The 288,358-nt window shown below is 41.7% G+C and overlaps 8 protein-coding genes across 10 annotated transcripts in view; 3 read left to right on the top strand and 5 right to left on the bottom strand.

Annotated features, from left to right (window-relative positions):
- LOC139644889 (protein FAM13C-like) overlaps positions 1-16,811 on the top strand; it is a 23,437-nt gene extending 6,626 nt beyond the window's left edge. The window contains exons 7-21 of the mRNA XM_071520421.1: positions 4,815-5,033; positions 5,497-5,620; positions 6,170-6,261; positions 7,543-7,600; positions 8,318-8,401; positions 9,976-10,195; positions 11,246-11,501; positions 11,940-12,081; positions 12,595-12,676; positions 13,010-13,245; positions 13,978-14,061; positions 14,271-14,375; positions 15,488-15,699; positions 16,079-16,180; positions 16,674-16,811. Coding sequence (XP_071376522.1) covers positions 4,815-5,033; positions 5,497-5,620; positions 6,170-6,261; positions 7,543-7,600; positions 8,318-8,401; positions 9,976-10,195; positions 11,246-11,501; positions 11,940-12,081; positions 12,595-12,676; positions 13,010-13,245; positions 13,978-14,061; positions 14,271-14,375; positions 15,488-15,699; positions 16,079-16,180; positions 16,674-16,800 — 2,143 coding nt within the window. The 3' untranslated portion in view covers positions 16,801-16,811. The remainder of the gene's footprint in view (positions 1-4,814; positions 5,034-5,496; positions 5,621-6,169; positions 6,262-7,542; positions 7,601-8,317; positions 8,402-9,975; positions 10,196-11,245; positions 11,502-11,939; positions 12,082-12,594; positions 12,677-13,009; positions 13,246-13,977; positions 14,062-14,270; positions 14,376-15,487; positions 15,700-16,078; positions 16,181-16,673) is intronic.
- Positions 16,812-18,639: 1,828 nt separating this feature from the next.
- Positions 18,640-35,202, bottom strand: LOC139644883 (phytanoyl-CoA hydroxylase-interacting protein-like). The gene is made up of 5 exons (XM_071520414.1): positions 34,817-35,202; positions 24,867-25,063; positions 23,182-23,356; positions 21,726-21,843; positions 18,640-19,183 (listed from the first exon to the last, which is right to left on the bottom strand). The coding sequence occupies exons 1-5, from the start codon at positions 34,920-34,922 to the stop codon at positions 18,640-18,642; spliced, it is 1,140 nt and encodes a 379-aa protein (XP_071376515.1). The 5' UTR covers positions 34,923-35,202.
- Positions 35,203-41,624: 6,422 nt separating this feature from the next.
- On the bottom strand, positions 41,625-99,683 carry LOC139644890 (protein bicaudal C homolog 1-like). Its single transcript, XM_071520422.1, has 21 exons — positions 99,491-99,683; positions 81,286-81,332; positions 74,019-74,088; positions 69,295-69,374; positions 67,753-67,911; positions 66,277-66,330; positions 61,611-61,793; positions 59,161-59,412; positions 57,277-57,408; positions 55,266-55,470; positions 53,016-53,177; positions 52,304-52,491; positions 51,688-51,829; positions 49,753-49,906; positions 49,064-49,223; positions 48,930-48,969; positions 48,432-48,586; positions 47,968-48,130; positions 46,993-47,156; positions 46,448-46,547; positions 41,625-44,819 (listed from the first exon to the last, which is right to left on the bottom strand). The coding sequence occupies exons 1-21, from the start codon at positions 99,681-99,683 to the stop codon at positions 44,692-44,694; spliced, it is 2,931 nt and encodes a 976-aa protein (XP_071376523.1). The 3' UTR covers positions 41,625-44,691.
- A 3,486-nt stretch (positions 99,684-103,169) lies between these two features.
- LOC139644875 (ubiquitin-conjugating enzyme E2 D4-like) lies at positions 103,170-106,218 on the bottom strand. The gene is made up of 7 exons (XM_071520404.1): positions 106,063-106,218; positions 105,462-105,525; positions 105,221-105,252; positions 104,757-104,834; positions 104,491-104,596; positions 103,633-103,726; positions 103,170-103,534 (listed from the first exon to the last, which is right to left on the bottom strand). Exons 1-7 carry the CDS (start codon positions 106,084-106,086, stop codon positions 103,489-103,491), a joined length of 444 nt encoding a protein of 147 aa, XP_071376505.1. The 5' UTR covers positions 106,087-106,218; the 3' UTR covers positions 103,170-103,488.
- A 5,148-nt stretch (positions 106,219-111,366) lies between these two features.
- On the top strand, positions 111,367-160,278 carry rgs7a (regulator of G protein signaling 7a). Its single transcript, XM_071520446.1, has 16 exons — positions 111,367-111,444; positions 139,599-139,695; positions 143,791-143,841; positions 150,635-150,741; positions 151,702-151,753; positions 152,884-152,948; positions 153,270-153,346; positions 153,591-153,672; positions 154,880-154,954; positions 155,153-155,251; positions 155,632-155,693; positions 156,292-156,402; positions 156,621-156,746; positions 158,273-158,459; positions 158,862-158,951; positions 160,258-160,278. The coding sequence occupies exons 1-16, from the start codon at positions 111,367-111,369 to the stop codon at positions 160,276-160,278; spliced, it is 1,380 nt and encodes a 459-aa protein (XP_071376547.1).
- A 2,311-nt stretch (positions 160,279-162,589) lies between these two features.
- On the top strand, positions 162,590-169,947 carry LOC139644911 (gremlin-2-like). Its single transcript, XM_071520447.1, has 2 exons — positions 162,590-162,909; positions 168,368-169,947. The coding sequence occupies exon 2, from the start codon at positions 168,369-168,371 to the stop codon at positions 168,945-168,947; it is 579 nt and encodes a 192-aa protein (XP_071376548.1). The 5' UTR covers positions 162,590-162,909; position 168,368; the 3' UTR covers positions 168,948-169,947.
- Positions 169,948-170,142: 195 nt separating this feature from the next.
- fmn2a (formin 2a) lies at positions 170,143-210,782 on the bottom strand. The gene is made up of 17 exons (XM_071520407.1): positions 208,658-210,782; positions 205,695-205,867; positions 200,204-200,356; positions 197,535-198,403; positions 196,215-196,356; positions 190,274-190,361; positions 186,310-186,371; positions 182,359-182,450; positions 182,090-182,219; positions 181,782-181,928; positions 180,583-180,642; positions 179,761-179,881; positions 177,263-177,355; positions 173,675-173,726; positions 172,611-172,760; positions 171,330-171,411; positions 170,143-171,062 (listed from the first exon to the last, which is right to left on the bottom strand). The coding sequence occupies exons 1-17, from the start codon at positions 210,780-210,782 to the stop codon at positions 171,036-171,038; spliced, it is 4,566 nt and encodes a 1,521-aa protein (XP_071376508.1). The 3' UTR covers positions 170,143-171,035.
- A 4,016-nt stretch (positions 210,783-214,798) lies between these two features.
- chrm3a (cholinergic receptor, muscarinic 3a) lies at positions 214,799-287,790 on the bottom strand. Of its 3 annotated transcripts, none has more exons than XM_071520409.1 (4): positions 287,632-287,790; positions 263,966-264,080; positions 216,636-216,773; positions 214,799-216,587 (listed from the first exon to the last, which is right to left on the bottom strand). In XM_071520409.1, the coding sequence occupies exons 3-4, from the start codon at positions 216,752-216,754 to the stop codon at positions 214,799-214,801; spliced, it is 1,908 nt and encodes a 635-aa protein (XP_071376510.1). In that variant the 5' UTR covers positions 216,755-216,773; positions 263,966-264,080; positions 287,632-287,790. The 3 variants fall into 3 exon arrangements, 2 of the variants coding, with proteins under 2 accessions (XP_071376510.1, XP_071376509.1); XR_011695217.1 differs by lacking the exons at positions 214,799-216,587; positions 216,636-216,773 and adding exons at positions 261,135-261,213; positions 261,802-261,924; XM_071520408.1 differs by having other exon boundaries at positions 214,799-216,773.
- Between the last annotated feature and the right edge of the window lie 568 nt (positions 287,791-288,358).

Here is a 288,358-nt window from a genome sequence, read left to right as displayed (position 1 = left end):
TCTCAGACAGGCAGTCCCTGTGTCCCACTTCTTCTCTGGAACCCACAGCTTTTGATTACTGTTATGAACACGCCATTAGAGACGCTTTCAGGGGGAAGGAAAAGGTAATCAAAGGACATTACTGCCGTTTATGACATGGGTCCTCTGTCGAGGTTGCCACTATAGATGTCAACTCTTCAAGCTGTTGTTTGGATATTTGGTAAAAAAATTGCATTGATGTGTCACTTTATCTGAAGTTTATCTGAAGTTTAGCCTTAAACATCTCAAAAAATCCATTTGATGAAAAAGCTCATTAATACTAACAGAACAGGGTTTCACTGCCTAGCTGAAGAAAAAAAAATGCTCAGATGTTGGATAATGTTTGTCATTATTAACATCTGAGGAAGAAGTGTTGAGAGTTTCTTCCTCTGATTCAGATTCTGGATTACGGCACAGTGTTATTGTCCTTCAAACATCTTAGAAGCTAATGGTTCAAACAGGTTTAGTGAATTTACTTGTTAAAGGAAGGAGCAGCAGAGCGAGCAGCGGAACGACTTTCTTTCTGCTGTCTGCCTTTCTCACTTTAAAGGCAGATAGCAACACATGTTTGGCTACTGAGCAACAACTCTCTTGAGAACCCGTGACACCGACTGTCTGTAGTCTACAGTACAAAGTGCTGTTGTTTCTATGGCTGACTCTCCCTCCGATGTAATGTCGATTAAAAATAGCCTCACACTGTCGCTGCTGGAGCAGGAAAGTGGAACAATGGCAAATTGGTCCCCCAGACACAATCTGCATATTAACGGCCATCTGCTTGTGAGGAACTTTTCCCACTCAAAACTTGGAGGCTCTCGCCCACCAGCTAGTGCAAAAAAAATGCTATTTTTAAATTGCGAATGTGGGTTGCCAAGAGCTTGGGATGCAGACATTGAAGTTCATTTATATATCCGCTATTTTTATCCCTCTAGACAGCATGTGACTCTGCATTCACGTGCACTTGCTGATTAATACTGTAGCTGTCACCGGCGTATGTGTGTGGTTGAGTGTATCTTTGTGTGTGTCTGTGTGTGGGGGTTCTGTTTGAAGATTTACAGAGAAAGAGGGAGATGAAACCACTTTTCCTTTATCTTCATTTTTCTTTGTCTTTGTTGCTGACAGCACTTTAGCCTAAATTACAAGGTAAAACACATTATGATTCAGTGGACTCCCACTGTAGCCCTAGAATAAAATTGAGGTTGACTATTTACTCTTATATGCCAGCACAGCCATAAGGTATCTTATTGGTAAACTAAAGACAAGCACATAAAGATACCTAACCGGTTCATACCCCTTCCCTACGCCATTTTAATCTGGACCAACTTTCTCTTCAACTCTTTTCACTCCATTTTAAGCAGACATGCTTTGTTTTGGTTTTGCTTACTGTGTGATGAAAAAGATCCTCTGTCAACAGTTGCATTTAGATTAATGATGTAACTAGAAAACCAATGAGGTGTTCCCAATAAAAACCTTAGGTGGTACAAGAGCATGTGGACTAAGGGCGAAATTAGATATTAAGGGCTTGGGAATATCCAGAGTCAGCTGCATGGGAGCCAGATCTCCGACTGGCCAGATAGTAATCTGACCACAGGCACGTGTTACGTTGGGGAGAAGTCATCACTAGATGTAGTCTATGGGTCAAACAGGTGGCATGGAATATGTAATGTGTTTGTTTGTATCGGCCTGGTTTGATTAGTGTGTGAGGGGTCTTTCCCAGCTGGCAAGGGACATGGTTGGTGGGCGTCCAGGTCTCTGCATAGCACACACCCGACATGCACAACACTCAGTCTACCTGCCTGTCTGCCGTTTGTCTGTCTCTGTCCATCAGTCTCTCTCCTCCCTGTCTGTCTGTCATCAATCTGTGTCTGTCTGTCAGTGCACCTGCCACCTATTTGTTTCTGCCTCTGTCCATCATTATGCCTTTTTAATTTCCCTTTTCTTGTTTTTTCAAAATTTCATACTCCCAAAAGGGAAATTTTGTTTGCAGACATTGTTAACAATAAAAACACGTTGAAACTAAATAAAAACATTAAAATGTATACCATGAAATCACAATAAAACACATAACCACTCATCCACAGCATACACCACATGGACCAACATCAGTCAATATCTCGATACAGTACAATAAAAAGTTGTTAATCAGTGCAAAATATGAAGTTCTTATGCAGGCATAAAATGCTACATCATTTCATGTGCAGCTAGCTGTATTTCTAGGCCTAATCTAATTGCCTGATATTTTACAAGAGGTATTCTGCTTTTCCGCCTTGCTTATCAGGAGGCATTAGCATAAGCCCTGGTTCCTAACTTAACTAAATGATGGGATCCAAAAATATGTTGTTAGCCTATATTTATTGACTCCCCACATGACAACAGCAGCAACATATTTTAATGAGCCATGGGACCCAGGACAAGAAACTAGATTTCTCTTTCTGCTCCTTTGCTGAAAATGTTTGAGAACCCCCTGACTTAGACTTATTGCAATGTATGCGGTATAAAAACAACAAGGGACCCACTTCTGGTTCATCTCTTCTGCACACTTGGATCTGTTGTTTTTTCCATTTCAACCATGTCTGGCATTTGCATGCTGTTCTGTCTGGTTATGTCTGGACCTCTAGGCTTCCTGCTAACATCAAAGTCCATCTTGTTTCTAGTCTAATTATGCCTCCAGATGAAGGGTTTGATTCCAAAACATGATGTATCTGTTTTCTGTCTGTTACCTGATATTCAGTGCGTTAATATTTAAAAAGTTAATAGTTAATATTTCAAAAATGCAGATCCTATCTTAAAACCAGTATGCTGAGTCTTCAGTCGGCTAATCGTGTCAATGATATTTCATAATGAGTGTCACTTTCATACCAGTAATCAATTTTGGCAGTTTGGTGAATATCCCATCTAATTTTAGAGTGAAACTCCTCATGTATTCCTACAATCATGTGTTTGTAGATGAAGTCTGAATATGTAGGTCAAATCATTGTTAGTTTAATTGTGAATGAGTCATATGATGGAGTTTGTTGGTTGGTGTAGGATGATCCTCCCCATGTGGCTAAGGGTATTTCTAATTAATATTGAACCTCTCAGCAATGAGTCTGCATCTGCATGTATGTGTGTGTGTGTGTGTGCGCATGCATGCATGTGTTTATGCATCTGTGTGTGTGTGTGTGTGTGTTTTCTTGTCTCAGCCTCTCTGACCTACTTCCACCTGCATCGCAGTGGCAGAACTGCCATTGGCTGACCCTGAACTGCTGTATGTGCTCAGGGATGAGTTTTGCGTGTGTGTGCATGTCGAGATGTGTGTTGGTGCGTGTGTGTGCATTGTGCATGTGTAGATGCGTGTGTGTGTGTGTGTGTGTGCATGCAGGCGTGTGTGTGTGTGTGTGTGTGTGTGTGTGTGTGTGTGTGTGTGTGTGTAATTGAGAGTGGCAGGGGGTGGGTGTGCTCTCTGCCTCGGGGTGTCACTCACGTTGACCATCAAGTATCACCCGCTGTGCTCCCTCTTCTTTATGCCTTCGCCTCTCTCCGTCCTTCCAAGGCAGCAAGCTGCTCGCCATCAAATGTGATCCGAATGCTAGACTGCTGTGAGTTCAGGAGTTTTAGCAAAGGATGTTTTCATGTCTACTCTGCTTCAGCATCCACGACAGCAACCATGGAACTACGATCCTCCACAAGTGAGTGAGCTAATGCAGGGGGGTCTTAAACTTTTTGAGCCTAAGACCCAAATGAGAATTTTGTTGCTTCGGACCAGGTGTCAATAAAGCATAATGCAACTCTTAGCATGTTGGGATCCAACAGCAAATAGATCCATGATTTAGGAACCAGTGGCTAATGTTTTATAAATCTTATATTTTGATGATTGCGTGTGACTGATAAGTTTGAAATGTAACATAGGCGTTTACAGTGATGTATTATTATACTACATTATACTTTTCTGGTTGCTCACCCAAGATTTTGTTTTGGTTATTTTTTGCCACTTTTGACCGCACCAACTTGAGATGAAGCATCTCTGAGGAAAGTCAACTTGAAGCAGAAAAGTAATTCATGCTCACAGCTCTGCATGGCTCATTCGGTGACTATTAGCCTAAACAGCTATTGTTAGTGTCTTGTTGCTGCTGCTGTGCTGACCCATCGAGTGAAGGTTACAGCTCTGGAGTCATACACCGCTTTAAGCGAATGCATGACCGATGGGTTGTTTTTGGTCTCTGTCGTGGCAAATCAGTTGTGTTTGTTTTTGCTGGGAGCGGGTCATTAGGGCTACATGAGATGAAGCAGCGCTGATTCATGACCTGCTGGATGTTTGTTTTCTGAACAATCTGCTGCAGAAGACAGAACCCAGTCCGTCTGGTTGTTTGTTTTTCTCAGTGACTGATTATTGGACAGTATCAAAAATTCATGTTTTTGTGAAATGCAGGGTGACACACTTAAACTGGTCACTGAAAGATTCCCATACAAGGTGTCGTTCTAGATACTGTGTGCATTGTATCCCTGCAAGCAAAACATGGACCTTTCTCATTTGATTCTAATCTTTGATAGAAGTATCTTTTCCACATCATTCCTTTAATTTTCTTATGATGTGGTCGTAATTTATTCTCTACTTTTCACAAGTCAGTCTAATCTCAGTATCCCTTGGAATACAGAAGATCCATGTTTTCATCTCTCCCTTTCACTGTCTCTATCTTTTCTCTCTCTCTCTCTCTCTCTCTCTCTCTCTCTCTCTCTCTCTCTCTCTCTCTCTCTCTCTCTCTCTCTCTCTCTCTCTCATGTTCTCTTTTTTTTGTCTCTCTCTCCATGTCTCTCTATAGTCCTGACACGCTGGAGCGGGGTTGTGAGAGCAGCTCTGACGTCAGCACCAGCACCCAGCAGCTGATTCTAGACCAGCTGGAGGAGGGAGGTGAAAGTACAGAGACAGACCGTGTGCTCCCCTGCCCCACTGACCGAGGACCAGCGCGACATCAGCGCCAGGACGGACCATCTCAAAACATCCAGGGGGAGCTACCGGAGATGGAGCGTACCATAGGAGGGTGAGCGTCTCTTCTCTTTTTTTCTCGATCTCTCCTTCACTCGCAGATGCTGCCAGGCCGTATATTCGCCTCAAACGATTGGGTAAGGTCATGTCTCCAACATCTCTCTTCTCTATCTCTGTTTCTCTGTCTCCTCCTCTCCCACTTTCTCTCTCAGAGGGGAAACTACATGACAGACACAGTATTGCTCATGCCACCTTTCCCTACCAATATGGTGCTTTACCATGTACACAGCTCATTGGCTGTGGCTGTCGTTTGATTATAATCACCTGTTAATTTATTACAGTCACCTGTTATTTTCCCACCAAGATACTATGAATACTATGAATACACATACAATACAAAATGTGAAACAGTTGCCCTCTCCCATCTGCAAAAGTTGAATGTACATTGAATTTCAATCATAATTTATTTGAAATCTTTTGATTCCTTAGCAGTCTAAGGAGTGTTTCTTTGTGCACAGGACTTGGCCTCGCTACAAGACGCTACCGTTCACCTCAGTGTCAAAGGAGGAGGAGGAGGAACACATAGAGGAGGTAGAGGATAGGAGGGTGTCTCCCACATCCATTGAAGATGACTGCTCAATGGTGTGCATTTTTTTTTCTAACTCTCCTATCCTCCCTCTCTGTCTGTCTCTCTCTTGTGTTTATATTGTCTTTCTTTCTTTCTTTCTTTCTTTCTTTCACTTTCTCTCTCTAGCTGGCTGGCTGGCTGGCTGTCTCTCTCTCTCTCTCTCTCTCTCTCTCTCTCTCTCTCTCTCTCTCTCTCGCTCCCTCTCTCTCTGTATTCCTCCTTTCTTCAGTCCATCAAACTGATGTGTCTCCAGCTGAGCCGAGGTGTGAGCAGTCGCTGTGTCTTTAGCTGTGAATATTATTCAGTGATAAATGTTCCCACAGTCTTTCACATTTATTTCTAGATACATAGAAACACTGCTAGTTTTAATGAATAATATGCAGACAGCAGGGAGTTGTTCTCCTGTATGTCTTATGCAATACATACAGGATATTATTCATTCTGTGAGAGTGTGTACTGGTACGTGCATTAGCTAAGACAACGTGTTGGTATGATTTAATGTTTACAATGGCGAATCTTCAGTCATCAGAGTTATATTGTATGTATACTGAATTGTTTTTCAGGGTTCCACAGATCCAGAACAGGTCTCATGTATCTCTGACAGCTGCACAGTGGAAGAGTCACAGAGCCAAACCCAAACTCAGCACACAGAGAGGTGAGAGGAAATAAACGAAACTAGACTAAAGGAAAGCTTTTGGTTGAATACTAAAGAAGAAGACATTTTATTATTGTCTTTCTCTCCTCTGTTTTTATTTCTGTTATTTTTATAGGGTTCCCATGGGCCTTGAAGATCCTTGAAAGTTTGTGGATTTGAGAAAAATAAAATAGGCCATTGAAAGTGCTTGAAAATTAATGCATGGCCTTGAAAGTACTTGATTTTTTTTAATACCTCTCTCCATCCCAACATGAACACCTGAGATAAATCCTTATGATGGATATTTGATGATGTAGCCGCAGTTTTCACTTTAAAAGTGAATGATTTGACCATGATTTCTTGACTTAAAAAAGGATACAAAATGAGGCCTCTATGATGTCTAATTTTGACGTTATGTTGATGTTATGTCTTACCACAAAACATGGCAATTTTGAGTCCTTGCATTTCACCAAACAAGACCTTGAAAGCCATTGGAAAGTCCTTGATCCATCCATCCAAAGTCCATATATGTATTTGTCAGATTCCATTTAAATAACATAAAGTCCAACTGAAGTAAAATGGCTAATTTCAGAGTTTCCTGATATCAGCTATTCGAAATCTGTCTGACATTAAAATACAATCTCAAATCTCTGCACCAATGAGAAATGGGGACCTCCCTGTAATGCCTGTGATGTTTTGGAGCATTTGGAGAACATCAGAGTCCTTTGGCTGCTACAGTTGTTTTTCCTCTCTCCCAACCCACTGCTGCTTGGTTCTGCTCAGTTCAGCTCATCTCTCAGCGCTGCAGTCAGTCAGAGAAGTAGGTTAGCAGAGCAGTGTGCTGCCTACAGTCATGGTGTTGATATGATTCCAGTCCAAATAACACTGACTGGCCACGGGGGCTAACGTGGAGCGTGCTAGCTAGCTGCAGCGGGTCGACCTAGCATGGTGGCACACCGCCTCTGTGTTTGTACCACTTCCACAGAGCCACAGGACAGGACATTCCCTTTATGCCTCATTGATTTCAGACATGAATAACCTTAATGGCAGTGTTGGATGACTGTCTGGCAGCAAAGCTACACAGAGCAGCACAGTACTGCCTTTGACCAGGTTTTATACAGTATTGATTATGGATACAGACACACCACAATATGTATTAGAGGCACATGGATAGTGATGTTAACAGGGGGGAAAACAATGTTGTTGTTACCAGAATTTGCAGCCAATGCTGCAGTTTTTTTTATAGTATTTGCCTATTTGTGCATTTTCTCTTTATTAAATTGACAGAATTTTGTTTTTCAGCCTGCTGTGCTGTATGCAGAATGAGAACGGAGACAAAACTACAGTGTCTGAGTGGAAGGTAACCAGACTTGTCTGACGCCTCGCCTCGGTAGCCTTTGGCTGACATCTCCAAATCATTTCCATAAGCCCCCATTTAAATCTGGTCAGTGAGGATCATGTTGTGCTAGCCTAGTCTGAAAGTTAATAGCCTTGGGCTTGCAGGCTAGTAAAATGTAATGCACTAATGCACCCAATTAGGATCACTATAAAACCAACACTGAGAAAGCCAAGGTAAAGCTCAGAGTAAAGTTCAGAGCAAAAGATGTAAAGTTTAAAATTGGTATTAATGCATTTATTTTGCTAATGAAACAGATGCTCATTAATTAAGACACCAGGACTGACATATACACGGGTTATCACGCTGGTTAACTCTGAAAAAAGTTATCTGTATTCTATTTAGCAGTAGCTGGCAAAAAGAAACTCAGATTGCCATTTTTAGCTATGAGTATCATACAAGCCCTGATGATGAAAATTATGAGGGTAATTGCTTCCCAATCTGGGGGCAATGATTTAATTTTAGATATGGGTCAACTTTGTAACAAATTGTATTGGTGAAGGAATTAGATGAAAAAATAAATGGATCTGGTGAGAGAGGAAGATAAAGACAAGTCATTTCTTTATTTCTCTTTCTGTATGTGTGGATGTCACCTACACATGTGTGCGTGCCCATGCCGGTGCGTGTAAGTGGGTATGGGGAGTGAGACTTCACCAGTGTGTGTGCTGTCTGTTCCTTTAGGGGAGAAAAGGAGGAGGAGGAGGAGGAGGTAGAGATTCTCCTGACAGACACAAAGATTACAGAGGCAGGAGCAACGGCTTTGACGTAAGTCCCTGTTCTTTTAGATATACTAATTAACACCTTTTTTAGGATGAGGGTATCTATGACAACAGCAGCACTGATACCTACAATGTGTGTGTCTGTGTGCACGCATGTGTGTTCGTGTGTGTGTGTATGTGCACACCTGTGTGTGTGTGCTCGGTGTGAGCTTGCCTGTGGGTGTTTTGTTTCAGTAATATAAGCCTCCCCCCACCCCCCCACCCTTTCCCTCCTTCCACCCCCTCTGTGTGACGCACAAAGCAGTCTTTTTTTATGAATGAACGGCTGAGGAGGGCGAGCAAGGAGGAGCCCAAGCCTCAGATGCTGCTGCTGCTGATGATGATGATGATGAAGATGATGTCAAGAATGATGTCAAAATACTTGAATGAACCCAAGATTGGCCAAAACCAAACTCCTCCTCTTTTCCCAACCTCCGCACTCAGCCCCAAATCCTACTTACGCAGCTAAACTACCAATCATTTATTTTTCGCTTTGCATAACAGCATTAATATTCACTGCATATACACCCACTTATACATACACACACACACACACACACAAGAAACGTGTGCAGAGGGAAAACAGCTTCATGACTCCCCGCGGCTGCACCAAATAGACTCCTCAGCGCGGTCTGACAACGTTGCCGTGGAAACGCCTCGTCATATAGCTCCCTCCTCCCACGCATACACCCACACACCCACACACACACACCGACGTGAGCGGTATTCCCGCCGTCTCCCTTCTTCCGCGAGTGATGAATAATCCATGTGGAGGCAGTTCGGCGGCTGAAGTGCCGGGAATGCCGCTGAGAGGGAAAACCATGTGGATTTAAGGATTCTCTTTGGGGGGGGCGAGCTACGCACGCAGACACACACACACACACACACACACATACGGATCAGGGGCTCTAAGAATGGGTACAACGGCTGACAGCGATAACGCTCGTGGAATCACAGGGTGCTGCACATCAGGGATCCCACGCCGGATGCTGACATGCTAGGAATCTGACTCACTGACTGGTTGACAGGGAAGAGTTGAGCCGAGCCAAGTCCATTTTTGCATTACCGGTATATGGACTGCTCCACCTCACATAACCCCCTTCCCCTCTGCTCACAAAGCCGTTTTGTAACTGCTTTTGTAACAGATTGGGAGCCTTGCAAGATCAAAGATTTGCCTGTCTTCTCTGAGAACTGGGTTCCTCTCAGAGTGCTTCACCACCCTCCCAGCCTCTCCATCCCCTCTGTTCCAGCAAAGGCAACGGCAGCCTGGTTACAGAGCCGCATTCTGCCTTTTGACTCTTACCTTCCTGAAGAGGACCAGGCAACCACAACTCACCTCATCCTACAACCCTCCGCCGAACCTAAGGACCATCAGGCTCCAGCCCCTGAATATTCTTTCATAGGAGATTCAGATGCTTTTACAGCTGTTGGGACTGTCACTGGACCGGTCGAGACTCCTGAAAAGCTTGTGATACGCTGAAGAGTCCACAGCCTTCTCCCCAAACCGCGACACCACTTTCTGACTTCTCCCATCCCCTTCCGATCTGCATCCCTGAAGCCATGTTCTGCTTCTGTTTCCAGAGCCCCTCCCTCAAGCTACAAGCCCTGGAGGCTGAACTGGGACCCCCACCATCACCACCACCACCGCCAGTAGACCCCCAGGCCCAACAACACCCGCCTGCCCATCAACAGCTCCTTTCTGCTGGGGAGCTTAGCCTGCATCTGCCCCACACCCCACTCCTCCACTCTCCACCATCACCACCAGCTTATGGTCAGCAGACGGTCAACTCATCGCAGCCTGGTAAGGAAATGACAGTGAAGTGGTGACCCATGGTGTCTTTCTGAAATGCTAATGTTTAACTTTTGCCTCTACACTGTTGGGCAGGTAATGATGTCAAACCAGAAAGTCGCAATCTTTATTCACCTGATCCATTTCCAATAATTAAATGATTCTACTTGTAGCATAACTTCATTTTGGTGATGCTTTTATCCAAAGCATGTCACAGTACTGACTATTTTCAGCATGGGTGGTCCCAGTGGTAATCAAACCCATGGCAGTTTAAGTGACATGCTTTACTCACAGAGCTGTGCTTTATTCATAATACCTAATTCGTCATTCGCTCTTCCTTCATAATGTTTCCCTAGATGCTCTAATCCATTTGGCGCATGCCGTTGTTAAATAACACTCGCTGGCTCTCAATTAATCTTGACCGCACTATGAGCTTCATCATTTCCCAGACTGGGGTGTGTCTTTTCTTGGCAAGTTGAGTAACAATGCTCTAAGCTACTGTAGCATCACTGTACAGAGCTCTGCACTCAGTTACTGCCTGTGACATGGTAAATCAGAACAACTAGTTTTGACAACTAGATACTAACATATCTTTTAACTATATATTAGTCCTGCTTCCCCTCTTTCCCAGCTGAAGAATACTGCTAGAAACCCATATTATTCTACCACAGAGATTATTGGTAAAAAGTGAAGCCATTGTTTACTGTATCTGTCACTGACAGAAAAAAAATCAGTTCCTTGCAGGAAAGATTTTTAGTAAGAGTGGCTTGAATTATGTTAATCAGTTTCAAAGAGTTCTTTTTCATTCTCCTTCTCTTCACCCATCCCTCTTTTTCTCCCTCCCTTACTCCTTGTTTTGTTCCTGCCTCTCCCCCTCTCCCCCCCTCTTTTCCTCTCTCTCTCCCACTCTCCGTCTGTCCCATCTTTCCTCTGCCTCTGACTAAATATAATAAATCCTACCTTTTGAGTATGAGAGACTAAAACAAAAAAAAGTATTATTTAGACTATTATCCATTACAGAGTAAATTGTGTCGTCTCCCCTCCCCCGCTTCCTTCCATTAGAGTCCAGTCCTGTCCAGCAGACCAGCCCCACTCTTTCTGAGGAAGGTTTTGGAGATGAGACCCCGCCCAGCCCGTCAGGCTCCACACCGGGCCTCACCTTCACCCCAGGACCCGACACCAGCCCCCTCCTGCATCATATTGCGACGAGCGACTGCCCCGTTCCGTCGCCCCGCTGCCCCAGCCTCAGCCACAGCCTGCGCTACCACTTAGACCCCGATGCCGCCCCCTCCCCACCATGCTCACAGCACATCAGGATGTAAGGCAACAGAAGGGGGGGTAGTCTGTGTTTGTGTGTGTGTGTGGTTCCCCAAACATGCAGTACTCCAAAGTTTCTTCACTAAATTTATTCATGAATAGTTGCCTACAGATGTAGCCATGGTGATAGTCTCAAATTTGATGTGTCTGCTGCGCTGCTGGTGACTCAAAAGAGATGTTTGGAAAATATTACAGTGCTAATGCAGGACAGATGGAGGGTGGGGGATTTCTACAATGACTACCATGTTAGATGTTACAATAGTTACAAGTTACACTGTTACAATAGTTACAAGCATGTTACGCATATGTGTCCTTATCATTTCATGGATCCATATAAACCATGTCAAGAGTGCAAGTGGATAGACATGAACTTTTTTCTCTCTCTCTCTCTCCCCCCCCCCAACACACACACACACACACACACACACACACACACCAGGGCTCGCTGCAGTGTGAATTCAGAGCCAGAGGAGGGAGCCAGAGAGTCTGTATCAATCTCCATGCTCAACAGACACATCCACACCCTGAGGAAGAGGATCAGGCGCTTTGAGGAGCGCTTTGAGCATGAGAGGCACTACAAGGTGAGGGAGAAACTCACACCAATGTCTGGTTGGTCTGCAGTGGCTGCATTTACACTGGTGTGACAAAATATGTTTGATTTTTAACCTAATATGGTGTGCATGTGCATGTTTGTCTGGGTGTGAGAGTCAGTAATGTTCTAAAGTTAAGTTTTAAACTGATGTTGGTGATGCTGGCCAGAGACATTATCCTGGAGCAAAACACTCCATCTCCTGGGCCTTTAGGGACATTACACTTGGTTACACAGTGCATCCACAGTCCATTGGTAGTTTGGCCAATTACAGCACAGAGGAGTATTGGTTTGGTCCATACTGATGCTACGTGCAGTTGCATTTCCCATTTAATTTTGTGTAGCATCCCATTTGTCCAATTATTTTGAATGTGTTCAGTTTGTGTGTACAGTATAACAGTGTGCCTATTGGATTAATGACAGATACGGTAGAAAGTATTAGAATGAACAGTTTCACAGACCTGTTCTGTCACTGATGTGAGCTGTTTGTTGTTGTTGTTGATAGCCGGCCCACAACGATAAAACAGCCCATCCTGAGATGGCCAGACTGATGAAGGAGCTCAGCAAGAGCCGCAAGCAGCTTAAAGGTCAGACACACACACACACACACACACACACACACAAACAGACACACCCAGGCACAAATCAACACTTTGAATTTTAGCTTTGCTTTTTGATATTGAATTCATGATTGCAACAGTAGCAACGTTTCATAATTCATTGTCGAATAAACTACAACAACAGCTTTGTTTTATGGTCAATGAGAACAATTTTGCAATTTTAAATATGAAAAACGTATTTTGTGTATTACCAGAGAACCAAAGTACACATTTGAGATTCACCTGGTTCTTGGATTAATCTCACACTATATTAAAATCACATGAAAAATCAGTTATTATTCTTTGAACTTTCTCTTCCAGAGCTGAAGCTGAGCCAGTCTGCAGAGAGGGGGCTAAGAGAGCACAAAGGCTGCAACCCCCCAGCCGAACCCTGCAGGACCAGCAGAGACCAGCAGGGGGCTCCACTGACTGGGACGGACCTGCAGCATCTTAACAACAGCAGCAACGCTAAGCCCAACCTGGAGGAAACTGTCCACACTCTAACCAGCAGACTGCGGGACAGACGGCGAGAGCTGGGCCTGCCTGACAACATCAAGGTGGATATTGTTGAAGTGCCTGCCTAAGTCCTGCATTCATCCTCCATTAGTGCCGTTTACACTACAACAGTAACCATTAAAGTCCGCCTACTCTCCATCCAGCATGCATTAGTACTACAGGATTTGAGACTTCTGTGACGGCAATATCTGTAATATAAACCATGGCATGTTGGCAACAGGGCAACCTGGTAGTTAGAGAGACTTTTCACTGACCCAAAGGTCACTGGCTCATTGTCTTCAACAGCCTCCTGCTACATTAGGGGTGTATACAAAGAAAACCAATTCCTACTTTCACTGTATGTAATATGTTTATAATGTATACAATATGCCTATCATGTGAGAAGAGCATAGTACAGTTAAAGGCAAGTAGTAAACAAAGCTGAGTGGCGGGTGACTTCTCAAGAGGTTAGAGAAGTGGGCTTTTGATTGGTGGGTTGCCAGTTTGATTTCCTGGACTGGAACAGAGAATCTGGGTCCAGAAAGCAAATGAGCAACACTCTCAGTGGGCAACTGTAGAGGGTTGTGGTTGTACTGGGCAACTTCCAGTAAATGTGTGATGTGTGAAGCAGGGTGTCGCTGAAAAACATGCTCAGTCAACTTTCCTTGGATAAATGAAGTAGAGCAGATCCTAGTAAACACAGAAATACAGAGCAGTTGACAGTATCATAAAGTATGAATTTGAAGGCCAGACTAATTTCCTGTTAATGACGTCCAGCATGCTTATGTGTCCAGGAGATGTCCCAGACCCAGATGGCTATGGAGAAGACCAGCCTGCAGAAGTGTTTGCTCTACTTTGAGAGTCTGCATGGACGACCGGTAAGACCAGCCTGCATGATTTATCTGCCTGTTTGTGATTTCTTACTTTGGCTCCACTTGAGTGGTTTTGTTTTGTCGTCCTTTTTTTTATCTGTTTAGTTTCTAGTCTGTTGAATCAGCATGCTCATAGGATTAACAAAGTGTTCTGTGTGTGTGTGTGTGCGTGTGTGTGCGTGTGTGTGTGTGTGTGTGTGCGTGCGTGTCTTCAGTGTACCAGACAGGAACGAACTCTGATGAAGCCTCTCTACGATCGTTACCGTCTGCTCAAACAGCTACTGCTTGCCTCTGCTGCCGCCGCAGTCATCACCACCATTGTGAGTAAACACACAAGGCTTTCAAGGCAGCAACACTCTAATGCTGAATTTTCACCAAGAGTCTGTTTTTCAGGTTATTATCTGTACCTGCTAGTTGTTACCCAGAAATGTCTTGTCTGGAGTTAGTGTAATAGAGAAGTGAGGCTGCGACTGAAAGGTCACAAGCCTGACAAAATCCAAGCAGAGGAATGATAAATACTCTCCTAGAAAGGAACTTAATATTTATTTGCTCCGAAGGAACTGTTTAGTGGACAACAGTACAATGTGTATTTGCCACCAGCCAGCTGTGAACCGGTGAGCCAGCTGCGTTTCACACAAGGGGGCAACACTGTCCTTGGCTTTTGAAGCCAGTGTGGAAATCTATTGCCCCCTACTGACTGGATGTAGAACGACCTGAAAACTCCACCCACCCCAATGGGACTAGGGCCAATCTTCTGTGTAGAAATATTAAGTCAATAAATTGTTTTCTACAAGAAGTTATGGTTGCAATAGTTAATTCATTTTTCTTCTAATGTCTCCCCTTATGGTGTTTTCTGTAAACAACTGTGCCATTAGAAAGATGCATGAATGTCAGTGCATGTAACACAGTGTGTCTGCATGAAGATGTTCTTGGTTAGCAGCGTCAGACACTTTATGACCTTATAAGACAATATGGGCTGGCTTTTCCTGCAGTTGTGGGCTTCAACCTGCTCCACTGTTTACTCTAAAAATACAACATGTCAACATCCAGACATCACACTTCCCAAGTTTCAAAGAGGCCAGTAGAAAGTCAACAGATCAACCCAGGTTTATTTATATAGATCTTCATAACAATCATGCCTCAAGGGCCAGAGAGGGAGCTTCCTTTTTCATTACTTTCTACAGTTTCTAGTTTCATAAAGATAGCCACAAGCTCCAACGCAATTAAAAGTTAATAATTGTTTTTAATAGAATATTGCCTCTAGGTTGTGAAAAGTTTTGCACAGCTTTCAGCTGCTACTCCTCCAGATAAATATAAATGATATAGAGCCTTCTGCTCTGAAGTAGTTCACTTCATCATTTTTGTCAGATGTTTACTATGACAGATCAGTCAGCTTTCTGTGTGTGTGTGTGTGTGTGTGTGTGTGTAGGAGGAAGAGGAGGGTTCTGATGAGGAGTGTCCCAAACAGCGCAGCCCCAGGCAGCAGCCACACACAGTCAAGCCTCCCAGGTGTTTGTCCTCAGATGAGTCGCTGTGTCTCCCTCTCCAAGAAATGTCTGACTCGCCCCTGGTGTCCCCACTGGAGGAGGTCAAAGGTCTCCAGCCCCAGGTCGTCACCATGGCAACACTACATGAAGCTTCCAGGTACAGTGTGTATGCAGCAGCAACAGTACTACACTATGAGTCTCATTCAGCCACTGACTTTGAGTATTAAAGACTGAATTCACATTGGGGAGAAAAAAAATTGCTGTTTTTTTTTTTTAGCTTTGTATCCATGATTGTGTCTTCATTTAAAAAAAAAAACGACCTGATATTTGGGACCATCACATGTCCCAAATATTTTTTGTTATACCAGTCTGCGTATTAAGATCCCCCGCACCCGTTTTTTGTTTTGTTTTTCAGCTGATGAAGCCATGATCTGGCATTTTAACCTCTTTGTAACCATAGCTTAACATTAAAAGACATATTACAAATCTAAGAAATTTCTGCACACTTTCTTGCTCGGTTTGGGCCGATCCTACAGACCAGAATTACTGGATCACCTCAGGATGACACGACTAGAGAAGCGAAGGCTCCATCAAGCACTCCGAGAGTTTGAGGAGCACTTCTACACTCAGACTGGCAGGTAAAGATTACATACTTACACATGCCACACACTCACACACACACACATACAGCACATCCAAACATATTTGGTTTTTGCATTTTATTTCATCTTTTAATAAACTTGGAACATTTGGTTTTCAACAATGCCTTGTGAAAAACAAAGAAAAAACATCGACAAAAAAAGAAAGAATCCCATCGTAATGGTACGACAGCGTAATGCACACTCAGTTAACGTTAATACAGCACAAAGAGAGAGAAGTAGTCAGGAAAGAGAGAGACAAAGAGATAGAGACAACTGCTCTGAACTGTACACATCTTTTTGTACTGTACATGTTAGTTCTCCAAAGTAAATACAATAAGTTTTTGATTACAATACTCACTGTACAAAGCTATCTGAGTAAGGCAACACAGGGACTATCAACCAGTTATGGAAGCTGCTGCAGTTTGTCTGGAAACGCTAAAAAAGTTTTGCCTTTTGTTTGCATCTTCTTTCCTCCGTTTCTTTTTAAAAGGACTTGTCAGAAGGAGGACCGTGGACCGATGGCGGAGGAGTACTGCCAGTATAAGAACCTCAAAGCCAAGCTCCGTCTACTGGAAGCCCTGCTCAGTAAACAACAGGACTCAACCAAGACCGGTTGAGTTACTCACAGTGGGACTTTTACCTCCTAACCCAATAGGACTTAATCATTTCTGAAAGATCAGGTTGAGAAGCCGGTGGTTCTGGTCGTGTTTCATGCCACGCTCATTATGTCGATGCACTTTAAATGAGGAAAACGCCGATGGAATTACTGGACAACTGCAGATTTTCATAGTCCCTAAAACACATCCCTTATCATTCATGATGCATTATAACAGCTTGTCATAAACCTGATGTAGCAAGTGTACGATATGTAGCACTAGTTCATGTCAAGGGGTAAAGAGCTATAACAAAGATATCTCTAATAACCGAGTTGATGTTAGTTACATGTTAGCAATTTCTAAGATTATGTATATTATGGCACTTTATTTGTTTCTGCTTTTTTTTCCCTTGCCAAAATACTGCTTTTGGACAACATGGTCCATAGTTAATGTGGAAACACTGCATTTAAAAAAAAGTGCTATCTTGGCAAGAAGGACGTCGTCTTAAATGCAATCAATCAGACAATCCTGTAGACTGTGCATGTCAGGGTTTTTATTCCTACATTGTGCTATGATATGCAATAGGAAATTCATAGTTGATCTCAATTGTGACAATTTAAGTTACATGTTTACCTTGGAAAAAACGTTGTGAACGTTGGCATAGTAGTGCAAGTTATTTCTGCTGTCAAATTTGTGTTTATCCCCCCGATTTTGCTTGTACAATGTTAATTCCCCCTAAATGCCATTGTTGACAATGATCAGAGCTTTAGACATTGTGCACTTCTGGTTTATATATTTTTATATATATATATCAATAAAAATAAATATTTTTTCACATTTACTCTGCTAAACACAGTTTATGGTTCTACTTTCTTTCTTTCCATCAACTAGAATAAATTAAAAGAGACTGTTGCAGAAAGGTAGCTATGGTAGAGGTACTGACAGTTTTCAAACTCATGCTGCACAGAACTGCATCATGCTTTTTTAAAGGTTACCGAGCAGTTCAAACGTGGTCATCAAGTAGTTAGTGAGCACACATTTTAGAGGCTGTTGCATTAGTAGTGTTATGACTCCACAGCGGTTTTATGTCTGTTTTTTAAAACCTTTGGTATAAAGAAAGATGACTGTTGATGCTGCAGCCCTAGGAAATTGTAGTACCAGTCCTTGCCATTAGTAGGAGGTAAAAAGAAACTTGAATTGGTCTGCTCTCCGGAACGACAACGGAACAATTCCAGAAAGACAGTAAAATGAACAGGTAACAGGAACACAAACGCTTGTCCACCAACAGCATATCAATCAAAACAGGTCAAAGGTCATTGATAAAATATGGGACAAGTTATAAAAAAAACAACAGAATAGGAAATTGAAGAGAAGCGGTGAACACATGCAACGGGGGGGACAGGAGTCCATGTTTGGTTAGTACAGTTAAAGGGTTCAGTCAGTAAGCCAGTGGTGACTTGCAGAGTGGATGGGTGGAGGTTGTTGGGGTCCCAGTTTTAGATTTCTCTGTTGATGGTCCTGTATGTGAAATTACTTTAGGGATGGTTGTATGGATATTTTTAACATTTAGGGTAATCCTTTGCAGATGAGGAGAGAATGGTGTGAGTGAGAGAGAGTGTGTGTGTTTGTGTAACTACTTCTTTTTTTTCTCCACAGTTTTCTTTGGGAATGATGGTCTCTTAAGAATACAGAGGTGTGTTAGAGATTTGTCTGTGTGCATGTCTGGGAGCCTACTAAATCTGCTTCTTCATGCGTGTGTGTTTGTCTGCTTCATCGGTACATGTGTACTTTATCCTGTGTGTGTGTGTCGAGGTCAGCCCCCTCTAGTCCTTCCCTCCCGCTCCTCCTTTCCTTAGCTTCTTAGCGTCCCACACTGATGTTGCAGGTCTTGCAGCTGGGGTCCTTCTTGGCGTTTACTGTGGACATGCTCATCAGCTGGTGCCCGCTGATCTCGGCCACCGTGCCCAGCGCCAGATCCACGGGCTCTGTGTAGATCACCTCCAGGATCACGTCCTGGGCGTGGCGGAACACCAGGCCCCCGTCGCCCTCCTCGTCCCGGATGCAGGTGAGGAAGCGGTTGTCGGTGATGTCGAGGGCGGGGAGCCTCTGCTTGCAGAACTCGTCGCCCGGGGAGCCCTGCGGCGCCAGCACCAGGATGACATAGTGGTAGGCCGTGTACATGCAGTAGAAGTCCCCGAAGTACAGGTTGGTGTCGGGGTTGAAGAGCGTGTCAGCCCGCACCTCGAAGCGTTGGCGACCGTAGGGGGAGTCCTGCGGAGGCTTGCCCGTGTTGAACTCTGTGTTGCAGCTGAAGAAGATGCCTTCCAGCTTGCCGCTGATGGGCGAGCCGTGGCTGCCGCTGTTGTCCTTCACCGACGGGAGCATCCGGTTCCCCTGCACCTCCCTGGGGTGGGAGAGACAGACAGGGAAACGTGAACAAGGCAACAGCAAACATGTCACCCCCCCCATGAAAGATACAGTCTTCCTTTGGGACAATCAGTAACAAATATGTCACATTGTTTTGATCTGTAATTGTGGTGCCCCCCTTGGGATAATCGGTGTAATTTTGGAAATGACAGAACACAGTGCTGAGAACATTTTAGCAAAATTCGATCAACAGTGTCGAGATATTCAATCACTGACAGAAAAGATACTTCCTGAGTATTTGTTTTCATGATAGAGTGACTTCTCTGTATGGTATACAGCTTTAATTTCATTATTTCTCAAGCTGTAATAGCATTTGCCTAGTCCAGTCTCATCAAGAAAATCTAGCGAGAGAAAATTGCTCCACAGTAAACAGACATATTCCTTTATCATTATCACTCTGCAAGAAACAAAGGCAACTTTCAGAAAGCTCCCCAAGATTGCTCCAAATTAATAGATGAACATTCAAAGCACCGAATGCTTCTGTGGCAGCTGCATATCTCCTCAACAGAGTAAATCAGAGCTCCAAAGCTCCAATTATGAATTGTAATTATACTGCTACCACTCCAAAGGTTGTCATTATAGACATAATTGTTGCTTTGTTGCGATCATTATGGAATTATTCAGCTCCCCTCCCACCCAGGTCACGGATCAGAGGCTTCATCAAGTGGGAATGTCAGTACTGGTATTCCCCACATGATGGTGCAGTTTGACAGAAGCATTTTCTCCATGCTACACTCAGTCAGGACGCTGTTGCAGCTGCAACTCAGCAAGAAGGAGAAATCAATCCAAATGACGTCATATACCTCCAACAAAAGAATGCTCAGTAGTGGTGTTTTTGGTAAGCAGTGAGCATTTCCTCTGAAGGAGAGGAAGGAGGGAGGATGTGAGGAGAAAGGGCAACACCATCACGGGAGGAGGAGAGATAGGAGATGAGAGGAGGGGGTAAAATGCGCTCATATCAGCCAAAAAAAAAAATGCAGTATATAGTAACTGCATGATGCTTTAAGTAAACAACTAAAAATAGACTACTCCAGACATATCCTCTCTCCCCTGTCACTCTCTCTCCATTAACATTAGTGCAGACTTGAGCAGGTTTTGCTGCCACAAGCGTGTTGTTTTTATTCATGTTCTTGTACAATGGTTGTGTCTGTTACTGTCTGGAGGAGTTACGCTAGGCTTCGGTCCAATGCAAGAGACCATCAGGGAGCTTTCTTGCTGCAGTGGCATACAGTATATGCCGGCAGATGGAAACAAAGGACTGTATTTTTGTGTTTAGATTCCAAGTCGGTCCTCTGGCAGAGTTGAAAACTGAAGCATGTATGTGCTTCGGCTATATCTTGTATAGAAGTAGAAGAATTTACTGAAAGATGCAGTCTAGGACTATATTCTGCCTGCTGGCAGATTATCATTTGGTAGAGCGGCTTCCAGTTCTTTGTACTTGGGTGGATTTATGGAACTAATCCTAAACTTGCCATCAACACATTTTGTGCAACAGCACCCTTCAGTTGAATTTCCACTTTCCACATCCCCCTTATATACACAGTGCAAATAATACTACAGATGCACAGCTTGGCCACAAACAGCTGTCATTGAATAAGAATGCATTCAACCAAAAATATGTGAAAAAAGACAGGAGCTGTTTGGGAAGGTGCTGCAGTATTATTGATACGCCAAAATCGGTTATATAATGTTCAATAATGTAATCGTTAATGTTGAAGTGTCAAAAGGACTATATCAATATTGTTATTACATTTCATTGCAATACACTCAACATCACATCAATATACTATCAACATCACGGCTTTGCACTCTGCCATTGCTATCACAGCAATATATTAACACTACTGTTGCATTAGAACTCATGGTATTACAGCACTGAAGCATTACATCATTGTTCTGCCATGTGCAGTACTGTAGCTTCAGGCTCAGATTAGCATCAAGTAACGTCACAAGGCTCTGAGGTCAGTAAGGGGAGCAGAGGTCAGTAAGGGGAGCAGATGCTAATGTAATGTAAAAAGAACAGCAATGGACATCCACTAACCTGTTCACCAAAAAGTGATAGAAAAAAAAGAAAATTGGGGCTCCCATATTGACTAATTGAAGGAAGGCATCTGTTGACTATTGATAAGTAAATCTGTAGAACATGTTTATTGGTTACAGTTACGTTTGTTATTTCAATGTGACTTTAATGATCTGATCACACCAGATGTATTAAGTGAACACCCGAAAATCGGATTTTGCTGATATTGGATCTTCAAAACCAGATATGGAAGTGGTCCAGCTTGCCTTGTGATCAGAATTCTACATTATTTTAATGCAGTCCAGCCAAAATGCACATATAAGCAACGCAGAGACAGATTTAAATAAATACAGAAAAATAAGTGAAGACATTTTCAGACCAAGCAATCTGGCCTCATAAAATCTAAATCCTGAGAATCATCCCAAACAAACCATCAAAATGATAAGTGTAGCCATACAGTAAATCTCAGACGGCATCAGGCTGATAAACTTCTTCCTACCTGGCGTGGTCAAAGTACTCTTTGTTCTGGTTCCTGTAGAAGACGGAGAAACGCAGCATTCGGCCGGCAATGACCTCCGCCTTTTCTAACAGCTGGTTTAGATGCACTGTGGAGTAATCTGGAAACAGACACGACATCATTAGACATAATATACCATCATCAGTAGGACAGGAGACACAATGCACAATTGTCATTAGCAGAGCGCAAATTCATTTATTATAAGAGATATGGAAGTGTGTGTGTGTGCCTGTGTGTGCCTTCCAGGATACAACGTCAAATGTGCAACTGCACCCAAGGATCCTGAGATGCTTTCATCTTTTACTTTCTATTTCTTTCTTCCTTTGAACTTTCACATTCTATTCATAGCTTGTGATGACTCAGTGTCTATGCTAGAGACATTCAAGTCCTGTAATCAAATCTACCTTAACAAGTAGCTTTGTTAGTAAGAACACTCTACACAGTTTTCTTGCTTATAGCTTGTTATACAATGCAGCAGAATCAAAAGCAAAAAATACATTAAGCTGTAGATCTTAATAAACTATCCATTCAATACTGAATAATGAATAACAGAGAGAATGAAAAATGTATTCAAAAATGTTCCACTAATTGGAAGTCTCTGATCTTTGCTGCTCAGCACCCATTTTCTATCTGTCCCATACTTACAACCTTCACTTCCTCTACCTTTTTTTGTTTAAATAGTATGGGTCAAGACCCAAAGCACAATTTGCTGGGCTCAAACGATTGAATTACCCCAATGATAAAAAAAAGCGGAAAGGGCAGTATTGTCACATGGAGCCAGAATTGGGGCTATGGCACATTGGCACTGCCATGATTTAACCAATTAGGATGAACCACATCATTAAGCATTCCTCTTCATTCCTCTCCAGCTTACCCCCATCCAAACCTGCCTCCCTGCCACTTCCTCATCTCCCTCCAACACGTCCATCACTCATGCTCTCTCCCCCTGCCTGTTCTCCTTCCTCCCAACAGCTGCTCCCCATCCCCTCCACGCCTCCCTCCCTTCATTCTCTCCGATCAATTCTTCCTCCCCAGCCTCCACGCCATCACACCCTTCCTCCTCTCCCCTCCCCCTCTCTGAGCCTCTAACCAGCAATGTTGAACTCAGTGACCTCTGCATCCCGATACATCACAGTTCCCCTCTCTCCTTTAATCCCTCTTTTTTTCTCTTACCAATCCCCTCCTCCCTCTTTCCATCCATCTTTCACTCCCTACCCTTCTCTCACAACAAATTAGCCCCACCTCTCGTGTTCTCCCTCATATCCTGCTCCATCCTCAACCCCCATCCATCATTTTTGCCCTCCATACCTGTCTTTATCCCTCCTGCTATGGTCCTTTGCAGATCAGTTGGTACCGTGTGGCACTGACACTAACAAAATCAGGGATTGGATATGCACCCATCCTGTTTTTTTTATACACCCAGCCCTGCTGCGCTCACCAGCAGTGCAGAACTCGATGATCTCGCTCCACTCAGAGACGGTGTAGTCCCCGTCAGTCTGTTTGGACGCGGTCTGGACAGCCACGGTGTACTCCGTGCGCGGGCTCAGGAACCAGTGGCCCCGCACAGTCATGGGCAGGGGCACCGCCTTGGCCACCAGCTTGGTGGGCACATCCTGGGGAGAGGGAGAGGAGGAGGGAAGGAGGGAAGGAAAGAGGAGGTGGAAGGGGAGAGGAAGGAAGTGGGTGAGAAGGCGAGAGACACATCGGGTAAAAGGGGTCAGAGAGAGATATTCCATTAATAGACTGCTTTCAGCCACATGCAGGGACTCACACACACCATGCGAACACACACACACATGCACACAAGCACATGAACAAACCTCATATAGTAGGAAGACTGCAGTCAGTATCAATACAAAAACATTATTATTAGGGATGGGACAGTATATCTAAATTCAATATATCGCAGTAAAAAAATGTGACAATGCGTATCGTAGGCAGAAAAATTTATCATGATATTAGCTACATTTTATTATGCTTAAGTAATCACAAATGAGACGGCTTGTCCTTCATAATTTCACAAGCTCTCCATCAAAAATATATTATTTGTACTTTGTAATGATATTTTTACATTGTTGTTAATAGTCTAGCAAGTCAATGCCATTGCTAGAAAGATGTGTGGCTCAGAAATAAACATAATTCTGCAGTCAGACTTCTTCTATTTATTACACTGTATCGTGGTTGTATTGAATCGTGAACCCATATCACATATCAAATTGTTTCGTGAGATAAGCATATCGTCTCATCCTTAATTATTATACATTTATACCACCAGCAATGCCTGCTGAGGTCCTTTCCTCTATATACATACAGTAATCTGTAGAGCCTTGTGCCTTAACAGGTCATTGATTGGACCAGAGAACTACCGGAGCCCCTGCCTAGTAACAGAGGCAGCCCATTAATCCACCAATATCATTGCTGCACACTGCAATGAAAATACTGGTATGGGGTCTCCCTCCACACAGAGTAGAGAGGGTAAGACTTCGCTACACAGCACCCAGGAAGTGACTACGGGAAGGAAGGCAGGAGGCTGATGAAACAAGCCTGCAAGATTACCAAACCAATTCATTAGACCAACTGCTGAAGGAGCTGCTGTCTTCAGCCGCCGGTGCCATTACTGTCTGGCAGGGAGTGCTGTGCGTGCGATATTAGCCTATTAGTGCTTGGAGCTATGGCTCGCTGTGGAGTCTTTGAACATGACCACTTTGAAATGAGTGTCTTTTGTCTCATGGATGATGTGAAAGGTTATCTGTAGTTAACATATGGTGTTCTTTAGGGTAAAAATGTAATAATATAAATACCTGAGTCTTGGTTTAGGTGTTCCAGCTTGGTTTAAATTAATCACTTTCTCTTGTTTTCCGTGCATACCTGCTCTCCATTTAGGTGTGTTTGCACAGTCTAGTCACTAAGGCTGTATGTGACTCTTCAATCATCAATTCCACACACTGAATAATGTATACAGAAAATGGCCTCTCGTTCTTAAAGTCAACTGTGATTCATTTCATTCTCGTTGAAATGTTGTGAATGCTATTTAGTGAGGTTAAAAACAAGAGCGACTTTGGTGAGTCATCTCTCTGTAGTGTTACCTTCAGCTGTTTTTATCTGCGTTGAGATTAGCATTACCTTGTGTTTGAACTTGTTGGAGTTCTTGTTCTCCTTCTTGTTCAGGTCAATGAAATAGTGTGTGATGCGCTCCTTGGCGCGCGGCTCCATGTCCCAGCAGATCTTGAAGGAGTCGCAGGTTATGTTGCTGATCTTGATGTTCTGGGGAACAGGGAGCTCCTCCATCTCTGAGATACCGCTGTCCTGGGACTTATTTCCTGCCGGGATGACAGAAAACAAGCAAATAAGCAATGCTGACACAATTGTTTCCATCAATGAGATATATCTTCAGCAAAATACCAATGAAATACTGCGGCCCATATTTACTGTCGAAATACTGATGTTATCAAGCTTTGGCAACACAAATCCTTTTGTCCTGCTAATAATGCTTATTTGAATTTAATGTAGTCAGTTTTGAATCTTGGCTCATAATGACTTAGGTGTTAATGGGATCCTGATCAGTGATCCTAAACCAGTGCTTATACTGTAATCTAAGAAATTTGATAATAGGCATAATCAGAGAAGACCATATGGAGCAGGTAGCTTACAACATTTCATCCTTTATCTGCCCCTTGCTTTTATTCAGCCGTCAGGATTTTCTTTCTTTCAGTCTTTCTTTCCTTCTTTCTTTCTGGCTGGAAACCCACAATACCACTGCAGTGGTTAAGTCATGTAGCCTCAGTCATTATGCCAAAGAGAACACTCATTGGCCACACCCCACACACACACAGACAGAAAGAACTGCCTGCATGGCCAAGTACCATATATGTTGCCATAGAAACACATCAATCCCCCCAACAACACCTATCAGCTTCCCAGAACATGCACGGCTCACTCTGTATTAAATATTTCAAGCACTGCTGATTGAATCTTCTCTCTACTCAGCAGAGATGGATCTATTTATAATCAGCAGTGAAATGCCTCAGCTTCTACACTATAGGCAATATAGACTAGCTTGCAACACTCAGCGCCAAGGGGACATTTAAAATGCTGGTGAATGTGAGAGAATTTGAGCCATTCATTTGAGTCTGTTGGACTTGGATAACTTCAGTTTCACTGGTCTTTCATGTACTGCCTGGGGCATTTCTAGAAATAGTGGGTAGCCCAGGTAGCATAGATGGATAGGCTACTGCAAAGGCCAGTTTCCTAACAAAGAAAATGAAAACATTTAGATTTCTGTGAACCGCAGGTTCTTATGTAGTTGTCATGCCACTGTAATCTAATACATGTAGCCAAGGCGTACACCCAAAAGTGCGCACCAAGGCCTGTGAAAACACCAAAATGGGGTTGAATAAGGGCTTTGTAGAATCAGTATGAATATAGACTTTGCGTCACACTAAAAAACACCCACTTGGCATGGCAACAATGTGTTTTCTGTGCACGCTCTAGGGTCTAAACACGAGAGTGAGTAAGATACAAGAATGTGGAATTCGGGAGTAATGCACAACACTACTGGACTCTATAGAGAGTAAACAATGGCAGAAGCAGTGGAGCATGGTGCACCCATCTCCACTCATCAGCTGAGAGAAGGGGAGATAAAAGAGTAATTCCATAATTGGGCTGTATGAAGTCTTCTCTCTCAACTCTACACAACACTTCAACAGTGGAGCATTTGTAGGATGTCATTCATTTTAGGAAATAGCCAACCAGAAGGTAAATCCTACACCCAAAGTCTATCTTTCCCTTGAGAGTTGAAAACAGTTCAAAGCAGCCTAGCCTCACATTTTTGTCCTGGCTTGGCTCCATTTCCAAATTATGAGGCACGACTGTATCAAAATGACATCTGTGAGAAACAAATATTTCCTCTTTACCACCAGACCAGAGCAGACCCCCCGATTACTTTTGTCCTAATCACTAAGTTAGCCGATTAGCAGGAATAGTAATCTTTACATAAAGAGAGGCCCCCTTTTTGTCTTGTTTGAGCTAAGCTGCTGCTAACATGGACACAAAAACAACAAAATCCACCTTTTGGACTTGTGAGTTTAGTATGGAATGATGACTTTTCGGTGATAATACAGATTAGTCTCAGGAAACCTGCTTCACCAGTGGCTGGCGTCTGAGGGAATTGTTGCAAATCCCATCCCCCAGTCAATGCAGTTTACACATAGGATTTATTATCTGGATTTACTGCACATGACTTAAACTGGATTTTGGATGTGGGGGGTTAGGGTGCTGAAAAGAATGTAAACAGGCCAGTAATCAGGGTAGAGGAAGGCCACCAATACATCCTCGGCCTAACTGAACTATGCCTGGCTCTCTGACCTGAGTGCACCTCTGGCATGTATGTGGGTACTCCTACACCTCTCTGTTTAGATATAAGCCTTGTTAATATCTTGGTCTGCTGCAACACAGGACATGACAGGCAAGACCTGTATGAGAGAATGGACAGCTAAGTCAGCAAGGACCAGACAGTGATGTCAGCACTGTAGCATCCCACTGGGGACCTAGTGTCGCTGACCTTTAGCAAAAAGAGGAAAAAGACAACGCTTGTTGACATTCTCTGACATCCAAGTCAGGGAAGAAGATCAAAGTTTGAAATATGGAATATACCCCAAGGAGGTGACATATTGTCTGGGTTTCTTGTGCAAGTTTTCAAAATAGCTTAGTCAAGTTGAGACCTGTGACAGAATTGCTGAGTAATATGGGCCTTAAAAGACAAGCAGAGCAAGTGTATGTGGATTCTATTTCAATCTTTGTAGGAGTCAATACCTCCAGCAGGTGTCTTGCATCTTTTTATGTTGAGAAATCGGGTAGCTATTTTGTGCCAATTCATCATGACCATAGGCTTCCAGGCTACCCATTCTGTCCTGATTCCTCACCACCACAGGCTACCAGCATGCCAAAAAATAACCTAAACCTAACACAAAATATCAAAAACTTGCAAACTCAGTTGCTGTGTTGTGCCATAAGCAAAGTAAATGCTTTGTCCTCTGTGTCTTCAGATGCTAATGTCAACACTGGTGTTGCCCTTCAAATACTTTGAAAGGAGACCCCTGGTCTGTGGCCTCCCAGCACCTTGTGACTCTGCACCCAGAGCCAGAATGCTGATTTAGCTCCTCTTAGCACTAATGCTCCTCTAATTAACCTGCAAATGGAGGCATTACATATGCACACTAGAGCTTTCCTAATGCACTCAGGTTTTGCCGACATAACAAACTTAACTCAATCATGCCCAAAAACAACGTTATATATATGTTTGTTCGTTATAAAAGTCTAAGCAATAAATAAAAACATGAACACAAACGTGCGCAAAATTGCGAACAAATAAACTAGATAAAAGAACAGCACATACTAGCATCCTGGAAATATCTGTGTCCAACATACTTAACATAACTACCACTGCTACCTAAGAAAGAGAGGAGAGAAGACTAGCATGATGTCATCAGACAGGTTGTTTCAGAGCCTCAGGGCCTCGGTGCAGAAAGCTTTATTGTTCTTTAGGAGATAGCTGATTGATTGATTGATTTTATTTGACATTTTTAAATTTATAACAGTCCTTCAGAGAGAAGATACACATGAAATAAAAAAAGGGTTAGGGTAACACAATACAGCTCAACAACTTATTCTATATACCTATTCCATCTGTCAGGGCTATATCGTTTACGCAAGACACAAATTAACCACAAGTCGGTTTTATACTCACAATGTTTAGGCAGTGGTATAATACTACATTTTCATCAAATTAACCATACCTTTATGCCTCATATGGGTCTCTCTTAACACTAACCACATAGGCCTTGAAGTCCAGGTGAATATTAGCCTTTGTGTATCCACCTGGTAGCCTTGTCTGCTGGAAAATACGCAGGCTATATTAGATCTAGTGCTAAGCTCTGCTCTGTATCCTCTCTGGGACCATGAGAGCAGAGGATGAAATGTGGAGGAGATAAAATAAAGCTGGATGAAGGTCAAGTGATGAGGGAGAAAGCCTTCAATTCCTCACAACCCGGCCCAGGGGAGACCTAAACACAGTTTACTGTACGCTAGTAGCTTGGCTCTCACGACTTTGTACTTGTAATGGGGGAACACCTCCACACGTATTTGCAGCTAGCTTAAAACTTAGCTGAAGTTAGCTCGGGGTGAGGAAGTATGCCACAAGCTCAAGTCAAGTATTGTAACGCTACAGTTAAAAATACTACTAATTTAAACACAAAATTTAAGATGGCATATCTGTGATGCGTTTGGTAGCTTAAGTTATACTTAATATCTAAAATAGCCTGGCTCGCTATAACCCCTTAGCTCCCAAAAACGTCATCAGTACAAGGCCGATGCAACTGCTCTCATCAGCTGCATAAATTAGCTAAACTGAAATTAGCTAGTAAACGAAGCCAAGCATGGCGTTAGCTAGCAACGGTACTAACTGGGAAACTGGGAAGACCACGCATTTTTAAAAACCTAAAAATCCAAGCTCTAAAATTAAAGCTGTACAGTAAACAACGTTTTTGCCATACAGCTACATTTCTAAAATGTATAAAACCAAATCTATTTTAAAAAGTTCCCTTGTCTCTCACCGTTGTACCAGTCCATGCGTGGACGCGTCGTCACATGTAAATTAAAGACAGCTAGGTCGCCAGCTGATTGGTCAGAAGATCCCATATCACTTCAATAAAACAAATCCTATTTAGAAATACATAACCATTGAAAGCCACTCACCGCACGTGCGTGGTCTTTTGGCCTGAGATCATTTGAGTTGCCTTTCAACATAACTAGGTTTAGGCCACATTTGTGAAGATTTATATATTCTGCCTCATTTACAGTTCATCATGACACAGATAAAATTATCCAAGAGTTTCTCACACTTCCATACTTGTGTTAAAAAAATAGGTGCAACACTACCTGCATATAAGCCAGTTGACTGAAATGTTAACTTTTTGAGCCCATGGTTAGGAGCCAATTATTGCTTGCTTCTGTTGTACATGCACCTTGCTTTTATAATGACATATAGCCTATTTATATGAGCATGTTTAACTTGCTTACAGGGTAAATCCATGTTACTTGTTTGAGCAGACTACCAAAATGCAGGACACAGCAATGTCTGCAGCATAGCAAAAGCATTACATTTCAAAAGCTGGAAAGTGAATTGCCTGCTGCACTGAATCCACTATACCCTATCAAATGGACCTTATTGGGTATTAACCTTTTACTCAGCATGCAATCAATGCCACAGCGTGGAAAAGCAATAGATGCAGAATGATCAATACCAACCTTGTTAACATGCATACCTAGGGCCATCCTAATGGTTCTCTGTGGTTGGATTTGTTCTAGTCACACCTGGTATTGTTAGTTATTGTGAATTACTTGTTCAGATTCCTTATGAAACAGAGGAAAGGGATTTAATTTGAGGACATCTACACAATTAATGCACACAGGCTTTGGTGATTAAAGTGTCCAACATGTGGGATTGTGCTGGTGCTCCAAAGAGAAGGTTTGTTTTGCCAGTCAAGGATAACTTTGAATAGTCTATTTGAACAGTATGGATGCAGGTTGTGTTATTTTAAGAGAGAGCTGGCTGAATGATAGTAGCGCTCATATTGTTGTCTGCGACTGCACAAGAGGGCACTCTGTTTTAGACAGACAAACCACCTACTTTTTGAGATCCATTCTTAGGTGTAAAATTGGACTGAGTAGACGTGAGCAGTGCAGCAGACACTTAGTAGGCATAGAGACTAGAAGGCTTTTGAAAATCACGCCTTTGTTCCTCTCTATGTACAGGCTAGACTGAGACAGAGACCATGCTGGGCATGAGAGATGCTGCCAACGGAAAAGCATCTTTCTCTCTAGCAGAGAGCGATAAACAAAGCCCTGTTCATCAGGGTTACAGTCTGTACTCCACCTCTCTCACATCAGCATGCTCCTGAATAGAATACAAAATCTTGGTGAAGGATTAAAAGATAGACGAAATTAAGTGTGAAAGAGGACTCTAAGGTTCAGAATTTACCCACCCCTACTCTTACAAATTAATTAAATCCACAAGACCTCTTGGGAAGCAAGAGCATAAGAGAGCTCTCGTTTTTAAACATGTCCAAAACCAGAGTGAGTCATAATTTCTCATTTGCATAGAATCAATTCACATTCACTAACAAGAGAATGATGTAAAATCCTTCAACAGTTTTTTTTGGGGTACGATCTATTGTATCCTTTGAGGACTGGATGGAAGACATAACATTGGAATTTAAGAATACCATAATGTAAAATACTGTAAGTTTTAAATTTCAGTATAGAATTAAAGCATCTACTAGTATTAGAACAGATCAGGCATAGAAAAAATCTGACATCTTTGAAGAAGATTTTCATGGTAAAAGTGTTGCACTGTAATAAACGCCAAAGGATGGTCTGAACAATACAGCAGCTCAATTCAACTGAACATTTTACACAACCAATTTGTGGGAAAAGGATTAAATCACCAAGATATGGCGACGCGGTGAACAGCAGTATTTAATGTGCCCCTTGCCAACACAGTCATGGAGCAACTACCCACATAAAATATCGCCAAACTGGCGTGCCAGTGTACTCAGGCAAGATGTCATAAGGCTGGTCTGTTACTGTACCATGATGGATAAACTGTAGCCAAGCCCACTGAGTATATGATATCACAGTTATCAGAGGAGTTGACGTTCTAAAAATGTTTGATTTTGGTTTTCAACAAAGCACATTTGGGACAGTTTGATCAAGATATGGCCCCCTGCACACTCTTTTCTCCCATTGCCTAATTAGTTTTTGCAGAATTCCCTTTCAGAATGTTTCTCAACTCCACTGTTGCTTTGTGGGGATTGAGAGCTTAAGCCTTTTGTTTTAGTGTTGCGGCAATGCATTTGAGGAAACAATGCCATCGTCTAGTAGTTGGCAGGCTCAAGACGGAGGGTGCTTTACTTCAACTTGAGAGAGCTAGCTGGTGATGTGGTGGCAGATGGTTCTCTCTCTCTCTCTCTCTCTCTCTCTCTCTCTCTCTCTCTCTCTCTCTCTCTCTCTCTCTCTCTCTCTCTCTCTCTCTCTCTCTCTCACACACACACACACACACACACACTGCCAGACTGAAGGTATCACAGCTGGAACAGTAGTGCTGGGGTGGAGAGGTCTCACAGAGAGCAGACACAGTACTTGGTCGCGTTAATGACAGCCATCCATCACGGCAACTTAATTACGTCAGTGGCAATGGCACAAAGGCCTTGCGAGGCATGTACTGTGTATTTCATTAGCAGCTGTAAGCAGGCGTTGACTCAGATAGACATCGATATGAAATCAAAATGGTGGTCCCAGTCAGCCTGGCAGAGGTTGATGACAAATTTGTGTCCTGTTGTACTGGCAGTTCAATACCTTTGTCCCCAGAGCTTCACTCACCGGAGTGAGAGAGATGCTTTATTCATATGCGCTGATTCAGTAACATCCCTGCTACTCATCACTCAGGGCAAAACACTCACCACCCCCCCACTTATTCCATCACTTAACTCAGAACCAAGTCATTAAGACTGTGACACCCCCTCTCACACAGGGGACACACTGAAGCAACTTGTATCCCACTATTTCTTGTTTTGTCCATTGAAATGCTCTAACAGTCCTTACTGTGTGTGAACCCTTTCTCAGTAATCACAGACAGTAGTCCTACTGAAGCAGGGTGCATTTCCATTTGCTGGGTCAGCATAGGAACATAAGCCTCTCATGCTCACAATTAAATATTAATGGATTTGGGAGATAAATTTAGAGAGCTATGTAGAACTGAAATTAACACCATACTCAGAAAACTGAAGCATTGGCTGGACAACAAAACAGGCCATTTCCCAGAAAGTCAAAAGTAGGCTATGCAGTCTTGAACCTTAGCACACTTTGGGGTGTGGCAGGGAAACACACCCTCCTGTGAACTATATGGTTATATGGTTTCTCTGGAGAACATTTAAAGTGACCGACTGGTACATCAAAATAACTGGCTGGCATCCTCAGTTTGTCAAAACCACATTTTGGGGATCACATTGCATTTGACCTAGAGCAGATTGCCCACATAGCAAGCTATATGTCCGACACATAAATTGCTCTAGATCATGAAGCTCAGTTCTCAGGTCTATTGTCTATGTCCATGGACAAAAAATGACACAATCAATGGCCATATCAACATAGATGAGGTGATTATTATGGAATTGGCATGCATAGCGCAGCAATAACACATAAAATGCACAGATGATGATGTGGGAATGCTTCAACTATGCCATCTATCCTATAATTTACTTAAACCATCATTTGTAGAGACAACATGGCAATATGACAGCCACCATACCCCATTTTATTGTTCAGCAGAATGTGCACAGAGGTCAGACATTGTGACTGTGTTGCTCCATAAACAGAGAGTATGTGGGTGTCTCAAGGACACAGAGACACTATTTACTCTGGATAATCTGCCTGACAAATAGGAAAGTGGCTGTTGTGCTGCAAAGGGCAGGCCAATCAAAAGCTCCCCATGCAGTAAACCTGCAGTAGTACAAAGCACAAAGCTGGCACAAACAGCTAGTGTCCATTAGAGAAGTCAAGCATATACCATTATTAAAATTGTAGCTTTAAAATCAGGCCAGCAAAGCACTAAGAGGATATAAACTGCATCTCACAACATTACATTATGAGGTGCAGCTCCGGCAGATGAGAAAATGAGGCACTGTGGCACAATGGCTGCACTGTGATCAGATGCCGGGGTTCCTTTTGTGGCTGAATGAAGACACACCATTGACTAGAGGAAGGGTTTTGTGGACCAGCCAGCCCTAATCTGCCAATCCAAAGACAGACACAAGCCAATCTGTTCCAGTTTTAATATACCTCCCAGTTAAATTTATGCAACCACCAAAAAAATTATATTTTTTCCAGTGCTGTGAATGTGAATTCTGTCATCTTAATTAAAAAGGGATCAAGGTGTTGGCTATGCGTTTTGACTCCCTGAGGTGGAATCACTGCTGTGTAATTACTATGATGGGTGTGGATGGGTGCTCCGCCTGTATGAGGTTCTGAACACTGCACATGTGGGTGCAGCCATATTTGAGCCTCTCATCATTCTCTCCTGATGATGACTTGCTGTTTTTTCCACCATTAAATTCGCATCAGGGCCAAGCCTGCTCATCGAAAACTGCCCATCAGTTTTACATATATGCGCTCTAATTCATTAGTAAATCCCTATCAAATCTTGGACTACACAGTTATTAGACTGTGAATATCCCAAACTTTTCAAATCGGAGGTGTCTCCGGTAGGCTATCCGGCAAAGATGCAACTGATAGTAAAATACAGTGTATTCGCCTTTTATAGTCACATGTTCTGAATGATTTTTCCATTTAGATGCAGAGCCCTGGGGAACCTTTTTCACAAAGCTTGGGGATTGGATATGGTTCAAAATAAGATGATTAACCGTGCTGATTAAAATTCGAGTAATTTGAAATGATACATCACGTGAATTAAAATGTATAGGCTATCTTGCACCATGTGCAAATTGATTTATTATGGTAATTGGAACTCCCCAAAGAGAAAGAGAAAGAGAAGCAGCGCCTATAGGCGAGGAAGCTGCCGGCCTCTGTCCAGGTCCGTGGTGCTGAAATAAAGAAATGTATCAATGAACTGTTACCACCATGTCCTCACTTGGATGAGCTCAGTTTGGATGGATACGCCTTTTTATATTTAAAACTAACATTTTAATGGCATAGTAGCCATCCTTATGAGTGACCAAAATCTCGTTGCTGAAGACACTCGGCTATTCCACGCACGCACCAGCGCACCATCCATCCATCCAGCCACCCATCCCTCCAAAAAAAAAAAAAAACCGGCGGAGCAACCGGCCCCCATGCCCTTTTAACACACAATACGGGCAAAACATGCGCTCCAGCCACTGACAAAACATAAACTGTATGAGCCGCTGCTCCACTGGAAATGAACAATAACGCACCGATAACGCGCGCAAATATCACAATACCCCAGTGAAAAGCAGGCTTACTACCAAATCTCTCCTTACCCTCTCGTTCGCATAACTGTATGGCGTCCAAGCTCAGGTTCTTGATCATCCCCTCGCACGGACTTAATGGACTGGTGATGTTGTGCGCCAAACCTGGTACCTCCATCTCTGCAGAAGAGCCTGGATGATGATGATGCTGGTCAATATCACTCGTTGTATCGTCCGCAGGACTTGCACAGCCTCCGTCCACAATCGACAAGGAAAGAGAAAAGAAAGAGGAACCGGTTTCCAGTCCCCTCTTCGTTCCCTCGTACAGCTCTCCTCTCCTGTCTGCGGGGTGGTGCGGCTAGAGGCGCGTCAGTGAATCGTCATGGGCGCGTACATCACAAGCCACCAGTTCGAGGTTGTAACGCGAGAGTCATAGCAGTTTGTACGGAGATGCCTTTAAGTGTAAAGCAAAAACTGTATTATGCGTTTATCTTATTTCATGGACACCCGTGCAGCGCGTCTGTGTCGTCGGAGCCACAAGTGTGTGTGTAAGTGTGTGTCCTATGTTATTTCGCCGCGGGACAGTTGAATATGAATAGGCCACTGGATTAGTGCAGAAACGTTCCGCAAATTCAATGGCTTCTTATGTAACCAGATTAGCCCGGTGTTCCCCCTCCGGTTTAAGTCTCCATCTAAACCGTCTACACGCCCGTTCTTTCTTATTTCACGTTCAACGTCACCTCAACGAGGGTCCCTCACATCTCCTTATTTGGTGAGGTATAGCCCTCTCGCAGGAGCGCAGGTGCAAGTGGGCTGCACATAATGAGGTTGGGATGACTCTTTCATTTGCATGACGACCATAATGTCTTTAAATTAGGCCTATCCTTTTCCCTCCCTTCATGCCGATCCCTTCATGCGTTACATAGAAGATGGTAAACCCCTATCAATTCAGAGCCAGAAAACTGTCTCTTCTGACCACATGTGTATGCGTTTGTGTGTGTGTGTGTGTGTGTATGCGCGCGTGTAATTATCTGTCCCAGACCACCACGCCCACTCTATCAGCGGTCCACAGGAACAGGAGTGCCATGGCGCAGCCAAACGCCCACTTGGCTGGTTTAGGTTTAAACCCAGAAAGAAGAAGAAAAAGTGTACAGAAGAATGACACCTAAACTCATACTGACTGCAGGCTACTCACTATGCACAGGAGCCTGTTGTCATAAATCACAATGCTGTTTGGCCATGCAGAAGTCAGTCTGATCAATATGGCGCCATTTTCATACTTATTGGATATCTCCAAAGCAGCATACTCACTCACTCACTCACTCACTCACTCACTCTCTCTCTCTCTCTCTCTCTCTCTCTCTCTCTCTCTCTCTCTCTCTGTCTATAAATCCATTGGGGCGCATTAGTGATGCGGTGTCACTTTTTGTTTCTATATATTTATCGGCTTCTGCAGCTGCGCCTTATGGGACACCTGAGTCATTCTGTTGGAAAGGCAGTGGTAGTAACTGCTACACAGTTATAGGAGGAAAGCCACCCCAACACCTCTTACCTCTTTGTTCAGAGAGATTGATACACACACACACACACACACACACACACACACACTGAGACAGCATCACCGTCATCATCATCTCTAAAGAAAGATAGGGGAGAGAAGGGGAGAGAAAAAAATAAAGAATCACTATAAGGGCAATGTGATCAGCTGCCAAATGCCATTCCATTTTTCCCATTTAATATTCACATTTCTCAATTTAATTTTTGTGGGGATATAGCCCAGTAAACTAGTTAGTGCGCATTTTCATGTGCATTGGAGGATTAGAAAATGGGGTTATGGGAGGCAGGCGAATTAAACTTCTCGTAAGCTCATAATCACCATGGCATTCAGATTCAGTAGGCCTATGCAGCATATTACACACACTGATGAAGGTCTGACTGTATTCCTCTCCCAGATTTCACGGGCAACAACATCCTTTTAGCTCAAATTTCCTGCCTGGAAAATACAACTCATTAAAATTGAAGGTCAGTGTGCTGATTGCTCTTTGCAAACAGAGAGCTGTGTGTGTGTGAGGAGAGGGGAGTGAGGATGCTCCTGGGTTCAGCATTAGCAGATGAAATTATCTTGAATATGAAACCCAATCAATATTCCAAGCTATTTAGGTATACATTTGACGCATCAGAAATATGTAGAATCAGCATGGATATATTTACGTGTGTGTGTGTGTGTGTGTGTGTGTGTGTGTGTGTGTGTCTGTGAGCACCAGACTTGCCAACTGCTCCCTGTTCTCTAAAGATGCCATCATTATTAAAGAGCTTTGCACTGATATCAACAGATTAACACAGCATCTGTTGAAATGATTCTGTTTATGCTATAATTCCATAAACCATTGAGTAAGCTAATCTATAGTGTGTGAGCAGCGATCAAAATAAGTATATTAAACCAAAACATACTGTATGATCTACAGCTCAGCTAATGGGCTGAAAAGCACAAAATGTTCAGTCTTAAGACAGGCAGAGAGAAAACACTGAAGCACCATCACCATTTAAAAAAAAAAAGGCTCATTGTTATGTGTGCCATCATCTATTTCTCCCGTTGGCCCCCTCTGTCATTCTGTCTCCCTCCCCCTTCCCATTTCCCCGCTCTGCTTGCTGTGCTTATCTGGCAACGGGAGAGGAGGAGGAGGAGGAGGAGGAGGAGGATGAGGCTGACCGATTCTGCAGGCTTTCCTCTCATCCTACCTCCATCCATCCATCCTTCCCTTCCCTCCCTCCTCCCACCCGCTTCCCCCCCGGGGAGAGTCACCCTGTGTTAGTGTCAGTGTTTGAGTAGAGCTGCAGGAGGAGGAGAGGGAGCGGCACTGCGTCCCATGTAACACACACTGATCGGCTGTGCCAGGACTAGCTCATCCCCTCCCCCTTCTCCTTCTCCTTATCCTCCATGCCCTCCTCTCTTCTCCTCTTTTATGTTTTTTCTCCTTTTATATCCACCTTTCCTTCCACCCTCTCATCTCCTTTTCTGTCCTCCATCTCATTTTTTGCCTAAACTCTCTCTCCTTCTGGATCTCATTTAGTGTGCATTTACTGTGCAGTGGACAGTGTCAGTGTGTGTGTGTGTGTGTGTGTACGTGTGTGTGTGCGTGTGCGTGTGCGTGTGTTTGTGTACACTATATGTCATGGTGTGCCCTGTATTGGCAGTCCACTCCAGTTTGCTCAGTCTGCTGTGCTTAGAGCTCAGTGTCCACGTGAACACACAGTGACAGATGGAGGAATGGCAGGGAGAGGAGGACAAAGAGAGAAAAAAATCATGGAAGGCAATATCAAGAGGTATAGAGAGAGAGAGAGAGAGAGAGAGAGAGAGAGAGAGAGAGAGAGAGAGAGAGAGAGAGAGAGAGAGAAATTGTAAAATACAGGAGAGGAGAGCAATAGCCATATGTGAGCATGCAGAGAATGCTCCCTGATTAAGCTTCACACTATCTGTCTCATTATAATTACCTCTCACTTTCTCCCTCTCTCTTTCACACCCACACACACACACACACACTCTCCCCTGGGGCGGTCAGTAGATGTCACTTCGTATCCGAGAGGTCAGTTATGAGCCAGTATATGGAGCACAGGCCAAAACATTTACGTGGACAGAAAGCGATACCGTGTCTCCAGGGTGTGAGTGTGTGTGTGTGTATGTGTCTATGCATACCACAAACACATTTGTCTGGGGGAAGTAAATGAAGCGTGTCATTGATTTGCAATGAGCTCTGGCATGAGCTGCCATTTGATTGATAATGGCCATGTATGTTAGTGGGTTCTTGACAATGTCTGTTCATCAGCTCAGAAGCCCTTTCCTCACGGCTGTAAATGAAACCCTAATGACATTTATCTGAGGATTTACAAGAATGAAACGCCTTTGCCTACCATCTGGCCATTTAAAATCCAATGACATTGATTCAGTAAGTGTCTATAAACATTTAATAAGTAATACAATCAAATTAAAACATTCGATTAAGCTCACACATTTGGGACTGGACCAAAATGTTCTCTCTTCAGAGAGCTTGCCTTTGGCTTTCAGAATTAAATTAATGCGGCCTTAAATGTTTATACCAACAGGAAAATTGTGAGGAAATTGTGACAAAGCTTTGCCTCTAACAGAACTGTTTATATTGTGCAGCACACAAATTCAGTATTAAGATGTTCAGAGAACTGCATTATGTTGGCAATGCCAGTACCACTGCCCAGTCTCACATACTAATTAGATTATACTCAGAGAACCTCAGAGGCTGCATAAAATGAAGGAGAAAACTTGTCTTGAGAGAAATGTCTGTTTCAGTAAGATCTGTTGCGTTTTGTAGAAGAAGAGAGAGAGAATGAGGGAGAGAGAGACAGAAACAAGAGAGCCAGGCAAAGATCAGAGACAGCAAGAGCAGTGAGTGTCGGCTGTTCCCTCCTGGACGAGGGCCAGTGGTAAGGTACATGCCACATTAGCAGCCATGTCACAGCTCCTCTCATTTACACCTTTCCTACAGTGGCATCCTGCCCATCGGAACAGTGTGTGCTGCCGTGGGCTGCGCTGGGCTTCAAGTAGGGAAGCCGCCGGGAAGTTGACTGAATGCATGGTTGGTTAGTGACAAAACACCTCGGAGACAGCCGTGGTTTCTTTTCTCTGCAACTTCGCCAGGCCTTCACTCACTCTCTCTCTCTCTCTCTCTCTCTCTCGCAGTAGAATATGAAATTGAAATTAGTCATGCTGGGCATTGAGGAAGATTGTCAGCTGCGTCTTGGACATAATTGTCCTAAGTGAGAGGGAGGGACTTTGATATTTGTGATTTAATAGTTCTAGTCTAGATTGTGCTTGATGCATTTGTGATGGATTCATGGGTAAGATTAGAGTTTGTATTTGCTTTTGTGCTAGCTAGCTACAGATAGAAATGTCCTAGAGTACATACTTACTGTACATAGGCTGAAGCAGTAGGATGAAGCCACCTTCAGAGCAGGATTGGATGTAATAATTCAGATATTCAGGATAATCCTAATCTAATTATCATGCAAATCTGAGCAATTACCCAGGGGCAGACACCATGATAAATATTTCCATAACATCCTTCCTACTCACCAACACCCTAGCACTTCATTGTGACATAAATTCACATCCTATTCAGTGTCGTTACGTTATATAAACATGAAGGCGTTTTGTGTTCCCTACCTTGCTAAGATCCTATTGAAATTGATGATAGTGGAGGAGACAGTGAGTGAATCACAAGCTCAGCGCAGAACATAGTTCAGCGGCACCACCTGTTTCTGTTGTGGGCTCATTTGTGTTGGATGAGCAGCTTTCTCTCTGCACCATCTGAACATTCATTTGCTGTGGTAAACAGAGGGCCAGTAGATAGGCTTCAGAGCAGTTTATATGATCATAAATGAAATGGAAAATTAAAATCACCTTCCTTCAGCCAAATCAGAGTTGAAAACACGCGCGCGCGCGCGCACACACACACACACACACACACACACACACACACACGTTCCTTTAAAGTCTCTGAAATTCTAGGAAGAAATTCTGATATTCACAACCAGTAACTAAAAAGAAATAATTCAAATATGTGTTTTCTCCTGGGTAGGGATGGAAAGATTTCAAAATGTAACAGATTACCTCCTTAAAATTGTGGCTGTATGTATAATCTCACAGGAAAAATACATTTTCATTCATTTTCAAGCATGCATGATAATAAGCCTCCATCCTAAACATGTAATCTGCTATTCAATAACCATGGTCTTGGGTTTGCTAGAAGAGAAGTGACTCATTCCAAGAGGTGACAGTGCCCCCTTGAGGTTTACAACAGCACTGCACACATTTCTTACAATGCAGAGGTTCTCATCCTCAGATTTGCTGAATTGTTTTAGTAAATAACAGAAATGGGAACACAGAATAAAAGAGGTCATGGGTCATTCTACAGCAGCGAAAGAGAGTGACCTCACTTAAATGGGGTGATTTTCTAAACTGACCTCTTCACCCATCAGCTCATCACAGAGGAACTGGATTATATGACCTGGATAATGCCTCCATCACCTGTTTATGGAATGGAATAACTTCTAATACATTTTCCAATGTCCCAGTGGCCAGGTATAGGCAGGAAAGAAGGGCAGTAACTGAAAGGCTTTAGAGTTACGATTTATTTCAAGTGATTTTGTTCTGTTCCTGCACTTTGTATTCTCTCTCTGTCCAAGTCTCAATCATTCAGTTGGATTAAGCAGATCCTGGCTCTGCTTATTAGGGGTCAGGTACTACAGGTTCTGGCACCAATCATAAACAAATGGGACTGGATTATTTCACATTATGAGAGGAATGTGTAGGTGCCTTTAACCCCAATAGGGATTTCAAACTGAAGAACCAAAGTGAACTAATTTACAGTGTGTGACAGATAAATGATCAGACCATGACGTGGTTTTCACAGACCTCATTCTCAAAGAGTACTGTCCATTACATTGCATCAAATGGAAATTTGTCTATGGTATTTTTGGCATATACAATATAAAAACATGACAGTCATACCACATAAAAACAGACTGGGCATAGGCTACAGCAGCTGCTTCAGTGTATATGTGGGCTTTGGCAGAGCCATTTTAACATGCTCTTTTTGAGCGCTGCTTATCTGCTGCGTAAGGGATTGTTCTGGAAGGAACAAGGTGAAGAGGAATTAGTTGAGCCAGCGCATTACAGATACTGGATTTCCCAATAGTAGCTTAGAGCTAATATCATCTTCCTTCCATTCTGAGTCAATGGACAAGGATTATTAAGTTAAGATGATTGTGACACACTGGGGCCTTGTCAGTATTAACATTTCTGTGTGATATGCAGAAAACAAAGCAACACATAAGGAACTTTGTCTGTATACATTTATTACCTTTGTAATAGCATTTGAATGTCTGAACAAACATTTTTTTTTGCCTGCTTGACAATTTCTCCAAAAATTCTTCCAACACTTAAATCTGTACTACAATTACAGTTAGAATAACAATTGCATCAACAGATGCCACAGTGAAAAGAGCTTTGGCCAAAAGGCAATGTTTATACTCAAATTCTTCTTCTGTGGAACTTGGTGCAGAATTGTACCTTTCTCACACAAACAATGGTTGTATAAGATGAAAAAAACTTGTACAAAAGTTAAGCATTACATCAATTCCTTAGTGGTTTACATTCATTATAAATGTACCATTTGATTGAATGCAGTACAAAGACCCCTTCAAATCCCTTTGGGCACAATAATATTTGACTAAAACAAAACAAATTAAAGACATACTTGTGAAACCATTCTGTCAAGGGCATAGACTAGACAAGCTGGCAGTAAACTTTTTCACTACAAACGAGTCCCTTCATTAATCTGCAATAACATGCACCAATAATTTTTTTTTTTTTAAACAACATTCACTTGATAAGACTAGAACCTCTACTGCCCTCCAAGCAAACGCATCCGAACAAGGTGAACTTGGCAAGGATGAAAACAAATGTCTGCTAGGCAGGAACACGAGTCACGGCACTGGGAGAATCAGTGCTCAACAGTTTCAATGTAGTACCATGATGAGTGGGGGCGAACAGGCCCCGGGTTTCCTCTCAGGATAAAGAATCCCTTTCTACATTAGCTATCTCCCTTCCATCTTTAACTAAGACTTCAAAGGAAAAAAAGACAAATACCTGGTTGGCATTAGCAACCATGTCAGAATATTATTTAGTATAGTGTTATTATCTTGACAACCACATTGAGAATGGCTCAAATCAGACGAGAGGGAGGGTGAAAAGTGGTTAAAAGTCAACACGGTAAACAACAGATCATGTCAGAGAGTCAATGTGAGCGGAGGAAAAGAATGGCCGACTTCTCTCTGAATGTGATTATAGGGGGACTGCTGTTCCTGTTTGACATAATTCAGTTTACAGTTTGTCGAGGATAAACGTTCATGCACACGTCCGGTGATCATTTATTTGGAAGCGTCCTCTACACACCCAATACAGGCTACACATTGTACTCTCATTTCAACCAAGACAATTTAATTCTTCTGTCTTAATTAGCCTTTATACAGTACTTACTGTACTGCATAGATATTCAGACACATTTTTCTAAAAAAAAAAAAAAAAAAATCAAAACCTTTACAGAGGCACTTGGTGCGGTGTGCTTAACTGCAGTGAACACTCAAAATTCAGGACCTTGAGAAATCTGAATCCTCAGAAAAATCTAACAAAAATCACACCAAAAATACATTTCAGAGTCATCCAAAGTTAATGAACTGTTATGAAGAATGTTTCCTTTTCAAAACACAAGACTGAACATAATACAAGAGCCCAGAACAAACACAAGCTTTGATGATAAACACTGCTGCTGCACACATAATCCTGTTACTTCATTAAACACTGCTTAACCAGATTTCCGGATATTAGATTGCACGACTGATACTAGAAAACTGTAGACTTCTCTTTGTCTTCACTTTAAATAGCATGGTCCTTCTGCTGGTTTTGACACTTTAAAGTGGACCGAGCCTAAACAAACTTATCCGATCAGTGTCTATTCTAGAAATGCTATGAAAAACTAGTTATGTACATTGGCACGTTTCGCTACAAAGTGGTAGCCTTGCTTTGTTACCGCTTTGACGAGGCATTTCCTTCTTTTAAATGAGACAGCCAGTGAACAGGAAGACAAAAGGCACACAGTTCTAGCATAAAGACTCGTGTTTGGGAGATATGGAGGGGTGCACAGTGAGTTTTCATGCACACAGAGGGGGCACAGAGAGGCCAACACGGACAAATACCATAGACAAGACAAAAGGCCACATACTATAAACAGAGAAAGAAAACCACAGAAAGATGCCTATTGACACAATCAGAGAGAGGCCTATAATGCTTAGACAAACTGCCTCATCTCTCCGCTGCTGTCTAATGGCACAGCCATATAACGGCTCCACAGATTAAGGGGCAGAAAAAAAGTTATCAAAGATACTAATAATCTTATTACAAAAATCATAGAAACTCATTCATGAACATATAAAAAAGGAAAACATACATATGTAAACTGATTACCGTTAAACATCCCTCCCATTCCCCTAAAATGATAATAAAAATTAAAAATAAAATCATAATGTGAGTACAAAATAGTTGATTTTTTTTGTTTTGTTTAGAAATACATAGACAGACAAACCTGACTGCAGAGAACTGCAGCTGTTGCTGGATACAAAAACTGACCTCAGAGGAATGTCCACCAATCAAAACACTGAAGGCAGCCAAAGGTCAAAGGCCACAATGATATCTTTCCTTTGGTATATGTGTTAAAGTTGATGATGTCACCACTTTGGCATGCTGACCTATTTTCCCACTTCATTTCTTAACGCCCTAATCTCACTGGCTAAGTGCTTACATTTGGCTTGGTACAAAATGCATCTGTGCTTCGAGTCAATACAAAAATGCATAGTTATAATTATTCCAATCTAAGGAATCAGGCTTTCACAGGCAAAAGTCTAGTATTGTTAAAGTGCATGTCATTGATACAACAGCATACTACAAATGCAGATAGTATCAATGTGTAAAATGATTGTACTAATCATTCTGCCTGTTCCCTTCAACAAAAAAAGTGGACAAAAATACTGGACAGTACCCTTTCTTCATAACTATAACAATAACCTTCATACATAAATGCTCCAGATAGACTTAATGGCTCTATAAGGAGTGAACACTGAACCTCATATATCTGAGAAATCCCTTTTTCTTATTGGCACGTCAGGTAAAACTATGGCTTTTTTTTGTATATATGGCAATGGCAACAATTCAGTCTTAGTTCAACTTAAGCTTGAGGAGGGTAAACGACCACTATGAGCCAGGGAGGCTGAAACCTGGGCTACCGAGGTGCAGAGAAAGACGCTGGAGCCTGGGTCTCTATCATGGACGGTTCTGGGGTAGCCTGGAGGTCCGGAGGCGCCTACCATCGCCCGCTGACGCTGGCCATGTCGGCGTGGAACTGACGGGAGAGGCGACCGCTCGCGCCCCCTTCCAGGAAAGAGGACCTGATGGGCGGCTCAAATAGCTTCCTCCGGTTCTTGTTCAGTTCTGTAGGAACGACAAAACAACTGCAAAACCTCAGCAGTAGCAAAGTTGATACAAACAAGATTTTTCATGTCACCAACTTTACTCAGTGTTTGTTATGGGAGCTGCAGCAGATCAAAGTAATTGGAGGGAATACAGCCAGGGAGTATGTTAACATTTCTCTATAGCCTCAATTGATCAACAATGACAAGAAAATTGGATTCAAATCACTACAGGATTGCTCAGATCAACAAAACCCCTCTTTGTGTCCATCTGGTTTTACATGGCAGCTTGGACAAAATGCTTGCATAAAAATGTCAAAAGCACACCCTGGCATCGCTGAATTATTCATATGATAGCTGTGTTTTTGTCCTTGCCAGCAAAAACCTTCAGTTTGATTATTGGAGACAAGCAGCTCGCTCCAACTGCTCTTTATATTGGCAGACAGGCAGGAAGTAAAAACCTGGATTGCCTTGACTGGCGTTCTATCTCTTCATAATGAGACGCAGAAATACAGAAAGACAACGAGACGGAGAACGGTGTAGTGCGTGTTCCTGTTTTCAAGCCCATGAGTCCGTCAGCAGAGATGAGAGTTGACCTGTATTTGGCTGAGGAGCGAGGCAGTGAAACCAGTTCTGGCCTTGGAGCGCTCCGCTTCCTTAATAATCAGAGTACTGGCCATGCCGTTTCCCCCCATCGATCCCACCGCTAACCCTGGCTCTAGCCTGGGGTTTTAAAACCGAACATTTACAGAATATCCATGACAGGAAGCTCATGATCCCAAACACCAGCTATGATTAAGTTATGCAGTCTAACAACACCAGCTATTACAATGTCCAAAATATGACATCAGTAATGAAGTGTGACACCCATTACATTCACATTACATCCAGAGCAGCAACGGGACATTAGCATGGGGAGGCAGCTGGAGCAACTGGAGCAACACCAATACGCTCATCTGTGAAGAATGTGTCTTAATCCTATTTACTCCTGGGGTGTAAATTACTGCTGCATGTTTTCTTGTATCTTTAGATAATAGAAGATAAATGAATTGCAACAGCACTGCCTTGAACTTCTCTTCTACAGTGTGCCAACAAAAAGGGCCTCCTCTCACTTTCCAACCCAACGGACGGCAGTGGAGATTACCTCTTCTGTTTCAGTTCTGACAACAGTTGGAGGAGGTGTGTGCGGCTACACTTTCTGCCTATTGTGCAGCTGGGTTCCACTCAGACTTGTGGCAGAGCCAGACAAAATAGGAAACGTTAATGTAACACATAAGCCAATTTCGCGCTGCCTCCAACAGGAGTGAGTTGGCAGGACGCTCTAGCTGACAGCAGCGATTATCAGGACAGCACAACAGGATCGACCAGATATCCCACACTGCCAGATAAGAACGAGGGGAGCTGGGTGCTACAGCTCGAGACATCCTGACACAGAGGTGTGTGTGTGTGTGTGTATGTATCTGTGCCTATGCTATTGGTATTTTTTGTCAATTTCGCCTTTATTGGACAGTTGACAATAAAGAGAGACAGGAAAGATTGGGGTAGGGTGACATACCACAAAGGTCTACAATTACTACCGCTAATAATGATGATAATGATAATAAGAATAAGAATCAATAATAATAAACACTCTCTGTCACTGATCTGTACCTGAGATGGCGAGCAGCATTTTCCTGCGGGCTCCAAAGGTGGTGATGCCCAGTTCCTTCAGGTCCTGGTCTGTCAGAGTCAGGAAGGTCTGGAGGTCAATCTGGAAGCGACGACAAGCCCGTTCAACACAACTATCACCACACCTCAGCGACTAGTACAAACACTGTGAGAATCATCGACCAAAACTGTGGCCTTGACTAAAAAAAGGAAAGGGCCTCTTCAGTCCATGTATTGTATCAAGACGGCTATTCCTGACTAAAAATACTATGATGCCATTTGCAGTCAGAAGAGAATGGAGAATAATTAAGAGTTCTCAAGAAGGCAAAATACTTTGACATTTTTTATGACTGTTTTTATGACTTGAATAGGCTAAATAATTTCCTCATTGCGTTAGAGGTGTTTGCCCTCCCCATACTTGTACCAGTTAACAACAAACACGGGCCAATTCTTCCCATTTTTGGAAAACGACTGCATTTCTCCAGGTCAGTCGTGTCCTCAGTTATAACCGCAGAACTAGAGGAGTTGGGTCCAGGTCTATACTCTACCTCTTGTTGCTGGAAGACGTCTGTGTACTTCCCCAAGCCCAGCTTGCTGAACAGCTCCGGCAGGTCCGAGCCTTTCAGAGACGAGTTCAGACTGCAGCCGTTGCTGCCGGTTACTGAAGAGATGCAGTCCATGTAGTTGCTGCTGCTGAGGTAATGCTCCGCAGCTGCCCACCGAATGATCGAGGCAAAAAAGGAAATAAATAAATAATTCATTAAAAAAAAGCAGCAATCATTCATTCACATTTGATCTATCACAGATGTAAACACGTCGACACAAATAGTATTTAGCATAAAATGATCCCACGTATTTTAACCAGTCAACAAACGGAGAGTGAAGTTGTTCGACAGAAGACATGATATTTAAGGTACTTTAAATTTAGACTGATAAGGACAATAGTGTTCCTGTTTCTCTATGGCCCTGATAGTGGTGGGTACTCCATTTCTCTGATGGGACTCAATAGGTTTGTTGGTATACTGGTATATGGAAATGAGCTCAAGTAGTTCAGCATCCCTGAACTCCTGAACACTGAGTACTGGTGTGCAGGTGGCACCAGGTGTTCACACTAAAATTTTAGAGTTTAGTTTTGAGTGGGTGGGTGGGTTTTCTCTGAAGTGTGCACTTTATTTGCCCTCTCCAGTGCTTCAACGTTAGTAGAGTGGCATTATTTGTACCTCATTAAAAACAAAATGAAGTTAAAAATGAGTGACTTTTCACCTTATCTAATTTTACATGTCCTAACAATGCATGCTAAACATTTTTTCCAAACTGTGTTATTTTCCTTGTAATTTTATATTAAAAAGGTACTTTTAGTGGCTGCTACATCACATACCAATAGAAATATATAAATATCCCAACCAGTAATATGTATTTACAGCTTGTCTTTTGCTCTTTGCTGAAGAATATCTCTGTTAACAAGTGATGGTATTTAATGCTTGTAAATGTATAGTATGCCAATGTGAAGCCGTTGAGCTGACCAGATTTGTTCTGCTTCCTCTTGGGGCTGCTGACAGCGGTGGGGAATTCGGCGTGGCTGGGCAGGCCGTTACCGCTGCCGTTCCTCTCTCGCCAGTTGTCTGAGTCACTGCCGTTTCCCACGCCTTCCCGGCTGTTGGAGCGGGACAGGGACAGCGGGGAACCCTGAGGCAGAACGGACAGAAAGACAAACTGAACATTTCAATTAGAATTTCCAAATGACAGTTTGTAATATTTGTACATTAATCTGATATCTCACCAAACAACCTTACACTATCTACTTAAACTTACTTCAGATATATTTCCATGTAATAATGTTGCATCTCTATATGGGATATAATGACACACTGTCTGTGATATAGAACCTTGACAGTAAGACAACATAATCTTCTATAATACACATATTCTCAAGGAAAGTGCTGAAGGCAGTGATCTATTTTATACACGAGGGCCCCGTGTTACCGACCTCGTAGGTGGTGCTCATGCTGGGCTTGTAGGGAACATGGTTGGCCCTGCGCAGCTCCTTGATGGTCTCTGCTGGCATGGACTTGGAGAAGCCCAGACCGCTCCATGTGTTGGTGGGGGTCCGCACCTCAGTCACCACAGGCTTCTTCAACATAGCTGTGGGGGCACAGACACACATACAGTGACACACACACACACAGATAATTCCTACCAACTCATCTTGTCAACAACCAAGAATAACCATAAATTATACACTCCCTAAGCCATGAATTCTATATTTTAGTCGTTAAGCTAACACTCCTATTCAGAGACTTACTGTACACTGAATTCCCTACTTGCATGTTCATTGTCTTATTTGAAGACACTTTCACAGGACACACACCTGTTGATGTGCTCATTGGCTGATTCAAGGATTGAACCTGTGACCTTTACATTACACAGCAGTCTCTCTTACCATTAGGCTAAACTGCTAAAAGCGACAAGACAGATCAACACTTACCTTTGGTTGCTAACAGCTTTTTCTGTTCATAGTCAAATGCCTGAAAAGATAGTAGACAGTTATAGATACAATTTATCCCTTATTACCAACAAGATTTTGTGTGTGTGTGTGTGTGTGTGTGTGTGTGTGAGTACCTGCATGTTGGCAAAGGAGGACTGTGGTGCCAGCCTGATCCTCTCCCTCTCGTTCTGCTGAGCTGCCCTCTCGGCCGCCCGCTCGCTCCCCGGCGCCCTCTTATCTGCCACGGGACTGTCTGACGAGCTGGACTCAGCATCCGACAGCAGGCAGTCAGAACTGTGGGGATTGTGAGGAAATACAGATGGTAAAGTCAGGAATGAGAACTAGCCTAAAAGACAGTCAGTTATTACTTACATGTCATAGTATAGAGAAACCAGATATTGCACATTCCTTTCAATCCTCACCATCTCACTATGGCTGTTAATCCTCCCATCTCATCAGGTTTGATTGGGTACAAGTTTTTATTGTTAAGATACAGTAAGTTGTGATAATGATCATGCGGAGGATGAGATAAGGATGAGCTGTCTAGGGTGAGGCCATGTGCTGCAGTCCATATGGCAGCCAATATTTAAACCCATAAATCTCCCATCTGTGGCGCTTTCTGTATTATGATCTGTCTCTCTCTCACTCTTCACACCATGTATAAACCCAGTGTTTAGGTCTGGGTTCAATCCCACTTTCTGCACTTTGACCCCTGCATCTCTGTGGCCATCTTTACTTTGTGCACATCTAAAGATATTAAGAGAGCGATGCTAAACTGTAACAGGGTGGGCTGTAAATGATCTCTAGATTCATATCAACATACTGTAGATGAGAGTTCTTGGTGCCCTGCAGCAGCTCCACAGCCTGTCGTTTCCCTGATGACGTCTTGCATGAAGCCAGCATCTGTTTCAGCTCGCTCCCGTTGGCTGAGTGAGACGGGCTTCTGGGCATGCCCACTTCCACGAATGTGTCAGAACCTGGAGGAAACAAACAAAAACATATTATCTTATATTCTATTCCAGTTTATCTGTTCAACTATTAATGTGAAAGCACAGACACAGAGGTTACCACTGTCCTTAAGGAAATACTCCTACAGTATTATGACAACCAACAACGAAATATTTTTCATGTTTCTTCTCATTTTCCATTTTATGTCAGCCAGATAGTGTAGCACAGTCTGTCCTGTCCTCAGCACCTGTGAGTCACTCAGTATAACGGGGTGTGTGAGGCTTAGTGAGTGTATGTATGTGTGTATGCAAGTAACTGTTAAGTCTCAGTTGGCACCTGGATTAATTAAAAACACAGCAGCTGTAATTACGGAGGTTTTTCCCTTACCGCTCTACTTTGAGCCTGCCAGCAAACTGCGCCATGTAACAGGATGTGTGTGGGTCTGTCTGAGAGTGTATCTATGACTGTGTGTGTGTGTGTGTGTGTGTGTGTGTGTGTATACGTGTGTATGATCAAGATTATTTGAATGTGCATGTGTACCTTTCTGTAGTGTAAAATAATATGATGTCAGTCAACCTAATGAAGCTCTCTGGGGTTTAATGTTTGACCACTTTCCCTGCGCTCCCTCATTCCACAGAGCAGAGCTGAGGCGGTCTGGGACGAGCCAGTCCAAACACATTCTGGGACACAGGAGGAGGTCAGGGAGGGAGAGGAAACCTTACTGGGACACACCGCGTTGGGGGAGACCAGCTCAGAAAACATGGGGGAAAAACGAGACGCGTGAGAGAGAGGCTTTGAGGGGAAAACCGCACGTGTAAGCGACGGAGGAAATGAGGGCCTTTCTGAACCGCTAGTAGACCAGCAGTTAATCTGTCTCTGTTCCAACCCAATAAACGCAGTCAGAGAGGGTGAGAGGGTAAGAAGGCAGTATAGAAAAACAGGAATAAGTTCATTCAAGGCATTTTCCTCAAAGTGGGTTTAAGGGTTACATAAATCTGGAGTGGAATAGCTTGAGGTGGACGTTTGTGCACAGTCTGCAGGTCCAAGGTCCAGCAAACTTGCAGACAAAAATGTCCATAACTCAAAAATCTTGTCTATCCCATGTTATGATTACGCATAAATCACAAGGTGGTGAACGTGTCACTTATACAATAGACTCACAGTACAGTACGGTTAGACTACTGGAGTATAGAGTAGACTTTCACAATTAAACTTTAGTTCAACATTCCAGCATCAGAGCTTGGCTAGATAGTAACAACACAGTATTGGCTGTGAAGGGAACCCGAGTCAGTGACAGAGTGTTGGCTACAAATGCGACAATATCCTCAATAACCTGAAGGGTTTTATTCCAAAAAAAAAAAGAAAAGAAAAAAAAAGAAGAGATATCCACCATGTGAAAAAAAAAACTTACTCTTACAAAAAGACTGCTGTCAATAAAATAAGGCCAATCATGGGTTCTTATTAAAGTTATGATATAATATATTTGTAAGACCTTTGCTTACAAAATTAAATATCTGGTTGAGGATAGACTCAGCTATCGTTGTGAAATGTAGACTGATGAATTTCAGGTAGTGACATTTTTCCAAATCGATATATAGCGTTTTAGGAATATCCACGGTGAGATGCCCAACACAAAATAAGTTACTTTTATAAATAGCAAGTTACAAGAGCATTGAAGCACGACTGTGCAGCTAGCAGTGCTGTAATTGAAAACTGCAATGAGCCGATCTACAGTGATGAGGAGGACAGTTTTGCATGGTCTGTAGGTCAGGCTGATCGGGTTTCTGCATGGTTCAGCTGAGAGGAATACCTTCGTCTGGGTTGGACTTGCTGGACAGCGGTTCTGATGGGTTGTGTCCGCTTGCTTCCTGGACTGAGTCACACTGGGTTTGGCTCAGAACACTTTCTGCCATTGACGCAGTGGCTATCCTCCCATAGACCGAGCCATGATGCTAGACACGCATGCATACACACACACAAACACAAATGCACATGAAGCACAACATACATACAACAGCCAATGAAATTAACATTAAACAAAAAAGTCAAATTGAATTTAAAGTTAATGCAGCAAAAGCAGTCAATGTGTTGGGGGTAGGGGGTTCGCAATTCGATACAACCATGACACCATGTAATAAATAAAAGTTCAAAGACAACTAAGTATGACAATGGCATTGGCTGGCTAGAATGTAAACAATTTATTAATTTCATTTCAAAGTGCAAATAATACAATTTCAATGTAGAGCTTGTAAAATTGTGACTACAGCAGAATAAAATGTAACTAATATCTAATATTCATTTTTCTGCCCCACAATTGTCACATTTTTGTATTGCGATATATTGAATTTCGATACATCGCTCCATCACTAGTGTTATTACACACTTTCATGCAAGCCTGAAAACATAACATGACAAATTGCACCTACCTTGACATGTCCATTGAGAGTGCAGGGGCCCTTGGTGCAGTCGGGAACCCCATTGGGCTGCTTGTCTATGGGAGCCAGGCCAGGTGGGGGGGAGGGCGTACTCTGGGTGTAGCCCTGCACCCCTGACAGCAGGATGCTGCTCAGGGTGGCCTGGGTGGCAGGGTGCAGCATCAGCTGAGATGAGAAGCCTGAAGGGGGGAAGAATTTGCTATTAGCAAGGGAAATGTGTACATTTACCTACAACATCGTTAGTAAGTGTTTTTCAAAAATGTATGACACAATTACATAAAATACTTCAATTGAGTAATGTTTAGAATTTAAGTTCCACCTCAGAGTAAGATGAGATGGAGCATATTATGAACTTGTAAATTAAACTCTAAGTTGCATGGGTTTTCTATGTAGATATAATGTATAAACTCTCTCTACAGTGTCACAATGGATATAAATTAATTTCTCTAATTTGAACTATACATAAACGCTAAGAGAATATATGTGTGTGCGTGTCTGTGTGAAAACAATACTCAATCTGTAGAATGAGTTATTTCTCATCCATAAAAACCAGGGCTGGGTTCCCCAAATCCATCTTATTTCATTTTATACCAAGATCATCGTTACGAGGTTATGTTACATTGCGAGGTTAGGGCAAAGACAATCTTGACTCTAAGATGAGAAACCCAGCCCAGGGCCAGACAGCACTGCCCATTATACAGACCTTGGGGGCTGGTGAGGGAGCTGGGCCAGAGGGAGGGGGAGGGTGTGGGGGTGCTGGGGCTGGGGGTCTGCAGGGGGCTCATGGAGGAGTTTAAGCTGTTGAGGACCGAGTTTGGGGCGGGGGAGTTGCTGAGGGAATGGGGTGCTGTTGCACCCAGGAGACCTGAAGAGAAAAGAAAGGAGGAAAGAAAGAAAGGAGAGAACAGTAGACAGATGGATCAGCGGTGGTCCTGTCAAAGAACAGAACCATTTTTCAAGCTAAACACGTTACATTTAGACACTCGGGAAAAACCTCTGGCCTTCCAGCTATTCAACTGGAATGCCATCATATTGCCATCAACCAGACAGCAAATGAGAGGAAGAAATGCTTAAAATCTGCGAGGCCATGGATGCAAAAGCACATATCCTGTATGTCCTCATACTAAATAACACCATGCTATTGAGAGCACCAACAATGTGGTGCTTGCTGTATCAACCCAAACAGTGTATGAAAACAGAAAGAAGCAGGTCTGTGGCTTTAACAAGGGGCTAGTTTGGCTCCAGGAATAAGGCTAGGGATTCTTCTGGCAAGCTGGCCTGTAATCTGATGAAGAGAAGCATGTAGCAATTACTAAAGGCCAGGATGTGGCCGTCCATAGCTTCACCCCCGGGCCCCAGGGTTTGAGAAGGCAAGAAACGGCTTCTACTGCAATGGGACACAATGACCACGTCGCTTTGGAGCATATTCTTGAATACACCTCAATCCAGAGGTGGGGACTCGAGTCATACTTGTAACTGCTTGACTTGACTTGACGCATGAAGAGAATACTTGAGACTTGACTTGACTTGGGTTCTGGTGACTTGGGACTTGACTTTGACTTGTACTTTGATGACCTGAAAATGTTTCTAAAGTCTTGACAAAAGATCTTGTGTTTCTATAAATTACTTAGGTTGAAAATTATGAGACTTGCTCCACCAGAAGAAACTGATTATAGAAATCAAACTCATGATGCTCTTACAAAGTTTTTATTCTATTATATAGAAACATATTGCATTGAAAAGTCCCAGATATTTAGTTATCTTTAAGATACTAAATTGATACTGGACTCTTGATTTGTTCTAACTTAACTTAGACCTGAGAACTGACATTAATGACTTGGACTTGACTTGAGACTTGTGCCTCAAGACTTGAGACTGACTTAGGACTCGAGTAAAGTTGACTTGGTCACACCTCTGCCTCGATAAAATAAACTGTGATAATGGCTATTGGTGGTATGCGCTATAGCCATGAGCTGCTTCCTGTCAGCATATTCCACTATTTTCTCTTCCCGCTGCCTTTGATGCATTATTCAGTTTGATAAAAAGCACGTCGACATTTTTCAACACTTTGAACCCCGAAAAACTTGTTATCTCTACCACAGGAAAGCATGACGCAGATGATTGCGGCTAAATATAAATATAAATATATATATAAATCAGAAAATACTACACCTAGTACCATCAATTAAAAGTGACCCTTGAAAGAAGATATGACAAGAACCGTTCTTGGCTGAACCAGTCCTATGCCGTCATGTTGAGGTCAGCTCAGCGGACAAACAAACTCCTACACAATTACAACCGTCCATCCTATGATTCATAAGCAGATGATTCATTCAAAGTAGCGCAACCGAATTCATACTGAGGTTATTTTCTGATGGTTGGCTGATCAAAGACCTGCTCATGTGGGACAGGCTTCTTGGCATGAAATTCATATCTTCATGGTGAGGTCAGTTTCGCAGACAAACAACTCCTACTGTATAGCATATGAAGATGTTGGTGCCATGACTCACTGGCCATGATTCATATGGATGTTGAGAAGATATATTTTTTTTTATCAGACTAAAATCACTTGCACTTCGTGATTCAGTAAACCTGGTGATAACAAGCTTTAAGGATGGTCTGGCACAGAGAGATATCATCGATTAATTTTTTTTTTTTGCTAGGAGAAAATGTTCTCATTTTCGGGAGTGTGCGACTGGTAGAGAAGCGAATGACATTGACGTATGAGGACATTAGTTCCTCTACAAAGACATTTCATCTGATGCATTTTGAGTGAGGAAAAAAAAAAAGCTACTGTCTTTGTTTCTTTCCTCGCTGATTTTTCTTTCTCATCGATGTTGTAAGAGCGAGGTCAGAAAAAAGAAAGCAAAAGGAAAGAAAAGTAGCACTTTCTTTCTTAACAATCTGAAAGGTCTCCTGAGATCCGACCAGAGAATTCAGACAGTCTCATTACCCAGAGTGTTGAGCCCCAGGCCAGCTGAGGCCAGGATGTCCAGGCCGACGGGGCAGATGAGGGACGGGGAGGGGCCGTTGGTGGAGGGGGTCACCGCCGCCGATGGCGAGCATGACGACACGCCGTTGTTCTCCAGACCCAAGAGAAACTTCCGGGCTTCGTACATGTTCACCGCATTCCTCTCCACGCTCTTGACTATCACAGACTGAGAGAGACGGAGAAGGAGGGAAGGAAGGGGCACATAGGAAGGAGAGGAGAGGGGCAAAGGAGGGAGGGGTAACAGAGACGTGAGGAGAAGGGGATGAAAAAGAAGAGGTGGAGAGAGGGAAAGAGAGGGAGAATGAGGAGTGATAGTTAGAGAGACAGGGAGTGAAAGGGAAGGGGAGGAGGGTGAGGACAAAAGTTTAGAGAGGCAGGAGCAGGAGGGGGCAGATTGGATAGGGAGCGATAAATACCGAGACACAGAGAGGGAGGAAGAGGATGGGGGTAGATAGGGAAGGGGATGATAGTACCAGAGATAGGGAGTGGAAGGGAGGATGAGGGGGGGGAGAGAAGCAGAAAGGGGAGGAAGGAAGAGGGAATTAAGGGTAGATTAGAAGGATAAACATTGAGGCAGGGAGGGAGAGGGAGGGAGACATGGGGAGCAAGGATCGAGAGAAAGCGTTTCTTAATCAATTGCATAACGTATCTCACTCAGTGATATGAGAGAGGAGAATGTGAGGCAATATTGGTTACTCAATGTCAGAAGGAGAAATATTAGACTTCGAGGCACTAAATCAAGCAGAAAGAGCTATAGAGTGGTTTCCATCTTAATTGAGTTATAGCGTGAGAGACAAAGGGAAATTCGGCACAGTCTCGTACGTTTCCAGCATTAGCAGAAACTGTGCCCTTTCCTCAAAAACATCAAATAAAAAATGAACGTGAGCACAAATCATGTCATCGTTCTTTGCGTTTTGCCAGAGCCGAACCCTTGCCAAATGGATTCCAGTCACGATCAGTCTCTCCCTACACACCCTCCTTTATGGGCCTGCCAAAGCGCCAGGAGCACAGCGGCAAACTGCATGCATTTGGAAGGGCCCTTTGGATTATTGCTGTCACCTCGTTAAAATGTTTAAGTGAAGGGTTCTTGAGGGGATCTGGGCTGGGTCGGTGTTTACACTGGCACCTACACACCAGTCCCCACAGGCCTGTCTGGTTTCGGGCATTGGGCCCTGGCTGGAGGAGGGACGTGGGCACCTAGCACAGGCTGTCAGGACGAGGCCAAGTGGGCTGACGGTAAAATATGATTAGGAATATTATGAACAGAAGAACAGTAGACCGTGAGTAACAGTAGAGGCTGGCTTTGAATATAACACAGGTGCACCACGCTTCAAAGGTTGTGATATATTTTGAAAATGGTCAACACATTACACTACTACACTAAGGGCCATATTTACTAAGATACACGCTAATTACTACCGTGCACAAAAACTCAACTAGCACAGCTTTCTCCAGTTTAGTGCCTGATTTATAAAGACCACTTATGCAAATCAAGTCAGTCACAATTTTCCAATTAGAATACCTGAGACAGAATATAAGAACTAAGTGCTTATGTCCACTAGGTGAAAAACGCTTTAAAATTGTGCAGGGGAGAGAGAGCAAACTCCCTACTGTCTTGGTCCAAGGTTTTTTATTTCATCAAGTAGTGAGGATATAATATGACTTGGCAATCTATAATTTCTTTTAATCTCATCTTCTGACATTTGAAACAGTAATTGCCACTTCTCAAAATACATATTAATTGGGTCCAACACACTAAAAGTCTCCTGCCAAGTGTCTACCCCATTTCCACGTGCAAAATGCTTGTGTTCACATATTGCTAAATCAGAATTGTCACTTTAACGCACAAAACTGCATCACCGCCACCGCGGCCCTGTATGCGTAGTTCAACTGAGGAAGAAACCACATTATTTGGGGAGCCTCATTTTAAGTTTCAGCTCCTCTAAAAAACACTCCAGGCTTGGTGTCATACCTTGCTGGGCTGTTTTGGCTTGGGTTTGATACTGATGAAGACATCCAACTGCTCCATCAGCGCTGTGATACACTGGGGCTCCACCTCAATGTCCTCTTTAATGTCAAACATCAGCACCAGCGGCAGGCAGCCCTGTGGAGCGCGCACACACACACACACACACACACACACACACACACACACACACACACACACACACACACACACAACACATACACAAACCCACACAAAATAAGAGCAAATATATTTGCAAAAGACTTGTGTCATCATTTCAGTTGCAGTCAAATACCTTCCAGAGGCTAACTGCAGCATATTATATTTGTGTACTTTTGTCCCCACACTGTATACCATTACTCACATCAGCAGTGAATTTTCCTCTAGACTATATCATTTGCAGCCCTCCATGTTAGCCATACCAATAAAAACAAGATTCACAGCCGGATTCACCCACGCCCCACACAGAGCTTGGGAAATTCCTCCAAGAGCAATCTGTTTTGCATGATCACCACCACAAGCGCCACAGACATCTGTATTTTGGGCAGAGCGCTGGACAGCGCTCCTATTGTGAGTGTGTGTAATTAGCAGAGTATAGGGCCAGGCTGGTACTGACAGGGCCTGAGATTGGAGCTGTAATCTACAGTCTGGCTGAAAGACGGCAAAACACACAGTACATGACGCCTCTCCTCCTGGACTTTCACTCTCCTCTTCTGCTTTCACTGCTACTCCCCTTCCCTCTCCTCCTCTCTGCCCCTCTCCTCTCTCATCTCATTCTCTGCTCTTGTCCTATCCCTTCCAACTCCTCTCTCATAAATTTTTTTTTCTCAGGCAGACAGTGAGAGGCCCCTTCTTGTGTGTCCCGGTTCCAGACCAAGAGAAAGTCACGTTTAGTCACTGAAACAACTTTGGCATTTGCTAAATGTCTTTGGGGCCAAATGGGAGACCGCAGACAAAGAGAAGGCAGTCCTGGCAGTTACTGCCCCACATTATAGATCGCCAAACACAGAGCCAAAGATGTTTATGACTGTAATGTTTTAAATGTGACCAGCTCAGCAGAAGCTTTCAGCCAAAGATAATTAAACAGCCATCATTTTTACACATTTCTGAAACCCATGTCTCTGATTATATTCCTGAGTAATTCAGATAAGAGCAGCCTCAGTGGTCAGGGGCAACAAGACAAGAATGACCACAAAGCAATTTGAAACAACAGATATCTATCTATATGTGAGGGCCTTCCCCTGGTCCAACAAGCCAATGCTAGTGTGCTGACCTATGAGTTACTGACAGGGGAGACCGCACAGAAATGTAAATCAACCAAAATCTATGTGTGAGGAAAGTCATCACCATTATCACCAATACCAATAATCTGTAAACGGAAAGGACATTTACAACTCAAGCCACGTTGACGCAAATATGCATAAATATCCATGTGGCAGCAATAAATTATGGAGGTCAACCTTAAGTAGGCTACAGATCATTGTTTATCTGATATGGGCATTTCAGCAGCTTGACCAGAGCCAAGCAAATCTTTCCCAAGGCCATTCAAAACCCTTGAAGGCAATCATGGTTAACATCTCAAACCCATGGTTAACTTCTCAAAATCCGCGCATCATTCATTCACACATACCATGATGATGTTAGTAAAACAACGACATCCATTATAGCTACCGCACATCGTCTGGAATCTCTAAATCTATATGTAAGGCGTATAGATTACTGTTGATTCAAGTTAGTCATTTTTATGGAGTGGTTTTCAGGCCAATGCCACCCGTTAACCACAAAACCAACAAAGCTTAGCAGTTACAGTAAATGCTCTCTACCTAGTGGATGTCAACTAACAAAACACACCGACACACACACACACCGACACACACACACGGGACAGACCATGAGGTACTGGCGTGCCAGGCAGACGGACTCAATGGTGCCCTGAATGTAGACTGTGGATTTCTTCTGGGGGCTGTTGGGGTCAGGGAAGTGGATCTGGGCTCCTGTCCTCTGGGTGATGTGTTTGATGTTGCTGCCGTTGCGGCCCATCATGAAGAGGTGGTGCTGGGGTGCGATGTCCAGGTGGGTGCTGACTGAGATGGCGCTGGCCAGGCTGCCAGCCAGGTGCTCCAGCAGCAGAGCTGTGCCCCTCTGCGGAAAACAGGGATGACAAAGTAAATGGAAAAATATATTAAAGATGGTACTTTCAAAACTATATATTTGGGTTGGGGAAAAAATAGAACTATATTCATTGCTCAAATTATCAAAAATTCAAACATGATTCCATCTTCAAAATGGTGTGTAAACAAAAGTCTTACAATAACTAAAAGCTTTAATAATATTCCATTTTAGCTTTAACTTTCATGCCAGCATTCATTTTGTATAAGCAGGTGTCACATGGAAAAATGAAGCAACCTCATTTTGGAACAGGAGTCACAGTAAGTGAATACATGTTTGACTGTAAGAGAAGAGCCACTACATCTATGGTGTGAGAATCTATTTATGGACAGTGAAAGCAAGAAAATATTGCACAATCTGTTCCGAATCTGTTTCAGACATGAGTCACAAACTTATCAAAAAATATGGCAAGCACTGCAAATTAAATCACATGAAAAATGATGAAAGCCAAAGTCTTTGTTAGAACAAAGCTGAAACAATATTTCATTTAGAATAATTTCTACACCAGAGTAACGTTGTGTCACCCATTTCCCAGACGAACACCAGTGTTTTCTACATAACCAATGGAAACTATTGTATTTTCCACTGCATCTGCTGGCCAGTTGAACAGTCTCATTCCTTGCTGTCTCTACTACGCCTCTGCAAGCAATCACTTGGCCTGGAAAAGAAAGCCGTTTCCAGTGTGGAACTAGAGAGTCCACACGCTGAGGCCAGCATAGCCCAGCAATCCACAGTGGTTTTGGCAATCTTCTAAGGTGCTCCAAGGGTCTCGCACCACCACATAACATAGCACACATATTCCTCTAATCCCCTAGCCTTGATCTGGCTGCTTCCCAATCCTTCCCAATACTGACCTCTCAGACCTACCACAAACTCAAGGGCCCTCCTTCAGCATACACACTCATGCACAAACACACATAGCACACAGGAATGTGCACAAATACACACTAGCATCCAAATCCAAACAGGAGTTCACAAACACGTGAATGAATGTACGCACACACACATGCATGCAGCCCCTGGAAGAATTCAATGGAGATCCATATTGTAAGTGTGGGTCAGTAGTGAAAAAAGGTGGTTGGTGGGTCTGAGGTGTGTTGGCATATATGGTGAGAAGGACAGCAAGTGTGTATGTGTGTGTGTGTGTAAGCGCACACAAGTAGCAGCAGAGTGGGAGCACAGTAAGGAACTCTGGCTGAATTAATTTGAATGGAGAGAGACTGTCTGGACTTGCTGGTACAGTAGCGGTGCTTAGTTAAAAGAGCAGTATCTCCCAGCGGGGAGCTGAACCAACAGCCGTCCAGTTCAAGCGACCCAACATCTCTCAGCACTCTCCTGCCCCTGTGGTGCTGGAGGTAATGAAGCGGGTTATGGGGGAGAAGTGAGGAACGCTGAGAGTGCTGGTGGGCCTTGAAATGGTGTAGTTCAGGAAACCTTCCCCGGTGTGTGGCTGGCCATGTAAACGGGTGGAGGAGGGTAAATGAATGGACTCAAATGTTTTTACATAACATTTAGCTGACACTCTAAAGTGATTTACGGCACAGTGAGTGAGCAGGTAGGAGTTCAGTGTGTTCCAATGAAACATACTGGCTGTTGAGGGGATTGAACCTGTGACCTTGTGGTTATGGGCCAGTCTCTCTAACTATTAGGCCACCCTGACTCCCAACTTAAAGTCAAGAACTGAACATGCGTTTTGTTTTTGATTGACAGACAAGATTGTATAGTATTTTTGAGTATGACTTCAAGATGCTATACATAATTAAAACTTCCCATTTAGACCCAGTTTTGTGTCTGATCTTTGGATTTATATAGAAAAGAAAAAAACGATCATACCATTAAAGTCGTACTGAAATGAAAAATGATCAAAATCTCACCACTTTTACTTCCTGGAAAACAGAAAATCTTAGAGTTGACTTTGTGTACCAGGAGGCAAACAAAAATTCCAAACAATAAATCCATCACAGATTTTGCCCTTCCTATCAAATATAACTGCCTTGCTCTCCCCTAAACCCATAGATACCCCATCGGTTTACATTTTTGAATGCTCCCTTCCTGCCTTATGTCCCACCCCAACAACCTGTTTGAACAGGAAATACATCACACAGTGATTTTAACATGGCACTGGCAAGTTTTTTGTGTTAATTTCCACATTTCCACGAGACCATCCTCACCTTGACGGCTGAGGTGTTGTTCTGCGAGCCGCGCACCACACCGGTGGCCCCGTAGAGACGCGTGGGAGGCTTGAAGGAGACGGTGAGGTTGTAGGTCTGAGAGATGTGCTGCACGGTGGGGGAGCCGGGGTCAGGCTGCACGATGGCCGGGAGCTCAAATGACAGCACCAGAGGCAGCAGCTCCTACAAGATGGAGGGACGGAGGGAAGAGAGAGAGAGACAGAGAGAGAGGGAGAGAGAGAGAGAGAGAGAGAGAGAGAGAGAGAGAGAGGGAGAGAAAATGAGGTGACAGTGAGAAAGACATGCATAGTATCAACTAGAACTACATGACACCAACTGGAATACTGCGGTTATGTAGAGTTGGATAGCAGCTCCTACAAGATGGAGGGACGGAGGGAAGAGAGAGAGAGACAGAGAGAGAGAGAGAGGGAGAGAGGGAGAGAGAGAGAGAGAGAGAGAAAATGAGGTGACAGTGAGAAAGACATGCATAGTATCAACTAGAACTATATGATACCAACTGGAATACTGCGGTTATGTAGAGTTGGATAGCTTATCACAAAACCGTCATTGCTACTGCATGAAAACTGATAGGAGTTCATCGGTAGAAAACAACACATGTATCATTTCCCTACCAGGCAGAGTACAGTAGCTTGTATCACCTTGTGCTGTCGTGAGACCGTGATTAACACCATTTGGACACGGAGTAAAAACACATGTCAAGAGGTGGAAGGAGATTTCTTTACACGGGGCAGACATATGTGTATCCACACACAGACATAACAAGCCTCCCTTCAGCAGGGAGTGGCAGAACACGGCATGTAAATCTGTCAGCTCGAATAAATCCAGAGAGGTCAATCAATGAGAGATCAGCGGCGCCAGAAATAAAAGATACGCCCTTTATTACGTGAAGTACGCTACTGTGTTGTGGTGCCACTTGGGAGACTGCACCACTGCATAATGTTTGAATCAAAATATGGCTGAAAAATTCTGCATAGCCTCAGTCCAATGGCCTATATGGCCTGCTGGTTCTCATATGTTAATGTGAAGTCAGTACATCAAACCACAAAATTGCACAACTGTAGACACTGAAGAGCAACAGACAAAGTCATTCAAATTAACTCTGTCATTTAGATCACAGCAGTCATTCAAACCGAATAAATGCAGACAAGAAGGCTTTAGTTCATGCATACACATACTCATGCACATATGGGAGAGAAGTCACACAGGTACACACCCATACACACACACACAACTTGAAGGGAATGTACACATACGCACACACAAGGATGGAATATGAATATACACACACACACACACACACACACTCGCACACACAGTGTTATCCAAACACTGACTCTTGGGCAGAGTGCCACTATGGTTTTGGCTGCCAGTGAAGGGCAAGCAGCATGAATTGCTCTGACCAAAGAAATGCATCCCTGATCAGTCCCATATGCGCTTGGCCTTACATTTATATCACGTTTCAGCACTCGCTCTCTGAGGGATCGAGAAATTTAGGTCAGCGCCGAGGGAAACGCAGGAGAGGACAAGCAGAACAGCGGGACGCGGGCGCTGAATGAAGAATAGGCCGATTTACAGTGGAGCTGACCTCAGCTTTTTTAAAAAGGTCTACCTGGCAGATATGAGCCTCATATGTATTTAATCTGAAAGTACTGTAAAAAGCCTCAGTTCTCCTGACATAAGGGTGAGAGAGATGAAGAAAAATGAAAATATCTGCGTGGTAAAAGTGTCTGACTACACTTTTCATCACCCACGCATCAGCTCCACCTTGGAAAGCTTCTAGAAATCCCCGGAGAATCCATCACCTCAACAACAGACTTGTTGCAGATTCAAACAGATCTCCACCCAAGAAAGACCCTGCAATACTTATAGTGGACTCTTAAGGACCACTATAGCCTGAATCTTAAGGGAGATTCCTCACATCTGTAGTGCAGCAAAGGGATAAGCCATAAACCAACCACTTCTGGTTTCAGGAGCGATGGGGGAGGATGTGGTTGACGGGCCACCCAGGACCGACCACATACTGTATACTGTTATATACTGGCAACCTAAACACAGGAGGGCAAGAAACGGAGAAAGCCTCTCCTTCCTCTTACTCCCAACATTGTGGGGAATTAACATTGACTCCTAATACACAGTATCCTTGCAGTCATTGGTGCAATCTTCAAAAGGCTGTGGAGTGGTAAAGTGAGGATGACAGGGGATGGGAACCCTCCTTGTAAGCACAACATTTCCCTCTCTCTGCCCTTTGTACCTATGGATTTAAAGGAAAATGGGTGGAGAGACAATATTTTGCCTGCTCATCATCTTGTTGGTTAAATTTGTGCTAATCAGCCCCTGGTGTCCATCAATGTATCTGATCAATTGAGGAGATTTGTTCCAAAATGAGATATCCACCATTTGAAAACACTGACAATTCAGATGGATATCTCATTTTGGAACAAATCTCATCAATTGATAAGATACAAGCTGATTGCCGACATGAAATTAAACCTGTTTTTGGAGAATTCTCTTCATGCCATTTTACCGTCTTTGCCTACAAAATCCTAACATTATTGGGGATCAAATCATCTGTAATTCTGAACTGCTGATTGGTAGATTTTGAGTTACAGATGTTTCTTAAAATGGATATACAGCGTTTTGCAATGAAACCCTTCAATTACACCCACTGTGCACAAGCTAGTATGAATTTGACTGCCAATTGCTGTGCATGTACTGAAAACACAGATGAGCATCTTGCCTAGGTGCAGTTGTAGTAAAGTGGACAAAAATGTGACAAAAGGCTGCCGATTACCTGGTGAGACCTGAGCAGCGCTGTGTTTCGGCTATATATGTGGTATTAAAGACTGAAGAGTACTGAGCGCCTGGAATTCAAATGTAAAAAAAAATATAAAAACACTTTACTTCCGTACCTTACCACTTGCTGAATTTGAGAAGATTTCCTCCTGGTTAGTGATGCGTAGTTAATAGCCAAATTAAAGCTATGAGTAGAAGGACTGCCTAGTGGGGAGTGTTGAGTAGTCTTGTGTGGAACAGCAAACAAGCTGTTACGGTAAAAAGTGTTAGGATGAGTATGGAAGTCTGAGTCTGGGTCCAGAGAGAGAGAGAGAGAGGCCAGGTTGACGGAGAGGGAAACTTGTCTTTGATCCACCCCACTCATCCGCTGACTGTGTGTTTTTTGGAAGGCAGAACAATCCGTGCGGTTCTCAACAGCTTATATTATAACCCCTTCCTACAACACGGGTATGGTCAGGTTTGGTTACTCTTTTTTTTCCCCCCACAGCAAGGAAGTGGATGAAATGCGCTGCGGCTTGCTGCTTGTGAAAATACCCGTAAAGCACGGAGAGATATGTGTGCGCACACATGCCAGCATGTGCCAATACACACTGCACAAACATCCAGCGTACCCTTCTCTCTCTCTCTCCCCGTCTCACACTTCACGCTCACTCACTCGATCATTCACTCACTTACTCAGTCTCACACACATAGACATAGTGTTGTGTCAGTTGGTCAGTCCATAGTGGAAGAACGTGTTCACTGTAGAGAACTGTTGCGGTGTTGAAATACAGCAAAAGTTCACGGCTGTAACAGTTCGCACGAGCGTAAAGGTCCTCCGCCCACACAGCTGAGGCCGAGACTCCTGGCTGGAGCTGCGGCTGGGGGAAGGGCTTCCAGTCAGACTGAAACAGGAGCCGGAGAGGAGAGGAGGCTGGGGAAGGAGCTGGAGAGCGGGCTGGAAAAGGAGCTGGGGCTGAGATCCATGCTCGCATTTAACCATTGTTCTAGGGATGTGGCTAGGGAATAGGCTACGGATGGCGCTTGCGGCTTGGAACAAGTGCCGAAATTGTGCCTGGGAATAGAGCTGAAGCTCTGGTTGAGGCTGGGGATAAGACTTGCAGTTAAGTCTGAAAACACACAAACTGGGGCTTGGGATGCCACTGAAGCTGAAAATGGGGAAAGGCTTGAGCTGAGAATCGCACAGGAGCAGCTACAACCCCAGCAAAAAATATGGCTGCTTATTGGAGCGAAGTCTGGCAGCTGGAGAGATGATTGGCATGAGTGAGCACAGTCCACTCTGCTCTGGGCCAAATGGACAGGAGCGCAGGCTGGATTTGAGTTGCTTATTCCTCTCCCCTGCCACATGAACTATGGCCAGGTTACTACCAGTTCATACACACTGCTGTCACAGTCAGTCAGAAATCAACTGGATGATGATTCTAGTGAGACTATCAGAGTGAAATAAACAAAATAAAAGAATAAAATAAATATTCAGATATATCAGATTTTTTTTTTCATTCTCATTATTCTGTTTTTTTTAATTGTTTAATTTATATGTTGTTGTTTTTTATTCTCTTTTTCAGTTTGGCCTGGATTGGGTGTGTGGGGCAGCAGCAAATAAGTAACATTAAAGTTACACTATTATGATTATTATGATCATTATGTTTACTGTTGTTATTACTGTTATTATCGTTACTATTATCATCAGCACTATTATTATTATTGTGAAAATATGCGACTGTAGAAATTATGCTCTACCTGCATCCCAAGTAAATGAATAAAGAAAGAAAGAAAAAATAAATATTCAGATTAGAGTGGACATATGGTTCCTTAAGACAAATGAGGCTGATATTTGAGAGTTCCAACTTACCCTTATTTTGGCTCGAGCTGCCTCCACCCCTCCTGGCTGCCCTGCGATGGACACCTGTTCACGATGAGAAACAACACGCATCAGTTAGCCAAGCAAAACCATGTCCAAGAAACACAATGGCTCAGAGCGTGGCATACAGTTGCATGTTATTTCAATGCTGGGAGCAAGAACTTAGAACACACACACAATGGGAAAAAAAGCAGAAAGTTTAAAGGCCTCCTCTGAAGTGAAAGTTGATACTTAACTCTTTGCAAATGTATTTTTGTGACTTATTTCCATAGCTAATGTTTTTTAATCAAGAACCACAGAACTATTATGGTCAGAAGTGCATTCATGAGTCTAACATCACGATTAGAAAAATGGCCTCCACAATTAAAGAAATTGCCTTTTCAACACATCCATCCAAGATGAGGGGCTCGATTAAGATAAGTGCCTCAGAAATGAAAAAGTTGATAAACGCTCTCATTATATTTCTTGCCAATAGATGGGCACATTTCTCTCCTCTTTCATTCTTTTCCCCCTTTATTCTCCCTCCCTTTCATCGGCAACTGCTCACCATAATGGAGCAAACCATGAATTGGCCCACGGTGTCATCGCTTAAGCCAATAAGTGCTCCAGAACACATCAAGCCCTGTTTTTTGGGACCAGCTGGTATAAAAAAAATAAATAAAAATACAAAAAACTCAGGGTAGGTCCATCTGGTTCATCTCAGGGCCTCCATTACTTCCACATGAACACACACACACACACACACACACACACACAGAGCAGGGTGCTGTAGTAAGTAGCAAGACGGCCCAGGAACCGGGTTCAAGCCCCATGTCAGCAAGCATCTGACCTACTGAAGTGTCTTTGAGTAACACACTGAATCCCTACCTGCTCCAGCTAAATTAACTTGTGAGTATTTCCATACACAGGTGCATCGTGGAGCACCTGGCATAGCCAAGTCCACTAATGCAGCGTCTGGCTCCTCTGCTCCCCTGAACCCTTCAAACTACAGTTTAATGGTAATTACAGCAGAATCCTACTGCTCTTCTAGTCAGTCCAGCCCAAACACACCAGCTTCCTGTGGGTTGGCCAATCAAAACACCCAACTGTACCAGCTCTCTGCAACCTGCCCAGTCCAAGCCCCTCTGACAGATAGTAAATGAACTGGATGGGCTGGATACCAGATCAAAAAGGGACCGGTCCAATTGAAGTAGTTTGGAAACCAAAATAAGCTGAGTTTAACACTGAGAAAACTCTTTTAATCGTAGGGGGATGAGTTTAGCAAACATCCAAGGCAGCAAACCCCAGTACACTTGCTCTCAAGACATAGCAACGGTCCAATGTTGTGATTCAGGAGATTAAAGCAAAAATCTTCGCTAAAGCAAAGTCTTTGATCAGCCAGCAATTAAACAGCATCCTCCACAGCTCTCTCTCTCTTATGCAGGAGTGTGATTGTACAGAGTAAATACATACTGTGGCCTCACAAACCTGGTTGCTTTTCTCTGCCTGGTTGTTCCTGTTGGAGTCAGGGAAGTGGATGTGGCAGCCCGTCTCCTCCATCACTTTCTTGATGTTGTTGCCCCCTTTACCGATGACGTGGGAGTGCTCCGTGTGCGAAACGTCCATCTTCAGAGTTACCCTGTTGCTCTGCTGAGCGCGAGAGAGAGGGGTGGGGGGGTGGGGTGGGGGTGGGGGTGAAAGGATGATTAACAATAACAATAGCAGCTCTGTGAGTTCACACTAATACTACAAATGTATGATGAAAATGTTAGTCATGATACTATAAAGGAGCTCTGGGTGACAGTGTCCACCAAACAGCATATGTTAGAATAACTATCTGTTAAAAATACAAAAATACAGCTACAAAATTGTGCTGTGGTTGAACTAATGGCAGTGACACAGAACGTCTGACTAATAAGAAGGAATATCAAACTTCACAAACAAGACTTCATCCACTGCATTCATTCCAGGTGGCACTATTAAAAATGTTCCTGTAGCTCTAACCTATTCCCCAGATGACTGTGTGTGTGTCTGCTGCACACTGTGGCGTTGGCCATCTATAGCATATTATTAAGGCATATAGTAGTGCAGCCAACACTGCCGTAGCTCATAAAACTCACCAGATAACCGTCATCATCAGTCAACAAATCAACATCATGTCTGTTTTTATGGCTGTGTGGCATTTTTATGAGTAAACAAACTATGAAGAGCGCCAAGACGTTGCTCTCTCCTTCTACCCCCTTGGTTCTCACCCTGCTCCTCTGGCTACAAACGCTGCTTCATTGAAAAGCCAATGCAGCATCAGCTCCCTTCGCTCCATCTGGAGAGTCACAAGGCCCATAACTAATAATACACCCCATAAACCCCTTCAGATGTTATAATTATTTAGAAAAGAGAAGCAGATGAGCAGAAAAACATGATGCTAACCATTGCTACATTTGAAAAAAGCTTAATTAAACAATTCTATTCCCAGAAAAGTGTTCTTTTCGTGACAAAACCTTATGAAAAATGCAATAACCAAAGCCAATCATGTGTGTGCCTTGTGTGTGGCTGTTTTTCGAGTGCATGGATGATTGGCTGCCCGCAGGGGGTGCTACAATGCACTCGGCCAGGTACGTGATTTCTCTGTTGCCATGGAGATGAAGCCTGCATGCACACTGCAAAACCACTACAAACTCAAAATGTGAATATCTGGCTAGATGAGTGCCAACTTGTACCACACCGCTGTGTGCAATCTGTCATCTGGACTGCGGGAGAAGGGCAGCGAAATAAATTGACAGTGGGAGAAAAAGGGAGAGCAGGACAGATAGACACACACACACAGAAAGAGAGATAATTACACACACATACACTTATCCTAACTGCACACACACACACACACACCCTAACTGAACTCCATCTTTACAGTGATTAAAAAAAGGGAGAGCAGGACAGACACACACACACACACAAAGAGAGAGAATTACACACACACAGATCCTAATTGAACTCCATCTTTAGAGTGATTAAAAACAAGACGCTTAACTGTACCTTTGTGTCGAGGACGGACATGATTCTGTCTTTGGCTTCCCTCACGTTCTCCCTCTTCCCACACACCTTGATGTGTGGATCTGCAGGGAAACGACAGGGGGAAAAGGAACAGGGATGAGATTAAAAGTGAGAGAGACAGCGCGTCTCAAGGTGTGTGCGCATGTATATATGCGTGTCAGAGAGTGAGTGAATGAGAGAGAATGAAGGGCAGAGGCAGGATGTGGAAGAAGTGGGACAGAAGTCAAACCCGTTTAACCAAACATGACACAAACAGTCTGCATTTGTCAACAAATTGCAGTACATCACAGAACGCACCGCGACAGTAATTGCTGCTTTGAAATCTGCCGACTCCCATTAAAGTCGGCAAGAAACCAATCGGGGGTGGGGGGGGGGGGTTATATTCAGACAGACAGTCAGTCAATAGAGCACACAGGAGTGCTTTGGGTTGAAAACAGCTTCAGATAATTGTTCTGCAATGAATTAGCCTCAGTAGAAGCTGGAGACAGTCACATGTGCGTCACTTCATTCCCCAGAACCTCATTCTGTCAAATCACTGCAAAGGATGTAACAAGAACTCTGCCCGTGTTTCAACCTCTTTCTCCAAATGTGTGTGTGTGTGCGCAAGTCAGCCTGCCTGTGTGTGTGTATGCTCTCCTTTTTCTGGCCCATCACACATAAACTGAATGTACAAATTATTAAAGACACTTGCTCTTTTCACAAAGTGCACTGATGAGGTGAATCCAGGTAAAAGCAATTATCTTTTATTGATTTCCTTTCCAATCACGAAGGAGGAGATGTAAATGAAGGGCAGCAGATGAGCTGCAGAAGGATTTTTACGCTTTGAAACAATTGAGATGTGGATTGTGCAAAAGGGGCTGCAACTCCATATCAGGAATATGTCCCCAATATTTTGTACATTCAGTGTAGAACCAATGCAGTCTCCTGCAGTGCAAGAATTACAAATAAAAATTACCTAAATAACTAGATACCACCTTGCAATTGAAACTGCGATATCCTAATTTGCTGTGTAAATATATCGAGTGGGCACACAGAAGATCATGTGAGTAAAGGTACTAATAGTTTGAGTCAACTGTACTTTCAGAGACCTCCTTCGCCACGAAATACCGCCGCTAAAATAACCAAACACTGCATACCTAAACCATCCAAGGCTAACGCTTGTGTCTGTATAGCGTTGGGTAAGCCGACATCTGGCTCTGCCGCACGCCAGGCCCCCGGAGAACGCTAATGTGAAATCACACAGACACATCCACATGCACACATATCCAAGTGTGCACGTTCACATGCACTCATACACATCCACAGTCCATCGCCCCCGTGTTAACCGTGCTGAGTGGCAGGAAGTCGGCTAAGCCCCCTTCCAGGAATACCCCTCCCAACACACACACTCTGAGCATCTCAGATTTACAGTATAGCCTTCGGACGGGACTCACAGAAACAGATTTATTGTTTCACTGGGTCACTGGGACCTCAGAGAACCCCATTGTTGCCTGTTTGGGCTGTTTGGGAGCTCGGGAGTGCAAAGGCCAGTGCAAAATGAAAACGGCAAAGAAAAAAATAGCTAGATCCCATTTTGTAATGATGAGCGAAGGCCTCAATTTATAAAAGTTTTTCATTGTGTCATCTGCCACTACCCACATCAAAGATTCACTCACAGAAACCAAACCAAGATACTCTTCACAGAGCTGCAAGGGCAGTGCATGATCCAAGTTATTCTCCTTCAGAGAGCAGAGTGAGATGGCTTGGCTAGGATGTGGAATCTCGTTGCTGGGAAGTATCTTAGGGAGCCTCAGCTCTGTGTGTTATGAGCGGAGGGGACTGTGGGAGCCACAGAGGGCGACACGAGGCCAGGCAGCCTCAGTACACTATGAGAGACACAAGATCACATGGGGGGGAGAACAGCAGTCCTTAGAATGGCAAGAACCTAAACAAAACAAATCTCTAAAAATCCCTCCCTAATCCAAACTGAGTTGCATCACAAGAGGGGCGGCGCTGTCCAAGACAGGAAAACAAAGGAAAAAGAACAGCGAGAGCGGCCAGGGACCCTTCACAGGCTCTTGTTCCAGGAAATTTTCCAAACATACAGCTGTTGCTGAGGACAATAGAAAGTCCTCCACTTCCGCCTGCAGCACCCTCTGCGTCCATTAGGGGGCGTTTGGTCCTTCCACTGCCCCCGCTCTAACCTGCACAGCACATCTGGCAAACATTAGCCGGCCTAAACGAGTGTTGCAGTCGTGATGTAGAACACCCCCGCATTTTTGAAGTGGAGTGTGCTGTGTGCTCTTGTTTGATGATTGATTGTGGAATAAAAAAAACTGAACACCTCAAGTCTTAATTTGGCACATGCAACACCTATAAAAACAAACAATAACAAGGTAGACATGCAGCTGCAAAATGTGAGAGCTTTCAGTCGCACGGCTTGGTAGTTTCACTTGACAGAAAAGGAACCTTTTGACCCTCATCTCTGTACTGGCAAAGCTAAAGCATTTTTCCAGCTAGGGCTTACATCCGAAAATACCACACAAATGAAGGGGATTAAGTCCTTTTGGCTAGGCGATTCTCATTCAAAACATCTGTGGAAATGTTGAAACAGACAACTGGCAACTGTGAGTGGCATTAAGGAATTTATCACATTCAATTAAAGCATCACAGCTTAATAGAGGCCTTAAGGCGATCAATACATTGATTTGGCTACATTTAATCAAACAATCTGTCAGCACTGTAGTGGAGTAGACAGAAAAGGAAAAAATACCTTTAGCAATAAAACATTTCATCTGATAGAAGTTGCAGTGCCACTGGGAAATAGTGTTCATCATTCCATTTCATAGTTTATTCCGAAGGTGTAACACAAACCTGGCTTGTACATCAGCGATATGGCTCCTCCGTAATAAATCACTGACAGTGTATTGATGATGGCTTGCTCCGGAGGCTAACAACTGGCCTTATCACACTTGTGCAGGTGGCAGCAATAGCTAGCTGAGGGTGATATATGCAATAGAGGAGCTGGCATTTTGATGGAGTGTGGGCCAGTATGGAGAGAGGTTACAATACATACAAACCCCTCACATCTGCCACTATCCTGCGGAGTGTAACTGATCCTAGACTGCTCAGGAAACAAAACGCTAATGCAAGATACCGGGAAAACAAGGCAAAATAACACCAAACATTCAACATTACATAAGATAACTCAAAATAATCCATTACCCCCCGCCAACAAAACAACTACGTCACTGGCTATTTCAAGGGCAGGTGATGGCGGCGGCGAAAACTAGCTGTGGCTTTGTATTGGTGATATCAAGTGTATGAGTGATGCGGGAAGAATGGAATGTGGATCTCTGTCAACATCGATTCTGGTAATTTTCCTGATGGCTTCCTTGAGGTTTTACCCCCAGGTGTAGCATCTTCAGTCGTTCTCTGTAAAAGTCAAGGCTGATTACTCTTGTAAGGAGGTAGAAGATGTTCTTTCCTGCCATCTCCTTCTTTCTCTTTCCCACCCTCCTCCCCTCGCTCCCTCCCGTGACCCCAGGTTGTTAGAACACATGGTCAGGCCCACATGTGTCTCGTCTCCGACGAACACAAAAATGCAACACATGCATTCGCTCATAAGATAAGTGCGAGTGATTAGCCAACATTCTTCCTCCTCTGCTCTCGGTTTACGCAACACAGAGAAAGTCTGACAGCCAACAAATCATGGGTCAGAATTTTAAACAGTCTCACTGCACACACAGAACATCACTCCCCGATGGAGGGCGCAGGTTTTGTGAATGAACTAATACTTGACGTGAATGGTTGTCTGAATGGGATGGGCAGGACTAACAGTTGATTAATTTGTTGAGGAAAGCTATTGAAAAAGATTCTGATGTAACCTTGTCAACATTTTCGGTACGGACTGAGGAAGTTACATAATGTCACTGGATTCCACATCTGGCTTGAAGACGCACACTGGCGAATCTCCTGGGGACAACAAAGTGGGCACAGCTACACCTAACCCCCCCAACCCCATCCCCCGGAAGAGCTTTAAATAGCCGTGATAATGTTTTATTGGCAACAGAGCGCTGGAACAACTTGGCCATTAAATGCATAAACTCCCACCCCTCCACCCCCGAAGAAAATCACAAATTTCTTAGTGCAGATGAAATTACTGACCAGTGAGGAATGGAAAACATGCAAGCTTTCATCTTTTCAAACCTTCCAATTAAAGTTTGTACAATGAACGCTAACGCAACCTTGAAATACTTCTCTCTTGTCTGGCAGAGTCTAATGACGTTCCTGAGAACATTCTTCTGGTTAAAACAACATCGGCTCTTAATCATTAACCTGACTTAAGAGGGGGAAAACAAACGCAACTGAGTTGTTACTGGAGATTCACACATTAAATTCAGTTTAGCATTTAGTATGTGTTACCGCCACACATTGTCACAAACCAAATTACTTGTGTGCACTGCATTTCTGTGAAATGAAGTGAGGAGCATTGGAGTCAAGAGCTTAAGGAAAACTATGGAAGCTTATTTGCTGGAGGTAGAGCTTATAAAAAATTCTGCATTTGGTGCATCATACATTCGGTCTGCTTATTTGAAATCACACTTATATATGCTCTTGGTCCAGCATTCATCAAATACTCAAGCCACACAAGTCAAAAGCAATGGAAGCAGTGCATGGGTCCAGCAGGAGAATCATCTGGGTATTAGAGAGAAAAGATGGGTCACCTTTTTTAGACTTGGCTCCGATCTTCAGTTTAGAAGGCCAGGCTATCTGTGTTTTGGTCTCATCCATGACCTGGAACAGAGAGGGGTCACACTTGTCAGAGGGAATAACAACATATGTTATTTTAACACATTAAATATTTAAACTTGAAAATTGTTCCTGCAACATAGTGTTAAATATGTACAGTACATGTTTTATCATCTATAAACTTTGTTTCATTGTAAAGCTAAGCCGCCTCTCGCACAAAATAAAGTCATAAATGCAGCACAGGTGTCACAGCAGCCATGGGATATTTCACACACCCAAACAATGTAGTACTGCAGTATGACATGAATTGGATGTTCTTTAAGAGTTAACTACTGGTCAGTATTACTAACAGCCTTGCAGTGTTCCTTCTGTGTGTGACTGTGGCTTTGGCTAGGTCTGAACTGTGGACAATGCTTCATTGCTTCTACTAGCACACCGAAACTCGTTTCGCCGTGCTGACTTTGGAGACCACATATGAAACACGGTCTTTGCCATCAGCAATTAGACAGAAAGGCCTTACACACTGAAAGGGGAGAAAAAAAGTCTTCCTTACATTATTATTACTATTGGATCCAGAGAAGTCAAAGGAGTTGAAAAGTGTTTCATTCCAGTTTAAATATGCCTTCTGATATAAACTTATATAATGTTTCCAGACACTATATAATTTTTGCTCGACACCCCCGCCCTCTCCCTGAAAAAAACACAGAAAAATCCATCCAGTGCACTTGGCTTTGGCACACGTGAAAAGTGTCAACAACAATCTATGCGCGAGTCCTTTGACAAGTCTACTCATCGTAACCAGGAGCATATGCACGCATGTGAAAAGGGGTGGTGCTGGTAGTACAAAAAAAATAATAAAAAAAATGCTAGATTGAAGCACTGGTCCAAGAGGTTTTTCTAATCAGGGAACCTGTTACACAACCTCCTGCTCCTCCTCTTCACCATGAGGAAGCTCATCTCTCTGGCTTCCTGGCTAGTAATCAACCAGACCAACCAACCTAAGAAATGCCTGCCATCACTACTAGTTCATGTTAGTGGAAAAACACAAGAGAAAAAAACATTCCAAACAACCCAAGAGTTAGTCGGGGTGGGGGGGTGGGCGGACTAACTCTCCTGATGGACCTGTCCTCGTCCTGCACTTCCCTTGTTTTCAGAAAGGTCCTGTCGTCTTTGTTTGTTTTAATGCGTTCCAGGGGTTCGTGTTTTCGGGGCAGAGAAGGAGCGGAGCTGTGGAGGCCTCAGCCACGTGAGCTAGCACCCGAGGACTGCATCGACCCATTATACGAGCTGCAGCCGCTGCTTAGGTTTCACCGGTGGTGCAGTGTGTTATGCAAGGAGACACATTTAACTGAGAAGGCAGAGAGAGCTGCATTAAGTGCAATCAGCTTTCTCTGCAAAAATTAGATGTTCGGATTATTATTATTACTGCATTTGACTTTTACAACTCTATTAAAATACTTTCGCATTACTATAAGTATTGGCTGCACTATGAAATGAAAAGAAAAACATTAATAAGGACAACACCCTGTAGTCTTGGGGGAATCGGTGCATAAATCACAAAGGGAAATGCCTAAATTCCTCCATATGCTGCTCTGGAAGTAGGCAGGTCTGTTTGGCCTCCTCTACAACAGGTTCTGACAGCTTATCCTCTGCCAGTCTCACACACCTGTAGAGCAGAGAGATGTTTGGAAGGCCTGATCTGTGCCGCTCTCTTTCTGCAGTTAACACACTCGGGAGTCCATGATGGTTGAGTGGAAGCCCCTTCAAGCCTCACTGGTTTTCTACAACATGCTATAATCAGATATAAATATGGACGGCCTAGGCAAGTGACAGAATGGGGTGCCTAGACCACTACTCCGCCATTAGCAAACCGAAATAAAATACATTTAAAAACACTTGAAGGCAGAATCATTTTGCTCAAAGCAACTGCACTGATTTTATCAAAGCCAGCTGTGAGACCATTTTGTTTTTAGGCTTGCTATGTTGTAAATTCACAGCAAAAATTAAAAGCTCTTCCTATAAAGACAAGTTAGTCCTTAAACAAAATAGGATTCTGCATTCCTCACAAAAACTCATAAAGAAAGATTGTTGTAAGCCAAAAGATCATTGCAAAACACATTTGTACAACAAATGTGTCTTGTTGATGTTGAGTTAACATTTTTCCCTTCTCTCTCGTATGCTCTTGGCCCATGCTGCATGTCTTTGGATACTATCATTCTCTAATGGCAGAGAAACATCCTTCCAAGCAGTCACTCTCATGAAATCTCTTGGCTGTGGCACTGTTTCTACTGAGTGAAGCACAGAACCAAGAGGAAAGTATTTTTTCTGTGCAATGAAAATCAAAACGCTTTCAGACTACCTTTCACTTCATTTAAAGAGTAAAATATTTTTGTATGGAACTGTTCACTGGTATCATTACTGTGACTAAGGTGAAAATGATTCCAGCTTTATCTTCCAGCATACCAATGTTCTCCCATTAACTTAGACCCTCCTTCCTTCCACTGGAAATCTCCCCATCCTCCTCTCTGCAATAATATTAGAAGTCTATTCTATCAGTCTGGCTTTCCACACAATGAAATGTTCTGTTCTGTTTGAGTTTTGTAGTAGCCCTGGACAAGAGAACTGTAATCTACAGCATGTTACCTTCCCACTGTCTTCCTATCAGCTTCCCATCTACAATCTTTCTGTCATAGTATATATGAGAAAGCACAATTTATCACAATGACCCCTGCAGCTAAATGCAATTTTTCCTCTATCAACAAAAGTCACACATTCACGTAATCAGCTGGACGATTCAAGAACAAGTTTCTAGGACATTCTGTTCCTGGTGATGCAGAGAAATTCCTTTAAATTCTGTCTTTCACCTTCCCTTTTTTTTGGTTTCATTTTTAAATCAGTCTCATGGGCCAATAACAGAGGTTTCTGCTTTTTGTCACAAAGGTGTTCACCTCAACCTCTACCAGAAAAACTTTATCCTGGCAAAAGGAATTTAACACTGCCTCAAACTCTCAGAGGTGGTTAAAATGACTGTGGCAATTTGAGAGCGAGTGGCAGATGAGTGATTGTGAACCTCATAAAAAAGAAAAAATCATTCAAAAACAAATCTACTGCAATATATGTAAATACAAAATGCTAGACCCCATCAGGAAATGTCCCATCAGCCCTATCCCAGCAGGTATATGGAAACACAGTTAATACAAAGCAGAGCAGAAACCCATTAAAGTCAGGTGAAACAATGGAGCTTATGATAAAAATGACAACCGTATGTTGATAGAGGTAAATCCAAAAACATGTCCAAATTTTACAGCCTATTCAATTCCTTTTACCCTATCAACTTTTTCTCTATAGGGTCTTGTTCAGAGGAACTTGTTTCCTGTCCAGCATTGCTGTTCTTGGCAGACTCCTGCAGATGGGAGTGATTTCTGACAGACCACACACCATTTTAAAGGGTGGATGGCGTTTATTTTTATGAAGGGGCCAGCAAATACCTCTCAAATGGGTCAAGATATTTGCACAAATTAGGTTACCTATACATTTAATGTTCCAGCCTTTCTTCTCTCTGCCACCACACCCTTTCTGAAAGGAATAAATGCATATATATGTAGGATGATAGTTGTGATCAGTTTCATGGCTTGGCCTTGAGATGATTGGTTCTTAGAGGTCTGTTGCTGCTGCTGCAGGTAGACATGCACAGAGTTGTAAATCGAATCAAACAGGATATCGTTAAGGCAATGTCATGAAAAACGGCACATATGCTTGACACACATGACTGTGTGCATACGTGTGTGTGTGTGTGTGTGTGGCACACCAGCAATCAACATGGCAGGAGCAAGACCTGCTTCCTGCCCTGTTCTGCAATGGTGCAGCTGTTGATTCAGCTGGAATGTGCGTGTCTGTGTGTGTGTGTGTGAGTGAGGGAGACAGAGAGGGTTGTTGGGGGGTGTAAAGGGGTTGTGAGTAGAGTTAAGAGATTGACTGTGAAGAAACAGCAGAGCTTGAGACCAGAGCTGGACCATCCCCACGAGACTCTGCAGTCTCAACTGAGTGCATGTTAACAATCCGAGTGCTAACTCGCACCACAAGCCCCATTACATTTGGGGCTAGACCTCCACCTTAAGGCTAAGCTAAACATATGCATGGTTTTGAAAGAGTAGCCCACATTACAAAGAGGGCACTTTTACGAAAACATCCTACTGTTGAAATGCATCAAGGGGAAATATGCTTCAAGGGATGGAACAAAAGAAACCAATTTAAGTTGCTTTACAACCACCAAACATCTCTTTATATATTTTGTTGTGATGGCATTCATACTAGCTTTCTCATTTCAACATCTGATGATTTTCTGCCAACCACACATATCATTATTTTTTGCCCTATGTCAGCGCAAAACTACAAGATGCTTCAGTGCTACAAAACTAATGAAATGGATTATGTCTGCTCTAAGATCTGAATGCAACAGCACTTGTATATCATGCCTGGCATTATATACAGAACCACAGCTCCTGGGAAGGAGACATGGAAGGGGGATGAGGGATGAACTGGCTGGGGACTCAAAGGCATCTCTCAACTTAAATCCACTCCAAGCTCTTCTGTGGTTCACAGCTATCGGCTCAGCCGGTCCAGCTTCTCAGCTCTTCAAAGTCCCATGGCTCAACTTCTCCACAGCTCTCCAAAAGGTTTAATGGTCTGCGCCATGCTTTGACACTCCAACAGTTCACAGTCCAAAAGTTTCACTGCACAAAAATGCGTTGAACTCTTCAATGGTGCACGGTTTTTGTTGTTAAACAATCAAGTACTCCACATGCAGAGAAATCCCCTTGTTGCACCAGGCAGATAGCAATGGTACATCAACGGTTTAACAGACTGCAAAGAGGAAACAACAAGAAAACAGCAGGAGGGACTAGGAGTTAGGAGGGAGGAGCAGTAGGGGAAAACATGAGGCAGAGACTAGAGAGTAAAACAGAGAGAAAGATGGAGGACAGAAGGGGACATGGAGCAACAGAGCGAGATTTCCCCATGTGAGCTGCATGGTTTGTTTCCCAGCTGCAGCACTCCTCTGGGGTCCCAATTTGTCTGCAATCTTCACTACTTTTTCTTCCACTAAATAAAAGTACTAAACAAGGAGAGTGGACTGCCTGTTCTCTATTATAAAATGTTGCTCTGGACTCAAAGGAAGTCCAACAGACAGTGAGTAAGAGGGGTTGATCAACCACAGAGACCAAACCTGGGAGAGAGTGCTGCGCTGGTCCATTTTGTTTTGCTCTTGATCATCTACTGCTGAACTCGAAATCTCACAAATCTCACTCTGAAGGACTAGTATGTTAGAGTGTTTGTACAAATGACCATGTACTTCCTTATGTGAGGGAGGGAGTGGGTAACTCGCTGTGCACGTAATTTATTAGTCTCACTAAGTGTGTGTGGTATATGGGCGTGTTGGAAGGGCAGGAAGCGGTCCAACTAAGAGTTTCCATTTTCATCAACTTCAAGGTAATCCACACACCTCATCCATTTTCTTTCAACAATACCGTTCCAGATCCCAAAGCAGTGTTTATTTTCCTGACTTTAATTGGGCATATATGGTGATCACGCTATCAGAGGGAAACTATACAGAGTTATCCAAACGGAAATTCTGCAATAAAAACATGACTTCAGTGCTCCTCCTTTGCTGCTCCCCCCAGCTTGCCAACCCAAACAGCTGCACACTAATTTCTAATTATTGACAATTGAACCTTTAGTAACCACCGTCCGTTGAAAGAGCTGCGAAAGTGTCCAAGCCAGAGTCTTTAAAACCATGACTGGCACAGCCAAGGCACTAACAAGCGCAATTTGTCAGATTAGCTTTGTGGAATGAGCTAGATACCTACAGTCGATATCTTGAACATTAAACACCACTGTTCAAGCCAAAGCAAGAGGCGGAGACAAAATATATCTAGAGTCCATGGAGAGGAATCTTATGGCGCCTGGTTTGCATTACTTGGTTTTTGAAAACTGCTTCGGGGACAGTTAAATTGCCTCCCTCTTTGACATTTAACTCAACTTCCTAACCTCCAAAACCAGACACGGAAAATAGACAAAGGAGGAATGCTAAAACAAACCACTGTCCATCATTTGGTTCATTACAGCCCATTAACATACTATAGAGGGAGTTTAACATATTCAGGAAACTGGACTTTAAACGGGAACGAATTAACTCAGATACTTAGGGAGTTTCACATAATTAACAGGGTTCCTATGCATTAACTGATCACAAAATTCAATGACGACTTGCAGGAAACTATGTCTTTGATTACATGACAAAAAAAAATGAAAAAGAAAGCAATCATATTCTTATCTTGATTAATTTCCATACCTTGGCCTTCATTTAGTGGCAGCACTGCAAATTCAAATCTGGCACGATCTTAATAGACCTAATGCATCTCGTGTAAATTCTCAACCCAACAATATGAGCAAAAGATCCAATGTTTTTTTAAAGAGCATGTGCATGTGCATGTGCATGTGCATGTGCACGCACACACACATACACATATATATACTGTCCATTAAAGACAACAAGTAGTATTTAAGGTTCAAATTAAACAAATGGAGCGGACCAGGCCATTTTGTTTGCCAGTTTATAGACATATACACTGTCTCAACTATTGTTTCAGTTTTTTTCCTCTATCTAATAGCACTAGAAGTACATGTACCAAATTTTACTGCACAAAACAAAAAATAATTGTGGATGCCTTACTTGCAGAAATCAAACACGAGGCCTCTGTAGCTGAATTTGTAGATATTCAGACTTGATTTAAATGTTAGAGACAGGGAGATTTTAATAGGACAGAAAAGTAAAAAAAAAAAATCCACTGTAGATTATGAGACTTGAGACTAGTCAGTCCTTATTATGTTAGTGATCAGGAAGAGTCAATGAGGCAGTGCTTGCCACATCAAGCCTACATTTAATCTTTCACTAGAAAACTCATGTTTAACTGTACAGTAGATCTCCACTGGCCCATTATATACAGTATATAGTCTAAGCTGGAGAAGTGTTGTGTCAGCTGTATTTTAGGATCAGAGCCCTGGAATGATTTAACATCAGTTTCGTTCCATTGTTTTTCCTCGTTTTGATCTGAAATTAGCCAGACTGGAGAAGCACCTGACATCTGCTCCCTTGCCGTTACCAGGATACGCGCGTTCCTCAGTGGGCTTGAACATCACCCAAAGACAATGCAAACATAACCCAAGTGCAGACTACACACTCACCTTCTGAAAGAAATCCTCCCCACCGTTGACTCTCCCTTCAGAGGCAGCTAGAGAGAGACAGAGAGAGAGAGAGAAAATAATTCATGAAACCACACGGAGCCACTCAATGTTGAATACACAATGTAACCTCAGCGGAGCCAAATCACGCTCGGCTTATCCAGTGTCCTCGAAATGTTAGGGTATCTTCACTCAGACCAGTGTTTTCGGTGGATCTCCATTTCTTTGGGTATTGTGCTTGGCGCAGCTACTGATATTATCATTTTCAGATTTGGAATAAAATGTTCCAAGTAATTTTCTATAATCCGAATGATTGGATACAGCTTCCGTGTAACAAATTGATGGATTCAGTGAAAATATTTGGGCATTTCTTACAGTAGCTGTTAACAGTGGAAGTCATACCACAATTGGGTCCACGGGTGTCGTTTTCACACTTGTTGAAAAGGCTTTTCACACTTTTGAAATGAGTCTGTCAGTATGTAAGCCTTCGGGACCATATGAAATACATAGAGTAGAGTTGCATAATTGCCCTAAAGTCACCTGTACACAAACCAGCATTCAGGAGAGTCCCACTGGTTAAAAGTAGTTTTCCAAGCAGAATACCAAGAAACTCCCTCATCTGATACAGTAAGCTGGATAGGGACTGTGGGCTAACCACCAAAGCAAGTCAAGTCTTTAGTCTCTCCAACACATCTGCAAGTCCTTCAGACCGCGGCCGCTCTGTTAATGCAAAATACATATCTGCTGTCCAAGGAGAATTCTCATGTTCATCTGCCATTTGGGACGAGGAGTACAGGGAGGGTAATGATGCATTTCAGGCAGTGTGTTTTCAAGATGGATTCACTGCTGTCTATGCAAATCTGGGTCAGGAGCAGCAGTGGAGTTAGTGTGGGTTATACAGTCATAAATACTGGCCTTGGTGTAATGACAAGAATGATGTTATGATAAAAGTAGACCAAAAGTCCTGCTACGTTTCAACTGCAGAGAACAACACATTTATTTCAGAATATATGGCTGAGATATATCGCATTTACGAGTGATTAATGAGCTTTAATTGGTGGGTGGAAACATTAGTTTTGGCTGAAATCGATATAAACATACTGCAAAATAATATTCTTTGCGACCGCACTGAAGTAGAAATACAGAACATTCCTCGTATCAGCAGAATACTTGTCATCAGAGTTCAGGGAAGCAGGGATGTTTTGAACTAGACAGACAAGCCTATGTTGATGTACTCCAGAATTTTCTTATCAGTACTTTTTTTAACTGACTGATAGTTGACATGGTCTCCTACAGAATGAAAATGTTTCAAGGCCATGGGTGCAAACCAAATCATTACAACCAAATCATTACGACAATGGGAAAATTTCAATTCCTCAAAAGTTGGCTTTTCTGGAGAAATGAGGCTTCTGTGGGACACTGAAAAACAAATATTTATTACTTATTTATTGCTATTATTCAATGTTAAATTTGTAAACAAAATTGTAAACATCTGAAGTCCGTTCCCCTCATACCACATACTGTCTACAGTGCACACTGCACACAGTATGATAGCCACCATGTGAAACCTGGCTGTGAAAATCATTGTTATGACTTTCCCCATCAGCACCATATTTCAAACCACAAACAAAGCAAATGAATGACCCTCGCTAAACATGGTTTCCTTTTCAACCAGACTAGACATTATAGCCTTCGGTGATGCAGTAATGCCTACATCATGAGCACTTAACACATGTTCGTACTTACACACACTCCCCCGTAAACAAGCCCGGTCCACAGCTGGGTGACGTGAGAGCCGGCTGAACGAGGCCGGTAAATTTACACTAAATGGTCCCCCACCATTATGACTATGAAAATGAATGTATTCTGACTTCTCATTGGCTCATCATTCAAAAAGAAGAATAGGAAAAAGGAAACCTGAGAAGGATGTGTATTAGAAACAGATGGACAATGTAGAGTTTACTTTAACAGCATTGTTGTAAGGAACCAGTCAGATAGTTTGCAACCACCAACTATAAACCTTCTATCATCCTTATCCTCATTGCAGTTTCATTTTAACAACACCACCACAAAGTCAATTACACGTCACCCACAAAGTTTTAAAGATACTTGGAGATACGCTCCATAACTGTAGACTGACATTCCACTGAACCATGAATTCATTCAAACTAATTTTTCTCACAATACTTACTTTGTGAAACACAGAGGCGTCAAAGAAAACTACTTCTAGTGTTGTGACGACACGGAAAAGCTAAATTAACAGATTGAAAGCATCACATATGGGAAAAAACAAAGTTGCTCAAACAATGTCGGTAGTCTCTCCAGCTGTGAGGAGTCACCAATTTGTGTTTATACAACATTTTTCCGATGCACTCTCATGCACTTAGTGTACAAGAAAATGGTGTGTGTAATCAGAAGACATCAAAAGAAGCAGTTTAAATTTAGGGGGGATAATGGAGAGTTAGTCAAGTCAAGTTAGGGTTCAGGTTGCCCTACCTGGAGTGAATTTGGCAAGCTTTCCAATTTTACTTGATAATTAAGGTTCAGATTGGAGGTTGAAAGATCCATGTTCCTCGCTCACATTCACACAAGGGCAACTGTCTTTGGTTCATCAGGATAATAGTAAGTGGGAGCGTTTACATCTGAGATTTGACATTGATATCATCCAGCTTTGAGGTGGAATGATAGGGATGAAGATCTGACGGAAGTGCTCAGCTCTTGGGTGGCCTGGAGTAAACAGTGACTACGAAAAATCCTTGTTACTGCTAGTGTTTCCTCTAAGATCCAAAACAACCAAGAAGTAGTTCAGCAATATCCAACACACTCTGCAACGACTTCCTCTTCTCATGTGCTATTCTCATGGACAGACACATTTTATACAGGCTTTAGGAGTATAGATGCACAGAGAATACAAAATGAACCTAAAACTATCCAGAATGCTGTACAAAAATGGATATAAATAATTAATATACTTCACCTAGTACAGAAGGCCAGTTTTATCGACTAAACAAAAGTACATCGCTCTGAGAATGTCTCTGCCAGTGGCAAATGAAAAACAGACAGGAATAAAACAGGGTACAAGATAGGATAATTAAAATGCTAATGACAAACATCCCCAACTGCAAGAGGACAACAGCATTAAAATTAACCAAAAATATTCTCCACACGAAATATGCCTTTGAACTTTGGATTCCGCTCACCATACATCCTACATATCATTTGAACTGTCATTGGCTTGTAAAATTACTGGCCAATGGAGCCCTCTTATTATGCACAGAGAGAAAGAAAAACCATTTACTGGAAAGAGCATGAAATTCATGCAAGGCAAGGGGGAAAAAAAGTTGTGAGGTTGCTGTCAGGCAAAGAGACAGATGTATAGCTACTGAATTTGTGTTGCTATGCAAAAGAGTACAAATCACACCAACCACCACCGATTGGGCAGGGAGGCACAGGTAGTGTTGGCATGATAACCATAATTTCAATACTACTTCATTACCATTCTGAAAGACTGAATTCAACATTGAAATTTCTGAACTTTTGACACTTACACCAAATGTGCTCCGCAAGCTGAAATTCCACTTCAGCATCACCTCCAGAGGGCGTACACATGCGGACTGGAATAGTTCAAACAAGAAGAAGAAGAGGGATTGGAATAGACAGAGCCTGGCTCTTGGCAGCGGACTACAGCAGTTAGCGGCTGAAAACACGGCAACAGCGTCAAACAGTTTACCGCATCTTGAACTGAATCCCAGTCCACGTAAACTGGTTGACAAACTGGTGCCAGGAGTGAAATATGAACCCATTCCACTTACAGCGCCAACAAAGATGGACGCCTAAGCAGCATTTCAACACCCCTGTGTAAAGGCTGCTGCAAAGCTACACAAGTCAAGTGGTAACACATTGCTTGACGGTTTTTCTTGTTTGCTGCGGTATCGAAGCAGCATCAAATTTTCAGATATTAAACTTAGCACTAGTATTGAAGTGAAAACTCTGGTGTGATGACAACACTAAGGACAAGTGAGGACAAATCAAACAATTCAGCATTAAACATACAGCAAAAAATTAGAGTTAAGTCGGTAACTATGCGTGAACCAAACACCAACACAAATAGCACAACAACATTTTCGGTATGTGAATACTTGGGGCTGAAAGGAATTTGTTAAGGAACATGAGTGAAAACATAAGGGCCATGTGCTGAGAGCAAAACATCCTGTTGGCAGATGCGTGGCGTGCAGAGCGGCCGTGGGAGAACCCAGGCAGAGACGGGGAGGGTGCAGCAGGGTGCCCCACAAGCTCCGGGGTACATTATGTTACGGGGGCGGAGACTAATACTCCCATCCTACGCAGCACTTGTTCTGCTTCTGCATTGTGCTATAGGCAATAGAGGTCATGGTATATGTCAACTTTTTTTCCACTATAGTGTGAATGAAACCATTTTTGATATGAATTCTGCACTTTCTTTGCTATAAACAAGGGTGGAAGTAAATAATTACCTTTCCTCACGTTAATGTAATTGAGTAGCTTTTCTAAAGTCAGTAAATTTTGTTTTACTTAACTACATTTTTACTGAAGTATTGTACTTGGCTATGTTTTAAATCACATACAATACAGAGTGTGAATTTTGTGGCTCTCCATAAGCAACAGAAACTGGACAATCATACATTGACAAATTGTGAAGCCATTAACAGTGAACAGTCAGTCAGCAAAGAAGAGAAGAGAAGAGAACAGTCATCTGGCTTTATTTTGTCCAGTTCTAATTTTAAAATTTTAGAACCTAGTTTGAACTCTGTACTCTCGTCCTTTTAGAATTGCATGGAAAATGTCACATCTAACAATTTTATCTTTTCTAAAAAGTAACTTTTTAAATGTCCATTTTAAAAGAGATACTTTTTACTTTCACTTAAGTAGATTTTTACACCAGTACTTTTACGTCAAGGTCCCATATCGTATAAAACAGGATTTCCCTTGCCTCTCTGATTATAAAGGAGTTGGATGCTATCTAAACATTGTGAAAGTATCAAAACGCAGGCTCGCCAACTAAATCCACACAATCCAGATTAGAAAACCGAGCCTCTAAACGAGCTGTTTGGACTTCCGTAACTTCGTGGCATCACAAAGGTTCTCTCATTATCATTTTTGTAAGAAATAACAGACTAACAGTGTTTTTTTCAAAGCAGTTGACATTGTTTATTACCGGAGAGTTTTTTCCTCATGCCACTGTCTGCAACTGCCTTGTCTGTGGTGTCTCACGTTTCACTCTTGAAACGGTTAGCCAATCAGAACAGAGTTTGTTCGTTAATATTAATGAGCCTTAAAGCCACAGCAACAGACACAGCCTGTTCTTGGCAAGGCTCAGCGCAGATGCTGGCAAATGAACGTGTAAAAATGGATTGAGAGTCTTTTTGGTACATGACACCACACAAACAGCTTTTAATGGACCTCAAGACATGAAATAAAACACTGGAAAGTGTAGAATATGGGACCTTTAAGTAAAATATCAGCAAAGTAACAATAGTTCTACTTGAGATAGGACTTTCTAGCATTCTTTCCACCTCTGGCTGTAATGGCAGCTGTAGCATTCTTAGTGCCGCCCAATTTTGTCATCATCCTCAGCAGTGCCCAGTGACACTAGTGACAACAGCATATAAAGTGTGTTTCTTAAGAGTTACGCAGCACTGATTAGTATCTGGGAGATTTGATGTCCTTGCTGAAGTGCTATATCAGTGTGTGTTTGAATGGTAGGAGGGCCAGGTTATATGAGGACAATGCAGCGCTCCTCTGTTCCAGCACAGCAGACTGTAAAGGGATCACAGCTGAATCATGACACAAGACCTCTGAGCTCACATTAGATGTTGCAATCAGCACTGTCCACTGGTGTTTTTCAAAAATATGGAGCGAATAACATGGCACTAATTTATGAGCAATGATCTCTGACGTCTCCATTAATTAGGCAAAGTAAACATGAGGGACCCATTTAATCAGATCCACACCCATTAGTATAACCCTCTAATCCTTTCCAGGCAATATTTCAACGCACCTAATCTCCATTACTGCATGTACAGAACTGACAGTGCATAAAGTTTCTCTGGAAGGCATGAAGGATGCAACACTGGTAGATGCATTTGGGGTCTGGTATCCATTATTTTGTGGACAGAGCAACTTTCTGGGAGATTCCGTTGTTTTGGAGGGGAGAGAAGCAAGAGGAATGTAAACAGCATTGGATTTCTGCAGTAATGGCTTCTTTCCACACACAACAATCCAGCAAACAATAGAGATACAGGCCCGGATAAACCCGACCAAGTACTCACCACTAAAGGAAAGAACGTATTAGCGAGCCTACGTTGAACTTTTGACAGTAATATTTATACTTTTAGGAGGTTTCAGTCCTTCACTATGTGTCCAAGTTGAATGGATGAGTGGAGAGGGAGTACCAGCTAAACAAAAGCCAAATTAGGGCTAACAAGTCACAGTGACCTTCCCAAGAGGGTAAATGTCTCATAGCTCAGATGTGAACCAACATCCATTAATCGTTTTGAACACAGCCCAATCAAGCAATAACCACCCATTAATACAGGTGGGTGACCATATACTTCTGGTTTCTCCAAGATGTGTGCCATGGTGGAATAGTCAAGAAAAAACACTCATTGATATCAAAGCATTTGTATGAAGACAGGAGCTTTTTAGAGCATGAACAACAGAGGGAACACCCAAAGGCATCAGCTAAATCTCTAACCCGCACAGCCTGCTTACACAAATCCCTTTGCACTGGCAATAATGATGCGGGGACTAAGAGCTAGGAGGGCACACTGAAGGTGAGGGCTAAAGGTGAAATCTGGGCCATTCACAGAAAAGGCTAGGCAAGCATTAAAATGAGCAAAGTTATACAACCTCTATTTCCTCTGACATGATCGGGATAGGATTTCATAACAAATGCCAACTTCAATCTAAGCCAAGTTTCTGACATCTCAGTCCAGCCTTTGCTCACATGTACAGGTAGTTACTAAAGTGAGCTAGCTGGAAATCAGAGCCAGATATGTGAGGCCCATTCTGGTCTGGTCTGAAAGGACTACAACTACTCTGGAGGAACTACACTTCCCGTTTAGCAAAGTGAGCAGGAAAGCAGGATGTTTTCACACCAGCCTCCCTCCGTCCCTCAGCAGTGCGTGCTGAGCTGGGCGGTATGGAGTAAAGCAGCGCTCAGCTGATTCAACATGGAGCTAATGAGAAGGCCTCAGGGAGCCATAGCAAAACACAAATACACACGCAACCTCACTCACATTGGGTCAACACCCAAACTCCTTCACACGTGCACTCACACATTTACACTGTTCTGCCCATCCATAGGTGCTGGGACCTGACTGATACAGGGTTGTTTGTCTGATCCTGATACTTAAGGAGAAACATTTGTCATTATCGATTTATCTGCAATCTGTAACAACTCTTGCACAAGTTTAGCTTTTAAAGAAAAATTATGATGACAAGATTCTCTGGGGGCTGATTTTGTTCCCCGTGAATAACAGATTTCATAATCAAAATGTTATTCTATGATTTATATCTAGTGATAATGTCTGACATAAAAACTTTGTCTGGTTATTATTAACAGCTGATAATCAGTATCCAGACAGATTTGTATTGCTGACATAAACACTAATGACTAATAAAAGCTAATAAAAAAGCAAATAAAAAACCCCCACAAAATCTAAACACAAAAGTACATCTGAATGGTAAACAACAAGCTGGACAACAAAGAAAACAACACATTCAGTCAATCAATACCAATCCGACAGGTTGTTCTTAAATGACCGGCCTGTTCTCATCAATCAAACCTAAATGCCCCACTTCAAAGACGCAGCAAGCAAGTGTATCACCTTGCAGCTGACAAGTAGCTGGCAGAGACAGAGTTGAGATCTAAACGAAAACAGACAAAAGCCAACACTTTAGTCTCTTTGTGTGTTGCTTTGGCAGCGTTTTACGCAACTTGGCATCCAAGCAAAAGACTCCAGTTCCTGAGAAACACTCCAACTGCTTCTCCGAGACTACAGTGATATCTAATCACCAAGGAAGGATTGGGGAAGTGTGTAACTACAGCCAGACAGGTTGTCTGCTTACCGTGACCTTCAGTATCAACACTGCCAGAAACGCACCCTGAGCTTTCCACACCGGCTTTTTTTCTCTTTGTTAAAAAAAAAAAAAAAGTTTATTAACAGCATTCTCAGATAAATGGCTATCATTTATTTTCCACCGTCATGCTTGCTTGTAAGATTTGTAAGATTTATTTTTATGCATTTTAGTTGTCATGTGAGATCACTTATCAATCTGATATACAGCAATTGCTTCTTTCCATTCACTTTTTCCCCGCTTTAATCGGGATGAAGTGGTGTTTTGTAGTAAGGGGCAAAATCTCCATCCTGGCTTGTACCATAGCAATATAATCAGCAATGTAATGTCTCATTTGATTTTAGGTTGAGGTTTCCTCTAATGTCTACTGTTTCGAAACTAATTATCACACACAAAACTCTAACACCTGTCAATGTGTTTCTGTCCAGAGCAGAAGTCACCCTATGTACTCCAACACGGCTCCTCTTTCTCTCTCTCTCTCTCTCTCCTTCTCCTCTCGATGCCTGCAGGGTTGCTAGGCAACTGTGATATCAAATAAATAAACTAAGTGCCAGATGTTGCTTTCCGGCAGACACAGACGAAAGCCTGCCAGAGAAACTAGACTCACTGACCCCAAGGTCACGAGGATGAGACAGTCTCAAAGTAATCTGGACAGCGAAAAAAGGAGTCCATTCAAATGCCTAAAACTGTTTCACTATATCTATAAACACCAAGGCCATTACGACCTCACACAAACAGCGAGGTTTTTAAATAAGGCTGGGTATTGGCAAGGACCTCACGATACGATACGTATCACGATACATGGGTCATGATATGATTGTATCACGATACATTGCGATACGATACATATTGCGATACATTGCAGTACTCTACATAATTTACTGAAAATTTAAAAATAGAGCTGAAAATACAACTTGCTGTGTACCACCTGGGTAGTCTAATATGTACATCACATTATATTGATAACTCAGTGGACAAATTGAGTCAAAACTATTTAATTCAAAAGGGATTTGAGGGAAATTTAACGACATTTTAAAACGTTAAAACCGTTTAACCGTTTAAAACATTAATAATTTTTTTAAATGTATTGATACGAAGGGCTGGAAAATCGATACCGTATCATGGAAAAAAATATTGCGATACTCAGCTGTATCGATTTTTTTGCACAGCCCTATTTTTAAACACTTTTTTTTTTCATGCTTTATTTGACAGGGAGATAGTTAGAGAGAGACTGGAAGGTATGGGAGAGAGAGAGAGAGGGGAGGACATGCAGCAAAGGACCGCGGGCCGGATTCGAGCCCGGGTCGCTGCGGGATGGACTGAGCCTTATGGTACGCGCTCTACTCGGTGAGCCGCCAGGGTGCCCCACATTGTAAGAGTTTTTAAACGCGTTGCTTACACGTTGCTTGGCATCTTTGCAGTAAGCTTATCAACCCAGGGAATATAGCAGGAATAGCGACAAGTTGTTGTTAGTAAATTGTTTGGGTATCTTAACCATTCTCTTCTCCCTCGTGCGAATGCTGCCATGTCTGGAAGAGTGATAACACAACGGCCGTGCATTCCTGGTACCTGGTATCTAGTGTGTGGGATCCCCCATGGAGCACAGGGTGTCAGTCTCACTGAACAGACTGAGCGTTGCACTGTAAACATCGCTTACACTATTGAGAAAGCGTTCACATTCTGCATTCATCAACACCTCAACATGTGAGGAAGCCTTGCATTATTTCAACGATGGGAATTCGTCTTCGATTACTGTACTTGATTACTCAACCTGAGAAATCTCCACTGATACGTCCAATCAACCATAGTTATGCATAACTGCTCATAGGAAATGAACGTAATTCAATTAGGATCTTTTTTGAAATGACTGCCCTCAGCCTAACCTAAACAAAATGAGATTTCCCCTTTCTTTTTTTTCCACCCTGTCTCTCTCCCTTTATCCAAGTGGAGAATATTCTCGCAATGGCCAGGACCAGATCCAAAAGGTACTCTCATAAAAAGGCATTCTCTCCAAATCAGGGCAAGTGGAGAAAAGGCAGATTGTACTGGATGTTGAATGAAGAGAGAGAACAACAAACCAAAAACCGAGGTTCTCCAAAGATAAACACTCAAAGCTCTGGGGGGAGTGGTAAGGGCTGGGTAGTGTGCATGCGTGTGTGTACATGTGTGTCTGTATGTCTGTGTGTGTGGTGAATGCGCACGCGTGCGGGATAAGTAGGGGGTGCCCCCCCCGAAAAACATTTCTAAAATAGCAACCGCAAACCAGACAGAATGTAAATCTGCACTTTGAAAAGGGCTGAAGAAAAAGAGCTTTGAGGGAAGTAGAAAAACAGGTATTCATTTCAGCCCATTTACAGTTCCAGGAGCAGAGAAATGGGTCAGAGCGCTCCAGCTCTAGTCGGACTGTTGAAATAGGACTCCTGGTTTTATTTTCTTGAGTAATGAATCACAGGTTTTTCCACCGACTGGAGCTCAATTATATTAGAGCTCCTGAAAGCTTCATCATGCCCAGGATGAAGGAATTCAACGCGTAAGCAAAGTTGAAGAGAATTGTTTAATTGTATCAGCATGTTTCAGTGAAATCTGTATAAGAGAGTGGAGGGGGGAGGCAGTAGACTAGAGTGCAGTGAAAACTGAATTTAACACTGAAATCAGCTGAATCATTTCAATTACACAGTTGTTGTTCTTATGCGTGACTGCGTGTCATAACTAACAATAATTGCTAACCATCCTACATAACTGGGATCACTTATTAACGCCAAGCGTTGCTAAATGTACTGTACAGGAATCACCCTGGTGATTCCTGTACAGCAGCTTTAGATATTTTAACCACCTGAGGTATGCTTGATTTATTTTAACTAACACCTGGGGCTGAAAAATTAAAATATATAATAAATACTTTGATCCCGATCATTTATTATGATTATTTATCTCTATTCAGGAAACAAAATCCTTTTACTGCACATTTGCACCTGAACATATATTTATTTCAGTGTAGGATTTCTCAAAGTAGCAGCAGCCAGAAAGTCTTGTTTTCACTCTTACTGTCTTACTCATATTGTAGTCCTTATTTACAAAATGAAAATAATAAATAATTACTAGTTTATTACTTTGGGGCGTAGCTACAACCCTAACGCAAACTTTGCACCGAATCTTGTCGTTTGTCGTCATCTGGTTTAAAACCAAAGTCTCTTCAAATAACCAACGATGATCCACTTTGAGGAACTAAAACGTTTTCACATTCAGACTTGGGAGAAGGATTTTCCTCTCTAATGTTATGTTATCCCTTGTTTTCCACTCATCACTACATTTTCCCAAAGATGGTCTATGTAAGGTTTGTCTCTCTCTTTCCCATCGGAGCTGTCTGCTTCCCCATCTTAACTTTCATTTTGGTCACATGGGTGCACGCTGCACATTCAAAGGTTGTGATTGGTTGTGTGTTAAATAGCACACTGGGACTTTTAGGGGAATTGAAATGATAACAAACACTTCAATACTGCAAATTATACAAGCATTAATTAGAGCTGAAACAATTAGTCGATTAGTTTGACAGAAAATGTATTGATTACAATTTTGATAATCGCTTAATAATTTTAATCATTTATCAAGTAAAAACACCAAATATTTGCTGGTTACAGCTTCACAAATGCTTGCTTTTCTCCATTTCATATCACTACAAAATGAATACTTTGGTTTTTTTCGGCTGCTGGTCAGATCAAGTAAGCAATCTGGTAACTTGTGATGGGCATTTGTCATTATTTTTGCCATTTTATAGACTAAATGATGAATCCAAAAATGTATTGATAGATTAATTAATTACAAAAATATCGTTAGTTGCTGCCCTAGCATTTATCGTGGAAACAAAAAACTCTGATACACATCTTATCTTGTAAGAGTACCTCACTTACAAGATAAGAGAACCCAAGTGCTTCTGATGTTTAATCATAATGTATTCAACTAGTTTTTTGCCTGAGTTTGGATTGGTTAGGCCCTGCAGTGACTGTGTGAGGATGAAGACCAGGGAAACTCCAACTGCTCCTGAGTGGATCTGCTGGAAGCTGGAACAACAGAGCAGTGTTCAAATGCTCGAGAGGGAGCAGCAGAGGGAGAGAACGAGAGAAAGAGAGAGAGAGAGGGAGGGAGGGAAAGAGGGAGAGAGAGAAAGAGAGAGAGCCTGCAGCACATTCCCCACAAGACACTCACTTCCTGTCTGAGGGTCTTACTCAGCACCCAGGAGGAAGAGGAGAGAGAGGAGGATGGGGCCCTCACACACACACACTCCTTTTCATTATGTGGGTTGAGAAGCCAGAGAGATAATTCTCTCTGTATTAGGGCTGAACAATAATAATAAAAAAAACACATTGAAAAAAAAATATTGTAATCACATTTTTGCCTGAAGGACATTATCTCATTTCTCAGAGGAAGAGGTGTATCAGATGGCCTCCAAAGTAATGTATTCTGGTGTTGTGCAGAATCTCTGGCCAGAAAATCAGGTTGTGTGTGAGAAAACATCACATTTTATTCAGACATAACAAATCCTGAGCAACTGCACCCCCCGAGGATATTGAGCGAACTAGCCAATATCTATATTTTACTGAAAACACAAGCACCATATACTGTAAACACTTCGCACGCTCCTCACCATGTGTTTGGCGACGGTTTTTTTCCGTTCCGAGACAAAGCTACCCAATAATAGTCTGTGGTTTAGAAACAGGAAAACAAATTAGTTCAATGAAGAAAATGATTCACTTAGCCTAATTGTAGGTTGTTGTAGCAGTTACTCAGCAAACATGTTGTTAGGATGTGTACACACTGGTCCAGCAGGAGGCTTCGCACACACACAAACACAACTAAACTCTCACAACTAATACTATGAGCAGGGAAAGCCATGACCCATATACAGTAGAATGCATCGGTAATGTATGCTAAAGCCCATGGAAAACCTTGTTGCACACACACAAGCACACTCAATTTGGATAATAAGCTTCTGAGAAAATGTTACCGCTTTCCCACACCGGTCTCTTAACTTCATAATGAATGCAAAAAGGCAGAGAAGTTCTTTTATTGTTCTCTGTACACATAAAGCTATCCTTCAAGCTTTCTTTGCCGTGCCAAGGTCTCCCGGCCATAGAACCGAGAATTCTATTCTACAGTGCCAGCAGCACAACACTAAACCCAAAGGGCTGTCAGGGCAGAGATTTTGTTGTCACTTCACACACTACTTACGAATCCAAGCCTAGGAACCTCAACTCTGCCAGTGTGAGGGATTGTAAATCTATAATGGCTAAACGGTTAATAATTTCCATTTTCCTCTAAAGCAAATTGCGCCAGAACGGGGGAGTAAAAATATGACTGATCCAAACAAAAGTTGGTGTGAGTGTATATGCTGGGATTTCCGTCTAATGGAAGGAGTCACTAATATGCTGAGGAGTCACTAATGACATCTGTAATGGTCACAGAGTGCTCCTGGGTCATTTTTCCTCTTAGGCCTTAAATCTGATCTCCCACTCTCACTCCATGCCTGTACACTCTCTGTATAGCCAGCTGCCTAATTGGAAAAACAGAGTTCAAATTCTTGATTAAAGGCCAATATACTGTATCAACGCTATTATGGCCTAAGCCTTCAGGTACATGCAGAACATTTACTTACTTACAGGGGATTTGATTTCTCTGGTTCTATAGTAAAAAACGATGGAGGACCAAGTCTGCCATGTCAATAAATAAATAAATTAGTAAATACATGTATAAAAAGGGGATACAAATGAATAAATTAATAAAACTGTAAGTATAAATAAATTGGGAAATAAATGAATGAATGAATGAATTAATTACTTATTTAGAAGAGGAAAATATGTTTTAAATCACAAACATATATTAAATACATTTCTTTTCATATATTCTTTTCCCTTCAGCATATGCCAGTAAGGGGAGTCTGTTGGCGTGGTTTTGTAAGATTCAGTAGTAGTCAAATTAGCATGGTCGACGAAGATTTGTCCACTTATGGAAACTTTCGGAGAATCGCGTCCTGCAGCCAGAGGGAGAAATGGCAACAGAGTGTAATGAGTCAGTGAATGAGTGTGAATGAGTCAATTGATGAGCAACTGCTTCCAAATTTCTCCAAGCTAAGAGGCAAATTCCGTATTCTAGCAGCTAAACTGACCAAATTTCAGCCAATGACGCAACACCAAAAAGCGTATAATCAGGCGAGGCTTTACTTTTAGCTTCGTTCACCAGAACGTATAGCTATCTTTACCTGGACAGTAGGGCTGGGCAATATATAGATATTATATCGATATCGTGATATGAGACTAGATATTGTCTTAGATTTTGGATATCGTAATATGGCATAAGTGTTGTCTTTTCCTGGTTTTAAAGGCTGCATTACAGTAAAGTGATGTCATTTTCAGAACTTACCAGACTGTTCTAGCTGTTCTATTATTTGCCTTTACCCACTTAGTCTTTATATCCACATTACTGATGATTATTTATCAAAAATCTCAGTGTAAATATTTTGTGAAAGCACCAATCGTCATCCTTACAATATTGTCGCAATATCGATATATATTTGGTTGAGGTATTTGGTCAAAAATATCGTGATATTTGATTTTGTCCATATTGCCCAGCCCTACTGGACAGAGGCATCTGTACATGTTAGCTAGCTAGCTGGTTTCACATGTGAACAATATAAACAATAAGAAAGGCAATCGATCTAAGCACTCATACAGACATCAATCAACCAATTGTGAGTCAGGTACTTTGGGTACGACCCACAGGGTTGACAGACACTCATTAGCATATTGGAGGTAAATGAAATTGAACTGCAGCAATAAATTCATGGATGGAAAACAAAAAAAATAACAATTGACATCTATATTTAGTTCTCTTTAATGATAAATGATTGCATACATTTCTTTATGCATGTATCTATTTACTTCCATTTTTCTTTGTGCTTTAAATCTAATTCATTTATTTCCCAATTTATTTATACTTTGATTTATTGATTAATTCACTAATTTTCCCATTTCTCTATGCATTTACTAATGTATTTATTTACTGATATGGCAGACTTGGTACTCCTTAAAATATACAACAGACAGGTCCATCGTTCACACAAAACCTCTGACATGGCAGAAATGTGTTATCCATATGCATGAGAGTGAATGAACATATCGCCATACGCTGACAACTGCTCATCTGTCATCTGCCCCAAAAGCTCATTGCAATTTCCTAAAAGATTACTCACTGAAATAATGGCTCTTATAAAAAGTGGGTGTAAACGCCGTTTCAACCCATTGACAGCCAAGTATTTTGAAGACCTTCCAATGACCAGTTTATGAAGTTTATGTCTGTCTTTGAAAACATAAACTGTGGTCATAACATCTTTGACATTTAATGATTCTGGAGCAGGTGTTCATTCTTGCCACCAAAATGCAAATTAGTTCACATGCTATCTGAATTTGCCAAAAAGTGGGGATGCTATTGTTGTTTGGAAGTGACCTCAGCATGATGAGACCTGTGGCCATTTGCCCAGGGTCGAGCACACTAAATTTTCCAAGAAAGAGAAGCCAGAGATACCGTCACAGACAATAAAATGCAGAGTAAAAATACACTGGAGTTCCCATAAAATGATTTCACTATGGGCCAAACTCTGGCCTGCAGAACATGCACGTCAAAATCTACGTCTAATCCAATCAAAACACGGCCAGATGTTATACAGCTATGACGCCAACTGATGGAGACCAATAAGAGCATTCATAAATATTTGGATGTATTTGGATGTACAGCTATGGCTAGAGAACCAAAGATGAGAATCACATCGTTTATAACACCAGTAAGTTGAAAGCAGGGTGAAAGAAATCCAGACTGTGACTTTTGGTAGTCATTAGTGAATTATGCACACAAATACAGATGTTAGGACCGTGTTGGGACTGTCTCTAAATGATACACCGGCCGCACAGGATGCAATCAAGACACATCCTGGAATCTTCTTGAAGGCTAGAGGTCAAAGGTCGCAGCCGTTTCACAGTTGAGATTGTGTGGTCTCTCACCCCGAGCATAACACTGACCAGAGACACCAGGACACAGTGGAACACAGCGGCAATTTCTATTCCACACTCCAGCTGAAATGTCAACATGAGCGATGTCAGCCATGATGTCATGAAGCAACAATCAGGAAACATGATGTTTAAGAGACGGGAGACCAAACTAACAAACCGTTGGGCAGACCTAGCCAGAATGCAAAGACACAGTAAACTGGATAGGTTATAAACACACACACACATACAGGCGTGCGCACATATACACCGACGCTCAGGCACACCGAGTGACGTGGCGCATGGTATGTCCGGGAGACTTGGTTTTAGGGCCGGTCTCTGGTTAAGTTGTTTTCCTGGAAGAGGCAGGGATGACATGGAGCTTTGAGGAATGTACCGAGCAGCGAGGCAGCAGTGGGCCCACAACCAGGACGTGCTCAGGGGGAACTACGTTTGTGCGTGTGTGTGTGTGTGTGTGTGTGTGTGTGACACAAAGGATAAAGTAACTCTAAAACCAGCTGCTTGCTGAAGATTTCTCTAAAAGGAAACACCTCGACCAAATTGAAATCACAACTTTGCTAGTAAATTTGACGGCCGAACTCTGGTGAAGTAGTCACTGATGAGTAAAGCACACCTCTGTGAAAAACCTTGTGAGCAAGCTACAGTCATATTAATGTAACGTCATTCCAATCAACAAAGCAGAAACAGTGGAACATTCGATACCCTGCTTGTTTTCATTATATCCTCATGACAGACGGATAATGTTCCTCCTCGGCCCTGTTTGGCAGCTTCTCCAGCTGATGGCGACGCGCTGTCGTCTTGTGGAATTGATATAGAATCCAGCCCACTTACATAACGCAACAAGCTTTCACACTCTTGTGTTTTGAAATATCTGATAAATGACCTCAACCTCTGAGGTTCAAGGGACCTCTCAATGGAGACTGCCTAGGCTCTCTCTTCACAAGCCTGACAGTGACATCACTCCTCAACTGTTCACTGTCACTAGCGGATCATGAGAGAGGAGATAAGTGGGTGAATCACTTTTATCGCCACCTCAAAACAAAACATACAGTAACAGCGTTTGGATAAAAGGACACGTCACACAGAAACGGTCAACATGATTGTGTACAACAGATGAGTGACTTGGGTTTTTTGATTAAAAGGACTCTACCATATTTAGTCTGAGGGCATCAATGATATGATAGCCATGAAAATGAAAGACTTTCTTAAGATTTTCCTTTTGTTACCAGTGTACCAACTGTATCATTCTTTCAGGTCAAAATGTCACTGACCACCAACTGCTTTACACTTCTTTTTCCATGACGTTTTTTCTTTTCTTCTTTAGGTCAGCCAAAGTTTTTAGACTGAACTTGTGACACCAGCGCAGTTGCTTCTGTATGCAGACTGCCTTCAAGTGAGAAGACTATATATTTAGGGTCAATTATCCAATTTCAGGATGGTCTAAAACTCAAGGCACACAAAGGAAGTTTGGGTAGCGACTTCTTTTGGCCGAAACATGCTACTACCTCCCTGACCACAGCACATCGGGCATGCTGATGGTTGCTGACTCTCCTGTCTTTGACCTCCTCAAGCCTCTATTCAAACTTGAGTTTTAGGCAACAACATATACTAGCCTAGGCCCATCAACTCGACTCTTCACTGTGGTCATCATATCATTTTCTGCAGCCCGGATATGACAGGCTAGCACTAATTGGAATCACAAAGGCTAATTGACTCGTCTTAATTGGCTTAATTGATTCAGATCCGGGTCATGCTCATGACCCGTGCTAACCAGGAGTCTTAGAAAAATGTAAATTACTCAAAGTTAACGGTTTCAAAGTGTAATTTAACAGCTCCAAGTTAAACAAAGGACCGTCAAAGTACCGCTAAGTGGTGCAGATTCTGGGAAAACACGGACGGGCTACAAAATTGTTTCGAGAGTTGGGATGAAACGTGGAAAGAATGGAAGTTGAAAAAAACAACACTATTTCCTATTGTTTGTTAACCGGTGAATTAATTTACAGCAGTTGCTCTGATATTTTTTGGTACTTTTTTACCTAATAACATGACTTCCAACTTCTTGCGGTCCACCCGAAACCTCTCCTCTGTCCACTCCGGGTCTGGCAGCGGATGAGGTCCGCTCAAATCCTCCTCGGATCCTGGGACAGGAGAGTCGGTGCTGCGCTCGCTGTTGGAGCCCTGGTCCGACTGCTGCAAGTATCCGCTTAAAGTGTCGCACTGGGCAGCCATTGCGCTGCGCAGCAACGTCTCCAGTGGCCACCGCGTTTTACTTAAAGTAATGTTGAGCTTAAGCAAAGTGTTGCACTTCTAACTTTTATTCCGTCACTTCGCAGTGTTGTTCGAGCTCATTGCAGCGCAGTTGAGACCTTCCTCTGCAGTTTCTTCAAGCCCCTCCGTTTTCCCCCATTAAGCAGACTTCTAAAAATAGGCAGGACTGGTCTCACTATAGGTTCTCTGCTGAGTCCTCGGAGCGCCGCACAGAAAGTAAGCATACCAACCAACTCCTCAGGAAAGTTTCACGTGTCATCCTGCAAAAAAGCGGGACTCCTCCCAAACAAAGTTTTTTGAGCATCTACCTCCCCCTGTGTTTCTGAGAAGGCTACCAAACTTTTATACTTTTGAGAAATTCAATTTGTGTGTTTGAGTAGGACTTCTGGAGTGTCCTACACTTTCACTCCTTCACGAAAAATATATAGTAGTTTCATAGGATACTATACAAATAGAAAACCATAAAAATACCATAGGTAACCTAGGTGAAAAATTATGCCACATCAAATCTCATGGTAATACCATAAGACATAAAAAAAAATATACCATAAAGTATGATAAGGTCACTATAAACTCACTACGAGTAGCCTACCACAGAGACACTTCAAGTCCTTAGGAATATGCATATTATAGGGTTTTTCGTTTGAGTTGGCAGTTAGTTTGTAGTAATGCCCCATGTAACCAATTTATTGGTTTACTGAGCAAACACTACGCATCCTGAGGGTGTGTAATGGGAAGCAATACAGGAAAGGGAAACCAAAACAAATATGCACAAGCACACAAAAGAAAATGAAAAGTTAAATGGATACAAGTTAAAATCACACAAAGAAGGATGTGTTCAATAGGCTATAGTCTTTATAGCATTATAGTGATACCATAGGAGATTTAAAAAAAAAAAAATAGCTAAGAGGTATGGTCATTATAAACTCACTGCTGAGTAGACTACCACAAACACACTATAAGTAGGATATAGGAGTATTATTTTGGGTCCTAGGTCTATTCACACACTATGGCCCTGAAATGATCTATGACAGCTTACTAGGATTAATGGCCTATAATTTAATGCAGGAGGCTGGCAAATGTTATATTAGCAGGGTTTAATGTGTGGTGAGTTGAATTTCAGTTGCCAGCCTTGCCAGATTTTAGATGACCCCCCTTAGACTGACTTTGACACTAACAAGAAATAATATCCTTGAGGATCATTTTTCATAGTATCACAGAAGAGCTTTCACTGTGTGTGGCCTGTGTGTGTTACAGTAATTCAGAAAGAAAACTGTCTCCTTTCTTGCATGTTGGGCCCCAGCAGTTCTGAATCTGGGGTTAGGGGTGGGAACTGCCATGTACCTCACAACTTGATTTTTAATTCTTACACATTTGATTGTATGAATGTATGAGAATGTCCTGTGTACTGTAAGTGCATACTCTGCTAACAACTGAGGTCTGCTTTGATGTCTGAGCTCTTCACCTAAGCTTGAAGTGATCAGTCAAACCAAAATAGGACTTTCTCAACTTGCACAGGCAAACTAGTCTATTTAAAAGACTTCAATCAAATGCCACATGTTGCAGACCTAAGTGTGGTGTTTTCCTCAGTGGGCAAGCCTAGGATAACCTCTAGGATCTTCACAGCATATTCATGTTTTGCATCATTTGACCCCAGTATTCAATCAAACATGAAGCGTAAACATTCTAGATGAGTGCAGGTAGGTTGAGAGCTTAAAGGAGTAGTTCACCCAAAAATGAAAATTCTATCATCATCTACTCACCCTCATGCCAGTTGAAACACAGGTGAAGTTTGTCCATATAACACACAGGGAAGATGCCAGCACAACTCCATAGCAGCCTTCTCCAAAACAACTGAAGTCAGTGGGGACCAGTTCTTCAGAGTTCCAAAAAGACCTACAGTATATTTACACCATAATTTAGTGCAAATCTTAACTACAGCTGATTGATTTGCAACAAATAATGGTGTATAGGTCTTTCTATTCACAGTGTGATTGTTTGGCTGTTTTTGTTTTGGAACAGGTCCCCATTGACTTCAGTTGTTTTGGAGAAGGCTGCTACGAAGTTGTGCTGGCAACATCCCTGTGTGTTATATGGACTAACAAATTTCACCTGTGTTTCATTTGGCATGAGGGTGAGTAGATGATGATAGAATTTTCATTTTTGGGTGAACTATTCCTTTAATGCACCAGAGTGTAAAAAACAGTCCTTTCATCTCTGCCATTGTAACTTTAGTTTGTTATATAACCCTGCATAAGCCCCACCAAATGCCAAACACCACAGGCCTAATGGTTAGACTGACAGTCCCATAACGGAAAGGTCACAGGTTTTATATCTGTATCAGCCACCTGAGAAAGACACTGAACTCCTGCCTGCTCACTCATTGTAAGCAATGCTGTTCAGCTAAATGCCTGAAATTACTTTCAATTTAAAACAAGAAAGACCTTGTTTTTCTGGTCGGTTATCAGGGTTGCAAAGCTGTTACTGAGAGCCTGTATTCATTAAATGTCTAATAGGAGCAGGGCAGGTACTGATGCTGATCCAGGATATCTGGTCAAGCCACATCACCTTATCACTGCCAGCCAGACTATGTTAGTACTCATATACTTCAAATGAGATCACCTGGTGGAACATTTTCATTTTTTTTAGCATAAACACCTCCACAAGACATCAGCTGCTCTATGAACCAACCAACTGCATGGCAACCAGGACTCCAGCTGGTGATGATGGGTAAGTTAATGTCACAAAACAGTTATTCTCCATTTCATTGCTAAAGCCAGACAATCAGAACTGGACCTGAATTATATGAAAAAAAAAAACCCAAACATGAATATGAAGTTGTTCTGAATAGAAAACAGCTGTGTAAAGGCTCAAGCTGTAAAAAGTAAACAGCACCACCTAGTGGTCATGTGAATAACGCAGGAGAGGCAGCCTCTGGTTTGTTGATTCCTACAAAGGAAAATGCAGGAGAGTAAAGTGTCATCTCATGATGTCAGGAACCCAGAGCTTTACCATTTAACATTTACATTTTAGTCATGACACTCTTATCCAGAGCAACTTGCAAGAGGTTAGCAGGGGTTCAGGGTTTGCTCAAGGACACTGCAATACATGGCTGTTGCTGACATCAAACCTGAGACCTTCTGGTTACAGGACAGTCTCTCAAACTCGCAATCACCAGTTAAATACTTTTATGGTCTGAAAAAATATGGCCGAAGCACTGAAAATTCTATCTGTGTATGTGCTTGACTTCTAATGATAATCTCCTCTCCTGACTATGCCTTCTGGGTTGATACATGGAAATTAGGTTAAATCAAATACATATACTGCATGAATATCAAATGTACTTCCAGAGCCGAGAACATAGTTCTTCACTTCAGTTCACCTAGGTGTAGTGCCAGTGTAGAAAACAGAAGAAATTGCTCGGAAAGATTTTTGATTCACTTTTTTAATGCAAAATGATAAAAATAGATTCTGTATAGTTTTATACTATACAATATAAATCTCTAAAAGGAAAAAAAAGGAAAAAAAATTGCAGGCCATCTCAATAATAATAATAATAATAATATTAATAACAATAATGCCAAAAAAGGAGAAAAATAAATTCAAGAATAAAAACAATTAAGTCAAGTCTGGGTAGAGAAAGTGCTTCCAGTGTAAAAACACCTTGTCTAGAACCAGTGTGGATGAGGAGTTGCAACAGTACTGCAGTATTTTGGAGGCGTCCAGCAATGCGTTTAAACCATTGTTGCTAAAACTTCACAGTCCTTCACATTGCATACTTTTGAGTCCATTCTCTGGCTGTTTTGTTGTACCTGTAGAGGGAAAAAAATAAATCAGAATGTGGTTTTAAAGAGTAGTTCACTGATTTAACATTACCCTAATGTCAAAAATCTTATGCTTTCATACTCACTTTTGTTTGTCTGATTTATAGATGTGTGCAATGTCTGGGACCAGAGGGTCATCTGGATTTGGGTCACATAGCAAAGAGCATATGGATAATAAAACTGGAAAAAAAAAAGACCAACAATCAGCATAATATTTTAGATATACATACACAGTGATAAAATGACATTAAACTTGCAATGAAATGAAAAATGTCCTTTTCTTTTGTTAGCTAATTCTCCATATCATAACATACACCTATTTAACAATAAATGCCAAAAAATTACAACATTTTTATTTCTTGTATTGTCACATCAAAATCTGATTTTCTTCCTTGAAAATGGCACATTTTTAGTGGTTACTTCAGTTACCAGTAGCTGTACATAAAAATCCCAACCAAGAATACCATCACAGACTTTTTAACAATCCCCCTCCGCCCCTCCCATCATATAAAACCTGCAGTTTCACAACTTTCAAACTTTCACACAAGTGGCAACATGGTGCAGTGATTCATTGTTGGGTGTTCAACCCTGAAAATCCTGTTTCCTTTGTCTAAGACACTGTGGTTGTGTCCCAGTGGCTGGAATTAATTCATGTTGGAGAATCTGGAATTTGTGATAGCCCAAGATTATGCGCAAAGGTTTTTACTTCACTGCCTCTCTCTTTCTCTGTTTGTTATGGTCCAAACCACCCACTTTTGAACAGTCCCTCCCTGTGTTATGTGCCCCAACATCCTGTTTCAACCGGAAATACCAATTACAGAAGCAAAACACCATCAAAATGCAGCTTCCTTGTGACTTTAAATTAAAGCTTGGGGACAAAGCATATCCAGAGCTGTGGTAATGTTAGTATGTGCTGTACAGGCATAAGTATAGATCTTAATTACCTTTTGATACTGTGAGCGCAGGTGACCACTGTGACCTTAAGATGTCAAGACAGATGCTGCCATTGCTGTTTATGTTCGGGTGATAGATTTTTGTTGTGAAGGCGACCTATGAAAACAACAAACAAAGCAGAAATGGGTAAAAAACGAATATTTAAAGTGATTTTTTTTTTTTTTAAAAAGGTGGTCGTTGTCTCTGTCAAATGGCATATACTTAAGTAACATTGATTTTTCCGGCCAATCATGCTCTGTGACGTAAATCATCTCACCTTCGGTGGTTTAAAGGGGTAGTCGGTGGGGAAGTGGATAGCAAGGAAGAACACTCCTCCATGATATGGGCTGTCGGTCTGAAAGAGGAGGGAAAAGCGTTGTTAAACCAGGCTTGGTATATCCTCACATGATAAAAATATAATGATATTTTGCTGTTGGAGAACACACATTTAAATTATTATTTGCCTTTCATCTGTTTACAGTAGAGGAAATGAGATGAATGGATAATAAACAATCAGCTAGACCATGTATGGGTTAAAATGGTTCATTAAGCATCAAAAAGCATCCAAAACTGGTGGAGTCAGGTGTGCGTACGATGCTATAGGCTTGAGTATGTAACCACTGACACCATTCTATACTTTCCATACAGAACAGAGGGGCTGTACGTCAACATAAAAACACTATTGTCTAAAGATCCAGAAGCAGCTTGGTACAAAAAAAAAAAAATCCAGAAAAGGCTCACCGGTCCCATGATTGTAGCTTGCCAGTGAAACACTGCAAAAAACATAAAGAGACAATCACTGAGAATCTGACTGAAACACACTCCTTGAAAGCATACCTCCAATGACAGTGGCAAATTGGGAAAATGATGTACAGATAAATTATGGGTTAGCCTATTCCTTTTTTGTCATTATTCGACAGTTCACGTTACATGATCAGGCTTATATTTTCATGGGCTCCTTCATTCAGTAGAGCTGACTTACTGTCCTCTCCTACAGGTCCAGCTGAACATTGAGCTGGGGGATCCCTTTGCAGGTCATGTAACTCCTTGAAATGACAAATAAACAACAAAATAAACGGTCAGAGTCTCTGAATTACACATCGTCAAGCACATCGTACAAGGCTTTTTTTGCATAAGATTTGATGGACAATCAAGAGAACATTCCATTTTAACGTTCATGTTATTGCGTATGTCTTAATGAAGAACCGTTGGGCTATAATAATATATTTAGACAGTAAAAACACACATTTTTGTAACTTTATATCGCTCGTCCAAGAAACGATTAGCTAAGGCCTATCTTATGGTAGCTAGCTAACTTAAGTTAACCGGCTACCATTTAAACGTAATGTCATCAGCCTTACTGGAAAGATAAATTGATCTTCTGGCAAAAAATAGCTGTCTGCCAAGTCAGTAAATCATGTACCAAACGTTGTGGATATGTACGATAATCAGCCAAGTTTGGTTAGCAATGTTAGAGAATCCGTTAGCTAATATTAGATGACTGGCAGGCTAGCTGCGCTCCGGTGTTATTTTTTGTCAGACCAACCTTTTCTAAACGTTGAGAAATTAAGGAATACACTTACCTTCTGTATTCTTTTCAACGCCATGACAAACCTCTTGAATTGTGAGAAGCTATGGTGTTAAGTTTGACCGCTGTCAGTCACAACTACGCTTACTTTAAATCGACTCGATGATATTTGTTTTGAGAAATTGGTGATTTCTTTTGTTTCCGCTTTTTGTTCTACGACGAAGCGTAGCGAGGTGCATTCTGGGAGTCAGAGTTTTCAGTCCCAGCGCTTAAAGGGACAGTTCACCAAAATATGTAGGCCAAATCTAAATGGGCATGCAAGCCACCAGATGGCTCTACGGTTCTTGGACCACTCTTTTTATGAATTCAAAAACCAGAACCACACACCAGAAAACGAAGGCTCTAATATGATGCCATACTGTTGTACAGCCTGCTGCTCTACTGGCATTTAGTTACAGACTGAATTAGAGTGTGATTTTGAGGACACAGAGCGTTTGTCTGAACTATTACATACAAATTATCATTATAATGTGGTAAGGGTGCACCTTAACCTCCAGAAAATCATACTGGATACTGTCACTTTCTTTCTTTTCCAAATTATTAAGGCAGTAGTATGACATATTCTCTAATACAGACAGGACTGTTTGAATGTTGAATCTTATGAATAGGCTACATGTCAGATTTACCGACATACAGAGCAGGTAGGCTACACAATTTCACTTTTGCCTCAGTAATAGGCTATTTAGTGCATTGCAATAGGTTTTGGCATCATTTTCTGTAATTCATGTAAAGCTATTTGTATTGTAGTAGTTAAACTAAGAAATTGCCTGTTGAAGACCTTTCCACAGAAATGCTCCAAATAAAGCTAATGAGCCTGAAGTGTGTGTGTGTGTGTGTGTGTGTGTGTGTGTGTGTGTGTGTGTGTGTGTGTGTGCATCTTTCACTGCAAGTCTATCTAACCCTGGTCTGAGATGGTTGGACATGCTCTTCTATTCCCTTCCTTTCATTGCATCTGCAGCAGGAGAGTCACCTCACAGTTTGTGCAGTAGAACGATTTACAGCTGTGATAGTGACATTCTGTTTTATGTATTCCCCTAGAATAAAACTGTGCTGATTGGTGTCTGACCTTTAAGGAATATATACAGTATGTCATCGCCTGCGGGTGCTGGGCTGGTGCACATGAAGCCCACAAGGGTTCGGTGAACTCTAGTTCCCAGAGTCCTCCTTGGTTGAAATGGCCAGACCTGGCTCTGTAAGCTCCACTAATGAGACACTTGATATCTGGCCTCTCTGGTGACTGGTTGTCAAGACTGCATAGTGTAGCAACAGTGAGCTGGGAGCAAAGCCATAAAACGTTGAATAAGTTGGCTAGTCTTTGCTATGAAGAAAGGGTTCTTGCCTTTGAAAAACCACTGGAGCCGTTCCTCTGGGGACAATTAAGGGAGGTCAGGGGTGAAGGAGGGGGCATCATTATGCTTAGCATTAATTGTTGGCGAAGCCCCCTTATTAAAGCTATTTTGACAGAGCATTTTTTTTTACCAAATGGGTATATGTCTGACAGTATTACCCCAAAACTTAACATGGACACACAACTGAGAAATAGAACACAGACAATGCTGGTGTTAAAATATCACCTTTATCACTATTGCTTGCTAATCAAATTGCATAATTTCATATCTGCAAAGCTTTGTGATGATAAGCTCATCCTTGAGATTACAGTAGCACACATAGTTTTGAATCACTATAATAAAATAAATGAACAGAGGCCACACAGAGCAGGGCAGAACATATTATAACACCTCACTTACTTAATTAATCTATCTGACTGGAAATCTTCCAGCAAAGCAGAGTGTAAAAAGTGCTCGTTTAAAAACATTCCATCCCTCTATAAACCTCTCTGAGGCTTATGTTCCAAAAAGGGATCCAGACAAAACGTTTATTTGGATAATTATACTTGTTAAATAAGAACTATTTTGGAACCTTGATTTTCCTTCCTGGCTACCTCCAACATTTAAATTCTTGATAAAAACAAAATGAACAGATGAAAGGAACAAGGGAAAATAATGCAATATAAGATAAGATATGAGTTGTGGACATCAGTTGATATTGGCTCAGTATCTTACACAACTCTAATATCTACTGCTATTTTGCTTAGTAATCTATTATCATTGCAAAGTTGTTACAGTACCGTAGTTCCTTGGTGTGTGTATGATCATACATTATTGAAATGCTGATGGTGCAGCCCAAGGGGAAACTGAATGGACTGAATGTTTGGGTCCACCTTGCAGAGGACAGACACTGTCGCCCTGGCAGAGAAAAGGGGGAGGGGGCACAGAAGACAGATAAACACAGACAGACAGATACAGGGAGAGGGGGCGCATCTGTCATCTTTCACGCCTGGACTGCTGCGTGCCTCCAAGCCACAGATTGCAGCAAAATAAGAGATTTCAGATTTTTTTTTTCTGTCTGTGGCGCTGCTTGAATCATGGCAACAGATAGTTAACAGGCGACTATTCATAACATTTTGTCAGGATAGACAGGCAGCCACTGACTGATACTATTTCACACAAAATAGCTGTAAAACAGAACCAAATTAAGCGCTGCATTTGAGTGAGCTACCTTTACACTGGGGAGAAACTCACTTTCAGCTCCTCTGCATACCAAGAGCTATTCATTTTAATGACATAAATGCTAATCTGGTTTCTTTGGGCTACATCAGTATGATTAAAATTCTGCTAAGGTATTGTGAGAAAAGACCATTACTGGATGATCTCTGAATAATGCAGCATTGTGGCATTGTGTGTCTAATGCTGATTGAGGCAAAAAAAACAAAATGGAGAAAAGTTGTGATAAGATCTGCTTCAAAACATGTTTCACCTTTCCTCCTGATTCTTCATCTATGCATCTACAGAAGGGGTTTGGTCCTTGAATGTCTTAATTAAAATAGTTAATTAGGCATGACCTTTGACCATCACCCAGCCTGAAAGAGAGAGCCGACATTCAGCTCTAATGAACTAGCAGGCAATATCCGCTGTGCCTCAGTATTGATGTTTTTAAGTAGTTTTACTTTATTATTATGTTCATTATCATGTTCTGATTATTACAATCAAAATGGAAAGCCTATTACATCAGTTAAAACATGAAAAAACTTGATTGCAAAGCACAAAGCCAGTGAATTAAAGCACTAAACTATAATGTCATTAAGAAACAATAGCAGGAACTGCTCCACTGAGAGTGAATGAAATGGACTTTGGGTACTTAGAGTAGCCTAAGCGTTATTTCATTGTAGAATCATAGTGCTAGCAGTTTTCAACCACGTACCTGCCCATAACTCTGTTTATCCATCCTGGGTGCTATTACTGTGTCCACAAAGTATCCCATTCATTGTCAATGGGACAGACAGGATTTTGTCTCTTGACACAATTGAAATAATTTAGTTTGGGAATGGTTCGTCCTAAAATGTCCAAACTTCTAAGAATATCACATGAATTCTATATTAAGACCTTTGATTAAGATTCTGCTACAATACAATTAGCCTACCTATTATGACTAACAATTTCCACAAAGTATTTTTGGATGAATATCAGTGTGACAACGTCAAGGTTTGTCTCTTGATTACACATTGAGTTTACACAATCAGTCGTGACTCTATTGTCTCTATATTTGAAGAGTTTCGTTTCAAAATGAGATATTTAGCATTTAGGTAAACAAAAATGACAACCACTCTCCCATATTTACTGCTGGCATGGAAGTTAAGCACATTTTGGGTACTGAAGTTCATCTCAAGACATTTGCTAATAAAACAGATCATTTTTTGGGGACAGAATGATTTGTTTTTCAAATATTGCCAGATGAATTTCAGGTAGCAATTTTTTTTTCTCCAAAATGTTTATGCATTTTTGTAATGAAACCCTTCATTTGGGAAAGTCCAAGCTCAAAGGAATGCCGCCTGAACTCTTTGATGACATAGATTTTCCCTTAGGCTACTGGATCTTTGATGATTGTTAAAATATTAACATAATTATTCTGACTAGCTTGAACAAGCTTTTCAGAATTTCAGATTCTACAATTTGGAAATCAAAAACGTAGCAATATTTCTCCAAAAAACGGGCTGTAATTTATTCCTTTCACGCGATTGGTCATGGATCGATGCGCGTTCGCGGAGCTCTGACGTTGCGCGCCTGTGCTTTTGAGCATCATTTCGACAGGAGAGAGAGAGAGCTGTACCAACCAAGTCTCCACCGAATGCCTGCCTCTTCCCGTTGCCAATGAATTATCCTCGCATTCCTATGTCTGCCAGTTGACATACTGAACGCAAGGCATAGGCTTCCACTTCTGCAAGGAATCAGGAGTCCTATTGCGGGTCTGCGCGTTTTTCAGGTAAGCCCCCGGTGACCGACGTTGCCGTGTTGTGTATATTTTCGTGCATTTCGTGATAAACGAGAGGCACCGATTACGGGTGCGGGCGTTTTGCGGTAGCTGTCCACGGTTCTGAAACGAGCAGTGTGGAGGAAAAACATGAATGTTGCGAGCAGGTTACATGACTTTGCTGTTTGCAGGAAATAGGCTATTTAGTGTTGCAGACTAATCCTCGGGAGGATGTCGTGTAGGTGTCGTTAGGCGAAGACAGAATGATGCACCTCTAACGTGCATACGATATCCGTTGCATTTCCACCGTCTCACACGTTTTGATTATGCCCCTTTACCCGAACGGATGTTTCTAAGCTGTATTCTATCCTATCTCTGTGAGGGACAGTGTGTTATTTTACTGCATTTACCGTTGTCAGGCTCCGGCTTCTCACCTTATCGTCTTGCCAATGCCGTCCCACAATTCATTCGTAGTTTGGGGCCGTATAGGACATCGAGCTAAGATTGCTATTGAATCCTCCAATGTCAACAAACAGTGAAGGCGTTATGACTATTTCAGCTATTGATTCTTCAACACAACGAATCCATTTCAGAAAATGATGCTAATAGCGTAATCCTGCACAGTGCATGGTAACTGTCATTGCCTTTAATGTTCACATTCATTGTGATTAATGGGGATTCACATGGTGCCTGTGCCCATTTAATGTGTCAGCCTCCTGTTTGCACCTTGTCTTAAAAAATGTCCTTGTCAAGACCTTGTCAAATATGAACATGTGTATCCGGATTGGAAAGCTGCACATCCATTCTGTGTGGAAATGTCAAATATGTTGAAATGTGATCTAGGCCACAAGGTATGTAAATCGCTCTCTTCTTGGCAAGGTAAGGGCAAGTCCTGTTTCACGTCCCATTGTTCTTCTGATGAAGTGAAATGTCCCCTCTGTCCACAATAGGAGCACCTGACATTTGCTGTGGCAGATTACCCTACTGGATCATGGCACAGACCAACAGTGTTGGGCAGGGAACCAACGGGGTAGCGGATGAGTCCCCCAACATGATAGTGTACAGAAAGGTAAGGCAGCTGCTATTTATAGGGCGTGTGTGTGTGTGTGTGTGTGTGTGCATGCATGCATGCGTACATGCTTGTGTGTTTGAGTCAAAATCTTCCTTGCATTAATTTATTTGACGATGAGCTGTGCGATGGAAACAGTGGATATCCACCATTGCAAGACGGTGTTTTGTGTCATGGTTGATTCTGGGTTTTAACGCTACATCAGCTGAGCGTGGAGAGAACATGCGCTTTTTGTATCACAACATGCATGATACAGATTCAGTGCAGACACACACACACACTGAGACACAGTGAGATACACCGAGACACATTGTCATCCCTGCTCACATGTTCTAGTTTACACCATGGCTGTTATTACCAACATGTTGGAGGATGAAGTCTTAACCGATTGACATTAATGGGAGCAAAAGGAAGCCACAGGCTTTTAATGCTCATTATACTGCCAGTGCAGTATTTCTTTATGTGTTAGATCTTTTACTACATCAGAGCATTAGAGAAAGAGAGAGAGAGAGAGAGAGAGAGTGAGAGAGAGAGAGGAGGGGGTGGGGGGGGTGAAATGCTCACTGCTGAGACCCCTTAATACGGTATTTCTCCAAACATCAAAACAGAGTAATGCAGTAATTGTCTGCAGGGAATATAACAACACTTGTTTTTGTTTACTTGTAGAGACTTGATGTCCAAATGTGATTTTATATGAAGAAAAAACAATTTAAAACACCTGTACTGTGAAATATCGATATCCAGGGAGGGGATACGTGCAGTGCTCATTATTTTGTATCAATTTGCTTGAGTGCCTTTCATCTCCCTGGACAGAAAAAAAAAATACACAATTTAAGGTTAACTGACTAATATGCTATTCTGAAAATTGCATTAGCTACCACCAGGAGAGCCTACTGCACCTGGTAGCACTGCTGTTATTACCTACAATTTAAGATATTTTCCCATTCCTTGTAAGTGTAAACCCTGGTGTATGTGTTGCATATTTTCTGCACATTAAATCCAATTCCTAATTCATTTATTCCAGGTATCATTATTTTCTGTAATTAAATGCTGCTGGCTTCTGGCTTCTGGTGCCTTGCAAATGTAATAAACATGTAATCTACAGTACAGCACCAGAGCAACACTAGCTGTATGTAGTCTTCAGGTAACAAGAGTGTGTGATGGGCAATGTAATGTTCTACTTCACTGTCAGATGCCCCAATGAAGTGATCATTTTCTCATCTTGCTTGTGGATGACTCCAGCGTTGAGTTGATTTCTTCATTTCATTTTCTTCACCCTTCAGTGGATGCTCCCATTCCATCTGTGACAGCTTCTGCACACCAGAAAGAGGATACGCTTAGCATGATCTCATAGATTGCCTGTCTTTTACAGCACACACACCGTGTTAAGCAATATTACTGTCAATGTGCGGCACGATTTACTGGAAGAGTCTCTATGCCTTTAAAAAGTAGTGCTTGCTATCTCTTAGTTGCAATCTTCCTACAGCAAGAAGATAGCTTCATAAGTTCGATTTTTTATAAAGTAGGCCAAATATTAAGGATAATAGAGATGGATTAATGCAAATGGTTTGTTATTCCTTGTTTGTTTTAGCTGTGGTGATGGTGAGAGAAATTGTGTCACTTATTTGAATTAATTTTGATGTGAAACTGTATCAAAAGACGCCAAGGCAGGAAAACCAATTGCATCCTGAAGAAGAGCATCAATATTGACTCATGGTCTTTCCAGCTATTCAGTTACATTTGATGTCTCTTCCTTTCCCTTGCTATTGATCTGAAAATCCTTCTTTTTCGATCGTGGCATGAAGGATTTGTAATGAGATCCAAGCATGCAAATTAGCAGAAACATGCAAATAGTTTAACCTGTCTTTCATTCATTTTGCATCTTTCACTCTCAGCAACATGACTTGGATGGGTTTTTTTTTTACTGTGTCAAGATTACTGCATACCTAATATGGCAAAGGAAACAAATAAACACTCAGCACATAGTACAATAATTTTAGAATTTCGTGGCTGTTTGGTCTTCTACCCTAGAAATTGGAAAACAGAGCATCAGATTGATAGCTCCTCTTTGCCAGAAATCTTTTCCAACTCATCCAATTCCTCCTTCCTCACCACTTGACCACACATGGCCCCGGCTTGGCTCTACGGACTGACTGACCTAGATACACTTCAGAAGGAAAGAAGATGGTAAAGTCAGCGAGAGTGGAAATACTGGAGTGGGTTTAACTGAAATTGGAAAAGTACTGTCTGTAGCCGCGCGGATACTGCCAGCGTGAACAGGTGCCCCAAATGCTTTTCAGATGGAGATGACTTGGCAAAGGTGTGAAACTCACATTGATTGGGTCGCGCTAAGATGGGCTCAATTCTTAAGTGGAAGAGATGCACTTATAATCCATGCAGCACAGTAACTAAAGGTGGATTTTCAAGTGCTCCTGCTCAAACGTCTTGCTCATCAGTCTCATAAATACACAATGTCTTCGATGGAGATGCAATAATGTTGAACTCAATCAGTTGGTCATATCTGCTTAGTATTAAAAGATGCGGTAGTAGCATATACAGTATATACAGTAGGTTTATGTAATAAGAGCGGAGGGAGTTTTATTGGTGAGGACAGTGGATAGCGGTTTAATAGTCTTTCCACTGGGAGCATAACTCTATATCCTTTCACTCAATCTGTCTTCCTCTCTATTTCTCTCTCTCTCGCTCTCTCTCTCTCTCTTTCTCTCTCCCCATCCACTCTCTGTCATTTACGTCTAATGAAAATGGATGGGAGGGTTGAGGTGTTGACCTAATTGCTGTGGAGATGTGTGTTTTCTCAAGGACACATATACACCAGCAGCATCTAGCATGGGACACATATTCATATGTGTGTCAACACTCGTACGGCAAATGCCCACATCAAATATGTAAAAAGCACAAGTACAAGCTCTTAAACACAGAAAATATATTTAAGCAGGCAGACATACGCGGGATAACCTGATTTATTAACAACATTCTCTGGTGACACTGAAAATTTCACTGCTCAATGCTCACTGAGTAAAAGCGAAACATCAAATATGAATCCAAGGAAGTTACTAACAACTGATCTGCCAAGGCTGCTCCAATTTATCAACAAAAAATGCCAATAAAAGGCTTCAACAGATAAGTATTTATATGTATGCATGGGGTTGTAGCCAATTACTTTCTATATAAAGCCCTTTGTGACGTCTCCCTGCTCATACATTAACCGCACACAGTATCACAGTGTACTATACATGTGTGTTTCTTCATGCCTGCTCACATGTGTGTGCTATGAATAATGCTGTGATGTGTGTGTGTGTGTGTGTGCTGTATGTAGGGCGAATGTTGCAGAGAGAGAGTATTGAATTTTTCATGCGGGCCTAAAACAGCTCTGGCGAAGCTCATAGCCACTCAGCATGAGGAGGGAACATCTTCTCTCACTAGCCAGTGCACATGGCTCTGTGTGTGTGTGTGTGTGTGTGTGTGTGTGTGTCTGTGTTTGTGTATGTGAGCATGCGTGTGCGCATACATGTGTGAAAAAAAGAGAGACAGAGAAAGACTGTGTGTGTGCATGCGTATGTGTTTGTGTGTCTCTGGCTGGGCCTGTGTGTGGTTGTGTGCGCGCCAAGAGGGAAGAGAGAAAACAGACAATAAGATATTTATATTTTCTTCATTTTTCAGAAAGTGGAAATCTATAGTAGGCTACTCATTGACCTGTTACAACATTATTGTCATTGAAACGGATCATAAGCAGAGTACACAAAATGTCAGAAATAAGGTTAAAAGTGTCCTAGCTGTAATTCCGTCATGTACTGGAAACAAACCTTTATTATTCTGCCTATTCTTGCATCTTTGACACCATTTCTTCCCTATGAAATTCCATTGCTTTTCAACGATCTCCTTCAGCTGTGCTCCAGAGCAAGTTTTTCTCATCCTGCGCACAAGAAAATGTGAGATTCTTTTTAATAGATTTTTTTCTTCTGTCTCTATCACCACATTTGTACAGTGTAATCGGCAGAACAACCACACTGTCAAAATGCTGACCTCAATAAGTCATATTCCTTATTAAAAATCTTATTTTTTCTAAGTGATAAATTCTGCAAGTGAGGTGAGATAAATCCACTTGCAGTTTCACTGGTAAGAGGGATTTTGTGTGTTAATATCTTGAAACACAGTAGAAAAAGGGAGATCATTCCACTTCTTGAAACAAGTTGATTTGCATTAGAAGAAGTGGCAGATTTTTCAGTAGTTTCTAGAAAAATAGGATTTTAAGGCTCCATACAAGATTAAACAACTTGTTAAGATGGACATTTTTTGCAGTGTAGCTACTGGAGTCTGATCTTCCTCTGTGGTGTAGTATCTGACAGCTGAGGCACCAGCCCACTCTTATTTACATCTGAGCCGCCAACGGGCATCCAGTAATTGTACTCCCAGCAGCCAGCTTGGCTTCTGTCTCCATGTAGGGCCATTAATCCTCCTGTATGTTTATTGTTTTTTTTCTTTTCTTTCTTATTCTCAGTTGAGCGCATGCCACATTGTATCGCACTGTTATTGTTATCCTCAGTCGATATTGGGGTACTATTTTACATTCTGGTGCTTACATGGATGTCAATACAGTGCATCTCTGAAGTAATTGGTCCCTGGTGAAACTTTGTCTTTGCAGCAGATGACAATGATCCAAAATGGAGGCAGAAGAGTTTACGGGTCTGTGGCTCCCATTGTCCTTGCTCAATTCAGCCTCTTTATGCAGACACTTAAAAGTACTACTATAATACTATGATGGTATAATGGCACTACTAATGGATTATCCATCCTGACATTGAAGGATATTTTTTTCTTATTTTCATGTGATGTTCACATAGTTCATTGACTGGAGAGGAGTCTAAGAACTAGGAGAAACTGGAACGCTGCTGGAAACTGGTTTGGTTTTCTGGTGGTACGTTCACGACTGTTAGCAAAAATTAACCACTACTAATGCTAAATTAATCGGTGCTTCAAATTGTGGGCATCAAATCATCATCATTAACATAAACAAAGTGTTGCTATTGATTTAAGATAATTTCACGTGATTTGACCAAATGTTACATAACATGTCATGACAACCGCATTTAGTTTGCATGTGGCCATTTTTTTCCAATGTTTATGTGGCTTCCACCATGAGAACCAAACCTTGCACTCCAGTTTCAACTGGCTCTTTCATCTTGGCATGAGATGACTCTCAGGCCAAAGAACCATCTGCATATCAGCTGCAAATAATAGGAATTATCCTTGAAGAATGATAACAGTCAAGTCGCAAAAGATTATTAACATGTCTTTCTGAACAGCTTTCCTTCTTATAATCTTGTCATTCTCTGCGTGTTTTTTGGCTTAGGGAAACTGTGTCCTTCACACCGTGGAAGAAGGGTGTTGATGCTACACTGTGAGATTTGAACCAGGTCCCCTCAGTGTGACTCAGTGACGACGTAATGGACAAACAGAAATAACAAAGAGGGCAAACTTATTAGTACATGCTATTGATTTGTCGATTGATTAAGTGGTTGTGTACAAGCGGTCATTTTGCTGGAACAAGACTTTCCTTCTCCTCTGCATTACTGCGACACAGCAGTAATACAGTATTGTTAGATGATGCTGAACTGCAGCCATTATTAATACACTAAGGCTTAGTTTCTGTGACATGGAGCCAAGTCCTAGACTACAACAAATTCAATAGAGATCTAAACATTGGAAAGCATTTTTCAGCGTAGGGCTAATCTGCATCCGTTAAACCTAACCAAAATCAGCCAAGCCTGTTATCAATACAATTTCCCAGCCATTCTCAGTTGTTCGTGAGTCATAAGGAGGGGGGCACTGAATACATTTTCAGCTTTTTCTCAGATTGAAGGGTTCTTGTACTGCCTGTCTCCCTCAATCTGCAATCAGAAGATCAGTAAGACCAAGAGAAAGAGAGAGGGGGTGGGGGGGGGGTGATCCATAATTGCCAGATCAGAGAGAGATCTTTATGTGTGAAGTAGGGCTCTTTGTATGTCAGCTTGCCAGCCGGGCGATTTTCTGTTCCTGTGTATGAAAACATGCGTGTTCTTTTTTTCCACATAGTGTTGAGGCTAAGTGTGGGTGTTTGGCAGCCACTGCTGGATGGAAAATTGGCATTTATGTCTTTGTGCTTTTCAAAGTCATCTATTCTGCTCGCATGTGGTGACGTCAAACTCAAGCACCGATTAGAGGATTTCGTAGTTAGTGACACATGCTACAGTCAGTGGTAGTGTGGCTCTGGTATCTCGTTATACAGGGCTGCACTGGGTTAAGCTGATCCACCCGGTCACGCTGTACCTTGTCACGTATCAATGCACTGCATGGCACCTGCATTCCACAAATAAATAACTGTAGGTAATAATACTATTTTGATTAAATCAATTCAAGAACCCTTACAGTTCTGTTTAAGTGGGTAGTTCATTCTCCTCAAGCCATAATGTTGGTGCTAGAGGCACAACTTAGAACTACTGCACTGTCTGTGGGCACAGTTGAATAGTTACCGTATACTCTGTCTTTGATGATTTGGCAATTGGTCACAAGTAGTGCCAATTGAACTTGTCCCCAGTGAGATCCATTTGTATCCAATAACCTTTCTTGGCTGGAGCTGTAGCCTGTCAAGGGCTGCGAGCCAGCGGGATGAAAGTGATTTCAAGTTTCGTACATCAAATTAAAAATCAAAAAAATGGTCTACCTTGTATTAGAAAGCACATCACTCGAATGCAAGACCAGAATTAAAGTGAGGAGCAGCACATCAAAGATTTAATGCTGGACTTCATCGGTGATGGTGTAAATGTGTTTTGGCTGCTCCGTAAAGACAGCCAAAAGATACTTAGGCCCATCTGGCTTTAAGCCCTCCCTTTGGTGAATGTCTGCCACAGCTGGAGACTATAGTCCTGTCTGTTAGTGTTATATAAGGGTCCGAGGAAGCCTGGGCATTAAGATAGAGGCTGAGTCAGTCTGGTCATTTAATTACAACTCAACATTTAATGGAAGATTACAGGAGAATCCCAGCCTCGGTTCTGAATGAAGTCTCTGCCATCTCTAGTGTGATGGTCTTAATGAGGATTCAAATGGTCAGTTAGGAATGGAGAGAGAAAGAGAGAGACAGAGACCGAGACAGAGAGAGAGAGAGAGAGAGAGAGAGAGGGAGGAATGTGTGGAAGGAAACAGAGACAAGCTGACAGGTTTATCCGAATTCTCTGCTGCATTTCTCTGTATTCACCGCACAGTGGGTCTGTGTCTGTAGAGTCTATCCACAGTGTCTTTGTGTCCTTGTTCCCTCCTTGTTCGTATTTCTCTCTCTCTTCCACTGTCCCTTCTCCTCTCCCTCCATCTCTACATACACCATCTGCATCTCAACTGTGTTCACTCTCTATGTCCAATGCACTCTCTACATGCAAATCTGTTACTGAAATTAGGCTGATGATGGAAGCCTCTGTCCTTCCCTGCTTTCATCTACAGTATATGAATGCCCGCTTGTCTAGTCTGGTCTATGTGTCAGACCTTCTTCCCCTCTGCTGATTTCATAAACTCAGTATCCTATCTTATCTTTCTCTCATATTGCAGTTGCATTCCCTCCAACTATCTCCAGCTCTGGTTACATTTCGCTTGTACACAATTGCTTGTCTTGTACTGTAGGTCACAAGTAGATTAATACTAAAATTCAGGAGCATTTTCTTTCTTGCTTGCTATTGCAGAAGGTGGAAATTGATTGTGAGATGTTTTAGATATGTTTACAATGTAATATATGTCCATCTTAACAAGCAATTTGATCTTTTATTGATTCATTACTAGGATGGTGACTTTTTGCGGTGTAGGGATCAATGTACAGGAATGTTACATGAATGAGGTTGTGATGTGCAAATCACTTTTAATACATTAGGTCCATGATGTGAAACCAGAAAACTGTGTGAAGACAAATTGTTTGAAGTTAATATGCTCACTCAGTAAGTGTGCAACTCCACATAAATTCTCCTGATGGGGAAAAATTCACTTTTTAGAAGATTTCAGTGCTTTTCAAATCTGAAATTATCTATTAGTCTGGGCAAGGGAAAACATTCTACCAAAATGAAACAAAATAATTGGAAGAGCGCATTCATCCCAAACAACCACTGTATATTTCATAGCAGCCTCAAATCACTGCCTTAGCTAAAATCACATTTGAACGTCAAGAGTCTTCAAAAGTAAACAGAAATAAGTGGTCTTGTTATCTTCTCTGCAGAGTATTTCATGCATTACCTCCCTTCTCTGCAGTGTGTTTTGGCAGCTTGAAGCAAGAACCTGTTAAATTCTTTCTGCAGAACATCCTCTCTCTCTCTCTCTCTCTCTCTCTCTCTCTCTCTCTCTCTCTCTCTCTCGACCTGTGAAAAATTTCTGCCAATCCCCAGACTTTTGCAATCCAGTTTCCCCCACTGTCTGTCTCTCACTCTGGTGTTCACACTTCCTCATTGTCTCTCCATCTCTATTTCTTGTTTTTTTTTTTGCTCGCCCCCTCCCTCTTACTGTGACTCCCACTCTCATGCCCTCTTTTGTTCAGTGTCTCTCTTTGATGTCTCTCATACACTCCCAATATCACACTAACTTTTGCTGTCTCTCTCTCTCCCTCTCTCTCTCTCTCACTCACACACACACACACACACACACACACACACATACATCCACTCTCACTCTCTCTACACGCCTCCTGGTGTGTGGTTCCTTGCCAGTGAAGCATCCATCCACCCCTCTCTCCCTATCCCCACCCCTCTCATCCCTCTCCTCTCTTTGAAGTCATCAGAGCCCATGCCACTCCAGTCGGAGCTTTTATCCTCACACAGAGAAAGAGAGGAATGTATTTAGGTCCTGCCGAAGCACAGTCATCTCTCCTCCTGTGTGAAATGTTGATTCACTCGTGACTCATGGCTTTATTGGGAACACTCTAAACAAACAGCCATTGGATGTGGCATTTTCCATCTAAATTGACTGTAACTGTAACTGAGACTGCTGGCCTGATTGCCCCCCCCCGTAGCTCAGCGGCTCACTCAACAATGAGAAGTCATTCTCCCAAATGCAATTGTGTCTCAGTGATTAGCCTTCTATGACTGAGCGCCGCAGCACAGTCCAATACCACCGGAATAATGAAAGTCAAACAGCGATTGGACCAAAGGGTACATTTTCGTGCGTTCTACATTTGCCGAACAGATGGAAATGCACCTTTTTGGAAACTGCGCCTCTCCTTCTCTACTCATCAGCGAGGCAGACAGACACATTGCTCACAGCGCGGAGGTTGGAGTGTGCAGAGAGCGGCTTCCACCTGCAGCCTACTGAGGCTCACAGCTTCACACTATTAGTTCAGCTTAGCAGGCACAGCCATCCACAGCGTAGCCTAGCCTAGACCGGGCTGCCATCTTGACTCTACCTGCTCCTGCTTCTTTGTGGTGTTGTGGCGTTTGATAGGCAGAGCATAGCAATAACACTGCCAGGTTTCAGTGTTTGTTTCCCACTTAGCTCAGCCATAATGATACTGTATGCACTCATGGCATAGTGATTAGTGATTTTGTAAATGGCTTACATAGATGGTTCATGCTATTTCAGTGTTTTACTTCCCTGTTTGTCAGTGACCTTATATCAATTGCTAATGCTTCATCAAACTACCTCTGATGATGTAGTTCAATTCAAGCAAACTCCAAGTATAATATTTCCATATATTTAAATATTATTTGGAAACAGTGTACTTGAAACAATGATGTTATATGTAAATGGGCAGGTAAAGAATTATGTCAGATGTAAAATATGTGGGGGTAAATTAGCTACAGCAAACTATCTCTGATGATGTAGTTTGATCTAGGCAAACTCCTAGATGTATTTCCATATAATTTAACATTATCTGGAAATAGTACATTTGAAAGATTCATGTCAGCTGTGAAATATGGGGAGGTAAATTAGGTTCTGGGTGGAGGAAAATTGGCCTCATTCACTGAATTCAAATGTCTGTCTTTCTGTTCAAGCCTTGTAAACAAGGTGATGTGATTAATCTAATATAGTTGGCAAGAAAAAAAAATATTAGGAACGCAATGGGTTTCCCAGTGCAAATTCCTGGAAAATGCTTGTTGTGATGATAGAGGGAGCCATGTGCACAACTTTTATGTTATACATGTTTTTTTCAGTACAAGATATTCCCAATAGTTCCTGAAAGAGAAATATGTAGTCTCACTGCTCGGAGAACATAATTATCTTGGTCAGGATTATTTTCCTTGTGTTGATTCTCAGACCGTGTCCCTGGTTACAGTGTTTGCTAATTGAGAGACGGCATTCCTATGGATAATGGTTTCTGGGACGGTTGTGCTTTTTCTGCGCTGCTCTCTCCTGCCCTCCTCTCCTCCCTCCTTTCTGCTGTGGTGACTGAGGGCATTCCCATGACAACCACACCAGCAGTCCGTCAAATGCTATTATCTCAGACACTTCAACAGTGTGTCCAACACACCCCAAGCTAGCAGAGTGACGGAACATTTGAGTGTGTGCGTGTCTGTGTTTCTGTATTTCTGTACTTGGGCGTGTGTATGTGTGAATGCACGTGCACACACACTGAAAAAGAAAAGGACTGCTCATTCCAAGAAGGCCTGCAGTGCAGCGGCTGAGCTTATGCACAGCGAATTAAACACCTTTCACTTGTAACTAGGTGAAAAAAGGGTGACAAAACCCCACCCTCCATTAGAGAGGCAGTACTGAGACATGCGCGGCACAGTAGAGCATAAATCAGATTCTCTATCTCTTCCCTGCTCGGCCTATAAGTCGATGACTGGACATGGCTAACAGCCTTTTCCATCTCCCAATAAAGCCCCACCACAGACCTCCTGGACATTTACATTGGCCATATTTCCTCCTGTTTCATGCTGCCTTTGGCGGAGAGAGGATATAATGTATTATCCAAGCTGGTTAATGGAAGCTTGCAAGCTCGAGCAGAGTGAAAAAAAGAGACAAGGTCGATTTTAACAATGCATTAGGATATGGTGGGAAGGGTCTCTCTCGTCTCTGCTTCAGATTGATTTGATTTCTTGATGCTAGCTCGGCTTGTCTTTGATGTCAGCAAAGCCCTGTGCATTCATCCAGGAGCTGGTATTGGGATGAGTGAGAGCGAAGGATATGTCAGGTTTAGGATGGACGCACATGACGAGATTTTGACAAGATGTAGCCTTAAAGGTGCCATATTCTACACTTTCCAGTGTTTTATTTTATGTCTTGAGGTCCATTAAAAGCTGTTTGTGTGGTGTCATGTACCAAAAACACTCTCAATTCATTTTTAAATGTTCATTTTCCAACATCTCTCTGAGCCTTACCAAGAACAGGCTGTTTCTGTTGCTGTGTCTTTAAGGCTCATTAATATTAACGACCCTCTGTTCTGATTGGCCAACCGTTTCAAGAGTGAAACGTGAGAGACCACAGACCCGGCAGCTACAGGTAGGGAAAACTCTCCGGTTAATAAACAATGGCAACCGCTCAACTGCTTTGACAAAAACTTTTTCTTATAAAAATGATAATGAGCGAACCTTTGGTGACACCAAAGTTACAGAAATCCAAAGGGCTCATTTAGAGGCTCGCTTTTCTAATATGGATTGTTTGGATTTAGTTGGCGACCTTGTGTTTCGATAATTTCACAATGTTTAGATAGCACATCTAATTCCTTTATAATCAAAGAGGCAAGGGAAATCCTGTTTTCCACAATATGGGACCTTAAATAAAGCTGTCCTCCACAAATGTAGAAAATGGAGGCGAAAAGTTTTTCTCAGAGGCTCTTGCAGCGCTCTTAGTCTACAAAATTTTACAGGGATGACAAGTTGACAACCTTGTGCTTAAATAGTTGATTAAGAAATACAAGCACTAATCCGACACTGCACGTCCTTGGGTCCCCAGCAATACACCCACCAAGTGTGAAGTAGATCGGATGAACGGTTCTCGAGAAATGCGAAGGACACACATGCAGACAGAGATTCCTTGCTTTATAGTATGATAACACCAGGGACCATGGATTTTCCAACCCTCCAGAGAAAGGTTGGTAGCCGTCTATCTATATTTGCCGTATCTAAAGCATCATTTCATTTCATCATCATCATCAGCGATTTTAAGTTCCTACCTGACGCCACCGTCTGAATGAATCCATGGGTGACTGTCATTTTGAAAGGTTCAACAAAGCCTATCATCCATCATCTCGATCGCTCCGTAGTTCAAGTGTCATTTACGTCAAACAGTCTACCCTTATCGGTTTATTGTCTATCCCGACTGTGTCCTCTGAAGTGTGTATGTGAGTGTAAGTGTGTGTGTGTGTATGTGTATATGTGTCTGTGTGTGTGAGTGTCCTGTCAGACACCCAGCCCTTGTCTCATCGCTGTTCTGCAGACAGGAGAAGGCAGAGGAATGTCAGCCTGCCAGTATCCAGCTGCTTCTATCTTATTGGTATTCGCGGCACACGGAGCCGTCCTGAGCGTCTGTTGCACGTGCCAAGGAGGAATGTGGGGGATGAAGGGATGGAGGGAGGAGGAGGAGAGGAGTGAGGCCCTCTCTCTCATGTTATCAGGACCTAAAAATAGACAGCATCCTCCCTTCCCTTCTATTCCCAGTGCATCTCTGTTTCCCTGCCCAGTCTCCCTCCCTGTTTCTCCTTCTGTGTTTTCCTCTCTTCCTCTTCCTCTTCCTCCTTGTCTATCTGTTTGGCCTCAGTAAACATGCTCTCTGGTGTCCACCGATAAGACTCCTCAAGTGTAATGCCAGACTGTTTGGACTGTGCTGACATGCTTGCCTTGATTAAGGATGCACTGTAGGGGTGATATTCATTCATTAACACTCCACCCATGGTCAAACTCCCGGCTGTTTTACCACCAAAAATGAAAGTATAATAACTAACTGCTGCCAAGTAAATCAGAACAACTGCTGATTACTAAACAAGAATAAGTGCTGATAAAATTGTTGTTTAAAAAAAAAGCTTAAAAGTTTATTTTATTGAGTTATATATATATTTTTTTAATGTAATTCTCTTTTTATGGCTGACCAGTAGAGGACAAAATGCTTTATAGTCAGTGTGTACTACAAACAACTTAACAACTGTAAAAGGCTGCATAAGACCAAGAATCTAATATTAATCATCCATAAACAAATATAGAACCATGACAAATGTAGGAAAATTATAAACTTCCACACAATTCACATGAAGATAATACAGCTTTATTCTTCTTTTATCTACTAATTTACGATGGCAGGCTGTTGGAGTGATGAAATCACGATAGGTGGGCAGGAGGGATATTGGCTTTCAGTGGATTATGTTCTAGCACACGGCCAACCTTGGCTTAGTCATCGCGCCCACTGCCCGCCCACCAGGAGAATGAGAGAGACTGAGAAGGAAAGAGAGAGGGAGAGACAGAGAGAGAGAGAGAGAGAGAGAGAGAGAGAGAGAGAGAGAGAGAGAGAGGAGAGAGAGAGACAGAGAGAGACAGAGAGAGAGAGAGAGAGAGAGAGAGAGAGAGAGAGAGAGAGAGAGAGAGAGAGAGAGAGACAGAGACAGAGACAGAGACAGAGACAGAGAGAGAGAGAGAGAGAGAGAGAGGGAAAGAGAGAGAGAGGGAGGCCTTGCCCCAGGAACACCTTCCCACTATCAGCCAGGTACACTAGAAGATAGTAGATTTAGAAATAGACAGAACCCTAGAAGCAGACCAGTGGTGGAGAAACAGAGTCGAAAAAAGGCAGAGATAGAAGGAGAAAGAGGAGAAGGCCATGCCCCAGAAACACCACCCCACCGTAAACCAGAAACAGATATGCAGTAGAAACAAGATTAGAGGAAACAATAAAGATAACAGTGAAAACAGAAGTAATACCGGGCTATAGTGAGTGTGTGTGAGAGAGTGAGATGCCTTGCCCCAGGAACACCTGCAGCAGAGAAAACACTGAATTACATTAGCGACTTATGAGCAATGAGAAGCAGATGCATTTTACAGTAGAGCTTTTCCCACAGTAGAATCAGTGTAGGTAATCAGATTAATACCACTACTACTGATTTTGCTGTTCTACTGCTGGTCACTAGTACTACTACTAGTACTACTATTACTGCTACTACTAGTACTGCTAGTACTACTGCTTCTATTGCTATTTCTACTGCTTCTATTGCTATTTCTACTGCTTCTATTGCTATTTCTACTGCTACTACTTCTACTACTGCTACTACTACTGCTACTATTGCTGATACTACTACTGCTATACTATCACTAATGTACATTATTGCTGCTACTACTGCTACTACTACTATGACGATTACCACTACTAGGAAGAGCAAGACAAAGAAGAAGTAGATCATTTGTATGGTATTTTTCAAAATAATTGTAGAGCACTTACATGTAAAAGGAAAACGAAAAGAAAACAACAGAAAAAGAAAAAAGAAAAAAAGGGCTTAATAAAAAAGGGTTCATAAAAACGGGCAATATAAAGGAGAGTGGACAGGTTAATGGCAATAAAAATGAAAAACAATAAAAAGGTATAACCATGTGTATTAAAGTTTTTTTTATTTTTTATTAAAGTGATTTAAAAAAACAAGTTCCTGACTTCACCGGCCAGATAAATTGGATCATTATATCACCATCAGTAGAGATATCAGCGTTAAACTGCATTCGAACTAAAGGCTCCACTAAAACCCATTGGGAATTGTGTGAGACTATGAGGTTGAAAGAAAACGTGCTGGGGTTGCATAAAACGTGAGATGGCAGAAACCTACTGGCTGGCGTATTTGGAGCAAGAACTGCATTAACTGTGGCAATGTCAAACGAGGATAAATGCCACTGTTTCTTCCAGGGAGCAGGCATAGCTGGCTGACTACCTCTCATCCATGATTCAATGCTCGTCTCGTTCTCTCTAGTAGAGGGTTGTCCCTCAGGGAGGGAGATGTTGAGGAGTCAGGGAAATATTGAACATCCTTCTGCAGCCATACGCCATTCTCTCTCTGTCTCTGTTGGGACGCTGGTTCTCTGGGGAGAGGAGCAGAAAGGAAGCAGTGTGTTCTAAAAGCTGTATAAATTTATGAAAATACTGTTTTGTAGAATCAAGTCTGATGGATTATCAGATGGACTACTGTGGATGTTTTTGTATGCCGTGGATTGGGGGCAAACAAAATATTCCTTTTTTCTGTGCTGAGTACATTTTTTCAGATAAAATACTCCAGGTTTGTTTTATTGAGTTATTTGGCACCAATGACGCCAACATAATAATTGCAAGCTATTTTAGAGGGACCTCAAAATAAGTAGTTTAATTTTTTTACATTTTACATGCCTTTACTTTATGTTGCAATCACAGAAATCCCCAACTTTTGGTACATTCAACAGTGAATTATTGCTCCAGTCCATCCATTAGAGGATTTATTTAGAAATTTAAATTTGGTTCTTTTTGGTCATCGGACAGTGAAAGGAATGATCAGGCAAACACATGACTGAAACTTGTGTTACAATCTGCCTATTCGGCTGAGCTTTCAACATTGTTTTTTTATGTTTTGTACTTGACATTTCACAAAAGAAGAGGCTGCAGTGCTAATGCAGGATATCTGTGGGAGAGATGCACTATGCTGGCTTGCATAGTACGAATAAATACCAGGCTACTAACTTGAAAATTGCACCTATTTAAGCCCACACAAGACTGTGCTGTAGTTTTCACAGAGCCTTCAGAGCCTGATGTTCATAGCTACCTGGATATCAGCCAGTTCTTGTACTCCCTGGGTTAGGGGGCACTTTGTGCATTTAGGGCCAATTTCAGCATAGTAGGTAGTTGACCTATGATACTGCACAGATACTGCATGCTACTTTCTCCAGGCCTGACTGGAGAAAGTGGGTCTGCCTGGAGAATGTGGGTTTTGACAATTCAATTCAATTCAGCTCAATTCAATTCAATTCAATTCAATTCAATTCAATTCAATTCAAAACTGTGGTTTGCAGACAGTGTTTACTAGCCTCTCAAGCCAGATGAGTCTTTTGAGTTGATAACTCATCTGGCTTGCAAGGCTAAGGGTTTACAATTAAAACACACAATAAAATCACACAGTAAACAGCTCCACGACATACCATTCAGACAGACATCAGTTGATGAGACAGAATAGGGAGTGAAAAGCTTGGTATAGTATAATAGATTTTAATTGTCGCTCATCCATCGCAATTAAAAAGTTCTTATACAGGCATAAGACACTGCATAATTTTATGTGCAAATGAAGCAGTATGATTGCGGTGGGGATAAACGAGTCCCTGGTTCTTTTACTATTGAGTTTCAGCACTCTAGAGCGGCATCAGCTGAGATGGCCCTCTGAGGAGCATTGGCCTTCCTCAGCACATGCTTCTGAAAGACTTTTTTCTTCTCTTCAGCTTTATCAATCTTCCAATGGGCAGCTTGGTGGCTTAGTGAGAGGAGACGGCCCTTACATCACAGAATCCAGGTGTCCATGTCGACAAGCATCTGCTCTACTAATGTCTCTTTGAGCAAGAATTCCTACCAATTGACCTCTGACCTCCCTATTGAGGGGGGCAAGCGAGAAGAGAATTTTCCTGTGGGGATCAATATAGTATCATTTTTTTCAGCGGAGCCATGTCTCAGACTGTCCAGTCCACATCTGTCCAATGACACCAATGTTAAGCTTTGCATTTTTATGAAAATCTACCTGCTAGTGCTGCAAACGGCCCTCTCTCATTTTGATCTATTGGTGAGTGCGCTCCTTTAACTAGCTCAACTAGATCAGATCAAGCCATCAACAGACCCTCAGCCACACCTTTGGGAACACTTCAAAGCTGAGGAGGAGCGTCATGGGTGTCAGTATCCATTGGCAACCATCTGGAAGGCCATCTAAATGCAACAAAGTCTGTAGTGAGAATGCCATCTGTCTATCAAACCTTGCCGATGACAAAGCCGCTGCTGCCGTGCACAAGAGTGTTATAGCAGCAAGTTTTGCTTATCACAGACCTCCAGCAAGCAGCAAGGGAATGATGGAGAGAATACAGAAAGGTGGTGCACTACCAACTGGTACATTATGAAAGGCATTTGATGATATTGGGTGTGAGGTGAGAGGGGAGGTTGAGGAATTATTCTTGGCTGAAAAATTACTAGATCATTTCAGTTTGCTGGAAACAAAAAATATCCACTATAGATGACATAGTTTGAAAATGTTTTTTTGTGCTTTGTGGAAACAGCTTTGTGCTGTTATTTCAAATGGCGTATGATGAAGGATAAAGAAAAAAGAGTTGAATGACACTGGGAACAAAAGTCTGAGGGTGAGAAAACACCCTGAAGTGTGAGACAGCAAAGTGGCATTCCAAGAAAGAGATGCTCCACTTGACTGATGCGTCCATGGAGCCTGATTGTGTATAGAGAGACATATATTTGTATTGATGTAGAACACAACCAATAACAAGAGGCATCAAGCGCCGGCTTGCAGATGTTGTTAAATGGTCAATCACTGCTTTGCAGAGGCTGCCAGACTGTGTAGCAATAACCCTCTTGTTTGAATGAAGTAATTGCCTCCACTCTGGGCAGTGTTGTCACCTAGGCATCTGCTCCTTATGTTCTGTGACCCTGCCCCGCTGTGAACCAGACTGTTGGCCACTCTCCATCTGAGGAGGCCCCAGTCCCTGTACCTATGAGAAATGGAGAATTGAATGAATAGAGAGTGTGAAAGGGAGAATGAGAGAGCAACAGAGGCAGGTACAGGTATAGAGGGAGAAAGAGAGAGATCGAGAGAGACAGAATGACAGGGCAAAGAGATGCAGTCTCATATTTGAAATTCTACGCTGGGTTATGAATCAGAAGAGTTTGTGTAAGATTACAGGTGAGCAAGGCAAACGTAGCAGGATCATCTATTTGTCAAGGCTAAGAGAATTTATAGCCAACTGTACCCTATGAAGCTTTAACCTTGATTTATACCTCTATGTCGTATGTGCGGAAAATGGTCTTTATGGGTGTCAGGAGGCTGCAGAGAAGTAGGACAGGAAATTATTGCTCCACTATTGCCCCATCCCAGATAAAGACAGTTTAAAAATTCAAATTTTGTTCTCTCTTCGGTTGTCAGAACAATACAATAAATGATCTAGCAGTCAACTGTTTTAGATGCTCAAGTTATAATGTGGATATTCGACTCGACAACATTTGAGAAAGATTCGGTTTCTGTGGCATCTGTGGTAATACTCCACAATGAGCACAGGACTGGGGGGATTTCTACAATGGCTATCACTGGATGTCTACTCTTTATAACTATTGATATTACCTAGGGCTGGGCGATAATTCAATATTATCGTTTATCGTCTTTAAGTGGAATCATATTGTGATGATATGAAGATATTTTAATATCGTGACACACATTTCTGCTGTCTAAATTGATGATGACAAGCAAATTTTACTTAAAAACTCTGATAAAATGAGGTATGGCAGGAATATTATTTGAATATTTCTGTTTTGTTTGACATCACACCTAACATTACCATTTGGTTCAATGAGATGAACATTAATTTGATTATTTAACGTGATTTTGCATACATGAACCATATCGTGATATATATTGATATCGAGAAAAATCCTTATGATTATCATGATATTGATTTCAACCATATCGCCCAGCCCTAATATTACCCAATTTCCCCTAGATCAATAAAGTCCATCTTATGTAAAAAAGTAAAAATCCCCACAGAGATCCCACAGAGTATGAGTGAATCTATATGCTTCCTTTGCAGACCTTAGTATTAAAGATTCCCTTAGTGAACCTGCATCCTCATCATCTCGCCCTCCCCTGTGTCAATTTATCACAACCAAGAACATACTTCCAGAGTATAAATTCAGTCAGGGTTTCTCCCTCTCATCTGCAGTTACAAAAGCAAACTCAATTTATATTGCTCATCACTGTCATTCACAGCCACACAATCCCATTCCTCTCCTCTTGTATAGCCTCTGCGCAGAACTGTGCATCACTACAGAAAGGAAACAAAAACGGTCTTTTCTCTTTTTTTTCCTATTCCCTTCCCTGAGACAGTGTCCTCGCCACTCCACTCCCTCCCCCCTGTTCCTCTCTCCCTCCATCTCTCTCTTGATCTCCTCCTTATGCCCCCCCCCCACACACACACACACACACCACGCCCCACCCCCCCGTCACCCCACCCCTGTCACACACACACCCCTCTCTCTCTCTTATGAATGACTGATGGCCAACTGCCAGAGATGTCCTTGTGATAGTGGTCTGGTTGCGGACTACGTTGCTGTGGTAACTCGAAAACGTATAGTAACCGTGCAGGGACTTAAGATTCATGACATCCGTTCAACAACCTTGTCAGCAGGAGTTCAATAACTTCCCCCTCCTGTCTGCAGAGTAATTTTTTATTTGAATGCCCAAGTGGTGCGCTGTTGCACAGGCACAGACTGAAGTGTTTGAGACGAGTCTGGGATAAAAGTCTGTGGCTTTAAGTGAGGATATCCACCCAAAAGTTAAATGTGCAGCAACATGTAAGAGGAAAACATAAAAAAAAAAAATCACTGATATAACAGCTTGCTCTCATGCTTAAGCAATATTAACATCACCCATAACAAATGCATGCAATGCGGTAATATGGATCTTTTTATTGTTAATTAGGTTTATTTTGACCTAGATATCATAGATGCTATAGGTGACATGCACACCCTTTGACCGAAAACAATCATATCTATGGAAATTTGGATATTTTTTGGATATTCTAGTTTATCTCTTCTATTATCTGTCAGTCACTGTAGTGATGTGACATGTCCAGGTGAGGCTGTACTTATTACGGCTGGTGCTAGCAGGGCAACAGGAACACAGGGGGATTGGACCCAAACACAGACGCCTGAGGCAGAGCTGATGCAGTTCAGTGATTTTATTTACACAAAGAGGTACAAAGGCTTAGGCTTAACGGGATGGTGAGGCAGGCAAGGGTCAAAACCAGAGAAGGCAGTCCAAACTGGCAAACAAATCCGACAAGGGGCAGGCAAGAATCAAAAAGTCCACTACACAGGCAAGGTCCAAACCGGCAGGTAACAGGTCTCCGGGACAACAGAAGAACAAAATTCAAAAGCTAGATAGCAAGACATGAAACACACAGCAACTTGACTTACAATCTGGCAGGGAACAAAGGAAGTGAACTAGTATAAGTAGTGAAGGCTGATTGGGGAATGAGGTGCAGGTGGGGAGATGGGAGGGAAAGCTCAGGTGACTGCAGGGCTGATGAGAAGTGGGAACAGGTGTGCAGGATGAGCAGAGCCAGGAGCCAGGAAAACGAGGAAGGAGACCACGCTCACGCCAATACACACACAAACAAAACATAAACCCGAGACAGAAAGACAGACAGACAGGGAGCACTAGGAACACAGGGAAGGGGAAACACAAGGAAGCACTAGGGAATGTTCTGGGGGGTTAACAGTACTGCAATAAAATCATTAGTCCTTTAACTTCCTATAATGTATGAATTATTTCACTTTAATAACTTGATTTATGTGTGAAGTCTTTACATTGTGTTTCATCATCAAAAGCCTGGCTGTCATTGCTGGACATGTTTAGTTACAGATAATTTGTGATGGATAGAGAAGTCTGTGGCAACCATAAAAGCCCTTCCATGCACATACAAAGTACTCTTGTATAATGAAGGCCATTATGAATGCCTTAGGTCAGCATATCTCATTAATGTGTGGTAATAAATGAACAATTGATCTCTACATTTCTGAGTGGTGGTTAAGAAAGTGAATGTTTAACATGGTCTTGAGCAAGGGCATGCTTACAGTCCTGATGTATTGTATACAGATAAATAAAGGCCAGGCAGACAGGGACTGAGAAAAATAATACTGTTACTGTAAGGCAAAGCAATATGACGCATAACAATATTTCACATGAAAATCAAAATGTTTGCATTTGAAGTGCAATGAGATTCTTAGAGAAATAAACAGCATGTGCTGCCTGTATTGCGCCCTACCCTTATCCCCCAAAGTATGGCAAGAAGAACATTGTGTTTTTGGATGGGGTCCATATGCAAATGCATCAGTCTGTCTAGAGGGGATATGTGATTCATTTGTGTTGACATAGCATTTCACAGTGCTTTAATGCAGCAATAGTTTGGCCCTTTGAGTCCTTGTGTAGTCCTGTTAGTGTTGAGGTTATTAAAAAAGTCAAACCAAAAAGTTTACACCAAGGTGAATTCCTGCAGTTTTGCATTTGCTTAGCTTCATGGTGTTTACAGTCATGCTTTTTAGCCACTTGCTAGCCTCAGATTGTATATATGTATTGGATTTGTTGTGTGCCTCTATGGTTTTCCTGAGCGCAGACAAAATGTGAAAGGTTGCCTCTGGCAGGAAGTGAGAACAACCCACTGCTAGAGCTGAACAATGAATCAAAAAAAAATTGAAATCTCAATATGAAGTTCTGCAATTTCCAAATCGCAGAGGCTGCAATTAATTGCTTAAGAGAGAGGGGCGTCCAAAATGGATGAAATTAGATTTTTTTGTCAATATCTTTCAGCCCTACCCACTGCTAAGACCTTTTTATCTATTAGGGCTATCATGCTAAGTAGTGACAGGATCTATTCAGGCTGGGTGGGCTGGGTTTATTCACCCACATGTGATCCTTTGATGTTGCCCTTTTCTTTAATACATTATGTATTTATGTCTCTGATGGCTTTTTAGCTAGCTATGCACAGGTCTTATGAACCCCCCCCCCCCCGGATTCATAAAGGTTTCATAATTTGTGTGTGTGTGTGTGTGTGTGAACGTGTGTGTGCACCTGTGAATTCTGCCTAACAGCACACGCTTTACTTGCAGCGTCTCTTGACTATTGCTGTGTGAATTGCGTGTCATGAATTGTGTGCGATGTGTGTGTCATAGTGTTGCTGTCTGTGCTGTGTGTGTGTGTGTGTGTGTGTGTGTGTGGGTGCATGTGTTCCTCTGTGCGTGTGAGTGTATGTTTGTGCAATGCAGTGTTGGGAGGAATGCCTGTTCTCCCGGTGTAGACACACTCGTCCTCAGATAACACTGTCTAGATAATTCCATCCTCCCATACATCTGTTACAGTTACAATCATCCATCACAGAGCAGGCAAGGAGAGCGAGAGAGAGAGGGAGAAGAAAGAGGTGAGAGGAGGGGGTGGAGGAGGAGAAGAAGAACAGAAGAGGAGAGCTTTTAATTTCCTCAGCAGCTCAGTCAGCCAGGTTTTTCGATCTGCAAAGACTCCAGACTGAAATAAACAGGAATATGAATACGCACGCAGCTTCATGAAATGCCAATTGGATGACAAGAGAAGTTGCATTTGATGGAACATGCTAAAGAAGACCAGATGTAGATTTATTTTAGACATTAGAGGGGGGTAATCTCAACATTATACCAATGGGACAGTTGCATCCTTCTGAATTACCCCGTGTTGCTGGGCATCATAACAATTGGGCACTCCTTGTTGGGCATAGAAAGAAAATTCTCAAATTCCTAATAAACACTAGTCTGTCTCAAGAGATTTAAAGCTTATGCGGAAAGTGATCTAATTAAGGCTGTTTGAAAAAGGAGTTTGAGTTCATCAAGTACTGAAGATTTCTCCCCCACACCTAAATCTAGGTCACCATTGAAGAGGAGCAGCATCCTTTGTTGAGGAAGGAATCTATTGCATGTAACCTGTGCAGTGTAATCAATATGTTCTATGTTGTGGTTTGCACAGGATCTCACAGCAACTCTCAAGTTCACTGTAGTTTACAGTATTTTGTAGCCATTTTGCCTCAGGCAGTCTATTCGTCTTCCTCGGTTAGCCCACAGAGCCTGTCCTCACTCAACCCCTACACACAGGGTTTTATCCTCTGTGATTGATCCTTAAGTAACTAAAAGCTCTCAAAAATGGAGTGCTCAAAATGTCTCGGGCCAATGGTACATTCTTCATGAGAGGTGTTTATTTTTAAGCGAGCTACTATATATAGTAGTTTGGTGTATGTCATCTTTTTGGGGGGGGCAAAGTTGTCCCCATCTCGATTGGGATTGGCCGTGTTGTAGGGCTGAACAATTAATCAAAATTTTATCGAAATCGCAATATGGCCTATTGCAATTTTCAAATCGCAGGAGGCGCAATATTTGTTAAAGGCGAAATGTGTCTCAAAATACCATTTTAAATTAAATATTGTCGCGCTGCAGAATTTTCCTGGCCTACACATCATATTCTACAGACTTAAGAAAACATCTTTGTTTGGTACAGATCCCCGCAAAAATCACACCATAATCATTTTAATACGTTTTTGAAAATTAAATAAAAATGAAAATGAGAATAATGATGTAAAAATTATCATTCCCTCTAATATCACAAATCATATCGCAATTGCAATATCAGTCAAAATAATCGCAATTAAATATTTTTTCAAAATCGTTCAGCCCTACTGTGTTGTAGACTGTAGTTCAGTGCAGTTTTTTAAGCGGGCCATTGGAGTGGCAGAAAACACAAAACAGAAAAATGTCTGTGCTAACTTGCAAAACTCCCCCGGTCTTCGGCGGTCCGGGTTTGAACACAGTTTATTTCCTTGTCTTAATGTCCAAGGAGTTAATTTAACTTTAGCAGCTGAGGCTATGTGAAGAGGTTGGCTAATTGTTGCTCAACTCTAGTCGGGGCTGTTTTCAGCTTGTAATTGTGTTGTTGTGAGAACCCACAGCTAGTTTATGTCCTTACTCAAATTTGCCATCTATACATTAAAGGATAATCAGCACAATTCACTCTAGGGTGCCCAGTCTGTCTGGCATTACGAACCATATCCTCAGACTTGGAGGTGCTGAACAACCCTTCTGCAGGGACCACGTGGCTCACAGCAACGACCCGCAGCACCTCCCACAGGATACCTTAGGGAACACAGACTTAAGCCTTTTCCAAATCCACAAAACACATGTAGACAGGATTAATAAATTCCCATGACCCCTAACTAACTAATGGTTCCGGCTAGAGTAACTGTGATGTTTAAGTCTTTGACTTTTGGCACATGTCATTCCCCTCTCACTCTCCTGTCTTTCCTGTCTTTCTCTACTGTCAACTATTTGATAAAGCAGAAATATTATGAAAACAATCTTTAAAAAGAGAATTTACATACATGTCTATTATTCCTATTGTCTAGGATAGTGGTTTTCAAAGTGGAGTCCTGGGACCACAAAGAATCCTTGGAGGATTCCAGTGGGTCCCTAGAAAAATGTTATTTGATAATTATTTCACTCTCCATAAATTAGCACAATGGCACAATGCATAAGGATATTATTACACCATCTACAGTATATGCTATTATATAATTATGTATCACCTCAAATGTAACAACAACAGTCTTCTCAGGGGTTCCTTAAGACAAAATCTTATCAAATGGGTCCTTGATGTGAAAAGGTTTGGGAACCACTGGTCTAGGACACTCCAGCCGGTACTGGTGAACATGAACAACAATTTCTCCAAGCCAGAGACCAAAGTGAACCAAGATGCAAAACTGGGATGTCATCACAAGACAGAAACTGGAACTGCTGAAAATGAAAGGGGGCAGGGGTAACTGACAATATCCCTGTCTCCTAAAATCATACTATCACAGTCAGCATCTCCATCTTTTATACCTCATTGTGTACATAGTTGTACATCGATATGACATCATAGGAAGCGGAACAAACCTGTCTCTTTTGTTTCTGTTTATTGGACTTAAAGTGAAGGTCATCTCCAAATGAGCTGTCTCATGGCATACAGATAACATAACTGAATGCTCAATCTCCACTTCAAACGTGTCCAAGATAGCAATATTTATAATAATTGATCCCTCCTTCAGCCCTCTTTTCTTAGTAACGACCAGCCAAAATCAGTAGACATATGGTGTACTTAACAATGGCTAAAAAGAAAACTAAGAGGCCAGCATTGATTTACAAAGCTAGTTTGAAATGTTCCTTTGTTCAAAATGGTGCTTCAGAGCACTCTGAGTGCACCCTGAGTGCCCTCAGTGATAGTCTTTGAAGTGGTTGGAGCCCAGCGCTGAAGCACAGTATGTGCTTATATCCGGAGCTTTTGTTAGTCACTTCATATGTACCAAGTCCTGCGCCATCATTATTCAATGATTCACACTGTGCAGCCAACACACTCACTCTTATCTGTTAAGAGGCTGCAGAGACGCAGTCAGACAACTCTGGGTGGGTGGGGGACAGAGACAGAGAGAGAAAGAGAGAGAGAGAGCGAGAGAGAAAGAGAGAGAGCTAAATCCAAACTCCTCTTGCGGGAAACCACTTTCCTCTCTTCCTCACACCATGAACCCAGAGAGCATCCAAACTTCAAGAGCTTTAGAATATTCACGCTGATGGCATTTTACCATGTGTAGGCGGTGAGGGTGGGGATAGAGGGGAGAGAGTGTGTGAAGTATTGATCATCGTTGCTCTGTTGTCCTTGTTTGCTCTGTCTCTTGGTGCCAGCTAACTCTCAGAGAACGATAGAGCGATATAGACACAGAAAGAGGGTTGGCATCGTAAAGCATACAGCAGTGAGCCAGCTGCCATTGGGAATAGGTTGGAGAAAGATGTTCATGAGCAGCAAAATGAATGGTTGTCAGTCTCCCGATAGCAGGATGCCACATGAATACTGGTAATGGCGGTCTATAAGTCTGTAGTAACAGCTTTTCCAGACCCTGTTTAGAACAATATTATATTAATGCAGGAGTGGTATTACTGAGGTTTGACATGGTTTTTAGTCTTATCTGTACCCAGAGGTTTGCATGAGGTATATAGAAGAAAAATCCACCCTCGGATAACACTGTTGGATGTCATCATTTTGTGATGTTCAATGCATTTTGTGATGTATGTGAAGTATTGCAATTCACTTTTTTGGTGTACCCACTTTCCCTCAACCTGCCTCGTCTGCTTTTACTTCAGTTTGTGAGTCCCTACATTTCCCAGACTGACCTTTGACAACCCCCACAGAACAGGCATGGACTTTTGCTTTCAATCAAAGGTGGGTGTATAGGACATAAATACAGCTATCCAGCCAGGCAAGTTTGAACTTTGGGGAGTGTTATGATCATGGCTGTGCCCCTTACTCAAAACGCAACATGTCTTATAGCTGCATCAAGCTGCTCTTTGAGGCTTCTGTCAGCGGAGAAATTGTTATCTCTGCCTCTTCTATGATGGATTGCTCCCTGGACGATTGTTGAACGTCGGTGTAAAATGGTGGGTCTAGAAAGAAGCCCTTGCTCTTTGGTTCAGAGGACTTGACACTAAAACATGAATGTTTACCGCTGATGTTTTAGATACCTGAAAATATTTCTGCTATCAAACTCCATTGTAGCTACATTTTAAATATCTGGATGTGATTGTGTCATTTTGGCTATGTTTGGCCATTTATCTGCAGGAATAAGAAATATACACAACCAAACAACAGAGGCCCAGAAAGGCAAGATACATTGCAAGTGTTTTAGGATGGAATTTTTCCTTTAAGGTCTTACCAAATGGAGAAGTTTTTATATTTTGTCCTAGACATTTGGGTTGGTCTCATGCCATCACTTAGGATATGATATTCTATAATATATTCTCACTTGATTCACATAGGTGTATTGCAGAGGAAAGGTTTCTCATTGACAACTCATACATCTCTGGGAGAGAGAGATTAAGACAGCACAGACTGAAATAATATGGAAATGTATAAATTTGATATCAATTCAGGTGTTTCTTCTCGTTTTCTTTCTCTCTCAGTCTCTCTGGCCCTCACCTCTCTCCTAGCAGCTCTTTAGCTATAAGCCTGTGCTCCATCATTGTCAATTAGCGTCCAAACCACTAACTGGGATGATTTTTCGCTCCAGGGTATTTGACTAGCTGCAAGCTTTCAGTATAACATTATGCTACAGTACTAGCTTATGAACTGCCAAGACGCAAGTAGTCGCGGATTTGCATATCAAACACAGCTATTTCATAATCAGCACTGTTCCTTTTTCACAAATAAGGCCACAGGAATTCATTGCCCACACAAAATCTACATTTGTAGAAAATGAAATTGGCTGCATTCAAATAGGATTGCCCATCCCAGATGAGTCCCACTGATAAGTCGTGTGTATGTCTCATGAAGCCTGAGAGGGAATGGAGATGAGGGGGATGCTCCGTGAAGCCAGATCCATGAGAACAACATAACACTTCCTCGCGTTGCACAGTCACTGACGTTATTCTCATCAACACCAACCAACCCCTAGCAGCTCGCACTTACTGGGCTATGGAGCAGAAACAGGTCAGTAACTGAGCAGCCAGCCTGTCGGTGTATTTGTTGGTGTGTGTGTGTGTGTGCCTGTGTGTGCGTGTCACATTCCGGTGTGTTGCCAGGCCGTTGAACTCTGTGTGTGTGTGTGTTTGTGTGTCCATGTGTATGATATTTTTACACTGTATTTATTCATGCCAGAAGGAGGAGTTTGGGGAGAACTCTTGGCATCCAACCGTGATGGCTGACGTATCGGGGCCATGCTCTACTCTTTGCTCTGCTCCCTTCTGTCTGTTCTTGGAAACGTGGTTGCCTCGCGTTGCCCCCGCCAGGCCCCAGAGACGACGCCCAGCGTATTTCTGTCCCAGTGACGTGTGTGAGTGTGCGGTTGTGTGTGTCTGTGTGTGCGTATGTGCCTGTCTGCCTTTTGCCTGTACATGTCATCCCTCACTTCAGTTTTTGGCTCAAACCTGTGACTCAGTCAATGCTGAACTCAAAATGGTCTGTCCGAAATGTCTTTTTCTGTGACATCTTGCCTCTTGGCTCCATAATGTATTTATGTGAGGCTGCTATGGGACACAAAGGGACTGCGCCGCATAATATGCACGAGAAACTTTGTGGTTTGTCTTTCAAAACTCAATTGTTGTTGCAAGATTCAATAAATTCAGCTGACATTTACAACATTGTGACAAATTATACAACTCGGAGAATTGTCAAAGGAGAGGCAAAATTCTGACAGCAGCGAGCGTTAGTCACCAACTTCCTCTCCCCTCACTCTTTCCCCCAGAGACACACCTGGGCCACATGGGAACCTGTTTCTATCCGTTTACCTCTGTCTCTCTTGTTCACATAGCCCCCATTTATTAAGGCAAGTTGACTAAAACTGCTCTCTTTTTGTCTCTCTCTCTCCCTTCTTCCCCCTCGCTCCCTCTGCCCCTCTGTTGTCCAGATGGAGGACGTAATAGCACGCATGCAGGATGAGAAAAATGGAATCCCTATCCGCACGGTGAAAAGTTTTCTATCCAAGATCCCCAGTGTTTTTTCAGGTAAGGCTCTCACCTCCTCTCCTCACCTCTCAAGCTCCGTCTCCCACTCACTAACTGCCTGACCGATACTCTCTGCTTGCCAAACAAAACACTAAAAATATTTGGAGAGTTGTCCGTTTTGCGTTTCACACCAACAGTGCCAGAATGTCAAGAGGATCATGTTGGATTTTTGAGCCATCCAACTTGCTGGATAACTTCCAGAATCTAAGTTTGAGTGATACTCAAGTAAGGGATGAGTTGAGTGGGAGATGAGTGAGTGTGTTTGCTGTAGTTTTTACTGTACGAAGTATGAAGAAAAAAAAAATCAAGGCACTCTATACTGTTAAAACCAATAAATGATATTACATTAGATTAGTTTTACTCATTGCATAGTCCTACAATAGATAACATTTCCCTTCCAATTCACATATCCATTACCTTTTAGTCACTTTACAACCCTCAGAGCTCAATCTGCTCTACAGCTGCAGCTATTTAAAATGATCAGTGTATTATCCCAGTACAACATTATGCATCACATGGAAGTTTCAGTATTTGTAGAAGCCTACTCTATTGATTATTAGACCGTTCTTGTGACATTCACATTTCAGTACAGGTGTTTGTTCCTGTGCAATTCACACCAGCCTGCTTTTTGAGAAAGATAAACAGCCATTGCGTGATTTTGCCTGGGGCTCCAACAATGCCAGCAGCACCGCTGGACAGACGAGTTGACTCTCACCAGCACTGCTAGCAAAGGCTCACAGGTGGCTTGTACCAATTTCTCTGAATCAACAACAACAAAAAAACAATTGTCACATTCACCAATGTGAAATATTCAATATTCTAAATGGGGATTATTGGTGTTGAATAGATTACACTTCTAAAAATCATGAACCACCCATTAAAGAAACTGCTAAGAAACCTGTATTTCATTATAGTTGAGTAGATATCTCATCAAAATTGTAATCATTAACATAATCTAAGGAATTACCCTCTATGTATTCTGATCATTTTCAGTTACTTTCAGATGACTTTGCCATATTTGAGGTACAAAAATACCCATACAGATTAAAAAAAGTGAAAAATTAAAATTCAGGAAATGTATTTGCACATACAAACACAAATCTCCACCTGTGCGACATTCTACAAAGATGTAGAACACCTGCCACTATCTAAATGGCCCTCTTGAGTTTTTTGCTTTCTCTTTAAAAGTTATCGCAGAAGTAAGCCTCTAACTTTTTCACAAGGATCTGTAATCAGAATACATTATTTTTATAGATAACGTAACAGAATGCCATTACATTTTTTTGCATTTAGGATACGCAACAGCATTACAAATATCCCGTAACTAACCAACCCTGTCAGCGACATGCCGAACTATGCAACGTTATGTCATTTACAACCTCTTCACCATGATTTATAATTATCTTGAAATGAATGCAGATGGGATACTCCCGAAAGTCTGTTCCCACATGATCTCACTTTCTTTAAGAGGACAGCTGGCATTGCCTTTAATGGCCAAGAGTGTGTCGAATGTGTCAAGATCCTTGCCAACAGGCGCTGTATGTGAACTGCATCTGCACCGCATGTTGATGTCATGTGAGATGTGATGTGCGCTCGTGGATCCTGAAACACTAACGGGACTGCTATTCCTTTCCTCCAGCCTGGGAATGAAAAGAGACATCTCCCAAAGAGCTGTATGACAAGAACCAGCATTTGTGTGTATGTGTGTGTGTGTGTGTGTGTGTGTGTGTGAATGTGCATGTGCTTCCTTTCGTGTCTCCTATGCACATATGTGTGTGTGTGTTGGTGTACACTAAGTGAGCAGCAAGGCCACAAGACACATAGCTGAGAAACAACTTTGTTGTTCCATCAAATGCAAGGAAGAAAAATTTTCTATTTACAGTATGCTCATTGAGTCATACAGATGCCATCATGCATGCACACACTGCTCATTTGAGCACATCCTGCACATATGCTGCAGCTTCACATACTGTTTTTCCTCATTTTCTATTATCCTCTCATTTGTGATACGCAGCATTGATATTGTTAGAACGTTTTTCATACTGCACATATTTCTGTTTTTTTTTTGGTATATCCTCATATTGCACATATTTTTCATTCATTTATTTTCTTCATCTCATTTGGTTCTACTGCTGCTATTTGTGCCATTTGTACACTCTGCTATAATCTATAGCTTTCCCACTTTCATTCATACATTTATACTCAGCATGTCCTATAAATTGTTAGTTCCACGTGTTTATATGACCCTCTTTTGCTGCATACTTATTTATATTCTATTTTTTCTTGCTGTATCCTGTTACTATTTTCTTATGCAACGACCCAGTTTTCCCATGGGGATTGTTAATGCTTCATCTTACCGTATTATGTGTATTGTATCAGTGCACAGTGGCTCACACACACACACACACACACACACACACACACACACATAGACAGACACGCAAACATGTACAGCCCAATCTATGAGTTTGATATTAATCAATTCGGAGAACAGCCTTGTTAGGGGATTACCTTACACATCTCATTTAAACTCTCTCCTAGAAAGTGGGTCATCACTGATAGTGTGAAAATGGGGTTGTATTAATGATGTTAATCCATGGTAAATCTCATCTAGTTATTCAGCGCAAGTAACTGCCTCTGATTATTAATACGGCCCGATATTAATATGCAGAGTTGTCACGTAATAGTTTGAGTAAGTTGTGTTTTGGGAGTGTGTGTGTGTGTGTGTGTGTGTGTGTGTGTGGAGGGGGGGGGGGGGGGGGGGGTGTGCAATGAAAGAGACAGAGTGAGAGAGAGTGAGAGTGAAAGTGGGTTGAGGGTGTGAGAGAGAGAAAGTGAAGACGGAGACAAAACAGACAGAGCGGGAGAATGATGGACAGAGAGACAGCCACACAGATTGCCCGTCTCACCGCATGAATTCCCTTGTGTCTCTTTTTCACACCTTTTTCCAGTCTTCTGCGGCTCTTGTCTCCTCAACACACCCTCACCTGTCAGCATGACAGACAGTAATAATAGCTTGGGAGGTATATTTAGCCAGAGTGCCAAAGTCACGTGTTGCAGTGGGGTGTGAAAATGCCTACAGGGCAGAGGTTGCTATTATGTTGTTCTGAGATGTGAAAATTATTCATTCTCATTCTCTGACGGAGGAGATGAGTTTAGTTTCATTCAAAAAAAAAAAAAAAAAAATGAAATATGATGTCCCCTCTTACAAAATGCCTACTGGCATAAAAGTAAAGCACATTACAAGTTGCTGTTGAAGTTTGGAGGCATCTCAAGACCGTTTGCTTGCGGAATCGTTACATTTTTGAAGATGGAAATATATATATATTTTTAAATACAGACAGAATTTCAGCTATCAATTTTTTTTTTCCAAAATGGATGTCTCCTCTCCTCTCCTCTCCTCTCCTCTCCTCTCCTCTCTCCTCTCCTCTATTTATCCCATATTTAACCCCTATTCATAGTATTCCCTTGATGTCACACGCATTTCCTACAATATGGTGTTTTACTATATGAACAGCTCAGTGGCTGTGGCCGTCATTTCATTATAATCACCTGTTAATTTATTACTGTTATTTTCCTAGCAAGATGGCTGTGTGATGATGTAACAGAATATTATGAATTCTGTCCTGTTTTCTATTCAGACCTTATCTTTGTTTTGTCTACCTGCAGTTGGACGTTTCCTTTGTGGTGTATTGTGTTCTTCAGGGAAACAGTTGGAACAAAATAATCACAATACAGACTGCTCTGTTTATGCTATGACTGAGTCAGACAAATTGTATTGTTATAAATTGGGTGCTTCAGTATGCCATCGTACCTCTCTGGTCATTTATATTAATGGGGTACAGCCAAGGAGAGGTGGTGTGGAGGGGGTGTCAGAAAAGAATATTTGGTACTGGATGGCCTATTACCCACCCACATGGTGCTAGACGAGAGGGATTTGCAAGCACTGTAATGATGAGGAAAGGTGGGCAGAGTTGAGGATGTCATTGTTTTCCCCTTCATTTGCATCTGTATGGAAAAAGGTGTTTTAGCATACTGTGAATATCTCAGCTTCATGTCACTGATCATATTTTTATATTTTCTCTCTCGTTCCAGGTTCTGATATTGTACAGTGGATGATCAAGAATCTAAACATTGAAGATCAAGGTAATGCACCGATTGGAAGTGAGCTGATGAACATTTATCTGCGAAGGGTAGAGACTTCCTTTTGTCAATGCTGAAGTTGTTCTAAAAAGTTCAATATACTGTACAACAATGTAACAATTGTTCATTTAGTTGCAAGTTTGCTGATGGTGCCCAAGGCTAAGAACAGAGGAGAAACAGTGCTCATCAGTGCAAGACCACTTGAGTTCAGATTCTTCACATTTTCATTAGTCTGTACTAAAAAATAATGCTTTTGGAACTATGTTGTTAGCTGATGTAGAAGTCCCCAGTTCTGCATTTTCCTTTGATCTGTCAGTGGTGCTGCGGCAACTGCAACTTGCTTGTTTTGCAATGTGTTAGAGTAGAACTACACTCACATTGTAACACAAATCTATTTCAGCTGTCTTGAGTGACTGGCTGCATGATCATTCCTTGAGCCTCCCACTGAAAACAGAATAAAAATTTAATTTCCCCAACAATTGCTCTGAGGGAAAGATCAATACTGCAACATTAATGCTTTGCATGCAGCGCATGAAAGTAGGATTAATACAATGGCTACATCTGTAAAGTCTTATTTGAAGGGAAAAACGTTCCTTTATTGCTCTATTCTAGAAAGGCAATCTCACCCATGTACAAGTATTTATACACTTCCAGTATACAGTAAGTAGGTGTGACCAGCATAATTCTTAAGTATGAAATATTTGTGAAAGGAGAAAGTAACTAAAGACATGAAGTGGCAACATGCCATGAGCTTGGCAACAAAGGCAATCTTAGAGATCTAGGATTCCCGGCTCAGGTCATGAGAACAGCAGGTTGCCCAAACACAGGTGTATGTCAGTACATGTTTTTGGCATGAAATGAAGCTTTGGTTCCTTCCACCCATGGCAGCTCACCTGCAGAGAGGTGTGTGGAGGAGGAGGTTGTCTCACCTCCAGCTCTCCCTGCTGCCTCCTCTCAGCGCTCACAGCTCTGTCCAAGGCCTGCTCAATGGCACCAGCACAAAGACTTATTCCGGCTGCGTGTGTTTGCATTGTGTGTGTACAGATATTTTCATCCTATTCATTTATGTAAGAAATGCAAATACTCATGCTCACATCATAAGTGTGTCCTAGTGTTTTGAGTGTGTGTGTTGTTTTCATTTTATTTATTTGTTTAAAGTCACAAAGAAAGGGCATTTCGATGGTGTCCTGCTTCCGTAGATTGTCATATTTGTGGTTGAAACTGGATGTTGGGCCGGGACATAACACAGGGGTCGTTCAAAAGTGGTCGGGTTGGACCATGACAAACATGGAAAGTGACTCAGCAGACCACTCGCCTCCTCCAGTACCTCCATCACCACCATGTTGCCACTTTGCCATACCATGAAGTAACCAGTAAAAATACCACATTTTTCAAGAAGTAAAAGTAATCAGATTGTAATATAAAAGTACAAGAAAATGCAAAAATAAATGTTTTGGCATTTATTGTTAAATAGGTGTAGGTGTGTGTGTTTGCCTGTGTATTTGCTCTAGTGTGTGCTTTAGTTTAACAGTTCACACACATTAGTGACATACTGTATTGTTAATTTAGCTGACTCAACAATTCACAGTTCCTTTGTGTGTTGGTGTGTTTGTGTGCATGTGTGTACCTGTTTTTTCCCCCTTCTCTCTTTCATGTGTTCATTTGGGTTTGTATGCATGCGCCAGTGTGTGGTGGTGTAGTGGAGGTGAAGGTGGCTTTGCATATGTGTGTATGTGTGTTGGGGGCAGCAAATCATATCAAATTAAAATACCTCTGTAATAGCTCAGCAGTATTTGGGATCACAGAAGAGTGAGCTTACCTCTCAAGTGGACAGGATAACTATTTTTATTGTTTTTTTTGTTTTTTTTACTTTGAGAACATTGCTCAGGTAGTTGCAGACATTTAAAATGCCAAAGATATGGTGCTTTTCCCTGTGCTTCAGACTGCACTATGATTAATAATGCACCGTACCATGGCACCTCCAATATACAACAAAAAACAATAAACAACAAAGAAAACTGTCAAACCAGTTCTGCTTAACATGCTCAACTGGGCCACAAGATGCTCATCCATAATTTTGTTGCTCTGTAACTGAAGTCTGACAATAACACATAAGCCATTCCCTACAGGAATTTGCAATTATACAATCACATTTTTGTAAAATCTGCAGTACCCCGCTAATATTGTAAAAGTTTGTGATTGTGACCAATCACAACTCTTCCCCAGAACAGCATTATCATCAAAGACTTTCATTTTATCACAGTCATGGGTCTGATCATAACACTTGCCTACAAGCTGATGTTCACAACTATATCCTTCAATGCAAATTTTTGTCAAACTTTGCACTTTTTGCACAAATGGACTCAAAAAATGTTGTCAATAGCCTTGCGGTGGTTAACGAAATCTAGTGCAAAATCAAGTGGTTTTGGTGGCAATACCACAGAAACACTCCTGGAGGGGCAGACGAACTCAGGAAACCGGAATGCAATTAATTCGGCTCACAGCATGATAGCAGCATATTTATTAAGCAAAGGCAGACAAGTTTATATCGAAGTGGACTGGAGTTTAAGAGACAATCTCTTTTTTGCTGAATGAATGCCACATATAATATACGGACACACTCCAAATGAACTCATTATCATCCTATTTTACAGTCTCTGTACTGCTGAATCCTATTTTCATCCAATACTGCATTCGATTAGCCTACTAAACTGCCTGCCCTCCAAAGTTCTTTCAAAACTTTTAGCCACTGTATGTGGGGATAGATCTCCTCTGGGAGATTTTAGCAGACAGTTTCGCACAAGTAACTCTTTACAGTAACTCTTTCATTCAGTACAAGTCAAATCATTACAGACCATCATCATTCATCCTTTGTTCCAATGTCAGTTGTGGGGATTTTTTAATCAAAATGGTCTGCAAGGTCCCGACACTTTCTGACCACAGGTTTGGTTTCTCATCTCTTGACAAGCTGATCAAATGGTTTGTCTGGCATGGGAAGAATTGGCTTGGACTTAACTCCAGACCACAGTTAATGGGCTGTTAGTAGCATACATTATTATTCAGACCAATCCAAATAGCTGGCTCAAAGGTTAGAAACACTGAAGAGAAGGATGTGGATGAGGAGCCACAGGTAGACATGATATACAAATGGGATGAATTGTCTATTGAAACTGGCACAGTTAATCCTTTAGTTATACATTTTGTCCTGACATGGTATAATCTACATTATCTGTTTAAATAAGAGGGAATCTGTTCATCTGAATGGAGAAATGTAGGTTGCTCTGTAATTTTCTAGCATAGGAATTAAATAATTTAGTATAGAAATTTTCAGAATGCAGAGTTTCAGGAATGTCATGCATGAAAAAGGCTCTAATCTTCTGAAAAATAGTAATGAGGGAAATGGCTTTTAATGGCCTTCGGGCTGATTTCACTGAAATGCCACTTGTCTCGTAAGTACCTTTTTCCATTATCCACAAATACTGTATGAGATTTAAATACAGACAGCCTGAAAGGCCTGTGGAGCTTATGTATTATGTCACTTATGGATCAACAGCTAAATTAGCATTTGATTTGGGAAGCAGACTTCTGAATCCCTACCAGCTCCAGGGTCACTGACCTCTGATCGCTGACCTCCTGTGAAAAGTGAAAAAATTTCAATCAGGAAAGACTAGGTAGAATGTTCGATGAATATTTTTATTGAATAAAACAATTAGAGTTTGGCGTAGGCTCCATGATGACACGCCTCCCATGATGAAGTTAGGAGGGCGTCGGGAATGGGATAGAATTAGGATTCCCCCCCCGGGGAATCCCTCTGGAGCCATGACGTTGGTGGTGGCAGGGGAAGAGGAGGGGCGAAACGGCTGGAATGACAGCGACTGAAAGACAGCATGCACATTCGTGAGTAGCGTAATGACATAGTAAATGACGTGTATATACTCTCGACCACTCAGATGATTGGTTCTGTGAGAAAGAGAGGGAAAGAGATGGTTTGCATGGATTGGATATTGAAAGCGAGGGAATGCGTTGTATAACAGTGATTGGATAGGGAGAAGTTTGAATGAAACTAGGGGGAGAGAGGGGCGGAGATAAGTAGTCTTCCTGATTGAAATTACGTAATACTTCACAATTTCCATGCAGGGATCAATAAAAAGTATCACATTGTTATTTTTAACATGAATACATTCAATGGATGTATAAAGCTCTGAAGTCAGTTTTACCTGACTGGATCAATTCTAACTCAGATTGGAAGATTTAGTGTCAGTCTATAGCTATGGAGTTATTTATAGAAATGGTGTTCCAACCATTTTAAATTCTTGATGTAAGCTGATTCATAATTTTCAGTTCAAGAAACAACACAGATACATGTACAGTAACACCTGTATTTGTATTTGGAGAAAAATACAAATACCGTATCTCTTCGATATTCTTTGATCTCTTCAATAAATATTTATTCCTTCTGCTCAGCTGAAGGAATATTCCCACAATCCCCTTGGCAGTGCTCCAAACTGCTGGGTTTTTGGCACGGAGCTGGTATCTTGTATGATGAAATCATGGGGTATTTTCCCTGTGGACTCTGAGGCCTGCCTCTCTTGGCAACTTGACTAAATCCAATTCAAGGTGTGGTCCGCTGTGAAGCTTATAGAACTTATGCCTGCAATATGTGAAATGGGAGTGCGTTGCTCCCTCGCCACAAGAAATATATCTTTATAGACTCTTATTGGTTGAGAAACAACAGCAACAGATTTGACAATCCTTAATTTATTAGATGGAGAATCTTCCACCACATTGGACTGATTGTGCTTCTTTGTGGTCTCTTTCATATTTATCATACTGTACACATTTGGAAACATTTAGTGGACCACGTTATCCTTGGTATATCACACTGTTCTCTTTGTTTATTAAATATAGAAAGAAATATAGGGAAATACAGATTTTTAAACTATTATTTCCTATTTAATCTTATCATGTTTTCTGTTCATGTTTTTTAACTTGTATTGCATTACTGTCTAAATTTGAAACAAGCAAAACCAAATATTAAAATGGGACAGTGTGGCAAAAGGAAGGTTTTGTTTGTGGTATTGGCTGTTCAGAAAAGCGGTTGAATGGTTGAATGTGTGTGGGGTTGACATTCAACATCCATCCAGACTGAAAGGTCACTGCAAACACCCTCAGCTTCACTTGAACAATAGAGAGGGAATGAGCAAACCATCACAGGTGACATATGCACTCCACACAGAATGGGAGCAGAAGAGCCTGTGCTCGAAGCAGAAGAGACAGCGAGACCTTCAAGTCTCTACGACTCCACTGTCACAAATGCCATTTTTCATACTTTGCCGACTTCACTTTCGGCTGACATTCATCACGTCAGAGATAATAATGTGGAAAATGTAATTTGGAGTGGATAATAACTTTTAAAGTACAAAGAGAGTAAGAAGTTATATGGATGAGTGGATTTGTTCTAGTAAATGTCTGTCTTCTCCGTTTGAATTCCTCAGTATTCCATGGACAGATGCAGATGAGTGCACACAGTCTAATCTGCTGTCCAGATCAATAAAGATAATCAATCCTTCTAGACCTCCCACTGCACACACCCCCCCCCCTTTTAATGCCACACCAGAGCTAATATCTATTATAAATATCTTTTTATTTATGTTCATAATATATTTATGTATAATATATATGAGACAATATTTACTGTAAGGAGAGAGACAAAGCACAGTGGAGAAGCACAGTGGAGAAGCACAGTGGAGAAGAGGAGGAAAGGGCATGTTTATAAGTAAACATGTATTTAATAAGTTATGAGTCATAATTTATTAATGCATATAGACCAGTCATACCCCCCCCCCCCCCCCCCCCCCCCACACACACACACACACACACACACACACTGGGTCTAGTGTGATGGAGTGGAAGCTGTGATAAATATAGATTGGCTTTTTCTTTATCCTCTGAGGTGAGTGACAGGGCTGTAAGAGGTCAGGATGTGTGTGTGTGTGTGTGTGTGTGTGTGTGAGAGAGAGAGAGAGAGAGGAAGAGGGAGATAGAAGAGATCTGCATATTTTATGTGTGCATATGCTCTTGTTATGTGTCAGTACCTCTGCCTATTTAGACAGGGTCACAATTTCACCCCTCATTTGTATTAGTTTATTATGATTCCTGGGACAGACAGACAAACCGACAGGAATGGTGTGCTGTTATTTTTCTAAGCGATCTGATTGATAGTTTTTTTTTATGTGCCTCCAGTGAAGAATCCCTCCCTCACTTGTTTTAGTTGCCACAACACTGCACTCTTTTGGAATTACTTAAAACACATTTCTTAAAGGGGCAAAAAAGATTTTTACTACTCCATGGCACAAAATTGCCATAATATATCTGCAGGCAGGGGGTTGATAATTGTTAATCAATACCAATGATGAATCGATTACTGTAGTGTGTAGAAGGAAATGCATTCTATCAATGTTATTGCAATTCCTGCTGGTCGTCAATAAAGGTCATAGATTACTTAATGTGCCTTTAAGTTCAACAGGTCAACAATTTTACTTTGGACTTTAAATATATGTTTTTATTGTAAAGTCTCTTGAATGCATTGCTAATTTGATGATACATAATGTGTTGATGCATATAAGCATTTTGCACTTGTGAGTGCAGGCTTGTAGGTGTGTGTGTGTTTGTGTGTGTCTATGTGTGTGTGTGTGTGTGTGTGTGTGCGCATGCTGCTATGTCACCAGGAGAGTTGACAGAGGGAACATTGGTATAACAAGTTGGAAACGGACTGTGTGTTTGTTTGCTCTCCCAGTCGAGGCTCTGCACCTAGGAACTCTGATGGCTGCGCATGGCTACTTCTTCCCCATCTCAGACCATGTCCTCACTCTCAAAGATGATGGCACTTTCTATAGGTTTCAGGTAAGAATGATGATGATGATGATGATGATGATGATGATGATATGATGATAATGATAAAGATGTGCATAGTATGATAAGTATGTATATGACAGGAACAATATGTAAAGCAGCATTAAAATAAAATATCCAAAGCTATTTGATTATATTACTGGCAGTTGCATTGTATAAATCACATCACAACTTTACATACATTTCTTTATTTTGCTGGGAAGTGCATTGCATGAATTTGCACTGTAAGGAAGGCCATATTGTTCCACATCTTTTTTTACTTTAATATCTCAGTTGCCTGCCATGCGAAGGCTTTTTATTGGTTTTCTTTTCAAAGCAGTGTGTCATGATTTATTTGAAATTTGGATCTCATGTAGGCTAGACTTAATTTTTCCACTCTGTATGGACACAAACTTTATTGAGTAACTGCATTATATGCTGGAGTCGAAGCAGTGTTTGGACTCTGTTTTAATTAGTATATGGCAGTGTTTAGCGGTTATTGTGTCCCACAAAGCCTTGCCGTTCCATGAGGAGGTGCATGTTATTCTGAATGTCAATAGTGGGATTGACAGCTTTAGCGATTTTCCACACAGTGAGCTCCCCCAAGTGTGTGCCACAGAACTAACTAAAGTAAATCAATGCCGAAAGCCATTTGCGTTAGTACCAGTCTTCACTCTGCTCTTAACATCTAATCTGTTCTCATCTGAAGCCAGTCCCTGTAACGCTGCTCACGGAGGGCCAAGATTCATCTTGGTGTCTTGGTACTCACCCACAGCAACTTATGTGCTTTAGATTTGACGCTTAGCCCATTTATACGGCTAGATGTTTTATTGTGACAGCTGCAGCGCTGTGACTTCATGGCCCCTCACATGATAGTAAACACTTTGGTTTACCAGAGCAGGGTAGTAGTTCTGCCCTGTCAAAGATGTAATGTTTTCTTTTGTCTCTTAATAACGTTCCCTCTCCCTCCAGACTCCATACTTTTGGCCATCAAACTGCTGGGAACCAGAAAACACAGACTATGGTGAGAGAAAACCCTGGTTGTTCTGTTGTAGTCTAATACCTACTTTGTGCATTGTGCATCCTATACGCAAGATGTTGATGATACAGACTATATTGTAACCTAAAGTGCAAAAGGTGAACCACCAATGAAGCAGATGGTAGATAGAAACATAGAATCATATTCAGCTCTACTCAAATGCCTATATGGGTCCAGTGGCAAGTTGTCCAGTGAGAATCAAACATGAATGAATTCAGTTGTATTGTGTGGTGTGTATCTCCCAAACCCTCCACAGCACCACAGGCTTCAAGGAGGCAATTTCATATTCCATTCACAGTCATCTGGTTCTGCCTTATTTGTATTGTCTGACTGATGTAGACTGATTACAGTGAAGGAAATCAGGGCTGTGCTTGCATGTGTGTGTGTGTGTGTGTGAGAGAGAGAGAGACAGAGAGAGTGTGTGCGCACCTGTTTTTGATTGTACATGTAAATGTGCCAACATTTGGTTGAACATTTTTATGATGATACAGGGATGAGCTTTTCATTGTTTACAGAGGAGCAGAGTGGAGATAAAGGCTTCGTAATAACAAAAATGGTTGGAGTGAATAGCTGGTGCTGTGCAGGCCTTTCATTTGTTGTTTTGAGTTGTAAGAGAGGGAAGGGCTAATGAAAGCTGTGGGAATAGTTCTGAGTGTTAGGGGAACTTTAAGTGTCTCAGACGTGGCAACTGATTCACGTGAACGGTGCCTCTTAATGAAAACATGCATCCGGCTAATGGAGTAATGAAGCTTCTGCATAATGGTCAGTTAACAGAGGGATGAAGGGATGGAACTGCTGCAGCTGGAGGTACAGTGCAGAAAGCCCTTGTTTACTGTCTCACACCTGAAGAGAAATAAAGACATCAAAAGTCAGGCCCATGCAGGCACACACACACACACACTCACACACACAAACAGACTCTCACACACACATTGCATAGCCAATGACCTTTGTGATTTGCAGGCCAGTTTAAATGTGCAGTTGAGAGGATTAAATGAGTAAATGCAGGGCCATTTAAGGCTGTTAAAACCAAGCTGAGCTCATGTTCTCCCTGTCTTCCCACTCTCTCTCTCTCTCTCTCTCTCTCTCTCCCTCTCTCTCTCTTTCTCCCTCAGCTGTTTACCTCTGCAAAAGAACAATGCAAAATAAAGCACGTCTGGAGCTTGCAGACTATGAGGCGGTAAGTAAGAGAGGTCTTTTAGTGTCAGCACTCCTTTATTCACATATCTGTTTCGTTCCTGCGTTGGCACCGCTGTCAACATTTATCTCTCATCTTTTGTTCATACTGAGCCGGTTTTTGCGTGTGTTGGTACACCATTTGTAACTTTCTTCAACAAAGCTAAGGAATGAATCACTTGGTTAGTTACACTCCGTGTTTTTCTTTTGTGTGCGAGCAGGGATCATTACAGATGGCACCCAACTGTGCACTATACCCAGTATGTGCAGCAAATATAATTAACCCAGATCCCTCAAAAGCCTTTATTTTGTGTCTTATTTTCAGGAGAGCTTAGCACGGCTACAGAGAGCATTCGCCAGGAAATGGGAGTTCATTTTTATGCAAGCAGAAGCACAAGCAAAGTAGGTTCCTTTAGGAGCCACACATGCATTGAGCAAATATGGGCGAGTCCTCTTACCACCTCATTATCACATGAACACCTTTGCCTTCGACTGAGACTTCCCTCTAATTTTCAACACACAACTTCGCACATGAACTGCCAATTAAACAGTGTGATGCAATGAACAGATCATATGAATGTTAGAATGAGATGTATATTTTGTAAAAAAAACATTCCCGTTGTGTGTTGAACTCATTTATCCTCAGAGTGGACAAGAAAAGAGACAAAATTGAGAGGAAAATTCTCGACAGTCAGGAAAGAGCGTTCTGGGATGTGCACAGACCAGTGGTGAGTGTCATCGTCCTCACTGATATCATCATCATCATCATCATCTTCATCATCATCATCATTATTGTCATCATCATTATGATCATGATCCTCATTATTGTTGTTGTCATCGTTATCATCATCATCAGGCTGGCAAAAGTGAATAATATCAAAACAGCAGTTTAATATTCATACAAATACACTCATTCACATTTTGATGGTGGATTGTGGAAAAAAATGAATAAATAATAAAAAGATAGATAGATGGATACATGCTTGAATATATCATTGTGATAATACGTAGCCTATATTATTTCTCATACACACAAACACACACACACACATAGACACACACATAATCTCTTTCTTTCCTTTTGGGTGCTAAAGCCATCTGAATCATCTCCTGCCTCTGGGTATTTTAACCTGTTCCGTTGGCAGCAGAGACACGTCAAGCTCTGGCAAAGGAGATAACATTTTGAAAATTTTATGCAAAAAGTATAGCATTAAAAACAGAAGTCTTCGTGAATTCTATAATTTACATCAACTGTGTGTGAGCTATACATCTGATTCTCATTCCATGTGAAAGGCATGCAGGAGTGAACATAAATTATCACTAATTATATTCCTCTGCCATACATAAGAACTGTCACATCAGTAACTGTCAGAACACATCAACCTCACTGGTCCTCTTTAACCTTGTTCATACATACTTCCCTAGCATTAGCATTTAGCTTCCCCCTGCGGTTAGAGGGTCTCCTCTGCTGTATTTCTTCCAAAGCCACAGCTCCATGCTTAATTGGAAAATAACAAGTTCAATTTATGCGTCCTCGGAGCAACATAATCAATATTAATTCAGATTTCACAGTGATGCCGTCAAGCCACTTAGCTCCGTTCTCCTGGAAGAGACCTACATTAGACCGCTTGTTCAATCAGGCAGAATTTGCACACTGAGTGTTTGATTTCCCACTGGTTTCCTTGTTTTGGTAGAATTGGCACATTCCATGTTTGATTAACCAGCATTCGACACATAGTCTTGAAGACTTCTCAGAATCAGTTCACACCGCTGCTACAGTGATGGATTAAAACCTCCTTTAACGGCGGCTAAATTGCACCTTTACTGTTTGTGGCATCATCCTAGAAGGTGCAGCATGAAACAATTGAACTCTTGTCTCTAAGAATTTAAGAGAGAGAGAAATTAACTCTGCTTTTCTGTTTGTTTTCCTCTCAGCCTGGATGTGTGAATACAACAGAAGTCGACATAAAGAAGTCCTCCAGAATGAAAAACCCCCACAAGACAAGAAAGGTACATCTTCCCGCACTAGACACCTCTTTCTTTTAGAGTCAGGGTTAAGGTTATAGGGCTTGATAACATGGTGACACACAAATGAACAGAAAAGTTTGTTGTACCTTATTCTACGTGCTTGTCAGCTGTAGTAAAGTCATTGCTATTGATATTTTTTTAATACATTTATATATATTTTACCTGTTTCCTCTCCCTTAGTCTGTGTATGGGCTGCAGAATGATATCCGTACCCACAGCCCCACCCACACCCCCGCCCCAGAGGCCAAGCAGCCCACAGAAGAGGAGCTGCAGGACCAGGTTGGAACTACAGGGGGCGCTCTACTACCAAGCAGGGGACCTTTAACAGTTTGCAGTTAATGTTAACATTCAGACTGTGGAGCATTTTGTAGTTACTTCATTCTTAGATCATTATGGGCATGTAATCAATTGTATTCAGTAGCCTTTTGTAATAATAATACAGTGATATATATGCATAATGTATGAGTGGTGCCATAGTAGAGAATTTATTATGTAGAAATAAAGCAATAAGTTAAATAATGTAAATACAATGCAGATGGTATGTTAATATGCTTGTTAACCAACAGTTACCGGGTTACAAAAATATCTTCACAAACGCAGTGACTTCACAGCCAGGCAGAGACAAAGCGCATGCTAATTGTTCCTTGCTATGGTTTCAGATCACCTTTTGGCAAGTGCAATTAGACAGGCATCGACTGAAAATGTCCAAAGTGGCGGAGAGGTGAGTGATGTTCTTTGTGTCTTTATTCAGTTTAGGCATCGATCTGTTTATTGAGCCCTTAAACGGCCTAACGTGGCATGGAATTAAGAGCTCCAGTGACCTTGAGGAGTGTTTGGCCCCAAACAATGCCTCCGGTGGGCGTCAGCGCCGATGCTGCCAGACACTGGAGGGCACACAAAGCCTCGATTTGTCATTTCCTGCACTGAAAAGAGAAGCGTGCGCTCAGCAGAGAGTTCTCTAGCCTTCCATCCAAATACAGGGCCATTCCCTCTTGTCATACTCTATGTTTTATTTCAGGAGGAAGTGAAAAACTACTGTATTTGCTCTTACAAGGTTTTTTCCTTTCAACCACATGAAAAAAAACATGAAAAGATGATAAATCCACTGAATGGATATCCATAACTATTTAAGGCTCAGCACTCAAGCATACAAATCCTCATTATTCTATTTTTTTCATAAACGCATAATCATTCATATAAAAATATGAATGATACTGTCTTAAGCATAATATCATCAATACCATGTCAGTGTGATACAGATTGTCATTTGCTGCTCTTTAGTAGTCTTGTCTTGTGTTTGTTTTGTTTCTCCTCTTCAGTTTGCTGGGCTACACAGAGCAGTATGTTGAATACGACCCCTTCCTAACGCCACCAGATCCCTCCAACCCCTGGATCTCAGACGACACCACAATCTGGGAACTAGAGGCCAGGTGTGTATTTGTGTGCCTGTCTCTGTGTGACAGAGCAAAATAGAGTGTGTGTATGTGTAACAGAGAAAAGTGCAAAAAGTTAATAGTTTTTCTGTGTTTTTACAATCTGTGAATTTTAGGTAAGTGGCATGGCATGTAGTGCATTTTGTTGCACACACACTGCATCTGTGAGATGATGTCTTCTATGTGTATGTGTGTGTGTGTGTGTCCTCCCCCAGTAAGGAGCCGGGCCAGCAGAGGGTGAAGAGGTGGGCTTTTGGCATTGATGAGGTTCTCAAAGATCCTGTGGGGAGAGAGCAGTTCCTCAAATTCCTGGAGTCTGAGTTCAGCTCAGAGAATCTCAGGTAAGGGAGAAAATACACTCTAATACACACACACCTGCACACATTCATGCACACACACAGAAGCATATATGAGAGGCCGTGTAGGACTTAATTGACACTTTGCTGGTCACCCACACATATACTTATATATATATATATATATATATATACAGTATATGACATATACCAGCACATACATGCTGTTCTGGACGTCCCCCGCACACACCAATACATTTACTGCGCAATAACAGTAGTTATTTCCATTTCCATTCTGAACCCAGTTACTCGACATACACTTGAAACTGGGTTCTCTGATCATGTGAAACCCGGTTCAGATGTCTGGCTTACTCTGACATTAAACAGGTAACTGTGGCATGTAAACATCTTACTCCATTCAGCTTTGGTTTTTGCTAACTGTACAATCTTTATACGTGCATTTTCATGTCAACAAAAACATGGCGGCTAACAGTACTTTTACTGTTACTGTTTGGATCATTGTTTCTTTCTGTATTAGAAGTAACCTACTATTGCTCAGTCAAAGAGGGAGGGGTTAGCTGGTGGCCACACCTTTTCATAGGACTACTCTAGCTGTGGGTAGGACAACGCAGGTAGACAGGAATATTGTGTTAATTGGTTTACTCATGGCAACAGAGATACTCAGTTTCAGGGTATCAAAGGTGCATGTAAACAGCTTAACTCGAATAAGGCCTCAAGTACGGGCAGTAGGTTACTCAACACACCACAGTGTAGGACAGCTCCTCTGCTCCCTCTGGTGGGACACGTCCTTACTGCTTCAGCCCAGAGCTAAGAATGAGGTCAAATTTTCAATTACAAATGTCATTATAACTCACCTGTAATTGGATCTATGTAACGTTATCACAGAAAAGGGACATACCTGTATTTATGAGCACATTGTTTTATTTAACCTTTTTTCTCTTCGTTTTTTTTTTTTTTCAACAATTCTTAGTGGGTTGGTGCTGATTATGTAATTGGAGGAATTTACATTTGATCACTCTGACAGCCAGAATCTATATCTGCTGAAGTGTCCTTAACTGAGGCACTGAAATGCTACTTACTGCAGTTATAGCTACCCATTTCTTACCATGCATTCTTACTCCTCTCATGATATATTCATACAGGCATGTGTGGGCAAGGTGATGGAACGAATTCCTAATTATACTGTGTGTAATATGGAAAGTGGGGGCTCTTAAAAATGAATTATTGAATTAGTAATATCCCATTATGTTGATGGCTGGCATTGCAGTGCTAAGGAATGACCCATGAGGAACCTTCTGACTTATACATTTTTTATATTTTGGTTTAATATTCTGTCTGTATAGAGTCCCATTGGGTGCAGTTACTGTACAGGACAGTAGTCAGGAACGGTTCCAGTATGGATCTGGCAGTTTATATATCATAACTCACTATTATCTCATTACCTATGTTCTATATAGATTCTCCTGAGTTTTGCTGCTTTGAATTGGTGGTCCAGAAGTACCAACCTGGGTCTAACAATGAATTACAGTACTGTTCTCTGTGGTTTATAGGTTCTGGCTGGCAGTCCAGGAACTGAAGAAGCGTCCTATCAGAGAGGTTCCAACCCGGGTCCAGGAGATCTGGCAAGAGTTTATGGCCTCCGGAGCGCCCAGTGCCATCAACGTGGACTCCAAGAGCTACGACAAAACCACCCAGAATGTCAAAGACCCCGGGCGCTACGCTTTTGAGGATGCACAGGTTGGCCATCATTCTATAGCAACTGATAAAACGCACTGAATCACAACGTCTATAGCTGAAGGTAATTCTTGTAGTGGTTCTTGTACAGTTTTAGACAAGGACTCCTCGTGTTTGTGTGGGTTTCCTCCGGGTGCTCCAGTTTCCTCCCACAGTCCAGAGACATGCAGGTCAGGTGAATTGAAGACTCTAAATTGCCCATAGGCGTATAAAGCCCTTTGAGACTTCACTGTGATAAAGTGCTATATAAATAAATAAGACTAGACTAGACTGAAATTTAGTTATTTAAAGTACAACTTTTGTCTGGAAGTATAGTTGCTAGCAATCTAGACAAGCTACTGTATAGTGCAGTTGACTCAATGGAAACGTCTGTTCTCCCTGGTAACTGATGTGTTTCTACAACAGGAACACATCTACAAGCTGATGAAGAGTGACTCTTACAGCCGCTTCATCCGTTCCAGTGCCTACCAGGAGCTATTACAGGCCAAGAAGAAGGTAAATAACGGCTAGCCTGACCCAACACCTTGGATTGAAGTCCGAGTTTCAGACTCAGACTAAATGGATCAGATGCAGAGAAATACGTGTACAGCAAATACTTGCATGAACAGTCCATGCAGATCCATGACTTTATCGTTCCTGTTTCCTGTATGAACCTTGACCTTATCTGTGTTTTTCATGGTCATGGGCATGACTATGTCCTTTCATGACCCATATTATTCAGGTTCTATTATTCCTTCACTCACCCTGTGTTCTAATTGGATATATTGGAAAAAAAAGTAGCACGTGAATGCATTGCTGTAGCAGCTGACTTGGAAGTCCTGGATGTCGGACCTTCCCACCAGCACATGAATACACAATCAGTGCCTCATTAATCTCTGAACTCAACCTGTTCCACCTCTCTCTTTTTAGCTCTGTGCTGTTACTCTTACATAAAACGATAAGAAATATATCATTTAATTATTGTTCTAGCACTAGGTGTTATTAATTGCAAAATTGAATTTTAATTATTGATCAGAAGATTGCTACGTTCGTCTCCTTGCAGCTGTGTAAAATTCTCAGTATTATTATGCTAGGCATAATCACTTTGATTAGTCTGATTACTCTTTGCTATTTACCCAAACCTTCTTTTCAAACTCAGTTTTTTATTGTAACAGACCATCATTTCATTTTACAACAATCTATGTGGCCTGTGAAAGTTAATTTCGTCACATTATGCAGTACATGACCCAGTGGAGTTGTCTGATGACTGTACAATCATGACAGAGTATGATACAGACTCTAACGTCATTCCTTCTTAGAGGCCAGCTGAACTGAAAGGACAGCTCTTGTCTGTGTGCATTTGGCCTGTAAACGGTCCGTTGTTCTCTACAGCAGTGGTTCTCAACGTGGGGTCTGGGGACCACCAGGGGTCCTTGAGGAGGTTCCAGGGGGTCCCCAGCAAATTGATGAATTGTTAAACTTAACCATTATTTAATTGGTAAGAAGTTAACACAATTAGAGAACGTAGAAGAATGGCTATTTTGATCATAGTTACACTGTTATCTCTCTACCTACAATACAGATAGTCATAGAATTCTGGACAAAATCATGTCTAATAATAAAAATATTCTCAGATTTGGGTCTGAGAGACAAAATCTCATCAAATGGGGGTCTGTGGCCCTAATGTGTACTAAATTAGGGGTCCTTGATGTGAAAAAGAAAAAAGAATCACTCCTCTACATGACTCACATTTTGGTTTCCTGAATCCCTTGTATAGCAAAATGCCTTCACTCACTATGTGTTTTTCTCTATGTTCCCGCAGAAAAGTAAGAACTTGTTCTGAGGGAAGTTGCTTCCAGGTAATGTCAAATGCAGAATGATTTTGTATTGTGAATTGGCATGTGCTTGTTTACTGTCAGTTAACACATTTGTGGTTTTACTGTAAATTAATTTTATCTTGAATTTTAACTTTTTTACCATCCCTACAGAATGGAAATACATAATGTTTAATTGTTGTTACAAAAATGTAACTTCATTTAAAAACTTAAATTGTAAACATGGAACATACAACACAAAATGCATCAGATCAGTGTCAGCATCATGTCTATGATTGCTCTCATTAAAATCTAACCTGAGAATGAATTTGATTCCTCTCCACTCCCACTTATATATATTTCCCTCACTCTATTCCACCTTCCCTCTCTCTCTCTCTCCCTCTGGCAGGGGAAACCACTAGCATCCAAGAGGCTGACCAGTCTTGTGCCATCATGCTAAAATCAACACCATCTCTCTCTCTGGGATACGGAGAGGGGAACCATCTCATCTCTACGTCATCGTTGTCCGTCCACCTGCTCTTGGCTCAGCCAGACGATGAGCCGGACCGTCTGTTCGTCTGTTGTCCACCAGATGTTGCATGTCCATGGAGAGGATGCTCCCTCTTCTCTCTCCTTTTACAGTACCTGATGTATTTCCAGTACCCTTGGAAGGGAGGCATTGCTGGACTTGTAAAGACATTGACAGACTCGAGAGATGAAAAATGCCTATAAAGAAAGTCGAATCCAGTGTTCCAGTTCCTTCCACCGTAACTGCTGGATCTGAGTCCCCTCTCTCATTCACTTCCAGCTGAAACAAATGATGTCAGAGAGAAAAGAGTAAAAAAAAAAAAAAAAAGACAAATAGAAAAAAGAAAAGAAAATGACAGCTTAAACTGATAAACCTAACCAATGTCATCGCTATACACGATCTGAGATCACAGATACTTTGTCACGCTATGGGAAGTGTTGTGCAGTATGCATATACAATATATATTATTATGATTATGATTATGATTATTTATTGTGCATTTCTTTTGCATTGCATTGATTTTATTGCACTACAATAATTAGCACATATGGTTTTCATTGCACTTGTAAAGTCACATTCAAAATTACAAAAAATGCTGTCTCCTGTCTTATGTAGAACATAATTCTTTGTTATTCTCTCCTGCATTTATTTTTATACCATATTTAAAGACACTTTTACTTAAAATGTATTATTAAAGTTGGCCCTCTATCTGTTACTATGGCCTGGTCTCAGATTTGTTTAGCTTTTCCGAGACCAACACTGTCACGATAGCAATGGAAACTCATTCTAGGAAAACTGTAATGGGGCTTCAAGAACAGTGCTTGTACAATGCACTTTTGTTTTACACCACTAGAGGGAGATAGATTATTTCTTTGAGTAGGGATCTGCCTCCTTTCCACTATGAGCTCCTCCTCAGAACAGATCAGCAAAAAGCAACACAGTCTTCAGCACAAATGAAGTTTTGTCATGCTAAAGTGTCATCATCCTCCGTTCTGCTGAAAGGGTTATTGTTCAGACTGTGCCCGTCTGAGGTTTCCCAGGCCTGTTGATGTTTCAGCTCTTTGATGGCAGGGGTGACAGCCAGTGTTTTTAGTGTCTGTGCCCAGTGGTCAGCGTAGGAAGAACCACAAAACAGACAAACATTATTGTCTCAGTTGCATCAAGGAATGCACATTGTGGCAGTTTCAAAGCATCCTGTCAGTATGTCTGGGTACATAGGCTACATACAGTGATTTATGGATGGTGGAGTTTCACTGATTGTAGACTTTACAGTAAATGTCCATATTTTGGGTTGTAATGTGACTTTGTGGTCACCATGCCAAAGAGTGGGCAGAGGCAGAAAGAACTGAGATGGACAGTTTATGGTTTTCTATATGATTGTCTCCTTGTGAACTTCTCCTTCACTGTCCATAATGACAGAACTTTATTCACCTCCTAAAAGTGGAAAGTGGAAAGTCAAAGACAGAGGCAGAGGGAAAGGAGAAGAATAGTGAAAGTAGAGAAAGGAGAAGAGGAAGAGAGAGTGAAAGTTTGGTAGGCTTGATGCGTGATGGATGGGTGTGTAACCAGTTAGGTGGAGATTAAGAAAATTATACCAAAGAAAGATATAACAGAGACAGAGGAGAAAGAAGAGGTGAGAGAGAAAGGGAGAGGTAAATGGAAGAAGTGAAGCTTGGTTTGATTCACACAATGACCAGGGCCAATAGGAAAAACCCTCCCAGTCTTGAGGAGGGAAAAGGGGGGGGGGGGGGGGATTCAAACTAAGGCAGGCATTACAGTGAGACTCCCAAGCGCAGTCATAGACAGACCACAGCCAGAGTCTCCACAGAACTAGGATATGGGCTCGCTCTGACTGAAACCTGGAGCTACTGTCTAGAACATCAGCAAATAACAGACTGAGAGAGAAAGTGAGGAAGAAAGAGAAAAGACCAGCAGCTGAAGATGGAAAACTGATCACATCCAAGAACTTCAGTCCTTAGAGGGAACAAAAAGGACAAGCCTAAGGATACTACAGCTCATGTTGCCATGGAAACCAAAACCTGGAAGCGGACGCGAGGACCATTGAAGGTGGACAACCTGCCCTGACTGCATCCTCAACACGTTGCTGTCCCGCTGCACGCTGTGGCAACAGGTACACAAACCATACTGTTTGTTCCACTGTCATTAGGTTCTTTAATTCGGTTTCATCAGGTTTTTTTTTCATCTTTAACATTTTATGAATGGAAACATTGCAAAGCATATTCCTCTTAAAGAGTCTTTCATTTAATTTAGTATTGAGTACTAAAATTATTTTTACTTAAAAGTGAAAAAGAAAATCAGCCAGTGGGGTGAGATAAATTAATCTGTTTCAGAGCAGTTTTACTTGTTGCAAGAACTTTCCAGAAGTGACAATGTTTTAAAATATCAAGTATCAACTGGTATTCACTTGTATCAAGATAATGTCACTTGATTCCAGAAAACTCTTGACACAAGTTGATCTGAAACAAGTGAAATTATCCTACTCCATGGACAGATTTTTTCACTTGCTTAAAGAAAAAAAAGATTTTAAGATATAAAATTACACAAGAACAGAGACATTTTTTGCAGTGTATGTAAAGGAATAGTGATTACATACTCCCCTACCATGCCCCATTTGTATTCACTGGGAATAATGTAGATCAGTGGGTTTCGGTTATACATATCCTAAGTGAGCGCCTTGAATAAGTCTGTAGGAACAGACTGATTGAGTGATGGTGAGACTGAGTAAGAGACTCAATGACTCACCGAGTGACTAACTGAAGTGCAGTGCCATGTAATTTGAATGGCAGTAGTTGTACAACAATTCACTAACACTGTCAGTGTTGGGGGTTTGATTCCCACCGGGGCCACCCATAATAAAAATGTAAGCCTTCAAGGTATTGTAAGGTGCTGTGGATAAAAGTGTCTACCAAATGACTATAATTAGAGAGCGGGGGTTTGAGGGAATTAGTATAGTGAGTGAGAGAATTAGTGAGTGATGACAATAGGTTGTACTTCTCAGTGAGAGTGAGAGCCATTTTAGTTTTTCAAGTCAATATGTTAATATAGAGAATGAAAGATAACAATGTCAATGTGCATAGTAAATCATTATTGAGTGTGTGTACAAAATAATCTCATTCTGTTTGTCTCTCTTTCTCTCTGAGTATGAGTGCAGGTGTATATCCTTGTGTGTGTGTTTATGTGGTTTGTGTGTGTGTGTGTGCCCATGTCTGCGTGTGTGTACATATGTGTGTGCAATCATGCTTGAATTTGTGTGTACTCGTGTGTATGTTTATGTGTGTGTGTGTGTGTGTGTGCGTGTGCGTGTGTGTGTGGTGAATGGCAGGGAGCTTGCCTTCTGATCCGTCTTACAGCCCCGGTGACTGCACCACCTTGTACAGTCTGCTCTGATGTCAAAGAGGATTTAGCACACAGACACATTACGGTTCCTTTAGCAACAGAAAACGCAGCTTTATTGTAAGTGTCTAAAGCTATGAAAACTGGTATTTGATAGAAGGCTCTACGACTTTCTCAACACTTGAAGTCAACATTTTGTAACGTTAATACATTATTATAAAACACTGAGAAAAGCAGATTGAACAGGCAGAGTAATGCTGTAATTTGGGCAATCAACTCTTGAACTGTTTCTGTCGAAATCAAAGCTTTGGTTTTCAACATCTATTCAACTGTTAAGCCAACAGGACTTCCACGTGGCTTGTTAGCAATATTTAGGGCTTAAAAGTGTGTAACAGAACTACTTTTCAACCAGTGAGCAGGGTCAAATCACACCACTTGAAGTGACAGTGGGAGGTGGTGTTATACACGGCAGCTACGGTTCTTAAAAGCTGCCAGCCAAATGGGAAACCCTGTACTATCATAGCATCTCTTACTGCGCCTCATCCCAAGCTGAAGCTCTTGATGTCGTAGAGGCAAAGGAGTTGCCTTACATCTTTGCCAATACTTAGCTTGGAAAGTATTGTATCTGGGCTGCTAGTCATTACCAAGATGGATTGTGGTGACAAATGGCTGCCCAAAGTGCCTTAAGCAGCCTCCTGGCTATATTGGCATTAGACGCATTTACACAGCAAAGCCCCCAAATGGAGGTTTTTCCCCAACTGTTAATGAGCCAACAGCCGAGTGCAGTTTGGGAAAATACAATCCGCAAATGCAGATAATGACATGGTTCCTCTCTGTGTAATTGGCTCCAAGTGAAAACATTTCATTTACCTCTCTCTCTCCCTCTGTTCTCTCTCTCCCTCCTTCTCCCTCTCCTTATGTCCTATATATGTGTGTTTGCATCCGTCTGCGTGTGTATGCGTATGCACGTGTGTGGTCATGTGTATGTGTGTGTGTGTGCATGTGTCTTTACGTGTGTGAATGAGGTTTGAGCTGCACGGTGAATTAAATGCAGTTCTACTGTAATTAACTGCACTTACCAGTCTGTGTATGAGACTTTCTGACGCACCAATAATTGAGGCATCAGGTTTTGTTTGTTTTAACCTGCCTTTGAAGACATGCTGGGAAGACGTTTTGCAGGGCTTAGTGGTAGTACATCTGTGTGCAAATTTGAATGTCTTGAAATGATTCTACATTCTTCTTTCAATTACTGACTGAATTTCAACGGAATAACTGAAATACTAAAATATCTAGAAGCGTCTGGAGACGTCTATGGCCGGCTTTGTTTTTATTTCACTTTGAGCTCTGAAAATAGGAACCACTGTTACACAGACAAAAAACATTACCGGGGTATTATAATGCCATTCTGAAAAACAAAACATAACAAGTTCCCACTGATGATAATAGCTGTTTTCAAAAAAGGCTTGTGTCTAGCTCAGCAGTCTCTGGTATTTGTTTCTGGTATTTGTAATTTCATTAGAGGTCTGAATTTTGGAACCAAGGTCTGCCACAGTTCAGCGAAGCGTATCCCCCAAGTATTTGTGGTTCTGGTAAAACATAAGGCTGTGTTTGTGGACAATATTAGTGTTTAGCAGACAGAAAGGTCCGGTTCAGTTCTGTCTCAGCATTAACACACAAAACCACAGTCTCCTTCCGTCTCCGGCTTTCTGTGATGATTAGTGCGTGCGTGAACGAAAGACAGACAGATAGAGTGACAGAGACAGACAGAGAGACAGACAGAGAGAGAGAGAGAGAGGGCCAGGCTGACAGAGTTATACAGTGGGGGAGAAAGGCATATACATAAAGCCCCAGTGGATTTGGTTTTGTTTCCCAGCGGGTCTCTCTGTAGACTATCATTACCCACTGTCCCAAACCCCACCATTCCTTCAGCCTGTTTCCTTCTATCTCCTAACCCCAACCACTAACCTCCAACCCACCACCCACCCACCCATCCACCTCAGCGCTCCCCCCAAAGCCCCCCGATCCCAACCCCAAAACCGCAATTTGTCTTGCTGCAGAGATTGATGAGGATAGCTTGGCAGGGCCGGCGCTATCATACTTAGGCCGAGTTTGGAAGTGGAGAGGGAGCGAGGCCGCTGACTGTATGGGCCATCCGTCATGCCCTATGTACACAGTCGGTCAGGTCGTCCCTGCAAAGCCCCCAGGGCCTTGTAACTCACCGGAGCCTGTGGATGGGGTCCCTCTTAACCGATGAATAGCTGGGGAATAGGGAAAGAGAGAAGGAACTTGCACACAGAAGCACAGCCTGTTCTCCTGACCAGGGGTTCATACATTTAGATATGCAGTCAGCAGGAATAAGACGTTGCTGCTAAAGACAAATGAGACTGTGTTATAGATGGAGGGTAGATCAGTGGAAGATGGAGTGGGGTCACGACTCTCTGATGCAGTAGGTGGTGGAAGGACCCAGCGGGAGTCTTTGGTTTAGTTATTCTAACTGCATGGTTTGTGTCTGTGTGTGTGTGTGTGTGTGTGTGTGTGTCTGTGTGTGTGTGTGTGTGCGTGTGTGTGTGTGTGTGTGTGTGCTGGCATGTGTGTGTGTATGCTCTACGAAAATGTGTGTGCAGTCATGATGAAGATATTTCAGGATAGTTATTTTTGGCAAAAAACCCATTCCTTCTGCTACAGTGCTTCCATTGCAAAGTTGATTTCAAAAATGCATTTGCCAATGAGTCGTTCTCCTTGACATCCTGAAATGGAAAATGTCACAATTTCACCTCTAGACTTGATTTAAGTATAGGGTTCCTAAATCTGATTACTTGGCTGAATGTAAAAAAAAAAAAAAAAAAAAAAAAATACATTTCTTACTTCCTGTTGCACAGGTCTGATCTCCTCATGAGAATCTAACCAGTGGAAAAAAAACAGATTCCATGTGTTTTCTCTGTGTTCAGACAATCAAAAGAATATCAGATTTGCGCTATAAAGTAGCTCTTCTGTGTCTGCATAACTCCAGCACATCTCTCCAACCTTTTATGCACTACAGGATTTCCTATAGGGGAAGAATATAGAAGAAGTCTATTTAGAATTCATACTACATCTCTGTTGGGTGGACAAACTCCATAAAGAAACAGCTGCTGTCTAGCTTACAGCGAGTGCTGCTGGGACAGTGATATAGAGACTTGATTTCTCCTGCATAACCGGACAGAGCTGCCATGACCCCGGGGTCAAGGGCAGAAAAAAAGGAGGCAAAAAACAAAGTGGATTATGATAAAGTCATTTGTTCCATGTCAGAGTGAGTTCCAAGTCCAGGAGAGAAAGAAAGAGGATGTAGAAATTTGCACAGCAAAGAAGAGTCAGTGAATAGGAGCAGCCAATGGCCTTGAGGCAGTTTGGTTCTCAGTCAGATTTTCTGACTTGATGTCATGCAATGCTTGTCAAGAGCAACATCTGCTGAAAAGATGCTTGAGTGATGGTCAAAAATGTGCTGGCACAAACACTGACAGCGTACACTCAGACACATACACGATCCTGGATGGTAAAAACTTTATTTCTCTTGATCACACAGTGTCTTTCTTGTACTAGCATACGACAGAAAATGCTATGGTCATTATGGCCATTATGGGTCAGTCTCAGTTCACTTTGCTCCATAGAATATTACCACAGAGTAGGAGAGTGGATTCCCAAAGGGTACTGTAGAGTTCCCCAACTCTTCCCCTAATAACATGCAGATGGGCCTCTCTAATGCCTGTTTACATATCTGCGGCATAGTTCATGACTAGAGTAAGCAAAGCCCTAATTATTTTACCCGGCGACGGGACCAATAAAATCAACTTCCCCTTCTCGTTATGGGTGTTTAAGTGTATCCTTTGATGGCAGGGCTTTGTTTATTTTTGGAAGAGTTGCGTAGCCGAGAGGAAAGCAAATAGAAGTAATGACACAGAGACGCTGACAAATGGGGGCCCTGGTGATGGATTCATTTCCTCAGTGATGCCTGGGAGGCTAGACTGCATGAGCGAAGGCGATTCAACATGATGGGCAACATCACACTCTGCCTGAATGTCTGACACCAGCTTCAGGATTGATATGTGCCACCTGTGGACTATTCTTACTACATCATTTTTATATTTGGTTCATGTGACAGTTTATGAGTGAAACATCAATTCATACTTGATGTTTCACTGACTGGAAACCAACTTGCCTTTTATGTAGTATAGTAACTTGTCTCTTTTTTTTTTCAGAATGCTTTGGAGAATCATCCTCCCAGTCCTACTGGCTGGGGTGCTCTGCATTACTGCAGAGACCAGGAAGCTCCGCCCCCAGGGTTCCATCCCATCCCCGTACAAGACCAAAGGGAACCTGTCCTCAGAACGTCACCACCGGCTATTGCCACGGAAACCAGAGGTGCTATCCTCTAGCCGGGAGGCGCTAGTGGTGACGGAGCGCCGCTACCTCCGCAGGGACTGGTGCAAGACCCAGCCCCTCCGTCAGACAGTCAGTGAGGAGGGCTGCCGCAGCCGCACTGTGGTCAACCGCTTTTGCTATGGCCAGTGCAACTCCTTCTACATCCCCCGCCATATGGGCCCCAGCTTGGGCCAAGGCCAAAATCGAGGCCCAGTCTCCGGTTCTGGAAGGAGAAGCCACAACAAGGCCCAGGAGCCGTTCCAGTCCTGCTCCTTCTGCAGGCCGCACCGCGTCACACAGCTCACAGTGCAGCTGGACTGTCCGGGCCTGCAGCCCCCATTCAGACACCGTAAGGTACAGAGGGTCAAACAGTGCCGATGTATGTCTGTGGATGTGAGCAGCAATGTGAAACTGTGAGGAGGATTTTTTAAGTTGAACTGATATAAAATCACATCATATGAGCGTTAACACGAACATGGACAGAGATCCACAAATTTCTTCTCCAAGGAGAGATTGGCCTCCAGCTGAACTATCCTGCATCATGACGGCTGGCCCCACAAAGCGACTTCTGAGAGATGGAACCGGCATTGTCGAGTGGCTCAGCCTTGACTTCATCAGAGACTGGTGGCTATGGCGGCTGGTTGTAGACTTTAACTTGACAAATGACAACAGACGCTGTTGAAAGACACTGGTCAGAGTGGATGTGCAACAGACACTGATGATGAAGCAGGCAATCTTTGACAAGCTCAGAGTTTCCTCCCGCTTCTTTCTAAGAAGTTAAATAATGTTTCATAGTTTCATTTCACAAGACATGATTACCTGACTATCTGTACGTTTCTGGGTGTCTCCAGATTCTTTTGTTTCCTTTGTGATAAAGGAGTTATCCAAGAGTCAAGCTAAATATTTTATAGTGGATTTCTACTGGGAGGGACCATACGAAAAAGGCAATCCCTTAAACAGAGAGGGTCCCCAAAAAACAAATAGTGGAACTCCTCAGAATTACTCTGTGTAATAAGAGATGTTTTTCTAGTGGATCTAATTAGACAGTTCACATAGCCAGTAAGGTTTTAATCTGAAGGAGAGACTGTCTTGAAATTGCCTATGGTTTAACATTGTGACTTTTATCCTGTAACTTTTCCTTAATGTCTATGGTGTCACCTGTGATGTGTAATTTGATGTCAAGGAAAAGCTTTAGAGAAAAATTTTGCAACACAGCCAGAGCGAGTGGCATCTATCTGCTTGGGCACAAAATTGGCCATATACATTTGCCACAAATATACTAGCCAGTAAATAATTATATTGCATTATGTGTAATGGAGGTGCAATGCAATATATATATTTTATGTATGTGTGTAAGAATGTATGTCAAAAGTATATTAAATCTATTTCATATAAAACAACAGTGGTGTTTAAAGTGCATGTAGTTCTGTACCAATTAAAGTATAATATTATGGTTGGAAAGCTGACATAAAAAAAACAAAAAAACAACAACAACAACAGCAACAGCAGAATTGCTATTAACATTTTATGTTATTCCTCTTATTCAATAAATATATATTTTCATGGTCAAAGGTATTCAATCAAAAACACATTGTTGGTATTGCACATGAGGGTCACGTCATATTGCTCCAACAGGATAATGGGCAGCCAAGATCACATTCACACACAATAGGAAAGGCAACACTAATTGCATATTATTTTGCATAAAACATAAAAAGTACAACAATACTGAAGTATAAAAGAACAGTAAGTCTCTCTCAGATCACACTATTTAAACTTTTGAACGAAAAGCATAATGAACCACATTGAAGAAGATAAACAGTAGCTTTAATTATTACTGTGTTCTGAAACACTTTGAGTGTCATCCCTCTTGATGGAAGTACATGATGATTTCAGCTAAAGTAAATTTGTCATGTTTCAGCCTAAGTAAGACTAGTTTGGCTAGACTAGACTGATGATATGTTTGAAAAGTAAGCTCTTTTCTGCGACGCTCATTTGACCACTTCACTGTGCTTTAAGGCACTTGCTGTCTGGCAGGTATACCTATATAAATGGCAGGTATACCTATATAAATGTATAAACTCTTGTGCTTTTCTTCATGGAGGGAGACGGAGGCGTACAGAGGAAGTGTATAGCTGTTCATCTTTTCCTTGTAACATAGGCTTAGAAATTGCAATAAAAAGGGAAGTAGGCTACATATGGCTTAAAAAATACTGACAGAAGGCTGGATATGACTATAAATTTCAAGCTGTAAAACATTTTCTGGCAAATGACTCAACTAAATCAAATCGTACCAAATAGTGGTTGCGAATGTTGATACTTTTTCATCGCACTTTCAATGCAATATCCACTTTGGACCGACTCACAATAAACAACAGCTCTAAATCAATTAAAAACAAACAATAAAAGCAAAAAATGTTGTAAAAATGACTGATGAACCACATCTGATTGTACGAACAGCGTTTGTGCAATATGCTTGGTGATGATAATTTTCCATTCTCTGCTTCAGATCTTCTGACCCAGCTTAGCTTTCTGCGGAGTAAAGAACAGGGTCTGATTTATTTACAGCACTGGCAGTCATCTTAACATGATAGCAGACAGCCAGGAGTTTTGTTTCTCTAACACACTGACAGGTGTTAGCATGGAATGGAGTCAGTCAGGTGAGGAAAGGATTTGCAGCGATAGAAGAAAAAATAAAGGAGAGGCACAGGTGAAAAGAAATAGAAATAAAAGGAAGGATAAGCAGAGATAGGTGTACAGGCGAGGAACATAAATGGAAAAAGAAGAGTAAAGACGTACTATTCCAGTTGCGTGTTTAGGTTTGACGTTGTAGGAGGCCTTCTCCCTGGCCTGCTTGAAGCACTCCTCTGCCATTTTGACCCTGGAAAAAGACCAGTACTAACCATTAGTCATCTTACACACGGACAGATACTTAGCAAGTACAAATACTAGGATGCACACATGAACGCATGAACACATGCAGACGCACACACACACACACACACACACACACACACACACACACACACACACACACACACACGCTCAACCCACTGAAATATAGTCTTTTACCATAAAATATGGCTATACAGTACAAAAGAAATCCAACTGCTAGACTGTCCAGACTGGCCATGTGGTATTTGGACAGGAGAATCTTGGTTTGTCAGTTGGCCAGTCCTCCTACTTTGAAATGACTCACTCTAGTTTACTACTGCAAGGAGAGAGCCAGCAGTGTCACTAGTCATTTGCGCTTTACAAAGGCAAAATGATCAGCATGTTGGCACTGACAGCGAGCACAGAATTTGAGACATGTATCCTGCCTCAGCTCATTAACTGGATGTCATGTGTGTGCCAGTGCTGCATGCTTGCTCCATGGAATGCAGGTGAGAATTAATATCTACAGTTCCATTAGGAGTCTAATAGAAAAACCAGCAGAGGAAGAGAGAGAGAACTGGGATGTTGGCCTAAGACAAGGGCAAAGAGTTAATGCTTACAAATTTGTTTTTATTCTTTCCTACTGAATAAGCAAAGCTCATGACATTATGCCTGTCTTACAAATACATATCATGATTCAATCTTCATTTGGCATAATGGACCAATTTGCTTTTTGTTGACATATGCAATAGTATCTTTATATTCATCAAACCACTGGAAGCTAACTGGATCTCGCATGTGTTCTTTTCATTACTGGGGTGAGGAGAAAGATTCGGGTCATTTAAACTCTGTTCCCTCCATGAATTTGAATGAATCTGATAGGATCTTCAGTGAGCACGAGATGTACTCTAAGTTATTAATGGTTTGGGAACTCATGCCTGGGTAGAACTCCAAATGTAGGAACTTTGGCGCTTTTGGAATATTTTAAAGGACAGAAAGTGGTCTACCCTTCCCAAGGACACAGACAGTACAAATGAAAAAGCCCTGAAATATAAAAGAAGAAATATGAAGATGTCCTAGCAGGATTTGATATTAGGCCAGTAGGGTCATGTCTGGTGTCAGAGGAAGGAATCTTCCAACAAGTATAAAGTCATATTCAACTGAAATAGGAAATGAAGGGACTTCATCTCCCTGATGTCTGCTCACCGTTCCTGTAACATCAGTTTGTTCTCCTTCTTCCACTGGTCTTTGAAATCAGTGGAAAACTCATGCCAGACAGAGAAGAAAGTGTTTGGAGAAACCTCCTTCTCTCCCGCTTTTGGCTTGACCGAGAAGAACACGCTCAACTCCAAGAAGCTGTGGATAGAGAACAAAAACATTACTTCAGGACCAAAATATTACAAGAGGAGATTACAGAAACCTACACTGATTTGTTGTGAAACCTGGCAGCTTTACGCAAATATGCTAAAGTGAAAGTTAATCTTGGAATAATATGCTTTTTTTCACAGACTTCTTAATGCTAATGTGCAAAAACACAAACTAAAGGTGACTGCGCATTTCAGAGCAAAACAGTGAACACAGAATGCATTCATTGCCGCAAAGTGTGTGTATGTATGTGTATGTGTACAGTATGTGTACGCATGTGTGTGTTTGTGGGTGTGCACACAAACTGCACATGTTGGAAAGAGAGGGGGAGAGAAGAAGACATACAACTGGAAGACAAAGACAAATCAAGAGACAGTCGAGAGCGCATCAGGCAGGAGAGGGCACGAGTGAAAGTGACAAATGTTGCGGCCATTCGTGGTTGATCAATACAGCGGACAGGTTGGGGTCTCTTTGTTTGGAGTGTGCTATAGGAACACATTCCTAGCCAGTGTTAACAGAAGCCTGGAGCCAAGGCTGTCTACTCTTGCTCTGCTTAGATAAACAACACAGACACCGCACAGGGGGCCTCCCGTCTACCTAAGGCCCCGCATGACGACCTGCACCTACCATGTAACTGAAGTAACCTGGAGACCTAAATATTGACAAAGCAGCAAGATTATATTTCTTCACCGAAGAGAGAAAACATATCACATCAAACTGTATTGTATCGTATTATCCCGTGTTGTTTTTCTCTTCCAATCTACAACTCGCATCACAGCTTAGACACCTGAGCAAAGGCATAAACCCGTGCAGGGGAATAAGAGAAAAAGCTTTCATTTTTCCAGGGGAAGAGACGCCATGAGACAATTTTTTTCAAAGAACCGTCGCATAAAGAAAGCTCTTACATCTTTTGAGTGTCTGCCAGCTGCTTCTCCTGTGTTTCCAGGTCTGTTTTGGCTGCAAAGAAAAACACATTTTGATGAAGGTAAAGAGCAATGCACCAGATTAGAACATTTCTTACAGCAGAATCAGAATAGGTGTCTTTCACCTACACTGCATACTGTATATACAAGAGGATTCCACATGTCAGCATTACTTATACCAACAGTCATCTACAAGGTCAGTGGTGTGCCACCAGGTTATTGAGTGTTGGATTGTCTACGGTTACACAATTGACAAATGAGTACTGCAGATTGCTGGACAAGTGCTTCTTTGTGTAAGGTTACTTCGAATGGAGACAGATGACTGTGTGTTTGTGTGTGAATGTGTGTGCGCGTGCTTGCCCGTGTTTGTGTGTGAGTGAGAGGGAGAGAGAGAGAGAGAGAGAAAGAGAGAGAGAGAGAGAGAGAGAGAGAGAGAAAGAGAGAGAGAGAGAGAGAGAGAGAGAGAGAGAGCAGGACACTATGGTACACATTAGTAGACATTTCCAGCAGGCCGCAACACTTATCTCGGTGGGTCATCAGGATCATTTTGACTGTGTTATAAATTATGATATAAGAGAACAGCAGTCAAATGTGACAGCCTCAGTCAGGAAAATGCCAGAAGCTATTCCTCAACAAATCTCTGAACCACGGGCCGATTTTCCACATTTTCTCTAAAATATCACAAAGCACACATCATTACCTCAATCCAATTTTTTCATTCCTTATTTTTGGAAAACCATATTGTTTTCAGAAATAGTCGGACTCAAGAGTTTGCCGGTCCATATCTTCATATGATCACTGTGCTGTATAATGGTCAAAAGGCTATACGCTAAATTCTTTCCCAGGCAGCTTCTCTGTAGCCTCGAAGTCAATAATCTGTAAGCCATTGCTGCCTTAAACTGTCAAGTGATCAGAAATGACCCATGGTCTCTTTATGGCTTTCCGAGACAGGCATGACAGTAGACTGAAAAGGGAATCTTTCCTGGCACAGATCTCTATCCTGCTCTTATCCCGGGAATATATGATTGCTACGTGTAATTGAAGCCAGAGCCACATCTAAGGATCTCTGACAGATCTGATGGGACCATCTCTATTCTTTACCATTTCAGGGTGCTAAATCACTCTGGAGCCAACAATCTTCTCTCTCTCTGCCTATGCCCCATCAATAAATGATGACAGATCAATAAATAAAATGGATGGGGCTTCCAGAGAGCATCTCAATATCAGGACCATGCTTTTTCCATGGACATGACTTAAGATGTTCTTGTGAACAATCTAAATTCAAGATCTAGAAATATGGAAGATCAATATAACTTCTGACACTATTCAACAAACCAAACCGACACATTTGCCCACCGGCTGCAGAGGGCCTACTGATGAGACATCCTTAACAGACAGGGTTCTAGTTGGTAAAATAAGGAGGGAGAGCATGGCATCAGCCATACTAATCTTTATGTCCATCAGAAACAGATTATCACATGGCCAGTGCTCTCTAGCTAGTCACAGAGGCTCCATCAAAGCCTTGCATGCATGAGAATTTGTGAAGCGAGCGGGGAAAATCGAGCTAGACCAAACAGCGGAGCTCCAACAAGTCCGCTCCCACTGTTATTCTGTGGTTAGTTTCATGGTCAGAAAATAAACAAAAGCGGTTGAAACTGTGGAGCCAGAAACTGTTTAACCCCAGGGTTTTTAGAAATTACAGAAATAACAAAAATAAGACATTTGGCTGTTGTTCTTTTTCACCACCGCAGTGGAGGCACCCCAAGAATTCTGTCTGGAGCCTTCCGAGTCACATGTCCACCTTACGGTGCTTACATTCTGCTCTCAGAGGAAAAACCTCGTCATTTGCATCAAAGCGAAAGCTCCCATATTTCTCTCAAAGAGAAAGAGAGAGGGAGAATGGAAGTGGGAGAGATGCTTTCATCTACAGACTTCCTTTAAAATGCAACTCCAGGACAGTGAGCGATACCGCGAAAGAACATATGCTATATATTATCCTCTCATTTGAATACAAAAGCAGTTGGGTAGAGGCCCGTGAGCTGGGTCCTTCAGAAAGATTGGTCACAGTCAACTGAATGCAGCCAGCCTCAAAGCCAATGCAACACAAAGAATGACATTTGGCTTGTTATGTTAAAACAAGCATAACAAACTAAGTCTTACACCTTTGAAGTGGATCACAGTATATCAATATTGTTGTAGATGTCAGATTATGGAGATAAAAGCATGGTTATATGATGTCTGCTAGACATGACAGATAAACACTGCTACATTTTCTACGGACTTTGCAGGCCATACCAATGGATGTGGAATAAAATTATACATTTCATCATGAAGGCCTTTTTCAGTGAATGATGTAGTATGGTGAAAATGTTACAATTTAAATGACTGGTAGCCTACTTAAGAATTAGCAGGTAGGGATTAAAGTACCGCAGAAATGCTGTCTTTAGCCTGGCCTAATGATGTCTGCTGAAGTGATCTGGGATGAAGGACAATAACCAATGACAAGGTGGAGTGAAAACAACTATGGCATATGGCAGAGGAAGCACTCTGTAGGTAGATTCATCATCCACCCTTGGTTTCACCGATAATACATCATCCCTGTTTTAACAGCCCTCTTACTAAACACCTCACTGTGAAGTGTTTATTTGCTTTCCCGATATGAGGGAAGGAGGGATGGAAAGAAAGAGAGGGTGAACGACGGAGGCAAGGGGGTGCTTCCATTCCTCTCTGTCATTTCCCTGATGGAAAAAAAGGGAACCCTTGGAGGATATTAGGACAGCAAACTGAGGCAGCAACAAAAGTACTTTGAACTACAGGAACAAGGACAAATAGTTATAGAGGAAGATATGTGACAGAAGTATGTAACAGAATCTACAGTGCTAAGAGAAGGAGTTCATGTGCCTGATGAGTCAAAGTTTTACCACATTAGCACAGCATTTACTCCAGCCTCTCGAGCACTCAGTTCTGTCCTCAGCAGTCAGTTTAACAAGCTGCACGATGGGTTCACGTTCGGCCATCCTGAATCCTCCTTTGAGGCAGAGCAAGATACAGTTTGTTTTATAAGGTAGAGATCAAGATAAAAGACCCAGCTACCAAGTGCAGTCATAATCCATCAGAGCAGATAGACGTAGCTGAAACAATAGCTGTGAGTTATTCAATACACCCTGAGATAAACAGAAATCCCTATGGAAACTACACTGAGTGTACTCTTGTGTATATCAACCAGCAAAACAGCGTGACACAGATTTGGAAATGCATCTGCAGTGGACCGCTTCGAAGACTTATAGCGTGTTGATCACTGACCCATTTCAGATGCTCTCACACCATAGAGGAATTTTCAGCTTAGTGTATATCACTATAGACTACTTGTTGAACGAGGTGGGAGGAATGGTTTGCGTGTCAGTTTTAATCTCTAGTCTCTTGGTAATAGTCACACAAGACAAGGCCACATGAGTCTATGATCCTCCAGTGATCCAAAGGGTCTGACCTTAGTCGGTCTCATCATATTTAATGAGACCATTAATTATGTCAATAGTCATCAAGTTCAATTGATTCTGAAAATGGACTCACCTTGACACAGAAACTCATCCATCTTCTCCTTGAAGGGTTGCAGGTTCTCTTCGGAGGAGACCTTACACACTTTCTCTGTCTCAGCCGAGCATGCTGGAAGAACAAGGGATGATAATGAGATTGGAGAAGAAAATTTTACAGTGCAACAGCATTAGTGTCTCATCCAGCATCTTTGTTGCAATTTAATTGCATATTTTTCATTTATTAAATTTTTTCTGTTCAGATCCTCAAAATGTTTCAACTAGAGTTCACACTTTCAGAATCAGCAAAAATCCATGCTATAAACTAAGGTATATTTCATTCTGGTACGGGTTAACATGATAGATTTCTGCTGAATAAGTGTTCGTCAGCAAAGCCTTAATGACCCATAATGACCAATAAGACACCCCGAGGAACTATGCCGGCCCGTGCTCTGATCCCCAGAGAACCCCGGAGTCACGCTCTATCTGGAACCATGATGGCTCCACAACTCTTACGCTCAAGGCCTTGGAGGCGGAGGGGCCATGAGGGGCTAAGGGAATGGGGAATGGGGAATGGGGAGGTGGGGACCGGGCAAATGGTAATTCGTAGACCATATGGTGCCTCCTCTGAAGGTACAGAGCGAGCTAGCTGCACTGCGCAGCTCGCTGATGTCCTTCGGGCCGGCCAAGCACATTTCTGAGCCGCCTACCTATCGGAACCCCCCTCGGGGAACTGTCATCGAAGCCACGTCTGTTAGAGCGCTCAGCTCGCTCTGCTAGCTAATGAAGAGCTCTGCAGGTAGAACATGTGATGATGCATTTATGCAGGACCATCATGTGGCACTGCCATTGACGGCAAAGCAGACGCAAGTCCATTTCCCCTGTGAGCAACTCCATCTTTATGAATTGCAAATAATGAGCAGTCAAAAGATTGATTGTAGTAGAGGAAAAACAATATTTGGCGAGACAACATGGATCAGAGACCTGATTGGTTTAGCAGCACAGATGCATAAAATGTGATAGAGAACAGACCAAGTTTTGGGAATTATTGTTGATCGAGTTGCAAGCACACACACACACACTCACACGTGTGCACACTCTGCATTGTGTATACACGGTCACGCATGCACCGGAACACACATTAGCTTTTTACCACCTGCAGGCCCTTGAATCCTTGGAAAGTGTTATAAGTGCTGAGTGATTTAAGACTGAGTAATGAAAGTAAGTATTTCCCCATTGCCTTGTTCATTAGGCTGCACTGATTTATTTATTTTTTTTGACTCAACCAATCAGCTTGGTTTCTCTGAGCATAATCTGATTTCCACACTTGTTCTGAGCCCTTTGTCGTTATGATATATAGGCAGTGACTTTACAAAAAACTCCCAGCCTAGTTTGAGCACTGCATAGAATTTCATATTAGTGTCTTTTATATGTTTACTTAGCCAAAATGCAGCACCTTGCTTAATCTTAACATATTGCTGTTGTCATGTGAACACCTTGTAACTCCAATTTTAACTTCACTTGAAGGATTACATGGTTCTCTATGGGTTTAGATAATTCTTTGATCCTTGGGCTTATGAAACCCTTTCAAAACCCCATTGGATAAATAAAAAAAAAAGCATGGTGGTCAAGCTACAAACAAGGCTGTTATTCTTGGTTCCTGAAAAGTTTATATATTACTGGTGATACAAAGTTTTCACCCGATAGTGACAATAGGTTCATAACATAGAAGCTGGTTGGTACAAGGGGCATAATAATCATAATATGTTATGAAATAAATTAACCCATCTGTCAATGAATCAATTGATTGAACAACTGAGAGATAAATGAATAAATGAATAAAGGAATGAATGGATGAATTAAATAATCAATTAGTCAAGTAAATCAGTCCATCAGTGAATCATTTTTATGACCCTACTAGGCAAAGTGATCACACACAACATATGCAGAGAGACTTGTTGGCATTTTCTGGAGTTCTCTTTAAAACTCTCTCATAATCACCTTTCAGAGGTTTGTGGTTTCCAGGGTCAGTGAGGTGATTCAGCGGAGCTTTAAGAGAGCCTCTTCCCGTTCAGTGAATAGCTGATGGACCTTGGATTGGGTACACAGGTAGTGGAAGTTCCCTGACCTTGGCCCCTCTATATTTTGATCTCTGCTTCATGAGGACAGTAAAGGCATGCCGGGTCCAACAGGAGTCTATGTCTGACAACTCACATCTGCTTCTGGTTAAGTCGTCTGTACGACAAACAGATGCTATCTCTCTGTTGACCCGCTCCTGCGATCCAAACATGACCATAGCTGGTCACGTTTAGGAGATTCTTTCCGTTGTGGTAGGAGATATGTGGGTGGATTAATGCATAATTTATGGCTTCATAAATCTCCATGTGAGGGTCTCGTAAACATGATATGACACCTGCCATAACCAGCATCGATTCAAGTTTACTACCTGGTAAGCGTGTTGTAAATATGCAGTTTAAAGGTTTTGGATGTGCTCAAAGAGAAGGAAAACATTTGTGGGGAGGTGGTTGGCGGCCGTACCGTTGAGGTCTTTCCTCAGCTTGCGGAGGTCTCTCTGAAAGTCCTCAAACTTCATCTGGGAGGCCTGGAAAAGGTCCTGGGGCTCAGGGAGAGGGTAGACACAGGTCTCTCTGCCGGCATCCTGGTAACACACGCACGCGTGCACACAAACACGAAGTGTGCACGCACCCACACACACACGCACACACACAGCAACAATGTCAAAGTCAATCATGCTCAAATGGGAGGGGGCCTCTCCAGTATATACACAGCAGGTAGGATAGAAATGGATGTCTTCTGAGGTCTACTTATCGGCAGTCCAAACATCCCCAAAAAGATAAGGCTGAATCTAGATAATGACTATCAACGAGTGAGAAGCCACGCTAATCAAAGTACACATCCATCCTGTCCATCAGTGTTACTGCAAAGCCATTAGGAGTGCTAGAGCCATGTCATGCAGGTTGATTTTGGCAAGCCACTCTCCACTGAGTTCATCTCATCTGGTGAACCTAATTATTTACACTAGCGCTCCTTTGGATGCTGTGCCAGTGAACAGACTGCAGGTTTGAATGAACCCAGACCAAAGCAGAGTGAGAGGGGGAGAGGGAGAGTGAGAGTGAAAGACAGAGAAAGAATTAGAAAGAAGGAGAAGAGAGAGCCAGAGAAGGAGAGAGAGATTTGTTTCTGCCGTAAATGAGGAAAGGGAAAATAAATAATTTGATAAAGGATAAGCCATGGTATCCTCTGGCAAGAGAGGAGATGAAAAGAAGGGTCTGGAAGGATTTCTGAGCAAATCAGAGTAAAACAGAAAAGTGATTCAAATAAACAGGAACCAAAACATACCTCATCAAAGTGCCTTAGATAGTAAGCAACAATGTAGGACAAAAGACTCTGGGAGTTATCCTGAAAGAAAGAAAAAGATCCAAATAAATAAACCAAAATCCCTTTATTTATTAATCTAATCATTTTGGAGCAGGACGTTTTAATTTGTGTGGGGCAAACAAGTATAAAGACAGCAGTCTTAGAAGTTGGGGATAAATCATGGCACTGGAAGAGTAATACAACAAACACAACTGTACTGGGCTGGCTGTCATAACTCAGAGTTGGTGGAAAGTTTGAGGTTCTTTATGGATACCTTACCCATCCAACCACCACCACAAAAACACAAACCACTGTGTCCTTATATGGCAGTGCCAAGGGTACACTGAGCCCATTTGTGATATTGAATAAGAACAGTAAACAGAATGGCCTGTTCTCTAAATTTGCAAAGCGATGGTCTTCATGTTTTGCAGGAGTGAAGGTCCCCCCGAACCACTAGACTCTCCTCACTTCTAGACTAAACCATAGTCTCTCCATAACACTCATCATTATCAGGTACTAGTGCAGTGCCCGTTCGCTTTGAGCCCCGCTGCTGCACAGAGTACTGTTCGCTTGTTTATTCAAAGTTTATTAATATTGAACGTGTCGCGTGTCCAGTCCAACACTGCACGTCCTTGGGTCCCCAGCAATACACCCGCCAAGTGTGAAGTAGATTGGACGAACGGTTCTTGAGATATGCGACGGACACACATACAGACAGAGATTCCTTTCTTTATAGTATGATGATTCAGTGTGGATGAATGAATGGAAGGGTTTTTGTGAGTGTGCATGTAAATGATACGGGCTTGTGCCCAATCCAATGAGATTGTTTGACAATACAAATTGATGCTTCCCTACAAGGAACCATATGAGCCTGTTTTGAAGATTTTTTGCTAACAAACAGCTCATACACACAAATCATTTGGAGGTCTAAATCACCAGCAAGAACACAATGTCTTACTTCCTTAATTTAAATTCACACAACACCTAAACTTCCAGTCTTAAGGTAATGAAATTTGCAAGCATGATTAAGATAATTGATTCAGTAAACATCACTAAGTTCACAGATTAAAACAAATTTGTATGGTTGAAAGGCTGCCTTTGAATGGAGCATGAATAACATTGGATTTGAGTGGCTGCTGTTGCAGTGTGAGTGGTGATGTTTGTTCTTAGTCTGTACTCACACTGCTCTTAACGTCCTTGAGTTTTGGCAGAATGTCCAAGGTGAAGCCGTCGGCCTGCCCTCGAGACCGATTCCCTCCATTCATGAAGTTACCAAAGGCCAGCACCAGGCCCAGCACCTGCATCACACACTTTCCACTCTGGAGTGTCTGGTACACACAGACAGACCCGCAGAGCAGACACACACACACACACACACACACACACACAAACACACACACACACACACACACACACACACACACAGTGAGAGTCGAGGCAGATGAGAAGAAGAGATGAGGGCGAGACTAAAAAAAGGCCGGTGGCTCACCTTGCACACTCTCTGAAGGATTTCTACTTTGCGGAGGACGGAGGAGATACATTCATGGAAAGTCGACTGAAACAGGATGCAGAACACCCGCTCAGAGAAGTTAGGGATTTGTGACAACTGGAAGAGAAACCTGATGAAGGGAAGAGGAGACGACAAGACCAATCACCACAACACATCTGTTTATTTTTTTATTTTTCAACTCAATACCCCACAGAATTAAACAGTTTTCATGTGGTGAATTTGGTTCAGTGGGTTTAGTTTGCTCTTACTGTTCAGGCTTGTCCAATGGCTTGGCATCTCCCTTGTCGTTGGCTGATTTAATGTGCTTTTCAATCTTACTCATCTCATCGTCCTGTGCTCTCTGTTAATGGAAAAACAGCATGAAGATTAATAAGTAGAAAATTCATACAGTAGGGTGCTACCCTAAAAATTAATGTCATGAATAACAAAGCCTCAGACCCTCACAACTGACATAAGTTTTTAAACTCAGGTCAGGACTGGAGAATCTAAGTATGACATTGGCTGACCAAACACACAGCATGTGCATACATTTCATCAGGGCAATTGCTCAATGCAACTTGAAAAAAGCATTTTCAACACTGGGCAATGAATGCCAAAATTAAATAGCATTAAATCTAAGAATTGATATGTTTTTCTTATGGTTTCAGAGGTTTAGGACTGTTCAGGCAGTATTTTTGTCTCCCAAAGCCAGAAATCAGATAATATATATTTATTATTGAATACATCTCAGTTGGGTATAAAAAAATCAAACAAAGATCATGAGTATCCACAAAATCGTTTCCATTATCCCAGTGTCTATTGTGCAAATAGACAATGGAAATGAGTTGCATCTTGCTGACATCATAGGTTTTAGTCTCTAGTTGTTCATATCCGCAGATATTGACCACAAACCATACAGACTAACATATATGAATTCTCAATCTGTGTGGTGTTTTCCTTTAACTCAACTTTATGCCATCCAGCATATATAAGTTGCGTAAACGCTACGGAGTGGAAGACCAAAGTATTATACAATATAGCCCTTAAACCAGACTACATTCCTGACTATTATCCTGCTGTTAGGTTCTGGACCACAGTTTTATACAAGGTGGTTTAAAAGAAAGGCAGGCCAGAAATGCCCCTTCGTTTCACAAGAGACAAAGACAATGGATGTTAATGCGTCTGACGCAGGCTGGCAAAACAATAAAACCATCCTGAGGAAGAGAATGTAAACTCTCTCCCTCCAGAGTCCATAGACCCTGAAGTACGCAAGTCTAAGAGAGCAGCTTCTCCCTCTCTCTCTCTCTCACTCTCTCTCTCTCTCTCTCTCTCTCTGGGGTTTGGCCTCAGCATGGATCCTTGAAAAACATCAAACACCAGCATCAAACGCATCGAGGGGCCGATTAGTATTCTACACACCGCTGCCTTCTGTCGACGAGGGCAAGCTCTGCTTCGCCTTCTCCAGAGATGTTTTCAAGTGTAAATATATTTAACACAAAGCAGATCCTTTTCAAAGGGCAGCAGTAGAGCCCAGCAGTGTGCGGTGTAATTGGGGACAAGTAGGCATTAGCGTGTGATCTTTGAATTGTAGGGGCATGTTGCACTGCTTGTTGGCATGAGAAATACACTCCCATGTGGATTATGAAATGCAAAGGAAAGTAGGATGATATTTGTGATGCCAGAACTCTACCAGTAGGCCAAGTGGTATTCATTAGCCAGGTTTCTAGTATAGGGCTAAACAGAGCCAGCCAGGCCTTAATCATTATTTATGTCACTCAATTTTCACTGAAACAACATTTCTGTGATTCTTTTCGCATTTTGCTGCCAACAGTATAGTCTCCAAAGGAAAAAAGTGTACAGTCATAAACATTTTGACCTGGCCTTGGCAAGCCTCACAAGGCCTTGCTGTGAAAAAAAAAATAGCATGAGGTGACCGTTTATAGGGCAGCAGTTCTTAGGAGGGGCTATCTGACCTCAATGACATTTTGCTACTGTCAGCCAAAGGGAGTCTGAACTTCAGACAGCCTGAAGTCTGGACCCAGATTATGGCTTGCGATATTAAAGGGGAGGGAGCGGTATCCCACTATCACTGTGACCCCTTTACTGGCTGTGGCTTATTGTTCAAAGACCAGGAGTGGTTATAATCCGCAGCTCATAGACTGAGCGACTCTGTCTCTCCCTGCACGCGTGTGTGTATGTGTGTATGTATTTGTGCGTGGGTGTGTGTGTGCGTCAGTGTGCATGTGCGAACATTTGTGTGCGGCTACATGTTTGTTTGTGAGCATGTTTGTGTGTGTAAGAGAGAGGAAGACAGAGAGAAAGAGAGAAAAATGGAGTGAGGGAGAGTAGTGTGTGATCTAGCTTCTAGCACAGTGAGTGAGGGTGTAACCATTAGAAGCCCCTCTCATTCCTAAAGACAGGCTGGCTGTGCTGCCAACTGTGGTTTAGGGGGCTGGAGACCCACAGACAGGATGGAGTCTCGCAATACAAAAGAGAAACAATTTGGCTCCTCGACTCAATAACATAGCCTGAGGCTATGAGGGGGAGAGGGAGAGTGAGAGAGAGAGAGAGAGAGAGAGAGAGAGAGAGAGAGAGAGAGAGAGAGAGAGAGAGAGAGAGAGAGAGAGAGAGAGAGAGAGTGAGAGAGAGTGAGAGGGGGAGGCTTGTAGTCTCGGGGTGAGTGGAGAGGTTAGAAGCCTTTTGATCCTCAGTTATGACACATTGGTTCATAACTACAGCTTGTCTCAAGCCTCAGTCTCATTCCCATGATCAACATTATTAATACGCCTCTGGCAGCCAAAGGTCCAGGCCTCTCCTGTGTAGCTATGCCAAAAAGCAATTCATAGGAATTTCACAGCATCTTAAAACTGTATCACAGTTGAAATGGGGAAAACATGCCCCTTTTCATGTTCTATTATTTATTGACGTAACTTTGTATGGGACTTGAAGTATTTCCACTGGGCGGGAGAGATTTTCTATCAGTGAAGGTTGATGAATATGTATTTACTGTATACAGGGAGCCCTTCATAGCCAAAATGGAGTCATATTGTGAAGTAGTGATGACAGCTCCGTAATTCATTTCATGCTAATGTTATACAGTACAATGCGGTCATTTCACTTGGCAAAGCTCAGTGTAACGTTAACATGATATCCAGATACTCTTTTTTAAACCGCACCAGCACTTTTAAGAAGAGCCGTGCCACAAACGCAGGGGGTTTCTCAGCTCTCGTTCCTCTGCACAGAGGCATTACAGCAGTGGAGTCAATTAGATCCAGTGTGAAGAATACGTGTTTACTATGTGAAAGCGTGGGTCCCCTTCCAGGCAGCAGACAGACCTACACAGGACTGGCTCTGTCGCCAAACAGCACACATACCAGTAGGGTTTGTGGTTCGCCTGTTTGTTTTGGTATCTAATGCACACTTCCTTTAGCTCACCCTTTCAAGTGGAACATGGAATATGAACTCCAGATAGTGAGGCACGTTCACAGTGTACTGGCATCTCTGACTGACATTCACACTGTGAAAACCATGTAGCTACATATTATAGAAACAGCTTAATTTCCTTTAATTAATAACTGGATTTTTTTCCCTCCAGAATGTATACAAAGGTTTACCTTTTGATGATCTTGGAAAGGTATTTTTTTGATGGATGGGAATTGGTTTTGTGAGGTTTATAGTCAGTAAAGTGCCAAATAAAACAAAAGTAACTGCTGTTGAGCGATTTTTTGCCATTTTGTTGATATCATGGCTTGTTGACTCTACTTAGGTTTCATTCTATAATAAAATGATTGCCTGTTATTCATATATGGCATGAAATGTGTAACCATAAATCATACTATTTGTCACAAGCAAACAGTGCCAAAATAATAGTTTTACTACAAACCACATAGAAAAAAAGACTGTAATGTTGGCTCAGACCAAAAGCTACAGTCAAGATCAGCTTAGCCTGTCACTGCTGATACTGGACATTATTATACTGGCCTATACTGGTGTCTATTTATTTACATGATCCTGCACTGGCAAGAATTTGCACAAATTGATTTCATTTTGAGATATTATCATTTCTCTGGTCTTCTGAGTTTACTGAAACTTAACTGTCCACATGACCCTTGATCATCCATCCTTCATGGTCTAATTTTGCAAAGTTTATGAAGGCTTTTATTGTTGTTTTATCCATAAAGCGATGGCTTTGTAAATAAGCTGCTATATGTTGTACTCACATTCTCATAAAGGGCTTGTAGAGTCTCCAGATCAACAACAGTGTTGTCCATATTTAGGATGGCTAGGGAACGAAGGAGAAGACAAGGTGGTTAATGTTAACAAGTCATGAAATGAACATCACACCTGCATAGACTAGCCTATAAAAGAGATCAAACCAGCACAATAAACTGTAATTGCTTTGGGTCTCCGCTCCACATTATAACATCCTTCCTGGGCTCAAACAAACACTCTTTCAAAAACTGTGGTTTTGTCTACAACATCTTTTCAAATGTCATAGAAGTTAGTTTCCTGCTTTGTGTTGGGGCTGAGGGTGGCATGAGATGTAACGAGGGCAGATTTCTCCCCACACGCCTCGCACAAAATGTCATGTACCATATGCCAGGACTTACGCAGTTATCAGCTCTCATCACGATAGCATGCGAGAGGCCACAAACTAAAACATAAATACGGAGGTCTTAGAAATCTGTCAAAGGTACAAAGATCTGTGTTTGAACTTCTGTGTTTGAATTCCTGGTGTCGCCTTTTTGTCTCGGCACGAGGACCTGGCGCCCGCGAGCATTAATCCTTTGAAAGTAAATGTTTAAAGACAAACAGAGCCCGGGGGTCTGTGGTGTTGAGGCTGAGGTGTTGCTGTACGCACAATCACCCAGTGAAGCACTCGACACCTATATATGTATTTCACCATGCAGTGGGTGTCCAAATTACTCACACTGTTTTGATCTACTGATTTGCTGTTGAGGTACAGAGGGAAAGCTAATGTCAAAGGGATAAGGGAACATGGAGTAATGGAGTCGGTGCACAATGTTCACTATGCATAACTTCTTGTGCTTGGACTTGGAACATGACTGGACTTCTTAGAAGCTCTTCACCAAGAGCAACTTTATATAAGAGACAAAGAAAGAAAGAAAGAAAGAAAGAAAGAAAGATGACCAGAAGAAAGACAAATGTGAGGAAAAAAAGGAAAAACTGACTGGTCCAGTCAGACAGACCAACAAAAGCATACCAAACAAGGCAAATTTACTATAGCCATAGACGTTTTTGAAAGAGGATCAGTAGTTTGGTAGTTTTTTCATAACTTTCATTAGGGCACAGTATATAGTGTACAGAATATGTTCAGTGGTTTAACTGAGGTTGGATCGAAGCTTTACTATGTACAATAATGTTGAATTAGAATGCAGCAAGATAAAGGGCCATACGGTTGTTGGATAAGATAAAAAAAAAAGGTTTAACTGTTTAAATGTGTCACTGAACACAGAAAGTAATCTCACTTTTGCACAAAGATTATTTTCGACTCCTTTTAGCATCTATCTTTTACTATTCATTTTCCCTCCCATGTTTATTTTTTTGTGTGTGTTGTTTTCTTTCTCTCTCTGGTTCTCAATGTCACTCTCTCTGTAACCCTTTCACTCTCACACTTCTCCACTGTAGTCGCCACAAGGCCAAGCTCACTCCCTCCATCTCTGCTCTCTGCTGTCACTCTCTAACCCGTAACACTCTCTCCTCTTCCACAGCCACCGCAGAAACAAAAAAAAACACCTTTCTCTTTCTCTCCTTCTTTCTTTCTTTTTCGCTCTTTTTCCCTTTCTCTCTCCCTGTCACTGTCTCTTTCTCTCACATTTTCTCTCTCTCTTTCTCTCACTCTCTCTCTCTCTCTCTCTCTCTGCTCTCTCTGCTGATCATTTGGTTCTCATTACTGTCTGAACCAGAGGCTGGCTGGCTGGCTGGTTTGGCGGGAGGGGGGATTAAAAGACAGGGGGAGAGAGCCGTATCATCGCTCTGACACAGCCCTCTTATGACCAAAACCCAGCTCCATCTGCCTGGGTCTACCCCTACCACCACACTCAACCCCCGCATGGCGCCTACAACCGCCGTCTAACGCTGTGACTGGCGCTCCAAAGCCTCACAGGAAGCAGACACAGCACGGAAGTGTCCTATGAAACACGCAGAGTGTCGGCCAAGTCTGCGAGCAAACAACAACAGCTGTGAGGAAAATAAAAGTGTTGACTTCCCGCTGAGCAATCCGGCAGTCATAAAACAGACATGATCTAAATCAGTGATTCAGAAGTTGTTTTTCTTCTTCCTTTAGATGTTGAAGTTGGAGAGATATCCAAGCGATTTGGCCAGTGTCATGTTCGTCATTGTCTGCAAACATGAAATCAAGAGGATAAATAAAACAATGATTCACTACACTGAACGTGACAACAGCAAAGTCATGAATGAATCCTTCCTCTTTTCTAAACAAACTGTTCTGATTCTTTAATCACTCTAACCCTCTAAACTGCCCAAGGGATCATGAGATCATTTCAGAAATTGGGAAACAATAGATTTTTTAAATATATAAATATATTATCTTGTTTACGATCTTTGGGATTTTTTTCCTTTTGTCAAATAATGACAATTTGCAGCCTGTAGGTTTCCTTCAATAATTAATCAAGCGAAAACGCCTGACAAAAAAAGTAAAAATCAACACTTGTTTTCCCGCTTCAGCATGCTGTTGTGTGCACACCGCTGATGGACGGCAGTAGACATCCCTTTGTTTTGGGGATAACAAGCCGAAAAAGATTGAGAACCACTTCGCCAAACCACTGAAATATCTTCTTTCTGATCTTACTCTCCGTGATATACTGAAGTTTCCAATCAGCGCTAATTATGTACTACGGCAAAAACTGTCCTAACATAGGAGATGAATGACAGTGCTGATGAGAGTGGCCCTCGCTTGCCCTCCCTCTCTCTCTCCCTCTCTGACCTGAGATGGATGCAGCACCGACTGACATTAAGGCCAGAGCATAGAAGAGCAAAAATGCGATCCACGAGATGCTTTGAAGATACTGTACACAAAACAACACCACAGAGTGACTGTTTATTGCTACAAGTGTATGTACCAGCCATGGTTTTTGTGGTGCACATTTATTTTGATGTAACCTACACAGCTGCCATATGAATAGTGATAAAGACTTGAAGCCGGAATGTATAGGAGTTCCCCCTTGAATGGGACGGGGGGAGATGAGGAGGGGTGTTTAGACACACGGATGAGGGATTAAGATTGGAGAGCAATCAGAGGGTAACTAAAACAGGAAGAAGGTCCATTCCCATCAACATCTCCTGAATGACTTCACTCTAACAAAGCCGCTTAGACAAGATGGTGACAACACATCAGAGAAACACAGAGAGTCACAGAGAAACATGATTTAGAAGTAGGATGGGGCTGAGATTATGTAAAAGGAGAAGAAGGAAAAAGTGAGGGGAGGACAGTAACAATGTTTTGTTTAAAAAAAAAAAAAAAATGTCTGATGCCTTATGGTGAAGTCAACTATCAGTGGGGGCTTTGAACTTGGGCAATGAAGTCAGCAATATTCATTCTCGAGTATAAGATGTATTTTATGTCTCACAAATAACAATTGATGAAATGTACTGAAACTAACCAAATGCATTAGAGGTAGATCCTGGGCACAATGTGTCCGAATACTGTTCTATGGTAAATTCTAGTTGTTTTAGTTGTTGGAGTATTCAGTGAATATACTTCACTCCACCGGTCTTGTCAACGTTATACAATTTTTTGTGTTGTTTTTGGTGCTGTATGTGTATGTGGTCATTTTTTGTAATATGTTTTGCGTTCTCTGTTATGTGTTTTCATGTGTTATGCGTTATATACTGTATGTTATATGAACCCTTTATCCTCATGGGATAATGAATATTTTGATTGACTGACTGAAATGTGGAAAAATTGTAAATGTGCAAATTTGAATGTATACATTTACAATTTTTCCACATTTACAGTAGTATGCAAAGTACGATCAATACCTTAAATTGTACAGCAGCATGCATAACAAATACACATTCTACATTGTGTTTAATACACATTGTACTGTTATTTAAATTAGTCAACCAACTAGCTCATCGGCAGACAAATAGTTGGCTAAATACAGATGGGCAAGAACCACATGACCACAGGATCCCACGCACCATTCTGGATGTCCTTCATGTCTAGATGAATGCTGGACATCAGAATCCCCACAGCCTGGGAACGCTTGTTGTTCAAAAGTTTCACCACCTTAGAGAGAGAAAGAGAGAGAGAGAGAGAGAGCGAGAGAGAGAGAGAGAGAGAGAGAGAGAGAGAGAGAGAGAGAGAGAGAGAGAGAGAGAGAGAGAGAGAGAGAGAGAGAGAGAGAGTTGATGACAGGGTTGAGATAGAGAGAGATGTGAGGGTTAGAGCGAGACAGAGAGAAGAGAAATATTATTACTTCATGTGCATGCACACACACACACACACACACACACACACACACACACACACACACACGCACACACACGCACGCACGCATACACAGAAGATTTAATCACTGAATGGGACAAAAAAACATGAACCTCACTCCCCTTTGTCTTTTTCCTTTTTATGGGAGGAAAACTTTCACCCACAAACATTATGCAAATTATAATCCTGTCTAGTTGAATTATGGTGATTAACAATTTTTTCCTTTTTCTCCAATTCTCCACATCCATCATGTTTTGGTGGGGTCATTTAAAACGTGCAGATCTTTCAGACAACAAGAGGCTTATTTACCAAACAGAGCATGATCACATGGATTCAACCCCTGGCACTGATAATGCAAATCATGTAAGGAGAAGTTCGCAGTGGTTATGTTTTGATTGTATTTCAGGCAAATGCAAAATACAGGAAAGTTTTTTCAAGGGGTTAGGGTTAGGGTTAGGATTACCAATAGTAGGGGAATAATGATAGTCAAAAACTACTGTATTTCAAGGTCAATAGCTACAACTACAACTACAACAAAAGCTGTAATATCAAAAGTTTGCTGAACAATAATAGTTTCCACTGGTCGAACAGCCAAGAATAAGTCAGTATTTTTATCATACATGAAAAACAGCATCCAAGCTGGACCAAGGACCACAGCCTGACTAAGCAGAGGTGTACGCTGGGTAGGAAATGGTGAGCGGATAGGATGGGAAACCCAAGCCTACTGCGATCCAGACAGAACGCTTCCATCTAACCCAGATCACACAGACCACAGACCCCTCAAACACACAGGAAGTTATATCACCAGGCCAACTGTCTCTGCTTTCCCGGCTCAACCACAACTTCAGGAGACAGGCCTATCGAGATATGATGCCGAATGGCTTCCACAACGTGCCACTGGCAGATAGTGCAGAGGAGCTGTGTGATGTGACCGGGGAAACAAGTCATCAATCATATTTTATCAGTTGGTGCTTCCATTGTACAGAGATTTTAGTTATATAACATGGAGTTCAGTAGTTTACTACCTGCCAGAGTACCGCCTGATATTAACAAGGATCATTTTACCATTTTGTACATGAATTTAAAATGGCATTTCCATTGCAGTATATTAGTAGTATTATTTCACAATGAAACACAGATGGCCCCATAAACCACAAGCTGTTGAAATATCTAATTATTTTAGTGACAAACATCTTTATTTCAACAATAGCCTTTCAAGACAACAAAACAACCCCAAAAGTTTCAACAAATTCAGCATTTTTGAATGACCTCTTGAGAATCATGTGTTCTCAAGTTTTTGGCTTAAAGAAATCCTGTAAGTCACATTGATTATATATTGATCTTTTGATCTATTTATCATTTCAACATTGGCCAATATGGATTTGCATCAATCTCATACAGCTCTGAATCACATGTGAGAAACAAACCCTGAGGTACAAGTTGTTCTCCCAGAAAGCTAAAAGAGAGAACATGAAAATAAAACAGCATTTGAGTTTAAAAGGAGCCTACTCTGTCATGTGAATATCTCATAAATAGCGGTGCTGAATGTAAGGAATTGTCCTATAGGAAGCTTCAACATTATGTAAAATTTGATGAATCATTCAATCATTTAACTCATAGATCCAACACAGAGTTGAACTGAAAAGCAACATCAGGCTTGTCTTAACCTATAATTCACTTTGGTTTCTTGAGGACCACTATTTTATAATGCATAACAGCAATGCAAAAACACATTATACCATCATGTACCAAGAACTTAGCATCAGTGAACTTTACATCAAAATGTTTGGTGTAACATACTTTTAACGACACTTTAATTAAATTTTAATTTGATTTGGCTTTCAGGGAGCACTGCTAGTCTACCATCTTCAATAGCCAAGGACCATGAAAGTCACTTTGAGTATGTGAGACTGTGGAGGTATGAGGAGGGCAGCCATGACCTCGGGGTGATTCACTCTGCTGGAGCTCACCTGGTGGCTGATTAACAATCTACACAGGAGCCAGAGGGAACACCAATTAGGCTGAGAAGTTAATGTGTTGGGGACTGAGCAGCCAGGTCTGGTGGTTTTGGTCAAAAATCTACCTGGATGACAACTGTTGTTTATGGAATTTATTAAAAAAGGCTCTCAAGATCTTCAGAGAGAAAATACAATGCCACCACCCAGGTTGACATGAAGACCTAAAACTATGAAACTGGCTTCTTTATATCCTCTCCTAACCTGCTGATAAGGTCTCCCCTATTAGCTGTAGCCAGTACCCATTGGATGGAAAATTTCTAGCCTTGAGGGCACCTAATCTGTAAATTGCCAGTCATTTGACCATCAATCAAAACACCCCTGGCACCTGACCATTAACCACTAGTCAAAACACTGCTGGCATCTATTTATGGCGGCATTTGACCCTGAGTACCATGAAACAAAAGCACAAAATGTTCAATCCCCAACAGATGTACCTCACATTGTCCAGCAGTATACTCACCATGCCCTACACCAGGTTTGGAAGCTCCCAAACAGCAAAATACATTGATAGAATTGTATTAAGTTGGGCTGGCAGTGTGAGGCAGGTTCTAGAGCTGTGTCACTGATTGACTGATTGATTGATTGATTGATTGATTGATTACACAGTAGCCTACTTCGTGGTGTCGTTGGCATGGCTGAATGGCACACACTGTCTCCCAGGCTAATGGAGGAGGTTGAAGAAGCTTGAAGAAGAAACACACAACCTCCATGTTGAGGAGCAGCAGCACAAGCCAGCTCCTTTCTCAGAGCCTTCTGCAGACAGAGAGCAGGGTCGACCCTGGCACTGGGTGCCAGCAGTGTCTCCACACATCTGATACTGATGTCAGCAGAGGGCTTTAAAATGTGTGTGTCTAGCCGAGCACTGACGTCAAAGCAGCTCTCCAGTCATAGCTCCGGGCAAGATGCTTGTTCCCTCACAGCAGACAGGGGAATGGGACGGCTGCCTCAGTAGAAAATGTGATCAGTCTTCTCGGGGCTTGAAGGTGGCCCACATAGACTGGCAATTCAAAGGTTGGCTCCATGTTGGAGTCAACCACAACTCTATGCACTTACAGTTCAGCAGTTCTGTGTAGTCACTTTGGCAGTGAAGCCCTGTTTTGCTATTATTGACCTCGGTATTCACATTGTTATGTATGAGTATGTATCAAGGGGGATTATTATGCAGTGATGCCTAGGGGAGTCATACCACACCCATCTCAGTTTGTCTGATTCCTCCCACGGTTTAGCAGTAAGACCACAACATGAGTTCAGACACATCTACTGCTCCACTAATCAGAACATATGTGTCAAGGGAAGTCTGTATTAATGTCTACAGAAGAGGAGACTCATTCTGCTGTTGTTCCCTGTCTCCCTGTCCTGTGCCATCTCCTCCTGGATCAAACCAGCAGGACTAGATGTAGGTATATAGGTATGTAGCTGTCAGGTCTGGGGCCGTCTGCTGCTCTGCACAGAGGCAACCTCTCTCCACGTGACAGCTCCTGCAGTGTATCACTTTGCTTGATGACTGTTATTTTGAAGTGTGTTTGAAAGGGAAATATTGTATGAAATTGGTATTTTCTTGTGAATGACAAATCTCACTGAGCTCATCGACTTGTCTACCATGGCTGTCGATTTGTAGTCTGAACACTCTTTTGGTTCAAAGCTACAAGACTATTTTATTTTTTCCAGGTGCTCTAGGTAGTTAGGCTATAGTCTGTATTTAGATTCAAACTACCTAGAGTAACATTCATGACTACGCCTTTGCTCAGTGTTAGTCACATTCTTACTGTACTCTCCATGCTCTAGAACAAGAGAGATTTTATCTACAGTGCACTAGCACTATATAGGTGCTCAGGTGGAGGGGTGGGGCAGATTAGAGTGAGTGAAATTACATTGACTTTAAAACCTCCACCTGTTAACACCAAAGTGCTGTGGTGGCACAGTGTTGTAACTAAGAGAACTGCAGAACAAAATATTCAATTCATGCGTTAACTTAGCTACAGATAGAAAATCACCAAGCTACTCCTTGGTATGTGAACCAATGTAGAGCTGGTTCATACTTGTGTGACTTCTACTGTACTGCCTGGTGTGTGCATAGCAAAAAGCTTTACACTGAAAAATGTTAACTGATAACAGTTTGAATTTTTGAAGGTTTGAAGCGTCTCATTACCCAGAAATCATGTAATCTGACGTTAGCAAACTGTGCACCCCTCGGATATAAATTCCTGCTTCTTAGTGGGTGGCAGGGGTGGAGGTGGGCAAAAAGTTTTCAAAGCAGGTTCAACCATCGTTGGTGAAAATTTTGTATTTCACTCTCAAGTTTAAATTTGTCACTTCCTGTATGCCAAGAAAATTTCCTACCAGTGACCAGAATTTCATTTGGGCAAATACGGCAAATGTCCTAGGTCCCAATTAGTAATGATGAGATGATCTTCTGTGGTGCAGCCCTTATTTGTGATTCAGACTTACAAGACGGTGGGTGTATGTTTCTTAACCCTCATCCTACTGACTGGGGTACCTGCAGACCCCAGAGGTATACTTTTTGTCATATTTCACAGGTGCTTTATTCTATTAGTCCAATTTTTCATGACTTTGTCAATCAATTTGTTCCTAATGACTTCATATCATTGTTTTCTGTTTCTGTTTTAATTAGTGCTTTTTAAAAATACCAATGTATTGGGGTCCTGGGGGACCCCAGTCAAAAGCACCCAATTCCGCCTATGCAGTTTTAATAGATGGAACTACTTATTGAGTTCATGTTCACCATGGGTCCTAATTTAAAGTATCACACACTATCGGGGGGTAGGGGCACTGTGTCAGTCATTTTGAAGGAGACAGACACAGATGCAGCAGACACAGATTTCCTCATGTGCTCTGTGACGACCCTAAATACTGCTCTTCCTAAGGTAAGATGATGTTCAAAGTCAGAAATACAATACATAATTTAATTAACTGTAACTTTCCTAAAATAATAATAATCTTTTTTTTTTTCAGATGACATTAATTACATAACTAATAATGTTTTGAGAAGAAATAAGTTAACATTTTGCTATGATGGTTGTTTCTTACAGTAGTTTATTCTTGGGGTCCCCAGGGACCCCAGTCGGTAGTCCTTGTATGTTAAATATGTTGGTAGGATGAGGATTAAAAAGCTTGTGTATTTCAGCTTTAAACTGGAGATCAAATGTTTCCAGAATTACACACTGACAGTGTGACATAAAGGGCATTGGGGAGGGAAACTAACAGTCTGACTATTAAACTCAGTCATTCAGAAAGCACTAGAGGAGGAACCACATCACGAATTACAGCTCCCAGGCTTCTCCCTCCCTCCCTCCGCTCCTTCCCTCTTTTCTCTCTCAACAGTCATCACCGTCGTGAGGTTTCCTCACCGCACGCGAGCCAATGGCTCCATGCCACTGGATGGTCACGGGGGAAGTCGGGTGGGAGCCAGAGCTCACACCACATAATAACTGTCTGGCTATAGCAGTTCCTCCTGTCACTCAAAGCGACTGGGAGAGGGACAGCGAGGAGGGATGGAAAGGACTGATGCATCAGATGAGTCAGAGGGAAGAAAGAGACAGATAGGAAGGGCAATAGACAGCCATTCTTAGTGACCCAACCTAATAACACACACATACACACGTACAATACACACCTGCTTGGCCTTGGACTTGCTGATTGTGTCTGATATTGGCTTTTTCTTCTCCTTAACGGCACTTTTGGAGAAGAGTTCCACAAATTCTTCAAAGTCCACACTTGGCTCCTCAATCTTCTCCCACACCACGGAGTCACTTTGCCTAAAGAGGGGAGAAAAGATATATTATTTACCATAAGTAGTAGAGTTATAATCTACCATGTGTTTTTTGACAGTGAAGTACACTTCAGTGATATTTAAGGTGAATTCCAACAAAAGTGGCTTTTAGGTTGTTATTCTACCAAGTGTCTATCTATTCTAAAAAAAAATTCTGAGACTTCTGAGATTTTTCAGTGTTGGTTCGTGAGTATTGAGGTATGAGTTGTCAAGATCAAGGCAAATGCAGTATTATGACATCACCAAATTGCATTATCTGAGATGTCTGAAAGTCATACACATGACTAATCCCTCAGCCAACACCTCACAATTAATAGCAGACAGTATCAATTTTCTCATCCGAATCTAATGTATTTGGTCTCTATTGTGTGCTCTACCAAACCCTCGCTCTCATTCACTATCAAGCAAATTTCAAATATTAATCTAGCAAGAGCTCTGTACTAGTCCACCAATGTCAGGACAGAAGAACTCAAATGTCATGAACCCATTTATTGCAATTCATTTACATTTGTTACAAAAGTTGGAAAAAAAAAATCACTTGCAAGTAAACAAAATCAAGCGCTCATCTATATATATTTTTTTTATGTTTACTCTACTATATTTTTTGCTAGCCTTATTAAGGAAAGAGCACCTGGTTCAAGTCAAATAACTGCTAACCACATTGCCTGGCCTGCATCACTTTCATTTTCCATCATTCTCTCATAGCGTTTGGCTGATCCTTATCTATCTTATGGTCAAGTTCCTCTCCATTCTCCACAGTTCAGAGAATACCGTTGTGTGAGTGATACATATCTATTTTCACTTCATCTCATTTACAAGCTATCTGAATAGTCTACATGAGTCAGTGAACAAACCTCGCGTGATGAAGCAAACTGGCCATCAGGCTCTCATGCAATCGTGCCCTCGACAAAGATATAGGTGACTGCATGCAGATGCCTCACTCACTTTTTTTTCCCTTGACACACTTCCTGTTTTTCTTATTGTTTTTCTTTGGCCTGAAAGTAATAGCCTAAGAGCCAGATGAATCCTGGAGGAATTTCACTTAGTTCTTAGATTGTTTTTGGGCCAAATAGTTGTCCTTTAACCATGTCTAATTGGGCAATCCATCACCTTGTTTTTTTTTTGTTTTTTTTTTTACTTTTTTTTTTATTTCTGCACCCTTACTTTTTAGCATGCAGCTGTATGCGTGTCCAGTAGAGTGGCTTCATGGGCTTGGGGGGCTCTATGACCGCCTTGGCAGAGACGGCTTCCTGCATCATCATGGAGGGCATGGGGCCTGGGGGTGGAGGGGGCCCAAACCCTGGGGGTGGGGGCGGAGGAGGGGGGCCCATCCCGGGCGGAGGAGGTGGAGGAGGGGGGCCCATACCTGGGGGTGGAGGAGGAGGGGGTGGAGGTCCAAAGCCCGGCGGGGGAGGGGGAGGAGGCGGTGGACAAGGCCCCTGCCCAGGTAAAGGTGGGGGAGGTGGGGGTGGAGGAGGAGCGGCGCCGCCTGGTAAAGGCGGCGGTGGTGGTGGTGGTGGTGGTGGTGGTGGGGGCATTCCTCCAGAGAGCTGAGGTGGAGGTGGGGGCGGAGGGGGAGGAGGGGGGAGGCCGGGTGTGGGTGGGGGAGGCGGAGGAGGAGGAGGTGGGTGGGTGCTGCTCTGCTGCTGCCTCTGCTGGCAGGTGCAGATGAAGCTCGCTGCGGGTTTGGGAATGACGGAGTTGGGCGAATGCAGGGAGGACGGAACGGAGGCAGAGGAAGATACACCGCCCGATCCCCTGTTGAAAGGCACATCGAACTTAAACCCCTCTTCCACAGGCGAGGTCTGGACAGAGATCTCCTGGCTTGTCTTTCCCAGCCTCCCTCCTCTCTTGTGGTTGGCAGCGCCCACAGCGCCCGTATTATCCCCAGTGTCCTTTGCCAAAGAAGCCCGCTGGCCCTGCAGCACTGCAATCTTAATCCGCAGGTCATCAATGGTCCTTTCCAGCTGAGGGATGAGACAGCCTTCATCCTCTGAGGAAGACTGACCTGATTTCAACCTGCTGGATTCTGTCTGTCAGGGAACAAAAGAACATTTTAGACCAGCCTGCATTAGGGTTCACAACTGGATAGTATAGGAAATAAAAATAAGGATGTGCATAATGTTGTGCTTTCTGTTGTCTTTATTTTGGAATCTCCTTTAAAAACAGGCAATCAAGCCTACTGTGTTTTGTACCATAAATCTCAAAAAGCATAAATATTCCCAAATCTTGGAATTTGCTGTTAAGTCTTGGAAGTATTATCATTTTATAAATCCCCTTAAAAAGCGACACAACACACACTATAAAAAACCAGCAGAACACCCACAACTGAGGGAGCTTAGTGGCAGGACTGTGAGCTAGAGAAGGGTCAAGGAAGTCCATTATGTCTAGACTCCATCAGACCTCTGGCTCCAGACTGGTTAGACCAGGGATGAGGGGAGACTCCGAGAGATTTGACCCCAGAGACAGGGAGTCTCGCTGGGCCTCATATGGGGAGGTTCCGTGTCTGGTTGTACACATTCCCAAGTTGTGGTCACATCTTTGAATCTCAAAGAGAATGTTTGTTCTGTATGGCCTGCCTGATTTATGATTATCCAGGAAATAAGGAGGCTTGAAGTGAGAAACTAAAAAGGTCTTTCAGGACAAGCCTGCCCTCTGGTGGGTGAACTAGAACTTACAATTTAGGCATTTAGCGCACATCTTACTTTGAGTGAGGAGAAAGGGGTTCAATACCTTCCTCAAGGACACGTTGACAGGTCACATTACGCTAATTAGGGGATCAAACAACAAACCTTTGACCTGAACTGTATTATTGACCTTAACTATAATGTATGGAGCTCAGGAACATGTACTGTATTTTGTGGTAACAAAGTATTACAGTTTTTCTCAATTTCTCATTTTCTACTTTTCACTCAATTCTAAATCACACTTTTCGCAAAGCAGAACACACACACTTCTGCACATTTTGCACAATCTCTATAACTAAAATCTCTTGTGTTCACATGGAAAGCACTGTCACTCAAAATACTAAACAGAAATTACCAATTGGCAACAGTGACTACTCACAGGTACAAACTCTAGTTGCTAAATTGAACAATTACAAATGAGAGCAGAGGGCCAATGTTGAGCTCTCCTGTTTTGGATATGAATCAATGGCAAAGCTGCAGAGAGACGGAGAGGAAGGGTGAGGGGAAGAGGAGAAAAGGAGGAGGAGGAAGAAGAAGAGCATCCAGGGATCCATCCAGGACTGGATCCGTCATGCCAGGCGATACTTCCCCTGCTGATTAGCCACAGAGAGCACTGTCTGCAATGTGGACATGATCACGATCCTGTTGCCAGACCAACACATTCTGATAAAATTTCACTAAATTTCAGGAGAACAGGCTGGGCCAGACAGATACCGACAGGATTATTTCAGGATTCAGCCTATTTTTGTTTTCTACTGGTCCTATTTTCTAGATTTCCATCCATTGTGTGTTGTATGTAGAACACTTCATGTATCCAATTGAATTTGCTGAAAAGTATATAGTATTTTGTTATATTTGTGTGTGTTGTGTGCTTTATATTTGAGTAGGCTAATAACACGATAAACTTTAACAACAGGTTACCAAGTGTAACATAGTATCAATTTCAATGCAATGAAATGTGATTACTTCAAGATGATACAAAAAATGCTTATATATTATATTTTAGTTTGGTGGCCAGGAGGGAAGATATTGATCTCTGATTTTGGTGGTAAAGCACAAAATGAGCAAAATTAAAGCAAGGATGATGTGCACAGTGTAGACAGGGTGACATACAGTATTTATAGATGCACAGTAGATGTAACCAACCTGAGAGTGCAGCCCTCCAGGTGTCTTGGCTGATAATTGTTGTGCAGGGAGCCTCTGGGCCTGTATTCTGCCTGTGGCTCGCCCCCCATAGAGTTCCCACAGCTGGGAAGACACCGGCAGGCCCAAAGAAGCCCAGGTGTACAGCTGCTCCTCCTGTAGTTTAGAAAAAGAATGAATGAACATGGTTGGGGTAACAAATCCAAGGTTAAATGTTGCGCTTACAGTAAAACTACTCATTCACTGCACTGTGTAGGCTACAGTGAAATGTAACACACAGTGGGAGGCACCATGACTAAAGGTTAACAACATCCAACAGTGATACACTTACAAGGGATGAGGACGTTTTTTTCTGCAAGCTGCTTCCCTTCAAGTGTGGAGATACAGTACTTGGGGATAATAAAAGACACCAGCAGCAGAAAAACCATAATATATGTAAGGTTTTTCTTTCTGTTTTTCTTGAACAGCCAATGTACTTGCAGCAGTCAGTCCAAATAATTTAGACCGTGAATGCTACATATCAACCTCAAGGCTTAGGTTTGTCACGAATGTACACTAAAACTTGAAACCACTGGATAATGAAATTTAAAATCATCATCATCTGACGATGTACATTGTCTGAAAGCATTATGTTGGTATTTCACAAGTTAAAGGTGCAATAGGTGAGATTTTACTGTCCCATAGCACAAAATGGGCCTAATTTATCCATTATCAATACCATTGACTGAGATTTCTGGCTTTCAAAACTCACTTTCTGGCCTTTACTTGGTTTTAGAACAATAACTCCCCTTTTGCATTATGATATATTACCTCATCACTAGACAATTCTGATGGAGCTCTGCTCTAGTTAGCTAGTTCACTTGTCTCTGTTGTGAAAGTGTGACTTTGTTATTGATGTCAATGACAGGCCACCCTAAGCTGTGCCAGAGACCTGTCGATGTTACAATTCCCTGGTCATCAATAGGGGTCGATATTACTTAATGCCCCTTTAAATTTAAGGCTTGTTGAACAGTCTCTTCTTATTTACCTCAAACAAACAGCTGACGATAAACATTGACAGAAGTGCCTGAGACTCCCCTCTTAGAAGCAATATAAGACAATAACACATAATAAGACAACAACAATAATAATAAGACAATAAGATCATGGGGTATCACACAGATTCCAAAAATACCTGCTGCATCCAGCGCTCACAGAAAAGCCATTCATATTTAACTATGTTACTTATCTTAAAGAGATTAAATAATAAACTCCAGTACATGAGACGGATACACATGACGACTGTTAGTCTATTTCAAAGGAAAGACCCAACTATGATTATGCTGTGAACAGGGATTACTTTGATCGTACCAATAAACTCAATCAAAGTGCTCTAATCTTCCCAAGAGAAGGACAGTATTGTCCTGTATCTGCATGTCACAAGGCATCTCAGTGTAAAGGTGAACCTGTGGCAACTTCAAGCAGAGCATGTGTTGTCCTTTTAAACTCAGGCAATCAAGTTATTCCAGAGAATGACGGGATCTTTCCTTGGTTTAACTAAATACTTGTCTGTTTTTTTCTTCCCAGTGGAAGTAATTATTTCCCAGGAAACTAGCATATGGAACTGAAGGCCATGCAGTGATGAAATATGTGCAAATAGGCCCCAGTGTTAATCAAATTGTTATTACACAGTGGATTACATCAAGATGCTTAATTTATGTACAAACAGCAAAAACCAGCAAGACTGTGAATGTGTGTGATAATCATGCATTTGCATGCATGCCTCTGTACTGTTTTGCAGGGCTTTGGATGCTATTGTTGTTGTTTGGATGCTATGTTCCAGCTGGAGAGCTGACCTATAGTGGTGTTTTCCTAGTACAGTTGCTGCTAGGACAAAACCTTACAAAAGCCAGACCCTGGTAACCTGAGCTAGAGCCAGACACACAGAGAGGGTACAGAGTGTCCCAGATTCACATAAAGCCATGCCACTCAGGAGTATTTGCCCACACAATTATATTACTAACTGTAAAAGGGGCGATACTTTATTTATAGTTCTTAACCTCAGACCCCTCTCCCCAAAACCCCCAAACCCAAAATAAAGCTGAGGATGTATTTGATTTCAGGCAGTATGCAGAACAAGAAACCAACCACTCCTACATTTGTACACTACAGCAAAATACAGCAATGAAATGAGATACAATGGCAAATGCAGGCAACAAAGTGGAGGACAAAGAGGAGGTGAGAGATAAAGATGGCAATAAAAGGAAAGGGAGACAGTGAGAGAAGAGAGAGGCAATGGGCTAAGTGATTAATTTCAAAACGGAAAGTAACTGTAAAAGGAAAAGGGTAAAAAAGATCCAGACAATGAGGGGTTAGAGAAAAGGTTGTGCAGAGACAGAGGGAGACGGCAACGATCTCAACTGTGATTTATTTTAAAAGCGAGATTAACTGTAAGATACAAAGCAATACGGTGAACTCCAAATGGCAAAAGGAAAGGTTATTCCTGGTCATGCTGAATAATGCAGGACTCCAGGCTCGGGCCCCAGATCTAGGTAGACAGAGACTGGGAGAGAGAGGGGGCCATGAGTCTCTGTCCAATCCTGACATGGTGAGTGTTTTGCTGGGGAAGAGCAGCCTGAGCCCAAGGCACGTGGAGCTGTTACATAACGTGGTCAGCAGATGGTCTACGCAAGCACAGATGTGTGTGTGCGTGTGTGTGTGTGTGTGTGTGTTTGTGTGTGTCACCGAGTGCAGCGAGACTGAGTGAGTGTCATAGGGATTGCTATTAAGCCAGCCATGCGAGGAAATGCCTGAATATGTATGTGTGTCTATGGCTGTCCATTTGTGTATGTGTGTGTGTGCGGGCGCATGAGTGTTTGTGTGTACTCATGCAACCGTGTGCCTTTGTCAGAATTGCATATGAATGAAAGCACACTCTATTTGTGGCTGCACAGTACAGGAGTGCAGTAATATTGCATTGCGGATTTGAGACATTTATGATCAAGCTAGCTAAATTCATGAATGATCAAGTGAGTAATCTTTGATTGTGTGTGTGTGTGTGTGTGTGTGTGTGTGTGTGCATGCATACACATCCGAGGGGGAGGTGCATTGTGTAGCTAATCTGATCAGATGCAAATCTGTTTTGGTAGCCGAGAGACAGAAGAAAAAAAAGATAAAACAGTTCATAGTCCTCTGATCACACTGAGGACATCACACAAGGAAGTAAGATAACTCATTGCCTTGAGACACAAAGGATCTGCCCTATAGAAATAATTGATCAGATATTCAACATGCATACACGCACTCACTGCATATAGGTCTAAACACCCGCACATACTGTATACTGTAGTCTCAATAAATATATAGCAATAGGATTTTGTCCAAATATAGAGCTATTTTCATTTTTCTAGACCCAGAACTATACGTGCTTCTGTAATGCGCTTTCCACCTCACCTATGCTAACATGCAGTTCAGCTGGGTGGATTCAGCTGCGAGGGGCTTGTGATAAAAATGGCACTGACAGTGGGCTCAGTGGACTGTGCAGGGGAACGTAATAATACATGCACATGAGATTAGATCTGAGCAAAGCATTACTGGAATCAAGATTTAAAGATTCATGAAATCAACTTTCATATGGTCACACTGACTACATGCACCACTGCTCCTCAGATAATGAAAAACCTCTGGGATGACTCACTCTAATATAGCAATAAATATGGAGACTGAGATTGGATAAGCTTTGCAGGATGGTATATACATTACTGCAGATCGTTTCGTATTACTTTCTTATCAATGAGCGTTTCATCTGATAAGGACATACTCTCTTATGTGAACCTAGGCTGGCAACAAAGGCTCTTTGTGATATCTGGCAAGTTAACAATGTGTTGGGCAAGTAAATAAAAGGTAATATAAAGAAATGAATCATGTCATCCCCCACAAATGATGCAGGCAGCCTTTGGGCCAATCAGTAACAAGATGCAATACCATCTCTCCAAGTTTTATCAAACTGGGACTGGTGTTGCAGTTATGACCTTTCAAAGTTTGAAATTGTGTCCCCATCGCATCAAGCCAATTGGAATACTTTTTTTTTTCCCATGGTGCAGCCAAGGGCATCAAGAGGCAAATTCGGGTCAGTCAGTCAGTCAGTCAGTCAGTCATCTGTCGCTTCGTCAGTTGGCCTCTAGAGGGCGTCTTTGACTGTGAGATGCAGTCTTTCACATACAAGTCACAAAATCAAAAGTTGGTCGATGTATAGAAATTGATCTGAATCGATCTCTAATGCACCTGATGTGCGCATCACGTCATGTTTGTCATGTTACCAGCAGACCAGACCAGCACCTTACCACCTGTGTTAGTAACAGGATTTGTAAACAGTAATTTGATAACTTGTTTTTTGACCTTTACTTATAGCACCCCCATCAGGCCAATCAATGCAATCTAATTTGAAAGGACAGCTGGTGTGTAGCAAGTTTTGTGTCAGTCAGACTTAGTGTAGGCACAGAACTTGAATGGATAGAATGGTCCTTCCACTGTTTGTCATAGCAGCTAATTTGGCTAGTAGGCCTACAGCATAAAATGGCGACTATGGAATTTTAAGGGTTAGTTGCTGTGGTGAACTGTGCAGATGTGTCTGTTGTACGAGTGCTTAGCAAATTGTCAAAACTCAACTGAAAGGTGCTGTTTGCGACAAGGTTAACGTAGCATTATCAAAGATTGTGCTTCTCTCGCTAACTCCTCTTGTCTAAATCAGCATATTAGCAAACCTAGCTGGGGAAGCATCATCAAACAGGTACCTTTAACGTAATATAACCCCTTAAATGCTATAAACTAACATAGCTTAGCCTACCTTTAGTGGAGAAGAAAAGCAAAACTTCAAACAGCTAACGGACATCGTCTGAAACAGATTAACTCAACTATAACCACTTCTATTAACTGTGCACAGATGTCAAAACTTTTGTCCTAATGCTACTTAAAAAGACAGCAGTGACTGGTACAAGACCACTAACTAGTGGTGGCAACTTAATTCAGCTGCAATGACAGTTTTCCTCTGCTTTGGTCCTTGCTGCAAAACCTCTCACCTCAGTGACTTGCCGCTAAGTCGGTTCATAGGGAAGCTAGGCCAACGGTACGCATAAAAAGCCGGAGCCGCTGCTCCGACCATCCAGGAACATTGATTTGAATGGGAAAGACCATTCTGTCTATTCAAGTTCAGTTGCCCCCCATCAGACCAATCAGAGTAATGTTTTAATCACTGGAGCACAGCGCGCAGATGCAGCATCCATCAAAATCAGACCAGCGTCTGTGATATCAAATGAGATATAATTTTTGACGGACAGGAGGACGGGCAGATGGATCCCACCCACCACAACCACCAACATTTCATGGTGTGTGTGGGACAAAAACAGCAACAAGGTCACAGTCAAACAGTACTCTGCCAAAATCCAGTATTGGCCTAAATTGGTGCAAAGCAGCTCATGCCATCAGTTTTGCCAGTCAGTGAAGAGAAAGGTCTTACATTAAAGACGGGTGTGGTTGGTGTGACAGTGCTGTCCCCATGGAGCTCTTCGGGGCTGTCACTGAAGGGCTGCAGGAGACCCATGGCCAACATTCGGCGACATAACTCCCTGGCCTCCTCGTCTGCAGACCGCTCTCCATGCTGCACACACAACCTCTCCAGCAGAGTATGACCTGAACAGAAGACGAGAGGGAGAGAGAGAGAGAAAGAGAAAGAGTGAGAGAGAGATGAAATTTTGGCATGACATTATACATTCTTTTTTAAGGGAGAGTAACTGATAAGAAAAACATGGATAAAAACACACGTGGAAGGGCAATAATGAAGACATCAGCTGACAAGGAGAGGGAGAAAGATGTGTTTTGTCAAAGTTTGGTTGTCTCTGCTCCAGGCTAGAGAGGGACGAAACTAATTTGCATACAGATTTTGGAGTCAGATTAATGGGTGTTTTATATTTCATTAATTGTGCTTAGATATTACTAACTAACATGGTGAGGCTGTGTTAAGAGAAGAAGGCACCTAAAGTTAATCTGATCAGAGAGCTGGAGAGAGATGTCTCAGATTCAGATGTGCTAATTAAACACCTACAAGTGCAAACTCCCTTCACACCGTTTACATGGGTAAGCACAGAGATGGTGTTAATTGCGATGTGCTCCAGCTACACTAGATGCTACAGAGAATAAACAGATGCTAACTGATATTCAGGATCCCAGTCAACACCCAGTGCATTTAATAATAATCTGTTATATCCTTGATGTTTTAATAATCTTACTGATGAACATGATATCATTAGAAAGGTGTACTTTGGAAAAAGAAAAAAAAAGCACAAATGGCTGCAGCTCTTAGTGGTATAGTTATAACGCTGGCCGATGCCACGCTTGATTATAAACTATGATAAAGACATTAGATTTTCTGCTTATATTTGTACTGGGAACAAGGCAACAAAGACATAATGGAGGGTTTTTATCATGAAATGAGAGACAATGTAAGTGAGTTTGAGCTGTGAAGGATTATTATAGAAATCAGTGACGATCTCTAAATCCTAGAAAAGGTATTGACTAAATATTGACTATGTGACAGCAGCAGAGACATGAACAGAACTTGTGGAACCTGAGAGAAAACATCTCTCTTTCACTTCATTAGGTGTGAGCCTGGCACACTGAGCAGTCAGCTGATGATGTTGTTAGATGGGTTTGAATGTCGAAAACATGTTATTTAGAGGACAGGACGGCACCAGATGAATGAACAAAGCCCTGCGGTTAATGGCCCAGTGGACATCGATTTGAGCACTTTGGAGAGGGGTTTGACAAACAAAAGACTGAAAAAAAAAAAAACACAAAATAACAGATGCTGAACGTGCTTAGTCCCTAGCTCTCCATGACAAGAAAATTGATTTTGTCCCATCGTGGAGGGCTGTGACGTAAATCGACCAAGTCAAAAAAATAACTTGTCAAGGTGCCGTCTTCCAGACACAGAACAACTAATCCTAGTAGAACCACAATAAAAAAGTCAGATCAGTTCACTTCTACATAAATTCCCCATTGGAAAAAAAACCCATTTTAATCCAGGATTTGTCTTATTAATCACTGTCTGGGAAACAGTCCTCGTTTGTGTTAGTTAAATCAGTTTTCTCATCCTTCGTTCCTGTCTTTCCACTGAACTGATCAATGTCACATGCAGTGCTGAAACGACCAGGGTCAGTCTGGGTGAAATGAATGGCAACATGAAGGCATGATTACAAAATAGCAGTTGGGTCAAATGTTAATGGAGATTGGGGATTCAAGACACCTCCACTGTTTGGCTGTGGCTAATTCACCTGACGAAATGCGAATGGATCTCATATCACCATTTATTTTTGTCATGCAGATAAACTGTCACTTAGGTTTAGCATCCGTGAATGTGTACTGTGTGTGTGTGTGTGTGTGTGTGTGTGTGTGTGTGTGTGTGTGTGTGTGTGTGTGTGTGTGTGTGTATGTGTGTAAGCCAGTGGGGCAGAGGATGGCTTTGCCGTGGGTGGTAATGTTGTCACTCGGCACTCTGATTTATGAGCAGAGGCGCAGACAATGGAGAGCAGCTGAGCTCCTGACACTCAACACAACAGACAAGAGGACAGAGTGACATTGTTTTGTTAAAAGGAGGCGTTTGTTCTGAAGATACTTCTCAATAAAGAACCTCTACTGCTTCATCCTGTTTTTCATGTGCTATTGTCTCTTTTTTATGTGATATCATACAGTAACTTTTGTATCCCTGCTCTTATGACCGTGATAATTCATACGTCAGAATTTAATCATAATGCAATTACAATTATCATTTCACATGACTATTGCATAATAACCTAATCTCTAATGGAGACAGGGCTTGAAGCCAAACAAATAAAATTCACATCCAGACCACCGGGGATTCCCAGCCATAATAGGACTAAATGATGACCTAACCAAAATATTTTCATGGCAGGATTATACCAAGGCAGGGGTGTTTTTTTTCTGAGTAAGACAATACCCACTCATCAGAGGGCAGAGGGGGCAATTAAATGTTTGAGTCTGAGAGCAAATTGGAACTATGATTCAATTATTGAAACATGCACCCACATCTATAATTATTCTCCAGTGGGTGTTAGCTGAAAAAAATTCAATGAATTTGTTATCCAACAGCAATGGAATCAATTCAGATTCTTTTCAGACTGATCTAAATCTGAATTGATGTCAAACAAAGTTGACATATATATGTATATATATATATATATATATATATATATATATATATATATATATATGTGTATACTACCAGTCAAAAGTCTGGACACACCACATTTTTCTTTATTTTTACTATTTTCCACACTTAAGAATAATAGTAAAGACATCAAAACTATGAAATAACACAAATGGAATTATGCAGTGACCAAAACAGTAGTATATTACTTACTTGCACCCGCAATAATTAAATGAGCTCTTGTGTACGCTACTCACCAGAGAAGACATCCAGATAGGATCCTGTGGCGGTGGAACTCTGGCGGCCTGAATGCGCTCTTCTGGAGCCCAGTGTCCAGTAAGCCCCGCCTGTGTGTCCTTTCTCTGATGCCCCCTGCTCCTGGAACCTGGCCCCGCCATCCTGCCTAGCTCTCAGCTCATCCAGCTCTCTGGACCAGTCTGCAGAGACACTGAGGGGCCCGGCGATGGAGCAGGACCTCTGCCTGCGGCTCCACCATCCCTGGGCCTCACCGGAGCCTCCAACGCACCCTGAAAAAGCAGTGACATCTGTTTTCCTGGGGACGTTGGGGCTGGTAATGGGGGAGCCAATAGGCGAGGTGAGCTGTCTGGTGGTGGTCTTAACGTATGAGGGGTGTACAGGAGGGTAGAGCTTGACAGTGGTGGACGTTCGTCTAGGAAAAGACACATGGGGACTGTCTGACGTCAGCTGGCTAATGGAAAAACTACTTTTCCTCCTGCTCAGGGAGAGGAAGTCCCGCCTCCCATTTTCCTCTTCCCCCTCCCTCTCGATAGACAGGTCCATGCTGCTCACACTCTTGAGCGACCGCATCGGCCCCACCACCACGGGGTCTAAGCGGACACATGGCACACACATGTTTTTGCCCCCATGTGAGGGCAGAACCGGGCTCTCCAGCTCGTCTAGGGGCTCCTCGGCACTCTCATATGAGGAGGTGGGGGTGGCAGTCGTGTCGGGGAAGCTGTATGTGCTGTTGGTCTTTGGAAAGAGGCTACCGCTGCTTCTCTCCGTGTCTGGGGCCGAAGATGAAGGACCACTCTCACTCAGGGACCCCGGCTCAGATGAATTTCTTGATATGGGTATGCCATGGCTTTCACTTTCCCTACCCAAGTTTAGTAGCTGGTTAGGTCTGAGTTCCTTTTGGTTAGTAGTCTCAGGGGGTTTATTTTTATTCCCCTCAGATAAAGCACTCTCCAGGACCCCGTCACAGGCTCCATGTTGCTTCCTGATGGCTTGCTGGATGTCAGACAGCAGGTCCTCATTTTCAGCCGCTGCTGAGTGGAAACTGTAGAGGTCAGCGTCCGACCCTGAGCTTGTCTTCCTGCCATCCTCATCCACTGTGGATTGCCGACTGTCTCCGGTCAAACGGCCTTGATCCCCCTCGCCATCTGATATCACACCCATCTCATCAGCTGACAGGCTAGCCTCCGCATTGAGCAACAGCCCTGCTGTTGTCCCACCATCCAAGATGTCCTCCTTGGAAAACCCTCTCGACTTGGACAGACTCTTCCTGATCCTCATGGTGGAAAACACAGAACCCTTCGACTCTGATTTTGATTTCTTCCTAGCGCCATTATCCCCTCCTCCTTTGCTTGTCTTATTCTGGGACTTCTTAGATTTTTTGTCCACTTCCCTGTCATCAGTATCCCTGTCGGGGCAGGGGACATCCCCCGCTCCTCCGCCTCCTGCCCCACCACTACTTCCTCCTCCCTTCTTCTGCTTTGCTTCCTGGTTCCCCATATTCCTGAGCAGGCGGACACCCTTAGCTATCAGGCCATACTGCTGGGGTCGAGGCTGGGCGCGCTGGGCTTCCTCCTGGGCTGTTGCTGCTCCTCTGCTGGTCGGAGCCCTTTCAGAGCCGCCTAATCCCTGCTGTCTACTCACTACTGTTAAAGGCAGCTGTGAGGATGATGTTGCCTCCGCTGATGCTGCTGATGCTGCTGACGGGAGGAGGAGACTGGCACTGGCAGCCACGGGCTCACTACCACTCACTACTCCCTCCCTCCCCTGCTGAGCCTCTCTCACTCTCTCATCCTTTCTCTCTCGTTGCCCCTCCTTTCTCCCCCCATCTGCCGCTGCGCGCTCTGCTGTCTTGCATAACGGGCTGCTGGTCGAGCGAGCCAGGGGAGGATGCTCCGGAGTCTGTGGCCTTTGTCCCTTCTCAGCAGAAGGGGGAAGTGGAGGCTGGGGATGATGTTGTTTCTCGAAAATACACTGTTGTTGTTGTTGTTGTTGAAAAAGGACTGAGTGCTGTTGTCTACGGAGGAGGTTCGACACACTACTCTTCCTCCTGTCTTTGAAAGTGGTAGTGAAGAAGCTCTCTTTCAGAAAGGGGACCTGGGTCTCCACTGTCTTAATAGTCTGCATCCTGACGGCTATGGCGTGTTTCTCACCCAGAGGGGAGACAACCTAGACTGGCTGAATGGAAGAGAGAGAAAAGAACAAGTTTAGATGACATTGATTAATTGTATATTAAAGCTTTGCTACATAAGGGCAGAAAAGAGGCATTCTGTTCTCAGTGGAGTCAAGTGGAAGACTTAAGCAATCTGATTAATGGTATTTTAAAGTTATTGCCACGCAGCAGGTATTTTTTTGTGTAAGATGTGTTTTCTGTTATTTTGATGCTTTTTCAGAAATGCAGTCAAATCATTGTATGACTCACACAGTCATACAAAGTGAAAGCAGTAATGTTTCTGTTTCTGTTTCTCTATTACTATGATTTTGTTCCCCCAGCAAACTGAAACATGCAGTGCCCCAAGTAATCCCCTCTTCTTAGTGTATCTATTACTAACGTTTTGATTTCCCAGGCCTGGAAATCTGGATTGACTTAGTGAAAGCCAGATTGACACTGTTAACTGGAGACAGCAAGAGAACCACAGTGGAACTAATGTTACTATTATTGAGCACAGTGTAGGCATGAATTTAAGGGTGTAGCAAATGCTAATCAAATGTATCAGTCTGAGATCCAAATGAGAAATTTAGTGTCACTTTAGATTTCAGAGATATTACAGCATGTCATCTTTTTTTATAGTATCGCAAAAGACATTTTGTTTCTAAACATCTCTTTGATCTGCTCTTAAATATTTGTCGGTGTAATTGTGTGTGTGTGTGTTTGCACGCGTGCGCAGTGTTTGTGTGTTTGTGCCTGCATCAAGGCATGCCTGATGACTGATGATTAATGCCAAAGGGTGTGGTACAGTCGAGGCAGAGCCATCTATTTATAAAGATTACCATCCCCTTCCTACTAAATAGAGGGATCTGAGTTAAAAAATGTGAGTGGCTTAAAAGTAATGATACCAATAAATATTAAATTAAATCCTTGAAACGAGGATCCTAAGTAAACGAAAAACATTTACCGGAGATTACAAGCTTACACATACATTAAAGCTTGGAAAAAGGCTCTTCACTAACACGGACCACTTCAGCTTACAGTACTGTTTGATTCCTCTCTTGGTAAAACATTATACAATCACTTTGAAGCACAATCCCAAACAAAAAATGACATTCCATTGTAGTGAAATGAAAGGAAGCAATATATCATAATCAAATGGTGAAAAAACACCTTTTTAAACAGTAGATAAGCCTCTTAGCCGGGTCTCTTTAAACTTATAACTCAAAGGATAAGTACAGTGAACTTGCCTGAGTGGTGGCTTCTCCTCAGTGGTTCCTCCTCAGTTCAGTATTGACTGAAGAAAACAACACAAATGAGTGTCTGTCTTCCCCTATGAGACGCTCCTCAGCCATGGGTCACATGAAACTGGTCTTTTCCCCATCACATGTCCGGTCTCCCTGCCCTCACCCAGCAGCACTGACTGAGGCTCCTCTCACTAACTTCATCATGTTATTGAGCACATACAAGCTTGAGTATTGTACTGTGACTGTGAAATAAAATTACATAACAGAATAGCCCCTTACTTGTCTATAGCTGATACTGAACAAATAATAACTTGACTCACAGTGGAATTAACACTTGAAATGCTAACATCAGATAACTTAAGGTGAAGTGCTACACATTACTAACCAGATAAAACAGTTTGAGTTTATTTGCACAATGTAATCAAACATGGGGAGATATATTCAAAATGTATACAAAAACCTATATGTTAAACAGGTTATAGTGGACATCATGCTGTACACTAACAAAGGAGATCTATGCTCCAAATGTATGTTCTTCATTGAAAACTAATACATTGTTTCCTTTTAACTAACACAGTCATGACTAGTAACACAAAAAACAGACCATTTTTTGTCAATAAAAAGGTTTTTTGTTTGTTTATTGACTTAAAATATGAGTATGATTGGCATACTTGAAATGTAAAAAAAACAAAAAAACAAAACACAATTTTCTACTGTATGTGTTCATCATTTTAGGTAGTTTACATTCACGATATTAAAACCAAAGCCTCATATTTTGATGAAGAATGTATTATAACACTGGAGCACATTGTGTTGAAAGCAGAAAAAACATCCACTGGTGCACAGGCATGGGATATTTTTTAATTTTCAATGAACATTATCTCTCTTGCCATTCTACATTGTATCCAACCTTCTCTTCAATATGCTAGTTACTTCAGTGTATTGTTTGCCTTCAATATCCGTTTCCACAATACTCATATATGTGAAAATTTGGGTGATGGAAAAAAGTAGAAATCATCTGGTTTAGATAAGAATAAATTATTTCTATGATAATAAGTATTACAAATACAATCAGAATGAATTGTTCCTTCAGTTGGCATCTTTATGCTGAGTTTTGTAGGTATGTGGTGTTAACCCACTTTTTGAATAGTAAAACCTGATGTATACCATGACAGCTATCAGTCAGTTCTAGTGAGAAATCATTGGCAAATAAGTCTCAGTAATAATTATAAAGGAGAAAGTAATGACCCAAAATCAAAAAGCTTTGTCAGATTTTGATAAGAACTTAAAATATTCTACATGCAAACTGGTTAAGAGCGTGGCCATCCTGTTCTGCATGCCAAATGCACTTTATCTAAATTAAAATGATCAGCTTTTGGCCAAATCATGGAACCAAACAGGGCTAGAATATGAATAACTGCCACAAACCTATGTATGTATAAAATTCTTTCATTTTTGTGTGTGGCCTTGTAATTGGAAGGGTGGGATTTTGATACTGCAGCACTATGGGAGCTGCATTGACAGTGATATAACCTGCAGGCAAATGCATAGTAGGGCTTTCACAAGCCACTAGAGGCTGCCATTGCTCTACTAAATCAAAGACCTTTTTTCAACAGTTGCTCTGATGAATGTTTTTGTACAAATTTAAAAGGTAGTGTATAATCAAAACACACATCTTCATAAATGGACATCTTTGTGTGTACAATCAATCATTGTGTATCAAGTCAGAAATATCCAAATGTACACAAACAGTATATCATCATTATCATCATTGTATAATCATTACTCTTAACATAAAACCTCAAGTACATAAAACACAACCAAGCTACTTGATGTACTTATTATTGTCTCCACCATGTAAACCACAACGATCACATTGAACACAACAGCAGCTCACTGACTGTGGTGCCACACAGAATATTCACAACTCAATTCATCAGAAGAATCATTTTCAGACTGGCTCAAAATCTGAGGAATATCTAGAGACCCAAAGATTAATATCACAAAAATAACAAATTTCTGTTGACAGAAAGTAAGGACACAGTTTTAGAACTTTCAATATTTCATAAGACACAGGAAAGCTATATCCAAGTAGAAAGGCAATGTACAGAAGAGTTTTGATAAAAACATAAGCCAGCCAGGATGGCAAGTCAAATCAGTACAATGTAGTAGCCTGTAGACACAAAATAGTTTTGGTCTTGGCTTTCAGTGACATATTACAGATACATAGTTTTGTTTGAAACCCAAAACCACTCTGCACTTTACAGATCGAACTACCTACAGAGAGAAAAATGATAAGAAATGTGAATCCCCAATCCCATAACAAAGGTATCATTTCCCCCCGGTGTCAATTGCACTTCAATAATTCTCCTGCAATGCATTTTAAAGCCCTTTTCTATTATTTTCCACTCAGTCAGTTCTTTCAGCTGCACTTGTGTGAAATGATAAGAGATCCTCAAGGACAGAGGGAAAGCTTTCATCTGTGGAGCTCACCTTACAGCACACACATACGCACACCCCTGCATGCACACACACACACACACACACACACACACACGCATGCACACAAACTCACACCTCAAGACCTCTAGGTGTTTGCTGTACACACTACTGTGTCAGAATCACAGCAGAGAAACACATTGAGCATCTCTGAGCAGTGAAACTCCACAGAAACAACCATAGGTTGCCTCTTCCTGTTACTTTTCCTGAAACCTGTCACTTGCCCATCATCAACCACTCAAAGTCCCTTATGTGGACTCCCTGGGAATCTTCCTGTGGAAGACCACTGACTGCCTCTGCTGGAACTGCTGCTTCCTCCTCTTCTTCTTGTCCCAGCGGCAGAGCAGTATCATCTTGAAGGTTGTGCGGAAAGTCTTGTTGCACAGGGCGTAGCACATGGGGTTGACTGTGCTGTTCACATAGCACAGCCAGTAGCCCACTGCCCACAGGGTCTCCGGGATGCAACCGTCACAGAAGGCATTGATCAGCACCATGATGTTGTAAGGTGTCCATGTGATAATGAAAGCAAAGAGGATGGCACTGAGTGTCTGAGCTGCCTTCTTCTCCTTCACCAGGGACATGCGCTTTCGCTTGGTGATCTGAGTACGAGCTCGGGTTGCAAAACGCTTGGCCAGAGCTGCCTCTTTAAAGGATATGGGGACAGAGGGGGATTTGGTGGCAGTGCTGGTGGTAGTGGTGTTGGTGGGAGTGGTTGTTGGAGGATCAGCCAAAGAGTCCGTTTTGGAGGCAGCCTGGATGGTAGGCATAGACTGGACCTTGCGTGAGCAGAAGCGTTGGTGGTAACTATTGTTGTCTGTATTGTTGGCTCCATCCGGGGTGGTGGCGGCTGTGGTGTTGGTGGTGACAGTTGAAAGGCTGTCTCGACTGTCCTCCTCCCCCCTCAGGGGGTCCTCCTCTGAGGCTACATCCAGGTCCTCACACGAGGTGAGCTGGGAGTTGACGGCAGCCTTTATACCGGGTAGGTTGAGGACAATGGAGAAGATAGCGTGGCTCTGGGGAATTATGTCTCTGCCCCCGCAATCCTCATCCTCTGACGACCCAGAGTGGTCCGCTGAGACCCCGGCATCATTATTGTTCCAGCTGTCACTGCTGCTCTGGTCGGGGTCACCCTCTCCTCCTCGGGTGCTACCAGGCCTCCAGGACCGAACCCCTGGCCAGCAATGGAAGCGGCCAATCAGCCCCCGACATGAGCTCTTTCTCTTGGACGACCTGGTAAGCTCGTAGCTGCTGCAGCTTCTGGAGCTCCCTGTCTGGTGCACAAAACGAGCTCTCTCGCCCCCACCACTTCCCCCTCCTCCTCCTATCCCACCTCGACTCCCTGAGCCCTGCAACCCAGCTAATTCCCTTGAGCGGTTCTGGGTCTCCTTGTAAATCCGCCAGTAGAGCACACTCATGATAGTTACAGGCAGGTAGAAGGCAGCCATGGCTGTGCAGAAGGTTATAGTGGGCTCTGAGAGGAACTGGATGTAGCATTCATTAGGAGGTACTGTTCTTTTGCCCTCAATATACTGCCACAGCAGGATGGCTGGTGCCCAGAGAACCAGAGAAACAAACCAGGCTAGGCCAATCATCAGCCCAGCCCGTTTTGTGGTTCGTTTGGCCCGGTAGGTCAGAGGCCTTGTGATAGAAAAGTAGCGGTCAAAGCTTATGACCAGCAAGTTCATAACTGATGCATTGCTGGCCACATAGTCTATGGCCAGCCACAGGTCGCAGGCCCAGTTGCCCATAGCCCAGTGGCCCATCACAAGGTAAGCTGTGTAAAGGTTCATAGAGATGACCCCTATGATGAGGTCAGCCACAGCCAAGCTAAGCAGGAAGTAGTTGTTGACCGTCTTTAGCTGGCGGTTGACCTTGAAGGATACCACAACCAGGATGTTGCCAATGATAGTGATCAGAGACAGCAAGCCTGTCAGCAAGACAATGAGGACAACCTGCCACACAGGGTGGCCCCCCAAGTAGGCCCCGCTCTGTGTCTGTGTCCCATTTGGGGGTTCTGAGGTGAGGTTGAAGAGTCTGCTGGTGGAGGACGAATTATCATCCAGGGTAGTCAGATGAACCACCGACCAGGGGTCTCCTCCGGCCCCTCCATGGTGGAGAGCATTGGATTGTGGGTAGGCTCCTGTCCCTGCTGGTGAGGTGATGGCAGTCAGGAAGAGGCCAGGTTCTGTGCTGTTGGAGCTCATTGTTACGTCCTGGCATATTCTGGAGGGAGAGACAGAGGAGAAAGAGACAGAGAAGCACAGGCAGGAAAAGAGGGAGAGATGAAGGGAAGAGAGAAATGACAAGGAGGAGAAGGAGAAAGAAAGAGAGGGACAGAGTGAGGAACAGAGACAAGTAGAGAATGAAACAGTGACAGGACACCTCAGCAGTTGAAATTCCTATTTCACTACACATCCACTAGGTGAGGCTAGCAGTCTATTTTACCCAATTGCATGTCTGATGTGAAAGGGCAGCTGAAGAAAGGTGTTTGGGTTTAATTTCCTTAATTTACTTTTCTTGTTAAACTTTCACTTGTAATTAAATTTGTAAACAATCTACACACTGTAACTTTGAGGGTAAATGCATTGCAAGCAAATTGTATACAGGCAATATATCTTCCTACATGATTGCTTAAGATGATTATGCTGGGATTGCACCTTTACACAAGCAATTACAGTGATGTTGTAAACAACATAAGGCCTTGGACAGGGGCTGTCTTCTCCTGTCGTATCAGGTGTGGCATGGGGAGTTAGCATGCTGGTGATCTTTATCAAAATTCAGCTTTAGTATCACTAGAGTAATTGTAAGAGAATGAGAGAAACTGACAGACAGACATACAGGTGGACACATAGATATTCTCTACCAAATAGACAAAAAGGGAAAAAAAATCACAGATTTCTAGTAATACTGCCCAAACTCTCTCTCTTGTTTAACTAATCATCAAATGTGAGGATTAATTGAATATAAGTATGATTTGGGCAGAGAGAACATAATAGACAACAGTAGCTAGCTACCTCTAAACATTAATTATAGTTTAAGTACATTTTATGTACACATATATATATATATATATATACACACACACACACACACACACATACATACACGCACTCTCTCTCTCTCTCTCTCTCTCTCTCACACACACACACACACACTCAGTGGTTCTTCTGGCTCACCCTGCTCTGTCTGAGTATGGGCTTGCAGAAAGCAGGGTGAATGGAGGACAAGGGAGGGAAAAATGGAGGAAGTACTCGTAGTCCTTGGCTGTGATTCTGGCCTGTCTCGCTGTCTGAAAACAGAAGTTTCTGGTTTCACTTGGATGATGGTAATTTATGGTGCTGGTTAATTAGTTATTGGATTTGAATGTTGTTGCAGGGGAACGCTGGAAGGGAAAAGGTTGAGGACAGATCCTTTGCAGAGAAAACTATGGAGAGACAAAACCTGATGGTGAAACGAAAAGCACTACAAGAGCTAGTATCAGAGTGATAAAGGAGAGCCTGGAGTGATGCTTGTTGGTTGAATGGGAATCATTTCAAAATGCAAATGCAAACAATCAATAAAAGATTATGCTGTTTTTGTCAAAGCAATTCTTGATAATTGGATAATAAGTTGAGGAACTGGCATTCGGTATAACAGCATGTTCCAGCCAATTCAGTTCTGCAGTGCAATCATTCATAATTGCTGTGGTGTTTTGCATTCTGATGTGCGTGTGTGTGTGTGTGTGTGTGAATGTGTCAGTGTGTGTGTGTGTGTGTGTGTGTGTGTGGCAAGCAAGAAAGAGATGTTCATTGACAACAAATATAGCTATAAAGCGAGGAGTTTGGAAAGTTTTCTGTCACAAAAAGGTGTAATTGTACAGTAACATCATGGGTGTCCCACCATCCATGATGTTTGCCAATGTAATTATTAAACTAATAGATAGATACTCTATAACCAGGTATTTTGTAGAAAGCAGCACTGCATCAAATGGACAAAAAAAGCATACTTTTTTGTGGAATAGTTTGATATGAATTATGTGGACACAGGTATAACCATAGCTACATTAATTATTATTTATCAAAAATGAGTGTACTAATGCTTAAGATTTGCTCAGTTTGAATATAATGAAGTATTTTCTGTAATGTGTAAGCCAGGGATTCATTCCAGCACCAGAACACCTTGTTAAGGAACACCTTTCCCTATGATGAAAAATTGCAGCTTTCTGTGATTTGGGAACTACAGCAGTCAATATTGCAATCCAGATTCATTGTAGATCAATTGTGAGTCCTAGTAGAAAGCACACAGTGCTTCCTTTTAATTGTGAAACTCATGAACTTGCCTGAATTCTTCTGCTGAGTTTTATGGCAACGATGCATTTTAAACTTGACGCTGCCCTGAGTCAGGTTCTGTGAGGGGAACCAACACTGACCTGGCACCAGGGGGAACAAGTAAGAACATCTGCACCAACCCCCCCCCCCCACACACACACACACACACACTTCTACAGCCATTCTTCACACACGTAAGCATTTATACGCACAAATACACTGACACATACACACATGCAAGCACAAGCACAAACACACACACGCACAAAAACAAACACACAGTGGCAGTCCCAAATATACAACCACAAGTGCACACACGTAAGAAGACACACTATCCTGTCCTGCAGGGAAAGGTCTTTGAAGCCGACTGCTGCACCTGTGCCTTGACAGAATCTCAGACCTCCCACAGAGCTGCTAAAGAACCCCAGTGGCCCACAGCAACTCACAGCCGTCGATGACACAGAGAGACACTGCTACTACTATTATCAGGAGGCCCCCTACCATGCTGCACACACACACGAGCGCACTTACATGCACAGTATGCACACACAATCACACTAATACTGTTTACAGTGCGCACTCATCTGCATAGACACACATGCACACAAACACACACACACACACCTGCCATATTGAACAAAATCCAGGGAATCTTAAAGAAGTTCCCATTTGCTAATACAAAAATACAATATATGTGAAGAAACAATCCCAGAAGTAGGTGAATACAAAAACAAATTAAAAGTGCCAACAAAATAAGACTAAAACAACAATGTCTAGCAGAACAAGGAGGAGTTCAGCCTTTCATGATAAACAACAAACTTAAAAGCCTCCTCGGAAAACAAGGACTACTTTTAAATCTTCACAAAGCAAATTCCACTGAGCGTGTGAGATGATAATGTGTTACTAATGAGTGGTAAACGTCATTAAATTGGCAAATGTTATGAGAGGGTGAAATGTGTCTGTGTGAAGATAAGGGCTTGAACAGTAGGGAAATCAGCCTTTTCTCTCCTACCTTGAATCGCCATAAACACAGAGGAAGGTATAAAAAAAGGAATGAAAAAAAAAACAAAAAACAAGAGCACAGTGGAGTGTTGAGTGTTCTGCCTGGGGAATACCGCCATGGGAGGCTTGCAGGACGGGGAAGATTTAAGGCTGAGGCTGGGTCCTATGGGAAAAAGCCAAATGCCAGACTACCTGTACCAAAACCCTCCTTGCCTTCCCATCTCTCTGAGACTCGCGTAAATAAGTATGTACTGTATGCATGTATTCATGCATTCATGCACAACATTGACTTGTTTGAGGCAAACTCATTGACACAAGGTACAAGTAAGCCTCGCTGATGCCTTATATTGCAGTGGTTATCTCACACTCATTTACATCAGCAGTCCCTTGGGAACACAAATTGGCTGCACAATAGAGGAAGAGAGGCTTCTGTATTGTTTACTGTCCTCTAAAACTGAATTCATCAAGCCTTTGTAGATAAAAACAGCATGAGGTGGATGACAACATCCTTTTCCGCCATGGGTGGGCAAGCTAGACCTTTGACAACCAGTTGCTATTACAGTGAAGCCATTACAGTGTCTCTCTCTCTCTTTAGAGCCACCTTAAACCTTATACTCCCAGGCACATAGGTGTGATAGTTTCAGGGACACCGAGAGATCGATACTCGTTTCCCTGTGTCCCGACACGACCTGTTCCCTGACATTTTGAGGCATTTGTCACAGCAGGGTAAGACACAGCAATCCAAGCTGCCAAGAGATCCAAGGATCCATCTGAATGGTTGGGTGACTAATACAGGACCATTTCGGCTTCTATTTTCATCAGCTAATCTAGTGGAGCAATGATACCAGGGGATGGTTTTCAGAAAATGTGGAGAATACAGAAAGATACAGCACAGATAGGCCATTATTAAAAAGTACTTGCTGACAAGTACTGTCTAAAGATGGTTAACTGAAAGTATGAAAAGTATATTATATCACAAAATTCCATCTTCATTTAAAGGTGCCCTATTCTACAAATTCAAATTTTCCCATATTTACATAGGTATGCAGTCGAGGATGTTTAATCAAGATCAATGTCAATCATTGTCAATATTTTATTTTCATTGACTAGTCATCCATTTTTATAGCCTGTTTCAGTTTAGCTTCAGTTAACACACCACAACTGAACTTGATCTTGATTGGCAACCAAGCCTTCCATAAACAACTGCTTGAATCCTCTCAGTCACACAGGTTTGCAGTGTTTGACTTGAAACACATTCTGGTGTGCTTTCACTCAGCAGGGGAGCTGGTGCTGTCTGCCTGTCATGGTCCAGTGTGGCTGATCTGTTCAGCGTGAGAATATTGTTCAAATCCAATCAAGAAATACCCTCAACTACCTTCACATGAAATTTGAAATACTGTATACATAAGGCACGTTACGTATATCTTGAGATGTGATGCATTTGACACTAAATTTATGAAAAGAAAATAATATTGTCCACTGTTTGGTCTCATGTCACTGATCTAGTATATGAAGTGATTTGATAATGTATTTCAAAGCAGCCATGCCTTCAATTCAGTCCCCTTATAAAACACTAATGTGTTATTTGTAAAACAATCCCCTGGATCTTCTCAGTCAAACCTGCACTGTCCCCCAGCATTTAGTGTAGCTAGATGATGTGCTGGTAGATGATAAGTGATAGCACTCTCAAAACAAAGATGTACAATTAGACCGCAGCCGTGCCTAACCCGGGTTGTAATGAGGTAAATTAAGGTGCTGTGCTAGTTTCAGGGAGAAATATGATCTGGGAAGTAGTGCCACAGTACTGACTGCTGTGGAGTTATCGATCTCCTCCTATTGAGCAGACCGGCCGTCTTGGTAAGCGACACCTGGGGTAGACCAATTCTGACCCACAAGTTTTATCTTACATTTGCAAACACAACACCAAAGGGGACATGACCTAGATCCACAAAGGCTTTCGCTCAGATTAGACTGAAAGTAAGCTATAATCATTTCTGGAATCCAGAGATACTGGCCTGCCGTATGGATCAAACGGTATTTAAGCCCTCAATGCTGTCTCTGTTGGCAAAAAAGGTAGTTGGCTATTAGCCTGTCAGACAGAATAAGTTAATCAAGCTGCTTCCTAATATATATTTTATGTCTCCAAAATGAGTTATTAAATATAGTTCCTGCCAGACAACTCTATCAGTAGCAGCCTACCAAAAGCAAATAATATGTCTCCTAACACCATCCTTGTTTCCCAGACCGATTGCTAAAGCTAACAGCCTAGCAAATACAAATAATATATCACATAACATGTCTGTATTCCAGACAGGTTAATCAAGATCTACCCCTACCCCTACACATATTTTTCCAGACACGTTAATAAGAAATACCCATGCCAAACAACTCTATAGCTAACAGTTGAGCAGAAGCGAGTCCTATACCTCATACGGTATGTCTGTCTCCCAGATAAGTTAATCAAGCTGTCTCTTCACACCTGTTTTCTTCCAGATGTGTTTCTTTTAACTCCTGCCAGGCATATCAGGTAGCAGCCAAGTAAAACAAATTAATATTATATCTCACAACATATGTCTTTCAGACGAATTACTCAAGGTATAACCCAACACACCTGTATGGCCTCATGATGAGCTGCATACATACAGTGAAGCCAGATACTCTGTAGGTTAGCAGCCTAACAAGAACGAATATGTCTCCTAGCATCATGTTGGTGTTCCAGACAGGTTGCTTACTACAGCTGTCTCCAAGCTGTTTTGGTATGTAGCATGTGGCATTAATATGGCGTGTTTGCATTATTTAACAAGTAAATGTCAAAGACTTTGCAATTATTATATGCTTTAGCAGCTGAGTGTTAGCTAAGGACACGTTTAAGCGCACTTGTCTTTCTGTGTTTCAGGGGAACAGTTTGAAAAGCTCCTACACTGCAAATCCGATTGACACAATACTTGCTTGCTACACACAACCAGCTATCCTTACATATTACACTGATTGGCCTAATGGGGGTGCTCTAAGTCAAGGTCAGACTTTTTAACTCAAATGTGATATCTCAGACACCAATGGTCTGATTTTCACAAACCCTGGAGGGATGATGCATTTTGGTACTGAGTTCTGGCGTTTATAAAAATTGTATTGATTGGCCTGAAGATGACGCTATTATTAAAGGTCAAAATTTTAAACTTTGAAAGGCTGTAACTGCCACACCACGACTCCAGTGATGCAAAATGTTTACTTGTTTTAAGTTTAGTATATTAAAACTAGTACACTTTTAAGAGCGTGCCTGTATAAGATTGCTGTATTTTAAATGGAATCGCAATTCCCCGTCCACAGCCTACAACACTGTGCTAATTGTTCCAATTTCCATTTCAACCCAGTGATGGCTCATTTTTGCAGATTCATTTGCAGAAAGGTTGCACACTATTAGTAGTTATCTGCATGGGAATCATGTAGACAAAAATTTAGGCCAGACACATGATCAGAGGAACCCGAGATCAAAGGAATCAGTTTTGTGCTCATGGAAAGCTGACACTGAAGAAAGGAGATGGAGGGAAACTGAGTGTGAAATGCTCTTTTATGGACATACTCCTTATCTCCTCACTTATTCTTCAGACCCACATTATTTGTGTTGGCAAATGCTGCACACAAATTGAATGATAATGAAGGCAGCAAGATTTTTGAGTATCACTTGTCTGTCCAATGCAAACAATTTTCCTATTTTACTTAAATAATTAGAATGCCTACTAATTATTAATCCCCTTGATCCCACAGAAAGTGAGAGTCAATCACAGTTGTTCCAATTAAAAAGCACATGAATGCATAAAATTAGGGATGCACCGATCCGATATCTGTTATCGGAATTGGATTTGTTCCCTGCAAAATTTGATGCATCATATCGGCTAGTCGTTTGATCAACCTCCGATCCATGGATTTATTTATTGATGTATGCATAGTGGGGAAAAGCGGGGCTACAGATGGATGACCTGCTTATACCCAAAAATAAAGGATTGCAACAAAAGTGCCAGAATGGATCAAGTTCAAGTTCAACACAATACTGTTGAGTCCTTTTTTTCAGGTTCCTAAGTCACCGCTGGAGAAGAGGAGAATTGGTTTGGTAAATGAGATCATTGCTCTAATTCACATTCTAAAACATTCTTCTTTCACACTTTTGGATACCATGGTCAAGGTTTCACATCTGTTCTCAAGTGATGCCACATCCATGTCAGTAGAACTTCTACTTCCCATAAAGTGGAAAGGAGTCTTCCTGCAAAGAGCCCAAATTGTGCTGTAGGCTGCCATTAAATATTTGCATTTAATATGCAGGCATGCTCCATGAGCATGCCTGCACATGTCCAGAGATGACATTATTTCAATCAACAAGTTGGGATCTGAAAAATTATAAATGCAACCTTTGCAAACCTCTCTGCCTTGAGATCTAGCCAACCTCTTCAATCCCTTAATACCAGGAAGCTGCTGAGCATAATTAATCTGCCCTAACCTTGTTTATTCTCCTTTATGACCATGGGCAGCCAGGAGAGCTGCTTTTATTGATGTGTCTTTTTGCTGCAATTACTACAGCACAGTGTCCCAGTCCTGCTTACATTGGCACCACAAGCCATAAACAGAGTGGAGTTTGACTGGAGCTCAATGAGATAAAATAACAATGCAAGGAAATGAAATAATGCTATATGTGAGAGGTTATGCAAGATACCAGATCAGAATCTGATACTTGGAAAGGTCACTGTTAGAGCAGGTAGAGGGACATTGCTGCAACTTCTTATAAAGCACTGTACAAAAGGCAATGCTGATTACCTCACCTCAAAAAGTTGACCTCTTTCCTTTGTTACCTTAACAGCTGAAATGTATTTTCATATATCTGAGCTTGTAGCAGTATATTGTTATAAGCCTTGGTGTATCTCAGCTGTTGCATGGGACAAGAAAAGGGTGAGGAGGAAAACCTTGAGGTGGAGAGGGGAAAAGGATGCTGTTATGCTTCTGACAGCTGCTGGAGGCTCATGGGATTTCACACACATCCTGACCTCTGTGGTGGGTCTCCATGCTTTTTTGACAGCCTCAGTAACAAGCGGCTGGAACTCACAAGGCCTGCACTTAGACATGGCTGTGTAGTACGTGTGTATGTGAGAGTGAGAGATAGGGAGAGTACGAGACAGAACAAGAAGGGCTCAGGAATATGTCAAACCAAAAGGCTGCGGCCACTTGAGGATGACTGCACATTGTATGCTTAAACTAACCTCTCCGTCATTCTCACAGTAAATCTAAACCTGGATTAGGCCCAAAGCATACCTGATGTCTTCCTTAAAACAAAAGCTAACTTACTGTCATGGAAATTAGCTCCAGTTTTATGGTGGATGTCAGAGTGGCACACGGAAAAACATAGCTTGTACATTAAATTTACCGCAGTGACAGCTCATCCCTAACAATCCCCACTATCCAAACGATGAAATACCAATCCTTTGTTGAGAAACAATGTTCTTTTCGTGTGAGGCGGACTCCAGGCGTGACCCCTTGCCTCGCTCCTCACGCCCGCACTGCAATACAACCCAGCACACATCCTATACACATTTCTGTTCATGCGATAGGCTATTGCGATCAATCCTTAAAAGGAAGTGCGACCATCTGCCTATTGAACGTGCACTTGAAACAGCGGGAGAGGGAGAGAAAACACACACTCACTCCTATATAAACAGGCCCGAACACCGAGGAGAGGGGTCTTTTTAAATGCTGGAGACAGAGCCGCGGGGTTGCACAGGGGGTACAGGAGAATGAGTGAGTGAGAGGGAAGGATATTGTTGGAGTCTAGGAATGTGCTAGGAGACCTCAGCGCTCACGCCTCCTGCTTGGGGAGTATAAGTCATCTCAGCAGTGGGTTATTATGTGTTTATGTGAGAGGAGAGGCACGAAACAGACTTCTCTTCAGGCTCGGGACAGAGGTCCTTCTCTCTGTCAGATGATACAGACCATGCCCATGTCGACTGGAACGGCAATGTGTACTTATCCATCAAACACACACACACACACACACCGCAGGCTCACATGTATATAAAATCATACACACATGTGCACTCTCTTTTACACACGCTCACATGAAGAATGACACACAAAAGCACACCCAGACGAATACCCACATCCATACACACATCCGTACACATACTCGCTGTGTCGGTCTCTCTCCCTAACACACTTACAGACACACGGACACGCAAACAAACACATCATCAGTCGTCCTTGCTCAAACACTTCAAGTCAACTGGCTGAATACAAGGAAGTCTTGACAATAATCCAAGTACCGTATCACCACAAAGAGAGGTGGCCCTGACAGCACTGGTTATAATACAGTCCAAACACTTCTCTTGGCGGATGTAGACAGGATTACATGGAAGGTTAACAATGTGATAACTTTATTACAAAAACATGCACACTTGCAGACACACGGAAGCATGCACACATGCACACACACACACACACACACACACACTCTGTCTCTGTCTGCCCCGTCTCTCTCTCTATGTCTCACTCTGTCTTCGTCTCTCTCTCTTTTTCTGTTTCTCTCTCTCTCAGATACACACACCGACTTGGCAGAGGGTGTATCCCATTTCATCCAATACCATCAACCCAGGTGACGTGATTCCACCTGGCACCGATGCCTAAAATAACTGTTAGATTTGATTCCCTAAATTCTCTGGAGAAGCCCATAGTGGTCTCATCTGTCTGTCTGGGTGTCAAACTCCCATCCTCTGATAGCCTGCTCCAAATGAACCCGACCCCAATGTGTAGACCTACACACATGTGTCCTACTAACAAAAACCTGCTCACACACAATGTACACAGACGCATGCACACATGGTTGAGTTTTAATAATATTAATAATAATTGATTTTATTTGCATACTGCTTTTCTGGACACTCAAAGACACTCACATCAAAGGCAGATAAATTCAATTGAATTCAAACACTAAAGGCAAGGTTTTACGCATACATACATGCACACACACACACACACACACACACAGAACAACAGGACAGAACATGCTGATATAGAGAATGCCAGTTCTTCAACACAAACACGTTAACATGCCACAACACTCGCCTCCACATTCAGTAATTTCCTCTCGCCATATTCCACCAACTCAGCCCACATTCAGCGGAATCGTTTGGGAAAAGCAATTTTTCTCAGGTATAATCCTCATTATAGACATGTCACAGAATACCAGATATTACCTGTCCCACCAATGTATCATAATAGGATTGATATTTCAGGAGAAAGTTATCTTAGCACTTGCAGAGCCACAGTGGGTTCATCTCAATTGGTTGCATCTCCCTTTCTCTGATTAATGTTTAATGGCCTCGCTAACACAGCGTCTTCCTATTTGGCCCTCTTTGTGTTTACTTTCTCTTGCAATATTCATTGCTGCCCCTCTGAACTTTTAATATAACTGCATTTTATTTTACTCATTAAGTTGTAATGTTCAAAACAAAAATGGATTGGATAGTGATTGCATGGGATGATGACATCGTATACCTCCTACTGAGGTTATGGTTGTCTCAGAGGGTGTTTTGAGTTGTGAAGAAAAAAAAAGAAAAACCTAAAAGTTGGTTATTAAACAAAAATTTTGGAGAAAGCGGGGGAGATAAAGACAGAGGTCTCTTTATGTGTGTGTGAGAGAGAGAGAGTAAAAGAGAGTGATTATTGGCGTAAATGCATGTGGGGGAAGTGTACTCTGAAGACGGAAGGATAAGTTTAAGAAAGTTTAGAGAGGCCTTGGTAAATATAATTTCCAAAGTTGTCCTCGTTTCATGCTTTCTAACCTGCAGTCCAAATTCTGTCAAAGGAGGGATCTTGATTGGGATTAAGAGCAATAAAACTGAAACTGTCCAATGGTGTGTTGGCGGTCGAGTGCCACAACAAAGTTTATGGCCTACAATTGTATATTACACCGGGTGCTTGCTGGCTAATGGGCCTTGAATGCTAATGGCGACAGACGAGTGATGGATCAGCCATGTTAACGGATTGCTTCTCAGCCTTCGCTGCCGAGAGCCTCGTTGTTATTGGTTTGTCAGTAAACATCCAACACAGGTGTGAGAGAGGAAAAGAGTCCTTTCATACAGCTAAGGGCTTCACATAGACAGGATTACAATGGAGCTGCTCTGAGGTGACGCCTGAGATCAAAAAGTGACCTAAACTGAAATAGATCTGAATCGTGAAAAAATAATCCATTTGACAAAAATAGCTATTTGTCTTCTGTCATTCCAAGTGCTCACTACAAGGCACAAATGAGATTCTGAAATTAGCATAATGAGGCAAACCACTGAGCTAATACACAAATGGACTAATATCTTGCATAATAAAACTGCCACCATTTATGGAGGCTCCTGCATCTTGTGAATGATGATCTGTGGCGTCTAATAGTTCCCATCCGGCACATTGACAGGAACATTATGAGCATGGAGAGTGATAGGATCCTCATAAGCCTCCTTTACTGTATGGCGCCACGCTGAGTGGAAAAAGACTCTCTTTGACTCCCATTGCACTTAAAACGCTGCTAATATGAGTAGGAGCACTCACTGCAGGCGACGACACAGACCAGAGCAGGTTCCCAGAATATCATGTGGGTGGTTCAGCCATATAAATCTATGTCATTTCAGGCTATAAAGGAGGCATACAACCAAATTACAATTTGGAGGTAATGACTTCATGAATATGCACCTACTGTTGATTTTCTCCTTCAGTAGTCACCAGTTAAAGTGTCTTGGTATTTCATCTCAGGGCTTGTAGAACACACCAAGTGTAAAAGAGACTTCAACTCACTATATAAAGAGCACCCCAGGCATATAGCATGCAATAACAAAAACAAATCGCTCCTATGTACGTCAGGAATCAGCTCCTATATGTCAGAAATCTGTCAGAACTTGAGGACTTTCCTTTATCTCAATCAAATGACACCTACAGCATATTGTAATTCAAAATGCTTCATGCCGGAGGACTTGCTGTGTAAATCACCGTGTTTATTGATGTTTCACTGCTGGAGTCTCATCAGAATATATGCTAAAAGCACTAAAGCATCAATAACTGTGTTAATTTTTGCAGAAAGCAGTGTGTGTGTGTGTGTGTGTGTGTGTGTGTGTGTGTGTGTATGTGTGTGTGTGTGTGTGTGTGTGTGTGGGTGGGTGGGGGGTTCCAATCTCCCATAAATCAATCTGTTACTCTTGCAAAAAACAGTAGTGAGGTTTTTATTTTACTCTTGCAACACCAAGGATGAATTCTGGGTCTCTGCCTTGAACCACCTCCCTCTTTATCAGCTGAACTAGTCTCTGGTGTAAGAGGCCCTCTTGTGTCTCTCTTTTCAGATGTCAAAACCGATCGAGGAGGCTCTGCGGCCCTTAAACTTATTTAAACAGTCCTAAGAGTGGGTATATTACTCAATGCTGAGATTAGTGGATGAAGATAAACACTGCAGCCACTCAAGTGCCTCAGTCATCCCTGCGGACCGCATAATCCTGAGGTTGCACCCATTTTGTACGCGTAAAAAGCTATCTTCAGTATAAACCAATACCAGACAATAACGTCCTTATTGCAAGATATTTCCTCTCTTTATCTCACCCCCGGTACCACATGTCTTGCTATGGGCTAATTCCTCCATCGCCTGCATTTTAATGGACTGATAAGTGTTTAGAGTCAGTGACTGAGAGGGAGAGAGAGAGATAGAGAGACATAGATGGAGAGAAACAGTTAGCCAGAGAGCAACAGAAGCCAAGACAGATACAGCGAGAGGCGAAATCCCCCAGCGGCCTGGAGTCCAGTGATATTATAGCGTTATCCCTGTTCTCTCTCTGTTCTTGCCCAGGGTGACCTCAACCTAGGCCATGGGGGAATTAAAGTGTCTCACACCAATTTGTCAACCATGACCGTGGAACCTGATGAAGCTGCCACTGTATGTAGCAGCCATTCTAATGGCAGGGAGACATACGGGCTTCAGGATATTTATTCTTCACAGGAGTCTGTGAAGCATGGTGTCAGTGATGCACACAGATATCATCTACTGGTTGACTATCACTGCTGCAGAACATTAGCATTTGATATGAAGGGGCCCCACTGTGATTATAATGGGTTATCTTATTGAAAAATGCAGGTCAGAGAGCTGTGTACACAAATATTGAACAACGCCTACAGTAAAGATCAGCTTGATGACGCACTGAAAGCAAAATGAGCCCATTGTATGTTGTGCTGTCATTAATCTGATTTCAAAATCAACAGTGGCATTTTAAGGTCAGACTCAAATAATAATCTATTGAATAATATATCAGAAAGTGAACGCAAAAGCATAAGTCTTCCATAATTAGTCGTATACTGTTCAAAATCAGCAGCAAACATCTGCAACGATGCAATTAATAACAAGGCAAAGGTGAACACAGTATCCTTGATGGAACCTTTGATTTAATAAAAAATAAAAAAATCTTTGTGCTGAGGGAAAAGAAAATAATAAGTGTTCAGGCATAATAATAATTCATGACAATTTTTTTTTCGATTACCTATTGGCAATAAAAAGATGTGACCAGTCTTATCAGATTATTAAGGAAAACTGCTTCATATTCATTAACTTGCTTAACTGCTTTACTTGCTTTGCCACTTCATCATTCTAGTCCCAGATGCCCAACATCTTTTACTTTACAACTCAATGAGAAGGAGATATCCTTCTGAAATTCTGTATCTCTCCTCAGGCATACCCCAAAGCAAAAACACAAATACCAAATAAGACGTAATGTCCCAATCAGAAAGCTTCATCTGCTCCACACCAAACAGTGTGGGAGGAGAAAGTGGCATTTTTGGAGAGTGGGTCATTTGGACAGAGCAGAGCGATCCTTCACACTATAACTGCATTATGCTCTTCTCACCCTGCTACTGGTGACTTGCCAAACAACTCAAAAACCGCAAGACTGCCTGTTTCATCCTGTTGTCGTGTAAATGAATTACAGTAAACCAAGATCAATAAAAGATTTAGGTGTTAGCAAACAGACTATTCTTCATTGGTGGGGTTATTACGACACACAAACAGTTTGTACCTGGGACTTCAGGCTAAATCCACATCCTGGATTCGTCACACATTAATCGATGCAAGTTTGCCCTCTCCCTTGTTTGTCTATTGCTATTGTGCCTATTCTGGCAACCCTCTCTGTAAACATAGGTAAACTTAAACATACAGAACATGAGAATAACATTTCCCAATCTCATGGTGATGCTTAACAAAGGACTTTTCAATGCTGAGTTACCTAAACTATGATGTTGCGTCAGTGTTGTGTAAATTTGGCTACCACCCTTTGAGAAACTCTCCCTCTTGTGGTCAACACAATCAAACTGTTTTACAAATGGTCGAAATGGATCCCAATATGTGGGTGTGGCTAACTGGCTAGAGGCCATATACTATGTCATCGCTACTTTGCAAAATTTCTGCGTTGGCAGTTTACTTCAAGAGAGACATGAATGAAATATTAGCAAGTTGGTAGTTCAGATGGTGACTGTTGCTGTTTTGGTTAGAATGATTCATGTAAAATTGAATTGTACATTATTGGTATTAAGCATATAGGCAAAGAGGTATAATAGGTAATATCCTGAGTTGGAAAAACTCACGATATTCCACTGGACTTCACCACAAACTCTATAATTCTAAATGACGGCAATTTAATATTGTCTTGCTTATTGGCAACAGTCCTTTGTTAAGAACATAACTTAAGACCTTCTACAAATCCTTAGGAGCCACTTTTGAATTCATCATGGATCCAACACACCATAAAATCTTTTTTGCTTCCCGCAATCCTCCTCCACTAAAATACACCATGGTGGGCGTTAGCGAGAAGTGTGAACCAACTCTAAAAGTTGAAATTTTAGATTTTCCAAGTCCTGCTTGGTGGATTATTTATATGCAGAATTTACCAGGAGACATTCATGATTTATTTAAGGTCTAAAGTTATGTTCTACAAGATATAATGGAATGGGTATCTGGGCTCTGCTTCCCCTGGCATTTGTTGACGTTAAGCTGCGCTAGGCAACTTTGCACACTGTGGCAGCCCCAAATCACAGCAAGAGGTAACGGATTGAAAACTTTCAATACCAAGAAATCATATAACGTAATATCAGTAAACTGCACACAGCATGCTAGTATTTACCAAACTGGCAAATCAGTGATCTTAAGAGATGAGAGAGGCATAACTAATGTTTTGGTGAGTCAAGCTTCCTCTTGACAGAGCGCTCACTCACTGCTGTTTAGGGAACAGTTTGTTTTTTGCTCTTAAGTTTTGATTTGTCAGTTCCTGTGGGTGGTCCATACCCGACACCACAATTTCATTTGGGCAAACAGGGCAATTCTACAGGGTCCCAGCTGGGACACTTTTCTCTATTGCAGCTCCACAGTGCGAACAGGTGTGTTTTTACATAAAAATCTGCTAGTGCAGCTAGATGTTAGATAACATTAGCCTCATAAACAACAATATGAGATATGCCATTTTTATAATTGAGCTTATTTGACATTCAGGGAGTAGAGCTGTGTGTTGACAGTGTGAAAGAGAGAAGAGAGAGGTGACAGATTGCCTTGGTGGCTAGCGAGAGCAACGTAGGCGGTGTGAAATGACAATAATGCCATTATTTGCGGTTTCTCACTTCTGTCCTTATCTTGAACATGCATATTATTATCAGACTAATAAAGTTATGGATGGTTATGGATGAGGGAGATATGTGCGCAGGTAAGCGATTAAGGCAGAAAGTAAGACAGGAGGAGCGGAGACCTCTGTGTTGATTACCCTTGGCCTAAAATATTTAATATTGTTTTTCAGGATAGGAATTTTTTTTTTTCAAAAATGAATTTACCTTAGCACAGACTGTACTGTGGGCCAGACATGATGGCAAACACAGAGTGGGTGGTGTTAAGCATGTCGACAGAGCCACACTCCCTCAACCAACTGGCTGAGCATAGAGAAAGGGCCACTAAAGTAGTTATAGCTTTTCCTGACTGAAATGCCTGCATTTCCCTCTAGTTTCCGAATGAATACATAATAACTAATGTTTAAAAGCTGCCTTCAGAGAGCCAAGGACCATAACATACCAGGGGACAATTAACCAGTTTAATACACTGCAGGTGCTGTCCCTCTATTTCATGTGGGAAGCTGTCACCTCTGTATATTGCTTCCACTGCACGTCAAGGACGAATCACAGACAATTACAGCTAAGAGACAGAGCTTACTTTCTTAGCAAACTTTTTTTATTTGCCCCTGTGTTTGTAAAAGAATACTGGCCGGTAATTGCTTTTCATTTTACTGCAGGCCTTATAGCGGTCATCCAAAGAACAGGATCTGTTGGGTTTATGCTCAGGAATTTTATCATCAGTGTTTATGTGAATGCATATTAATCAGAGTGTATGGAAAATGTGCCATACTGGTAGAAAACAGATACAATGCTGTTAAGTTATTCAGTCTAAATGTCAGAACTTCAGAATCACAGTAAATAATGACTCAAATAGGTTAAAGGTTAAAATAAATTAAAATGACTGATTAAGGTTATGTGGCTTATGTCAACACTGGGATATTCACCACTGGTTACAATAGTGCCAACAGGCCAGTTGATGAAGACATTATAGTGTCAGTCTTTGACATGTGTTTAAACGTTTTCTTCTTAGGAAAAGCACATTTCTACTCTTTTGATCCATACATAAACCTTAATCTATAGACCCCAAACAGTCAGAGAGACGATCAGAGCCATCATTGACACTGCTCTCCTATTTTCAGACTGCACATTTCTGCATTCAGTCAAATCCAATGAGAGGAGAGGGATGATCACACATACTGTAGCTTAGCTTTTCATGGCCTGTTTCCAGAATAACGTGGAGCACCGTAAAGAGTGCTTGGTCCCCAAACACCAAAGACTCGTCCATCAAAAAGTCCTCACAATAACCCTAGCTGAGTGTCCAGCGATGTGCCAAGCACACCATGGGCCACATACATTACAGCTGTGTTGTGGGATTCACCCATGAAATATGAACCCATTTAGGGGGTGATGGGCCGCACTACACTCCCAGCATGTTATGTAATTAGAGGTCAACCAGTACAGTAACTGTAGCCTGTAGGTAGTCTCCTGCCATCTCAGCCATCTATACTTGTAGCCCTTACAGGCACACAGGAGGAATAAAACTAGGGAAATTCAAGAGTGAACAATTAATTTATCTTTTGTGTTTCTCTGAGCTTGACTAAGCCTGATGCCATTTAACTTCAATTAAAATTTATCAAGCATAGCTACTTGTGTCTGTTTGCCAAAGAGCATTCTGTTACACACATCAGTGAAATCTGTGAAATCTATGTTTAGTTATTTTTTCCTGAGATATTAGGGACGGTTTTCAAGCAGAGAAGATGTGTTGAATGGTGACTTTATGTTAATAGTCCTACTTTCCGCAGCGGCAGATACAACTTTTTTTTCCCAGTGTTCTAAGCAATGATTTGTGTTTGTGTTCTTTGGTACAAGGCTGCAGGGACTGTTCAGGACGTTGATGAAGAATGGTAAATTACCAAGTAATTACAGCTGTAAATAAGTCAGTAAATACTCAGAAATCACACCCAAATTACTTAACAAGAGGCACTTCGGCTACATAATGTCCTCCCATAATCACCATGATATATTAAAAATAACCAGTTATGCTAATGGGGCCATTAATTAAGCTAATTAATCCATGAATTAGCAAATATTTTAAAGTTACAGTAGTTTCAAGGAAATCAGTTGTTCCTCATGAATACGAAAATTTATAATTTATTTATCTTAAAGGGACTTTGCTGTAACTGTGTTTGTGCCCATGAAATTAATAAATATATGAAGGTTGCACACTTCTCTCCATATAAAACATTTTTTTTTACATCTGATGTAAAATACATATTTTGTATGGAGAGAAATGTGCAACCTTCATATATTTATTTATTCTGACTTTTTATGCATGTGCACTGAATTATTTGTGCCCATGGAATTACCAGGTTTTACCATATCCTTTATGACTGCTTATTTAATTTTCACTTCAGTTAAGGCCAACACATGCCATTTATGTTCTGCAAATGTACTAAATAAAACATGAATTTACTCAGTAAGCTGAAGCTGGACTATAAAAGTATTTCATAACACACAATAAACTGTACAAAGAACAGTACCATAAGTGTCTGCATTCAAAATGACAATTCATTTGAAAATAATAAATGTTCATAAATGATGGTGCTTTAAAACCAAATGAAAGTACTGAGCTGAACTTGGAGCTATTACTGTCTGCAAATCCCATTACTGACTGTAGAGTGTTAAGTTTCACTTTTGTTTTCACACTGGGAGACTCTGTGGATTGAGTTCAATGCTGCTGGTCTGCTATCTGTAGGATACATCTCCAAATTACAGACATGACGTGATGCGCACATCAGGTGCATTAGAGATCGATTTAGATCCATTTCTAACCACTGAGCAACTTTTGATTTTGTGCCTCTGTATGGGAAACACTGCGTCTCTCGGTCAAAACGCACTCTAGAGGCCATCTGAAGAAGCACATCATCTCAGCGTTACCTGACTGACTGACTGACTGCCCTCGGCTGCATCGTGGGAAAAAGAAAAGAAAAAAGCTATTGTGTTTTTTGTTTTTTTTTAAACCTTCTGATGTCCAAGAGTTAGTTTCATGCATGTGCCATGTGCACATAGTCATGATTTTAGAAACACCACTTACATCTCTCGAATGATGGTAATAATAATTTTACTTCAGCAGAAACCGCCTTGCTTCCCAAAAAGCATTGTCATGAGCATGAATTTAATAAGTCAGAACCAGATGGTTTTAAAAGTACTGCATTGTTCTTATAAAAGTATACCAGGTGAAAAATATTCCATTCCATCCATTTTTTTGCCTTTTTATTCACATTTTATTCTTTTATTTTGTAGCTCATTTTCTTTTTGCCAATACAATACTCCTACCCAATTCAGTCTCTTCCTCTGTATTTTGTTCCTCAGCTCTGTCTCCATTCTTATGTGGTTACGTAGGAAATTTTGGTAAAGGAAGTTGGCTCTAAATTATTTAACTGCCACCCTAATTATAGACAGGAACACTGCCATTCAATGAGATGGGCAAACTTTTTTCAAACAGGCAGTGCAGACCTACTTGTTTATTTTAGTCCTTTGTAGTTTTCCCCCCCTCCTTCTCCTTCCTTTACCTTCTTCCTGTCTCTCTCTACCCCTCTGACTCTGGTTGTCTCCCTGTCTTTCTGTTATTTTCAGTTGAAGGATTTGCACAGTGTGTTGATTGCTCCAGGAGAAGGAGGAAAAAGAGGGGAAAGCCGGATAAGATTTCATTGATCAGATGTGACTGACTAGTGGATTGCTTTGATCAGGTCTGTGATTCAGCTGTGGGCAATGCCAGTTTCAATCAGCCCATCTCACACTCTGTATCACATTGCCTATTACATTTTTCATTCATTTCCCATACAGCCCTCTCTCGCCTCCACTATTATCAGTGGCTGCCTGTACTGTGCCTCCTCTTCGCTAAGTTGGGGCACAATCAATAAAAATGATCTTAAATGTTCTGACAGAACTTTGTGCACACGCAAAACACAGCTTGACTTTTGCAGGATCTATTGTTCTTGGGATGATGGAGAGTGTTTAGCTTATTTGTTTAGAGTCCAGAGAACAACCTTGGCGTCCCACTGTCAGTCTTCCTGAGTGTCTAGCTGGTAGAAATATCAGGTCCTGTCTTGGGGATGAATTATGGGACTGAATGCTAGTAAACATAAAATACATAGAGGGTTGGTTTTATGACAGAAGCCTCATCGCAGATCATAATGCAGCTGACAAGCGCTTGGTAGAACAAAGACAATCTTTAGCCCTGGTCTAACAGTCTTTTTATTTTAATGGATTTCTTGGCCATGAGTGGTACACTCTCAATCACTAAAAGGTCTGGTGTTTACAATGCCAATCTTTGATATTTGTAAGCCGCTGATTCTATAATTGCAGGACATTCTGCATTTGTAGGCGACTGGAAAAAAATACATGTTTGTTTTAAAAACTATATATTGCTCCAAAGCATCCCTGAAATGTTATATATATACTACTTGCCAAGCTCAAGCTATATACAGTATAATGATTTCAGATATTTATTTGAAAAGAGAAATGTTAATTGATTAATTTGTCAACTATGTCACAGGTATCATAGTTGACATTTTTGAGCCTGTACACTACATGGAGGCCTAGAATCAAATACAACATTGCATTTTTCAAAAGGAAATTTCATAAATATTACACAAATAATTGATTAAAATGTCATTCATGATATTGGAGGAACACTGTTAACCTTCAATAAATCCACTCAGGCACAAGGCTACTTTATAACAAACATTAAGAAAAAGGAAATAAGAAGATACCTGCCAGTCCTCACTCTGTTTTCTTCCTGAGGAACCTACATAGTGCAGTTCATATGCTTTTGGGACAAAAAATGTCTTATTTAGAGGAGGTTTTTGAGGGTAGCTTGACAATTATTTCTTGGACATACATAACATTTGTTATTTCATACTTGGTGTATATTTGGTTTGGCAATAAATGCCTTTCTGTCATGATTATTTCATGTTCATGAAAGGAAAATGATGAAATAAACTAAATAAGCTCATTCTAGTTTTTTTTTTTTGGACTAATTAGAAGGTGGCTGTGATTAAAATTGGACAGGGGAAAAGTGGGGTTTACAGTGGTATCCAGCTTAGTTTTATAAATAGATGACCATTGCTATGATACATAATTATAGTATTTGCTCAAACAATAGTTTTAATGAAAAATATATGAGATATACTCAATTAAATATCCCACAATTATTGAATTACCCAGGTGCTGCTTATACAACAAGCCTTTTCTCAGTATGCATTGCACTGCTGTTTAGACAAATGACACTGTTCATAAAGTTTATTAAGTTTATAAAGTACTATCTGTAAAACCCACCTTTAAGGTGTCTGGATAGCAGTGATAAAATAATGCGGATGGCAATTAATTAACTTCCCCTTGACCCAACCAGGAAATTAAATGAGAAAAGCAAAGCAAGACAATTGCTCAATTGCTCAGTGGACCACAAGTCCAATGTTTGTTCAGAGTTCAATCACTGTCATCACCATCTTGTTTATCCGGCCAATCGATCCATGTTGCTTGGTTTTCTTGCACAAGACGATGTCATGGTTGACAGAGCCCCTTCCGACTGACCTCACCCTCCTTATCATCCACAAATGGATGTGGGAGAAGCCATAAGTCCCCAACAGCTCTTCCCCGGATGCTGCTACAAACATTTATCGCTAAGGCCTGTGTCAAAATTTAGTCAGACATCGTTTGGCCACTTTCATCTCCTGTGAGAACTCGTACCCTGCCTCTGGCAATTGAGGTGGGTCGATTCAAAGGTGAACCTGAAGAACAATGTTTATGTACTCTATGCGATTTGGGTGTTATCAAGGATGAATTTCGTTTCATTTTTTATTGTACAAAGTATAGTGACCTGAGGAATTATTTTTTTGAAAAATTCACATTTATCCTGGTCTTATGAAGGTAATACATTAAAATGGGTTTTCAAAAATACGTTTTTATGTAAATACTGTATGGATACAGAACCTGGGTGCTTGATTGTATGGGTTGCCATGTTGGATGTATGTACAGTATATGATGTACTGTAGTGTCTTGTAAGCCCATGTGGGCTGGGCACCTAACTGGTGCATGACACTTAAATAAATTAAAATCAAATCCAATCAAATCAAATCCAGTGGGAATATCTGGATTCAGAACCACTCTGTGACCATGAATCGGGGCATGGAGAATAAATTAATGAATGGTGGATTGGATCAATGCTGAATTTATGAGTGGCTCTAAGGATTTGTAAAAGGTCTTAATTAATGTTCTACCAGATATGAACCTTTCCCGATAAGCTAGAGAACATAAATTTTTTTAATGGAGTTTGGTGTTACGTTTTCTCCACAGAGAACAGCAGGTACTGGGGCCAGGGAAAACAAATATTCTGTGCTCACACTCACAGCTTGCATGCTGCCTAGCTAACAAGCTCTCTGTTAGCCATTAGCCTGGCTGGGCCAAAGAAGTCCAGTGGAGGATGCCTGGCTCCTCAAACATGCTCATTTGTCTAAGCCCTTGGTTACACAAACCAAACCTCTGAGTTTGTGACTTTTTGGTCCATAGAAATGGACGGTACCACTCCTTTCCTTAACAACAAGTTACTAGTAAACCCAAGTGAACTTTGCCAGTTGCTTAAGTCCTCTTTTCTAACTGCAGATAAAGCTTGTAGGACAGAGAGAGCCTAATCCTTCCCCCTTGTTATGCCATCCACTGTATATCAATATTATCTTTGAAGAACAAATATCCAGTGCTGGAACTTCAGCACCCATCAGCAATTGAGGCATGATGATTTTGGCTAGGTTGGGGACTACAACTATGGGGCACCTAACTGTGGACAATGGTTAGACCAATATTGGGCTATTATTAAATCACCAATCAGTGTTGTCCACTTCTGATATGATCCTTGACCAGAGGTATATAAGATCAGTCTGCAAAACATGCAATGAAAATTGCCCATATTATTGCTGCCTTGAAGATCTGCCAACCCAAAAAGAATTTAATCAGTATTGGTTTCAATGGAGAAATTCAGTGTCCTGCGGTCTAGATGCTGTTTCAGAGGCTTTTCCACCCTAACAAGATTTAAGTTCTGGGGGAAACACTGACTTATAATTTTTTGGGCATACAAATGTAAATTTTTTATATATTGAAAATTGGCACTATATAATATTGGCTACGGCTGCTAACAAATCGATATTGGAATCAGGCTTCAAGAACCCGTATCGGTTGAACCTTACTGTCGACCAATCAGATCATTCATTCAAATCTAGGTGTATTTGATGTCATTTACACCAGAAAGTAGATTGGGATTCTAAAATCGTTTAATTCTGTTGACAACCAGAGGCAGAGTTGCTCAAAAGCCTGACAGTTAAACCACTTTGGATAGCTTTACATTAACAGGCCCTGGGTTAAACAATACTACGAGAATAGGAAATACGATTCACATTGTACTGTATCTTAAGTTATGTAATATCATTTGCAAGAAAGTATACTGTGGAAAAATCAACTGCAATCCCTTTGGAAATTTTGAAGAGTTACACATGGTTATGTTTGTAATAAAGTGTAGTACAGTTTGCAATTAATTTTGTGTGGCCAGGGAGAGAGAGAGAGAGAGAGAGAGAAAGAGAGAGAGGAAATTAGCCAAATTGTCTGTGGTCAAGTGTCTCTTCAAGTATTCAAGAAACAGATCTCAATTAAGTAGGCCTCATTAAATAACTTATTGTCTTAATTTGCCCAGACTGCCGAGGAAGATTATTGCTCTCCTCTTCCCAGATTTTCAGAGTTTGAGTTAGGGTGTTTTCTTTTTAACCAAATGACAGCATCAGCACAGTAATTTCCGCCAGGATAATAAATCACCTCTACCCTGGAGACAGACAAACACCGTGTATGATGGATAGCCAGGCTGTTAAAATGTAAAAATGCACAGTTTGGAGGGAGACACTACAGCACCACGGTCTATGCCAAGGGGCATTCTGCCAATATGAAACTGCCCATTATCATGAAAAATAATGTTTAGGGAAAAAGGTGATTTAAAATTGTGTTGCTTGGAGAGACAACAATGATAGCACCATAAATGAAAAAAAGCTTGACAAGTATGTTGGAGTATGCAGTTATGTGACATAGAAGACATGCTGTAGGTGCTTAAAATCAGCTTAACTGTATGCAATGGGGGAGGAAAAACAAGTGGAAAAGAATACAGAAAATTAAAGTAGAAAAGTGCAAACAGGTTGGAAAGCTCAAGACAGAAAGAAAGAAAGAAAGAAAGAGAGAAAGAAAGAAAGAAAGATTATGAAAGAGCATGCAGGGGGAAACAAAAGGAGGTAATGAGGTATGACATAAGGATGCGATAGAGGTAAAAAAGCAGGTCAAGGTGGGAGGAGAAATATGAGGGCATAAAAACTAAGCATGACATATAATGGAGAGAAGCGATTCTGTGGTATAGTACAGAAGCATCCGGCTGGGTTGGTGGAGTTGGGGGGCGGGGGTGGGGTGGGCGGTGTGTGATGGCGGTGTTAGGGCGGAAAAGGCAGGGAATGTATCTTCTGTGCTGGGGTAAATTGCCTGTGACTGCTTTGCTACCCGCTGTGCTTGTCCATCATTTCTCTCAGTGATCTAATTACAGTCGGTTCCACCTGGCTACACCGCTCCGTCCTCCTCAAAGCAGAATGATGGTAACGTACGACGATGCACAAATGAAAAGTTAAAGCAAGGATGTGACTTGCTGTTTGGAGGGTGGGTTCATGTATTTTTTTATTTTTTTATTCTCTCAGACTCAGCCGTATACAACGAAAAAATGTGATTCCTATCAACAGCTTTACTTTCCAATTACTGCAAAATCTCCAAAAAGCATGTTTTCATTAAATTCAGTGACATAATCATGTCGATAGAATGAAGGAAAAAAAACAAAAAACTGTACCCCAAACTTGAAGTGCAGTTTTATCTGGGAATCTTTTTTATTGAGAATCATTATCTGGGAGCATTCCTCGGGCCTGGTGTGGGACTTGTGCACGGCAGAGGTAGATGAATGCAGACCCTTATGCAAACACTGGCAGCTCCCTTTGAAAACCTTCTGAGATCTAACAAAGGCTTGCTCCTGAGATGCCATCAGAACGAGAGTCCCTGCCTTCCCTGTCTAATGAAAAGAATGTCCCTTTTCTCCTTCTATCAAAATAATAACGGAGGCAGAAACTGAATAATAGAACTGGGAGACTCACTTCATCAAACAATGGATTCTTGCCTTCAACTTCTGGTTTCTGTTATCATCACCCCCAAAACTCATTTTCAAGGCTGCCATTCAAAAATAATTCAGAATAATCTTAGCTAAAATACTTCAAACAAATAATTTTTTTTTTTTTAAAAGGCAGTGTGAGGGAAATGAAGATTAGGAAATGGAGGTGATGTGACAAAACAAAAACAAAAGCTCACCCCTGCTGTCAGTCAGGTTTTTCAATGGGACTTCAGGCCTTAATGTTCAGTATGGTAACATATTCAGTGATGCTGAACTGAGAAATATAGAGACCCACTGAGTCATTTTGAAAACAACTGAGGAATGATGCTGCACAAAGACACACACAGACACACACACGCACACACACACACACACACACACACACACACACACACAAATCTTCTAAAAAAAACTTTGTCATTACAGTAGCTTATTATTTTGGACTTTTAGCCTAATAGTGCAACAGGGGAGGATGATCAAAAGTGTAAGTCCTCTCATCACCATCACCATGTCTTCTGTGGGCTCATTAGCAGGCAGAGGTGTTCAGTTTAGCTGTCTATGAAACCCCTGCCACCTAAATTGAATGACAGGTGCTCTACATCAAAATGCACAGCGAGTATTTGCTTGACATTAGAGTGGCCTTGTGCAACCACCCTTCAAAATAATAATCAACTTATTACAAATCATGACAATGATGACAGAGTGGACCAATTAAATCAGCAAGAGCTGACAGGCATTAAGAATTGAAATGGTATTGATTTAACAAGGTAAGTACATGTCCGTCATACGGTATACTTAATAATCTATCTAAATCACTGTCAGTTGTCATTTTCTGTATGGACACATGAGACAAACTGTCTTTTCTAGTCTTCTGAGAATTCAGTGGAACAGGTAGAAGAGAAGATGTAAATACAGTGCGACAAGCATGACCTTTATGGAACCAAAGCGTTTCAACTGTAGCCTCCACAGCAATCTATCAAAAGAGGCACATGCCAATAACTACAAACAGCATTCTTTTCAAGTCACATCAGGTCACAGAGAGCAGTCCCAGATGGAGACAGGCGGAGTATGACAAAATTAACTGAGGAAATTAACAATCGCTGGCAGTTCACAGTCACACCCACCCGCACACACTATCTTGACAGGAAACTTTTTAGCTCTCTCTAACAGTTGGACAAACAGGCTATCTTACTGGCAGTGACAGCTCAGAACCCAACACCATGACACCTATCTGCAATCCCAGTCACTCAAGGAGAACAAGGGAGGACTTCCCTAAATATGAGCCAATGCTCACAAGATCGTGTCACTTCAAATTCAGAATGAGACGATTTCAAGCTACTAGACTGAAAGCTACTTTTATGAAAGTGAAAATCCATTAAGGAAGCTAGCTATTCCTCTGAGGAGGAACCAGCCATCACCGCCAGATCTGCAGAGAATCAGGAGAATACTATATGTGCTGCATTGAAAAGAAAAATCCCTTAATACCACTAGTCAAAGCTCCTCTTACTTTTCTTTTAGTCTTTGCTCACAGTACAGAAAATCACCAAGTAATTTCTCGGCTGGTGACTATGTAGCTCCTTTTTGCCAACTCATAAAAAAATCAGTGTGAGGTGAACATGCATTTAAGGTGCTGAAGAGAGACTAAGATAACGTTTCATGTGAAGGATGAAATAGTGTTCCAACTGTGGGAGGTGAGACAACGGAATCAAGTAAGCATTTTATAACCCTAGCTCCTTGCCTAATGAAATACTGCCATGTGAGACATTTATTGCTGCGAACCTTAAATTACCCATGCAGCCATGGGGAAGTCAGATTTCCGGCCCAGGGGATGCTGTGTAAGAAAGGACATATTTTATGGCCTTCCCCTCCACTTCCCCACTTGGGAATTGAATTTGGTGATATTACACAGCACATGTGACTTGTATTAAGTTTGCGAACAAACAAATGGCATGCTATTTTTGGCTACTAGGTCGGGTGTCGGTTACACCACTGCCCTGGTATTGTGATTGTGTTAGCCCGCGGTGTGACTGTGCTGTGCAAGTGATCACAATCTGTAAAGAATACAGACAGAGCCAATTACTGAACCTTGCAAAACTTGGCTTGTTATGAAAGATCTCCTAGCTTAGTCATGTTTTAGTTACACCAAGTATTGGCCACCCAAAAAGCAGACAAAAAATTTGGCTTGTGTTTATCAGATTGACAAAATAACAGCAACAACAAACTCTTATTTTAGTGGAACTATTTCTATAATCCCTGTGGAAAATACTGATTTTATATGATGTTTGAATGAGAGTAGACACTTAATAAATGGTATACAATGTTTTAATAATCAGAGATATAGGCTAAACAAACAAATATAAATAGGCTTATAGTTCAGGATTGTGATAATTTGATTCTCATTTGAATTCTGGCAGAGTAATGTACAATTTCATGCTACGTGTTTGGAGTCACGCATGTTACAAATTATGTGTGATGTCAAGGATATGACCTCAGAGTCTCAGGGGTTCATACAAACACACTGGTAATTATTACTATACCTGTGGCAAAACAGACCTGTCCGGCATGCCATATTACAATAATGTTAATCACACTGCAACTGCCATGATTCATTCCAGTGAATAAACAGTTTCCTATGGAACATGATTGTATTTTGTACATTCTTTCTCAGTCAGGATCTGCATATTTTTTTTGTCTTTGTCCATTATGTTATGAGGTTTATTTGAGAGAAAGATCATAACCCTAAGACAGAGGGATACACTGCCTGCAGAGCTATAGATTTTACCCTACTGAACTATGCATACTGATTAATTAGTCTGATTGTACAACAGCCACTTGGCCAGAAAACAGCTGTATCTCCTCCAACCGTATGCTTGCTCTCCTGCTCTTCTCTCTCTTCTGGTGCACTCTTCCCCATATGGTCTCTCCTTTGACTATGCTCCCTCCTTCATTTCCAAGGTCTCTTCCTGTTTTTTTTTTCTTCTAATCATTATTCTCAATCTCTATCTCTCTACTTATGCTGTCTGGTCCTTTGCTCTCTTGTCTTTATCTTTTACTCTTTCCCCTTTCCCCACTCTCTCATTCTCTTCCACCCCCCCCCTTCCTTGCATGCTCAAGTGAAATACTTCAGCTTTTAACCACTTTTGTTGTTATTCTTGCCCAAAGACGCTGACAGTTTTCCTTTGCTTCTTCATACTCAACCAGATACCTACAGTATGGGGTATAATGAAGCAAGAACATTTCATTCCACACATGCATTCAAATCACCAACACAAAAAGGCAGATGGGGTGGGGGGGTGAGGAAGCTTTGAGAAGCCTGCATATTAGTGTCTCTCATCTCTGTGAGTTCATGCCGTGGGTTTGATTGGAGCAGCTGGGTACAAATCTGCATCACCGTACAACATCATGGGCCAAGCGATAAATGCTGAGAACTGTTTGTCATTCACATGCCTCTCTGTTGCGTCTTCACAAGGACAAATTCAGCAGCATGGCTCTGTCTATGCCCTGAAGCATTGGCTTTGACATTATATTGCTCTATAGTGAAGCCATTAACACCGTGTCACTTCGGCTTCTTTTCTGTCGCTGGCTACGCATAGAGGAGGCTATCAGGATTCACATCAGATCAATGCTCATTGTGCTACTGTGTTTCTGTCTCCATCAGCAGCAGGTGCAGCTGCAGAACCAGCCAGACACTATTCATCGCCTCTGGTCTACTCTGAAATGGAGATTTCCAGTCTTTTTGCAGTGAAAGTGAAGTATGGACACACACAAAGGGATACAAGCTGAAAACTGGGTGTGATGGAAAATCAAGACAGAAATCCATTAGCCAGTGTGTTGTAGGGGTAGTTTCATTGGTAGCAAGTGGAATTGATTGCATTGTGCATGTGGAAGTGATTTGCTGTTGAGTCCTTGATAAAGCTGAATGGTTGGGAAATACCTGTGACAGCAGATACAGCCTCCTTTTATAAAGCACATTTTTTTTGCTCATGAACTATAACCGATTCTATTTACAAACTAGAAGGGCACTCGGAGAGCGCGGACCTCCACCAAGGTTTGTGCTATTATTGCTTGTTCGTGAGTCAGATCCGGATCCGCTCCAAAATTTAATGGTTTCTTCCTTGGCCCAAGCTACACCCTTCCACAAAGTTTCATGAAAATCGGGCCAGTAGTTTTTCCGTAATCCTGCTAACAGACAAACAGACAAACAGACAAACAAACAAATGGCACCGAAAACTTAACCTCCTTGGCGGAGGTAACAAAGAGCTAGAGAGAAAGAGATTTCACTTTTCATTTCTATCTGAAAAGTGGCAACACAGTTCTTATTATCATGGATAAAATGGACATAAATGGAAATGAAACTTGGTAACATAGTAAAACGCTGACCGTGTGTTCACACTGTGAGCAACATGATCAACTGGAAGTCATCACTGGAAGTCCATTAATTTCCTATAGCGCTGAGCGACCAGGGAAACTCGGCAGATGTTTGGGCGGTCAACATGTTTGTTGGCTGAGAAACGCTGGCCACATCTGCACTTTTCTGCACGTCCTTGAAGTTGATTGCAGCTATTCAAAGCTTCCCAGTTCTCTGCAAATTTTATCTGAAAGGAATACATCTCTCAAAAACAATGCTTGGAGAACGGTTGGATCCATTGTTGGAGTTGATGGTAAGCTCTGAAGAAATGTTGTTGATTTTTTTTTTTGGGTTTATTTTTGATTAATACTACCTAATTAGTGCTTGCTAGCTAGCTATGTTCACTCATCAAAATGATGTAATGTTATGAAATGAACGTTATGAATTAATATAAATACATGGCTTATTTTTCTCGGTCAAAACCACTACATAGATGTAAGCGGAGCCTCTCGTACTATCCACAATTGCTCAGAATAGAGTGATCCATTAACCAAATTGCTCACTATGTGAACGCAAGGGCAGAAAGGTGAAGTATACCTATTTAGGGTTAATTCATATATTTTTTTAAACTCCATGCAGTAACCTTGGAACAGCAATTAGCAGGCTCCAAATTTTCATAGCTGAACTGCATGCTACAGAAAACATTGCCTCTCCAACCTCTCCCCTCTTTCATCCTCAATACACATCAGAGCCTTTACTCTCCTCTCAGTACTATATAGCCTTGGCCACTGCTTTACTGCAGGATGCTTTATCCCTCAGTCTTGGATGCTGACCAATAACAGAGTCCCTCGCCCTATAATGCTGATGGAAGGCTTTCTGTGCCATCTGCCAGCCATGTGTATGCACAAGTGTGCGTGCGTGTGTATCTGAACGGTTATTTCTGACTAAATAAAGCATACAGTTCCCTGTAAAAAGGCAGGCAGGAAAGAGAGAGGAGGAAGACAGAGGAGGAAGGAGTAAGAGACCGAAGGAGTAGGGGAATAGAGGAGAAGGGGGAAAAGCACCTGGCAGGAAAACGTATCACGAAAGAGAGAAGAGGAAAATGTGGTGGAGGATAATGATCTTTTTTTTTCTTAACCCACTGTCATTGCTCAAAGTAACAATGGGGGGAAAGTCTGCAAGGAAATACCATAAGATGTCAGAGAGACTACTTTTAGGCTTTCTGCTGAGACCCACAGGGATGAGAAATAATCCACATTATTTAAATCTTGGCTCTTAAATCAGTACCTACATATGACTACTTGTAAATGAGATGAATTCCAAGGGTAAAAATGGATTTTTATTTAATCCCAACTTTGAACTATGCATGAATATTTAGGCCTCAGTCAGCTTGAACTGCCCTCAGTATCATTGGGTGAAGTGAGATGCTGAAAAGCAGACATGTTTGACTGGGCATAAAATTCCACTTTAACACACCGTTAGCTTTCGCAAATACACCAGGCACTGGCCTCCATATCAAATGTTGAGTGGACTTTCCACATAGGGACTGTCTGGGATACTATTTTGGTGTAGTCCTGCAGTAGACTCTTGGTTAAGTCCCCCGAGACAAATTGAACTAAGTGCATTTAATAAAAGAAAACTGTATTAGACTGATGCGTTAGACTAATGGAAGCATCTCAAGGGAAGAACACCCCTCTGTCTGGAGAGCTTTTTTTCTACCAAAGGGGAATGGGTTGAATCAATGGAGTGTCATTAATTGCAGCGCAGGGTGGTATTCTTGGCTTCAATAATTCACAGAAGAAATGGCCGTGAGTGTTATTGCACCTCACAAATCACCTTGGCGTTTAGCTTAGCTGATGGACACGTGGTAGCCAGAGCTGAAGTTTACCCAGAAATTAACAAGAAAATATACATTTGAGGTGAAGCCTTATTAAAATCACAGTCCTCCACTTGGCTGATAGTCAAAACTCAGAAGTAGACCCCCGAACCCTACACATACTTCTGCTGCCTATGTTCTGGCTGAAGGCTACTGCCGCCAATGCCGCGCATTAATTTAGAACAGTGAACAGACAGTTTCACTGGAACTACTTAGTAGGTGTCCATTATCAGGAATTAATGGACACCCTGCAGCCAATCAGAATTGAGTATTCACCCAGACCATGGTATAAGCAACATTAATGGAAAGGAAAAACATCATTAAGGTTTCGCCTACAGCAACGCACCAAGATGCTGTTGATAATCTATTGTCATAATGAACAAATCACATTCCTTGCAAATACATTTTATGCAAACTATAATACAAATACAGGTACATTAACGACAAGCACTGCAACACAGTCCAATAGAGGGTTAAATTAGCTCCACAGTGCAGGACTAAGAAACTCAAACTTCATGTTTATTTTTCCTCAACACACTGGCAAATTACCAGGGTTCCAATTACTTCTTACTTGTTCTAGTCTTGATTTACTGCAAATGAAATGAGAAAACTGAACTTGCGTTATAGTTTGTTTATTTTTGCTCCAGGCTATGATGCAAAATAGCAAAATTCTCTCCCCCGAGTGCCTTATCAATGTTTAGAGAAAAAGGGAAAGATATTGAACACGCAATCACTCACTCACGCACTCACTCACATACCAAGCACCTCATAAAATAGGCAGCTTAAGAGCCTATAGCTGCTCAGGCTTAACATTTCCATGCATACAGTTTGGAGAGGAGGGAGGTAATGAGTAGAATTACTTTGCTAAATGGAGGGGTCTGGTGCTCTGGAGTATAACAGTGTGGAGAGGTGACCTCAGGAGGCCCTGCACTTTACTCAGCTCTGTCTCTCTCTCTGCTGATAGGCAGAACTCAGCTGATCATGTCAGCTGAGCAGATCTTATCAACAGGGGTAAATGGGGTCAATCACCCACCTGTGGATTGCAGGTAAGTGGGGAAAATGTTAGTCCAAAATCTCACTAGTATGCAAGCTCCTCAAATGTTACAAAGGTAGGGATGGAACGATATGCTATATCTCACGATACGATTTGATATACGATATGAGATTCACTATTCGATACAACCACGATATGATGTAATAAATAAAAGTTCAATGACCGCATGACTACGGAGAATTCTGTTTATTTCTAAGCCACAAATACCAATGGCATTGGCTTGCCTAAATGTAAGCAACAATTTAAAAATGTCATTACAAAGTGCAAATAATATAATACTGATGGAGAGATTGTGAAATTGTGATGGTCAAGCCGTCTCATTTGTGATTGCTACAGCAGAATAAAATGGAGCTAATATCACAGTTAATTTTTCTGCCCCACAATACGTATTGTCATATTTTTGTATTGCGATATATTGAATTTTGATATATCATTACATCCCTATACAAGGGTATATCCACAAATTGACCCTTGAAATTCCAATTTTAAAAATCAATGTTTGTATTATTTTTCGTGTTTTCTTTCATATTCTTTTGTGGTTAAAACATACTGGGTTTGAGCAGCAAGGAAAAGCTGCACCAATTGATTTAGTCTTCCCAAAGTTAAGCTAATGAAATGATCTATAAAAAATAGAACATAATTTCCATTGATGAGGTGATTGAGGACAGAAAAGGGCAAGAGGGATAAAAGCCTGTCTAGGAAATAGATAATTAAGAGCATTAACATTATTGGGCGCAAGTTGATGTACAGGGGAGCAGAGTAATGCAATCATTGGCTTTCTGTAAAGTGGAATTCTCCATGGGCCTGATTTAAACAGCCACATTAGGGTCTTTAAACACAGCTGGACAAGATGGATGGAATCTTAAACATGTAAGTTGATTGCTGTTAGCCATAAAGACAGAAACATTCATCAACACAGATATAGATAACATGACACAGCAGGCAGTAGAACACCAAACTCAATCAATCTGAATCTCTAGCATGTTGCAAACTACAGACTAAATTGTGTGTGTGTGTGTGTGTGTGTGACTGCAGTACTAATCACTTCTTTCATAATAACTAAATCATGACTAATGGCAAATTACTCAAAGCGTCAAGCTTCAAAGGTCATACATGAGAACAATTGTGGGGGTGATTATGTTAATGAGGCCACCTTTACCCTCTGCACTGGTTCAAAACGGAGCCCAGTGTCCTACACAGGTGGATTGATATTCCTGCCTTGAGCGACAGAGAGCAAGGGATGGGAGGGTTAGCGGTTGAGGGGAATTATACTGTGTGTGTGTGTGTGTGTGTGTTTGTGTGTTTGTGTCCATCTTTGCCTGTCTCTGTGTCTATGTGTGTCTGCATTTTATATCAGAGTCTGATCCTAGTGCCTCCAGATGCTGCTGCCATTTGCTCCCCTGCCAATCAAAGGCCACAGCAGAATGCCAGTCCCCTGGAGCCTCGGCTTACAGCGGGCCTTACCTGTATGTCAGTATAACTCGGATGCATACTGTGCCTCATCCCTGCAGCAGCGAGTCATAACACACAGGGAAGATTTTTACCACAGTTGAAGCTCCATCCATCAGACATGAAGGAGAGGCGTACAGCATTCCAGCACAAGTGAGTTATCACATAATGTTATGTAGTGATAGAGATGCTTACTTGTAATAGGATAATATTTAAACACAAATGAACTGCCAGGAGGTAATAGCCTTAAGCAGATTATTCCCCAATCCGGCAATACCGCAATACAACAAAACCTCAGAACAATAGAACAAAGGCTTATGAGGCTTTGCCCTGGGGAATATGATCCTTATTCTACTGCTTTTATCTCATACCTACACATGAGAAACGACACCATGCTCTTTATCATCCTAGAGGTCAAAAGAGCTTCTGCGGAGATAATGACTTTTTTAAAGGGCTGGCATGCTGTTAAATTAAGTGTCCATAGGTGAGACACCTCTAACACGTTGGGTTAATGGAAAACACACCAACAGAACATGGCAACAGCCACTGTTGAGCCCAGAGCCAGCATTGTCCGTACTTTTACACACCAATGCCCCACCTTATCCAATGACAAAGGTGGAATGAGAAAGCAAGGGGAGATGAGATACTGACAACATCTTTGACATTTACACTCACTGAGTTGTTAGCCCACTGGATGTCTCGTAAAAGGCCACTTGATTGCTGCACATATGACATATAGACCTACTGTGTACTGGTAGTTTTCATTGTTGTAATTGCAAATTCTGCAGCTTGAGTGCATGCCTGAACCTTGACAAAAGGCCTGTGCTTTTTTAAACTTCCATCCCTTTTGAAAAACTACTTTTTACTGCACTTTCATATTTCATAGCAGACTCAAAACCAGCAATCCATAACAGAGAAATTCAGGGAATGAAAACGGTGCAATAAAATGCCGCAATGTACGTCATGGAGAAATGCATCCGTCCCAATTGCATTGCTGATTCTGGCACAGATTAGCATAGCCTGTAAAGAATTGCTGATATCACTAAAACAGGCTATACTAATTAAAGCCAGAATCATCAATTCAGATCTTCTGACACCTTGACTCCTAAAAACGGAAGATAGATCTGTTCAGAGGCACTGCAAAGTTGAAAAAGCATCATCTGTTAGCATCGGGACATGACTGGATGAACGGGAGATAACTAAAAGCACAAGAACAAATTAAGTTAAAATTTCATTTGTATAAAAATGTAAAGAATAAGAACTTAAAATTGGCAATTCTGAATTAAATGAGAAAATAGTGCACTTATTTATTGTACAAGCAATATTATTGTAGCTCCTGTTCAAGGGAAAAAGAAGAGTTATGCAATGCATGAAAAATGTGTTTCTGTTTTCGCATGATTCAAGTTAGGTCCTGGAAACACTTGTATGCTCCACCCTCTGTAGGTTGCAAGTCCCTTTGCTCATGGAAACTGTGCAACACACGGCTCATTTTAGTTCAGTACAGCATGAAGGGATCAGAGAAGGGGTCAGCAGGACAGATGCCCCCCCCCCCTACTCTTTAAGCAGTCTTTATCACACAGAAGCCATATCAGTGAATTATACCGTACCACACGCAATACATCACACCGGCAACAGCTTCTCAATGACACAGGCACATAATGAATAGCCTAGTGAAAGAGTAATGGAGGGAACATAAGAAAGAAAGGGAAGGAGACAGAGATCATAATGAGAGTTTGAGGATACATGTGTGGGAGGATGAATGAACAACCAAGGAGATATAGAGAGAAAGGTACAGTATGACAGATACAAAAATGGAAGAGAGAACTGTCTTTTGAGATAAGGAAAAGATACGTACACAGCTTGTTTCGGGCCTATAGGCTCAGCTCAGTAAGAATAAGAATTGCCAAACGCAGAATAAGCAGAAATATAACAGCAATTTGTTTTTATTATTCCCCCCACTGCAGAACACTACAGTGACTAGGAAAGATGAGTCAAAAGCCCCAATTATGTGAAAGAATCTCAGGAGAGGCTTTACTGGCTTCAGACATTCAGACTTATATGTCACAGAGATGACGTTCCCAGTGTTTGGTTTGGTTTGCTCTTTGAAACCTTTGTGAATAAAACACCTCAGAATATGCCTGTTTGTCAGAATTGTCCAATGAAATATTGGCACTCGAGATGCTCTTCTTAGGAGTCTCAATCTTTTACAGTCTATCTGTGGCTTAGCAAATGGAAGCCATCATAATTTATTATCATAATGATACAGCGCTCAGATACAGTGTTCAGCAGATACAGACCACCGATTCATCACCATGCCATTGCAAGGCATGCCTAGATTTGTATCGCTGGCTTAGGAAAAAATTCCTGAGAAGTTGAGTCAACAAAATAACTGCCCAGTATGATCCTATAAAATGTATGTATGCTCTTTTTCAAGGTTGTGTTTCAAAGGACATTGGTGAATTGTTTACATAAATGCATTATGAGAAGAAAAAATTAGCATTTGGATAACATCTGCTCTTTCGTTTTCCTTTTAAGTGAGCATTCTAAAGTGACCTATTGCCACAAAGGCCTGGGGACTCCTAACAATATTGTGATATATCATTTATAACCTATTTCTTGGGTTGCTGTCATCGTACTTATGTTTCTCTTACAGTGTTATTGATCCAGTGACCTTGCAGCGTCATGCTTTGGAAGCGTAGGCGTATTGGATCACAGCAACTCTTATGGGAATGTTACATAAGAGAAATACGTACAGTATACACAGTATAACACACATAGAGAGGGAGACACAGAGAGAGAGAGAGAGAGAGAGAGAGAGAGAGAGAGAGAGAGAGAGAGAGAGAGAGAGAGTGAGAGAGAGAGAGGGAGGAGATTAGTTTTAGGGTTTCTCTCCCTGATTTAGAGTAGAAACAGCATTAAAGCCCGGAAATGAGTGAATAAAAGGCAACACAGTTTTTACTAGCTCTAATAATAAGCTCTGGCCTGGCACTATGTATGTCTATACTTTGCCCAATCCAAGTTGAGCTACCCTATTCCAGTCAATAACCTTTAGTGCTGCAACAACATGTTTAGTGAGAGAGTCATTCTGAAGATAATAAAATTATCTAATTAAATGGGCTCTGACTACAATCTGCTGTTGCTTCTAAATGGACTGCATTAAAACAAAACAACAATTTTGTCTTTACTACTTAATTTGTCCTCATGGTGCTTTACAGTATGTGAGGTCCAGTCCAACTATGTGGCTTGTGTGTGTGTGTGTGAGAGAGAGAGAGAGAGAGAGAGAGAGAGAGAGAGAGAGAGAGAGAGAGAGAGAGAGAGAGAGAGAGAGAGAGAGAGAGAGAGAGAGATGTGTGAAATGTGTAATATGGAAAGCATGTGCACACTAAATTCAAATGACTTGTACATGCTATGTACGGTACTTGGCTAATAAAGATTATTTTCTTTTAATTGTCTGAATTCAACCTGGAAAAACACCATATCAACTGAAACAAGTTGTTGTTAAAACAACTTGTCTAACCTCCTAAGTACAGTAGATGTCCATTAAAATTCTTGGCGAGTGTCTAGCGAGAGGTGAAAGTGTGCAGGGTGTTTTTAACATTGCAGTCATGTACAGAGGTTAGATTACAATGGTATTTCCACCAAGGTATCCCTCGTCTGCAGAATAACTTGTCTGCTGGATGACTGAAGAGGTTCACGAATTGAAAGGCACCACAGAAAAAAATATACAGTATTTATGCCACAGCAGAAAAGTTACATTAGAGAGATAAGTCTGGACACTGTCTGCAGCAGGTATGGGACTGTGTGCTCTGGCAGCTAAAGTAGGAGGGAAAAATAAAACAAGGGAATGTTGTGGAGGGAAGGAAAACAGTTTAAGTATCAATCTTTTAGTCACATATCTCTCTGTCAGGGTTTTCGTTAGAAAAAATTGGTGCCAGTCCACGTGTCCTGGAAGATTTTAATGTCCCGGACAAATGGGAGAAATTCCGGTCAAATATTATCTATCTTTATTGAGCTTAAAAACAGTTGATAGGCAGGCTATATAAAGAATGACATCATCAAGGCATCTAGATTTCTAATATGTTTTATTGAAAAGTAGGCTACTTTTGCTTATACATTATATTCCAAATAAAATAAGTCCCGTCAATAGACTCACGTGCATAACGCTATCTCTCTCAAACACACACACAACGTTACCATGCAAAATAGAAAAATAGGATCATCTACTATGAAAATTTGTACTTTACTTCATTCCTGACATGTATTTTGTTGCCAAATAGCCATATGCTTTCACCATTACGCAATGCCAAATGTGCAATGTGCATGTCCCGTTAACCATCATCACACATTGCCAATTGCTAAATACGCGACCTACAACCAAGAAAAAAAACACAGTAAATATGTAAAAAGCACAGCCCAGCAAAAAGTCATGAAAATAAACTGCAAAGGCATCTTACCTTCACCCGACGCACAACATAGGCCTACCCGCACACACACATCGCCCTTGATTGGTTAATACATTACGCTACATTCAAAACAATTTAGTAAATCCTCCCCAGTTGTGTCTCATGTCACTTAAATCAACTCACGTAGTGCAATATTACTGAAAAAGACTTAAAGCTACTCAAAGCTGCTCGTCAGGAGCAGGTCGGGAGACAGACTGGGAGGAGAACTCAACCTGTTGCTGTAACTCAGTCTCAGTAAAACAAGGAGAACAGTGTTCCAATAATTGTGCTTAGAGGGAATTATTTTAACCGGACATTATGACAGGAGAGATTTAAATATGTCGGACTTCAACAGATTTTCCTAGTAAAAAAACGGTAATTACTGGATAACAGAAACCCAGCAATTTTTCAGTAATGAGTAGTGTAAGGGATAACAATTTCAAATTCAGTAATTAGATTACAGTTTGTTTTTTTTTCCAAATCCCTGTTTTTTCATCATAGGTATTTTAAAGACATGCGTGGACAGGTTTACGTCGGCTATTAGCTAAAAAAGCAAAACAAAAGATGGAGGCTGAGGGTGAGACGCAGATTTTCAGGAGCTGGAAGTTTTCCCATTACTTTGAATTTTTCTCAGTTAAGGATGCAAAGACCATTATTGTCTGTTGTAAACTTTGTGTGGGCAGCAAAACGCTTTCCACAGCAAAAACACACACAACATCCAATTTATCAAAGCATCTAATACGGCAACACGTGAAAAACAACCGGCCAGCGCCGACAAGGAGGCCTCTAATGCCAACGAAACGAAAATAAATGTAACGAGTAATGTAACTAATTACTGCTCTGTTGAGTAATTAGTGAAGTAATGTGGTTACTTTTTAAATGAGTGATAAGTAAAGAGTAATTTTCCGAGTAACTTGAAATGTATTGAGGAAATATTTCCAGGATGTTCAGATATTCTTCACAACAACAGAGTTACTACAGCATGGCAGCATCTGGAGATAGGCATAATACTAGGATGCACACATCAGCTTTCACTATGGCAATGGAAGTAATCATTAAGGCATCAAAGTAGGTGGTAGGTGGAGAAAGGCTGCACACACACACCCCTCTCCTCTTCTGGAGATATATGGATGATATGACTACTATGACTAATACAGCACATTGTACCAGGCGGTTGCTGCATAAATCAAATGACAACCTAAACTGAGCTAGGATGGGAGTTGAAACTGGCAAACAAAAATTGTTCACAAATGAGGAAGCAATTCCAACAGTATTGGAGAAGCAGATTCAGGAGCTACGGAAGGAGATAGTTAGAGGCGTTGAGCGGGTCGAGAGGTCAAGACAATCAGGCAAGTTGTTGTGGTGCCTGCAGTTTGGTCTGTTGCTTCAGCTAATGTGGTCCTTGGCAGTATGCAAGATGCCTCTATCAAAGGTAGAGAAGTTAGAGAGGATAGTTGGCTCATATGTTAGGAAATGGGAAAAAGTCCACAGTGTCTTAGTAGTATGGCTTTGTATGGGAAAACAAATTGAAACTACCTATATCTAGCTTAACAGAGTTGAAATCCAGAGGTGGGAAGTAACAAAGTCAAAATACACAGACTCTTTCTCATCTGGGATTCAGAGTAATGAGTATTTGCATTTTTACTTGAGTAAGGAACTTGTGTACTTCTACCACCTCTGTTGAAATCTGCAAAGGTAAGATTGAAGCTGACGCTGACGGAGTCTAAAGACCTAACAGTTAGGAGTGTAGCGCCTTCTGTGTCAGCAGGGCGAAAATGAAATCCAAGAGAAGCAGTTCAGCAGGCACAGTGAGCGCTCAGACAAAGGGATATTATAGCGCAGGTACACCAAAGACAGGGAGGCCTGGGCTGGGCACAGGGCAACCTTTCTGGAGTAGGGAGCTCCATCAGGGACAAGAAAGATGACTGTGGAGCAAACACATCAGCAGGAGGAGGCAGCAAGGTGTGCCAAGGCCGTCTCCCAGACAAAGCAAGGTCAGTGGACGAGTTGGTAAAGTGCAGAGAGGAAGAAACCTGGCTGGAGGGAGTTGTGGGATATGGAGGCAAATCAAATTAGACTCATTATAAGTGCAACATATTTTATGCTGTCATCTCTCCAAAATCTCATTCAAGGGGAAGGTGAGGTCCCTGCCTATCCCTAGTGTTCAGGCATAGCTACTCAGACATATTCTGTCAAGATGTAAAGCGAGTCTGTCCCAAGGACAATATACCTGGCCACGTAGCCAAGTGCTGAAATGTCTAGTGGCCGCTAGAAATTAATTTTTCAGCTGACGGGAAGATATGAAAATTGGTTGGAGGGAGAAAAGAGTAGGTGCGGGGCATTTTGGGGCAGCCATATTATAGGCCAGCTTGGTGGGCAAAGACTGGCATGAATGATCATATGATTGACCATTTAATGACAACTTTTAATGATCTAAGTGTATGAACCTGCCTCTTCAAACACCAGCCTCCTCCCCTGACACACACACACACACATTTTGAGTTTTGACTTTGTTAATCTAATTTTCTTGTCTCCCAGCCTGTTAATGTCTGTAGTGCAGCATTGCAAGTTCAAACTGACCACAAGATTATAAAAATAACACGCAATTCTGTTATAGGCACCCAAATGGTTAAGTGTAGATCACTGAGTGTGTTTTGTCAAAGGGTTTTCCCTGTTTTTATCATATATCTGTTATAGTAGGAATGTGGGAATGACACAGCAGTCAGTTCACTCCATCTGTTTGCCTGGATGACAGCTGCCCCAAGGCTCAGAATAAAAAGTCATCAGAACCAATGTCACACCAATTGGCTTCTACCAGTGCTGCTGTGGCACCTTTCCTCTCCTTAACATCCATGGATTCTTCCCCCTGTCGCCATGGGCTTCACCTCCTACCCATACAGACTTTCCATCCCAGCATTTCTATGTTTTCTAAAGTTCACTGCTGTCCCCTAAAGCTGCTAATACAGATGTCATACACCCATACAGCTCTATAAAGAATGAATTGGAAGAGATGGGACAAGTAACATATCCAGAGGGATTTTCTGGTTCAAACTGAAACAAATACATACTGTAATATGAAACACATTATCGTTTTTAGACAAAGCATTCTGGTACATCTGTGTGATCACAGATCACAGGTTACAAATGCTTATTGGACAGTCCAAAACCACAGGAATACCATATGTAAATTCTTAAATTCATGGGTATTCCCCTTTCAGAATACAGTATCCTTGCAGTTAAATTGTCATATTCACTGTTGGAAAACTGAGCAAGGTCCAACGTAGAATATAGGTATGCAATTAATTGGTAGCATTTTTTCATGAATGCACTTTTATACGTTTTGTTCACAAGAGTGAAATAAATGGAGTTGAAAACCGCTTACAAAGTGTTAGCTGACACTGCAGCAATACTAATGATGACCGAGATACCCATCTGGCACACTTGAGGTGTCTTTTTTTTTTTTAAAAAGATACTTAAAAGAAACATTGCTTTCAATATTAACAGTCCCTGTTACACTGCTACAGTTTAATCAAAACATTGTGTACATAAAGGTTTCAGTAGAGTAAGCTCAGTGAAAGTGTGTGTGTGTGTGTGTGTTTGATAGATCACAGCGATTCACTAACTTTGTAAAAGATTATTCTATGATTGCAAGTTTGAGAGAACTGCAACTGAATACCAACATATACAGTATATATATATATATATATATATATATATATATCTTACAGTTTTTGAAGTACAATACACAGCACCATACTGCCTAATGAAGTCCCACAGGACTAGTTTTTCCTTGCAATAACTCACCTTTTGGTCTCCCAAAATCTCCATCAGTTTGACGGACCTGGTTAGGATACCCAGCAGTGAACAGAAAACAGATTATGATAGAGACCGGCAGAGTATTAGAGCTTGTGGTTTTATAAAGTGGAGGATATGGAAACTCATGTAACAGAGAAACATTATGCAGCTTGTGAAACATTCAAACTGACCAATGTACCCTACAGGAATAATTAGCAAAAATAAATTATGCATGATGAGAAAATATATTCTATTGATTCCGTGTAATTATTGGATTTTTTTTACACTTTTAAGTAGCAAATTATACTGCACAGAACGTTTCTGGAATTTCAATACATTTCAGTGTGCCAGAGATTGTCTTGTTCCAGTGACCTCTACCATTGTGGGTTTCGGATAAACAAAATTCAGTTTCATTGTTACAAGGCAACTGAAACCTTAATTCAATCATCACAGTCTGCTTCTGAACATTCTGAACGTCCAATAAAAACTAACAATGGAAACCAGAGCTGAAACAGATGAGACAGACGCATTGTCTCAGAAAGGCAATCATATTTCCAAAAATGAGATGACAGAAACGGTTTATCTATCCCTCAGGAAATCCATGCTCAAATGCACAGTGACAGTCAGAGTTCCATATCTAATGTATGACCGCCATGTGTGTACCTCCTGTTACCGTAAACTCAGTCTAAATGCATGCTGACAGAATTCTGTCCAATGCTGCTCAGATTGGAGCGAACACTAACAGCATAAAGCAGAACAAAACACATAGTATAACCAGCAGAAGCTCTCCTGTTCTTGTGCTGACACTTGCAGAAAGGCTGGGTGAACAAGCTTTAAACCCACTGAACTTTGTACAAGAACTGAATTTATATTCATAATTTCTTTCATGATAAATGAGCTTTGCCTTTGCTCAGTTAGCCAAATTATTATTTTTTGATAATTGTTTGATTTTGATGTGTTTTTGTGCGTTTTGTTTCACTTAGATTGTAATGGCTGTAGCCTGAGGTTTTCTGCTCTCGAAAGCACGCAGGTCTGCTATCAATCATAACTTCATTGCCAATTTTGTTTACCATGAGGAGGCACTCCCACTGCAGGTCACCTCGTTTAAATTTAACTCTAACTTTCCAGGAGTGGGTCGCAACTGTTCAAAGAAATATTTTATTGCAGAATAAGTCAAAATCATTTTCATGCTTGTAACTGCACCATCACCCAGCATCAGTCCTATGTAACGTCCCCTCAAGGAGAAGAATTCGATTCACCTCAAGGGTGATTAACAAAATTAATCCACTGCTCAATGAATCCACTGCTCACATGTGAAGCAAGAGGTATCATTTAAGCTGTCACCTTGAACAAGATAATAATCTAATAACATGGCATGTGTTTACCTTCAGAAACCATAGACTAATGTGAATGCAAAAAGCATATGTGTAAACTTGGACAAAATAGAAAGAGTTAAATAAGAGAGTCTTAGTAAAAATTGAGCAATTCACTCCCTGCTGATAACACCAACTTTTAACGTGTCATACTGTTTGCAAGCTGAAAATAAATCAAAATGCTAACTACTGAACCAATCTTTCACAGAAAAAAAAAAAAAAACCCACAGAAACTGACATCAGCCCTCGAATCAACAACTTAACCACATGATGTCAGGATCTCAGGTTTTACATAGACACAAGTTCAACAGTGTTGACCATGAGTCATGTTGAACAACCTGTTCCATTTCACATGGGGAATGGCTATCTCCCACCACTGCCATGTGATTGCTTCCTTCACAGTATTGATTGCAGAGTGGTGTTAGTATGAACTGTAATCATGAAACACACACACAGACACAGAAGAAGGGGCACAAACACACACTTTCACACTCCAATAAAAGAAGACACACGTAATCCCCTAATTGATCAAGTGTGTGTGTGGTAGATAATAGACAATCCTAATTAACGCCTTTGGTGACAGATCAATACCCCAGCAAACATTTCGACGTCAATCAGAGGTCTAATCAATGTTGGTCCTGGAAGTCGACTCGAGGGGCTGATATGGAAGTTTTTCTGCCGTTGGTCTTTCGACCCACGTCCTTTCAACGGCTCATAGACGACATCAATCCACGTCTGTTTCAACGTTTTATAGATGACATTTCAACATATATACAATTTACTTTTAAGCCAAGCCACTAAATACCCATACTTATGAAAGAAAATACAATTAAGCTAAATTTCACATCTGTCTATGATACCATGTAGTTTTTTTTTATAGAATAGGCTACTTTAAATCTTTAACCCATTTAGGGCATAGACAAACCATAAATACATTACATAATACTCTTCAACAAAAGACGGCATTCAGGATATAAAGAAAACACAAAAAACTTTTTGAAAATAATGTTGCATTTGCTTGTTTATTGAGACAAATCCCAAATCCCACCCCCCCAGTCCTTGCTGGTGCATGTTTCAGGTGAAGTCCTATGGCTGCTTTTTCGTTTTCTGTGGCCTTCACAATCCATCTCTTCACAGCAGCTGGAAAAAGGCACAACAAAAAAATGTATATTCATCTTTCCAGAGGCTCTTCTGTTGGAGCATTTTTTGACTGTCAACGTTGGAGGCGCCTGTCTGCGGCCAGGTCCTGTTTGAAATTAACGCCATCTAGCGCCCCAGCCTAAAGGGCTTTCTGTTGGCTACATCAAGTCCATTTAATTACAATTTACAATTTCACATTTGGCAGACGCTTTTATCCAAAGCGACTTACACATGAGATTTGCATACAACACAAGCAAGTTTCTTAGCTAGCAACATCAGAAGCTACCACCCCCTCGCTATGAATAAAGACAGGAAAAATAGAGAGGAGTGTGTCCTAAAAATAACCAAAAACTCACTGGATTAATGCACGGGAAAACTGCTGTGCCACATGAATATGCACGTGTTTCATTTTCCACTAAAGAACACAGAGCTAACATCTGTCCCCCCCAATTCTTATTTACAAATACGAAAACTAGCTAAAAACCATGTAGCCTCAATCTCAAAAGTTTTGAATGTAAAAGGTAAAAGCATAACACGTCTGTGCAAATACATTTGCATTTTAAATCGAAGTTCGTTTTGTTAACTCACCTGAGCAACACGCCTCCCCTGTCGAACTGATCTCACCGTTGGCGCATGCGTTCGAGGCTGAAGGGTGTGTTAGTGTTGATGCGCAAGGAAAAATAGTTCCTATAAAGGCAACTAGAGGAAATGCTGGAATAAAAGATAAACCTATTTCAGCCCCTATATTGTCCATATACATGATAGCATACTGCGTTTGGAATAATAACCTTTGCGATTCATGCGTAAACATTACTGTTCACACTCATGTTACAAAATGATATCCTTGTAATTGAATACAGTGCTTGTTCGGTTACACCACTGTAAAACAAGTTTTCCTCGAAATCACCATTCCCCCAAAATTATATGTTGTCATGTCAGCAAATGGTCGAAATAAAGTCTCGTTGTGACTCGACGTCTATTAGACTTGTTGGCCTCGACGCAGGTTGAGGAAATGTTTGCTGGGACCCATCACCACCAGTGTTTCCCACACATAGACTTTAAAATATATAGGTATATTAACAGCCGCCAAAGCATATTTGGCGACCAATTTTAGCATTTTTTATTTTTATTTTTTTATGCGTCTGAGAGAACAATGCCATCTGCGATCGATTAACTAGTGGACAATCTCCCCTCGCTCTACCCCTCCAGGGTTTCCCACACATAGAAAACTTTGTGGCAGGCCGCCACAATATCAACACTGACCGCCACAAATTTTCTTTTTTTTTCACTATTTAATCGTAGAACTGCATGTAACGCATTGATTCGCTCAGCCCCTAATTGCTCAATGCGATCACTCTCTCGCTCTCTCTCTTTCTGTCTCTCGCTCTCTCTCTCGCTTGCTCTCTCAGTTGCTCGGTCTCTCTCTCTCTCTCGCTCTCTCACCGGACCCGTCTGTTCGCCTCCCACTGCACACGCGTGAGGGATATTTTTTTTTCCATGCCAGGAAGACGGCCGACTGAATTCCCGAAAAGAAGAGCTAACAGTTAACGTTACTCGGAATACAGCTGAGTTTCCGAGATTAGCACACTGTATAGCCTAGCTGCTAGTAAGTATCCACTAAGTGGACTGATAACGTTAATATTAACTTTTTAACTCTGAATGTTTGCTCCCTCAATCCAGATTAATATTGATAAATATTTTCAAAGAAGGAAAAGGACTCGTCCTGAGGAGGAGCCGGGACAGGCTGGACCAGAGGAGCTGCTGAGCAGTAAAACAGAGCAGATAATAATGTCAAAGGCTAGTAATTTAACGATGTAAAGATACAGGTGAAACTGACAGCACAGAGAGATGTAGCAGGGCAGAGGGGCAGAAAAGCAGATTTCTCTGTAAAAGGGGTCTCATTTCTATTCTTCATCTTGTAGACCAAAGCAAGCAACAAACAGAACAGTGTAGCACTGTTTATATTTTTTATTCATTATAAGTTATGTTATCTTTGACAAAAAGTACTTTAGATATATACAGGTTAGTTATTTGTTTGACAAATGGAACTATTTAAAATGGAAAATGGATAGATAATTTTTCAGCCATCCAGGTAATGGGATCCTTTATTGATAATAGCCTATGAGAATACAAGAATAAAAAGGCACTCAACCCCCCCCCCCCCCCCCCCCCGTTGCCAACCCACCTACCACCACAAATACATTCAAATTATGTGGGAAACACTGACCACATCCTATACACACACCACACACACACACATGTAATCACAAATTGGTAGGCTTTTTGCAAGGGCTTATTATTCATCCCAATGAAGGCCATGACAGACTGATGCTTATATATTCTTTGCTCATGCTATAGAAGAACTGAAACTGTATGCAGCATGCTTTCTAAAAGACGTAGGCTACCCTTAATTAAGAAATAAAGATTTTTTCCTAATAAGGTTATCGCCATTGAGGCCAAGGGGGAAGATGGCAATTCTGAAGCGTAAGTCAATCAATCTTCAAGGTGGGAAAAAAGGAGAGAACCCCACAGTGATCAGGTTCTTTTTTTTTTTTTTTTTCAAAGGCAGAAGCAATAAAAGCTGAGAAACCGCCATTGGATAATGTGTCCCTACTTTGGAGGACTACATTTAAAAAGGTCTAAAATGAACATTAGCAAATGGCTTGGAGCTGCGCAGCCTGCCAAGCCGTGACAGGGGGAGAGGAGACGGTGTCATTTGTGGATTCAAGGGATTCTTGAACACTTAACTCACCAAATGTTTTGGGGAGGTGAAGTGTCTGGAGGTCACCTTTCAGCAGAGTGCCTTTCGGTGTCCATGCTGTCCGCTGGTGGTGCATGATTATCCTCCTCCGACTGGATCATGGCGTCTGGGAGGCAGACAGGGGAGCAAAGGGGCAGAGAGAGAGCAAGAGAGGAAGACAGAAAGAGACGGAGAGAGGAAGAGGAAGAGATAGAGAGAGAGAGTTAAAGAGAATGTGTCCAAATTAGGCAGTGGAACACCTATAGCACACTGAGTTTCTCAGACATTTGCAATGGAGGGAAAGCTCTGAATGGTGGAAAATACCATAACAACACTGTCAGTGTAAGTTGAGGCATAATGATTGATTGATCTTTCCCCTCAGAAAAGGACAGACAGAAAACATACAGCGTAGTGAAGCTCATTGCAACTAACGAGCAACTAATTTACATACCTTTCCATGTATGTCACTGCTAAATAGCTCATAGAGGCCTCACAACAATCTAGTCATGTGCAGCAGCGTCTGTTAACGTCATTCTGTATGTTTTATTTACGCGATATGTTTTAATCAAGGATTTACTCGAGTAGTGTGGCTACCATTCCCCGCTGGATAATATCTGTCAAAGGGAAGAATGGCATGTCTTCATGTCTAGGGAAGTGTTCATGCCTTATATAGCCTTGGTCTAGTAGCGTTGCCTGCTGCACATAGCTGGATCTAGCCAGGGGCTAAGGAAGCAGACCTTATGAAAGCTCATTAAAATAGTCTTCAAGTCTTAAGAGACAAATATGAATCCGCTATAAAAATAATCAGGAGTAAAGGAGCTGTTGCCAGTCTGTAAAAAACATTAAAAGTGGAAGTCTTAGCTAGCTTGGATGGCTAAATGAGAAAGGGCAGATAACCACAGGGGGAGAAAGGTGAAAGTAGAGGCACACTACCAATATTCCAAAAATGCACAAACACATATTGTTGACCAAAAGAGCAGACTACTTTCCTTTCTGTGAAACATTTGCAAATTATACCTCAAAGGTCAATTGAGCAAACATGTCACCTCTAATGGGGAGCTGCATGACATTTCTTGACAACGACTTTTTTGCTTCACGGCTACATCTTTTTTTTTTTATTAACAATGACATTTTCACTGGCTGCAAAAGGACTTAAGTAGATGCATACAAATTAAAATTTCCACTACTGTTTTCTTCTCTTTTATATAAAGTATTCTAACAAGATGGAGTGCTTTATCCTAACACCGATGACCTCACTTGGCCTATCCATTCTGCATTTCAGCTGAGTCTGCAGAGGCATTCTCAAGTGAACCATGAAGAGGTCTTAACGACACAATTACCATATTTCAAGTATCCTCTTTAAATCTGTACCAAGACTTAAAATGAGCCTCAGTATGTATGAAATATGAATGGGCGGGCTTTTCCCACTATAATATGAAGTGGTAATCATCCAAATAGCTAACGTGAACATACAATAGCCCACTGGTAATCTGAAACACAAGTGCGGCGTACCTGTGAAGGCCCTTCCTTTTAAGTCATGGAACAAGGTCAAGTAATTATATAAGCTTAAGTTCTCTACAATAGATGAAGTCTCACAGTAAATTACTCTGTGTAGAAGGAAATGTTGGGGTTAGTAGAGTAAGTGCTTATTTTCAAAATGCAATTGTGCGGGACATGAAAAAGACATTTTTATCAGGCAAATGTCTATACCGGAAAATAGGTGTATTAAGCTTAAACATGAACCACCAAGAATTTCTCTATCGCCCACACACACACACATGCAGGCACACACACACACACACACACACACACACTCAAAGTCCCCCTTCTTGCCTCCTAAATGGGAGCCCCTTGCTTATGGTCCAATACAAATCTGCTGGTCGATAACACATTGATATCACCTTTCACCGAGTGTTTATCCTTGCATGTGTGAGACTGAACAGACCCTAAAAAACTGCCTTTGATTAATATGTTTTGGGATTCATTTTATGACTCAAATACCTTGTTTCGGGTTGATTTAGGAGCCCCGAGGTCTGTTGGGACATGATAAAAATGGGGCTCAAACTTCAGTGAACAGTGAGGCGAAGTGGAAGAATGTTTACTGAGCCTGGCTTTGCTATTAACTATCAAGCAACATCTTGCTCTTGCAACAAATACCTCATCCCGCCTAGGTAAACGCTCTAAATGACTCCATACCTCATCACCTGCTTGTAAGGGCTTTGTGAGTGCCTCCACGCCTCAGCGAGTGTCTTACAAATGGCCTTTTATGATGAAGTGATAGGGTGGAGGAGTGTATATTGTCTCCAGCTGTGACATTGCGTACAGGAATGTGTAGGAGCAAGGAGGTTTGTTTGTGTATGTGTGCGTGAGAAAGAGAGAGACAGACGGAAAGAGACAGAGGGAGAAAGTGCACGTTTCTTATGGTTAAACCTCAGTTTGAGACTCAGCCAAGGTCATCCTCTTAGTTATGACATACATGGAGCCAGACTGAGCCGCTCACTTGGACGCTCTCCATCTGCTCCCACTGATAAGCCTGGCTACTTAACATGCAGCAGACAGACACCATGACTGTGTATTGTGTGGATATATTTCGATTAATCCATATTAAGATTTTTGTTGGATCACAATTACTAAGAGTGTACTGTCACACATATTAAAATTCCCTTCTTTTATATAAATACAATCTGATCTCATTTTCAGCCTAGGGAAAACAATATCAAAATCAGCAAATAGCTTTCTCAAGTTTTTTGTTTGAAATAGATTGTATCCAAATGTTATGAAAAATAAAGTTATGACTGGTGCCAGCTGTCTTTTAACTAAGGGCTCTGTTGACATACCATAGTGTCTTTGTTAACAAACAGTCCAATATCCAGAAAATTGAGAAAGCAACATCCATAAATAAGCCGGTGTCACAATGTTCAGTCTATAACCAGGAAGGTCGCTGGAGAGACTTCTCTGGTTCTGTCTGTATTTATTCACCAACAACAAAAAGGTTAAACAAAACAGCACAAACTCCACATCACCAGTGTTGGTATCATTGGCTGCGTATACATGCATGGAGACTTCCGTTCTTAATCTTGTTACTCAAGCACTCGACGCATGTAAACGTCATAACTTGATTAGAATAACACAGTTAAGATCATACTCCGATTATGAGAGACCCAGTTAAGATGCCTGGCTTACTCTGATATTAAACGGGTTACTGTGGCACGTAAACGTCTTACTCCCTTCACTTTTGATATTCATGACGGGTACATTTTGATGTTGACAAAAGCATTAATTTCTTTCCCATTGTATTAGAAGGAACTTACTAGTGCTCAGACAGAGAGGCAGGGTTGAAGGCAGCAGCAACTACTCATACTTTTTTTTCTGACAGACTATTCTAGCCACACAGGAGGAAAGGGATATTCTGTTAATTGGCTTATTCATGGAAAGAGAGACTCAATCGCAGGGTATCAAAAGAGCATTTAACAGCTTAACCCGCATGAGACCTTACCCGGACTATAGCCAGCAGTCAGTCCACTGGTTCCTTCTCAGCGTCTACTGAACCTCAGATATAAAGGGAGAGGTTAATTAGGTGCACATGCGCCTCGCAGACTGGTTACACCACTCCTTTCTCCTGACCAACGCTGAATCACCATCCCGCTTGCCACAGCCTGCTTCTAAATTGTTTATCGGAGAGAACAAATAGAATCACCTACTTCTGCTTTGAAAGTCTGTCACTGAGGAAGTTTTTGATAGCTTTTCTACAGTGTAAACATTATCTGCACCAGTGGAGCCTAACCTCACTGATAAGCCATGAAGCCAAAAATATAGCACAAGGACAATGAACAAGAGTCTGGGGATCAACCATTTGAACCAGAAAATGATTTTTAAAAAATAGGAAGAGTTTCCTGCGGACAGCTGCACACAGACCTCAGGAAAGTCGCCAATCTTCAAACGTTAACCCTGTAATAGAGTTTCCAGGATATTGGTGAAGACAAGTTGTCCCAGTTTGCCCTCGAGACCGGAAATGTAAAAAATAACATATTGTATTCAAATGGCGCATGTGCTTATTAAAGATCCACATGAACTCAAAACCAGAGTTCAGTTAATGACAGTGGCTCTGATAAAAACAGAAATATGGGTGAGAGTTCACAGTTTAAAGGGAGCAGGTATGCATTACGTTGGTAACAGTGCTAAACAAATGCGTGAGGATGGTAACAGATTGCACAGTGTTTAATAAACTGGCAATAAAAAATGAAGTGCTATATTTGTTGTACTGGGAGGATAGTTTGTTTTTTGCAAACATCTCCATGCTATTTTGTAGTTAAGGTGAACCGCAGACTACCTAGGAAGTCAGCTGTCAGTACATCACTTGAGCTGCACATGATATCATCAATCTGTGATGTTCAATGCGTTCCAGGAGTTATTTTGCAATGAAGTGTTGTATTTACTTTTTTGGTGTACCCACTTTCCCTCAAATTGCCTCATCTACTTCTACTTCAGTCAGTGATTTCCTACGTTTCTCAGAATGCCGTTCTGCAACCACCAGTTTCAATATTTAAGAAAATATAATTCTTATGCGAGCTAGTTCATAGGGGAAACAAGCTATCGAAATTTGAATGTGTTTATACCAAAGAAAAATATTTTCTCAAATATTGAAACCAGTGGTTGGAAATTGTTCTTTCTCTTCCAGTAATTACACTTATATACCGAATATACAATATCAAGCTTACTTCGCTCCAGTTTTTAAGTGTAGGTGGACAGAGCAATAGCGGCAGCAGCTAAAGGAGCCTGTCCAAAGCTTCAAACAAGTGGCCATGCTCCAAACCTGTTTCTGAGATGCAGAGAGGTTCATGGACTGATCAACAGACCACAGCTGATGGTCTAAACATACGATGCTTCCTATTAGATGAGCCTTAGCCCACGGAGGTGGATCCACTGGCAGGAAATGAGATCTAGTGGACATCCAAGATCCAAGATCCAAGCGATGAAGACACCAAAATGACTGAGGAATACCTGGAAGAGAAGCAGCCACTACAAGCCCATGAGGCAGTAACAGGAGGGAGGAGATGAGAATGAGGATGTAATGTAGACAGCATGGGATGAAGGCTGGAGAGGATGAACTACTGTACCGATAGTTTAAATAAAAAAAAAAAAACTGTAAAAAAAAAAAAAAAAGTTACATTCTTTTTTTTTTTATCAATCTCTCCTTTGAAATAAATGAACTTCAAATAGAGGTCTGCACTTAGTATCCAACAGATTTAAGAGGATACGCACAACTTCAATATTGACGTTCAGTTTATATAAATATCAGATCTTTATCAGTGAGACAGTTTAACAATTTACAATGTCATTGCATCCGCCACAACTTCAGATGGTTAATTAAACAAAATCTGAAAACCCTTCCGACTTTCCAGAGAAACTTGAAACTGCTCTGTTCAGCTATACTATTTGCTAAGTATTCTTATGTAATCTTTCCAAGAGACGAGAGGAGAAGAGAGTCCTTGAACATTTGCCAAAAGCAAAGCATTCTCTCTCTTCCTTTCTCTCCCTCCCTCATTTGTTAAAAGTCATCTCTCTAAAGAGTCCCAAACGAAAACACTGTCTCCCCTGTCACAGCCAATATAAAGACAGATTGGATTCAAGCAATGAAATATGGGGGGAAGACATTATTTTGAGACTTCTTGTCAGGAGGGATGGCAGAGTAGGTCTTCGTGACCCCTCAAAAATACATTTATAGCCTGGATGCTATCTAGACTATACAGTTCCCAAGATCTTTAAGTTTAAGTCAGACTTGTGTAAGTTTCTCACACAACATGACAGCACAGTCCAACAAATACAATTTCTTTTGACGTTTTGACTGACTTTATGATAGACTACATCAGTCTAACATGCTTGAAAAGTAAGTTAATCATCTCTGGCTTGTGCATCCTTATTGTGTCGTTTAGTTGTGTTGCATATGACAGTTATAGCTTTTACAACACTGACCCTGTGCTGCACCTGAAACCAACACTGGAAATGAATAACTGGCGCATCTGGCAGTGTGTGAACATCAATGGCTCATGAAACGCTGTATCCCGGACTACCTGGTCGGCTGATATGACAGCTAAACTACACTGACCAGCCACTCAGATAAAAAACTACATCTGAGCAAATAACTCATGGCCATACTGCTGAAGTCTCCTGCGCTTGCATGGGGGCAGGCACGCACACACACAGACACACACACACACTTTCCAGTGTTTATCTGGCTGACTTTACTCTGTTAAGGTCAGTGGATTACAATTTATCTTCTAGGGCCGGAAATGAAAGCTTCATATAAATCTCTATACTGTGAGGGTACAACAAGCCCAAAATACCCCCACTAGAGAAATGGAAATATGCAGGCTGCGATAGGCAGGGTATATGTAACACAGAGAGAGATAGATGATTTATCCATTCCAAGAAAGAGGCAAAGCTGTTATGATATGCCTTTAGTGCAGCAAGGAGTTACACTAAGAAGGCCATAGGAGAAAGGATAAAAAAAGAAGAAAACAATTCTGAGATTGAAACCCTGGTGAAATGATCTTGTGAATCTCAGTGAATGCTGCGCTTCATAGTCATATCCTCAACTTCAAATAGACTCCGTGCTACAGTATGTCACCGTTGAATTTAGATTTGCTATCCACCTAATGTCTGCAGTCATTAAAAGCCTATTGATCTTCACTCAGCAATGTCAGATAATGAGAGATCTGTGAGTCATGTCAAGTCAAATTACTGTCAAATTTATTCACAAACCGCTTTTAACAAACAGGTTGTTCATAAAGTGCAAAGTGCGTGAGTCATTAGTGGAAAAGTGAGAGTTGAATGGGTTGAGGTTTGTTATATTTTTCAGAGTCTGAATTAAAAGTATGGTTCCAACGTCATTAACCCGTCAGTGCTACATTGACCACAGCTGTTCATTTGATCTCATCATGCTTCGGTGTGTGTGTGTGTGTGTGTATGTGTGTGAAGGGGATTGGGGGAGGCGGGTTGCAGACAAGCACAGAACAGCAATGATAACCCTTTGATGTTGCAATTCAAACTTTCTTTTATCTTACATGGAGCATTTGAGAGACTAGGCTGGCTGTTCAAAAGCTCAACTGGATGTACTTTCAGTGTGAGCTGACAGCGCAGGAGGAGGCAGGTGTGAACGGCACTGTACTGAACGATGTTGAATGAAAGAAAACAATGACTATTAAGACAAGTGGGAGCGCAAACTGAACAACACAAGCAGCAAGGGCCGATTTCTTCGGATGAAATCGGCTCTATTTTAGTGCGCGGGGAGGAATCGTGAAGCAAAAATGCATCAGCGATTGCGTTTATGTCACTCTGCTAATTTTGAGTCTCAAGTAGCAAGCTGACCAGAGCAACCGGCCTGTGAGTTGCCTTGCATGTGTGACATCCAGACAGTGTACAAATGTGTTTGTGTTCAGACATGGAAAACATTTCGTGGAAGTTGATGTTAATGGTTAGTATTGTCTTTGATGGGTAATTGAGAGCAGCTTGGCTGACATGTAAATGATGTGTGTATCCTTGCGGCACGCAGAGTGACATTCCTCAGCCCATTCAGCCAGCTGTCATCAAGGGCTTCATCACCACAAATCGTAGCATAAAAGAATGTGGCATCCCGAATGCTCCCAGCTCTTAGGCTCACTCGCTCAGCCGAAACTTTCTGTGCGCGTGCGTGTGTGTGTGTATGAGAGAGAAAGTATGTGTATGCATGTGTGGGTTGTTTCTGCTCCCATTAAGCCTGCAGTACCTTGGTAAAAGAGGTAGGGAGGAAAGGGAAGGAAAAGGATGACAGAAAGGAGGAGAGGAGGAATGTGTCTGCACATGCTTCTGTCTGTATATGTATGAACAACAGTGCCAAAATCCCTGCATTCTTGTGCCTTCGTGGCAGTAAAATAGATGCAGCGCTGCTTAGGTGAGGAGGGGGAGGTGGTAGAGGAGGAGGAGGAGGGGGAGGGGGAGGGGGAGGGACGGAGACATGGCTTTTTACATCAGCCCTTTCATCTCTCTCCTGCCATCATCGCTCATCAGAAATGGGAGAACATTGACTTCCAGACGTTGCACTCCATTCCAATTCCATTTAGCTCCGGACTGGCTGAGACACGAAAGAATGAGAAAATAAAGATGGCCATATTACAATGTCCCGAAGTGAACAAAAAGAATTATTCATGCACAAAGGAATTTAACTACATTGTTCCGGTGCCAATACCAACAAAAGAATATTCTTGGTTTTCAAGTAAATGCGATCCCCCACCAGAACACGAGACTAAAACTATTTCCAGACCCTCGTTTTGCAAGACCACTATTAGCCGTGAAATACTTCCTGTGGACTCATGAGTCAGAAAAGTAACTGGAAAATCCAGGCCAAAGGTCAAGAGTGAGGACTAAAACAGCACAATGAGAACAAAATAATTATGAAACCTAGGCACCCTGGTTTTCAAATCATAGCGTATTGTTTACATCCCACTCAAACAAACATACAAAGATAACAAGGAGGACGCTTTTCTCACACATCAGGGAGACTTCCTGGGTAATGTCCTATATGTTGTGACCTTAATTAGACATACATAATGCTGAGGAGTGTTTGTGTGTTTGGGGAATCCCTTCAGAGAGAATCACACGTTATCATTAATATTGTGAAAACTTGCCAGTAGAAATCATGGGAACAAAATCTTTGGGACATTTATTTGGCTTTTCACAAGTTATTTGTTCAGTTTGACCTTGTACTGCTGTTCAAACACTAGGGCATAAACAGTGATGGACAGACCCAGACCTTTACTCTTTGAAAGAATACATTAATACATCGAATCGCGAGCAAAAATGGAGAAGAGATCTGAGTTTTAACTGTACAGCCTTGCTTCAAAGAATAAATACAAGATTGTCCAAAAGTACTGTAAAAACAACTTGGGGGAAAAAATAATGTCCAGGAAGGAAACCCATTAACAATATCAGATGTACAATCAACTAATATTGTTTTCAAAAGCAGCTCGAATTGGAAAACAGACTAGAATGCCACAGAGGCACAGGTCAGAGGCTAGAACTCATTTTATTTCATTATGAGACTGATGTACAGTCGCATACTGACCCACACCAGTGGCAAACCAGTAAACAGATATTCCTCACTTCCCTTCGACAAGCAGTGTGCTGAACCACGGTTATGACAGCTGAAGGTCTATTACCAATTACACTGGCTGTGTCTCTATGCCTCTGTGACTGAGGGGGAAGAGAACAGCTGAGCCTCTGCCATAGGAGGTGACAAAGAGGGAGACAGGCAGCAGCGAACTGGTCTTATTAGAGACATTTTCTCCTCAGGACCACAGCGAAGGAACAGAAATCAAAGATGCTCGGGAGGAGAGAAAGGGATTTAGAATTTGAACCCAGCAGCTGCTAGAAAATAAAACCAAAGACGAAGTTTTTGATGCCGGGCTACCTGCTGACTTTTATTACATTTAGAGGCATATTAAAATAGAGCGGGTAGCTTTGAAAATTGGAAGCTTACTCAGTTTCAAAAACTTTGAGTCCTCCCACGCTGAAGGCATCTGGTGGATTTCCACAGGTGGGGGTTTACATTCTGAGTGATCACCTACAACCCATAATGCATTTCTTTTGCAGTGTCCACCAGGATGCTAATGAACTCATCCGCAAGGCACAAGTTATTACCCCGTGATAAGATAATGATGATAGGGCGCATGCTAATGCCTTCTCAATAAATACACACTTATTTCAATTGAGCACTAATGAGAGATTCTGAGATAGCAATTGAGACTTAGTTAAAAAGCATCCTACATCATTAGAGAGATAATGTCACTGAGGGAAGTTTTTTATGCCGGTGCCTCCAATACTTTGACTAAAACTTAATCTCTATAACATTTAGCCAAGTTAGGGTTCCAGGAGCTACTTTATTGAATACAAAAAAAAGATGCATAATCATCCACAGCAATGCTCTATCACCCGTTGTGGAATTGAAACTCGACTGAAAATGCCACCGGCGCTGAGTAGCTAGGGGCACAATGAGAGAGACAGACAATCAAATTATAAACAAGCAAAACACCATCACAACAACATGCATCAGAGAGCTCAGCGTAACAGCCTTATTAGAAAACACCCATCTCCTCAACACGTAAATGGATCCATAGCGTGTTTGGAGTGGAACAAAAAGAAAGTCTCTTGCTCCTCCACTGCTTTGTTCTTTCTCTGCTCAGTTGGATCAAGCATTAACTCTCCTCAGAATGACTGTGGTCTGCAAGCAACGGCAGTAAATTAATGATTCATTATGCCCAATGTAAGCAAATGGAGAGCTACTGATGGAGGAAAATGAATTTACACTCATCCATGCCAGCCATAACATCACTACAGAAATTCGAAAGGCACTCAGAAGGACATGTAGTAAAATTCAAAAGCAGTGCTGGCTTGAGAAACCATGGAATTTAAAACGAAAGGGTGCCAAATGTACTGTACAGACCCAGACAAAAAGGTGACAAAAACCAATATATTAAAAACCTGAAACCTACTTCTTAGAAATCTGTAACCGAGAACTCTAAGTAAGTTCATAATCATTTGCTGAGAATGTGATATATTGGTTGCTCGGCCCTCTGGGGCTCTCTTGAATGAATTTTCCATTTTCGTTTCATTCAGACCAGTCACTTTAGTCTCCGCTCAATCGCATCACCATATGTTCAGATGTGAAAGAATAAGTATCACTGTAAAAAGTTACGGCTCTGTTACTTTGGTGTGGTGCTTGATGCTACAGAGGACATAATGATAAATCCCATAGAAGATGTCAAGAGTACAGTATACAGTATATTGGGATTAGAAATGCCAGGGAAAATGCAGAATGACAAATATGCAGTACGTTCATTTTACATTAAAGGGAAATACCACTGAATTTCAGTTATTCTTGTGCCTTGAGACATTTCAGCCTGTATTAATTAACTTCACAACTATCTCCCAAACAGTCAATGATATCATACCAAGTCAAACTCCATAGAGAATAAACTGGCAAAAATGAAGTGACCGTGGCAGTACCCCAAAGGATGTTTAGCAAATGAGATTACATTTTCTGGTTCAGAAATCATAGCACAGTTATAATATAAAAGCTTTTTTGGATGTAAAAGTTCACACAAATGAGTCCACAAGTCTCCTAATCCCCTGGCTCCATGGAGCACCTCAAGGCTGTAAATCAGCCGAGCATCACAGATTAGAGTCTTGCTTCTCTGGTTTCTATTTTAGGAAGAGACAAGTTCAAGTTTACATGCTGATGACGCTACCCTAACCCATAGGAATAGCATGTGTAAATTCTTAAATTAAGTTGGATTCACCATGTTTAAATTAAGCAAAGGCAATATGGGACTGTGGAAGCCTGTAAATGAGCACTTTATCTGCCACACAGCTTGTGCCAGTGTATTACAAGCTTTATAACAATGGTGACATAGTTTAAATATTTTAAGAAACACATCAATCTGTTGAACTCCAGAGACGTGAAGTTTAAAATGGATGATGGTTGATCTGATTTAGACAAGACTTATGAGCAGGTTAAATATAGAGTCACTGATGTCAGCAGAGGTCCTGTGGATGTACAGGGAACCATCTGCATATGTCACGCTGATGGATGGGGCGGGAGCCGAGATCGAACGACCCCGCTGTTTGGACAAGCCTTGTGTTAGGTTGGGCCCTGCCCTGTCACATCCACTGACTGATCGTTGCATTGAATGGGAACACACCCGCACGATCACAACGACAAGGCTTCGATAATGGCAGTGAAGAACACCTAATCAATATGAAGTGTGCATGCATTTTGTAGTATATCCATCAAAAAGGAAGGAAAATAGAGAAAGAATGTTATGAGTCTGGCTACCACCCCGAGTGAAAATGATGCCCCGCCACTTTGTGTAGTTGCTGTTTAAAAGTGCCTCTTAACTTTTGAAGACAGCCTGTGTTCCAAGTAAAAGGTCTGATCAGAATGCTACTTAAGGCACAGCTCAATGCAAAGCATATTAAGAGATGAGGGATTTGTCTTTTCATTCCCCGCAGTCCTTTGACTCATGTTGAAGTGAGAGGAATTGATTTTCTCTCAGACACCCAGAACTCCAAAGACTGTACAAGTCAAAACAAGAGTGAATCAAATAGGGGTGTGGAGGTGGGGTTGGGGGGGGGGGCAATTTATGTAAAAACATCAATACATGTCCAAATACAAAGAAAATTTTCAAAACTGATTCAATAACAATGTGATATAACTGAAACTTATTTTCATACTTGCCAGACACTTGCCCCTTATTGTTACTTCAAGGAATTTAAACAAACAAAAAAACTATACAAAATCAATTGTTACCTGCAGTAAAATCCAGTCAGAAATAATGATTAAAAAACACTCTAAAATTACAGTTAACTGAATTGAAAACTGTAATGCATTTACAATTGTGATGTTATTTAATCATTAACCCAACAACCAAAATGAGAAGTGAGAAGTAAATGTATAATTACTTCCAGTAGAATTTGAAACTTGATGATTTTGGTGACCCCTTGAGTCCCTTAGTGGTAGTGTTTCACATCACTGTCGCAAAAGACAACTAGCCACTTGCTCCCCCACCCCCCTCTCTGCAGAGAGAAGACAAATATGTATACAGAAGGGGTAACACAAAACTGCCATAATGTAAACTGAATAATGTGACTGGAATAAACTTTTTAACTATGACAATGTTCATAAAGGTACCAAAATCAGATCAGTCAGTCAAATGGCACTCTCTCACCTCGTATTGAGAGATGCTCGCTCGCCCGGTGTTACCGTATTGCAACGTGTGTGTTTGTAACTGCAGTGGCTAATCCACGCATGACAAATTTGCAGAATGCTCGGTTCGCGGAAAATCGTACACAGGGATACAGAATAAACACACAGAGAGCAACACAAAGAATAAACCAATTTTCATGCCGATGGTCTTTTCTCTACAGCCATTCTACTATACAATAAACAATTAAAGAAAGTAAAGTTCCAATGAAAAAATGTCTGCCTGCAATGCGACCATCTGCACCAGGGTTTTTCATTGAATTCTTCATGGCCTGTGAACCGTTTCGGAAAGAGAAAAATTGATTTCCTCTCAAGCACCCAGTCTCTTATACGCCCAGTCAAAAATAAGAATCAAAGACTTTGTTTAGTTGGGGATTTTTTAGGAGCTGCCAGTATTGTCGTCTGCATAGATTCAGCAAAAATGATTTAGCCCCACTTTGTTTATAGCCGTACCAAGAAGTGTGTCTCTACAGTCGAATCCAATTTAAATGCACAGCAAAGTGGAGATGGTCAGACGCACTGTGAAGTAGCACACTTCAGCATATTGCAGAACCAGTTAGGCAGGTTTGTACAACAAGCGCCAGAGTACGATGCATCTTAAGTCAGCATATCCTGTCTGAGGTGCAGGGATGTGCATCGTACTGTACTTTAAGCATTACAGAGTAAATAGCTGCATCTGAAACATTTGACCAGACAATTTGTTCCAAGCAACTGGCCTGCTTAAGAATGCGACTAAGTGTTAGAATGCAGAACTAAGTGTTGAGTATAATGAAGGATTTCTCATTTCATCCTTCAGTGGTCCTTTGACATACACCAAGGTGAGACAAATAAATTCTGGCTCAGACACCTGGCCCCTCAAACACTGAAAAAAAAGAGACAAAACATGAGTCGAGGAATCTGGATTGTCTGGAGTCACTAGCAGTTGTCTGTATCCTTGGCTTGTTGACATTACTGCTCAGTGATTAAGAATTCCATACAATGGCCGAGGATCCACAAAGCCGCTAGCGATTATAAACATCCAGCTCAGCTCTAAAAAAATTAACCTAGGGGCTTTCTTTCCTCACATTAGCAATGGTTAGTGCCTGAAAACACACCAGCCAGGGAATTAAGAAGGAAACCAAACACTTGATTGTGAACAATGTAAATAACCTCTGACACATCCTGATTATGATATATGGCGAGTAAAGTGCTGTTCTCAGGCAGACATGCTGCCAAAGCTGGGATAGAGGGATCATTACCCAACCAAGGAAATGACTTAGACTCTCTCTCACTGGCTCTCGGCAGAACCTTCTATCATGGTTAATTAATGATATCACATAAAATCCTGATATCTAATAAGTAAATAATAAACATGAGAGAGGTGGCATTGGGGTCAGAGAGTCATCCCGCTCCCCTGATGGTTCTTACTAGTTAAGTATTAAGCAGTAAGTGACTGATGTAATGATAAGAGCTTAAAGAAAATGAGGCAGATAACTGTAAACCCCAAGTGCCCCTCCATGTCTCTCTAGAAAAAATAAATTTAATGAGATTAATTTAAAGAGTTTTAATGAGACTAATCTGGATAAAAAGAATAGTTTAATAAACAAGAACACCAAAGAGGACGGAACAAAGAAGCGGCAGAGCTTGAGAGAAAAACCTCGTAGCGACTCAGTGTTATCAACAATAGGCATAGTCTTTTCAAAGAAATATCATCACAAGCAGAGTCACCTCAAAATCATGAGTTGAAATCATTCATCTTCTAAATAAAAACAAAGTATGGAAATATTTATACAGTACATATAAACAGAGTCCTTTGTCTCTCTGCTTGCCACTTTCATTTGAAAGGATTTAAATTTAAACTGCGGTCATTTAAATGCCAGGAATCCAGACTTATAAATCAAGTAGATTTCACCATTGTATTTGGATGTTTACACTGTATATTCAGCTGAGTAAATATCGATAAATAATGAGCTTTCTCAACTCCAGTGTGTTGCCTGTATATGCAATAAATACACTGAGCTCGGGTTATGATTACATTTCAAAGAAACAGAGAGGGTACCAAACCAATAAACAGTTTCCTTTTTTTTCTACCAATGCAGTTCTGCCAGAAACCTTTTCATAGAGGCATGCCAAGCCACCCCGTCCATCCTCTCCTGCTTCTGGCCTGCGCTTCATCCAAAAGACACCACTGAAGATACTGTACTCCAGCTGCCTCGCGCTCCACCAAAGCTTTCCATTTCCATAATACCTCCAAGTCAGCTGAGTTTGTTCGACGCTAACTTGAAATTCAATCTGAAGCTAGAAAAATACTTCTACAACATTTCTTTCACCAAGCCTGTTGATAAGGCTTGTCCCCCATGTTAGTTATTGCCAGAGGGCTTCCACACCCGATAAGGATGAACACAAAACAGATGACCGATCCTGAAAGCTATCCCAGTGATTCATGCCATTACACTTCTCCCAAAAAGCTTTCATGTCACGCCAATTTACACGCATTCCTGGGATGAGTTTAAGATTGCTATCACTTTGCTAAGTGGAGGTAATCTCTGGGGAAATGTTAAATGTTTGCAACAATCCATCCACCAACCGCAGGGAAGTGGAAAATGCCAGCAAGAGAAATCGGATGGTCCTGATCATGATAGGGGGTGCTTGCTCTACACACTAAGCCAATTTCATGCTTCTGTATTACTTTCAATGCTTTTGGCGCACACTGACCTCAAGGCTTTCATACTTCTGAGCTGCCTCTTACTTCATGACTGCTGTGAGCACTGACCAGCACCACCTGACTTCTCTTTCAGTCAGCTGAAGTGTGTGAGCATTGAATCACGGCCTGATGTGTATTTACAGATCTTGGGTGGTGGCAATCTTGACACTGTGTCCTCTCTGGTTTACACAACTGGGAGGAAAAAAACCCTCACAAAATAATCTTTTCTGCGACTCAATGAGTTCAGTTTGATTTACCGATGATAGATTGTCTTCAAACACAGGTGCACAGTGTACTGCGGAGCTAAGAAACATAGTAAATTATTCTTTTGATCCTGCAATGATGCAGACTTTCAGTGGAAAAAAACGTCATCGTAGATCCTGGATAGAGTGCTGTCTTCTTCTTTATTTTTTTTCAAATTCTCCACAGGTGCATTGTATAAAATGTTACAGTACTTTGATGCTATTGCTTGGCATGATTTCTTAATCTATGCCTGGGGACACAAATAAGGCTACAGGCCTACTTGTAGAGGGTCCATATGTTCTCATAAGCCTGAGTCGAAGCCCAAAGGCTAAATTTTCTACTTGGGTGAGCTTCTCATTACCACCAGCTCAAATCCCCAGAGGAACACTTTCTCTATTGGTGCCCCACTTGTCTAATTCTCTCTCAGCGTTCAACCTGTCCCCAGGTTGAGTACCACAATAATAGCACTGTACAGTAAAAACTATGACAAATAGCATTGAACCCAACATTTCTTTACAGGTACACTGAAGAGATAGCAAACTGGAATGAGATAATTTCCATACACGTTTGCTCCTTCAAACCCACCTATGTAAATGTCAGTCTCAAAATGAGAATCTGATTCTCTGGCCTGGGGGTTACAGGTCTAGTTGTCTTGGATTCATTTCCCTCAACAGAGTTTGGCCAGAGGGCTTCCTGTAGCCTGGTACAAGCTCTACAACCGCCTGTCTCTGTCTGGATGTCAATTAAACTGAGGGACGACGAAGACTCAAAGACAGGCGTTGGTTTGAACTCCCACTGTACATAAGAATGGGGCAAAACATCACTGCTTCAGGGCAAAAACTGGGATAAAGTACAGTTGTTGGCTTGACTTTACTTTGAAAATGTGAATGTGCCGTACTAACTTTGGCATATGTTTTGGGGGAAGTTGGGCTGGTCAAAATCAAAGTTATATAAGAGGTTCAACCTGCAAGCATCCCTCCGAATAGCACAAACATGTTCTATAAAGATGCAGGAATCAGGTAAATCGGTATATTTGAAATAGGTTTTGTAAACATACATGGGACGACCTAAATGTGACACAAAGACCGATATTTGATACTCAAAGAATGAGTGTGGCATCCTCTCAGACTCTTCATACCACTTACCAGAAATAGGATGGAGGGATTGCGAGGACAATCTAACCTGCTTCTCAGGGGATATCAATCTGTTCAAAATGTGTTACGGGCTAATCTGATATTGTACACGTCTCCTCTCATGAAATGGTATTTCATTTCTTCCCATGAAAAATCATGACAAATAGAAATGGTGTGAAATGTAGGATGCAGAAGGGGGCAAAAAGAAATCACTGTTGTGTTAGAAAGTTCTTCACCTCACTCCAATCTCTGATATTATTTGCCTATGAACAGTTATGAGGAAGAATGCAATTTAGTCAAGCTATGCATTAAAGCCGAGTGCTTGAAACACAGTTTGACACACTGGAGATGTGCTTGATGAGCTGTATTAGAAAAGCGAGAGGGAGGCAGACGGGAACAAACAAGCAGAGAAAACGAGAAAAGGTGCAGCAGCCATTCTTCAGTTGTAATGTGTCAAACATTTCACGGTCGACTCCTAAAGAAAAAGATTACTGATGAAATCTGAGGGATTCTCTTTGACAGGAAGCTAATCGTACAGCAGCATCTAATCTAACTTTACTCTGCAGCGATTAGACTTCACACACGTTCCATTCAGTTTGAAATTAGGAGGCTCTTGTGACATTAGCAAAATACGATTCATCGGTATGCAGTATTCATCTTCTTAATCTTTTAATGGGAGGGTATCTCACTAATCTCAGAACTATACTGATTGACTACATATAGTCATGTTCCATTTTTTCAGAACTTCTTTCCATTTTAGCATTTATTCCATGCTTAAGTCTAAAAATAGATGTTTGAATGACAGTAGTACCTATATCTGTCAGGAGAATTTGAGTATCATGATATCTCATATAGGCCAATGCTCATTTTGTACTAACCAAGGCACCAATCATCTATTATAATTACCTTAACCAGGTGTTGAAAATATGAACAATATTGAGTTAATATCTTCCCTTCAGACCCACCATGCCATTGTTCAGTGAATGTAGCATGTCACAGCATGTCATGAGGTACTGAGGCACTTGAGTTTGAAACTCTATCAAAACTCAATCAAATATCCTGCTGACTGACATCATTGTCATTCTGAAGCCATAATCCATAATTGCACACTCTGTGGTGTTGCCTGAATGTCAAGAAATAGCTTCCATGTGCCTGTCAGGGAACATCTTTGATAACTGAAGGCAGGTTTCAGGGCATGTAGCATTGAATTAAAGCACACAACAGGAAGTTTGCAACAATTAAGTTCGCAAGATGAAATATTTGAATGAATAAAGGTTTTTTAATACTTGCAAAATAGAGAGTTCCCTTTGATTTTTTAAAATTCTTTGCCATATTGTTTTGCCATATCTCTTTTTTTTCCCCTTGTTGCTAAATACCTATGATGTCCAATGCAAAGACTTTGGGAAATGGCCTATTATGTAAAATAGGGATGTGTTCCTTCCTTCCTTCCAAACTGCCTTCCTAACATCCTTATTTCCTTTTTCCTCCCTTCATCTAATAATTCACTCATTTTTATGGGGATCTACTCACTGCATTCTGAACATGGTGATTGTAGTAGTTAATGTCAATAGTGTCAAGACTATTAACTCCAGTGTATTATGAACTCTAAGCCAATACAAATCTGTGAACAGATGGTAATTGTAAAATTAAACAGTAAAACTTACTTGTTATTATAACAATAGAGACCAACAGCTATGAAAAGTTACAGTGACAGACCAACCGTTGAATTTATTACAAATCACATACTGAACATTAGGGTCACGGTGACTCAAACAGAGATTATGAAAAGCACATTCTTCCGAGAAATTTGTTAGTTTTACATAAACTCCAATACCCCAGAATGACTGTGACTGGCTTTTGATGGATGATTATGCCACTGTGAAAAAAGGAAATGTTTATTAGACTTTCATTTGCAAAGCAATCTTTGCTAAAAAATCAATACTGTGTGCAAGTACATTAACTCAGAATAATAAACAAGCCAACGATGACTGCGACAGTAATCGGAACACAGTAGTACATTGCTGAGCATTGAGGGTTTGGGTCTGGCCCAGTCTGTATTCAGCTTCCACCATCATAACCATCTTCCTCTCCCTCCCTCGCTCTCTTCATCTAGCCGCCAATTTCTCCACCCTCCTCCCTTTGCACTCCAACGCTCAACAGCTGTGCACAGGAACCGGAGCTGGTTTGGATCTACTCTGTTAGAGGTTTGGTTGCTGCCTTATCCTTATTTCTCTCTCCCTTTATCATTTGCTGTCTCTGTTTCTCTCTCTCTCTCTCTCTCTCTCTTGCTCTCTCTCTCTCGCTGTCTCTACCTTTTTAACTTGACCAAATCCCTCTGGACCTCGACAGAGAATGATCGAGGGCAAGTTGTAATTGATTTATTTATGAAGAACAGACAGACAGCAGACATAAAAAGGCCCTCATATACGGTATTAGGCATGGATCTAAATTCCCTCAGCTGAGGCTCACTCTGTCAGGAGAGGAGAAGTGAAGAGGGAGAGACAGATTGTGTGTGTGAGAGAGAGAGGTGGAGAGAGAGAGGGAGAGAGAGAGGAGGCAGGGAGGTAATGAGAGAGGAGGTAAAACAGAGAGAAAGGGAGGGAGAGAGAGAAAGAGAGAGAATGACTAAAAACTCAGAAAGGTGAGAGAAAAAGAGAGGCAGAGACAGCAAGACAGATAAACATAAAAGAGAGATAAAGGCAAAACGAACAAAACAATGACAGTGAATAACAGGCTCCTGTTCAGTAGCGACACACAGAGCGGACTAGTGTCTGCTGGATGTATTCAAGCTGAATGGAAATACTGGTATGGATGGCAGCACTGTGGGCTGTTTATTATTGCAACATTTACACTTAACGGCTGCCAGATTCAGATATGCAACTTCAGATATGCAACCACCAGAGAGTTTGTATACTTAAAAGAACTGTGTTAGCTTTTACATACTGTACATAACATCACTGACCTCCACTCTGCCTCTATAAATTGCCCGTCCCATCCTGCCCAATACCTGACCTTTGAACCAACTCACTTCCATTATCTTGATTTGTGTGTGTGTGAATTGCTGTGTGCTGAACATACACAATATCCTAAGGCAAACATGGAGCGGCGTCGTTAACAGCCCTCCAGTGAGCACCTTATTGCCACCCCTGGGAGACAGTTCCAGTTTAGCTTCTGACAACAGGTAAAGGTCAGTGAGTGATGAGTGTCACTTTAACACACATGTTATGTTAGCTATAAAAGCCTCAGTTGCATCTACCGGGCACTATTACTGCAAATAATAAAACCCAGAGACAACAAAACAATCAAAAAATCAGTAGCACTTCATTTATATTACAGGACCATAAAATTATTCTAAAAACCCCCTTTTCATTTATTGTGGCTTAAATATGGGAACATTCAATTAAACTTCCTCTAAATTAAATTTATGTCTGCAGAACAGGTTCTTTTTGACACTAAATCCGTTTCCCTGGGACAATAATGTAACCTTATGATAACTGTTCCATTTAACAGCACACCAAAGTAACTCAAATAATTGCGCCGCTTGAAAATATTGTAGAAATGTGACGGGTCCAAGAAGCCAAGCTCCTCATTAGGCTACTGAAGTCTGTCACTGTCTTCCAGGACAGTGTCTCTGAAGCTAAGCAGGCTCTCTGAACATGGGACAACAGCAGTAGCTGGCCAGGGAATAGAGACAGAGACGAAAAGGCAAGGCAGTCACCTCATAAGGCCTTACTGTAATCACACCCTCAGGCAGCGCTTCTACTTACAGGGGAGGTGGGTATGTGTGTATGAGAGTGTGTGTGTGTGTGTGTGTGTGTGTGTGTGTGTGTGTGTGAGAGATTGTAATTCATAGGTGTTTCCAAATGCTGCGGGTTTGGACAAGTTAATCCATTGGACATTGATTGACAGCTTTCTATGTGATGACACACTATATCAGACCAAGTGACCACCATCTTGGCATTGCCTGCATGTATCCATTTGTTTAAGACAAAATGGTTTTAATGAGAGGATGACAGAACATCTATCAACTAGCCAGGGCAATTGAAAATGTATTTAATTGTTCATTGTTCATATACAGTAAATGTTGTAAAAAGTATTTTGTAGCCAATTGCAGGTGTTGTTTCTGAGCTACAAAACCAAGCATGCAAAGCCCAAATATGTCACAGGTGTCATAATTAACTCCAGATTTCTAAGACATCCCATCCAATTAAGACATAACATTAGACATTGTCTCTTGTACTTTGATATGGAATCATTAAGATCACTTTCCCCATTAGCATAACAGATTACCAGCACAAAAAGGCCATCCAACAGACATTTTCAAGGCAAACTACAGTTGATGCATATTATAGTTTTAATAATTGAACTACAATGGAAAAGTTTGTGCCCATATGCTGTCTAAAGATAGGCACTGTGCTCTGCTCTGTTGAGGTCTGCATGGCTGTGAAAGTGGATTAAGCAGGCTTTAACATCAAGACGAGCTCTAATGAAACCCAATGGGGGAGTTAGCCGGTCTGTTTGGCCAGCTGACTCCTGTAAAATACCCATCACTGTCTGCTATTGCCTGCTCTAAAAGTAGCCTGGTGGTGCCAGGGTATGTTATGGCCTAAGGGTTATATTGCTTGCTGTTTCTGTATGGATAGCACAGCCACTGAAGCAGCCTATTTTCCCTCATAATGTGTGTTGTCTACTTTTCTATCTTTGATAACAAAGTTACCCTTCAAAATGGATCAACAAAATAAAAATGATCACAGATCATTGTGTTTTGTTTAAGACGTCTCTCTCACTCCTTTCAAAACGAAAAAACAAAACAAAACAAAAACTAAAGAAAAATAAAAAAAGGTTTTGTGTATCGGGATAACTGGCACCAGTAATGTTTCTTTTTTATCTATATGAATATTTTATGTATGTTATGTATTGGATATGAGGTTTCAATTTATGATGTATATGCACTGTTAAGCAGACTAATCATTTGTCTTTACTCAATCATGCAATTAATAGCACCTGTGCTCCTGCAAACAGTTTGCACCCTGATAAATGCCAGCATGTGCTGTAACGCATTAGTGCATCTTTTAATCTGTAATGCCATGCATTAGCTAAAATAAAGGCTTTTTAAACTTTTTTCTAACAGAGGAGTGTCTTGAATTTCTTCATTGCGCTTCAAGTTCCAGCAAATGTTAGCAGAGTAAGAGGCCACATATCAGTCCTCTGCACTACACCTCAGTGGTATAAAGCATGGGTCAGCATTAATCTTCCATTTCCACAGTGTACAAGATTATTTCTTCAACAGCAGTGGTGCATACGCAGGGGTTTGGCACCCTCAAACCACCAGCCTGCTGTAGGAAGCTGGAGTCTGCATCCATACACACGCCAGAAGCTTCCTACAGCAAGGCAGAACCCATTCGTTTGAGAAGAAACCAGATATTGTCACCCTAGTTTGAGTCATCTACACCTGTGTTACTATGGCCAGGCAACAATGTACTATCCTCCACCCACAGCCCATTTGGGAAAGTCATAACAATGATCAATACGGCAGTGTGATCCTGCACAACAGAGCCATCTATCACAGCAGGAAAACCTGAAAAAACATTAGTCTACCAATATCGACTGGAGCATGCACAATATATCAAGCCATGAGGGCTCTATTGCTCTGTTCACCTTTCTCTCTCTTCCTCTCCCTCTCATGTCTCTTTCTCTCTTTTGAATATCCTTCCCTCTCCACCCAGCAGGCAATGGAAAGTCATAATCATCTAAACACATTCCTGCCCCACCTTTAGCAGACTAGTAACCATGTATACAGGATGACATAGAAACTAACTTGACTGGACCGTTCCCTAACAATGGCTTTGTTGATATATTGATATGAAAACATTTTGTGTTGATATATGCAACATATTACAATACTAAACTACTGAGGTTTGCAGACACAGTAGAATAGTTTGAGATTCATATTAGGCTACTGTATTGTCAAAGCCACACTCTAGGCTCTGTGATAAATAACTGCAGCCATGGACTAAAAGGAAAATATTTGCACCATGGCACAGATGCCATTCCCTCTGCTCTTACTCATTATCCAGCACAATGTCAAAGAACCCCCAGGTCACTGAGAGGGAACATTCCTTCACATTTCCATCTATGGGCATCATAAATAAACAGCAAGTAACCCCAATACATGAAACCCTTCCACTTTCCATGTAAGGAAACAATCCATTTTCTTCTCTGCCTGCAGCGGTGTAATAAACAATATTTGATATCTAACCACCAAAATAATAAAAATGTATCACACCGTGAATAATGCGCATTGATACCCCTTTTATCTACAAAATGAGCTTTTTTTTTTTAAACTTTCATACGTGGGTGTAGCACGAATACAAATCAATTTGGAGACGGTATTGTTAATTAACTTTACAAAAGCCTATGGGCTTGAGAAGCCACAGCCTTTTAGAGAAGAAGCATCTGAAGAGCTGAGGCAGAGGGCTGGGCAGCGGATGCTGAGCAGAGCAGAGCAGCGAGAGAGAGCAGCAGCACTTGTTTGCCGAACTTGCATAAGCAAAAACACATCTAACCCGAACTTGCAACAATAGACGAAATACATGCGCTTTGGTCACATGCACAAACCAATAATATGTATTTTTTCTGAAACTTCAAACAACCGTATTGAACAGTTATAAAGTACAAAAATAGCGCTATGCTCTAAAAACGTGGCTAAATTAAGATGTTGTGAACGAGTTCTGTGACTAAACGACCAAATAATTTGCTTCTGTGATATATTTCGAAAACTTTAAACATTTGCACAAATGTATTTCGTCTGATTCTCACCTACCTCATGGCATTCACTGATGGGAGGATCAAAATGAGAATAAGTAAATGGGATTAACGGGACAATCCAGTCAAACTTGTCTCAGGTCCATGTTTGGCACGGCAATAGTGCAGTCCAGTCTAGTCACAGCTGAAGCGCTAACGGTGCACAGCTAATAAGGCTCCCCACTTCTTCCACCGTCGCAGCGCCGTGGATTGGACCGCGATGAACGGAGCACAACGGGATCTCCAAGGGCGCACGGAGAGTCTCAGCGGCATGATTGGTTAGAGGAACGGTGACGCACCGGCAGGTGGCACACCCGACGAATAAAAAGTCCGGATTCATTCATTGATAATAGTTACGGGAAACTATCAGGGGCTGAGCGACCTCAGTAAACACGGGCAAATACTGTATAGCCCACACCAGACTGTCTACTCCTTGAAGTGTCAAAATAGGATCACATAGGCGACAAACGTAGGTCATTGTAGTGTATAATTCCAAAATACATCTCTGTGCAATTCATGAATGATCAAAAACCCTCCCACGGTGACAAGTTTTGATGCTCTCAAGAGCCTGCAATCATCCTATGATGTCCGCCTTCGTTCATCCCTGTCTCCATATAGATTTGCCGGTGTCATACGCTGTTTTCTTTTTATAATTCATGGAATAGTCTAATCAACCTAAGCAATGCCATGCCACATTTTCTAACTGCACCGTCTGATTCCAGAAATGATTTCCTACAGAATAGCGT

The sequence above is a fragment of the Centroberyx affinis genome, unplaced genomic scaffold (genome assembly GCF_046629955.1).
Source record: "Centroberyx affinis isolate AG114_WGS23_722 - 3 ecotype Tasmania unplaced genomic scaffold, CSIRO-AGI_Caff_v1 ptg000801l_1, whole genome shotgun sequence".
In the NCBI taxonomy this organism is placed as follows: domain Eukaryota; kingdom Metazoa; phylum Chordata; class Actinopteri; order Beryciformes; family Berycidae; genus Centroberyx; species Centroberyx affinis.
This window is presented reverse-complemented; position numbering and strand designations above follow the sequence as displayed.

What these genes read in the sequence shown, in the direction of transcription:
- LOC139644883 (XM_071520414.1), bottom strand. Translation starts at nt 34,922, where the DNA reads ATGGAGGTACCAGGTTTGGCGCACAACATCACCAGTCCATTAAGTCCG. An exon ending in CATCGAGTTCTGCACTGCTG is followed by an intron (nt 21,844 to 23,181) that starts GTGAGCGCAGCA and finishes GTCTGTTTCCAG; the next exon opens with ATTACTCCACAGTGCATCTA. An exon ending in GAGTACTTTGACCACGCCAG is followed by an intron (nt 19,184 to 21,725) that starts GTAGGAAGAAGT and finishes CTCCCACCCCAG; the next exon opens with GGAGGTGCAGGGGAACCGGA.
- rgs7a (XM_071520446.1), top strand. Translation starts at nt 111,367, where the DNA reads ATGGCACAGACCAACAGTGTTGGGCAGGGAACCAACGGGGTAGCGGAT. An exon ending in ACATGATAGTGTACAGAAAG is followed by an intron (nt 111,445 to 139,598) that starts GTAAGGCAGCTG and finishes TCTGTTGTCCAG; the next exon opens with ATGGAGGACGTAATAGCACG. An exon ending in CAAGCAGAAGCACAAGCAAA is followed by an intron (nt 153,347 to 153,590) that starts GTAGGTTCCTTT and finishes ATTTATCCTCAG; the next exon opens with AGTGGACAAGAAAAGAGACA.
- fmn2a (XM_071520407.1), bottom strand. Translation starts at nt 210,782, where the DNA reads ATGCAGACTATTAAGACAGTGGAGACCCAGGTCCCCTTTCTGAAAGAG. An exon ending in CTATCTGGATGTCTTCTCTG is followed by an intron (nt 205,868 to 208,657) that starts GTGAGTAGCGTA and finishes TCTTCTGTTCAG; the next exon opens with GTCATACTCTGCTGGAGAGG. An exon ending in CCATTGGACAAGCCTGAACA is followed by an intron (nt 182,220 to 182,358) that starts GTAAGAGCAAAC and finishes TCCCTTCATCAG; the next exon opens with GTTTCTCTTCCAGTTGTCAC.
- LOC139644890 (XM_071520422.1), bottom strand. Translation starts at nt 99,683, where the DNA reads ATGGCTGCCCAGTGCGACACTTTAAGCGGATACTTGCAGCAGTCGGAC. An exon ending in ACAACACCTCAGCCGTCAAG is followed by an intron (nt 59,413 to 61,610) that starts GTGAGGATGGTC and finishes TGTTTTCCGCAG; the next exon opens with AGGGGCACAGCTCTGCTGCT. An exon ending in ACGTCTTCCAGCAACAAGAG is followed by an intron (nt 46,548 to 46,992) that starts GTAGAGTATAGA and finishes CGTCGCTTCCAG; the next exon opens with ATTGACCTCCAGACCTTCCT.
- chrm3a (XM_071520408.1), bottom strand. Translation starts at nt 216,754, where the DNA reads ATGAGCTCCAACAGCACAGAACCTGGCCTCTTCCTGACTGCCATCACC.
- LOC139644875 (XM_071520404.1), bottom strand. Translation starts at nt 106,086, where the DNA reads ATGGCGTTGAAAAGAATACAGAAG. An exon ending in TGCGCTCACAGTATCAAAAG is followed by an intron (nt 103,727 to 104,490) that starts GTAATTAAGATC and finishes TTTTTTTTCCAG; the next exon opens with TTTTATTATCCATATGCTCT. An exon ending in TATAAATCAGACAAACAAAA is followed by an intron (nt 103,535 to 103,632) that starts GTGAGTATGAAA and finishes TTCCCTCTACAG; the next exon opens with GTACAACAAAACAGCCAGAG.
- LOC139644911 (XM_071520447.1), top strand. Translation starts at nt 168,369, where the DNA reads ATGCTTTGGAGAATCATCCTCCCAGTCCTACTGGCTGGGGTGCTCTGC.